Here is a 288358-nt window from a genome sequence, read left to right as displayed (position 1 = left end):
TGACCTCACAGCTTGTGAGTTCGAGTCCCGCATCAGGCTCTGTGCTGACAGCTCAAAACCTGGAGCCTGCTTCGGGTTCTGTCTCCCTCTCTCTCTGCTCCTAGCCCACTCGCATTCTGTCTCTGTCTCTCTCAAAAATAAATAGACATTAAAAAAATGTTTTTTAAATAATAAAAAAAAAACCTGAGACCCACACCTAAGAAATCTTTCAGAATTTGGGAATGGAAAATCATTTTCATGACTGATCAATAAAAACAGTAAACAGAAAGTTATACATTTTGAGCTCTGTGAATTTAGGAGGCTATCTTTATAAATGTTGTGAAGCCATTACATTAAAATAAAAGTTTTTACTATGGAAACATTTAATGCACTGATAGAAAGATAGTAAACTCTTATGTACTTACGACTTTGCTTCAACAAGTATTAACTCATGGTCACTTTCATTTCTGTTTTCCCCATTGACAGAGAAAAGTATTCCCTCTCTATTTATTTTGGAGCAAGTCCCAGATATCTTACTAATTCATCTGTAAGCATTTCAGAATGTATTTATAAAACACGAATTTTCTTTTGTCTCTTAAACACACCGCCATATAATGATCCGATCTAAAAAAAGTTAATGATCATTCTTCTGCATTGTCAATATGCACAATATGCACTCTGGATCCTTCCTTCCTGCCTGCTCTTCCCATGGGAAAGCCCTTAGGGTCTTCTACCACACTGTCTGAGCCCTCTCTGATTTCAGCCTCAGAATTTGATGGCAGCTGAAGCTCCGTCTCGCTGGCGGTCTAAGTCCGAGTCCCATGTCCTTCTGCACCAAAGGAGTCACCACACCATTGGGTGCACACTGCGGCCCCACAGGGCAGGTCATAAAAACCCAGGGTGACATTACACTACCCGGGAGGACTCTGTGGAGGAGGATTCCACCTCCTGTCCTGCAAGAAGACAATTGTCGGCAGCCTGCCACGTGCTTTTCAGAGGCCCTGGCAAAATCAGCCCCTGTGCGTAGCCACCTCCCAATGTACGTTCCTATCGGCTTTTCCTCCTTCCCAGTAATACTTCCCTGTTCCCACGATTCTGTTTCCTGGAGTAGAATCTCAAGCCCTTGGGGAATGCAAACTATGCTACGCTCTCCTTTTCTTTTCTTTCTTTCTTTCTTTCTTTTTCTTTTTTTTTTTTCACGTGGTTTGAATCCAGATCCAAATAATAATGCAATTTGTTGCATCCCACAGGTCTTTTTTTAAATCGTGGTAAAAAACACGTAACATAAAGTTTGCTATCTTAACCATTTTTAAGAGTACGGTTCAGTGGTATTAAGTACATTCACCACGTGCACCCATCAGCACCATTCTTCACAACTCATTTCACCTTGCATAACTGAGACTCTGTACTCATTAAACATCAATTCCCCCTTCCGCCTTCCTCTCGGGTCCTGGCAACCCCATTCTACCTCCTCCTATGAATTTGGGTACCCTCAGTGCCTCATATAGGCAGAGCATAGAGTATTTGCTTTTCTTTTTCTTTTCTTTTTTTTTTTTTTTTTTTTTTGTAATTTGCCTATTTCACTTAGCGCAGTGTCCTCAAGTTTCATTCACATTGTGGCATGTGTCAGAACCTCCTTCTTCTTTAATGCTGAATACTATTCCATCGCATGTATATATCACATTTTGTTTATCCGTCCATCCATTGATGGACGCTTGAATTGCTGCTTCGATTGGCCGTTGTGGATCATGCTGCTATGAATATGGGTGTACGAATATCTCTTAGAGACCTTGCCTTCAGTTCAACAATGCAAAAGAGTTTCTTTACATCCTCACCAATATGTGATTTTTTTTAAGTTTATTTATTTATTCTGAGAGATGGAGATAGAAAGAGAGCACGAGTGGGGGAGAGGCAGAGAGACAGGGAGAAAGAGAATCCCAAGCAGGCTCCACACTGTCAGCACAGAGCCCGATGTGGGCTTGATCTCACAAACCTTGAGATGGTGACCTGAGGCAAAATCAAAAGTCTGATGCTTAACTGACTGAGCCACCCAGGCTCCCCTTTTTTGCTGTTTGTTTTTTTTTTAAGATGATCAATAGAATTTTATTTTTAAAATCTGAAATGAAAAATTACATAAGATCAAGTTATCTAAAATACTGGGCTCCAAGGGGTAGGGGGAGAAGAGGGGTCAGGTCTGTTTGTGAATATCAATCTCTATGGATGGTATGTATGTGCATATGTGTGTGTGTGTGTGTGTGTGTGTGTGTGTGTGTGTGTGTGTGTTGTAATAGCCATCCTAATAGGTGTGTTTTCATTGTCTTTTATTCAATAAATCTCTTGTCCATTTCTCTGTCTCTATCTCTGTATTCCTCTTGTTCTTTTTTTTTTAAGGGTATAAGATGGCTCTGTTTTTCCATAATCTTCTTTTTTCTGATTCCATGCCTATACTGCTGATTTACAATGCAAGGGTTGTTTTAAAAAGACTCAGGAACCAACTTGAGTGGGTTGTCACTGACTAAAGATGAACTAATTTGTGCATGAATAAAGATAACAGCTGTAATGAATTAAACTAATTTAAACGTATCAAATATATTTAAAGAAATGATTTCATAATGACACTAAAATAAAAAAGAAAGAAAAATTCATCAGTCACCTTCGGAGGATTGTATGGCTCCAATTTTATTATTTTGAAAGCTGGTAAGTAAATTAATAGAATCAAGCTTTTATCCTGCTTTTCCTATACTAATCGTAATGGAGATAACCAGATTATTAATGAGATGGCTTCCCTTTACAAAGCATTCCAGTTAATAAATAAAGACAAAAATAATATTACAGTCACATTTTGTAACTCCCACTGACCTGATGGAGCTGGACATTGGGAATCATTGTCTGCTACCGTGGTAAAATGGACAGTGACCAGACATTACGTGCCCCTCAATGGAAGTTCACAGCACCACCTTTGAAATATTCTTGCCCAAAAAATAAAACCTGAATCTCACTAAGTCTGTAGATTTACTGACCAATTAACGAGAAGTACAGGTCAAAGGGAATGAGTGTATATTTTTTTAACTTAATTTATACAATTAATTTTGGAAAGATGACAGACATTGAACCTGTGAATGAATGTATATTCATTGTGCAAAGTAAGCCCAGATTTTTTTTTTCCAGAAATTCCACACAAAAGCACAAAAATGTTTGCCTAGTTCAAATTCTTGTCTTAGGAAGGGGTTAATCTTTGTGGCAAAGGAGGCTTTTTAAAAAGAGGTTGGCACTTAACATGATGCCTATTATTTCTCTCGACATCCTATCTTCTTATCTTGCTCTTGGTTTTGTGGAATAAGATGAAAGAAAATTGCTAGCACTCTGTAACACTGTGTGCTTGGTTTTAGTAATCTCAGCTTTGATTCAGATATTTTAAATGTTTGCCTCTCTGAAAAAGTGGAAAAAAAAAGAGTGAGACTCAAATAAGGGGCCAGTGGGGTGAGGGGCAGTTAAATTGGATTCTGTACTGTTTAGTTCCCTGACTATAGGAATAATTCTATTAATAATCTTGTCTTCTGACCTTATGTAGTCTGGATCCTTTGTTCTCTAGCTGTTGAATACACATATCTTTCAGCGAACAGTGAAAATCTAAGGATTTTGAAATACCAACTTAAAAGTTATTTGCTTTACTTGGAAACCAAGAATGAATTCTAAGAGTTATCCCCTATGTCAAGTCTAGGAATGTTTGGGTATTATTGGCTTTAATGATTGATACGGAATTCTTTTTTATATGGGAGCAAGATGCAAATGGCAAGATGACTTCCAATCCTCATTGGAAGGCGAGTTATTTACTACTTGTTTCAAATCTGTTCGTGATTAATACTTATTGCTAAAGATTTATTGTGTGGTGCCATTTCAGTCCTTCAAACATTTAGCAGGTTTTCATTAGATACGTGTTGAGTGCCAGCTAGGTACCAGGTATTATACTGGGTCATGGGACTTTAGCAGTGAAGGAGATGTACACATTCTCTTCTCTCCAGAAGATTATAGTTTGGTGGGTTTTCAGGAAAGCATATGCCAAGACGGAATTAGAAAGGAAAGAGATGGGAGAAAAGACCTGTAACGAACAGATCGTGGAGAAGGGAGTAGGGGTAGATGAGAACAGCCTCAGAACATGAGTGAATCTGACAATATCACAAGAAGAGAGGATGAGGTGGGAAGAACCTAAGTCCGCAGGGTAGATTTGCGAAAGTCTCAGCTCACCTGATGGGGAGCCCGGAGCAAAACTTACTCATTGTAGGAGTCATATTGGTCACATTGGCCAGGAATGGCCCAGCTGTAATACCTCTATTGTGTTTGGTCATTGGCTCAGAGCAACCTTGGCAAAGTATGGCCTTGGTGTGAATGCCATGGTGGATCCAATAGGTATGGAGGCTGGGGTCTGTCAGCTAAATGGACAAGTTCTTTTCAGAAGGGTGATCTAAAAGGTTCATGGTCATGGCCATTGCCGTGGAGGCAAACACTGAACAAATGGTTATAAGGATAAGGGGTCCCCTTATCCTTATATAAGGATAAGGTGATCCCTTATCCCTTATTAGGGATTTTATGTGGGTATTTGGTGGTATAGAGGGTAAGTTTAATGGCAGTCGCTATTCTTGCCATGCTCTGCCCTGTGTCACAGGGAGCAACGTTGCCCAGCTTTCCTTATCCTATGCCTTTCAGACAGGTTCAGCCAGTGGGAGACACTGGGCAGGAGACTGGAAAGCAGAGAGGAGGAGAATCCAGCGTGTTTCTCCCCTTCTGTATCCGCCTCTTCTGGTCTCTCCAGCAATAGCTACATCCTCTCTGGGTGTCCAGATCCCATCAGAAAGTCCCTCACCTAGTGGCCCTCGCTTCCTCTGAATAGCCATGGTCTCTGAGACACTGCTTGTTGACATTGCCCTTTATTCCGTGGAGACCCTGGTAACTTCCCGCTGCTATTCTGTTACTCGTCTCTTGCCTCACTCTTCCCTATTTAGCTTCACAGTTTTTTCACCACCTTTGTAACCAGTTCTTTGTATTAAATCCCTTTTGTTTGAAATACCTAGAGAGCTCTTATTTCCTAGTTATGCCCTGACTGGTAGCCCTGGTCTGAAGAGGTCATAGAGATTTCCCTGACAGACTTACATTTCAAGTAAAACCTAAGATCTGAGTGGGGGCCATCCAAAACGGACTGATTGTAGGACTATGACTGGTATGGTACTTGTACATTATCTTTTCTTCTCAGTGATTTTAGCATAAGGGCTAAATGTACTGATTTTGGAGCTGGAAGTCCTGAGTGCAAATCATAGCATCTGTTACTTTCCAGATAAGTGACCTCAAGCCCTTTACCAGGTTCCCTGTGCTTCAGCGTCCTCTATTGTAAAACAATAATAACATCACCCTCATGGAGGCTATGAGAAGTCGGATAATATGTGTAAACAACTTAATGTTTGATCATTTTTCCCACATGCATAGCAGGACTCAGTGGAGCTTTCTCATACACTCAAACTTCAGGAGAAGAATATTGTATATAGGGTATAGACGCTGCTTCATTTCCAACTAGAATCTAATGTCTCAGGGGAGAAGTCTGAGGTCAGCCTGACGTTTTGTTACTCATTCTAGGTCACCTTCTTTTCCTGCCTGGATTCTTGTGAGTTTCCTTCTCATCCTAGAAATTCAATAATTTGGGGAGGGATATGTCAAAGTGTTGGTCATTTTCATTGTTTTGATTGACATACAGGTGTGTCCTATAATTCTGCAGGTTTATTTATTTTATTCTTTTCAGGGATTTTTTTTCCTATTTTATGTGTATACACACACACACACATATGTGTATATACACACACGGATATATACACATGTATATTTTTAATGTTTGTTTATTTTTGAAAGAGACAGAGGGACAAAGCATGAGTGGGGGAGAGGCAGAGAGAGAGACACACACAGAATCTGAAGCAGGCTCCAAGCTCTGAGTTGTCAGCACAGAGCCCGACACGGGTTCAAACTCACGAACTGTGAAATCATGACCTGAGCTGACGTCAGACATTTATCTGACTGTGCCACCGAGACGCAGCCTCCCCTATTATATTATTGATACAATTTTCTATTCTATTCTATTGGTCTGGGAGAAATCAACATTTTCCTTTCAATTTATAAATTGACTCAGTCAGTTCATGTGACATTTTACATAAAAAGCAGCAGGCTCTTAGAACCAAGTTAGTGATTATGGGATATACCATCAGTAAGGCCAAATCTGGAGACAATTTTATTGTCCTCTGGTTATTTTTATTGTCCTCTGGATATTGTCCTCTGGATTTATGACCTCTTTGATGCAGATAGTGCTGTCCAAGCTGCTGGAAGTGCCAGATCCTTTGCAACCTGTGTGGTTAATTGGAAAGCTACTTTTACTCTCAGAGTCTATGTCTACCCTCTGTCTCCTCCTACCCCGTGTCTCTTTTGTTATGTCATTTGGAGCAGTCCAGGATTTCACTTACACTCAGTACCACGCTTTATTCAATGATGAATATAGCTCTGGGCTGTGGCCAATTAGGAGCTATAAATGTACATATTATAAAAATAATCACAACTTAACAGGCAAAGACCTTAGGGGGCTGATTTGCTCACACTAGAGGCTCAGTCTGTCCTGATTCTTCATTGGCTGCACCTGGAAATACAGGCTCTAGAGCCAGCAGAAAGGGAACATCTTGGGAATGAACATCACAGTCTAGGATAACCTGGACTTTCGGAACCATTGTCACATGGCAATGACACGGTGGTTAAGAGGGTGGATTGCAAAGAAAGATAAACTAGGCTCAAATCTCTGCTCTTCCTTCTGACTGGGTGATCTTTGACCAATCAGTTAATTCTGCTAAGCTTTAGGTTGCTAATCAGTAAGACGGTGACGATTATAATACTTTCCAAATAGGACTGCAGTGATTATTAGATTAAATGATGTTTGCTTTGTCTCTGATAAATAGAAAATATTTAATATATCTAAGCTGTTATTATCATTTTGATTATTACCAGTCAATATCCAAATCAGTATATTTTAGCACTGTGTCTTTCTTATTTTTACCTAATAAATACAGTTATTCTTTTTTAGGATAAAAAATTGGGGTTGCTATCCTCATATTTGGCTCCTAAGGAAAACAACCCACAATCTAGGCAAGGAGGTCAATGCATGGCACATTCGAGCTAGCATTCTGTTTTTAGCAAGAATAACCTGGAGGAGAATGCTGGAAGTTTAAAGCCCTATTTCTTAAATGGCTGTGGACTGGGGTGTTCTATTTTCTCTTCCAGGAAGATCAATTATCTAGATGTCAGATTTCTGCTGCTTGCTCCTCTATTTTATCGTTTTTCTCTGACTTTTCATTTCTTTTTCCTTTACCTTTGTTTTCTGGAAAAACATGTCAAATCTTTCTCCATATCCCAGATATGTTTTCTTTTAGCTTTATTGAGATAGAGTTGACATTACAGCACTGTATAAGTTTAAGGTATACACCGTAATGTCTTGGCTTGTGTATATTACATATATTGTGAAATAATTGCCACCCCATAAGTTTAGTTAATACTCATATCTTCATATAGTTATCATGAGATGAGATGAGAACTTTTAGGATCTACTCTGTTAGAAACTGTCAAATATACCATAGAGTAGTGTTAACTGTCATCATCATGTTGTATATTACATCCCCCCTGCTTATGTATCTTGTAACTTACTTGAAGTTTCTACCTTTTGACCACCTTCCTCCAGTTCCCTCCCTCCCCCTGCTATAACCACAAATCTGATCTCTTTTTCTACGAGTGTTTTTTAGATTCACATATAAATGAGATCATATAGTATTTGTTTTCTTTCTCTGAAGTATTTGCTTTAACTGTCAATATTTGTTTTCTTTCTCTTCTCTTTCTTTTGCCTGACTGATTTCACTGAGCATAATGCCCTCAAGATCCATCTCTGTTGCTACACATGGATACACACATATATACATATATATCCATTATATACACATATACACACACATATATAATATATATATTATATATACATAATATATATATGTATATACATATGTATATATGTATATTACGTATATACATATATGTATATATGTATATATATGTAATATACATATGTATACATATACATATATGTATATATACATATACATATATATAATATATATATACATATATATGTGTGTGTATATATATATATATATATATATATATATATATTATATATGTAATCCATTCACCTGTTGATGGATATTTAGGTTGTTTCATGCCCTGGCTGTTGTGAACAATACCATAGTGAACTTGGGAGTCCAGATATCTCTTTGACAGTGACTTTGTTTTCTTTGGATACCTACCCAGAAGATTTAATGTTTTGCGTGGCAATTTAGTTCCTCATGGCTGTAAGTGATATTTTAAATACTGCCATGACATGATTAATTACCTTATATTCTTTACATTTTTTTTCCCCAAGTGCAGTCACCTTCCCTTCAAATTTATCTTCCTCTATCTTATCTTCTATTTTAAATATTATGAAAACAATGTTCTAAAATGTTTGTTCCTTGGAACAAATCTTTGTAAAAACACACTCTTCCAGCTTTATCATGTTATCTTTACTTTCTTGCCAAAATTTTTCAAGGGCTAAACACTTTATTTTTTTGTATACTTATCTTTGATAGAAGGCAGCTCTATTTTGACCTGTTACTTGAACAAAATTTAAGAGGCACATTCTCTTTGGGACTGCTCACTGTTTGGCCTGATATTTTTAGTCCTACTTTTATATCCTTATATCTTAAGATAAAAAAAGAGATAATATAGATTCATGTTAATAGTTTGGTTATTAGGCAGACAGGAAGACATGGAATGAAGAAAATCATAGCATGGGCAGTCCCAGAAGGAGAACAGCAATTTACATACTTGTTGAACCCAGCTTCCAGGTTTCCATATCTGATCTTCCTTTTAACCTAGTGATAGCTTTTAGGCACATGACATCATATCCTGTTATCTTCCTGCCAATCTGGGCAAATGTCCTTCTGTTTTAGGGAAATGCCTCAGAGTCAGGATGAATTTGTCAGTTGGGGAGAAGCTGCCTGTCTGTGCTCCCTTTGGTGTGGTTTCACGTATTTCTTCAGCTCAGTGCTTCTGCCTTGGAGTGTTTTCATGCAGCCTGAAACTGACTCTAGGGCGAGGAGTTCCTAATTTTTCTATAATCCCTTCCTTCCTTTTTCCTTCCCTCTCTTCCTTCCTCCTCTTTGCATCCATCTTTCTCTCCCTTTCCTTCTTTCCTTCCTTCCTTCCTCCCCCTCTCTCTCTCTTTTTGGGAAAAATTCTCCTTTAATTTATACAACTATTTCATCACTGGGAAAGGGGAATCCGTAACAGGAAATTGGGGCCAGCAAAAATCCTGATTTATCTCTACTTGAGGTGGCCTGCTCCCATGATGCTGGTGGAGTGGTGCAAGAAGTCCAAGTCAAGTCCCTTTCTGTTTCTTGCCTCAATTTCTTACAACTCTTACTGGTTGGGTGAGGGCACTTGGCTAAGTGGGGGCTTCAATCTATATTCTTGCTGGCTGAGCTGTGTAACCTTGAGCAGGACTGCTTCCACTAAGAGTAAGAGGCGTTATCTAAAAATTATCATAAATACCTTGTTACTTGCCCAGGCTGGGGGACCTGAGTCTTCCTGAAAGGTTGGCGGGGGGGGGGGGGGGGGAGGCTTATTTCTAGTTTGCACAAAAATTTAGCATGGGCTATTAATAGCTCTTACAACATTAGGTGAATTTGTGGGCTGTGTGCTTTCTTGGAAAGAAGATTACCAATTAGCTCTTGGTGATTTGCTTCAATCTCAGTCTATCTAGGCCACCTCTGGGAGAAATTCCTTGACATACTTTGCTTACTTTTCAATTGATATGGAAGGGGAATTTTGGCCTACTTTTCTGTTCTCAACCCCCTGACAATCACTGCTTTATGTAAAAAAAAAATTAATTGGTTGTAAAACTTGAATGGATGAATGAATGTATGAATGAATGAATAAGTGAATGAAGAAAGAAAGAAAGAAAGAAAGAAAGAAAGAAAGAAAAAATATATAACATGGAATACCTTTCTTCCATCCCTGTCCCCAATTTGTCGAGTTCTTACTCCACTGCCATTGTTCATAGTTTATTGTGCTCCCTTCTACAATTTGTTCATGTATACACAAGCAAATACAAATACAGATTCTTTATTATTTCCTCATTATTCTTTTAAAAAGAAACGGTATACTATAATGCCTCCATTAATATTTTTGTTTTCATCTAACACATATCTTCAAAAACTTTCCAGATTTGGACACTGAAGTTCTTCATTCTTTTATCTAGCTGCATATTCCATTGCACGGATAAGCATTCAACCAGTCTGTTCTAGATAAATGTTAGGGATGTTTCCAATCGTTTGTTCTTAAGAATGATTGCTCTTAAGAATCATTTGTCCTTATAATGTACTATAATGAAGAATCTTTTTTAAAATTCCAGTGTACTTAACATACAGCATTATATTCAAGTGTATAACATAGTGATTCAAGAGTTCCATATAATACACAGTGTTCATTACTACACATGTACTCTTAACCTTCTTCACCTATTTTCTCCATCCCCTGCCCCACCTCCCCTCTGGGAACCATTGGTTTAGTCTCTGTAGGTAACAGTCTGATTTTTAGTTTGTCTCTTTTTTTCCTTTTGTTTGTTTTGTTTCTTAAATTCCACATATGAGTGCAATCATATGTTATTTGTCTTTCTCTGACTGACTAGTTTCATTTAGCATAATCCTCTCTAGCTCCATCCGTGTTGTTGCAAATGGCAAGATATCATCCTTTCTTATGGCTGAGTAATATTCCATTGTGTGTGTGTGTGTGCGTATGTGCACATATATATATATATATATATATATTCTTTATATAATGAATAATCTTGTACATTATTCATTTTACACATGGGCAAATATGTCAGTAGGATAAATATCCAGAAGCAGAAGGTCCATAAGGTCCACTGAGTCCAGTGGTATTTGGATTTATGATGTTTATATATATTGTCAAATTACCATTCGTAAGATTTCAGCCATTTAGGGGCGCCTGGGTGGCTCAGTCAGTTGAGCCTCCGACTTCGGCTCAGGTCATGATCTTACAGTTCGTGAGTTTGAGCCCGCATGGGGTTCTGTGCTGATGGCTCAGAGCCTGGAGCCTGCTTCGGATTCTGTGTCTTCCTCTCTCTGACCCTCCCCGGTTCGTGCTCTGTCTCTCTCTGTCTCAAAAATAAACACTAAAAAATTTTTTTAAAAAATATTTCAGCCATTTATATTTCTATGAATAAAGTCTGAAAATATTTCCCTCTAGACTTGCTAGAATAGTGTATTATCAAGCTTTTAGATTGTATTCATGATACATGATAGGTGAGACAGGGTATTAGTGTCATTTAATTTGCATTTCTCTTATTGTGAAATTGGGTCTGAGTATCTTTTCATAAGACTATATAAGACATTTGTATTTCACTTCTGTGAGCTCTGTTTATATCATTTTTTTCCTCTTCGGTTATTGGTTTTTAATTATTTAAATTATTTTGAGGAGCATTTTATACATTAATGTAGTTGTTTCTCTGTTATATGAATTGTAAAGATTTTTTTTTGTTGTTGCCCATTTATTTTTTATCTTTTGCTTTTGTTTTTATTGTATTTTCCAGGTAGAAATTTTTTTTAATGTAAACAATTATCAGTATTTCCTTTTATGGCTCCTGGATTTTGAAGAATATTTTGAAAAAAAATCTTTGAAATGAGGTTTATGAAGAAATTCTCCCATATTTTATCCTATGATTTAATTGTGCACATGGATATTTTTGATGGATTTCGAGTTGTTCTTGAGTTTATGCATTGTATAATGTATTAAGTACAAGTTATGGATATATATATATATATATTTTTTTTTTTTTTCTAGTTGGCTACCTCCTCTAAGCAGGAACAAGGTATCAATTCTCATTCTCATCACTTTTATTCATCCTGTCACTGGAGGTATTAATCTATGTAATTATACTATTAAAGAAAGCTAATACAGTCACAGAAATTTTAAGGAAGTTAAAAAAATCACTATTATTTGGTGATATTATTATATACCTGGAAAACACAAGAACTAACTGAAAAGAAAATACTAAAAAATAAGAGATTAAATAACTAGCATGGTAAACATTTATCCATATAAACCAATAGTTTCATTTATAAATAACAATCAGTTTTAAGAGCTAAAATAATTTGTAAAAATTCTATACATAGTAGCAGCAAAAAAATAAAATACCTAGGAATACATTTAATAAAGTATATACATGATCTGTATAATGTTTAGAACACTGTTAAGAGGTACCAAAAATTTGCTGAACAAATTGAACACTATGTCTTACAGTAATAGTAACAAGATCATTCTTACCAAACTAACTTATAAATTGGCAGGTCAATAAAAGGATTACAAGCAAATTTTTAAAATATGCATGTTGGTGCAAATGGATTTGTAGAAAAATAAACAGAAAGAGCTCATGAAATTCTGAGAAACAACACTGAACAGAGACCAGATATTAAACCTATTACAGAGCCACAGAATGTAATGCAACACTCTTCCGGTGCATAGCTAGACAGACCAGAGGAATAAATAGGAAGTTCAGAAATAGACTCCAACAGATCATGGAGATTTTGTACATGATAAGGGTGCAGTCTTAACCTAGTGGGGAAAGGGGGATGTTGGAACAACTCATTTATTTTAAACCACAAGTTGTGAATCATCGTATAAACGCAGGAAAAATTCTAAAATGCATCACAACAGCCCCGCATCCTAGAAAAGCTGATGAGATTGAAGATGAACTTTGGGTTCTGACTAAACCCACAACTTCAACAGAGAAATAACTCGTTCCTATGCCAGAGCAAAGCACGTTGCCAAATTCCATCTATTGAGATCGGGACAGGGTTTATATATATTCCTTTCCCATCCCCCGGCGTATAGGTATATGGGAGGGGAGGGGAGTTAGACTTTTATAGAAGCGAAGCAGAATACTTACAATATAACCGTAGGAATCATTTGTAAAAATTGCTTTTAAACGTTCGCCGCTTACTGGGGAGACAAGGCGGTATTCTTGAACAATTTTTGAAATACCTGTGTCAGTCAGTGTAGAGGAAACTTTGTAGGACAACAGGATAGCTGCCTTTTGTTGTCTTACAAATAATTTTTGCTTTATTCTGAAGCTAGCATGGAGAAGACCTGCAGGTCACCGAGAGTCCACCAGCAGGCGGGATACGGGGAGACGCAAGCTGTGTGCGGTGTTAATTGCTCTCGTTAGTGCTCAGGAATTCTTAGGGAAGTAGAGCGGCTTAGAGCTGCAGCACTAGGGTTTTCGTCTCCAGGTGTTCTTATTTTAGGTTCCTGCTTTATCGCCTTGCTTGCCTAATTTCACTTTCACCCATTTTCTAGGTGAAATTTGAACGAAATTTCTTCAGATCTTTCTGAGATACTGGGCGAGATAGCAGGGTTGTATAGCTGAACCAAGTCAGGGTCTTCAAGTCGTTGGATTCAGGGTGCAGTATAAATGCAAAGCAGGATGCACCATAAAGCAAAATGCTAATTATTGCAGGCAATGCAGATGCTAGTTTTAAAGGTACCAGATGTGAAGCGTCTCTCAATAGCACGGGCTGGCTCCTGGAAAAGAACACGAGGCATGCGAATGGTATAAACCGAGTAAAACAAATCACTCGGAAGAAAAAAAACCACCGAGTAAGCAGAGCTACAACTATCCTCAGAAAAATTAGGATGGCACTTTCTGGAAGACAGCCAGGTGGAATGGGCACGAAAATATCTGGTAAAACACTGGGTTCCCCCCACCCCCCAATTTTTTTGAACATGGATGAATCATACTTCTGTTTGTTTTCTTCGTACGTTGCTGTGTGGTTTAATAAGAGGTTCGAATGCCACTTAGAGGATTTGGACACAATTCAATCTAAATTGTGAGAATTTTTCAAGGCTGAGTAGTGAGTTGATAACGGATTTATTATGTGCCATGAAGACCAGGTGAAACACATGAGTGTTCATGGAGAAGGTGAATTGTTCTCAACTATCCACAAGAATAAGTTGGTCTTTTAAGGAATTTATTTGTATCACATATCCCAAAAGGTTTGTGTCCAGTGCTACGCATCAGTTCAGGCTAACAAATGAGAAAAAATTCAAAGGCGGCATATGCTAACCACAAGGGTAAATATAGTTGCTCTGATGAGACGCAAGAATTTCCCTCTAGCCGTGTCAAAGAAAGAGACTTAGTAAGTTGCATAATCTTTGTTATCAGGAAGGAGAGAGGGAGCATATCAATTCTTCAAAAGAGATAGTTTTAGCATTTGATTCTGAATGACATTTAATACATAGGATCTGATAAAGGGATATCTAAGCAACATAATGCACTGTATTTTCGATGACAGTCATAAAAAATGAAGGAATGTGAAATAGAAATTTGACTCAATTCTGAAAATTGTACTATTCTGTTACAGCCTACAGGCGATAAAAAGACTTTGCAACCTCACAAATATTTAGTGAAGAATTATTTCATAAATGGGCCATTTATGAAATAATGCTCCATATAGATATTGCAGAGACCCCAATGTCCAATATGAGAGAAATAGACAAAGCCAAGAGACAAAAACGAAGATACTGGAAGGTTCTAAAATCCATTCTATGTAAAACATTTTCATCACTTCAACAGAAGAGGTTCTTTATGTTAGGATAATTTCTTTATTTTTTTTCCGTGACAGCCTCCATTATCTGCTTCTATAACTCCATCTGTCTAGCATAATTCCATCCATGATATTTAATTGAACTATCTCTTCTAAAATAATAAAGCAAGAGGGACACGAAGGGCTACTGTTCGTGAACTGGCAACTTCAGGCACGGAACTGAGCTATCCACCCAAATGGTCAAGGGAGAGGAATAATCTTCTCTAACCTCCTCTATGTCTTTTTCTCACTCTCGGCAGATAACCTTGCCCCTGGCTCGTACGAAGTAGAAGCTGTTACTCAGACATGGCCTCTGCTTCTCGCTCGGCCTCTACCAAGTGAGGGCTGTCCGTCCTTGTTCCTTGCCTCTGTTAAAAGACAAACCGGGGTATATTAAGCATTTCAAGAGTTTATCTGAGCAAAACTCGATTCATATCAGGCAGGGCCAAACCAGAAGGAATTAGGAAAACTCCACAGGTAGGGAAAGACTTCTCTAGAGAAAAGGTGGACACAAAGCAAGGAAATGATTTGACTGGCTACAGCTTAGAGCCTAGGTGGTTGTGATGGGTTGTGCTGAGGGTTCAAGTTCATGACTGCGATGCATTCACAGGCTTAGATTATGTGGGCCTTGGGATGCTTTGGCATAGAAGCCACCTCAGCTTTGCAGCCTCCTTTGCTCATTAATTTAACACCTCCATTCTTGTGGACCCGGGGATTCCTCTCTACCTGGGAGCTCGATCCTGCCTTCTCCAAGGATCTGTCTTTGCAACTCGTGACTCCCTGCTCCTTTCCATCAGTTGTTGTGCTCACATCTTTGTGAAAAGCAACAGTTGTGAAGGTGATGACAAGGACGGTGACCACTGTACTCTTCTGCCCCATTTCTTCTTCCCTCTCCCAGCCCAACCTCTAGACATTGACAGCTCATTTCCACCCTTTCACTTTCCCTTTGCAGCTGTCTGGCCTCTCCCTCCACTCTGCATGAAAACAGCTCTCGCCAAAGTCACTGATAACGTCCTTGTTGTTCCATCCTGTGGAGCCTCCAGAACCTTCTCTTCTGGCCTCTCTGCAGCATTAGACCTCTGCTCCCTCTTGATGCCTTTTTCCCTTTGCTCCAGGATGCATTGCTCTTCTAACTTTCTAGCACTCTAATGGCTGTTCCGTCTCTACGGTGGACTTCTTTTCTGCCAATCTCTTAAATTTGGGGAATCCTCTCCCTGTCCTTGTTTTAATTTCATACTTGCCGTGGAGCTCCCCTCTACTCCCATACTTTTAATTGCTCTGTCTTTCTCCTGAACTTGAGATTTTCACCCCCACCTGCCTACTGGATATCACCTGCTGGGTAAACATCAGGCCCCCTAGACATAGCACGTCCTGGCCGGTCCTGTGGTTTGCTCCTACCATCCACCCCGAAATGTGGGCATCTTCCCCAACTTCTCCTTCACCATCAACCCCATCTCCAGTCAATCCCTATGCTCTGTTATTTCCGCCTCCTCCATACCCTCAAAGGTGCACAGCTGTCTCTGTCTTTCCTACCCTCATCCCCCCTCAAGCAAGTATGGTTTCTCACCTGGGTTACCGATCCCTCCTCCTATCTCCCCGCCCAGAAGCCTTGTTCTCCCTCATTTGTTCTCTGCAGCCAGAGAGATCATGGTACAAAGCAAATCAGATTATGTCATTTCCATGCTTAAAAACCTTCAAAGACTTCCCAATCCCCTCATGAAGAAGTTAAAACTCTTTGATATGGCTTAGAAAACTCCATGATCTCATTTTCATTTTCCCTTTTAGCCTCATTTTTTTTAAGGCTAAAATTTATTAAGCCAAAGGGAAGTCCCTTTACTTCCAAAAGTAAATCCCAAAATACAGGCACAAAATCCATACTTAGGAGCAGACTTTGGTACCAGACTGTTGAGGTCCAAATTCCAACTTTGATACTGATGTTTGACCTCAGGCAAGTTCCTCAACTTCTCTGTGTCAGTTTTCCCAGCAGTAAAATGGGATGATAATTGAATTACTGGGAGGCTTAAGTAAATCAGCCGCGAGTAAAATACTCCGGGCTCTGCTGGGGCATAACTGGCATTCAATAAATGCAAGCCTCTATCGTTACCACCGGCCCTAAACACTGCAAAGACTGTGTTGACTTCACATCTGGGATTCAAAGTAAAAACAACTTCAGACTGTGAGGCGCATTTAGACAATAAGCGAACCTCACAAAGCTGGGCTTCCCGCCCCCGCCGCCACCACTCAATGGTTGCTACTTTGATTCCTTTTGAAAATAGATTGAAAAAAAAAAAAAAGAGAGAGGTGTGGTTGTTTCTGCTTTGTTGGCAATTACCCCAGACTTAGTCTGCGTTTTTGATTTTGATCCAGTGCCTGCTTTTTCCTCTTTCTAGAATACTCTTCCCCTTCTCACTGCCTCTTTCTGAGCCAAAGGGGGTTTCCTCATTTAGGTCTCAAGTTACACGGTAGTTCTTCTCAAAGGCTGGGCCCCCGCATACGCCCTCTCGAGGCACACTGTACCCAGCTCGGCACCTGCCATTCTGTGTCACAATCTCCCTTTTACTTTCTGTGTCTCCTGCTGTAATGCTATCGTCATAAAGGCCGAGACTACTAGCCATGCTGTGGTATTATCCTCTGTGCCTGGCAGAGTATGTGCTCAGTAAATCAGAGAACGACTCAGTGTCAGGAACCTCAATTTTTCCCCCTGAGGCATCAGCTCACTCGGGCAGGAATAATTCCGTGGAAGAACACATTCGCCTCTTTGAAAAACACCATTTGTTTCTTCTCTTTTTTCTTCTGATCTGGTAGTGGCTCGACCTCAAACCCCACTCATGACCCAAAGAATTACTAGCTTGGTCCGTCCACTTTCCAATTCAGGCAACAGGAATGAAGCAGTGCATCTTCTAAGAGTGTGTGTCTGGAGACCTTTTCAGAACGTGATGAGGCTTCCTCTGGGCGGGGTGTGAGAACCAGGCGTGGAGGCATTGCTCTTGAATCTGTTATCCCCTTTTTTAATTTTTTCATTGAGGCATACTTGGCATATAGCATTATGGAATCTGTTGTCGTAAGTCCCTCCTAAGATCCTGCGTGGTGGGAATCTCACTCTTGCGCTGACTGGTAAAGACGACGTTTCCCGAGCAGGAGCCCCTGAAGTCAGGGTCTTGGGGTAGTTACTTGTTCCCTTCCGTACAGAGCAGTTCCTGTGTTTCAGATATGAAGGCCCTGGGGAGCCCCTGATTCCCTGTTTGGCAGTTAGGTGTTGAGATTTCATCTCGCTGTTATAAATTATTCAACAAACGTTCACAAGTTCTTCCTGGGAGGTTTGTAGTAGAGCCCGTAGAGGCGTGATGTGATACACAGACACAAAGCCATGGTCCTGCCCTGCAGAAGAACAATCCAGATGTCACCTGCTGCTCCTAAGAACCTCCGCCAGACACCCTACAGGAAATACCAATATCTCTCCCAGGGGGTTTGCCAATCCGGGGAATTCGGCTTCATCTAGTCCTTTTAGGCTCTGGTTTCTTACTGATGCTGCGTTTTCGTTGTTTGTTTGGTGGTTCTCCCTTTATCTCTGCCCTGGCTGCAACCCGGAGGTAGAACACCTTTCTTCTCCATGATTCTTTCCCTCATGCTCCTGAAATATCATTCTGAGAAGCAGCTGGACGTGGCCGCATTTTACTGAAGAGATGGGGAGTGGCGAGAGACGTTCTATGGCATTCCACAGTCAGATTTTCTAAGAACTGAACGGTGAGCTCTTCAAAAACCCCTGGGCCGGGGGCGCCTGGGTGGCGCAGTCGGTTAAGCGTCCGACTTCAGCCAGGTCACGATCTCGCGGTCCGTGAGTTCGAGCCCCGCGTCAGGCTCTGGGCTGATGGCTCGGAGCCTGGAGCCTGTTTCCGATTCTGTGTCTCCCTCTCTCTCTGCCCCTCCCCCGTTCATGCTCTGTCTCTCTCTGTCCCAAAAATAAATAAAAAATGTAAAAAAAAAAAAAAAAAAAAACAAACCCTGGGCCGGTTCTCCGAACCGAAGTTCCAAATGCCCGCCATGCTTTTCGGCCCCCTCTCTCCTCTCTGCACCTTTCAGCCACTCCCGAAGGAAAACTAATACTGTCTCATACTTGTCTAGGCTGGGCAATTCAGCTGTCTCCATTTCCTACCCGTAACCGGCTTGGGCTTCCTCTGCGTGGATGTAATTCACCACCGGGCTTTGCTAAACGATGCGCCTCCTGCTCCGGGTCCTGCCCATTCCCCTTTCTCCCTGATGACGTGACTTGCACCACTGCCACCATGGCCCCTGCTCCTCTGGAGGCCCACGCGGAGAGAGTCACATCTGGTTTAAGTGACATGTTCTCCTATTTCCCTCACAGAGGGTCGAGACCTGGGAAGAACTTGGAAGAAGAAGAAGAACGTATTTATTGAATGCATTCCTTCAACACTTAAAGGACAAGGGCCACATCTTGTTCAGTATTGTATTCCTATCTCCTGCACGCAGAGTAGGCATTCAACACATATTTATTACCTGCGTGAGTTTACAATTTCTGGGAGAGCTGCATGGGAGATAAATGTGTTCAATTTTTTTTTTTTTTTTTTAATAGCTCAGCACCACCAAGTCATTCTAGTTACCTGAGGTATACTGTATTCTAGCATATTCAGGGCACTATTAATCTGAAGACAGGCAGAGTCATCTGGCTGGCAGTCTTTTCACGGCATTCTCCCTGACATCTCTGGGAAAACAGCAAGGATCTGGCGAAACGTTTTGACTTTGCAGACTGTGGGGTTGTTCTCTTCGGGGGCCCTGGCTGCCAACATCCCCGAGATAGAGTGAACTTTTGACTCTGGGCACAGCACAAAGCCCCCCCGCTGCTCCCTGTAGGAGTGAAGAGCTTGGACGGGGTTAAGGACTTTGGTGGCTTTTGCAAATGCTTTAAGGCAGCTTCACCTGCATTTGCATCAGCAAGCCGGTCTGAGAACTGCGCAGACCAGCCAAGAGCAGAGCCTGTTTTGAATATGCCATCCAGGATTCCTGGGAATCCAGCTATAGGGACCGATGTCTGACAATTGTGTTTTTCCTTAAATAAACCCCAGCAGCTCTGCCACCAGCAGCTGTCTCCCGTGTGTTCTTGAAGCATCGCGTCCTTGAAAGGAGTTTCATCTCCTGCATATCCTGTTTATTTTCTCAGGTGAAATGATCTCACGAAACCATTTTCACTTAATGAAATTACCTGCCTGGGCCCAAAAGCTTTATGTTTGAAGAGGACATTTCTTTTACATCCAGAATGGCTTTTCGATGAAGAAACTGACGGTGATGGAGCTGTTGACCTTAAAGATGAAATATTTGCCTTTGCGTGTGGTGCGCTTTCTCCAGAGAAAGTTATGTTATTTTCCCGGTCCTTCGGTGAAATATTGTGGTCCCTCACCCAGGGAAGACGCTTTGGATCTTAGATCAACAATGTCACAGGCTTCCCTACTTTTATCACCCGCTGCCTGCATTTTGTTTGGAAGCCAGAACAGCAGACCTGGCCGTTGCCGTTTGAGCGGATTTCTTTGTTGGGTTCTCTCCTCGTTTTGAATTGCTACTCTGTAAAAAAAAATAACAGTTGAGTTTCATTTTAGCATTGGTATTGTGGCTCCAGCAGCGAACACCGCAACACGCTCTGGAGGAAGCTTTTAGGAGACTCCGTAATTTCTTCCTGACCCCAGCTGGTGATCAGTTTATGTCCTGAAACTTGCCGAAGAATAGCCCTTCTAATTCCCGTCCTAGTGTGGGTGCAGTCTGGCCTGCCCCTATCTGAAAAGACAGTCTGAACGGTGACAGCGTTTTGAAATGTTATTCCTCTGTAAGCAGGTAAAGAAACACCTTAGATTAATAGTCTTTTATGTGCTACAGAGAGAAAGGATTTTGTGGGTCGCATTAGAATGCCATTCAACCACTCCAACCTATTAGGGTGTTCATGGTCCGTTTATGGCTTTGTTGTCTCTTCTTTCTTTCTTTTTTTTCTTTTTTAATTTTTTTGAGACAGAAAAAGAGATAGAGCGTGAGTGGTGGAGGGACAGAGAGAGAGAGAGAGAGAGAGACAGAATCCAAAGCAGGCTCCAGGCTCTGAGCTGTCAGCACAGAGCCCGACGCAGGTCTCTAACCCACAAACCATGAGATCACGACCTGAGCCGAAGTCGGACACTCAACCAACTGAGCCATCCAGGTGCCCCTCCCCTTTCTTTTAACATATTATTCAATAACCTAATCATTCTGTGATTCTTGTATTCTTTATTCATGTGTTCTTTTATTCAACACACATCTATTATGCATCTCTTAACGTACAAGATGCAATGTAGGATCATTGATCCTGCCCTCCTCAAAAAAACCCCATAAAACAACAACAACAACAAAAAATAGGTTGCTGACATCCAGGGGTTTACTGGATGGGGTAAACATCAGGGGTTACCTTATCTGATGAGGCAGATAATAGTTGAATGTACAAACCACAGTGGTTAAAAATACCTTTATGCTGCATGCTTTTTAACTTTTTTTTTTTTTAACAATTTGTCAATCACTTCTTCCCAGATTATCTGATGTACCCGCCATTGTGTGTGCATGTACAGCTAGGATTAGAATTCAGATCTTCTGATTCTCTTTTCCTTTTGTAATTTTGACTTCACCATTCTTGTGCCCACTGTATTTTACTTAGCATTAAAGCTATACTTAAAGGATTCATTTGCTTTTCTGAAGATTTTGTCAAGGAATGCATGAGGACATTTTCTTGCATCATCATAATTTCCCCTGTGTCATCGAAGTTGTTCATTATGGCGTTTCTTTACATGCCTGCTTCTTTCCCTCATCCCGAGACCATTTGGAAAAGGGGGCATATTGTAATTAGAATGTTCATCGAGAAGTTGGATGCCAGACTGCATTTCTGGCGGGGACAGCAGTAAGAGACAAAGAAAACATTCTAAAAGGTACCAGTTAACTGCCACTTAAAATATGCGCGAAGAGGAAAGAATTTCCTTGTTTAGAAGAGACAGTTAATTTACTTTGGAGAAGGGACACAGCAATCTGGAGCAGATTGTACTGGTCATGTAACTCACGAAGGGGAAAAATCAAATCATAATTCCCAAATAAACTTCAGTCTCGGTTATGATCTCTGTGGTCTCTTCCAGCTAGAAAATTCTTCTATGATTCTAATTATGTTCTGTGTGATTGTGTATCTCCACTTCTCTCACAAAAATAGACCACCAAGCTTAGGGTGATGTGGAGATATGAAAACAACCAGTTAACATGACAGATACAGAAACTGGAGCCAGACTGATCGTCTCCTCCCCGACCCAGCTTACATGGCTCAGTCCAACGTTGTGTTGGGTAAGTAAAATCTGGCAGAAGAGCCACTTCAATGAATCCACACTGGCAGAGACAACCTGATGGGTCATCAATAACAAATTATTCCATACTGGGAAGATAGACATATTTAGGTTACCTAAAATGTCACATTTAGAGCTTGTTTTTTCTAGGAAAGCATTCTCGTATTTGTTATCATTAACAACCCTGTGATATGGGGAGTGCGATAATCAGCATGACCTAAACCAGAGGTTCTAAAAAAAATTTTTGTCTTCCTCCAAATGCCTGAATGGTGTGATATACTAAAGGCAGGAACAGTGCTCGTGATGGTAGCATTTCTCACCAAGGGTGATTTTCCACCCTCTCCAGGATACAGATGAGAAATCTTAAGGAGGGGCTCACTTCATAGTGAATTTGATTTACACCTCACTATCAATGAAAACAAAAACAAAAACGAAAACGAAAACAAAACGTTCCTGCCAGCCTCTTCCGGTTGTAAATTATTATTTCTTACTGAATGATCGCCTTTGATCACCTGGGAGTCCTGTAAATGTCAGCTGAGGAAAATCAAGGAAATCACCAGGATTTCTGCACAATCAGGGTAGAGGAGTCAGGAGGGAGGCACATGGGGAAAGCATCAGTTTTCCAACTAATCTCTAACTCAAGATAGTTTGGATGGACATAAAGACCACGTGGTGGAACCCATGCAGGAGACCCCTTTGGAGAACGCTGGGGTTCATCAGCTGTGCAAGTTATGTCTCTCTAACAGACTAAGCTAATACTGAGCTTAGTATCTAAGCTAATCGTAAGATACTTACTTTTCATTTATATCATAGGGAAGAATCATAACTTCATGCCTATCTGCATGGGTTATGTTTCACAAAATGATCTCAGACACAAACCCTGCAATCTTACTTTCAAAGGAAGGATACTGGCAAAAATTATGAATGTTAAGCTAACTAACATTCATTTACAGGGTAGCTGAGTTAGTAGTCAGTTTCCACGGTGGGGAAAGATATTGATAACAGCTCCTGAAGGATCTAGGATTTCAACAGTTTAGAGGTTGTGTAGGATGTGACAGAAAAACGCATAACTGGGATGTTAGTGCATTCTACCCCAAAGTAGTTGTTTTGAAAAGCATATACCTTTTGTTCGGCAAGAGAAAACCATATTGAGTGGTAGGGATATTAGAACAAGTATGGAAGTCGACAAGATCACAGTAATAGGCCCCAGCTATAGCACAAGGAGGCTTCAGTGCCAGGTTAACCATTGTTGAGACAGAAACACGACAAAAGTTTTTGAGTAGTGGTACGTCACGATTGGATTACTGTTTTCAAAAGCTAACTTCGGAACAGCGTACGTAATGAAGACTGAATGGGAGGCTCTTACAAAGCCCTGGGTGACAAGTCCAAGGGCGGAAATTAGGATGCTAGCAGGACTCTACCCTCAGGTATCAAATATAGGAAAAATGGAGGCAGTGTCACCAGATTTGGAACTGACTGGATAGAAATTTGGAGTCAGGGCTGAGTTGCAGTTGGTCGGTTGGTAAGTCCATAGAATGCACTTTCTGGATGAAATAATATTCCAGTGGTCATGTTCCCATTTGATGCACAAAGTACAGTATAATTTATAATTTCCTAAATTAGAAAAGCATGGTGGGGTCACCTTCAGAGATCAGTGCAAGAGATGTGAGAGAGTTAATGACGTTCGCGTCAAATTGGGTGGGGGAGACAGGATTCCCAGGTGTTAGACTGGAGAATAAAGAGATAATGATGTTTTTCGTGGAAACAGGAGCATAAGAGAAAGAGTTTTGCACAAGTGGAATTTGAACTGGTGGTAGAAAGCCAAAGTATACTGCTTTCCAGCTTTGTGTACATTAGTATCGTCCAAAAGGCCAGTGAAAATGTGGGCCTGGGGTTTATAGATGAGTTTTAGAGAGAGGTTGACAGTCGTTGCTATATACAGGTGATAGTTAAAATTGCAGGCATGAATGGGATGCTGTTCCTAAATAATAAGTATAAAAACAATAGAGAAAGGGCCCGGGGAGCTCTTTGGACAAAACATATAAGAGGAATGCCTGATAAACATACAGGGTAGGTTTTGTTATACGCAGGAATCGCAAATCAAAGGTGCAGCAATGAACTATGCAGCTTCTCTGGAGTCACAACCTGTGTGTGTGTGTGTGTGTGTGTGTGTGTGTGTGTAGTCAAATATCCTGGGTTCTACTCTTTAAACCAAGCAGGACAAAGGTGACACGATCTGTCCATGTTTCCAGTTGTCAGTCCTGGTGTGGTATTTATCCGCAGCTGGGGTTGTTTGCTCTTGTAAAGATAAAAACATGCTAAAACTCCCGCTCGGTGCCCACGGAGACATTCTCCTGGTTTGTAACATGCATGCGTCCCAGTTTGTTTAGCCAGCGACCTCCAATTTGATTCAGAAGTAGTAGTCACTGCGGAATGAGAAACGATTCATTTCTGGTTCAACTTTAGCCTTGGGCCTGCTCCTACATAAAGAATTGCCTGGTGAGCCTGATTATATGCAGAGGCTTAGAGGCTTGAACTTCCAGAAAGTGCTCTCTTAATCATTTCACTCAGGTCCTCAACCTGACAGAGCCAAGAGCCCCAAAGGGGAAATGCCAAAGCCTTATCTGTTTTCGACCAACATCTTAAGGGATTTTCCTGCTCTTGGGGCTTCTGTGGCCGGAAGTGTCCTTTGCCTTGTCCCTTCCCATTCTCCCCTGAGTGTGCTGAACGTGAGGACTAATTGAGGGAAGCACGGAAGTTATCACTGCTGCCGACAGAGACTCTGAAGCCCCCCCACTTAATTCTGGCTCCCTTGCAGGGCTCTGACAATCTCTCTATCTTGCCTCTCTCTTTCTCCAGCTTTGTTCCCTTTCCCGGGCCCTTTCCAGTCTCCCCTCCCTCTTGACAGCCTATTGAGTACCCCGCTCTCTCGAGCAGAGAGAGAGTCGCTCGGCAGAGTGTCATGCCATAATGGAGACTGGGTCCCACGGGTGCCCATTGCCTGTCCCTGAAAGCCTTTTCGTCGTGTCCCTTGTTACCCCAGAGAATAATTACTTCAAAGACCAGTCCTGGTGCCTGGTATTTCAGTTTATCTCATTAGGTCCGTTTTTTTGTTTTTTTTTTTTTTTTTCCCCAGGCCTGCTAGCAGTGCCAGAAATCAAATCAGGTTTGCTGGCCGTACTGCCTGCCTAGCATGTTCGGCCTCTCCGCTACCCGACACTCTAATGTTCCCTGATTGCAGACCCTGTTATCATCTTCTTTGAATTAGCTGCGCCTCCTGAAATGGCATAATGGGCGTGCGGTGCTGGAGTGCTGATGTGCAGTCCTGCTTTAACTGTCTGTCAAAGCCCAGGCTAATGAATTCTATTAGCATCTGAGCTTGCCAGCTTTGGGAGCCCAGAAGGAGCTGGGCAGCCAAACGCGGTTGGCAGGGCTCAGCCACCGTGCTTCAGAGAGCTCTTTGGCAATCGTGGCACCGGAGCCCCCGACCATGTAAACGTGCAGACGTGGGAGCGTAGGCAGAATGAGAAAGGTGATCTGTTCCCGTGTCCTCAAGCAGGGGAAAACGGCACGAGAGACGGCGTTGTTTGACCGTGGGCCTCCCCCAGGTGTTGGAAAGAGTAGGATAGCCTTGAGAGTGCCCCAAGGCGCTCGTCCTCTGATCCTAGATTCTTTGCGGAAATTAGAATGTGTGGAAGCAAGGTGTGCTTTTCACAGGACTTAAGAGAAAATGGCTTGAGGGGTTCATCTGATGTTGATTTCACGTTGACCATGATAACCCAAAGTTGACTGGCGTCACTGCTTTAATAACGGGGGCATCAGTCTTAGGACAGTTTGTTGAGAGTGGATGAGAGCGTAGTGATAAGGACTCCCCTTCTCAACCCTTACGTTGAAATCCAACTCCCCAGGATAGCAAACTACAGAATCATCAACCACAGAGAGAGTGCATTTTTCTAACAGGTTTGAAGTGGATATATATTCATCGCTGATTTTCCATTAATGTTTGGGATAAACTTACTGTAAGAGCTGGGCCCAGGGTTGCTAGGCAACCAGCGGTGATTGTTATGCCCAATATTCACCTCTTAAAGGTACGCTTAATGGGTGTAATCTTCAATTTAGTTTGAGATTAATTTAAAAATGTATAGCTTGAAATGCTTTATGTTAATAAACTTTTAAATATTGCAACATGGTATTAACGCTGAATGTGTGACAGGCACTGAATTCCAGAAAGGTTCCTTAAAACTGTATTGACTTGTGGTTAGAGCTAAATTATTCTACCCACCGAAATAACTTTTGAATACATTAACAAATTAATTAGCCTTGTCCTCAAAGACTTGGTGAAAACCTGCACATTTCTGGGTAAAGATGGCCGACATAGCATTGTAAGAGCTGTATCTGGAAGTTTGGTCTCTGCCTGTTCTCATTTTAGTTTATTGTCTCTTGTATTAAGTAAGATCACTTTCAATCTTTACTGTCAATAGTAGAAATACATGGAGGAACTTTGACTTACTATATTAGATGCAGCACTGAAATTTTAATATTTATTTTGGAGAGGCAGTCCAAAATAATCGAACATATTTTTCCACTCAGAAGGATTATGGTGCTTAAAATTTTTTATGAACTTCTCATTTTACTTTACTTTCCTTTGCTTATTTTTCATTGTTGTTGAAGCATTATTTATTTGTTTCTTCTGTATCAAAAGTAAATATAGCTGTGCCTCTTTTTGTGGAAAATATGATTGACCTGTTGTTTATTTGAACATCTGGAAGGTGAATGAATGCAATAAAATGAAGCTGGATTGATCATCGGCTATTGTAGACACTATTGGTTGTTTATCTAACAACAAATCCTTCTTGTGTTTCCCAAGCCTAAGTTCTTGCTTCAGAACCCTGCTTTCTCTCATTGCCTGGAGGAGACTGGGACGCTCTCCCCAGCCTCTCAGCAAAGTGGATCTTGATTAGTCTTGTGGCTGAGCCAATCACAATAAATTCCAGTCCTGCTGACTGCCGTTGGCTTAGGGCATGTTGATGCGATTCTGGGCAAAAAGATAGGAGAAAAAAACAAGAAAAAGATATGCTCTAATTTCGCAATCTGGCCATTGGATAGCATGTGATCATGTGATGTTTGAAGCTGACGTACCAAATTAAAACCATGAAGGAGGCAAACCGGAAGACAGCCGATAAAAAAGATGTTATGTTGAACTACTGGTTGAACTTGGGGATTCTTCTGATGTGAGATAGTACATTTTCCTTATTTTCAGGCATTAAACTTTCCATTTCTCGTAGCCAAGACACCATGAGTGATATTACCTGGCATTATTTTATTTTTACGTAGGATTTAAGCAAAGACAAATGTGTATGATTTCTCATATGTCTTATTTTCTTAGATCATTAAAATCGCAGACGATGTACAATATTTTCCTTTGCTTCACTTGGCTGGCTCTACATGGCACACACTTCCACACTTGCCGTCAATGCAGCAATCAGACGAACTGATTGATTGATTGTTCTGTTCATCAATCATTTGAAGGCAAGGTCCTCTGCCAGCTACCTAGGAACGGTTATAAATACAACACAATCCCTATAATCAAAGGGTATTCAAAAAGACAAAACTGAATTTTTTGGTGCATGCTAAGAATGCGTCTTTGACTGGAGAGTGGAGGAGGATGATGGATAGGGATAAGGGGAGGAGGAAAGAACTTAATTTATATTTTCAGCAGTAAAGCTCTGTTAGTAATTATATTTCCATAAAAAGTCATTGGCTCCCTCGGTGTCAGTTTTCTTTTTAAGTGTTTGCAAGCAAGGTGAGCAGAGGTTATCACACAGCCCAACTAGAAGTTCAGTCGTGCAACGTGGCTGTTGATGACCAGGAACAACAAGACCACATGAATGTGGAATGATAATCGAAACTTCCATTTGGACTAAAACTGTACAATTGTACAACCCAAGCTGACTCATCTCAGTAAACAGACCCCAGGTAGAGGACAGATCGATTGATGGATGATATATACACGTGAAGGACAGAGACTCTTATTATTGTCACTTTCCGTTACAACCACCCCAAATGATTCACAGTTCCCCAAATACCGGGCTACTTCACACTCTCTACCTGTGCACACACTCTGACCTTTACACGGATTGCCCTCCATCCCTGGCTTGTTGTAATAGAAATCCCTAAATAAATGAATTTAATTTAATGCCCTCCATCCCTGGCTTGTTGGCCACATTTCATTTATTCCACATCTCAGCCACTAAAGCTCAGATTGTCACCTCCTGTGGGCACTCTCTGGGCCCCTATCCCTGAAAATAGTTAATAACTCTGTTCTGCTGCTTGTATCTGATACAGTATCATGCTTTTTATACTTACATGGCGATGATTGCTTTCTATATCTTTCTTCCCCATCATCCTGGGGCTTCTTTGGGAAAGGACCCATCATTTGTCCCTGTTTGTGTTTTTAATGCCTAACAAGGTGCCAGGCATGCAGGAAGCAGCCTCCACCGTCCTGGGGGTGAGGCGGGAAACTGTTGCAACAGTATCATTAAGAAAGAAAGAAAGGAATGAAGCTTAGCTTTTTTGTTATATCTGTGTATGTGCGCTCTGCTTTCCCCCAGAACTAGACTGCATTCGCCAGTCTAGGCGTTGTACCAACAGACACACTGAACCAACACACTGCAGGGCATGTTATCAAATTTATAATTATCCGTGCCTTTTGTTTCTCTCCTTTACTAGGTGATACCTGGGACTTTTAGGCATTGATAATGCTTTGTAATGGAACAAAGGAAAATAGGTGACTCAAAAAGTCACTGTTATTCTTAGTAGCATGCTGGGAAGAGGGGAGTGAGGGTAAACTTAAGCTAATGTGAGAGCGTTTTGTCATGGGGTTTCCTTTCTTCTCCCTCGGGCCCCACCAACTGAGAGAGTAGGCGAGAGGCAAGTGAGATCCGGGCCTACGATGGCAGGTGCAACTGGATGGGACCCAAGAGCCTTCACTTATTTTGTAATTAGGAGCTCACAGAATAGGTAACAACTTGACTGCTGCCTTCATTCCTGTTATTCCTGGGAGAACCCCAGTGGAAGTGTCTTCAGCAATCTCTTTGGGTCTTTGAGAAACAGGGCAGTTAGGCCTGAAAGAACTGTGAAATGAATAAGAGAATATTGATGCCCCCCTATTTAATTGCCTTCTAAATCCATGGTAAATTTTTCAGTGATTTTAAACTCTGGAAGAATAGCAGACTCATTGATTTCTATAATTCATTTATTTAGGGATTTCTATTATCAACTGAATTTGATTGATGGCTTTATGACAAATAGCTGTGTGCTCAGCATATACCAGCACTCTGTAAGCTCACTCAGCCATAAACAATGTGTGATATAATTCTTGGGTCATTTTGCTGAGTCTGTACTTTGCTATTTGGGGAACAACTGATTGAGATTCCTTAAGTGAATGAGGTAAAGTGAAATTCCCACTTAGTTCCTTTGGCTAAGGGGCGGGGGGGGGGGGGGGAGATGTTTTTGTATGTTAGACAGTGAACATTCTCAAAGTCTTATGTTGAGAGTCTTTGGCATTTTACTCCAAAATTTCAAGCCCCCTCTCATGATCCAGAATACCGCAGAGTCCCTTGGATTAAGGAATAGTGGCATCTTCTGTATGCTGTCACAGGTGGGTCCATCTTTCAGGGTGTTTCTCTCAGACACAGGGATGATGGATAAGATGATACGTCTTCATCAAAAATTAAAATGGAGCCCCATAAATCATTTCAGTTTGTTTTTCTTATAAAGGACTTTGATTCACAACTTCTACATGGATGGAGATCAAGTGCCTTTTCTATTTTACAGGAAATGGGGAGTCATTAGGTAAGACTCCAGTTCCAAAAACTTGTTTGCCAGTGAGACATCATTGACACTAAATATTCCTGACAGATTACATAAATGGCAAATTGTGACATTTATTTTAAAATACTCCTAATTCTTTTCCTGATTATAAATCAATTAATTTGTATTAAAAGCAAGTAGAAAATTAAAAAAAAACATAAACAAGGAAATTAAAATTGCCAATAAAACCACTAACCAAAGACCACCATTGTTAATAACGTAGCTAATCAGCTGTTGTAACTGAATAATTTTCTTCTCAGCACCCCAAGCAGGCAAAGGTTATCAGGCAAGGGTTAATATTGGTCATAATGATGAGGGTTTCACATTTTTTTGCTATTTACCTAACATCTACCAAATAATACAGAGTTGAGTCCGGAAGTTGGATCACGGACACCGTGATAAGTTGGACAAATGTGTTGTGGAATGTGATGATTAGCTGATTTTTTAGTATAGATTAGGACAAGATGGAATGTATTGCAATAGCTTTAGAGAAGGATCAAATTAGCAAACATCTTGATGGACAGCATTCCTATTGTCATTTTTGTCTCTATTTTACACTAGCTTCCCTGTCTGTAAAAAACCATTCTTGGGTATTTAATAAAATGAGTTCACCATTTCACAACCAGCTTCTTGGGATTTAAAAGATGCAATATGAGTAACATAGTGACACAATAATGTCTTATTAGGGTGGGCCTTTTAGGGTGGGCAAAACATTTAACCGACTAGTGTTTATAAAATTAATATAGCTTTTAAGGAAAAACTAAAGAAAATAATTTACTAATTTTCTAATTGGTGGTGAATTTAACTGTATAAAAATAATATAACAAATCGTAATATAAATATTGGGGACTTTTAGTGGGCCCTTTTTGTTGTGTGGGTTGTAGCAGACTGTGTCTTCATAATTAGTAAAGGTATGCTTTATAATAACTGAATTATATAACTGAAATGTTTGTATCATTAGAGTTGATTTTTAATTATAATGAAAGCAGAAGTAACACAAATAAATCAAGGATGAAGTTAGTGCAATAAGACTTGTATTATTGTCCATGTAGTTTACCACTATTCCAACATCGAGAGGGGCTCCGAAAGATATTGTAGTAATTATTTTGCCCTTTTTAGTTCCTTCTTTTTTTGATAAAATGTAGATTATTTTCCCTAAATATCTGTGACTGCTGCTCAGTACACTGGACATGAATTTACAGTTTCCTTCAATCCCTTTGTATTTTTTGTTTCCACCCATTCTTGGGCGTCGCATATGTTTTCAGTTTGCTCTCAGTGTATACTATGTTCCAAGTTTTATTTGTTTAAGAACTAAAGCTTTCCCATTTCAAGGAGTAGCTCTTAATTCTATCCATCAGTGAATGAAGCCCTAATCAGTCTATTTATATGCTTTTTATTCAATGAACATTGATTATACAATACCACTCAAGCCTTGTGATTCTAAGCCAAAAAAGTTCTAAAGTTTAAACCTATTACGATACAGTCTACTCAACTCCCCTTACTGATTTTCGAGGTTGTTCGCTAAACTTCATTCAGTTTAGTTAATTGTCATTAACAGGAAAAGGTAGACACTTGGCTGCCTTAGACCTGTCTAGGCTTGAAAATGTTTTATTTCTGAAACAATCCCAGGAGTCTCCAGCATTGTGTTTCTCTAGTCACAGAAATAAAATATCCTGATTTTAGGAGGAATAGTTCCTAGTTCTACCTAAACAATTTTCTAGAATTTTAGTAACTGGTGGGATCTCATATCTTATACATTCATATATATATATATATATATATATATATATATATATATATATATTCTATATATATTCTATATTACTACCTTATTTTTTAAGTATTTTTTAAAGTTTATTTATTATTTGGAGAAAGACAGAGACACTGTGAGTGGGGGAGGAGCAGACAGAGGGAGAGAGAGAATCCCAAGCAGGCTCTGCGTTGGGATTTGGAAACGCAGCTCAGGCTCAGGGTTTGAATTCATGAAACCGTGAGATCATGACCTGAGCCGAAACCAAGAGTCGGACGCTTAACCAACTGACCCATCCAGGCACCCCGATATTTATACTATTTTCTAAATTTTATCTTTTAATATTGGTACACATTAAAGATCGTCTACCATTTTTCTTTCTATTTAGGCAGCCTTGGATGGTGTTTGTTTGTTTGTTTATTTATCCATATAAGTTTAGATATCTCACTGCTGAGATCAGTTTCATATTACCTACAAACTTGATTTTTTCATTTGGTCCTTTTTTTTTTTTTTTTTTTTAGGATTCTATATAAAACTGGTTTATCAAGGATACCACTATTATCACTTTATCATCCAGAGAAATTCCCACTAAATTTTCCCTTTTGCCCTTGTCTCTAGGGTGATTCTCTCTCTGTGTAAAACTTCAATTACAACTGAAAAAAACCTACTTTGCGTGTGTGTGTATGATGTGAGTGTGTGCTCACGTGCACACGTGTGCATATAAAATGTTGGTATGGAAATTTGTCAAAACGTATTCAAAAGTGCAAATGAATAGTACTCGTTGGTTTCCCTTTAGACTTGTGTTTATATATTTTTATGTTCTCCCCTTAACTAAGTTTTAGTTTTATTTTGGAGATTTTCAAACGCACAAATGTAGAAAGAAAAGGGTAATAAACCACTGTGTGCCCATCTATCAGTAGTCTGCTTTCTTTCTTGTGACATCTGTTCTTTTTCCTAATTTTTTTCTTTTGGGCTTTTTTAAAGCAAATCCCAGATATTATGTAATTTTAGTCATAAATACTTACCTTGATTTCTAACAGGTAAGCAGTCTTTAAGGAAAAACTCAACAAAACCGAGAATTTCTTAGTATCTGGTTCATGTCCTTCATAGTTGGCTAGGCAATTCCTCATAAAAACTGCGACTCCTCTAGTTCTTGGATTTTTAAGGTTTATGTAGAAGCTATCACCTTATCAAATATAGAAATCAGCCTGAAAGGCTTTTGTTTCCTGAATCTCCCTTGGAGTCCCATCTAAGAGTTCGAATCATGCTGGCGAGCTGCCATTCTTCTCCTGCAGTGGTAGGTAATAACAACAGGTTACACATTTTGGCCAACAGTTGCTTATTTCACCCTTGAGTTCCTTTGAAAGTCTTGGGTGGATGCCGTCTGGTCCCGGTGATTTATTTACATTTAGATTTTAAGTTAAGTCTAGGAAAATCCCATTTCCCAAGGTTTGTTCTGATACCTCGCACTTGTCTGCTTCAAAGTGTTAAAAACAAAATTCAGTTGAGTAAATCAGAAGATCTAATTGGGTTATTAAGTGATTCATGAAATGAGCATGTGGCGTCCCATGTGGCTGGTGGAGAGAGACTCTGAGAAGCTGTACAAAATGGAAGGTTTTTATAGGAAAGCAGGTGGGGCAAGAAGTGATTGGCCAAAGGAAAGAAAGAATGGCTTGAGGGGAGGACACTATCTTTTTTGGGGGGAGGGTCCTGCAGGGGTTTTATCATGCAGATTATTTCACTAGTGCTGATGAGAAAATTTCAGACTATTAGAAGGTCACATTCCTGGGACAGGTTGAAATTGTAATTGAGTCTTGTTTTGCTGTTAGGGGGGCAAACCTCCATTTGAGGTTTGTTCTTTTCTTTTTTACCAAATACAAGAGGGAAGTGAGACTCTGTCTCATGTTTCCTTCATTAAAGCCTGAGGCAAATAATTCATTGGTTCTCGTTGCCATCACTTATTCACCCCTGCGTGACCTTCACCTCTTATAGCTGCTGTACTTAAAGGGGTTCCTTTGGAACTTCTTGTTTCGTGCTTTGGAATTTCTTGTGAGCTGCTCTACTGATTTCTCTGTGGACCAGTTGTTTTTAGTTTGCCTCTGACCTGCTCTACATTCCTTTCCTTCAAGAGTGGCAAGTTTTACACTTAAACATATTTGTCTGGCTTTCTTAGGTTACCAGCTCGGCTTGAGTGGCTTTTGTCTAAGTGCTATCTATTTTGATCGGTGCTCACATTTTTCCTGGCCTTCTAACAAGGTGTTTTAACACCATCTTGTTTAGTTTGAAAACTTTTCCTATCCAAACATGTGCCTTCTCTCTTTTCCTGTCCTGCAAGAATTGCAAAAACACAAGATGGAATTTGAAGCTTTCTTTGTTCCACTTGAATGTCTGGATCATAAGTGTGATTGTTGTTAAAGACTGGTTCTCCCACAAGATACTTCCGGCTTCATTTTACAATCCACTCCTGAGATCAGGTGATCTGCATCTGCTTCTGGAAAGTGCTTTCCAACTTTCTTCTGCAGTCACTGACGTGCCTGCTAGCATTTCCCTCACACTGCTATAAAGACTAGCTTCTCCATTCATTCATTTAACTGGACAGTGGGGAAAGGTAATTGGAAATTTGTTCGGCATTTAGGTGGAGACAACTTGACATCTATCTTTTATCATTTACATTCATTATTTAACAAAATGGATAATATTCTGCAGATAATTAAGATTTAAACTTACATATTGTTTAGATGATATAGAGCAACAGTGTCCAGTAGAAGTGTAACACGAGTAACATATAAAGCTTGGAATTCTCTTGTCTTGACTTGTCTTTTTTCTTTGAGAGCAAGAGAGAGTGCGAGTGGGGAAGGGGCAGAGAGAGGGAGACACAGAATCTAAAGCAGCTCCAGGCTCTGAGCTGTCAGCACAGAGCCCAACGTGGGGCTCAAACCTACGAAACGTGGCAATGTGACCTGAGCCAAAGTCAGACGCCTAACTGACTGAGCCACCCAGGTAACTCCTAAAACTTCGAATCTTCTGGTAACCATATTTAAAAAGGTAAAAAGCAACAAATGAGATTAATTTTAACAGTACGGTTTATTTAGCCCAAATAGCCAAAATATAATTATTTCAGCAAGGAATCAGTATATACATTATTGATATATTTTATATATTGTGTGCTACAGTTTTTGAAATCCAACGTGTACTTCATACGTACGGCACATTTCAATCTGAGCTAGCCATTTTTCACGTACTCAATAGCCACTTGTGACAGTGGCCACCATATTGGACAGCACAGACTTATATAGGGTCCATCTGAAAAAACACTCACATATTGTTCTACAGATCATTCAGAATTATATATATATATATATATTATATATATATTATATATATAATATATATACGTATGTGTATATATATACATATATATGTGTATATATATTACATATATGTGTATGTATATATACATATATATACATACACACATATATATATGGTTTTGTTTTGTTTTTGTTTTTGTCTTTTTTACTTACACGTGTGGCAGCACACCAGTATAACAAACTCTGAAGGAGCCATTTTACCTGACAAGAAGAAAGTTGATGAATGCATTTAACTGTATTACTCTAATATACTTGGTATATCTCTTCTAATTAAAATAAGATTATCTTACAACTTATGAAATGACGATCTGGCATAATAGACTCAGAATGTGATGAAAATGTTTTCATTAAGTGCTAAGATACCCTGCAAGGCATGGCATTTTATCTCAAGTCTCCAATAACGTTAATATACCCTTTTAATCTCTGAAGCATTTAAGACTTAATAGGAACTCCTTAAAGAATGGCAGAATTGGAAGACTTGCAAGGTTACTTTAACTTGAAGGGACTCACGGTCCTCCGTGAATCTGAGGAGTTATAAAATTCTTCATTGGCAGCATGTACAAGTACAGTTTTGTTTACTGTGAGACAAGACTCAAAAGCCACAAATGGGGTGGGGGTGCAAAAGGGAGGAAAGCAGGAGTTACTAGTGTGTTCCAGTAATTGTCCTTGGCTTCAGCGATAACGTGACTTGGCTGCCATTCCTACCAGGAGGTGATGGCTGTGCGTGGACAAGTTGGGAACTCAGCACAAGTGGTTTGGGAATTTTATTATCATTTTACGAAGCAGTGTGTGGGAAAACTACAGTTATTCATTCTTTCTCTTTTTCAGGTCATTGACTGCACGTGTGTATATTTATTCGTTGCTTTTCTCTAGTAGACGAGCTACGTATAGCCAGTAAGTATTATTTTGTTATCTGTATTGCTACTGTTCTCATTTTCCTTTCATATGACAGAAAGCGATACTGGGGGAGGGGGACTCCACTGTTCTATCTAATTTTCCACCTTGATATTAAATAGATATAGCAATAATTTGCTAAGGGTTAGGAGAACTGGATTCTATTCCTCCCTTTACTAATGGTTAATACCCACTTTGGAGGACTCTATTTACTTTCTCTTGCCTTATTTTTACATACATCCTAATGGAACAGTTTAGAGCTCATTAGGGAAAAGTTGCTACATTAATCCAAGAGACTAATGTGGTAAGGCCCTGATACTCTGTTAAGAAAACAACATCCTCTGGAAATGTGCATAAATGTTTTCTTTCTAGGCATTATGACATCACTGGCTTGTAATATTTTGTCTTGTAACTTTTGGTCTATGAGGATATTCAATAAACAATCTATATTCCCTTGAGAACCTCAACTCAGCTAGATTTAATTTTCAAAGGAAAGAGACGAGAGTCCTGTGATAAAGACACGGACATCTAATGGTATTAAATGAGATAGAAGGGGATGGGAGGGGAGAATGAAGCCCATTGCAGGAGCCACGTACATAGTGGGTCTCCAGCTATAGTAGGTATTCACAGAGCCAGCTGTGGGAGTTTAACCCCACTCTTGGAGAGTCTCATTTAGTACCCCCTTGTAGAAGCAAATGATTCTGCGGTTGTAGTCAATGCTCTGGATGAAGTCAGTAACACAGAGACCTCACTTTGGGAAACAATGCCAACTTTAGCAGAAAGACCACCAAGACTCTCAAGTCTTGACTCCTTGGCTTTCGCAGTGACTAGTGTGGAAGGTTTTATTTTTTGTCTCACTACCTTTTCAACTACTCTGGTAATTGACCTTGACTCTCTTGACTATGATTACTTGTTCATTTTTTGTGTAAGTGGGACAAGAGTTCACACTTCTTCCAATGTGGAGCCCTTGGCCTCTGACCTTGCTCCGGACCATATCTCTGTCTTATCTTTCCATCTCCCCCTGCCCCCCGCCCTCACCCTTCCCTTAATCCTTGAGTTTCCTTGTCTGCTTGGCCAAGAACCCACCATCTGTCATTCAGTGCAGTCAACTCCCTTTTAGCATTTTTTGCCACTCGGTCATTCTCAAAACCTACACAGCCATCGCAAGCCATCACCCTCAGGGTGGGCTTGGGTAAAACAGATAGGTTAGTTGTACTAACCACTGACTTTTTTAAAAAAGCACCTGGTATTTGCTGCTGTGGAAGAACAAAAAGAGGAAGCAATGCATGGAGATCACAGTGTCTCATATATACACCTCTGCTGAGAACATAATGAAGGTTAAATTGTGCCTGACACACAGCAAAGGCGACAGGGCTGCGGGTTTTAAGGGAAGTTGTTTGATAACACCATTCTAAAAGCAACCAAATCTCCAGAGTTGATACCAATAAAAGGATGCTATTACGAGTGGCTTTTCTAAACGTTCTAAACAGAAAGTGTGTCTTAAAACTGTTTTCTCATTTCACGAGAATTTAGAACACTTTTCCTCAGCTCCCACTGAGCTTCACTGGCCTTATTATCAAGATGCTCAGAAACCTGGGCTAAAAGGAGCTCCTGCTCATTCTGACCTTTTCTCCTTCCTGGAGTTTTCTTTGCTAGTTTGACCCTATGGCTGACTCACCTTTTCACTCAATGCAAGCCTGCAGGTCAGGTCAGAAGAAATTCCTTTGGGCTCTGGGATGGCCTGGTGACGTGACTGGGTTCATGAGAATTCGGAGGGTGTTTTGGTGTTCGTTCGGTGAAGAAGTGACTGGTTTAAATTCTGGGTTTACTTCAGTGTTTATTTCCAGGCATGGACAGGCAGATGTCCTGTGCCAGAATTACCTGGGGGTGTTTATTAAATATTTAAATTCCCAGGTCCATTCTGGGTCAGCTGAATCTGAATTGATAGTCGTGGAGCTCAACAGCATTTCTTCAGGGCATTCTCATGCGCACAAAATATCGAGATCCAGTTCTAGTTTCCAGATATCATTTTTAGAAAATGTAAACACAATGCCACTTAGCGAACATCCTTTTAGCACAACCCCACGAATGTGTCCTACATAGTCAAGCAAATGTATAGGGTTCCCCTTTGTGTCCCTAATGACTTGTGTTAACAAAGGCCATTCAGTGCCTGCAGATGTATGTTTAAGTCTTTGTCATCGCTGTTGTGCTTGCCCTTATTTGGCAAAGGATATTATTAGGGTATTACAGCTTCTTCCTTATCATGCAGTCATTCGCTGAGGCAACGAACATTACCGATAGTGAAAGGTAAGAATCTAATTTCAAAAAACCTCGTTAAATGTACGTAGAAATGTAAATGTAATGTCAGAAAGCATCCCCAGGTGGCCTTTCTACTTATGGTGCTGTGACCAAAGTGTGGTGAAGGTGAGTATTACTGAATAAAAGTGAGACGGCCATGCGGCGCATTTAAAAGCTGAACTCAAATTTGAAGCCCACAAGTAATGATAACAAAAGACAAGGTGAGAACTGTCATGAATTTTGCACAAATATAGCTTTATAGGGTTTTAGAGTGGCTTGTGCTCGTTAGGTGTAGATTACGGACCATACTGGTGAGTCAGCTGAACTTCAAACGGTAGTTTTAGACCATGTTGAGAGGAGCCCTGAGTACTTGGTGGGAACGTGTGACCCCAGGGGGTAGGATAAATCAGAGGAAGCAGGGAGACCTTTTGGGAAGATGTGGTGGACTATTGGGCTATTGGTCTTGCTCTCCTCTCTTGGAAAGTGTGTCTGTCTATATTTTTCACCATATTATACTACCAACTTCCAGCATATTGGTCATGGGGAAGACAGCTGATCCCAGCTGGATCAACTAGAATGCCTCTCAAGAATATGGAATTTTTGAGCTGGAAGACCTGAGAAGAGCTGGTGGGCCACAGCTGGCTTCAGGGCAGAGCTGGAGAAGAAAGTTCAATAAACTCCAGGTGTTGAATACTCTAGCTCCTGACTTTCCTAGGCTTTTCGTTAAACCCTTTCTTAAATTTATGATGTTCAAGGCTTTTGACCCTCACAACCGAAGTGTCTGAGTAAGCAGTCTCTATAAGGCTATGGACTAAGCACACGCACTGGCCCAAGATTCAGGGAAGAACCAGGGGCAGGCACAGCAGCTGCAGGCTGGCTGGTGAGATAGCGGATCAGCAGTGACACGTGAGTGCTACAAAATGGCGGCTGCTTCCTTTCTGCCTCCAGCTTCCCTGCGTGATTCGCAGTACCCAGAACCAATTCGGAGAACTCATCCTTAAGATTCTGTTCCACTGGAACCACTCCCAGAATCAAAATCGAAGTCATCTATCGTTACATAATACATTATCCCAAAACTTGATAGCTGAGAATAAACAAATGTTGGTTGAGCTTGGTGGCTAAAAACAACAGACATTTATTAATTCATAATTTCTGTGGCTCCAAAACCTCAGAGCTGCTTAACTGGGAGATTCTGGTTCAGAATCTCTCACAAGGCTGCAAATATTGACTGGGGCTATAGTCATCTGAAGGGTCAACTAGGGAGGGATCCATTTCTGAGCTTCCTCTTATAGCTATTGGGAGGCTTTAGTTCCTTGCTACATGGGCCTTTCCACAGGGTATCTGGCTTTTCCCAGACAGAGTGATCCAAGTATCCAAGGTAGAAGCCATTTTTTTTTTTAAGACCCAATATTGGAAGTGACACCCTATCACATCTGCCACAGTCTATTTATTAGAAGTGAATAAATTTGGTCAACACTCAAGGGGAAAGGATTTGACAAAAGCATAAATACCAGGAGGTAAGGATCATGGGGGCTATTTGAAGCTTCCTACCATAACCTTAGATTAACTTTCTTTTTTTTTTTTTTCTGTATGTTAATTTGAATTGTTTTCTGTTATATAAATAAATAAATTTTGTTATATAAATAAGTATTCTGTTATATAAATAAGCAAGTAGATTTTCCCTAATATTATAGGATTGCAATAATCTAAGCAAGAGTTTGGGGTTTTGCAATGATAAGGGCAAGAGACAGACTAATTCAAATAAGTACCATTTTTTCCACTAACAAAATATTATGAATTTAGAATTCATCATCTTGGCAACACTGGGCACTGGTTCAGAGTTAGAAAAATGGGTGTGCATTTTGGTCATTGTGTTTACTAGATACATAGACTGGGCAGGTTCTAAACGAATTGAAGTCATATTTTCCTCACCTATAGAAGGGTACTTACCTCATGGGGCTGTTGAGGGGATTCTATGCATATGTATCATTCAGGGTCCCAGTAGGGAAAAGATGGTCCACCCAAGTCAAGTGGTTGAGAAGAGTTTAATAAAGGGAATGGTTTTTTGTTTGTTTTTTAGTTTTTTTTAATGTTTACTTATTTTTGAGAGAGAGAGAGAGAGACAGAGAGAAAGAGAGAGAAAGAGAATGCGAGCAAGGGAGGGACAGAGAGAGAGAGAATCACAGAATTCGAAGCAGGCTCCAGGCTCTGAGCTGTCAGTACAGAGCCCGATGCAGGGCTCGAACTCACAAACTGTGAGATCGTGACCTGAGCCAAAGTCAGACGCTTAACCGACTGAGCCATCCAGGCGCCCCAATAAAGGGAATGTGTACAAAGATGTGGGCAGGGTTAGGGAAAGAACAGAGGATGGTGAAACAGAATAGTTACCACTTCTAGGCTTTAAGGGGCAACGGGAGGAATCTGTAGGCATCGGGGATGGCTGCTGGTTGGGGATCTTCAGAGAAGGACACAGTTGACCTGCTGTGACAGTGCAGAAAAGAAATAATACCCTGACCTCATTTTTCTCCCTTCCACCCAGCTGCTGCCAGTTACTTGTACATGTAAGCAGAACGCATCCAGAAGCCAAAGGCAAGGGAGCCTAAACATGTGGTCCAGAAGGATCAGCCTTCCAGGGCACAGAAAGGGGCACGGAGCAGGGTGGGGACAGGTACAGAGTAGCTCTGAAGGGCACATGGAAATGATGCAGCATAGCATGGAAAGCTTAATTAACACCAGTTACTTCTGAGAGGAAGTGCCCAATTAATGCGAACTATTATTATTATAATTGTTGCCTGCTAATGGGAGATATAAATGGAGATACGCTGGATAGAATGTGTGTGCAGGAGAGGGCAGAGTGATTTCAAAGAAACCTAAGTTTTCTCCCCACGAAGAGGAGGTCTAGCTATGCCAGCATTAAGAAATGCAAGCACAGTGGAGTTTACTGAATTGCCCAGCATCATTTAGCTAGGTCAAGTTAGGAGACAGATCTCATTTGGTATGATAGTCTACCCACCGGCCCATGAAGAGGAGTTCTCCTCTTCATTTTGGAATCATCTTGGAATATCAAGGAAGCTTCCCACACGACATCTAACAGCAACTCCCAAGCTAAGCCTTCAGCTCCACCTCTGAGAGTCGGTCTTGCTCAGCAGGACATGTTGCTTCAGCAAAGCTCTTCCATCCAACTTTCCTCCCACCCAGCTGCCTGCTTCTCTCTCGGTTCAAATAGCTGTGAAAGGTGCCACTCCCACGTAATTCGGCGCAGAGTATTCTGGGGTTTCCTGAGCAGCAGGTTGGCAACCAGCAACAGATGGAGAAGCTGTGTAATACTGAGTAGAGGCTGCAAGGAGAGGTAGGCAGTGAGGCACGGAGCCAAGTGGGCAGTCTGGGAGACGGAGGGCCAAAAAGCAGAGAGAGCTCTTGTTGCCAAAATGGAAAGATTCCTGTGAACTTGCAGATTTCACACTCGCACGTTCCCCTTCTGCCCCTTCTTCTCCACAGCCCGTCTCCAAATCCAGCAAACCTCATTTACCCATTTTTCTTGGCTAGTGATGTGCCGTCTCTGCCCCTGAATCTGATTTTCCCTCTAAGGCTCCACTACGGCAACTCCATTGTGCCTTTAAGGACGAAATCAACACAGTGCAGATGGTATTTCCAACATATTTGTTTCTGTGTCATCTGCTCTGAACATAAATATCAATTCAGTAACTTCACTGTTGTAAGTGATAAGTTGAAACATCATCAGTTGTTTTTTAGTTAAATGACAGTCACAAAATGAAAATCACCATTAAAAAGGCTATATTTGCATATTTTTTTTATGCTGTCAAAGAACCTGGCACTAATGTGGCATAAGGAGAATTCTTAAACAGAAACATTACAGTTTTCAAAATCTAAGGACGATCAAAAAATAAATTCTGAAATTTCGTTTATAAAAAGAAACCGGGAACAGTTACTCTACTGGCAGAATAATAAAAGCACTTTCTAGTGACATTTTTAATAGCGTATTAAGTCAAAATTGTGATTTTGAGACGGACTGATTCCATCTCCATAAACACTAAATGCATTCTAAATGCTTGGTATTATCATAATGACTAGAAATTAAATTAATAATGCCAGGAGAGTTAAAATCTGAGGTAACCTTCTTGAGTCTTTTGTACCTACATGAATTATTTCTCATTCCTATTGAACTCTCATCCTGAACTTCACTTGTTGTTTTAATTTTTCAAAGATCTGAACCGTTCTTCAATCTTAAGAGTGTGTCACTTTCAGAAGTTACCTTCGAAAGGCCCTTACAGTCATTTTGAGCCCACCAGTCATTTTTGACAGCTGGGGGGCCTGATTGGTCACCTACACGTGCACACACACACGCACACACACACACACACACACACACACCCTCATAATGTGGCCAGTGACCGTCCTCCTACACTGCTGCCTTTTACCATAGCTTGTAACAAAGATGGTCCAACCAAATTGGTACTGTTTTAATCCTAAATGAGTGGAGGATGCCTTTTAATCTAAGTTATATCATCCGAGCAACAGTGCACAAAATTAAGAACCCCATATCAAGGGAAACATTTTCTAATCCCCTCCTGAAGACTTTAAAAACACTGCAAAGATCTGGGGAAAGAGATTCCTGAGGGAGAGTTTCTTGGTTTCTTTTCTTCTCTTTCAAGTGTTCATCAGGATGGTCAGCAAGTCTAATCCCGCTGTTCGTTGTGCCTTTAATGAGACACAGGGCAGCAGGCAGCCTCGGTTTCAACAGGTTTGTACTATTTAGGGCTTCATAGACTCAGTCACGCTCCGAATTTGTCTGATGTATGAGCATCTCGGTTAATTCACAGAGTGGACATTTCTCCTAGGAAATGTAAACACTATCCAGAACATTAGGCATCATGCTTTGGCCTCTTCTCACCACTTGGCAAGCTTCTATTATTATTTACTATGTCCTCAGTTCTCTTTGTTTCCTAAACCACAGCACCCCTGAAAAAGTGATTATGACATGCAACTGATTATGAAAAACCACATAAAGCCAGGCAGATTGTGCTTCACTAAGGATTTTCCTTCACTGCCAAGGCACCCTGCTGCCAAAATGCCAGTGTGGCATAGTCCTTGGCTGCAATGGCTGCGGCCATCACAGAGCCCAGGCAAGGCTTTTCAAAGGACGTGCAAAACATCCACCTTTCCAAAGCCCGTATTTATGCTCTCAGACTTGGCCCTCCTGACCCTTTCCCCCCCAGAACGCCCCACTTCTCAAAAATGATACCAAGAACGGAAAACACAAGAAAATGCTAAACTGTAAACGTATACAATCAGTTAGAGATTATTCGCTCTGAGAGTTTCATTGTTTTTCAACTGGAAAATTGTCGTGATGTTTGTTTTTGATTTTGTTTTTCTTTTTAAAAGGACCCAATGTGCATTATTCATAGGCCGTTTGGACTCACAGATCTCCTTGCGATTGGTTTTTAGAGAAAGTCTCTACACAGAGAGTGAAAGTGCATTGCTAACATTTTGCCTTGGTTCCCACATATTCCATATGGAGGTCCTTGCAGTAAATCCCTTTATAGTTATCTAAGGCTGTCCTTGCACTGAATTTGTTGCTCCTAATATAGTTCTGTCCCTATAGCCTCTTCTTGGAATAGTTCATTGGCCCCAGGACAGATTCGAGTAGACCCAATTCAGATAACAAATATAATACCATTAAATCTCACTGGATGTCCAGTTTACTTTTCTTATCCCAAGGAGGGAAGGAGTAATCAAATTTTAATAATAAATGTGCAAACACATATTAGCAATGTATGCAATTTAAAAAGTTTAATCTCCTATAGTATCTTATAGATTTTTCTCTCCAGTACATTTTGGGTCTGACAGATTCAGTGTCTTCTACCTGCTAATCATTTCTATTAACCATTAACCAAGCAGGTTCTTTTTACTTCAATTTCTAAAACAGGCAGGGAGAGCAGGGTAGATCCTTAGGATTAGGTCACAAACAATAGCTTTCCCCCTCCTCACTCTCAGATCTTCCAGATGACAAGGTTTGGTGGGTAAGTTCCAAAGGTGCCCGCTCACCTCACGGGAGAGTCTCTGTTTGCCTTTGCTGGTGGTAATTTATTCTGAATACATCTCTTTCATTTACAGCTGACCTCATGGAAAGCAGGGTTCATTTTACAGTTTCTACCTCAGTAGCTTTGGAAGTACTGTTCTCTGGTGGCTCACATTTTTCTTTTTTACTTGGCATCCCTTCACTTGAACGGCTAATGAAAGAATCGAGACCCATGTCTTGAACAAATGAAATCAGACTCGGTGCCCCTTGCTCCTTTATTCCTGCCTAGATTTGTGTTTGAGTTTTATCCTACATATCAGTTCGCTTTTTGGCCATGCTGAACTCTGCCACACGGAGCCATTAAAAACGTTCCCCTTCTTTGAAATCAGGTCAGAAATAAGTGATGTTAATCAGAAATTTAAAAAAAAGCACGTTTCCATTTTGACTAGTTAAAGGGTGCGTGTATGCCATCTGCAGATTCCAATAATGACTTAGTGTTCACTCGTTTTCTTAGTGATCTTTTTAAATGCATCTCTATTTAGCGGTCACGGTGGCCACAGGGCATTATGCTGCTTTGTACCAGGTGCTGAAAGGACAGGATGAGAGACGAGGCAGAAAACAACCTTACAAGTGGATCTGAGAGTTCCAATGCCCTTCAGAAGAATAGCTCATTTTTACTTTTTGGGTTTTTTTAAGTGTTTATTTATTTATTTTGAGAGAGAAAGAGCGTGCATGGGCGTGCACATGCATGAGTGGGAGACGGCAGAGAGAGAGAGGGAGAGAATCCCAAACAGGCTCCGTGCTATCATCGTACAGCCCAATACGGAGCTCGATCTCACAAACCGTGAGATCATGACCTGAACTGAAATCAAGAATCAGATGCTTAACTGAGCCACAGCTCATTTTTAAACTGACACCTTCTAATTAAATTGATTGTGAGATAAAATGCACCCAATACGTGTCAGAGTCACATGAGTTAAAACAACCCCAGTGGGTTGCAAAAGGCATTTAATACTCCTAAACCTTCTTGAAAGTGTATGCCCTTGAAAGCTCTCCTAGCAACGCGTTAAGGGTCTCAGCTGGGGGGCTGCTGACATGTTTTAATGACTGTAATTTATAGCATACCAGCTCCATACTACCCTCTGCCCCACCAGGGGGCTGCCTGAAAGCTACTAGGCTTTTGGAGGGTTGGAAGGAAGAGAGGGGAAAACACCCCAAGACCCTTTTAGCAGCCCCTGTGTGGTTAGCTGAGACTTGGAGGCCTCTTTCAGGGACGAGTAACTTTTAAATCAAATGTATCTTATTTGACTTCTGCCAGTTTATGCCATAATAACACAGTTATGCTCGTAATTTACATAGTCAGTCATTCCAGGTAGCTTGGCAGAAGCTCAGAGATGACTTTAATTCCATTTGTTCCTTCCTTCGTTCATTCATTCATTCAACAAGTATTAATTGAGTAGCTACGTTGTTCCAAGAAGTGTTCTAAGCACTGAGATCATATAAACAAGACAGGCTTCCTGATCTCATTTAGCTTAACATGCTTTGGGGTAGAGAGGCCAGAGATGGAAAAAAGACAGGAAAACAAGTAAACATGTACATGAACCAGATGATGTCTGATATGATATCACTTATAGAAATCTTAAATAACCTTGTTCAACTGTTTCCCCTGGCACTCGTGCTTTAGGTAGAAAGAGCTATGTGGACAGCAGAGTTCATCAAAATGGAGATAACGAGGAGGAGGGGGTGAAAGGAGAGAGCAGCAGGAACCCAAAGACAGCATCCTTTTAATATGTTGAAACAGGTGTTCTGGTGTGGCTCATACATCGTGTCTGAGGATAATTTCCATAGCAAAATTTCAGAATAATCAGAGCAATGGCGCCTGGAACAAGCATCTGGCCGGCCAATAGGTAACCCTGAAAGCTATACAATCTCTGACCTGCTCGCGTAAAATAAAAAGTAATAGAAACCACATGATATAGCGGAACAGACTGAATCCTGCTTTGATCTGGATTCAAATATTGATGGTGGTTCATCCTGGCTCTGTGACCTTGGCCAAATTATCTACAACTCTATGAGTTACTTTACAGCTACTTCATCGTGAAACGGCTATAATCGTGAATTGTCTCAGAGGCCCATTATAAAAAATAAGTGAAATACTACTCATAAAGTGCCCCAAACAATACCTCTCCTATAAACGATGAGTAGGAATTTAATACATGAGGCTCCTGCTTTTATCCTTAGTCAGAAAAGATAATTTTATAGACATCATACATTATCACAATCAATAAGCCATAGTATCAATTCTTAAAATCCTCCCACATAGAAAGAAAAAGTCAGTTCTTTAAGGAGTTTCCTTCCTTCCGATCAGGTCAAACACGGGGTTATGTCTGAAATGGAAAAAGTTTGGTTCTGTGTCTTCAGGATCAATTCCGGCATAGTGTTCCTTTGAGTATGGCCACTATTCAAGTTAGCTTTTGAGGTTTTTTGATATTGCGAAACAACAACTCAATGAAGGATCAAAGGATGGAAAATTCAAGGTTGATTCATGAATTTTAAAGTAAGGATGTCTTACTTTAAGAAGAACACGGGGCGTAATGTGAAGCAGTGAGTGCCAGGGCAATGGAAACTCAAGAGAACAGAAAGACCTTAATTTCAAAGAAAGAAAGAAAAGAAAAGAATCAACAACTTAATCTCTCTAATGCCTCGGATCCTGACAGAAAAATTTGCAATGATGAAAAGAAGGGAGCAAAATACAGATGACTAGACCAATTTTCCCCACACAGACCGGAGACTGCTCACTATTTCCAGCCTTTCCAGAGACGTCTTTGAAAATCTCCCACACAGGAGCCCTCCTGATACGAGGACCTGGGGAAGGCCTCTTCACTTACGTGTTGCTGCCAGATAAATAGGCAGGGATTATGAAGCAAAATAATTTTGTATAGTATACCAGGTGCTTCTATGTATTAAATGCAAGGTTAATGGCCTTTTTATCGAAGTCCTTGGTACGATGCAGGTAGCTGGTTGATTAGGCAAAGCGTTCACAAGGATTGCTCAAGAAATGAACTCAGGAGTGTGTTTCTCTATTTTTCAATTTTCCGAAAATGAAATCCAATCTGCCTAATTTCAATGTACAGTCTTTTTCTTGCAAATGCAATCTGTTCTGAGCATAAGATCTTGCTCTCCCATGAATTTTTCTAGGAGCTCACGGGTTATCTGGTGTCTCTTTTGCCCCTTCAAAACCTTTTCTTAGGATATCCGGCTTTTCTGTGTACCGGGCGAAAAGAGGGTTGACGATGTGGCAAGATGAAATCGCCGTCTTTTGTGGTGAGCCGGTGCGGTGAGCGTTCGGTCCCCTTGAGGGGTTTTTGTGCGGCTTTTCAGAGAAGCATTTCCACGTCCCCACTGAACTGATAACGGTGACACTCCGTCCCTGTTACCTTCAATCATCTTCTGATTGTGCCAGCTCGGTGATTTGCCTTCAACCCCACTGTTCTGGCACCAGGTCTGGCACCGGCTAGGAAAAAAAAATTCTTTCGGTGTGAGTGGCAGCGAACTTCACTTCCAATTCCCCGTTAATGTGCAATCTGAAGTCTTATTCAGAGAAAAATCGTGTTCGTGTTTGTGGCCAAAAGGAAGGCAGAAAAGCGACAGATGTATGATGAGAGCAGAGGCAGCCTTTAATCATGTTGTTGTCAAAGCAGCTTTGGATGGCCCTTTGAAGACAGCATTTTCCTTGCTGCTTCTGGAAAACTAGAGACCCATTCTCCTGCCCTTTGCGGATTCCTCGCCCAGAATGTTAAACTCCTCACTGCATGCAACACTTCGGAACTCGAGATCCTTGCTACAAAGTACTCCGGTTCATACATTCACATTTCGGAAAAATTAGATTCCTTTGCTCTGGCTAGATAAGGACTCCGGTGACTCCACTGATACATCATCCTGAGAGAAGAGCACGGAGGGTGAAACCCAGTGACTGCAGAACTCATTTTCATTTGCGCCTGGGCCAGAAATATGTCGTACAGAGGCTAAGTGTTGAAGCGTATAATGTTTACAAAGTAAAAGCCCTTTCTCCTTAATCCCCGCGTGGCTGCAATTAAGCAGGAAGAGTTAATTGTATGTAAATCATGCATTACTGTAATTGGGCGCAAGTGGACATTCATGTACATCTTGTTGAAAAGGGAAATGTAATGTCACTACGTGGATGCTGGTGCGGAGTCTCAACCCTCTGGGGGGACGTTGGCGACGTCACCGGCTGTTAACAAGGCTCCGGTGTGTGAGCTGAATCGCGGATCCCTCCAACTAACTCCTCTGCCCTTCGAAGAACAGAGCTCCGTGCCTTTGGAAGGGCTGAGAGGTAGAACGCTGGGGCCCGCCTCGTCCCCAGTCCTTTCTTGGCCTCCGCTTACAGAGACGTCGTTTTTCTCGGGCTCCTCGTCTTTTCAAACCTGAACGATACTTCCCCATGGTTTGCTTTGCGCGGCAGTTCTGACCCGTGTTTCCCCAGGCGGACCACAGATGGGTTTGTCTTCGCTCAGCCGGGGCGAGTGGGCTTCCTTTTGTTTTAGCAGGTCTTTTCTGAACGCTGCTCGGGGCTGCTTTCAGGCCCCAGGATTTTGTTTTCCAAGCTAGCCAGATCCGATTGCTACCCGGCGGGTCGCGGTTGTGACCGCCGCTCGGCCTCCCCAGCCCACCTCCAGAGGGAGGGCTAGCCTCTGGGTGGAGGATGAGCTGTTCCTTTATTCTCCATCTAGAAAGATCCAGGGCTTTGGGACCAGGTGGTTCTGCAGAATATAAAGGATCCAATCTGCATATCTTGAGGTCAAGAGTGGTGAGGAAGAAAATGGGCACGTGACAAAACTTTGTATTTTAAACACATTCGCTTCCTCACCCAGAGGCCTGAAAAGTCATTTTTAGAGCTGGGCCCTGGCCTCGTTCTGCCCAGCTTGCAGGCTAGCTCCTCGCCCACCAACCCGTGCATGCAGCACGTTGGCCTTCCAAGACTTCAAGGCCAGAGGCCGGCTGGGGTGTCTCCTGCCTGCTTCCTGTTTTCTCGTGGCCCTTCTGTACTCTTGCAATCCCGCTTACATGCTTTGGCCACACTTCTTCTCGAAGGGCCATTTGAAGGAACCATCTTTAAATTCCTCTTCCCATACCCATCCCCTTCTCCCCCAAGCCAATTATCTGTTGTCTCAGTTCCTCTCACCCTCCGGGGCCCTGGATTCAGCTCTCTCTCACTCGCTTTCTTCTCCCCCATCCCTCATTTTGTCAGTTGGCCTTCTGAGGGTACTTTCTGGAAATGCCATTGGTCCAGAGGTTATGGATATGAACAGGTGAAATCACTTCTAGTTATCATTGTTTCTTTCAAGTAAGTAGTAAAGAGGTAAGCGTGTCCCTTGGAGACCACAGTGTTTTCATCTTTGTTTTGTAAAGAGACTCCTTGAAGCAACGCGTAACAAAGCCCATTAGAAGAATAGACTGTCTTTACTGGATGAGTTCAACGAGGAAAATTCTCTGTCCTTTTATAGCAGCTAACTTCAGCTCAGGTGATGGGTGGCAGCTGTTTGTGCATTACTCTAAGTAAGATACATTCTTTTATTTTTTTAATGTTTATTTATTTATTTTTGAGAGAGAGAGAGAGAGAGAGAGAGAGAGAGCAGGAGAGGGGTAGAGAGAGAGGGAGACAGGGAATCCCAAGCTGGCCCCTTGCTGTCAGCACAGAGCCAGACACGAGGCTTGATCTCACAAACTGTGAGTGAGATCATGACGTGAGCCAAAATCAAGAGTTGGACACTCCACTGACTGAGCCACCCGGGCGCCCCTAAGTAATATAACATTCTTATGGTACTTTTAATTATTCAACTTTATATTGTGTTCAAGTTTGAAATTGGCTCAAGTATTTTTGAAAAGAATCACATAAGGGCACCTGGGTGGCTCAGTCAGTTGAGCGTCCGGCTTCGGCTCAGGTCATGATCTCGCGGTCTGTGGGTTCGAGCCCCGCGTCAGGCTCTGTGCTGACAGCTCAGAGCCTGGAGCCTGTTTCGGATTCTGTGTCTCCCTCTCTCTCTGCCCCTCCCCCGCTCACACTCTGTCTCTCTCTGTCTCTCAAAAATAAATAAACATTAAAAAAAAAAGAAGGAATCACATAATACATTTTTGGGTAAATAAAAGTAAAAATATGCACATTTCTTAATGTCATCGTTATTGTTATTTAACGTTACACTACTTATACAAACTCCTGGTTCTGAATCAAATCAAATGCCTCAATTAATGCCAACAAATGGCCTTTTACTCATAGCAATCAAGGCAGGGAAGGGAAACACCTCAAGGCAGAGGTAGGCCCCATGATGGGCTGAGTTTGACTTAAGCACAAACCCTTGGCGGAATGACGGCATTGGTACAGGCACATCGTGGGCGCGATATGGTTACGTGGCCCGGGGCTCAGAGAGAGGCCTCTCCAGAGTGAAAAGAGACACAGAACGGCCTCATGGTGAGTGGAGGGTAGAGCTGGCTAAGCAGCCCTGGATCTAGGCAGATGCAAGTTAGGCACACGGACAATTAAGGAGAACTTGTAGATCTGGCCCCCATCCTTTGTGGGCAAAGTCTGGGCAGCTGTAGACCACGAGACTGAGAACTCCTGGCCAGTGCTGTAAGTGCGCTGACAGCAGAAGGCCCCTTGCAAGGAGTATGGGAGACGGTGGAAATTAGTGCTAAGGGGAGACAAAGAGAAAGATAAAAGGGGGCACTTGGAGACCCTAGGCTGAACTGTGAGGGCCTCACTGAGTCATGACGGAGAGGGGTTAAACAAGGACCGCACCGTGTACACGGATAGGTTAATACTGACTATGATTCTCTGTAGCTTACCCTTTGGTGAGGATTCGGTTTATTAAAAATTGTTTTATTGTCTTCTAACATCCTCAACATGCATTCATAGACATTATCTGAAAGGATATACACAAACACTAAGGTGTTTATCTCTTGGTGGATTGTTTTATGTTTCTGGCTTATCGGCGTTTTCTAATTTTGGTTACATGTGATTTAGGTAACACGTTTACTTGTCATTAGGCGCACAGTGGCGACAACTTGGGACATTATTCTGTGCTTCGTTTTCAGAGCTGGACTCCTAAAGAGGCCTGCGTCTTCAACACTTAACTCCCCGGAGGAGAATTAGGCTGGATTGCTGCAAAGATGGGCTGTCGCGGAGGATGAAGTCTTCATGAGGAGAAGGAAAAAGGTGGTGAGGACATTAAGAAGGGGAGAAAGCCCCACAAGAGGAGACCCTCACAGAGAGGGAGGGCAAACAGCCCTCTCAAAATGCCCGGCGGAATGGGTTGACTGCGTGGGTCTGGAGAATGGCTGCCTCAGGAGATCACTCTGACTAAACGCCTTGTGGATCCAAGCTTACCAGTGGCAATGGAATCACTACGAACAGAGGACTGGTTCTTGTTCCTGTCCTCTCTCCCCCGTAACACCTGCTTTGGGGCTTCTCATTAACTCTGCGTTGAGGTTCTTGGGCTGAATTGGTTTGGGAAATAATGGAAAGCATTATTTCCTTCTTTTCTGATCTGATGCAAGGTAAATAATGAAAAATAATTGGAAAGTTAAGAGCAAATGCAAAACCTAAGTTAAAATAGCTCATTTAGTGTTACCGGAGGTAGGTATCGATGAAGGTCACCTTCCTAGAGTGGGTGGACCAATAAAGCAGATTTTCGTCCAGAACGAGGGTGGATGGAGGTGTGAATGTGATCAGGTGGGCTGCACATCAGCCATACCTTCCTGACGCTGATTTCAAAGGGTCATATTCATTTGTATATTTACGCATCAGTTATAAAGCTGATGCCATTACTCTGTGTAATCCTTCATCCTTCATATAATGGGAATGCTCGTATAAAGATAGCAGTTAATTAAGGGAAAAGGTTTTTGTTATTGATATCCAGATGATTAATTATATAACCGAGGTGGCTACTGTAATTGAGGAACGGTAACAGCTGGCACAGGTGTGCATGACTTTGGAGAAGGGAGGCAGCATCTGAGGATAAACATTAGCTGAGAGACTAATGTGACTCTGAGATAATCTCCGTCATATTTTGATAGTCTGCACTGACTTCTCCTCAAGGATTCATGAAAGTAAAGAATTCAGCCCTGCAAAGTCCCTGCAATATTGACTCACTCATCCTGTGCCTGGGAACGCACACAAGAGGTTTAACAGTATGGGCTTTATCAGGATAGACCTCTTTTAACATGAAAGAATGATCCCTCCTTTTGTTCAGACATGATGCCAGTGAACCCATTTGGAAAAAAAAAAATAGAGGAGCTGTATTGTTTCTTAACTCTATATTGCCTCATTTTTCCAGAACCAGCTCTCTTGTCTCCACAGAGACAATCCTTTGAGTAAGTGTGATAGCTTGATGCTTCCCAGCTTTAACCATCTGATTCCTTTTACGTTTCACTTAACTGATGAACTATGTTTTTTTCGTCTTGATGACTCTTACAGCAAATATGTATTATATCCCTGAAAAAAAGTTCCATGTGTCCGAAGTTTACTCTGTACATGTCATTGTTCCAAGCACAGCATGGATTGTCTTCGTTACTTGTCATAGTAGTATTATTGAGGATGGGAAGACATTTTTCTCTCCGTTTTAAATACAAGGCATATGGAACTGAGGCAACTTGCTCAAGGTTGAGTAGTTAGTAAAGTGGAACTTCGCCTAGGACCCATTTCTGTCTTGAGTCAGAGGCCAAGTTTTAAAGACCATACTCTCCTTGGAGGGACCCAATCCCCACTCACCATCCAGTCACCCCGAGTCACCTCATTCTAACTTTCCTTCTTTGAATAGAACTTAAACTTTATGGTTGTGTTGTTGTTTTTGTTTACTGTTTAATTAATCCTCGCCTCTATCTCCTTTGCTAGAAGGTCAGCCTGGGTGCAGAGACCTGTTATCTACTTCATCACTACGTAATAGCACCTAGAATAGTCTCTGGCACGGTATAGGCGCCCAATAAATGCTCGTTGAAGAAATGGGAACAATTGGCAAGGTGCTAATTTTCTGCTTTCTGATTGCTCCCAGGCTAAGGGAAAGACAGATTTGCAGGGACGAGTAAGGAATAACGTGGAAAATGCTACAGCAGAATTAGGAACACTGCCAAAGGAAACATAGAAGCTTCACTGATGAGCTGCTCTTTGCTCTGGGTACTGTGGGTAGAAGAAGGGTATAAAGAGAGCAGTGAGAAGTGGATAAAATCTCAGAAGCAAGAAGTGAGAATTTGTATGGAGCATGAGGAAGTCATCCTGTGTATCTCACTGCAAAGAGGCACATCTACCTGGCCTTGAGAGTCTTCCTGCAGGGGCCCCAAGCTCTCTGAACTGACCATTATCATAGCCTTTGTCGCATGCTTTATAAATTTTTATTTAGCTCTCAGTCTCCCAGCAGGGCTGTGAGATCTTTGATGCAAGGAACCAGGACAATCGGACAGTGAGCTCCTTTCAGGCAGAGATTCCGCCTTATATCTTTGTAGTCTCAGTGCTTCGTGTGGTGCTGGTAATTGGTGGCCCTCAGTACCTGTATAATGTAAAATAAATGTATAATGAATGAATGGGAGAATGACATGGCTTAATAGCAGTTTATTTAAAGAGTTTTAGATTTAAGTTGAGCACAAACAGCAAAAATAGTGTGGTCTTGGGTAGCAATAACAAAAGTATAGTATCGGATTTCTGGAGATCTAGAAGCTTAGAGCTACAGAGATCGAAATAATGAGGAAAATAAGGCCGGTGATTTGAAATGACTTGCTTAAGATTCTACAACAAACTTGTGATCGAAGTAGGAACTTGAATTTAGAGATCGTGGCTCTCAGTTAAATTTGCTTTTTACAAGTTCAGCTATATTCTCTTCTGGCCAGACCACAACCGTGTAATTCTGAACTCTACGCTTAAAGAAACGAATAGACAAAGTAGAATTTGTCCCAGGAAGGATGATGCAGATGTCAGGGGGTAGGGGAAACTATATCACATGAAGATCAGATGAGAACATGAAGGATATTTCACCAGGAGAAGAAAGCACTTGCAAAGGGGCCATGCAGTGAGTGGAGAAAACATGGTATCTGTTTTTAAAGTCTTAAATTCATAAGTCTTTATTCTTTTGCTCCAGTAAGGAAAAATAAGAGCCATGGGCAGAAACCACAGAGAAGTAAAATTCAGCTCAATATGAGAAAAACAGGTCTCAAAATTAGAATTGTCTAAGAATGAAATTCCAAGTTATAAGAAATGTGCAAGCAGAGGCTGGATGATTTTCTGTCAGGACTAGATTGTGAGTTGCTTTAGAGTCAAGATCGTGTTTTACTTATATTTTCCTAAGATTTTGCATAGCGCTTGGCACATAGTATATGGTCACTTATGATTCACTACGTTTCTTTTAAAAGGATTTCCTTCATCGGATAGGTGATCATGGAGGTGAAGAGGAATGCATTGTGTTATTAACTCCAAGGACTTTTCCAACACTCAGGTTTATGATTCTTTGATAAACATTCCTGCAAAGTAGCATACCGATACTTAGCAAAGCAAGTCATTTCATACTCTTAGCAGGGAAAGGTCAGTGGAACTGTTTCGCTTAAACTCTAAGTTCTGTAGTATTGTATCGTTGCTCTTCCCTTGGGAGGAAGGGTTTGTCTGCCATCACCTACTGTCTTACAAAGGAGATCACCGCTAGTACATCTCTGTGCTTTTTGATCAAACTAAAGCTCCGTGTACAAGTTTAAATGGAGTTTGTTTTGTACAAGCAGCACAAGGCCGATTTCTGGAAACACTTGTGTGATGGTCATGCCCATAGTTTCACATTTTTCAGAGGGCCGATTAACCTAGAAAACCAGGTTTTTCACAGAGACCTAAATCCTATTTAGATTGTCCCCCCTTTAAATGTTTTAACAAATATCTTAAGTATCACTTCAAGAAACTTATTTTTCACCGAATATTTTATATCCAGAATGTATTAATTTGATATTTATCTTTTTTTTTTGGACACAGAAGTGGCGTTCCTCTTACTCCATGCAGAGGTCATTTAAAGGAGACAGAGAAAGCTCTATTTAGATGTACTACATTAGCCACAGAAAGCTGGGGAGAATGGAGTCATAATAAGGCAATTATTTGATTCATTATTTACTTCTTACTCTCAGAGAATACTCACATCTTATTTCTTTTCAGTCATACCTATTTACATACTGAAAAATCCCTATCAACTTCCCACTAAATTCTTTCAGATGCTATGGGATTGATTTTTTTTTTAAGTTTATTTACTTATTTTGAGAGAGTCAGAGACAGCACGAGTGGGGGAGGGGCAGAGAGAGAGGGAGACAGAGGATCCTAAGCAGGCTCCACACTGTCAGCATGGAGCCCTGTGTAGGGCTCGAACTCACTAAGCATGAGACCATGACCTGACCCAAAAATCAAGAGTTGGACACTCAACTGACTGAGCCACCCAGGCGCCCCAGGATTAATTTGCTTTCTTATATCAGCATATAAATATACTTAAAACATGTTTCTGTGTTTTCATAAAATAATCATCAATCTGGTTTCACTTCAAATAATGGCGCTGCATTAGCCATAAGGCCATTCGTAAGAAATTTGGTGGGGATTCTAACTTCTCTTTAAAGAACTCTATAATATAAATGCAACAAGGTGCTTCTGAGAATCCATGACTCTGGTGTTTCCCTTTTAACGGTGTTATTAAATTTTTCTCCAAGTTGTTAATTCCACTCGCCTAAATGGAATAGATTTTGTGCTGTGTGTATTCCTGATATGTATCTCGTTCCAGATCCTTCAGGTATATGCACTTAACGGGGGGAGTCTAAGATGTCTTCCGAATAAAAACCAATATCTTCTTTCCCCCTTTTTTATGAGTTATAAAACACTTTCCCTCCCTTTTTTCTTTGATTTAGTTTATATGCCAGAGATTTTTCAGCTCTGGGGATGAAAATGGAAGACCGGGGAAGTTGATGAAATAGAGATGATTTGGAGATCTGAAATATTTTATCCTCACTCGATACAAAGAAAATTATTTTTTCTCTTTTCCAATAACCATCATTTCCCTCGATCTTGGAATCACTCAAAACCTGGCCACTGAGTCCTGTATAAACTAATGCTCTGTCTCAAGATGTGGGGAAAGATGAACTACTGTACCTGTACAGATTGTACTAGCTTGATTATATTTACAGTCATGAGATACCGCACATTTAAGAATGCCAATTTTTTCTCATCACTGAGTATTTATTATATATAACAAATACATGGGAAAGAAAAAACTATATTGTGTGATATAAATAGTTTATTTACATTACAGAAAAAACATCAAGACAATGTATACTATTTCAAATATATCCATACATAATCAAATATAGCTGTAGTACATGTTTTCATTGGTGTAGATTACCACAAATGCAAGGCAACATGTGTAGATCTCTTGTCTTATTCTTTTGTCTATAATACTGTATTGTGTAGTCCCAGCTCTCGGTAGTCCGGCCACTGTGCAACATGCTCCCTTTAGATTAACCTCGTGGATGCTCTTGTTGTGTTGTCTGAACTGTAGTGCCCTGTATTTTGCTTCTGTCTGTGAATTCTGTTGCTTCTGGGGCATTTCCTAGAAGGTTGGAAAGTTCACAGATCTTAGTCCAGTGCTATACCTAAAATTTGGTCCTACAATTACAGAGTGAAGTCATGGATTAAGCAAACTGTCGAAATATTTCAGACCAAAGAATTAATTAGTAGCAGAAGCTGGGATTATGTTGGAAGACTTTTCCTGTTTGCTTCTCCTTGCCACTGCGTTTAAGCATTTGTTGAGGAGAACTGAGGAACAGAGGCAGAAGTCGGGGAGGAACGCGGTTACCTAGCCTTGCGCTGCTCACTCAGTAAGGCAGAAGAATGACTCAGCACAATGCGATCAAGCAAGTTGTGAGCTCATCTCCTCTCACTTTAAAGGTCTTCAACAATTTTGTATTTTAAATGTCCTAAGGATGAATGTTATATTGACATTTCAGTGCTACAAGTTTAAATTCTATCCCACCAGAGAATGAGCCAACTGTTAATATCTGATATGTACTGAAAAGAGATATTGTTCCGGTCCAGCCTAATATCACTTTTACATATTAATACTCTAAACTAGAGACATAAATTGGGACCCGTTATTTAGCTTCTATAAAAAGCTAAATTTAGTCAAATTATCTGAAAAGCTCTGATCTGTCTGGTGTCTTTTCTCTTGTAACAAAAGAATGCTTTGACGATGCAAATAAGAACAACGATGTAAAGTTCATATCAAATCCTATTATAGTAAGATGGGCATCGGGGATTAGATATTCGTATGTATGTTCATACGTGAATAAATATTTCAGAATATATATTTATATTTTTTCCAGGGGTGTGGCAGATCTGTCAAAATGAACGTGGAGCCGAAAGTCACATTCCCAGCAAGTCGGAGCTAGAGATAAAAAGATTAAAAATCCATCTTCCTAACAGGGCAACTCTTTTCATTCCAGAACATGTCTCTGGATGTCTATAATTTTAGGACACATGTTGTATTTAGAAGGAGGACAGATGTTTGACTAACATAATAAAAACAAGGGGAAGCAATTAGAAAAAAAGAAAGCGGGAGGAGGAGAAGAGAGAAAAAACAGGAGAGACCAGGTGATGGAGAAATTAAAAGACAATTGAAGAGAATGAGCAGACCTCTGCTTGGTGCAATTTTATAAATATTTTAGCAACTGGGTATGTTGGAATGGGTCTTGACAGACAAGCATGGTCAAGGTGGCCAGAAAAAGGGAGGGTTTGGGTGATGGGCAGATGGCCTTGCTGGAAAATCTGGTTTTGGAGCAGAATGTTCCCATGAGAATGAAATGAATCCACACTGGGAAAAGTGCGGCTTGTTGACTAGTATGACTCCTGGAAAGACTCTGGAAGACTAGGACATCCCAGGACAGGTTTATAAAATGTGTTACAATAACGGTAACTTAGCTCACGTACTCCTCCTCAGAAGTAAACAGAGAATAGGTTTTGTTTTGTTTTAACGTGGAAAATGAAAACGGCCATTTGCCTGGAAAAAATGGCTTCCTCTAATTTGGAGCTCAGTTTAGGCTGTCGTGAGCATCAGAACGCACAACGTCATGACCAGCCGAGGGGCAGGATGAGCAGTGGTTAAGGGCGCAGGCTCTTGCACCAGGCAGCCTGGACTCCAGAGCTGTCTTTATTGCTCATGTGCAAACTTAGCAATTTGCTAGCTTCTCACACCTCAGAGCCTCTGTTTTGAAAACGGGGATACCTGTTCCTTTCTCATGTTATTAAATATGTGTGTGCGCGCGCGTGCGCGTGTGTGTGTGTGTGTATGATACATAAACACACACGCATACGTGCACACCCTGGGCATTCCAGCTGTTCTTATTATGTATGGGAACAGGACTGTGGCTAATAACAAACTCGAGGACATATGCTAAAATATTGAAAGCTTTGCATTTTTGTCAGTACAGGAAGTAGCAAATCCAACAGTTATGAGATCAGACCTATTAATATGAATTTGGTTGCTGGTGTACATTGTGTAGATATCAGAAGGCTCAAGCCCCTTAGAGTAACATGGCACCATTTCTTGTGTTTTAGATTCTTTTCTATCTTTCCTTTGTACTCAGTATTTTTGGTTTCCTGAGTTATCTTTATGTTCCCTAGAATCTATTTTAACATAATCCATTGACTCACTTGGCATCTAAACGTGAGAGTCTAGTTGATGAGCTCAACTTGGCTTCAAGCAGCACAAAGCTCCAGTCGATGATCTTCCCTTAAGCTTTTAGGCCCAGAAAGGATTTATGAACCATATTTTGTCTTTTTCAAGAGCAAATGCCACACTTGTCCTCAAAGAAGATAGTGCAATACAGCTACAGAGATGTATTATGGCCTTTATTTTCTAAAGATATGATGCTTTATTTTATTTTCCTGTCTGTAGAAAAATAATTTTGGAGGAAACATTCTGATTTACTATAGAGCTGTATAAATGAATGAAAGTTTAAATGTCTTGTGAATTTGGCAAAAACCTTGAAAAACTTTCTTGGAACTTTTATCTCAAGGAGGATGAAATCGGGTCAGAAAGAAGTATCTTCAATCATATGGCTGGTTAGACAGGGCGTAAATAATATGAGTTTGGTTGCCATGAATTGACACACTGATAAAATTAAGCAAGTAAATACCTGGCCTTACCTCCTTTACCTCAAGCACAATGTCAAACATCACTAATTAACCAGATTTTTCTCTCCTGTTGAAACTGGATCCAGAGGGATCTCTCTCAGTCTAACTCTCCAGGAAACAATTACCATTTGATTGTCCTGGAGTTTGATATAAATGCTTATCGTCATATTTGCTGCCTGTTCCCTATACCAAAGGTTTTCATGTACTGCAACATAATCTTTTTAAATTGTAGCCGCTTTCTTTGAATTTTGTGATTAAAAGCTATTTCATTAACTTAAGACAAAAATGTACTTGTTTACATCAAATATGTTAAAAATGATTATATCTGTGAGTTACACTTGGAAATATAAGTACCACAAATGAGAGCTATACATTACCACGTTTCTAGGCCTTGTAACCAATCTATTCTGACCTCTTTTGGCATACTGATCTGAGTAAAGAAGGAAACACTGGTCATTTAATTAGTCTGTTTGTAGTTTGAATGAGGACTGACCTTTTATAGCTAAAAGAGAAGAGCAGGTTTAAACAAAGATTGGCATTATGCTTTAAAGAAAAAAGTATCTTTGCTTCAGAAATAAATAATCTTCATCAACATGAAAAAATAAGGAAAATAATTTGTACTACTCCAGCATGAAAAGCGATGCTATTCATATGCTGTTATGATGAGGAAATTGGACTCCAGAGAATGGATGACCACAGAGGCCACGAAGGGACTCACAACTAGAGTGAACTGTTTCAGGCAAGGAGAAACAACAAATTCCTTTATCTGGGTGGCCATTGAGCACAGGTACTGACCTGGTGATGCAGAGGACCACCACGCAGATGACAGCAATCTGAATGGTTCCAATCACAGCTGCGATTAAGACATACTGAAATCGTACAGGGCCGGGGACAACATACAGTACACTGTAGTCCTTTTTTTCACAGTGTTGACCAGTATAACCAGCATCGCACCTGGAAGAAATGAAGTGTCCGGTTACCTACAGCTGGGAGACTCATTTTTATAGTTGGCCCATACCCATTTATCTTCTTGTTTCTCGAAAAAAAAATGCTACTTTGTAGATATGGTTTTCTACTACTTATTTTCAACAAGATCTCTGTGTGTTTTCGGTTTCAAAAACATGAGGTTTTTCTTTTATACTCATAATAAGAGTTTGAAGATAGGAGGGTTGGTAGGTAGTTTGTGATGATCATGCGAGAAATAATAGATGTCCAGAGGTAATTGTTCTTTCTATATATTTTTGTTCAAGTGAGCCTCACATTTTCTGTAGCTTGCTCTTTAGTCAACCTAAGTCAACATGATTATCTTGAGAAAAGGTTTGTTTCGGAGGATAGGGGTAACAAACAAGGGCTATTTATTTATTTATTTTTGGATAAAGCATTCTCTATGCTACTGTGAGAATGATTGTTGAAAAATGTTTAGACCAGAAGTACAACAAACAATGTCTTTAATCTGTTGATCATTAAGTTGTCTACGTATGTTAGTTAAATTTCAGTAGGAAGAAAAGTATGGTGTAGGCAATATAGTTCTGTAAAATAAACCCATGCGCTATTCATCTGAGAATGAACGCTGCTTCTCACTTACTCAGCCCTCATCAGAAAGCTCCAGTAGAACATCTTTGGGTTGCAACTAGCAGTTGACAATGGAATGAAGAAACAGTTCACATAACAATACCAACGAGGATCAACTTGTCATTGGCTTTGTGCAATTATTTTAGTACGTCACATGTAATTTCTACATCCTGAGGTCTTTCCTTCTGCCTCAGAAGGGTTCAGTAATGGGGACCCTGGTAAGGATAAGAGAGCAGCAGGAACAAATCTCAGTTTTGTTCACTCTACCTGGCTTCACTGGAAGGTAGGTGTTAGTGTGTTCAGTTAAGGAAAACGTAAAAGGAAGACAGTTCTTGGGGGGGGGCGGGGAAGAAAGAGACACAGAAAAAGAGGAGGAGGAGAAGAAGGAGGAGAGGGAAGAGGAAGAGAGAAGAGAGAGAAAGTCCTCTCACTGTATAGCAATACACAACCTATTTCATCATATGCCACTTGTATCTTCCTTTATAAAATACATTTGTTTTTTAAGTTTGGCTTTACCATCTCTGAAATAATTATGTTCTATTCATGAATATTCAGCAGATACTTATATTTATTAAGTAAATCCAGACAAGGAATTTCTTTGGGTATCAGCCTACTTAGAATCTGGGGAGGTACAGCTAATAATCTCACTATACAAGGCTTCTGGACAGCAGATCCGCAGAAAAGAGTATGTGTCTAGCAAAACCAAGATTGATAATATTTATTAGAACACCTGAAGGACTCTGGAAAAGACCTCCCAGAAGCGATCATGTTCTCTTAATGTATAGTCAGTCTTCATCCATTCATTTCAGAAATACTTACTGAGCACCTATTATGTGTCAAGAGCTATTCTATGTCCATGGGAAAGAGTGGTGAATAAACCAGAGGAGGAGGTTGAGTTTTTAAGAAGCTTGTAATGCCAAAAGTACAATTTAAAATTCTACTAGAAGAGTGTACATAATAATATGTTACATAGTACTCCCGTGTGTAAGGCACACCCATTTCAGGGTTTTCTAGTGGGTCTGTGTGGGGGGTGAGGGGGAGAGGCAGCAAAAAGTTTTGCTGAGGATCACTCAGTCAGACAGAATGCCATCCAATTCTCTGCAAACATCCAGAATTTAGTTTTATATTTTTACTTTCCACATTTTAATCGTTAAAGAGTGAAAACATTACCTGCAAGATGGCTCCTGCATATTGATAGAATGTTCACACTTTCCATGCATGCAGAAACCATTGTAATGTTCTGGGCAAGGTATGTGGTGCTCTCTTGCACTTTCTTCTAACTTGTTAGCATTCTCTGTGAATACAGATAAAAGCAGGCACCCCTTGTAAATACTTTCTTAGCCCAGTAAGACCAACCAGGACATTAAGAAGCAAAGCTATAGTAGGCAAAAATATTTAAAAGGGCAAGAACTAAAAGGCTAAGCTTCAGAAGAACGAGGGAGAAAGAACTGAAAGACAGACATCTTTACAATTGTGTTTAGAGATGAAACTGCAAAATTACCCAATGCTTTTCATGCTTTTATGCAATTTCTTCCATCTTTAATAGCCAGTGATGTTTCTATGAGTTGTCAGACAGCTTTAATTTTCCTTGTGTAGAGACTGTACATTGATCATAAACTAATTCAAGAAGAACTATCCTATTTTTTGAATTTCAAAGCCCAGCATAATGTCCCTAAGAGTAAATTGCTGCCGTACCTGGATACTTTCTCAGTGTGGGAGCTTAAAAGTCAAAATATGGCTGTGTTCAGTTGTTAAACAGACCTTTCCCCAAACCAATGCAAATTGCAACAAATGTATTCTTTCAGGCTTTTTTCATTTACCGTGAATGTGCATTTTACTAGCATCCATACATTTTCTTATTGCCAAAATAAAGCTATCGAAAGAACAAACGTTATTTCAGAATCATTTATGTAGATACTAACATAGTACATATTGAATGCTGTGAGTGTATTCCAATGCATGGTAGCTGGCCTGTGTTAACAACGTTATGTGAAAGTTAAACTTACAATAAAGAAAAAGTTTGTGTTCTAAAATGAACCCTTTCCTCTATCATTAACGAGTTTTGTTTTCTTAACGTTTCTACGAAGACATTAAAATACTTTTTCTGACCATTAGCCCCAATACATTTGCTTGCTATTTGTAATACCATCTCTAAATAATCTTTGGAATATGTTCACTTTTTAATACAAAGTTTTGTCTTTTTTGAGTCTTTTCTGTAATCTGTGGCCTGACCTGACAGACCTTAAAATTGTTACCTAAGCACATGAAAACCAGAACTTTTTGACTCAGTCTAAGACGCTCTTCCATCCCACTGGCATAGAAGTAATGGGAGCAGCGGTAATGGAAGATTAAGAATGAATTACTATTTTCATGAAATAGATTATTTCCTATTATTTCACGTAGAGGTATAGCTTTTATTACAGTGCATCCTTATAGTTTTGTATTGACGATCACAGATGACGCGTATATTCATCAGGAGAAAAAATACCTTCGATATTGGTGAATCAGACAAATGCATTATTTATGTTTAAGCAGAGCTGTAAAATATCTATACCTTTTAAGTTCTAGGTGTCATCTGCATAACTTTAAAGTTTGAAGTATATCGTCAAATATGTTAAGTGTTTTCTTGCGTGGGAATATTTGTGTACATTTGAATGATGGGTAGTATTTCAAATCACATACTCAAATTAATAAAGGATTTGTCATAAGCTGCTAGAGAGACTGAAGATGACATTTAAATCATTCATTTGTTCTATATTTGTGTCTCTTTATCTACTTAGGTGATATTTTGTTTGACTATATCTCTAATATTTCTACTTCGGTGAATATAGTTAAAATTAATGAACCGCTTCCATGGAAAAGACGAAGAATACACAAAACTTTCTCTTTTGTCTTCTCCCATTTTTCCAAGCTACTTTGGAATTGTGTCATGGTGTTTTGGGCACACAAATTAGAGCCTCAGTGAGCAAACACACAAAAAAGTGAAATAAGTAATGTTGGGTGCAATTTCCAACATGGGAATATGTGATTAAACTAGAAGCAGGCCAATCATGGTATTTCGATGTACCTTGGGAATGGCTTGTGGTCATTCATAAATCCATAGAGAAGATTAGGCTCATTTGCTGATGCTGCCAGGAGGCTACAAGCTGCAGTGGTCAAACCATGCACCTGCTGTTTAAAGGCGACTTTCACAGCGGGCTTTGCCAGCCAGCCCCACTGCTTATGTAACGAACCAGCACTGATTCTCATTCTTAGTTCTGGATCTTCTCCCCATGACAGACTATTCAACACTTCTATTCAGTGTTTGTTAGTAACTCTTCAGTGCTTCTGCACACCTGCACGGAGGGGAATTTTCTGTAACGTCCCTAAATTTCAGTTATACGTTGTGATTTCCAGCCTATTTTTTGAACACATCTTATTAGGACTATTTTTCTTTTTGTCAGTTGCTGAAGAAGATCAAGAATTTTCTTAACTCCAAATCCATTTTTAGGCTATTTTATTTTCAACTCCGTCCCTCACCCCATTCTGCTTTTGTTTCTGGATTGATACCATATCCACAGTTATGAACCAAAGTCCAAGGGCAAAGTAAGAGCTTGTTTGAGTTAGACTGTTGCCTTCGTGTAGTAAGAACCAGATACTTTCACAAAGTTTATTACCCAGATAGGATGATCACGTGTGAAGGGAATAGTTTCTACCATAAAATCTGCTAATTAGTTTACACCATTCCTTATGAGCTTGGAGTGCTCTGTTATGCTACTCATAGGATACTGTCAAATGAGAAAGTTAGAGAGATTGAAAATAAATGAGTAGAAGAAATGATCCCTGAGCAAGAAAATGAGGAATCATCAATATATGTCAACAAATTTATAGTCAATCCAACCAAGTAAACCAGTTGATTGAAAACCTGAATGTATAACCACTTCTAGTAATGCAATAGACATATTTTAGAAATGAGATTTAAGTATATGAAGAAGAATAGAGACACAGAAATCTAATATTCTGAACAAATATGTGTATGGATGATAATATTGGTGATCCTGATGTTTATGCCCACAGAAGCATTTCAAGATTCAAAAAATATAAAAATTACGCTTTGGCAGTCCATAGGCTTCCTACAGTGGCTGACAATTTAGACGTCAATTTCTCTGTCCTCCACTGAAAAAGAGGTTTGATGTAAGGGTTGTGTTCTTTCTGCTAAAAGAGATAGTGACAACGGTGGAAACTCTTCGCGTTTTTGTTTAAAATCCTTAACTGATTTCCCACCCAATTGTTTACAAATGATTTATGCTGAAAGAGATCCGGACCCTTTTAAGAAACAATTTCTGGTGTAATCTGAGTTACCTGTAGCAGTTAACAGGGCTTCATACCTATTGCTAGTCAACGCTCTAGCCAAGAGCTATAGAGGTGGGTTGCTCTAAAGCACAGCTACATATATCATTTGTGTCCTTGTGCTTTCAGAGAAAGAGATGGGTGGGGGGGAGGGGGGAAAGAGACAGGGAAAGTTTCTACCTTACCACAAGGCAAGTAAGGGAAGTAGTTAGAAAAGGCGCAGAGCCAGGCCAAGCAGTTCTGAGACTTAAATCTATATAACCTGGAGTGTGTGTATGTGTGTGTGTGTTCAGCGTTATTCCTGCCTTCCTCTTCCCCCACAGCTGGGAATAATTTGTTTAGAGAATTCATCTGGCAAAGAAACACATTATGGACTGAGGCATAAATATGAGAGGGTAAAACTGGACTAAAACTATCCACATCTCCGAAGAAACCATATTTCCTTGGACAAAGGTTAGAGCATGGCAAAAGGAGCTTCATGGTCTCTATTCAAGTACTCTCCAGGGTGGCGTGCCCTGAGAAGCCAACCTGAACTTGCAAACCTAGAGTCCCAGTTGCAGAAATGGATGCACAAAACTATTAGTGTCTGATGCTATTAAGTATTCACTCAGTCAACCCATTTCTCTTGTTCTGATGCTCTGTTCTCTGAACAGTCTCAAAACAATTTGACTTCCGTGCAGCCTACAAATTGGGAATGGCTTTAACTGTACCACCTTGGGTTTCTTATCCATTTGACAATTATATTTCATATGAATTGAACTGACTGGTTCTGACTTTTCTGTGTATTTTTTGGGGGGCCGTGCGGGGGGGAGGGTGAGTCAGCTTTCTCCAGCCCACTCACTTTGGGTATTTTGTAAGATCAAAGTTCTGTAGCTACAAGCCCTACCCATAGTGCACTGCAATCTGGGAAGCCTTTTGGGGGCTGATCAGATGATATTTCTCTGGAGATAGCCCTGTTTTGCTTTAATCAGGCCTTTTTTTTTTGAATCTATACAAATCCCTTATGTCACTGATTCTCTAGGAGTGGTCTGATTCTGTGTAAGGATTTCCGAGTAAGTTGGGAAGATCCTAAACCAGAGGTAACATCGAGGATTCAGTGGATGTTTTCGGGAACCAGATTTCCACTGCACATTTTTAAGCAACTAGAACTTGTTCAGTAAGTGAATGAGGAGTAGTGGGTTTCTGGTGGTGTTAAAAAAAAAAGCCTTCTTACCATTGTGCAGATTTTGCAGTGTTATTGTTTTGTAGTAACAAAAGTGTAGTGTTACTTGTTTCAGACTTCTATGTTCTTTGAATTCTAAGAGTAATATTTGTTTCTATTGCTAATAGTTACTTAAAATAAATTACCAATAAATATTTACTAATATTTAATGTGAAATATTATTACTTTTGATACGCTGGGAAAAAGAATTAGACAAATAGGGACATTATTTAGGTATAGTAAATAGAGGAAATCACTTTGCCTGAATTATGGGAACATTTTACTTTATCAAAGGGTATAAACTATCTTAAATATTTACAATGCCCATAATTCAGACGTTCTAGCCTAAAGTGAACTCCCCTATGCATTATCTTCCTTTTGGAGAAAAGTACGCTTGTGGATTTAAATTTAATTAATTTTTTTAAATGTTTATTTATTTTTGACAGAGAGGGCAAGAGCACAAGCAGGGGAGGGGCAGAGAGAGAGAGAGACAGCCAGTCGGAAGCAGGCTCTGCACTGACAGCTGAGAGCTTGATGTGGGGCTCAAACTCATGAACCGTGAGATCATAACCTGAGCTGAAGTTGGACGCTTAACCGACTGAGCCACCCAGGCGCTCCTTAAATTCAATATTTAACAGCATGCTTTCACATCACAAATTGTCTTTGACAAGTGCAGACATACGTGTAACACCATTTCATTTACTACCTTTTTAACAAGCTTTCCCTATGGGCACACACAATGTGCCACACCTTTCCAACAAACGAAGTCTTCCATTGTGAAGATATTTATATAATACTTTCGTTTTTCACATTTAATAATGGCACAAGGAAAGCCCAGCACCGAAGTAGTCATATACTTGCACACCTGTTGTGATTACTAGATTTTACCTGTCCCCTACTTCCTGCCAGAGCTCTAAAGCAGTTTGAAAATAGTTTTATTTAATGAACATGAAAAAGAAAAATTGTCTTTATTTCTATTATATTTATATCGTGTCTGGGACAGAACCAAATTATGAATTTAGAAGTAAAGTCATGACTGTCCCTGTTGTTGATTAGAGTTGGTTTCAGAGAAAATATGTAATTCTTAGGATTTCGTGTCCTTATCTTTATCACGTATAAACATATGAGGTGGCAGTGAAGCCTCATATCTTGAATACGAGCTTGAATTATAGTCGAGGGTTTTTAAAGACCAGAAAAGTGTTCCTATTGAACAGGTTCTGAATGTAATGCAATAGGAGGTCTTGCAACTTGTATTTGTTCTTCTTAACAAATTCTATAATAGCTTCACCTGCTGTCATGGTTTCTTCAAGGCGTAGATGAGTAGATGAGAAGAGTCTCTCCTTTTTTAAAGCCTCTAAGATAGAGACTCAAATGAGAATCCTAGCTAAAAGCGACAGCTAGGGCAAGGGACATGAAGGCATTTAAAGACACAATCGATTCTCAAGTTTTGTAAAGAGCAGTCCCAATCTTCCTAGTTATTTAATGTCTGTTAAAGATTTGGAAAAATAACTTCAAAACAGAAACCAAGTCCTTTGCTACCAATTCAACATTTCTTCTACCAGTGGAACCTATTTTTTTCAGAAGAATAATGGAAACTATTTGGTTCCACAATTTTGCCAGTTAGGCAGTGGTCTGGGTTGGGAATAGGATGGGTAGAGACAGAGAGAAATTCTTTTCTTTTCTTCTTCTTTTTTTTTATTTTAGAGAAGGAGAGGGATAGAGAGGGCCAGAGTGGGGGGGAGAGAGAGAGAGAGAGAGGTAGAGAGAGAGAGAGAGAGAGAGAGAGAGAGAATATCTTAGGCAGGCTCCACGCTTAGTGCGGAGCCCCACCTGGGGCTCAATCCCAAGATCCTGGGATCATGACCTGAGCTGAAATCAAGAGTTAGATGCTCAACTGACTGAGCCACCCAGGCACCCCAGAGAAATTCTTTCTTACCCTACATTGATCAGGCACTAATATAAAATGTGAAATGTGGTTATCCATATTACCACTTGCATATATAAATATTCTTATTGGACATTAAAAAACTAAAATAAAGTGGAAGAAAACAAATTTTCATGTTACTACATTCTCAGGCACGGCCTTAATGACGTTATTCAAGAATTGCTTGAATTTAAATTGGAAAAAGTACCAGCATCTGAAATAGACATAGTAATTTGGGGACTGGAGTGACTGAAATGCAACAATGTTGCATGATTATCTGCATGGGGTTTATTATCTCAGTGTCTACTGGTAATATATTTCCATAGGTAAAAGTGGGAAGTCTGTGAAATCTCGGGAAAGAAACTTGTACGTAAACATTTTGACTTATGACATCCAAATACAGTTATTACATTTAGCATCCCAAGGCTAAATCACAGATTTAGCTATAAATTCCGGACCTCCAAAACACAGACACACACACACACACACACACACACACACACACACACGTTTATTATTAAAAGAAAAGTAAGCAGATTTTGAGCCATTTGCTCTGTCTTCTGCCTCAGAAATGCCTTGCCTGGCTTTGGTGGCACAGCCCTCCAAAGCATGAAGGGAGCAGGTTACTGGGAGAAAGCGTACCCTGCCTCTAATGGTCCTTTTTCAAACTTCACCATTCAGTCAAGAGCCTATTAACTCTCATCAAGTGGGTAACTCCTATAGGTTTAGAGGATTTAGCTTGAAGACCTTTTCAAAATACAGTATTTCATGGAACTTTAGATGTCTTTGACAACACTTCATAAATATCAGGCCTTGAGAAGAGGTAGGGATCATTAACCTCTCAGGAGTCCAGAGTTGCCTTAAGCTTATCTGGGGCAATTTGCTATATAGCTCTCCCCACTGAGCTTTTGCTGCAGCAACCCTTCTTGCTTCCAAGCTGCTCTTGGAAGACAAAGTTTACTACAAACTTCAGAGAAAGAAGAAAAAAAGTACGGGAAGCCATTTTATGCCAAGAATACCCCCCTCCCCTTCTTTCTTTTGTCTTAAACTAAACCTATGCACATCTGGCCGAATTTATTTGCTAAGTGGCCAACTGGGCATCCTTTCTTAGCGAGCCTGTTTGGCGACAATGCCAAAAATGACGGTGTAAGTGACAGAGGGCTCAGGTCCTGTCTACTTCTGCCTTCTGGGCTATGCGAGTCAAGCTGTTTTTCCCTGCAGATACAGGGGTTTCCCTGCAGATTAAGGGGTTCTGATAGACCTTCCCAGGTGACACGTTTGTTTTCCTCTGTGACACTGAAGTTGCTAACCAATAGAGAGCGAGGAGGATTTAGGGTGGAGCATGCACTGAAATGCAGCAGAAAAAAGGGTTTTAATAATGTAAACAGGACGAAAAAATGGCTTGTGTTAATCTGTTACATGAATATTTCTTGAGCACTTGCTATGTGTCTGTGCTATGTGCTATAGGTAACATACTGTATCCATTGGTCATCTCCCCATGATTTTGTTTGTCGTCTTCTAAACACAGCCAAGAAAACCGATCCGCAGACAAGGTGATGATAGTACATCTACATTTACTGGACAATCTACCACATGCCCAACATTGTGTTAATACTTAATATGATAAAAATGTATTCTCTATCACCGCTCTTTAAGGTAGATTTATAAAAATCCCATTTTGTATAAATGAGGAAATGCAAGCTCAAATAGGTTTAATTGCTTATCTTAGAAATTTGCACAATTGATGGGCAGACCTGGGGTCAAAGCCAGGGCTCTCGCCAGTGTAACATGCAGAGCAGGTAGTCAAGAACTCATTAAGACAGAAGACAGTATCTCGCCTCCATATCTTACTTATTGTTTGCCCTTTATGATTCCTGACTATTTATCCCACGTGGATCCTGCTGCTGCTCTGAAAACTGGTTCTTTTCTTTTCTTCTTCCTTCTATCCTGGAAAAGATATCTTGTCCAAGGCCAGACCATCATGAGTCCCAACCTCTCCATCCTCGTCAAGGGCTCTCTCCATCACTGATCTTTCTCTCCTGTATCTTCAACCCTCCTCCGTTCTTTGCTCCTTGCCACTAGCATTTAAACATTTTTGAATGTCTTCCTTCTTACAAATTTACAAAATGCTGGGTGCCTGGGTGGCTCAGTTGGTTAAGGATCTGACTCTTGATTTTGGTGCAGGTCATGATCTCATGGTTGTGAGATCGAGACCTGAGTGGGGCTCTGCACTGCTCTCTCCCTCAAAATAAATAAACATTTAAAAAAATGTCACAGACTTCTCTTAATGCATGTCCCCTCCTAGGTCTCTTGTCTCCTTTCTCCTCTTCTTAAGAAGATAAACTTCATGAAAGTGTTGTCTCCACTCCTATTCTTTACTTCCTGCACTAAACCCCATTCACTACCCACTGCTCTCTGGTCACCCCTGCAGAGAAACTGCTGGCACCACAGTCGACCCACAATATCCTTTTTTCATTTTAAGACAAAAATTTAAGTCTATTTATTTTGAGAGAGAGCAAGTACAAGTGGGGGAGAGCAAAGAGAGAGAGGGAGGGAGAATCAGAAGCAGGCTCTGTGCACTGTCAGTGTGGAGCCCAATGTGGGGCTTGACCTCACAACTGCAAGATCATGACCTGAGCTGAAATCAAGAGTCTGCCACTTAACCAACTGAGCCACGCAAGCACCCGGAACCACAACACCTTTCTTGATAAAACTAACTCTCTTCTCAGATGTCAGCTGTCCTGATCTGTCAGTAATTTGATACAGCTGACCACTTCCTCCACTTCCTCCTGTGTTAAGTTTTCTCTTCCCAAGGCTAATACACTATGTACCTCTTGGGTTTTTTGTTTTTGTTTTGTTTTGGTTATTCTTTCTATATTTAGGTATTCTTTTTTTTTTTTTTGTACCTATTTTGTAGGTGTCTCTTTTCCAACTGATTCCTTAAGTATTGATGCTTTCCTAAAGTTCTTCTCTTTTTATACTTTAACCAATCTCCCCCGGGAGCCCATCCTAACTCAGGGATTCTTTTGCAACCTAAATGCCTCTGACCTCCAAATTGTGATTACTCAGCCCAGATCACCTTTTATGAGTCCTTACAAGGCTAACCTGTATTGTGAGGTGACAAGAAAGGACACGCATTATTCATCTTAAATTTATTTGCGTCGGGACCCTCTCTCTTCTTTATAGTAACATTTTGTGGGACTCTTTCACCATCCTCCGTTCTGGGAAACATTGCATTGGACCGTGGCATCTGTAGATTTTTCACATAGCCGCAAACATAGAAAATGGGAAACGTTTTAGGTGTTAGGTAAAAGAAGGAGACCACTCGCCGGGGGCTTTAGCCACCCGAGGCTCCTGAAGGCTAAGGTGGATTGATGAGTCAATACACCTGTTACTCATTCGGGGCACATAAGAAAACTTTGCACTGGACTATACTTTCTCTTAGGTCAAAGGCTGTGTACTGTTTACTGTAACATCTCCAGGGTGTAGTATAAGGACTGGCACAAAATGGGTGTGCAGTAAGTAGTATGAATGAATGAATAAATAGTATAGGAATAGGCAATGTTAAGTGGAAGCCACAGGTACCTTGGTGTGGCAACTTTCAAAAGACTGTGCCTCTTAGCTGTTTGCATCAAAGAGTCAGCCACACTTGGATAATGTGTCCTCAAAGGCACAGATAATCCCTACTTTAAGCGGCAAGATAAGGTGCAATGTGGTGGAGAACTGTAATACACTCAATAGAATGTATATATTCAGTGTGACAGGAGTAGACGCACAGGTAAAAGCATATCTGCTATGCCCCTCCGTCTTTGTCAGTGAAAGGCCAAAGGCTGGAGAGCAAAAATGTGTTGCTAACCATAAAGGACAAAAAAGACACCTAATAAATGACTTGAAAGTGCAAGTATGGGCAATTGATGGGTTGATGAGTTTGCACTTTTCTCCCGTATGATGTCATGGCCCAAAAAGGGCAATTAGAGAAATTACAGTGTAGATTTGGATTCATTTGCAAAGTTGGAGTACTGCCATTTGTTAGTACCTGACCAAATTAATGTAAGTGATTCTCATTGAAAGGGTTAGAAGGCACACCATCTTTGCCAATATTTGGTGATGAGACATAATTTTAAGAAACAAATGGAGCTGATTGTGCTGTGGGTGTTTCTGAAAGTTGGCTTAACATTTCAAATTAGCATTCTAAATAAAACTGATAATAAAAAAGTCATGGAGTCACTTCTAAGCAGAATTTTATAGTTTTTCTACGAAGTAATTTCGGAACATAGCATAGCCCCTGAACAGTTTAATGGCATTGAAAAGTTATTCTGTTTTGATGGTATTTCTCAATGATATCTTAGTCTATGTCTACAAATCGAGTATTTTTGTGTTTAAGCAGAATAAGACAGCTAGTAAAGGTGGTATTGTTTCCTAAAATAAAACTGTTAGTGATGTGATAATTCATCACAGATTTATTTCCATGTAGTTTCTCCATTTATCCTGTTCCGGAGACATGATAATACAAATGCACAGCTTTTTATCATGGCTCATATACACTGTTTTGTTTTTTTTTGTTTTTTTTTGTTTTGTTTTGTTTTTTTTTTTTTTTTTTTTTACCCTCACTAAAACTTTATGTCTAATGATTATTTGGTAATATAATAGCCAAATAGGTTATCATTAGGTACTGTACTGGGCTGAATAATGTGTTCCCCCCAAACTCATGCCCACCTGGAGCTTCAGAATGTGACATTATTTGGTAATAAGTTAGCAGTTCAGATGAGTTCATACTGAGTTAGGCTGAACTCTAAATCCAAAGACCACTCTTAGAAGAAGGTTATATGAAGACACACACGTAGAGGGCCACGTGGAGATGGACGCAGATTGGAGCTATTTTGCTCCAAGCCAAGAAATGCGGGAGCCACCAGAAGCTGGAAGAGGCAAGGAAGGATTCCCTCTTTGAGACTTCGGAGGGAGTGTAGCACTGCCAACACCTTGATTTCACACTTTTGGTCTCCAGAGCTAGGAGACTATAAACTTCTGTTGTTTTAAGTCACCCAGTTTGTGGTAATTTATTATGAAAGCCCTAGCAATCTAATACAGTTACAGTTTAGCAACCAAACGGTTACACTAATAATTTCTTTTTATTTTGCATCTTTTATTTCTTAAAAAATTTTTTTTTAATGTTTGTTTATTTTTGAGAGAGACAGAGACAGAGTGTGAGTGGGGGGAGGGGCAGAGAGAGAAAAGGTGACACAGAATCCGAAGGAGGCTCTGGGCTCTGAGCGGTCAGCACAGAGCCCGACGCGGGGCTCGAACTCACCAACCACAAGAACATGACCTGAGCTGATGTCGAATTCAGCTGAAGTCAGCTTAACCAACTGAGCCACCCAGGTATGCTTTTTATTTATTTTATTAAATATATTTTTTAATAATCCACATGGAATCAGTGAAAATAAAGATTGGTTTAAGCTAGTATGTGACCTGGATGGCCTTGGTTTATGTTTATTTTGCCAGCATGCTTTTACTCTTAAAAGTCTCCTAGTTTGGGTGGTAAATTATATGATTACCTTAGTTTAAATTTAGGTTGAAATATCTGTGGTTCATTACATTCCCAACACACACACACACACACACAAACTATGTTTTAAGGTGCTGATATGTCAAAAAATGCTAATAATCCCAGTTAAGAAGAATTTTTGAGATGATAGAAAACTTCATGGAAGGGGCTACATTTGTTTTTGATTTATTAATTCATTTTGTAAGAAAGACAGTTATCTTACATGATCATTTTGTCATACAACAAATGATGCTGCATTTTGCCTTTATTTTTTTTTTGCTTTCACTTCTTTTATTTTTTTTATTTTTTATTTATTTTTTTCAATATATGGAGTTTATTGTCAAATTGGTTTCCATACAACACCCAGTGCTCATCCCAAAAGGTGCCCTCCTCAATACCCATCACCCACCCTCCCCTGCATTTCACCTTTAGTAGAAAGAAGCAAATGACCAAGAATCAAACTGACATCAATGACCTTTCAACAATAAGATTCACAGGTCATATGTGGCATGTGATCTCCCACATTATCTCTACCTGCATTTTCAGAATGCCTGAATAGCTAATGCTTTATGGGATTCTGACTCATTAAGAAAATGATAGTTTATTTAGCATTTTTTGTTTAAGAAGGATAAGAGTTTATAGTACTCTATTAAGAAAATTTGAACATTAAATTTTCTTTCAAGTGGTATCCTTCAGTTAAATGCAAATATTTTTAATCTAGGACAATTCATTCCCCAAATATTCTAAATAGCTATGGGTTCTCTCTCTCTCTCTGTCTCTTTTCCCAATTTTGAACAACTGATTTGCTTCTCATACTACCTTAATTTCTACTTAGCGATAACTCTGGGTACAAAAAAACTGCTCTAGAAATAGTTAAGGCTGAGGTGTGGATCTTAGTTTCTTTCTAGCTGGACAGCATTTAGGGCTTGATATTGGTTATTAACTAAATGGTACTTATGGTCTCAAGTATTAGTTTACCTTTTAACAGGCCTAACACACTCCCAGTGTATAATTTACAGTCTCCAAGTACATGGTTAACCACTCAAGAAATCAATAGGGATTATAAAACATGTACAAATTTGAATTTGAAGAAAGTCAAACACCTATTTTATCCATTAGAAATAAAGCAGCTGACATTTAGAATTAGAGCTTCTAAGGAAATAGAATGTATTTTGAAATAGAACGAGCACAAAATGTCTATTCCAGAGACAGTAGTGGACATAGCCAATTCGAACAAAGCACCTCAGTGTTTCTGTAATGAATGCTATCCATATCAACCCACAACTTTGGGGCGTTCTTGGTATGGGGCTGTGTAGACCTTTGGATCCACAGAAGATAAGAAGCCGGTTTTATCTTATGAGGTTTTGAAATTTACTAGATCTTGGTCCTACTTTGGCCTAATTAATTCATCAACCTATTTATTCACTTAAAAATATTGACTGATTCCCTCCTATGTGCCAAGTACTACAAGTACAGGCTATACAGTGGTGAATCAAACAGGCCAACTTTCTCTCCTGAAGGGCACACATATTAGAGTGAGACGAGCAGTCTACAAAATAAAAAACAAACAAAAATCTAACATCTCAATTAGAAATGTTCCAGGGGAAAAATAGAGTATTCAGATATAGCAGAATAGGGTGGGAGGCCTCTTTAGAGAGTAAGGGAAGGCATATAGAGGAAGGAAGGATGAGAAAGAGCTGGTCAAGAGAAGAGTCTTGGGAAGACCCCTAGCTTTAGTAAATGGCACAAATGGAACAAGCCTGAAATATAGGAAAGAGACGTTACAGGAACCAGCAAAGTGGCTATAGCAGAGGATGCCAAGTAGAGTAGAGAGTGGCCCAGGATGAGTTAGAGAATCAGTGAGTTCCTTTTTATGTAGAACTTCGTAAGCCGTGTTAAGGAGTACCAGTTTAAAGGGCAATGGGAAACCTACCATTTGGATAGTGTCAAGTAGATCTGACTACTATGAAAAATGAATCATTGAGGCAAAAGAGAAAAGAGAGAGAACAAATAGGAGACCATCGTAGTAGTGTGACTGAAAGACAATGTCCAAGTCTTGGACCTGGGTAGCGGCAATGGAGGAAGAAAACAAAACAAAGCAAAAAAAGTAGACTGAGTATGACTTGTTTATGTGTTGTAACATGGGAGGAACAAATCAGATGACTTGGTTTTTGGCTTGAACATCTGGGTAGTGTCTTTTTGTATAATGGAGAAGACTTGAGGAGAATCTATTAAGCTCTGAGGTATACACATGACAGATGTCTGGTTATGATTTTTGAGACTGCATCGAAACTTCTATGTTTATGTTTGGGTATGCAACAACATAATTGATGTTAAAGGTAGTAAATCCATAGTTTAGTAAGAAAATTATTAAGGGGTGAGATGTCTGTTAATCACATTAAGCAAATTTATGATTATTAAGTGGAAATCTTCAGTAGGAGGAAGGACATTTAAAGTAGGAGGAAGGACATTTATAATGGTCTACAAGGGATTTGAAGATGCAAATTTAAAAGCAAGATAAAAAATATCATGAATAAAGGGAAAAATTAGACTGCGCAAAAACATCACTGAGGAATGTTTTCAAGCAAAGCACTTTTCTCTCTTTTTGAAAAAATATTACAAGAAAATATAAATTATTTAAAGATAAGTTTGTAGATTCGCTGTCTTCAGTTACCATTTTATAAAATAGGTTCTATTTTGGCCAAAAGATTATTAAATTATGTTATTTCACTTTGTTTAGTTATTTACATAAAATTTTTTTGTAGCTATTATTTTATATGAGACTGCAATACCCCTAAATATTGGGTAAATATAAGGACATGGATGTGTGTGTGTGTGTGTGTGTGTGTGCATTTTTATCCTTGATATACTAGGAGGTAGAGGCCAGAAATATTCAATTATTCTCTAATGTGATACAGCAGCTCAAAGGCGGAAAGCTAGCTCCAGAGGTCATGTGTTCTCATTTATTTTAATGAACTTTTTTTTTAAAGAATAGTTCACATTTATAGAAAAGTTTGAAAGATGGTACAAAGAATTCTCATATACCCACAACCCAATTTTTCTGTATCTTTTCCTTTTTAATATGGTGTTTTCCTCACACTTTTTCAATGGTAAAGGATTGTCTTAGAGTTATACATGTAGAGATAGGGGAAAAAATGAAAGAGGCAGTCACCTGGATAATTCCAAGCCAGAAAACAATTTTGTCTGAAAGATATAGATAATTGAGACAGAAATGTTTTTTTTTTTGCCTGGAGAGATCCCTATGATTGCCTTCCTTCTCCACTTGAATTTGCAGGTATAGCTATGACTATAGGTGTTTCACTTACTAATAGGAAACTGTGTATCATTCAATGTGAAGAATGTGGGGTTTTGAGAAGGCTAAATTGCTTAGTTTCTATATTTCTTTTCTTAAAAATAAAGTATATTGGGTATTTTTCATTCTAAAGGCAATTCACATTGATTTAAGGATAGTAGGAAATATAGAAAGTAAAAGGATAGAAAGTCTTCATTGTTTACAACCTACAGAACACCATTATCCACATTTAATTTATTTACTTCTAGTCTTTTTACTACATGTATTGTTTGTGTCTGTTTACTTAGATTAGATAATACACGGGATATTCTGTTTTTTTTTAAGCTTTGTATCAGGTTGTGTCTAAAAGCTGATAGCAAATAGCAGGACAGTTCAATTGTTGAGCATGGTATCTGATAAGTAGGGCAGTTAGTCTATCTGGACAAGAACCGTTCTAATTGGAAATCCACAGCTTATGTTAGCTGGGCAGTAGTAGATAGTGCAGAGACTAGAATTTAAGAGATCATTGGTGGAAAAGAAAATGGTACCAACTTTTAAAAACTAATATAGTATTATATACCAAGAGACTCAAAAGCCAAGACTCATGTTGTAAATAAGTCAATTACAGCATCTTTTATAAAAAAGGAAACTGAGAAACTACCCACATTTTCAGCAAGAGTATAATATAGTTAAGTAAGTTGTAGTGTAATTACATGGTAAAATATAATTCAACAAGAAACATTATGCCATAGAAAAAATTATGAAGAATTTTGATGGCATAGAAAAATGAGTAGGATACTAAAATATGTAATGCGTGGAAAAAATAAAAATTTGGAAAGAAATTACCAACATTTTGAGTTATTTTATCAGTGATTATCTCTGGGTAGTAGAGATAATTTCCTATAACAAATGTACTTTATTTTGATAAAAATACACCAATTAAAAAATAAAAGTATCAAGTGATTCTTCCCTTTTTTTGTGTGGGGAGACTAAAAAGGAATGATTTGGTCTTTGAACTTAAGAATTTTCTCTTACTTGATTAGTTTAGATTTAAATGAACAATATTAACAATCTCTCGCAGTAGAAATGTGAAACCATAGTTCCCTTAGCTTATGAAAGCTTTAATATTCCTTGTCTTCATGTCCTCATACTGTTTGCAGAAAACAGATTCTCTAGTTCCCAAACCTGACTGAGTGTATTCCCACACCCTTGGAGCTCCACAATCTTTTCTTTCATAGTTAGGACTGCCAGGGATGAAATAATTGTTTTTGAGTGTCCGAACTTCCTTCATGTCTCTCTCTCCATGTTTTTTTTTTATTGGTCTCAGGTCACTGGAAGAACTGCTACCGTGTCCTGACTGTGGTTAGACATGACAAGACTGTCCTTTCAGAGCCCTGCCAGACTTAAACACATACAGTGTGGGAATCCTGGTCTGAGAGTCAGAACAATGAATCTTTCACACCAATTAAGGAAGATCAGTTTATACAGAGAAGAGGAAGTATGCCCAGCGGAGGAACAGCTTTGCAGAGTCTCAAGATCCCATCTGTCTTTGTGCTAAACAAAGTTGGACCCACACAGACCCTTTATCATCTTTTCAAGCTAGGTCATTCCAAAGAAATTAGGCGCAAGATATGAGCAGGAAGGGCTTTAGGTACACTCATTTCATTCTTATTCTCTAAGTATTTCTCAGTATTCTCTGAGGGGTATTGAACATAAGGCACATTTGCTGTTAGTCTCCTAATATACAATTGATATGTTATAGGAGTCAAATAGTTTTGGTAACTGACAGTGGATTTTTGTTAACACTGAAAATAATCTCATTTCTCCTACAAATGAGAAGTTGTGTCAAGTTAAGTTCAAGATCTAATTTCTGCACCTACAAGTTGTGGATTCAAAGCAAGTCACATACCCCTCTACGGATCAGTTTTCTCATCTGTAAAAATAGGAATGATAACAGTGTTTGCATCACGGGGTTATTGTGAGGAATAAATGAGAACATCCACATGAAACGCTCCGAACGAAAGCCAACAAGTAGTGAGCACTTAATAATGCTTTAGTTATTATTGCCATCACATGTCCTCACAGTCATGTTCTAAAACATATCTAAAGGAACCAGACAGAAACGAAGCAATAGACCTAGAAATATTCTCTGTATCCCTTTAAGTTACTCTGCTTTTGTTTTTATGGAAATGCACATCTGTGGAGAGATTCCCTGGCTCACATTTGCAGGAGATTGTTTGTCGTATCGAACCACAAAAGACTCCGAATAGCCAAAGCAATCTTGAAAAAGAAAAGCACAGCTGGAAGCATCATAATTCTGAACCTCAAGATACGTTACAAAGTTGTAGTCATCAAGACAGTATGGTACTGGCGTAAAAATAGACACACAGATCAATGGAACAGAATAGAAAACTCAGAAATGGATCCACAACTCTATGGTCAATTAATCTTCAACAAAGCAGGAAATAATATCCAATAGAAAAAATACAGTCTCTTCAACAAACAGTGTTGAGAAAACTGGATAGCAACATGAAGAAGAATGAAACTGGACCACTTCCTCACACCATACACAAAAACAAATTTTAAATGGATGAAAGACCTAAATGTGAGACAGGAAAGCATCAAAATCCTAGAGAACACAGGCAGCAACCTCTTTGACCTCAGTCAGAGCAACTTCTTACTAGACGCATCTCTGGAGGCAAGGAAAACAAGCAAACATGAACTATTGAGATTTTATCAAGATAAAAAGCTTCTGCACAGTGAAGGAAACAACACAACTAAAAGGCAGCCTATAGAATGGGAGAAGATATTTGCAAATGCCATATCTGATAAAGGGTTAGTATCCAAAATCTATAAAGAACTCATCAAACTCAATAACAAAAAAACAAAGAACCCAGTTAAGAAATGGGCAGAAGACATGAATAGATATTTTTCCAAAGACGACATCCAGATGGCCAACAGACACATGAAAAGACGCTCAACATCACCTATCGTCAAAGACATAAAAATCAAAATCATGATGAGATACCACCTCACACCTGTCAGAATGACTAAAATTAACACAGCAAACAACAAATGTTGATGAAGATGCAGAAAAGAGGAACCCTCTTACCTTATTGGTGGGAATGCAAACGGGTGCAGCCACTCTGGAAAACAGTATGAAGCTTCCTCGAAAAGGTAAAAATAGAACCACCTTGTGATCTAGCAATTGCTCTACTAGGTATTTACCCAAAGGATACAAAAATACAGATTCAAAGGGGTACATACACTAAGATGTTTACAGCAGCACTATCAACACTAGCCAAATTATGGAAAGAGTCTAAATGTCCATCAACTGATGAATGGATAAAGAATGGATATATAAAGAAATGGATATATATAGATATATACGTGTAATATATATATATTATGTGTGTGTGTGTGTGTATGTATATATATATATACATGTATATATATATGTGTGTGTGTATATATATATACGCGTGTATATATATATATATATACGTATATATATGTATACACGCGTATATATATATATATATATATATATATACACACACACACACACACACACAATGATCAAAAAGAATGAACTCTTGCCATTTGCAAGGACTTGTATGGAGCTAGAGTGTATTAGGCTAAGCGAAATAAGTCAGTCAGAGAAAGACAACATATGATTTCACTAATAGTGAAATTTAAGAAACAAAACAGATGAACATAGGGAAAGGTGGAAAAAAAAAAGAGAGGGAGGCAAACCATAAGAGACTCTTAAATACAGAGAACAAAGTGAAGGTTGCTGGAGGGGAGGTAGGTGGGGGATGAGTTAAAGGGGCGATGAGTATTAAGAAGGGCATTTGTTGGGATGAGCGCTGGGTGTTATGTGTAAGTGATGATTCACTAAATTCTACTCAAACCAATACTACACTATATGTTAACTAACTAGAATTTAAATAAAAACTTAAAAACAAAACCAAACAAACAAAAACCCCTAAGAGATTGTTCAGCAGAGGAAAAAATGCAGACTTTGGATCAGAGAGAGCAAAATCTCAGCATGGACATTTGATTTGGTTAATGGTCTTTTGGCAAGTTGCTTCACTTTCCTCATTGAGAAAGAAGGGAACAGGAAAGCAAATTGGCAAATACAACGTGACATGATGCCTGGGTGAGGATAGAGGAAAGAGCATGTGGAGGAACCTTTGTCCAGACTTGAGGGTAAAGGTGGGGAGCAATCGGCCTCTGCTGCTTCATTTTTAAAATGGTTGAAATAATGGTCCCACCTGTTAACACTTGTGAGGCAAGAAGATCGCAGGCTTGGGAGCCTAACTGTCGAGGTCCAGTTTGGGCCCGCCCCACACCACCCTCCCCAACTGTGACCGCAACCAGGTTATTTAACCTTTATGCATGTGTTTAAAACATTTATAACAATATCTGGCACACGGTAAGTGCTCACTAAATTATAGTTATTTTTACCTAATATGTGCATGCATAAATGAGCTTTTAAAAGTAAAGAAGTGTTTATTAAACAGAGTGCCTGGCCCATAGTAAGTGCTCAATAAATGAAAGCGGCTGCTATAATCATCATCATTCTCAGAGGAAGGTTATCTAAGCTGAAACATGAGGAATAAATAAGAGTTAAACAAATGAAAGAGACATGTAAGTATTCCAAGTTGGAACAATATATACAAAAACCCAGATGGGAGACACAGCATGGTTTGTAGGGACACTGGCAGTTTCTAGAGCATAAAGGTAAGGAGATGAGAGTAGAGGGAATGGATTAAGGAGTGCAATACGTGCCATAAAAGCGATTCTATATACCACCCTACAGTAGGCACCCATGAACTGGCACAAGCATGTATGCGCAGGACTCTGCTCCTGGGGAGACAGTCTCTCCATCAGGAGGAACTGCAGCTCCCACTGCGATGCTGGTCTTAGCCAGCCCTTGAGGATACGGTGCTGCTGGTGTTATGCGGAAGAGATTCAGTTACATTCAGTAGTTGAGTCTTGAGAGAGCCCCGAGGAGATGAAGGAGCCCTTGATAAAAGCCAGGGGGTAGGATTCTAGAGTCAGTAAAGGCAGACTACATTTTGACAATCTACAAAGGAGAAAAAACCATGGTGTCTCTCTATCTCTAATAAAGTAATCTCTCTTTCCATGAGGTCTTATAAAAGACGTGGAATTATCTTGTGGCAAAACCAGACCAAAAAATATAACGCTTTTAGGTCATTTTTCAAACTAAAGGCAATATTAATAGTGTAATTTGAATCACTTAAAATGACAAATCTTAAGGCTTGAAACGTATTCTTATCTCTCAGATACAAGAGTTGCTGACTCAATATGATCTATTCTGATGGGAACAAGTTTGTTACAAAAGATAACATCCATATTCCTCATTTTAAAAATAACTTCATGTTTTTATATTTGATGGAGTGAGATTCTGTAATACATTGGAAAAAAACATGCATAATGTTCATTCATTGTGGCAGTATATCATAATTACTCAGCTTCCTTTTATCATTAATAATGGAAGATTGTGAATAAAAACATACTAATATCCACCAGATGTTCAGAAAAACATAAATATCTCCAAATGTCAGCACATTTTAGCAAAAAGTCAACAAAATTTTGTCTACTTCTTTTTCCTTTTTTAGTTTTCTGAACATGTTCTTTGATAACGATATTTTTAATCCTCATAAAGGATTTGCTTCTGGTTTCCTTAATATCTGCCACAAGAGACTGAATGCCTAGTTCAAATGCAGCGAACATGCATCTTGCTACCCTTTTCCCTATTACTCTATATACCAACAGGCCGGCTGATGTAATGGAGAGAGATCAGCCAGCTTTGTGGTCAAAGAGGTATCAGTTTATACATTTTCTCGGCTTCTCAGCTAGGTGACCTTGGGAAAATTGCTTAAACTTTCTGGGCCTAAATTTCTTTATCTTTACAAGGGTGATAGTAATTCTTTCATTGCAGAATCATTTCAAAGAGAAGCACTAATAAAATGCCAAGCATCCAGCCATATTCAATAAAAGGTAGCAATTATATTATTCATCTGAAGACCATTCTGATTTCTTAGGTTCCTTTGACTATCACATTTTCCCTTTTCTTCCCCATTGATACCTTAAGCCTATTAATTGACTTTTTCTAGAATTCAAGTGTTTCCCTTCAGTAATCATTTTAGAAGCTTATTCTGTTAGCCCCAGCGCCCTCATAAATATGCTGTGCAAGGATGAGGGCAGGCTTTGTTATGCTTTTCAACACCCAAGATGAAATTGTGGCGCAGACACTACCTGACAGATTGCAGGTAGCTCTTCCTGGTAGGGAAACAATTCCCCCAATGGACTCCATAAAATGGCTAGTCAAAGTTGCATAAAATAATTTATTAATTTTTTTTTCCCCTGTGATGAATTCTATCATCTTAACTTGGAAAGGAAAAATGACCTATCGTAAAAATAATACCTGGGTACCGGGTCCCCACGAATGGGGTACATCATTGGATGATGTACTTTTCCAGAAGCAAAGAGCATCCTAAGAGTGCAGAAAAAAAATGTGCTTTATAGAGTGGTACCCTGGTGTCCTGGAAGGATAATTCATTTAACATACAGGAGTTATTTATCCCCATCTGGTAGTTTACATACTGTGGTTTACCAGAGGGATTTTTCCAAAGTGACCATTTTGTACCGAGTCCCGGGAACAAATAACGAAATAGGAAAGAGGTAATAATTGAAGTCTTGGTTTTTTTTTTTAGCACAGCCTTTAAAATTTCACACGGAAAACAATCCCTGGCATAGAGGTTAAGTGTAGAAGACATCATGAGGCCCTTGACTTCTGTGTCAACGTTTAGAAGAAAGCAAATAATTGATGGGAAGTTGTCTTCTTTTTTCTTTTTATGTCCTTTTTTTTTTTTTTTTTTTTTTTTTTTTTTGTAATCTGTGAGTCCCTTTTCTTCTAGCTGGTTCATTTCTGTTACTAGTCAAGTACTGTTGGTTTTAATTTCCTTTTGGTCTCAATTTGGCCAGGTGGTCTGTGACCTGAAGTACCACAAATGTATTCAGAGGTAGTAAAGATGTGTTCTTCCATATCTTGACTCATTGCTACTCTATCAGTTTATTTTATTTTGATATAGAAACTGGCGGATACTATACAAAGTCTCCCTTCCTGGAATTCAGAGAGCAGCTTATTTATATGTAGATGTAGCTATATGACATTTTCAAATGCCATACATTTGCATATGAAGGTCTCTTTCTTCCCCTTTTAGTAAACAGTCTTTGCTATTACTTCCAAAGCAATGTTTAGAATTATATTTTCTATACAGGTCCTTCCTTAAAATGTTTTTTAAATGCCCAGTAGAGATAAAAAAATTAAACCCTCAAACTGGAATATGCTTTTTGGGGGTGACAATTTATATACATCTTTTGGCACCTTCTGTTTCTGTCGTTTTGCACTGAAAGTCTTCGAAAATGAAACAATACGAATATGGTCAAAATGTCTTAAGAAGAAAGCAAACGTGACATTAGTTTGATATGGAGCTTCCTTTAAAAATTCACGTGGTTTTGTTTCTAGAAAGATGACTGTCAGTCTGATTTATTTATTCAACAATTATTTAATGTCTACTATACGCCAGGCATTTTTGCCAGACAAGGCATTTACAGCGGGGGAAACCAGAGAAACTCCCTGCCCTCAGGAAGTTTATATTGTACCAAAAGAAGACAGAAAGCTTAAAGGTAAAAGCGCAGATACAGGTCTGTTCTCACTTAACACCGTGAAGAAAATCAAACACAATACTGCCACAAAGAATGCACAGGGTGCAGATGGGCCTCAAATAGGGCGGGCAAGGAGGCTTTCTTCTGAATGGTGCCAAGGGTCCTGCTGGGGGAAGAGGAGGGGCAAGGGCATCCCTGAGAGCACAGAAAAGCCTGGGGTAGACATGACAGTCCAGAATCACAAGTTCTGCAACAAGAAGGACATTTTTAAATGCATCTCTCAAAGTGAAATGGTTATGTGGACTTTAAAGTTTGAAGAAACATGAAGGAGGAAGGAAGAAAGAAAAAAAAAAAAAAGGAGAGAAGCTATTGAGCGTTTCCACATTTCCATTTGCTTCCAGAGCTCCCTGTTACGGGAGCAGGTCCCACTGCTCGCCAGGGTTTCATTCTTGGTCAGCTTTGCTTTTCCTTCTACCTGAGATCCCGGCACCCCCCAGACGCAGCTTCTACTTGAGGATTACGACACGATTCTTTTGATTTCTACTTCCCTCCAGATTTTTCAGCCTCATCTGCTCATTTCGATGTCGATGCCCTCAAGCAAAGCGGAGGAAAAAACAGACTAAAGATTCTCCTCTTCCCCATACTGAGCCAACTTCACATTGACTCTCCCCTTCCCTTGGCATTCATATCTGGTCATTTAGCAAAGCGGCTGATTTTATCTTCTGAATCCACACAGAGTCTGTTTCTTCTTCTCTGCTGCCATCACTATCTACAACATTCAAACTTCATTGTCATCTGTTTGGTTAGTATCGTATCCTGCTACCTCATCTTGCCTAGGGTCCTTCCTCTCTAACCTATTCACTTTGTTGCCAGTGTTTGTTTGTTTGTCCTGTTTTGTTTTATTATTTTTAAATTAAAAAAATTTTTTTTTTTTATTTTTGAGACAGAGAGAGAGAGAGCAAGTGGGATAGGGGCAGAGAGAGAAGGAGACACAGAATCTGAAGCAGGTTCCAGGCTCTGAGCTGTGAAGCACAGAGCCCGACGGGGGGCTCCTACTCACGGACCGTGAGATCATGGCCTGAGCCCATGTTGGACACTGAACCAACTGAGCCACTCAGGCACCCCTGTTTTGTTTTATTTTTTAAATAAAATATGACATCATTTAAGATACCTCAGTGTACCCCTATTGAGCAGAGGGTAAATTTCTACTTTCCTTGAAAACGAGAAAAGAGCCTCGTTTGATGCTCCAAACGATACTTCTATTTTAGTCCGTATGTTCCCCTTCCTCAGTCCATGCTTCAGCCACTCCAAACCATTCACATCCTCTAAAAATGTCTGCTCATCAAAGCCTCTTTGCCTTTACCAATGCTGTTCCCTATGTTTATAAAGATCCTTTCTCTTCTCTGTCAGGTAAACCCAATGGAAGTCCCAGCTTCTCTGTGACACCCTGACCTCTTGTATTTCTAGTCATAGTTACTTCATCAGCTTGAATCTCTGCTCTATTACACAGGCATCTCTGAGCTATATTTAGTTCTAGAAAGGACTCATTATTCCTCCTCCCCAGGCAGGTTGTGAGGAGACAACTAGTGTGTTCTATATACAATAGATGACACAAAGTAAATAAAAATAAATATGGTTTTCTATTATTTTGTTTCTACTTCAACACTCCGAATACCTTATCTCCTATTTGCTGTGAAAAAGCTATTTGAGGGGCACCTGCATGGCTCAGTTGGTTGAGCGGCTGACTTCAGCTCAGGTCATGGTCTTGCGGTCTGTGAGTTCGAGCCCAATGTCGGGCTCTGTGCTGACAGCTCAGAGCCTGGAGCCTGTTTCGGATTCTGTGTCTCCCTCTCTCTCTGCTCCTCCCCGTTCATGCTCTGTCTCTTTCTGTCTCAAAAATAAATAAACGTCAGGGTGCCTGGGTGGCTCAGTCGGTTAAGCATCTGACTTCGGCTCAGGTCATGATCTCACGGTCCGTGAGTTCGAGCCCCGCGTCGGGCTCTGTGCTGACAGCTCAGAGCCTGGAGCCTGCTTCACATTCTGTATCTCCGTCTCTCTCTGCCCCTTCCCTGCTCATGCTGTGTCTCTCTCTGTCTCAAAAATAAACATTAAAAAAATATTTTAAAAAATAAATAAACGTTAAAAAATTAAAAAAAAAGCTATTTGAATAATTATCATTTAGGATAAGAGTGCTTGTTAGAGTAACATGCCTCTCTGAACTTAAAGTTAGGGAGAGGCTTGGGTGTAGTTTGCCTCTGAATTCCTTATTTCCTAAACAAACAAGTAAATAAAAAGAAAAAAAAAACATTATCAGCATTAGTGAGGCACTGATCATAAGATGTTCACTAATTAAAATTCTGCATCCAATTCACTAATCACAGTCTCTCTAAGGCATTGCATCTTCCACATGAGCAAACTTTGTGGGTCTCAGGTTGTTTTGTTATGTGTGCCACTTTGAAGTCTTGGGAACCACCAACCTGAGGACCAGGACACTTTACTTCAAGGGTGTCACAGTTGAACTTATGCCACTTGATAGTGTCTGAAAATGGCACTCTTCTAGGCTTAGGATTTATTTTGATGAACTTGGGGCAGCGGTGTTGACTATAGCAAGAATAATCGTGAAGAGACAATGGACGAATTTGCTAATCATTTTCGGGATTTCAACAGATTTATGCAAATTCAGGGGAAAGTCACTGTTTAGCAAGGGCTGACCACTTCAGTCACTTCAGTCTTCAGTGGCTTTGTATGTCATCATTTTTATTTTATTTATTTATTTTTTAACGTTTTTATTTATTTTTGAGACAGAGAGAGACAGAGCATGAATGGGGGAGGGGCAGAGAGAGAGGGAGACACAGAATCGGAAGCAGGCTCCAGGCTCTGAGCCATCAGCCCAGAGCCCGATGCGGGGCTCAAACTCACGGACCGTGAGATCGTGACCTGAGCCGAAGTCGGACGCTCAACCGACTGAGCCACCCAGGCGCCCCGTCATCATTTTTAGGTTAATAGATGACACTACTACCTGAGGACATCGAGATCACGTATTCAAGGACTGTGATTTACATATAAGGACACCAAGGCTCAGAAGGTTATGACCACATGCAGGAGCTAACACAGGTCTCCCTGGGGACCACTGTGCAGCAATGATGAGATCCAAGGGGCATTACATCTCAATCCTGAGATTTCCCCACCTGGGGGGAAGTGCCTCTGTTATTCAAAGATACTGTAACCCATTTCACAGGAGATAATGGAAACAGGTAAAAGGGGGGAAAAGGGTAAAGAGGGTGGGGACAGAGATAATACCAGTTTTAAAAGTATGTTACGTATAAAATAAGAAGGCTAAAATGATGTAAGATCAGTGAAAAACTGGACTCACGCATTTTAGGGATTATGACTTTTATATTAAGAATAACAGATGCGGTATACCATTATATTGTTTAAGTTTCTGATGCTGAATCATATTTTCCTACTAAAATTTTAATGTAATTTTGAATTTTTCATAGAACATGGTATTTCGAGGCATGTGAATGTGGACGGTTTTCTCAGAAGAACTTTTCTTCAGCCATTTAATTTTAAAAGGTTTGTTTCATTTGTAAGGGGTGTTTTTAACCCACTGGAATCATTTTCCAAGACGGAAATATAAACGAGAGCCATTAGAAACCAGAATTCATTTACCAGAAACTAGATGCCAGTAGAACTTGAAGTAGTCACAGCGATCCCAAATATCTGCATTTACCACTAAGCGTGGGGAGGGGGACACTGAGCACAGTAATTTCTTGTTAAGAACTCTGACCTGCAGCAAGATATCACTGCCTCTTATATGTTTGACCGTTTCAAAAACATCCTATCCCTTAATGCTCTAAAAACACAATGCACATGGCCAGTAATAGACATCGGCAGATCAGGATAATATGACAAATTGGATGAACTGACAGGTAGGTGATGAATAATTTTAACATGACCCTAAAAATAGTGAAGGGATGTTTGCACATTGACACTTCTTTAAAGGCAGATGGATATGCATGACCCGTGTTTTTAGACAGGTGTCAGGAATATTGATGGTTGGTATGGGAATGATCATTTTCTTGGCACTGTTGTAGTAGACAGTTTGCATGATTAATGACGCGTCTTAGTCTTTTTTTTTTTTTTTTCCTCCTAGGGGCAGAAAGGGATACACACTTTTGTCACCCTAAGGAATGTAAGAATTCTGCCTGAAGGGGAAGGCAGGAGAGTTTTGTTCACCTAAAACTACCAATTTCTTTTTTGGGGGGTGAAGGAACGGTAGTAAAATACACAAGCGGGTCTTGGCGTCTGAGATGATAGTCCCTGGTAGGATAATTATAACGAGCTTCTTATTAACAGGGTTCCATCCCAGGGCAGAGAATCCATCCCAGGGTTCCATCCCAGGGCAGGGTTCCATCCCACGCAGATGTGAAGCATGGAGCCCAGTAAGCCTAGGCTTAGACAAAAACGAAAGCGAACTGTGGCTCTGGGATGGATCTGATCACATACGTGTTTGAACGAATATTAAGAACCACTCAAAAGAAACGGCGCAGGGCCAAGGCAGGAAGTAAGAGGTGAGATCATCTTCCTAACGTTTGCATTCACTTCAGGTTTCCAGAGACAATTTTCTGATTCAAATCAATTCAATATTGTTTCTAAATCCTGAACCTAGTGAGAAAGAGCTTTTCTTTCCCAAGAATAATACTGTTTGCTCAGGTTTTTAAAATGTCACATAGAGCAGTGACTGAACCATGCTATTTCAAGGCTCAAAATTAAATACAAAGTCTAATAATAGTTTGTAGGTATATACGGCTAAACCTTGGGTAGCCCATCTACTAAAAATATCATGGTAAGGTAATGGCAAATATAAATTAAGGAGGTAAACTACAGATTTTTTTTCTTTTTCTTTTCAAGGAATAAAGGGCAACCATGGAACTCGAGTCCCAATGAGGAGGAAAACTTGTTTATTCAAAGAAATAATTTTCTTTTTTATACTGAGACTTATTAGCTAATACATTTAGGTGATTATGAAAGCAGACAATTTATATCTTCAAAGAAATTTAAATACAGAATACAGACTTATTTATATGAGGGGAAGGGGTGAAAATTTAATCTTCATGAACACAAGGGACTAGATTGTTTCTTTATTTTCTGTTTACCCAGGAAGAGAGAGGACAAGAGTTACAACTTAAAATCCCTCCTTTGCCTTACTGGAAGTATTTATGGATTTACTGATGAAATTCTCAGTAGGTAAACTCATAACCAAAATGTGGGAATGATGGAGTGTGTCTTATCTGGAATAGGCTCTTCACATTTCTAACTCATAATTTTAATTGGTATACTGCCACAGTCAAGTTCTGTAATAGAGTTCTCTTAACAGGGCTAAATAACATTACCTTAGAATAATACAATTTTTACTCGAGTTCTGAAGCATTCTACGCATGTTGCGGAAATGAACTCTTCCATTCCTTGGGAACACATTGAGGGGAAAAAACATTGTAACAATATGAATGGCTGCTCCAAATGGCTTTGGAGCTTTTGGAAAAGGGAGTCTGAACAAGGCATAAGCCAACCAGCAGGGAACAGAACTACCTGGGGCATACATTCAAAGCTTTAGATATAGGCAAAAGAAGACTGAGTCAAACAGCCTTGTCGTTTATTTTTTTATATCACCCAATTAATATATTCATATGCAGGAATAGAAAAAATGGAAACTTAGAACCTAAAACTCTTCAGTTTGAATTTTTTAAAAATTAGATCAAATTATGCTATCCACATTAAATAATTATTTCAACCTGAAAAATAATTACAACTTTAATGACAATATGGAAAACATGTTAGAATAGGTTTGTGCCAACAATTTGTGCCAACAATAATTCCCAGTAACTGCATAGTGAGTCACATCTCACAAAGGGCTTTCATTTCTAAAACATGTGAAAAATGTAGAAGACATATCATTTTCATTTTAAAGATTCTCAGAGAAGACAGGAGACTTCCCCAGATTATGTAACATTTGTAAATTGAGCAGCTGGGTTTAGAATTTAGGTCTTTTGATAACCTGTCCAGTGTGTTTTCCACAAAATCAAAACATCTCAGTAGGGAATTAACAAGCTATATAGAGAATAACTTTCAATAAATGGATTTCAATAAATGGCTACTTGTATGTTATTTCATTTATCTATGCCAGAAAGATTTACTTCATTTTTTTCTTTCAATGATTCACTTTTGGCATGAAGCTAGTGTAGATGGAAAAAAAAAAAATTGTCCCACCTTTCAGAGATAGTCTGTTTCCAAAAAGAATATCATAAATTTTTCAAAACATTAACACAGATCTCTCAGACAATTTATTTACCAACACCTCTTTCTTAGGTACTTTTTTGTTCCAGTATAAAGGTCAACGGTACACATACTATACGAATTGGTAGTAGTATAATCTGAGACAGAAAATAGCATTGCTGTGAAAGTTATTCATTTGTTTCAATACTAAAGTAATTACTGTAGCAAAGACTTGCTCATTTATCATTCCCCTTTGTCTCTGCTATTTTTTAAGTTGTCTTTTTAAACAAATATCCTCATTGTCCTTGTTACAAAACCAATAACTTTATTTTACGACAGCCAACCGAGGCAGCAAGGTTTATTCCCTGTTCCAAGGAGGGTCTACGCCTGGGAGCTTCTAAACAGTATTGTCCGTTAGCGTCCTTCCCTGAGGAGTGTGGCACAGTCTAGTTGACCGCTAAGTTGCATTTGAGAGACCTCTTCAGCTTCCCCTTCTGTTTCACTTATGGAGGTTTTTCATGAATCCCTGAGATCTAATGTTATACATATCAAGCATTTAGTTCCGTGAACAACACAATTTTAGTCTTAAGCATTGCTGTTGGACGCTTCAATAGAATTTAGCCAGTTGATTTTAAATAGATTCTTACGAAGCAAGGTTTACAAAGATTTATACTGTAAAAGTGCCTGATAATATAAAGAAATGGTTGCTTTTGACTTCTCAAAGAATATCATTAATGATCTTTCAAACAGGTCTGCAATTTGGTCAAAATTTGTAAGGAGCAGCTAATGTGAACTAAAAGATGACACAGCTTTGAACAGAAGCAGGGCAGGGACCCAGGTTATTAAAATACTACTTCAGGATAGTGAGTAAGATAAGGAGCCCAATTATGACTGGGACTTTCTTCAATTACTTACAATAGCTAAGAATATATCTTCTTTTTTAGACAGATGAATTTTTATTATTCTGATAAGCCTTTTCAGAAACAGATCTTCTCTCTTATTTGTGAAACCTTAAAACACATTTCCGTTAATGGGACAACCATCATTTTAGAAAAAGAACACGTGTGTGTGAAGCAGTGAGATAAAAAGTTTGGACCCAGCCAATGATCCTCGTTTCTGGGATTGTATCTCCTTTTGTGGCACAGGAGAATTGAAAATGCTCAGGAAACCCAGCTCTGGATTTCATAGGTCACTTAATTTGTAGAACCAATGTCATACGTGCTTTACCATAATTTCTAACACCATAAAGCAGGATTTACAAAACTTGGCATTATCGGCATTTTGGTTAGATAATTCTTTGTTGTGGAGCCCTGTCCTGTACATCACAGGATGTTTAACAGCATCCCTGACCTCCAACCATTAGATGCAAGTAGTATCCACTCTCTTCCAGACAATCAAAAATGTCCCTAGACATTGTCATATGTCACCCTATTTGAAAACCTCGGTCATAAGGTCATGGTCAGCAACTTTCCCTCAAATTCATGATTTCTGCACTAAAGCTATGTACTTGGTTACAACATCATAAATCTCGGAAAAAAATATAATCTAATATTATTACCAAATTTTACTCATGGGAAAACTTAGGTTCTGAGAGGTTAAATACCTATTTAGGTTTCAAGTTAGCTTAGACTAGAGAAAAAAAGAAGCAAAAGTTTCTGCAGGCCTATTCCCGCCTCTTTCTTCTACAAAATGCTATTTTTTTTTTTTTTAATCTTTTTTTTTTTTTTAACGTTTATTTATTTTTGAGACAGAGAGAGACAGAGCATGAACAGGGGAGGGTCAGAGAGAGGGAGACACAGAATCTGAAACAGGCTCCAGGCTCCGAGCAGTCAGCACAGAGCCCGATGCAGGGCTCGAACTCACGAACCGCGAGATCATGACCTGAGCCGAAGTCGGCCGCTTAACCGACTGAGCCACCCAGGCGCCCCTACAAAACGCTATTTGTAAGTCATGGGCTCTGAAATTCAAATGGAATTAAGAAATAAATATGACTGCACGTATCATTGGAGAATAGTTTTGCAGAAAATTCAAAACAATAGATAACATACTTTCTAACTGATTTTGGAATAAACTAAGTTATCTTATTACAGTGGTATTATTTTCCTGATGATGATGATAATGATAATGAGGACAATGAAGATGGCAACAGTTTTCTTAGGGTAACATTATAATTAGCTCTATTTCCTAAGCATATACCGATTCATGGTCAAAGTAAACAGCTAAGAAACATGCTAAATTGCAGAATGCAGCCAGCTTGAAAGCTAGAATACAGGCCTGATAATCTACTGAGAAGACTGAGAGTTAATGGTTGCTTATCGTTGCTGATGGGATATTATGCTTCCTATTGATTGTTCGAATTGTAGAAGACAATGTGAATACTCTACTAAAACTACCACAGAGATAAGCTTGCCTGGCCTACCCGTTAAGTTCTTCCTCACGCTCCCACAGCTACATTTCATTAAAAACCAGAATCTGAGAACAGAGGTATATGTGCCAACTGTGAGGAGGGGTGAGTAGCCAGGGATGTGGGGACAGGAGTGGGATTCGCTCAGAGATTATTTCAAGCAACTGGAAACCCCCAACTTCTTGGGGTTCTTTAAATAACAGAAAAATCAAGAGGAAAAAAACCAGTGGTGCAAGATTTGTAAAATAATTGTGACTGTACGTGAACAGTCAATCTGCAGAAGTGAATTTGGATGTGTGCTGCCTGACAAAACACTAATTGCTTGTTGGTTTAAACTCTGTAGACTAATAACATGCCCTTTCTGGAATACTTAATTTCTGGAGGACAAATGGCGCTTGTTTTTCAGCTTCATTTTCTGAGTGATTTTTAAAAATTTATTAACGTTTTTTTTGTTCAACCTTTATTTCCAGTATTAAATGAAATTTTTAACGAAATAGTCTCGAGAGGGAGTTTTCTGGATAGCACACACAGCTTTGAATCTCAGAAAATGTAAGAGAAAGTGGAAAAACGGTGGGTTTTTTAATGGCCTGGTATATATTTTTTAGGCATTATTATGTAACACTATCAAACATTGGTAATGCGTTCACAACTCTTTGGAGAACTCTCCATCTCATTCTGTGTGGGATAATTAATAAATTCATTGTTCTATGAAACAAAACATTAACGTTATCACCATAAAGGGTATTTGTTAGCATAAATGCTAAGAATAAAAGTCTTAGTAAATACCAAAAAAATTAAACTTGCTTTCTAAGATTTATTCATTCTTCTTTGTTATTGGTCGGATGTCTTTGGATTACGTGTTAAAGAATGGCCATGGAAATTAATGTTGTGTAAAAACTCTTACAGGATTCACAGTGAAGGAGGACCTACCAATCCAATATGGCTAATGCTGACATTCTGTACTAATATTGTCATTTCTAGGGTTATTGAGTGAGATCCCAGAGGGATTCAAAAGTAAGGATAACAAGATTGCTCTGTACTTTACCAGAGCACCAGAATGCCTTAAAGTCATGAAATGCTTCAGGGAGAACAGGCCTCAACGTCACCCTGACTAAATGTATTATATCTAGGAAAAGAGGTAGACTGGACAAGAATTAGGAAGAAATGGCAACTCAGACAAAGGAGAATAACACAGGTCAACAGTGTCAGGTAAGCTCTGACCATGGGAGAGCATGTCCTGGCCAAAGGCACTTCCCTATCTCGATCTGAGGGTAGTGGTAGGTATCTTTAGAGTGTAGACATTTGTATCTTGCTTGTTACCTTAAATATCTGAAGAATATATCCTCTATTCAAGCTCACTAAGTGACCTCATCCTGCTGGGCTTCTCAGAGAATTCAAGTCTAAGAAGAGAACGCATTGGTCAGGGGACCCGAGTCCTGCAGGTAATGCTTTCTCATTGCAAATCAACACACAGACATTGAATCTGATTAATTTGAGTTCACTGCTGAACAACAGCTTACTCCTGGTGTGCTGAAAATTTAGATTTCTAAGTCTACAGGTCCAAGAGCTTTTATACCGAATTTAGTCAATATCCGATTCCTGCCCTGTCCTGTCCCAGTTGCCCACCCCCACTGAATCACCATGTCCACAATGTGCTGCTGGTTTTGGTTCTCCATCTTTGACTAAGCCTATCTTTTTGTCCCCAGTTTCCATCCACTTCCCAAAGCTCACCAGAAACTGTGCTCCATAATCAGCAAATTCCTCACCCCACATCTTCAGAAGTTTCACTGAAATTCTCATCTCCCTTCTTGCATCCTGAAGTACTAGGTTTCTCCTAGAATACCACACGCTTTTAGTCTTCTCACAAGATGGCCATTTTCTCTACCCTCTTTTCCTGTGTTTCAGGACTCAGAGGTGGGTGTGGGTGCTAACCTCCCTGGTCCTCATTAGTATTTTCATGTTATTGGACCACCCCACTTCCCTCAAGCCTTATCACTGATTTTCATACATTGTTATGCCTGGAGTTTGGCTCACCAGTTAGATTTCTCTTAATTACATTTGAGTTCAAACCAAAAGTCTGAGCAATTTCCAAATGAACAGCTTAAAGGGAACAAGCTATGACCCATGAAACAAGGAACAGTGTTTAGAAACACAATATTTCCGAGGGATTTTAGTTTCAAAGATATTTAAAAACATTTTTAGTTGATTATATGTGTACACAATCTCAAATCATCAAGATGTGAGAACTGAATTTTCAATGTGCTTGATAATGTGGGTTCATATATGTGAAGCATATCAGACTCATTAACAAAAGCAGCAATCAAAGTGGTCTGGATATTTTGGGGTTTTTTTTTTTAAACTGCTTGAATTCTATTTATTAGTTTTATGGAAAACAGCATGTCTTGAAATTATACAGAGCATTTGGACATATCCTCGTCTTCTTTCGGTTTCTCACGTTCTACCCATATTTATGCCACTTTTCCCAGGAATGGAAATAACAGGCTTGAGGTAAAAGGGTAAATTAAGGTGGAGAACTGTGTCACTTTCACTCGTGGTATCTAGATGTTCACATTCAACCAGCCTTTCCTCTTTGCCTCCTGTGTTAAACAAAGCAACAAAGGCTAATCAGCAAGGAAATGCAACTCTTTTCCTTGATGCTTAGCTTTTGTTGCACGCATTTATTCTGACCTTGATGCTCTGACTCTTTAAGGTGTGTGTGTATCTGTGTGTCTGCTGGTTGATGATGTACAAACACTAACTTTTCTCAGTAGAAAGAATGTTTCGCATAATGGGCATAACTTCTTATATATGACATTCCTGTTATTTCTGCTTGATACTTTCCCATCACTATGGTCACCCATTACACAGGCTTCTTTTAAAGAATGAATGTGCAGTTCTTTCATACAAACACCCTGGGATACAAACGACTAACTTTAAAGGTCAGGAAGAAAAGAAATGTAAGCGATATCACGATCTTGCAATTCTGTCAAGCCTTACGTCCTTTTACTAAATTTTTATTTGAATCTCATGGTTTTTTTTTTTGTTTTTTTTTTAATTTTTTTTTCAACGTTTTTTATTTATTTTTGGGACAGAGAGAGACAGAGCATGAACGGGGGAGGGGCAGAGAGAGAGGGAGACACAGAATCGGAAACAGGCTCCAGGCTCCGAGCCATCAGCCCAGAGCCTGACGCGGGGCTCGAACTCACGGACCGCGAGATCGTGACCTGGCTGAAGTCGGACGCTTAACCGACTGCGCCACCCAGGTGCCCCTTGAACCTCATGTTTTAATAATCGGGTGATCATATTATTTTAAAGCGATCAAACTATATTGTACATAGAATTGTGCCTGGAGGCAAACTGAAAAGTTAGCCATGTGAAAATTTAGACATATCAACGTGCTGGAGACTTACAAATAGTAGGTGCTCAATAAATACTTCTTTACAGATGAATTAAAAAGTCTGCCAAAATCTCTTGCGACAAATTATTGTACGACTTGAGTAGGAAAAAAAGAAACCCCTTGTAATTGTAGGAGTCCAGAAATGAAAGTATTTGTACAAAAACTCTGAATATATATCATATGGCTGGACCACAGCCCATACAGTGTGTTATACTGTCCATTAATAAATTTTCAATTGTCAGACAAGAAGGAAAATAATAACAAATAGCTGGCTTGGCTAGTTTCTTGCTAATATGTTAGATAATGTCTTTTTAATTTCAAACTTTAATTTTCGTTTAGTTTATTTTTTGAGAGAGAGAGCAAGTAGGGGAGAGGCAAAGAGAGGGAGAGAGAGAATCCCAAGCAGGCCCCACACTGTTTGCACAAAGCCCGCTGTGGGGCTTGAACTCACACACTGAGCCGACATCAAGAGTCCCAGTGGGATGCTTAACTGACTGAGCCACTCAGGTGCCCCTTATATTCAAACTTTACCCCTAAGGAAGGAGGCTTATTATCTCCATCGAACAGATGAGGAAACTGAGGCTCAGAAAGGTCAATTAATTGGCTCCAGGTTAAATAATCAAAAGCATGGCCAGTGTTTAAACTCGGCCCTGATTTTTAGTGGCCTTAACCACTAATCTGCCTGCCACACCTTTATGGAAGAGAAAGGTACATGAGTAACACCTCAAAGTGAACAATTTGTTTCAGAAAGGAGCATTTCAAATCGGAAAAAGAGCACATAAATGATGCAGGATGCATTTATGAACTGGGGCATAAACACAAAGTTTTCCAGAGTCTACCAGGGCCCAAGGCAACTCTTCAGTAGGAAACGTTCATCTGTATTGCAAATACCATTTCTGTGTTTATCTATAACCATGAACATAACATAATATTACAGATGACTGGCTACATGATTTTATGGAGAAAACAATGAAAGCACAGAAGTTCAAGAGAGCAGGAAAAATTGTGAGCTAGAGTTCATAGAAAGCTTTATGAATTTTGCAGCAGTCTAATGTAAATCCCAGAGGGGAAAATACTTGAATTGAGATACTTTCCCTCAGAAATCTTGAGAAAATCTTGACATCTTAATTCATTTCCTGAGCTTAAATATTCTAGGCTAGTCTGGTGGCACTGTAATAGCCTGGGCAAACGTTTTTATTTATTTCACTGTTGATACCAATATTTGTGCTACACGCTGCTGCCTGCATTTGCTGCTATTTATTTATTTCCTACAGATCAAATTATTGGCCTAGACATAACATGCTTTCCGGTGAAGTGCTCTTTGTGTTCATGAGCAAACGGAAAAAGCTTCCATTTTAAATGCAGATTTTTTTCCACATGACTGAATTAATTCATGTTATAAATATGATATGTAACCACTTGATATTCATGTCGATATACATATAGTGGAAGAGGAATCGAGGCAAATAGTAGATTAATCAAGCAAGTGCTGTATTCGCATGGGTGGCTGGTCAATGTGTCAAAATACTGTGTCCAGTTCTGGGTCAACCACTTAGGTTTTCTGAGCCACAATTTTATTTCCCCTAGTATTTGTAACTGTGTTTTATTGAATTGACATGAGAGCGAATAAGGTAATGGGAATGGATCTCTGTAAACCTAGAAAGTATCACACACACTTTTTCTATTAATGTAGGATTACTTGGTAGCAAAAACTGTTCTCTTTGGTTTCTCTTGTCTATGTGAGGAAATAGAAAACAGAAGAGTAAAATTTAAAAATCAAAGAAGACAGAGCTTGTAGGATGTTTATGAGACAGAGACAGATTCGAAGAGAGGAGGAACTCTTTGTAGCATTTCACAACAATGTAGGTATCATGGTGAAACATTTTTGAGTCTGGAACTCTCAAGGAGTTAACCTCTAAGGTGCAGAGGAGGGTCCCAAAGTCTAAGAATGTTAAGTAGTGACACGTCTCCTCTGGTCCCATACCATTCACACTTTGCTGGATTCTGGAATTAGCGATGATGGTTTGAACCTTAGCTCTATCGCATACCCTTTTTAGTTAATCTCCCTGAACCTCCATTCCTCACCTGTCAAATGCATATAATATCTCCCTCACATTTCTGTCATCGAGACTGAAGGAGACAATATACGTGAAAAGCCTTTGTAAATTGCCAAGGCTTCTACAGAGAACAAGTTATGACAATTCACTTAGACTAGATACCCTTTCAAGATGTCAGTTTCCTCTCAGGGTGAACAAATGAGTCAATGGAATAATAGTAGGATGTATGGAATTTGGTTAAATGTATACTTCTGGCTTCTTCCTTTCATCTTTTAGACCTGAGCTTAGTATCTAAATTAGACCCAAACTTCATATCTAAAGCATTGCTTAAAGATAAGGGAGAGGTTTCTAAAGAGAAACTTGCCTAAAAAGAATTAATCTTCTCTAAATGTTACAAGAAACGGTGAAAGGCCACAGTGTAATGCACGATAAGAAGACAAATAGACTCCATGCATACCTGTACCTAAACTCAGAGCTGGGAAGACCCTGGCTTCCTCCCAAGACTGGAGATGACTCAGGGTTAACTTTTTTCATTAACTGCTAATACAAGCAGGGGAAATTTCTTTTCCCCATATACACATTATAATTTACCATATTCTTTATCTTTACTTGGGCCTTCTGACTCTTCTGTTAATCCAGTTCCCGTCAAATCTGTAGACACACAAGGAAGATAAGCCGAACACATTCTCTCAACAGCCATTTCCCTTAGTATTCTGGGATTTATTTTTTTTCCAATTTGGAAATATACATAAACATAACTGATTTTTTAATCTGCCCCAGAGAGACTATCATTGAGTTACACGTATTCTAATTCTGTGGTCTAGAATTTATAGGAAATTATTACCAAAAAAAAAAATCTCCCCAGCCATATGAAAAGCCTACAGGCAAATTTCATAAAAATCATTGTTAAAGATATCATCCATTCTATGTTTTCCAGTGATGGCTCGTAAGATCTATGCCAAATATTCTTTTAGAACTTAGCATTAGAGAAATTAGTTGTTTGGTTCCTGACCTGATTATTTATTTATTTTTTATCAGACACTGAAAGCCTAGGCTGCATTTTAGCAGAGACTTAGAATGATGTGTTCACCCTTGTAAAGCCCCGTGGAATGCAGAGAGCAGGGCCTCTAAATATTTGCTGAATGAACGAATTCATCACATTTCCTCTTTATACACTGGCTGCAAGGAAGCTTAGGGCTAAATGCAGTAACTGTAATAGTCCATGTTGCTGATATATTTATTTTCCTCTACAGTTATGCTTTGTGTTTTCACTTTCTCTTTTAACGATCTCATTGAATATGCTTTAATTGTAAGCCACCACAGATTATTTTGGAAACTGGTACAAAATGTCATGAAACAAAATTCATTTTATTTTCTAGATGGTAAAAGACAAAACAGTTTAAATTCATGGTTTGCTTTGCTTTTTGCGCATCTTTATGTATATGTGTATATTTTACAAACATAAAACCAAGTAAATTTTCCCTGGAAGATCATGTAGCTAGTTCTTCTGAGGCATGATCAGACTTTCAGATAGAAAAGCAATATAATCAGAAAATATATATGCCAGATGAAGAAAAACACAATAGTTGGGCTTCCTTTTTTTTGTCAAGACACGAGGGAAATTTTTTTAAAAAGAAAATGTTGCAGATTTCAAGAGGTGTAAAACATTTGCTATTTATAAAATATGCTATTTACAAAAACTTCCAGAAAGAAAGTTTAATATTAACATTTTCAAACAATGGAAACCCTCAAAAGCTCCAGCTCTGTGGAGCTTTTTGTTCTCGGAGACTTTCTGCAAGTAAATAGAAAGACCTAAATCGAAGCCCGAGTCTTAGACTGATGAAGAAGAATAACACTAAGTGGCCCATTTAGTTTATCAGACAGGAGTCTTGTCACTCTGCCTTGAAACACAGAGCCAAAGCTCTTGATTCAGGACTCACTAACGTCTTGAGTCTCATTAAAAGAGAGAGGGCAGAAGAGAGACCCAAGTTAGGTACAACCAGAAAGCAGTGGTGGCTGGGATGATCTGGCAAATTCTTTGTTTTCCTCATCTCTATTTCAGGTATACGCCTGTGAGGTCTCAGAATTCACAGCTCTGCACAAGTCCAGTCACACTGTAGTCTACCTCTGCTTAGTGTTGTTGGAGGCATGGCTCTCTTAGTTTGCATTTATTTGTTTGCAAATCGGCTCTTGCTGGTCCTTACTGCAGTCTCTTTCTTTTAAATGATATTAAATATGAGACACAAGATATTTATTTTTAGGTTTAGGCTCTCTTTAAATTATATTTTCATTTTTTTAATCAGAAATGTGTGTTCTTGTATTTAAGGTAGGCTCAAAGGGGAAACTACGGTGTGTTGCTAAAGGTTTTTCACATATAGTATTGAGGACATGTAAGAAGAAAATGAGAGTGTGTTAAGACTGGTATTTCCCTTCAGTGGGAGCATCCATGGATGTTTGTCTAACAGGGGAAGTGACTGTGACATTGAATGAGCTTGTGAACACACAGCAAACTTCTAGGAATGTGAGTCACACAGTGCCCATCTTCCCTCCTTGGGGAGTTTTGAAAATATGAAACAGAAATTAAGAGGACAATGACATACTGAGTCTCTGTTTGGTTCCTTTTATTTTCCCAATGTTTTATCCCCAAATTTATAAAAATGCAAATACTGTTGGGAACCTGGAAATGTTGAGGGACATGGCTATTATTTAAATAATGTCTAACGAGGGGTATACATCGTATTTTAATAAGATTGCCAATGAAAATAAAGACATCTAAATTAAATTCCATGGGAGTTTTAAAGTATGCAATCAATGGTTAATTAGAAACTGCAAGCTTCAACTGACATTATCTTTGTTCCTGTCTTAAATGTGGATTTCAACAAACATGTATTTTTAAACATTACTTTTATCTTAAAAATTTTTCGTCGGAAATTATTAAATAAATCTCGTGTCAAACTAGAAGACCTTGGACAACGTGGAGGGTCTGAATAGTTTCCATTTGCCTGGATTTAAAAACACATTCTCTTTCCTTCTCATGTTCAATAAAGTGATAAGATAGGAAATAATGCCAACTGAAAGCATTGACATTGAAGGTCAGAAATTATTTGTTTGAAGCCAAATTCAAATATGAATTTTTTTGGAACAATATTTCAACTCCCAAACTCTTTGAAAATGGGCAAACTGTAAATATGTAATATGAATGACAATGAGAGAGCGGTAAACTCCATTATGATATTTAATGTACAATTTCGGAAACTCACATATATATGCATATTGATGCTAATCAACTTGAAAAGTTCTTTGTTTCAGGGAGAGGCTTGATTTTCCTATGAGTTCAATGATGGATGGTTCAATAGAGAACATTTTCATAATATTAACTTTTTGAAGATTTTTTTTCCCAAGCGAATTAGTTTGCAAAACAGGTATAAAGGTATTTTAAGCACAGTTAGTTACTCTTTATGTGAAAGTGAAATCTTTATGAAATCTTCAAATACTTTAGGCTACAGTAAAATTAAATATGCCAGGTAGCAGCTTATAATACCTTCAAGATATAGCTATTGTTTAGAATAAAATATAGAATTTAAATTTGATTTCATTTAATATTTAAAATGTATATTATTAGCTTCAGACCTCGATTTTTCATAATCTTCTATTACTTTTAATATTTTCCGGTGGATCAGCATATTTCAAAGTGCATTCTTGGGAACATGAGTGCTGTAAAAGCGCCCCCAAAACATGTGTTATTTATCAAATAAGTTTGATAAAAGCTATATATTATAAGGGATTATTCATAATCATTTTAGGTGTGATAATAATGAGATTTTATTTAAAAAGTGTTGATCTTTTAGGGTTGCAGGCTAAAGTATTTATGAATAAAATGATGTAATTTCTGGGATTTCTTTCCACATATTTTGAAAATGCTGAAACGAGATGGAGTTTGGGATGGGACCAGATTACTACATTTGAGTGATGAATACATATCGGTTCATTATACTATCCAGCCTACATTTGTGTGCATTGTGTATGTATTGGAACAAAAATTAAATAAATTAACTAATTAATAAAAGATTCATATCTCTTAAAAATTTTACAGTGCACATAAAGAGCTCTGAGGTGCTCTGGGTAAGAAAGTCATTTGTTTACCTAGGCTCTTCCCAAACTTATTGACCACAGACAACTTTTTTTTAAGGCATACCTGCTAATATCTTAGCTGGACATTTGGGAACACCTATACAATAGCAGAACTAATGTTTTTCCATGTATTATTGTTCATGATGATTCTGGGCTTCTAGCACATAAAAGGTTTTACATGTTGAAAATCATTAAAATAAAAATGAAAAATTAAAAAAAAATTATTTTGTTACTTCCAAATCCAAATCCAGTATGAGGTATCCATAGTACAATATCTGATTACCTTTCTTCAGTTTCATTGAGATTAATTTTGTATATGAATATAACTTCATAAATACTGTTAAAGAAAATGCAATAACTGAAAAAAATGAATGATAATACAGATAGAAGCACTTTCGATTGACTAAATTGAGTCACTACTGTTTGATAGTTAAATGAAAAACTCTTTAAAAAATAAAAAAAAAAAACCTCTACATATCGTTATCATCATCAATAATTTATTTTTATATTTCAATCCAAAATTTTATAAAATTTTATGATCTGCTATTTGCGTGCCCGTCAACTATCTCTCACTCTAGAAACATTACATTAGATAGAAATAGTTCTCAAAATAGCATTCTATAATTGCTAATAAAATGTATGTTTTTATATAAATGCTTGATAATTCTGCAGACGTCAGAAGCTACATTGTAGTTTTAAAGAACTTTATTATTTTGAAAATAGTTTACACCTACCTTTTTAACTTTGCATGAAAGAGAGATCAGCTGTATTATTATCTATAGCTGTCCTTTCTAGTGTTTTTAGAGACTAGCAAAGCTTTTTCTTGTTGACTTTAATGAAAATTCAAGCAAGAACGTTTGCATTCATCACGATATGCTGCCAAAAACTGCATTAATTTCCATTGACACCCATTAATTTGATAAATGTTTTGTCATTTGTACCGTTTGCACTGTCAAAACAAGTTAGTTATATCTTGCTGACATTTTGACAATTGCTTTAACTCTGGCAAAAAAAAAGTATTTTATTTGCTTCAACAAAAATTCACTATTGCCTATTGAAGGTTTGAACTAAGCGAGAGAAGATCAGCACATGTCAGAAGTCTTGGAAGATTCAACTAAGGTTCAACGGTAAAAATTATTCTTTCAGAACTCTCTTAAAGAAACGCTCATATTCTGTAGTAGAAAACATTATAAGTACCTGCATAATCTGTTCTTGCATAATGCCCATCTTCAGATTTAGTAGTTGTAGTTGTGTTATCTGCGTTAAAAAAAAAAATTAACAATTAAAAGATTGATCAAATGCGTCCTAAACATCTAATGTCAAATTTACATTACTCCTCTGATAGTACCTTCATGACAATTAAGGAAATTTTACCACTATAGTTCTAAGCAACCTGTACACAAAGACAGATTTATGTCAATTTGCTTGAGAGCGAATAGTAGAATGATATCAGCTTTCTGAAGTTTGGGGCAGAGTAGGTTCACAATTACAACTGAGATAAGGTGGATGAAAGAATAACAAGTCAAAAAGCCAGGAAACGTTTGTTTCTGAATAAGAAACAAAACAGAACTTTCTAGTACATTGTGCTTTAAAAAAATGTACTTGAAACACTTCTATTGAAATCAACACATAAAAATGGTGCCATTTGTTTTTAAGTTCAAGGCTTGCTAATAAATCCTCAGCTTCTTTGCTAAAAATGACTTTGGCCCTTTTTTCCCTCTGCAACGAGACTGTCTGCTAAATACAGGCTTCTGTGTTTACGGCATTATGAAGACACAGTCCCATTATATAGAAAAAAGATACGGACTGTTGCTGACAGACCCTGAGACTCCTATAATCACCAAAATGCTACAGTAGACTCTGCTATCCATTATAAATCAGAACTGTTTTTCGGAAATGAAATAGCTTGCCTAATAAGGAGTTATCTTCACTCTGCACTTCTACACGAAGACTAAAAACATGCTTTGAAATGAATTTTGGTACGAACATTACCTTGACATCGACCCAACGACATGACTTCAATTTTCTCCTGTTTCTGACATGATGCTTCTTTGATTTGACATGCATTATCATAAGATTTCCCATCAGAAGCACAGAGGGGATTGAAGTTGGTTTGAGAGCAGTCGATGTTGCACACACACCTGTAGGAGAAGAGAAATAAAAATGGGTGAAGGGGCTTAATTGTATGCTGATGGATAGTAACTAGGCTTAGGATGGTGATCGTTTTGAAGTGCATACAAATATCGAATTATAATGTTGCACACCGGAACCTTATACAATGTTATACACCAATTTACCTCAATCAAAAACCTGTAACATCAATAGTGTTAAGTGCTGGGTTGGCAACATACAAGTTGGCAAAAGTGAATTGTATCCTTCCAGGGAAGTTCCTTCACTTTTCGATCTGAGATGAAAAGCACAGGACTAATTGAAAATAATTCAAAAGATTGAGAAATGGATAAAAAATAATAATAAAAAGGGAATATAATCATCAGTAAATCTTGGCCGCTGGAACTTTTAAAACAGGTACGTAAACTTCCATCCTGATGCCTGTAGGATTTGAATAGGTTGAGGTAGCCATGAAAGTCTGCTTTACAATTTCCTCAAATGAGATCTTACCATGTGACTTCTATTCTCAGGATATTTGAATGGTGAGAGCGTGAAGAAAATGATTCAAAGGACATGTACACGAAAGTAAGCAAGGAGATTATTTGGAATGCAGTCAGGAGTTATATTTTTTCAGCATACATAAGGATGCACATGATGAGAACTAAAACAGGACTCTTTGATGGTCCTTAACGTTTCGGGAGGGAGCAGAAAACCCTTTGAGAATCAAATGAAAGGTACTGCTCTCTCCTCAGAAATATTCATACTCACATAAAACAATGTTTTGCATGAAATTTCAGAGTTTTTGTGGGCTCCTTGATGCCTACTCCATGGACTCCTTTCCCAGATATATACTTTTTCTAATTCTTGTAAGTAATAAGTAGAAGTTTGATTAGCACTCATGATTTTAATATTTTTCTACAATATGCCTTAAAATGGTGAATTAGTGAGAATTAGATTGCCTGAATTAGCAGAATTACACATTTTGTTATTTTTTTTAAAGTTTATTTATTTACTTTTGAGAGACAGAGAGAAAGCACGTGTGTGTGAGCACGGGAAGGACAGAGAGGGAGGGAGAGAGACAGTCCCAAGCAGGGTCCATGCTATCAATGCAGTGTCCCAATAGCAGCTTGATCCCAAGAATCATGAGATCATGACCTGAGCCGAAATCAAGAGTTGGACGCTCAACCAGCTGAGCCACCCAGGCACCCCAGTATTGGACGTTTTATTTATTTATTTATTTATTTATTTATTTGAGCAAACTTCATATGACTTTTCCTATGTTCTTATATTATAATTCTCCGTATTTTACAATCTACTTTGTTACTCAGACTATGTTTTACATGTGTGTAAATATGTCATTGCTTTAGAATATAAACTCGTATTTTATTTTTTTTAAATTTTTTTTTTAACGTTTTATTTATTTTTGAGACAGAGAGAGACAGAACATGAACGGGGGAGGGGCAGAGAGAGAGGGAGACACAGAATTGGAAGCAGGCTCCAGGCTCTGAGCCATCAGCCCAGAGCCTGACGTGGGGCTCAAACTCACGGACCGTGAGATCGTGACCTGAGCTGAAGTTGGCCGCTTAACCGACTGAGCCACCCAGGCGCCCCTAAACTCGTATTTTAAATTCCTATTAATATTTACATCATTTTTCTAAATAGGTTATATGCTTCTTGAAGTGGTGAAGCACACATTTTACTTCTATATATCTTACTTAGAGCTGGGCATATAATGATAACAATAATAATCAGCTTACTACATGCTGGGTTCTTAACATGCATTGCTTTATTTAATCTTTGCAACAGCTATGTTATAGATCAATGATGGAGCAATTATAAGGTCAGAGAGCTAGTAAATTGTGGAACAAGGACCACCCACGGATGTGTTGAAGTAAAATATAGCCCCTTTCCTCTCACCATTGGCTGTATGTTAGACTTTCCCAGAAAACTTGTATATATACGAATTATCAGCAGGTTTCTGGGCCCCAGTAACTCTGGGGGTAGAGAGTACGATTCTGCCTTCTTAGGCAGTCCGCCTGGCACTGGATCTACTTCCTGGGAATCACTGCTTGATCCATGTGTTGATTAAGTGAGAGAGGGTTTGTCTACACACCAGGGCTGCTCAGAGTGTAGTACTTAGACCATCTGTATCAGAACTACCTAGATCTCTGTTAAAAGTGCCGGCAGAAATTGTGCTAATGCACTTAACTTTTTTTTTCTTTTTCTTCTTTCTTTCTTTCTTTCTTTCTTTCTTTCTTTCTTTCTTTCTTTTTTTGTAAGAGAATTGCTTTAGGAACACTTGGTTATTTTTACTTTCACCTGTTTAGGAACAAATAGCTAGGACAGATGGTAACCATCTCCAAATGCTTAAGTCACTGAGGAGTGGAGTTCCTACCTCGGCTGTGATGTTGCTGCTGAGATCACAACATGGGGACCTGGGCTGATTCTTGGCATCTGAAAAATCTGAGATTGGGAGCTGCCTACATGTTCAAAGAACTTTTGGTCCTTTTCACAGTGGATTTGGGAAAGTAATTTTGTAGATCACCCTTGGTCTCCTTAACCGTTTGTGGTAAATAAAGAGGGGAGGATACTGACGTTTATTTTTTAAAAGTTGGTTCCATTTACCTTCAAACCAGTTTACTGTTGTTGTGTTAGATTCTGGGGATTATCTCCTTGAAAGACACCAAAATAATTATCTGTTACTGGCAGCATAACAGAGAGAAATCATGTTTTGTCATCTATCTAAAGAGCAAATTATATAACAAGGGCTTTGCAGGTATCTTCAAGTTATTTTTTGTGTCTGAGTTTATTAAACTTAGTTAGAAAACAATGCAGGATTCCAGGACGATAGTCTGAAACTCTATTGGTAGTAGTTAAATTACCCTTGTGTTCCCTACCCCACCCAATACACTCATCATTCAATAACTGCAAGTTAATAGATAAATAAATGAAATGAATACAGTGACATGACTCTATATTCTTATAGAATTAATACAAATTGTCATTACTATATTGCCATAAACACAGACATAGGGTAGCAAAATAATTTCTTGACAGATATTAAATGTTCTGAGATCAAATAATGACAAAAATAATACTATCTTACTTAATGATAGTCCCTGTCCCATGGGGCATCTGAGTGGCTCAGACTGTTAAGGGTCCGACTTCCGCTCAGGTCATGATCTTGTGGTCAGTGAGTTTGAGCCCTGCATCGGGCTCTGTGCTGACAGCTCAGAGCCTGGAGCCTGCTTCAGATTCTGTGTCTCCCTCTCTCTCTGCCCCTCCCCTGCTCATGCTCTGTCTGTCTCTCTCTATCTCAAAAAATAAATAAACATTAAAAAAAATGATAGGGCCTGTCCCAGTGCTATATGCTTTATTTTTATTTTATTTATTTATTTTTATTTGTGAGAGAGAGCAAGCATGAGTGGGGAGAGAAGCAGAGGGAGGGAGGGGGAGAGAGAGAGAGAGAGAGAGAGAGAGAGAGATTCTTAAGCAGGTTATCCATGCTCAGCATGAGCCCATGACCCTGGGATCATGCCCTGAGCCAAAATCAAGAGTTAGATGCTCAAACGACTGAGCCCCCCCAGGCGCCCCAGTGCTATGTGCTTTATATGCAGCTACCTCTTTCATCTGTCTGTCTCTATGAGGTAGTTACTATTATCTCCATCTTACAGATGAGACAATTGAAGCTTGGAGACGTCACATGGCTTGTACAGGGAAGAACCTAGTTTCCAGTATCGACAGTTTGATATCAGAACCTGTACTGTTCTACGTATTGTTCAGTACAATGAAAAACAAAGCAGATCCAAATTCCTACTATTTACTCTTTAACAGAATACCTTGGATGTACAGGATGTGAACAAAATAAGATTAGGTCTGCTCTTAGAATATTTATCATGATTTTATGAATTTAAATAACAGTGACTTTTAGTATCTGACTTCCCAAACAAGTGATCCAGACTTTTTAGTATCGTAAGGATGTATCAGTAAACATTCATTTGAAGATACTCTGAACTATTATCTGGTTATAACAACAAGTAACAAGTTGATATGCACTGAATCAGTCTGGCTACAGAAGGCATCAATTGTTTAGACTATTGTACCCTTGGCAAAATTCTATCTAAAGGTGTTTCTACTTTTTATAAAAATACACACGTAGACAGACACACACACACATCTACACAAACATCCACTCTAAATGACACTACTGAAATTGTACATTTTAGAACCACATCTTCTCCAAGGCACTGCTTCAAAACTTTTAAGAGCTTGGAGTTTTTGGAAGTTCAGATTCACAGGGTAGAAAGATTTTGTGTGTTGTTATGAATAAATGAATTTGTGTATGTGTATGGAGAGTGAACTCTGGTGGCATTTACTGCATTGTTGATGTCCCAATTTATTAGTTTATACCTTCACTTTCTACAACTTTCTTAAGGGCAATGTGTATTTTTTACCTTCAGATTTCTGGAACCTGGTGGAGGGCATCATAGCAAGGTCATCGGTAACGACTGTTGAATGACTTACTGAGAGAATGGCAGGATGGACTTGGATGAAGTTAAAGAGAACAGTCATGGGGCGCCTGGGTGGCTCAGTCGGTTAAGCGTCCGACTTCAGCTCAGGTCGTGATCTCACGGTCTGTGGGTTTGAGCCCCGCGTCGGGCTCTGTGCTGACTGCTCGGAGCCTGGAGCCTGTTTCAGATTCTGTGTCTCCCTCTCTCTGACCCTCCCCCGTTCGTGCTCTGTCTCTCTCTGTCTCAAAAATAAATAAAGGTTAAAAAAAATTAAAAAAAAAAAGAGAACAGTCATTATGGAGACATTAACATGTAGGAGAAAGAACCAGTGATAGGTTCATATAAACTCTCACCCAACTCTGGGCTATCTGGCCTTTGAAAAAGATTACCTACCTCCTTCCTTTAATTCGTGCCCCACAAAGGAGACAGAGCACTAGCCCTTAGGGGCCTTAAAGGCACCAAAGTGCAGTTGAGAAAAGGACGCGTTTCACCAGGCAGGTTACTACTTATATTTTACGGCATTTGGGTGCAAATTTTTCAGAACCAGGATAATTTAACCATGGTGGTGACTTGTCAGTTTATTGCTGTTTCAAACCATTGAAAAATATAAGGCTCTAATAAACGGGTGACAGAGTTATCATACAGAGTAATGGTGAGATTGCAGGCCACTCTGTGCAGTGGCAGCTTATGTAAATTAATCCAGGGTTTTTCTTTCTACGGAAATGTAAGGCAGATATTTTTAAAAACAGAAACTCTCCTTTCTTCACTGCTTTTGGCAAATAATTGCATTATTATTCATTCTGAGAGGAGTAACTAGTTAATTACAGCGTGTCACAAGTATTTTATGTGAGCCAAGGATTTATAAGGCTGAGGACTGTATGGATGCCTTTAAGTTTTTTTTTTTTTTTTTTGTATTTTCTTTCCTTTTTTTCTTTTTTCCAACCTATCTCAGTCTTGTGACATTTTGACACTGCGATTACATAGATCTCTTTTCTTCTAGGTTGCAAAGAAAAAGCATCAGCCCTACTTGAAAATAATAATTTTAAGGGTCTCTATGTGGAAATACCACCCTCTGAAATCCTTCAAAGAAAATTAACCTTGACTGAAAACCCTAGCTCTCCAAATGGTAAGAAAGAAGAGAAACATCCAATAATTTTAAAAGGCGTCTGGAAGGAGTGAAGAACCGAAACTATAGGAAGTAAAAAGTGGTGTCTATGGTGACTCACATGCATTTATAATTATCTCATGAATATCTGGGGGGGGCTCAAGCCCCCAACATTAATTTAGTTCCTTGTCTCTCTCGAAATGGCTCTTCCAGGGTGTTCTGCAATGAGTTAAATAAACCCTTCCCTTATGTTTCGAAATGCCTCACTGTTGGCCAGAGCGTGAGGCTCCAAAACCTGCCAGGTAGCAAATCCCTTATTCATGGGTCTGCTTGGGGACTGCCCTCTAGTATCACTAGATCTGGGTTCATCTATTAAACATGCCCGTCACTTGTTCCTCTCCCCGGGTCCTTGACTCGTCCATTCCAAATTTTGTCCATACAACATCCCTAATCAGTTTTAAAGTACCCAATTGTACTGCAGTGAGGATGGCTTTCTGGGTTGTTCTGAACCTTGACTGGTTTCTTTCCCTTGTGCCTGTCTGGCTCTGGGGCTATTATGCAGACCCTTCCTGGCCTGGCCAGAAAATGAGGTCAGAGCCACTGTCCATGCTCTCCGGTCAGAACTGTAATGGATGAGTTGCATTATATTAATGATAGTGAAAACAGTGTGTACTTTTCATTCAAGACTCTTGTGATACTTTAAGCCCATTTACTCATTAACTGTCATGTCACTCCTCGATTATAATTATTTTATCTGTAAAGAAACTACAATTCAGGAAGGACTGGGTTGTGAGGGAAAAAATGAAATAAGAGATATGAAAATGCGCTGGAAACAAAAACCCTCTATACAGGGCGTGGAAAAGCACTGACTGCAAGGTAGTGTTGTAAGTCTACTATATTGTCACTCAGGCGATACACGTGAGCTTGGGCCGATAATTTTTGTTTCGTTGCTGTCGTCTGTTTCGTTTGTTTTTATTTTCAAATTTGAGAAGGGCAGTCTTTCTAGTTTGGAAATCCAGGAGGAAGGAATAAGGCCCTTCTCCAGACAAATTACCAAGGACCACAGTCAGGTTTTTCAAGGGGGACCAGGGTTATCTTATTTATGGAAAAGCTTAGTTACCATTGATATATACCTCTTTATAAGGAGGTAAACTATAGGAGTTGGTCTATTAGATGGAAGGTCTTGGGAATACTGAGAAAAAGCCTGGGGCAACAAATAGTCAACGGGTATCTGAATGAAGAAAACCTGAGCTGAGAGACCCTTCCTTGGGGTGGTGTCAGAACTTTCAAAAACAGAATCACATATTGAGCAGATGGCACAATTTCTGGATAAAAGACTGATGGCCATGTATTTAAATAATATCAAATACAATAAAGGTAGATGGGGAACGTGACTAGAACCTGGAGTTTCGTATCAGATAGACTTGTGTTTCACTGAGGCTTGATCATGTGCTAGCTGTATGGCATTGAACTAGTTACTTCACCTCCCCGAGCTTGTGACAATGGAGAGACTGATTCAGGATCGTGGGGATTAAATGGAATATGCATGTGCATTGCTTAATAAAGTTTCTGAGAAGTTGTAGTTACCCAGTAAATATTGGTCCTCATTAACTTTTGGCTTAGTGGTTTCTTTCTACTCTTGGATGCAAAGAAAAATCTTCTGTGGAATATTTCAACCTTGGGCTCCCACCCAGAGATTTACACTTAGGAGACCTGATGTGAGGCTGCAGTAACCGAGGGGTTGTCAAAAACTCTGCAGGCGATTCCGATGTGCAGATGTGGTGAGCTGCACTTACAGAAAATACTCTTTCTCACCCTCTAAGACTAAGAGATTTTCTAATTTGGCATCTGTATGATTCACGTGAGAAATTCTGATGCACTGGGTCTGGGGAAGGACTCCGAAAATCCCTTCGCGCTTTCTAGAGCAGATAGCTGGCGTCGCCTATTGAGCAACCTCAACTATTTTGGCTTCGGTCCCACCCTTGTCTCTCTTCCCTTTATTCCATTAGAAGGAATTTAATATTCTTGTTTCATGTAAATGATTCAAGGACAGGCACTAAAAGGCTTTTCTCCACGCCATACAAGGGAAACGTTTGTGGTGTCAGGTGACAGGGACAGGTGATTAAATGCACTGACACAAAAACATCATTGGTGGCGCAGTCAGCAGAAGTGATGTGCCGAGCAAAACCATGAGAGAGCAATGGGAGAGGATGTGAAACCATGGAGGGCCTCCGTGTGCCAGGCACTTAGCTCCAACTTCCACCATGCTCCCAGCTTTAATGTTCCCAAGACTGGGAGGAAAACGTGGAAACCGAACTATCTCCAAAGGCGAGTCAGATTTAACAGAACTGTGATAGAGCAAATGTGATAGGGAAACGTGCAGGGGCAGACCCTACCAGAGAGCTGGGCAGCTGTAAACAGATCAGTCTGATTGGAATGAACTCTTCTCATCCCAAGTAGCAGGATACAAGACTCTAGACAGATTGTGAAGGGGCCCAATTCCATCTAAGGGGTGGCCTTTATCTTCTACTGAAAGCTTTCTGAGCACAGGGTGATGAGAAGGTCACCATGATGGAAGGGGTCTTTTAGGAAGATTACACTTGCAGGGGAGTGCAGGCAGGGGGACTAATCACCAGGCTATTGCTGTAAACTGGGGGGCTAGCAAGGAAAACCTAGGGCAGGGGTGTTGGCTGCAATGAAGAAAAGGAAGAACCAATGCGGCTTAGTGGCTCCATACTTGAGGCATATTACAGTGAGGTTCTAAGGCACAAATGTCACCAATATGCCCTTCCTGCTCTACCCTTTCCTGCCTTTTTCCTGACCTGCGTTGTGTTCCAAAGAGGAAACTGACCAGAGGAGCAGCCTGGCAGCCGTGTGTGGGACTCAGGAAGGCATGCTTTCCTGGTAGGGAGAGTTTTCTTTCTTTGCTGTCGGGGCAGGGCAAACAGTTCCATCACGATAGCGACATCAGGTAAGCATCCTTACCAGCAGTTGAAGGAGAATGATTCTTTGTAGTCATGTGTACCCTGCCTGGTTCCAGGACTGACTGAAGATGACTGCAACAAAACAGGCAGCAGGTATCTATTAATGCTTGCTGCCTTAGAGAGCAAACAAGGCGCCCTCCAAGCAGCGGGTGGCCGCACGCCCCTCTTCCATATAGACGATATAGGCGAAACGGGGTTTAACTTGAGATCCGTGTTCACGTATCATGTTTGCATTTTTCCCATGATTATTTTTTCCCTTTTGAAGCAGCTGCATTTACATCTTAAAATAATCAAAGTAAACAATTCTTCTTACTCATATACATTTTTAAAACTATCTTGAAGCAAAAATCCTTCATTAGCATTATGTGTACGCTCTTGCTCATTAAGCTGGAAAACATATTCCATAACCGAGAGTGACTCTGTGATTGCTAAGAAGTGTGGCTGCTTTGACTAGACGGGCCTTACTACAGAGCAGAATCAAAAGGCGTGAAAACCCCAGAATGAGAAGTTGGAAGTTAAAACAATACAATGAAATCGGCATTTGAATCCCGAGATGTACTAAAAATTCCCTCTTGCTCCTTCCTGTCAGGATCATGTTGCACGTTTTGACACTTCCCTTCCTCGATTCCTACACTCACTTCAGCCAGCTCCACGTTTATATTTTGCAAGCTGGCCCTCTGGTATGCCTTCATCTGACCAAGGACTTTCAGGAGTAAATATGTATGAACATCATTACAGTCTAGATTTTCCACGAAACTGCAATTGAAGATCATATCTTTGGATTTCATCCATAAGATATAAAAAAGCAGTAGATGAATAATAGCTCTGCATTGTGATAAAGCTGCTAGTTTGAAAATATTGTCCATTACATTGTTCAGGTGGTTTTCATGATGGTGGTTTCAGGTCCTGGCGGGAATTAATTCCATTCATGATTAAAATTTGTATCAAATGATCTCTCTTATTGCTATATGTCATCCTGTATTTTTTCCTTTATTACTCGTAGGGTCAATGTAATTTAAATTTGCTTTTAGGATGACATTAAATATTTATGATAACATGATCAAAAACTTCATTATTTGAAGTTATAATGAAAAAAATATAATAAAAATATTCATAGGGAATAGGACCCTAAGAAGGGAAAGTGGGAAATAGGAACGAGGATGTTCTAACTTTATCTATAGTGTTATGGTTCTTAAGAAATGATCAAAGGCAAATATGGTTAAATGTTTGTTTTGTTAAAAGTAGGCGGTAGATGTCCATATGTTACATTATTTTTTATAGTTCCAAAATATAACTAAAAATAAGAATATTAGATCAGACATTTTGCTGAAAATGATGAAATTACCAAACTTGGTACGTATTTTTTGCATTGATTCGATCCAGTTAATTTATTTCTAAATTGTTTAAACAAAATTAAATATATATTCATATGTGTGTGTGTGTGTGTGTATGGAGACATCCCAGTGGAATAAAATAACATTTCTTTGTGAATAACTAAGATTGATCTTATGTGTGTATAAAAATGAGTCTCAAGCAGAGTTTATTATACGAAGGGACTCATCTCTGTGTTTCTTCCTCCCTCCTCATCTTACTTGTTCGCCCACTGAAATGTTAAACTTGTGAACACATGGTGGCATTTTAGTTAACAGGCCCAAGCCAGCATTCTTCATTGACTTCCTGCCGGTGAGTTTTGATTGCTCTGAAACAGGGCTGTATGGCAGTGCTGTCGGCCAGGAATAGTCATGAGCTATTCTGAAACCCTTGGGATGAAGGACTTTAAGTAGAAATGTTTTAGCATTTTGCCTTGAAATAAGACTACTTTAGGGCGCCTGGGTGGCTCAGTTAGTTAAGCATCTGACTCTTTATTTCAGCTCAGGTTCCGATCTCGTGGTTTGTGAGATCGAGCTTTGCATCGGGCTCGGTGTTGACATCGTGGAGCTTGCTTGGGATTCTCGGTCTCCCTCTCTCTCTGCCCCTCCCCTGCTCAAAAATAGATAAATAAACATTTTTAAAAAGGAATACATTAATTTATCAAAAATATTAAGCTTAAAAGGTAAGAAAGGAAAGGTTGTGTGACTGCCACCCTGCTGCAAACTCTCGAGGAAGGTCCTGTTGTTGAAGGTGTCGGGAAGGTTGCCACTATTACTGCCGTCCTTTTTTCTATTTTATCCTCTCTTAGGCACATTCATTTTCATTTATCACAGATCTCATTTAGTTCATTCTAATCCCATCAGTGTAGTTGAGCACGTACTTGGTGCTAGGTACTGGGCTAAACACAGAGACATCAAGATGGCTCGTGGGATGCCGACTGGAGGCAGAGATCACAACTAAATGAGAAAAACAAGTATCCGTAAAATGGTGTCCTCAAGTTGGACTTTGTTGGAGTGAACAACATGTTTGAGAGCGCTGAGGAGGAAAAATGACTTTTACTTAGAGAGTCTAGGAAGGTTTCGTAGAGAATGTGACTCTTAACTAGAAGCTTAAGTGGGAGTAGAATTTCCACAGGTGGTTTCCATGGTGACTTGTAGCAAGAGGACTCAGAAATCCGATTCCGCCCTAACAGTTCATTTCTCGTTTTCTTTCCTCTGTTGATGCTTCTCCTGTGTGTTCGTTTATACAGTAAGTGATACATCAAAAACATTTTTCTCCTTCCCTAAAACTCTTATCTCACATTCTATATTACAAACGAGAGCACATGTGTCCTGTGTGGGGCCCAGGGCCATAGAGACTTCTGGAAGTCAGACCAGGCCATTGAAAGAAGTCAAGCCTCTGCTGTCTGGTATGGGCATTCTCATTCTCAAGATGCTGGATCTCTGGCTGCAGGATACAGAAGGATAAGCTGGCCCGGGACGATGATGTCTGGGGCGACCAGTTCTAAAATTCTGACACTTTGTTCCCTGATACTCATATTACCGATTATTTCTATTTATCCAGCACATCCTTGCCTGTCAATCTTCCTCACAGTCTTTGCTGCTTCATCTCTGCTAAAGCCTCTACTAAATGAGTCTGACACTCATCAGAATGTTTCCTTCCTAGAGTTGATGTTCCTGCTACTGAGTCTTTCTGAGTCTACTGCCCTTTCATCATCGACAGCCTTACTCGCTCTCCAACCTGTCCTGCGTTACGTGTCTCTGCAGTTGAGTGGGAAGAACATGGACTCGTGAATCTTGTAATAAGGGCCTGAGCCCATTGTTTATAGCTAAGAAATGCTTGATGAGTAAAATGATAGACTTGAATTAATATCTTAATTCTGCAAATGGCTTGACACATCTGTAAAGGGTAGAAAATAACTCCTGGCTCGTAATAACACCTGCTTCCAAAGGTTTTTCTGAGGGTATACATGGAGAACAAATGGAAACGTCTTCACGGGATATTTGGTGCATCACAGGTTGTGCTGTTTTGCTGCTTCCCTTGCTCATGGATAGTTCATTCTTCATCTTGTACTAAACTGGTCTAGTCTATTCCAGACGGGCACCAAATACAATATTTTTCCACATACACTTAATTGATTAACTGCAGATAAGCTTTGACCCAATGTGCACGAAAGAACTACTTGTGCACATTTCTCTAAAATCTATAAATTGAGGGTTTTTTTCCTCTCATATTTGGAAGTACAAAAAGATTACTGTCTTTTTTTTGCTTCAAAAAGAATTCTTATAACATTTTAGACTATCACTATATTGAGTAATGCTAAAAATAAGTTTGTTTCACTCCTATTTTTTTCTAGCCCTTGTTATCTCTGTCCTCTTCTTCCTTACCTTTCTGTCTTTATTACTTGTGCTCTCTCCAAAGTACACAGTCGAAGTACTTCGAAAAAAATTTCCTGCCATTGATGGAGCTTACCATCAATGGAGCAGAGAAGCTTACTGTTAACAACGTGGAAAGGTTTAAAGTTCTTGCTAATAATATAGGAAAACATTTTCTTAATATGTTGTCTATAAAGATGATATAAATGTATTTATTTGCAGAGACAATATAAATGAAATGAGAGACGAATCTACTTGTTTTCAAACGTGGTAGAAACAAACTCAATTTGTAGATTTTAGATAACATACAGAGCAACATGAAAAAAGTCACATTGAATTCTTTTGCTTTCATTCATTTTTTCATGCTAGAGTTATTTGCTAATAGTGCTATTCTTTTTATTCTAATTAAAATGTCTGCATTCCTATTCTTAAGTGTGGCTGTGCAAAATGGTCCTGTTCTTGGTTTCATCTCAGAAGGCTTTTTAAGCTGAATAATCAAATGTGGACCTTCTTTTAGTAATAGCAAATGGCCACTGCAGGAACACAACATGCTTTTTTAAGACAGTGTTTTGAATTACTTATAAGAGGAGAAATCCTTTTAATGAAACCAATAATCTATTGACTATACAAATGTTAGAGTTATTACCTGAAACCAGGAAATTGATTCATTATTTTAACTTTGTTGTACTATAAGGGATTTGATTTATTTTTACCCATGCTATATATTCATTTCACGAATTGTCAACCTTCTATCTCAAGCAAACTATATTATAAACTTTTTCAATTCAAAACAATACTTCTTTTTTACCACATATTATCTTTTATATTTTTCAAACTAAGTACCTCTAAGTGCCACACCGTGAATGGACATAGGATAAAACATAGATAAATTCTACTTAAGTAAATCAGCCTATAGTTGATTCTAATTTAAAATCATTGAGCAATAACTTTTGTTTGTACTGTTGAATAGCATGTATTCTATACTTTTTTCACTTACAAATAATCTACCGAGATTTGACAGTTGTCAGGCAGTCAGACTTGGGGCTTGCTGAGGTCATTATCAGATACATATCAAGGCACGAATAGGACCAATGCCAACAATGCATACAGGATGCTCTCGTTACTCATCCGGATGTTGTATCGGTCAGTGGCTCCTTTGACATGAGCTGGAGTTTAAGTTTAATGTTAGCCCTAAATAAATGATCTGTTCTGTTCTCTAGTTTTTTCTAAAGTGATGTTGTATCGGTCAGTGGCTCCTTTGACATGAGCTGGAGTTTAAGCTTAATGTTAGCCCTAAATAAATGATCTGTTCTGTTCTCTAGTTTTTTCTAAAGTGAAAAAAGTACTTTTTAAATGTGAAGTTCTAATCAAGGTAATATAATTAAAAATACATAAAACATCTAGGGGCATGTGGGTGGCTCAGTTGGTTAAGCATCCGACTCTTGATTTCGGCTCAGGTCATGATCTCACGCTTGTGAGATCGAGCCCCGTATCTGGCTCCATGCTGAGAGTGGAGTGTGCTTAAGTCTCTCTCTCTCTCTCTCTCTCCCTCTGCGTCTTCCCCACTAGCACACTCTTAAAAAAATGCATAAAACATCTAGAAAGAAATGGGGATGATGTTAGCTTTATATTCATACTCGCATAGATCAGAGAGTAACTTGGATCACAAGAGATTCAAAATATTGTGCTGGGAAAATTGCCAGTATATAAATTGGAATACCAAAGTACAGAGAAATTAGTAAAAGTGTATACAAATTAAAAATTCTCCTTTCTGAACATAGATAAAAAATCAGAGGCTAATCCAGAATTGGGACAGTAAGATGTTCAGAATCAAAAAACAGCTAAAGGTATGTATACACATACTGTGAGCTATAAGTCATCGGGAAATGAAAGGGCCTCTGAATTGCTGTCTCTCCTCTGCCTCTGTTGAGTCAGTTCACGGCACAGCCCAGGTGACGCTTTTAAAATGTAAATGAGATCAAATCATTTCCTTGCTTAAAACCCAGCAAAGCCGGCCCATCAACCTTAGAATAAAATCTGTGGTTCTTACCATGGTTGATGAGGCCCTGCATAATCTGGCCCTTGACTAGCTCTCCAATTTCATTTCTCCACCCTTTTCATGCTCCAACCACACTTGAGTGTTACTGCTTTCTGGACACACCATATATGTTTCTGTCACCAGGATATTTCATTTTCTGTCCCCTCTGCCTGGCACGTTCCTACATCAGATATTCGTATGTCTCAAATCTGACTTTTTCAGAGAAGCCTTCCCTGACTACCCTATCAAAGTCAGAACACTTTCATCTCTGACTCCTAACATTATTGCATATATGATTTTTAAAATTGTCTGTTTTCTTTAAAAAAAAAAAAAAGTAAAAAAAAAAAAGGGGCGGGCGGGGGGCACTGTGTGGCTCAGTGTCCGACTTCAGCTCAGGTCAGGATCTCACAGTTTGTGAGTTCAAGCCCCGCGTCGGGCTCTGTGCTCACAGCTAGGAGCCTGGAGTCTGCTTCCGATTCTGTGTCTCCCTCTCTCTGCCCCTCCCCCGCTCATGCTGTCTCTCTCTCTCTCTCTCTCTGTCAAAAATAAATAAACATTAAAAAAAAAAAAAAAAGGAAAACTGTCTGTTTTCTTCATTTCAGTGTATGCTTTGTGTAAAAAGTGACTTTGTCTGCCTTGTTTTCTGCTGCAGACTTCAGCAGCAGAAAACTGCTGTTTTCTTCAGGCTTAGAACAATATCTGGCATGTAATAGGCACTCAATAAATATTTGTTGAATAAATGAATAAATAAATATACTATACTTCTGACCTTAAAATAAAATATATTTATATTTTAGTGATCTGGGCAAAGTTTTGATTTGAAGTCTATGGTTAATTAGGTCGATGCATATTATTTTGCTTGAATCATCAAGAACAGTATTCATCATTCTTATATACAATAAACATTAATATTTGTTAAAGATTTAGCTCATAGTGGATGTGCAATAAATATTTGCTAAATAAATGGAGTGCCACCATGTATAAGTTATTAGACATTGGTATTTAATTATATATATAAAAAAAAGGACAAATGTCCCTCTTAGGTGGATTAAGTTATTTTAAACATGTTGATGGATTTCATGTCCCAAGGGTAAGTCTTCAGTAATCAGTGGGGGTAAAGTCCACACAGTTTGACAGCCTTAGGCTTCATGCAGTGCATACAATTAGCCTTTTCATTATCTATGTACATTTTTGGCAATCCTTATTATATAACTTCAACCTTTTCTATTCAGTATTTAAAACGGTTTGGACTCCCCATCTGTCAGAATCTTCTTATTCTGACTAAAAACTCAAATCGACCTTTTTCCTTTTAATGATAATTTAGTTTGTGCCAACCTTTGTTATTACTATCCTTAACATCACCTATCCTTTAAAGTATGAGTCAGTGTTTACTGCAGCAGGAGAGGATGATTAAAGGCTACTGTCTGCTATAAGCCTTTGCCAATCAAGCAGTTTCTTCATCTTTAGGCGATTCAATTTATTTGTCTAATGTAAGTAATTTGATCATTCTGATCTGAATTCCAATTATACTCCTATCAACAGATCTATTTCATTTCAAAGACTTCAGCAGCAACTACTGAAAACTAAGTAAACTTAGGTTTGTACTGGTTGCAAGTGCTTTCCGTAGGTTCAAAAATTTAGATGGAACAAGGAGAAAATGCATATCAATGTATTGCCGGTATTATATGCAGCTATTACTAAATCACAAATTGGAATCGGGAAGCGTGTTCCATACTGCATAAATATTTTGGAGTGAAAGACTTTGCCTTTTCACAGACATTGTGACGTTATTTTGACTATGGCTTCTGGAGACTACTAGTCAGAGGGTACACTCTGCAGCAAATGTGGGTAATAAGCAAGCAAACGCAAAGCAAACAATACTCCCTTTGCTTTGCAAGATTTCTTAGGCAACAGCGATGTTCTACTTTCCTGATACATATGCTGTGCCTCAGCAGACAGTATGTTGTCAGGGCGGTCTTTAGTGAGTATTAGGGACTGGACTATGTGTTGCTATATAAAGTTTTATCTACAGAAATGATTTACAAAAGTTAAATCTAAAAATTATAACTCTGACTTGTCATTGGAATTTTTTTGTTGACGGACATTAAAATGTTTGAATGGCATTCTAGAGGCTATCATCAATTTTTTTTTTTTTTTTTTTTTTTTTTGCCATGCTGGTAAGGACTAAAATGGGTTACAGAGTTTTAGATGTTAATTCTGAATGTGGTCCATTTGGCTACGTATTCTGCAACATACATGCTCTTTGGAAACACTATGATTAAAGGCTGAAACCGAGGCAAAACTGTACAATTTATAGTCTATTTCTTTAAAGACTAAAGAATGATCATCTTTTTGGTAATGTTTTGAAATAGTAGGAAACACGGGTCCTATTAAAACACTTTATAGGAATCTTCTTTAAACAATCTATACTAAGTAAAATATTTATTAGGTTTTTAAAAGAATAATCTATATGCAGGAAACAATGGTGATCGTTTAATAAGCAGAACAAAACATATGAATAATAAGTGTGACATTTAAGAGACAGCTCCTTTCAATGAACGGTACACAGCATTTTTCTTGGTATCTTTTTCAGGAAAGTTGTACGAGAGCTGTCAGGTAGCTTGAGAGACTAGGGTCCGTCCTCTTTTACTTGAAGCATAATGCCGGTGTCACAAAATGTTGGTGTTGTCTCACTAGATCACAGCACGGTGTCATAGTTCAGGCAATCACTGTGTCAGCCTAACCTAACTGCATTGTACGCTTGCAGTCATAGATAATGAAAAGTTTCACAGGATGAGACATTTACAATGAATGTTGGCTAAATATAAGGTCTATACAGAGATGAGTCAATATACCATGTCTTGAGTCACAAAGGAGAATACTTACTAAATTCTACTAAATACTTACTAAATTCTAAAAGACTGCTTGCAATGGACAATGATGATGGTACCAATTTTTGGAGTGGTGGCCACATCATAAAAAAGAATTTGCATATGGACCAAAGATGATAGAATCCCATGAATTGAGAGGTATGATTACCTTAGCTCTGTTAAAAAATTATTGGAAATATGCAAAGAGGTATTAGGTTACAGGGAACTAAATAGGATGATTCTCATTTCCATTCAACATAAACTAATTAGCCAATATACATCTACCTTTGTTTATTAACAATTCATAATTAGATTAGATTAGTCAAGGGCCATTTACTCTTTCAATCTTTTTGAACACCACTGTTCGACCACAGTAACCCAAAACTCGTTGACAACTATCTGCATAAAGCACTCAATCAAATAACTAATATAATTTTAATCCCATGCCTCATCAGCTAAAACGTGAACTGTGAAACACTAATACACCCAGTCTGAGACCCTGCTCTCAATTGACAAGATGTACCTAGGACCCTATGAGTTCACCTCATGGCCTTTCACACTTTCACACATGCTCTTTTAGGAGCTGGTCATTACAGGTTCAGTGAAATTGGACATTTCTCTATTTCAGCCAGTGAATGAGATGCAGAACCCAAAAGGTGTTTTCCTTAACTGGAGGAAGGAAAAGAAAACTAGGTTACATTTTCTTTAACATTACCAAACATTACATCTTCACTGGGTAATAATAAGGCAGTACAGCAGAAAGCTGTAGAAGGAAAATTACAAAAGGCAGAATCTTGCTGTACTCATTCGTGCAGTTATTTACTCAACAGATTTGTGCTGAACATCTAACTGGTAGCAGCACTGGTTTTTGTTTTGTTTTGTTTTCATTTTGAAATTTCAGGGTTTTTTTTGGGGGGGGGAAGATACAAAGGCAAACAAGTAAGCACCTACAGTTAAAAGCAAGGGACAAAAAATTAGAGAGTGCTTCTCTAGAGGTACAGGCAAGGCTGAGAGGTTAACTGAGTCTAGATGTGGAAGAGGATCAAGGCTTCTTTGAGGAGGAACAGTTGAGTAGCATTTGGTTGGGCACAGAAGTGGAGATGAACGTGCAAGCTGGAGGGAAGAGACTGCCCCCAAGTACAGAGGCATGAAGCTTCTGCTCAAGGAGCTGTAAGGTGGTTTGGTAGACCTGACGGTCTTGTGTGCCAAGGAAGGAGTAGACTGAGGCTGAAGAGGTAGGCAGGACCAGATCATGGGTAGATCTACGATGGGTGAGGGACTCCAAACTTTACTGGGAAGTTCCCAGATCTTTGAAGAATGGAAGCAGAAGAGTGACGAGGGTAATGGGAATGGGTTGGAGAGGCAGAGACTGGAAGCAGGAGACCAGTTCAAAAGCCACACACCCACGTAGAGGAGGAATGATGAGGCCCGAATGATTGGATTACCCCTGTTAGCAACTGACCCTTCTTTTCCTCTTCTCACTTTCTATGTTAGTACTCTTTCCTGGTTTTCTTGTACTTCTCTGGCTCCCTCTTCTCAGCCTGTTTAACTTCTTTTTTTCTCCCTCACACTCTACAGGTTGATGTTCTCCAAAGCTCAGTCCTAGTTTCCCCTTTCTTCTCTTTTTATAATCTTTCTCTAGGAAATCTCTTCTATTCACAGTCTACAGGTTCAAATTTATTTTTCCAGCCCAGAATCCGCTAGAATCCACCCCTGGCATCCAGCTGCCTACTTGACATTCCTACTTGGGTGTCTCACAGGCATCATAAACTAATACTAAAAGGTAAACTCTTGTTCTTTTTCCAGAAATTTACTTCTTCTGTTTTCCCACCAACATCAGCCGCACACGGGCGAGCCAGAGCCTAGAGGCAGAGTTGGTGCTTCCTCCCTCTCTTACCTCTCCCCAGATCTACTCCTCACTGTCCCCACTACCACCTAGGATGGCATGAGTTGACGAAGCCTCTGCTTGCTGGCAGAGTGAGAGCAAGGGACTCAGGGCTGTGGGGTTGGGGGAATTCACTATTTGATTCTATGAGGATGAGAAGTACCTTCGAAGTCTGAAGAAATGCAAACCCTATTAGGGGCAATTTTAGTTCCTCTGAGCCTCAGATCACTACTCTGTCAATAAATAGATATTCTTTCTGATTGGTAAAGTCATTAAAGATAGGCAGAAAGGGGCGCCTGGGTGGCTCAGTCGGTTAAGCGTCCGACTTCGGCTCAGGTCACGATCTCGCGGTATGTGAGTTCGAGCCCCGAGTCGGGCTCTGTGCCGACTGCTCAGAGCCTGGAGCCTGCTTCCGATTCTGTGTCTCCCTCTCTCTCTGACCCTCCCCATTCATGCTCTGTCTCTCTCTGTCTCAAAAATAAAATAAAACGTTTAAAAAAAAAATTAAAAAAAAAAAAAAGATAGCCAGAAAAAAATTCTACATAAATATTTTAGAGTTTTTACTCAGGAAAAAAAAAAAAAAATGAAAGTGGGTCAATATTTTCCTTTTGCTTATAAGCCTTTAGCTTATCCTTATTACAGTTTTTTTTCTTTTTTAGCCCTTACACATTCAGATACCAAAAATAACCACTTCCGGATCCTCATTACTTCTCAGTGTTGCAAACATTTTTCGCTTATTCACACTCTGGGCATTTAATCTAGTGTATTTGTCTTTCTCTCATTTTATTTTATTCAACCATTATTTAAAAGGGGATTTGATTGGGGCACCTGGGTGGCTCAGTCAGTTAAGTGCCTGACTTCAGCTCAGGTCATGATCTCACGGTATGTGAGTTCGAGCCCGGCGTCGGGCTCTGTGCTGACAGCTCAGAGCCTGGAGACTGTTTCAGATTCTGTGTCTTCCTCTCTCTCTGCACCTCCTCTGCTCACACTCTCTCTCTCTCTCTCTCTCTCTCTCTCTCAAAAATAAATAAACATTAAAAGGGGACTTGATTGGCTTTGTCCAAGTGAACTGGCGTCCTGTAGTTGACAGTATCAGATGGGGACGGGCTGGGAATGACATTAGATCTTCTTGTTCCTTTTTCCCTCTCTTGCCCTTACCCACTCAAGTCCTGTCATGATTTCTCTGTGAAACTGACCCACTTAGTAGTATAGTCCTTCCATGAAATTTGACCAATTATGTTTTTGGTTTATTTGCAGTATTTTTTCAAGGTAGCAAAATTAACTTTGCTGCATTTATGAAGTAGCCAGGATATGCTAAAATCCTAATCTTAATTCACTACACTTATGGAATCAAATTCCTTCTAACCACAACAACATTATTACATAATATTGTTACTCTATTACACACCATAACACAATATCTGTTGTAATTCTTAGTATTTATTTTAAGGCAAAATATTCTTGGAAATAACTCTCCTGGAAGGAAAAATTCTGCTGAAATTGTTATGCTATTATTTACTTTGTTTATTTATAACAAAGTTTACTGGTATAAATTCAAAAAGTAAATAGATATCTAGAAGTTTGACATTTTACTACTTGTCACTATTTGGATGGTTACTAATACTATCCCAAAATATTATGTTGAACGAGGTTTTTTATATAAGTGATTACCTGCCAATTATTTGATTTTTTTTTTTTAATTTTTTAATGTTTATTTTTGAGACGGAGACAGAGTGCGAGTGGGGGAGGGGCAGAGAGAGAGGGAGACACAGAATCCGAAACAGGTTCCAGGCTCTGAGCTGTCAGCACAGAGCCCGACGCGGGGCTCAAACTCACAAACTGCGAGATCACGACCTGAGCCAAAGTCGGTCGCCTAACCAACTGAGCCCCGTGGGGGCCCCATTTAAAAAAATTTTTAAATGTTTATTGACTTCTTTTTTTATTTTTTTTTATGTTTATTTATTATTGAGACACAGAGAGACAGAAGCATGAACAGGGGAGGGGTAGAGAGAGGGGGGAGACACAGAATCAAAAGCAGGCTCCAGGCTCTGAGCTGTCAGCACAGAGCCTGATGCGGGGCTCGAACCCACCAACTGTGAGATCGTGACCTGAGCCGAAGTTGGACGCTTAACTGACTGAGCCACCCAGGTGCCCCTGATTTCAATAAAAGAGAGTCATCAAAGTAAATGACACCATATATAGTTTTTTACTCTTATTATTGCAACTCTTTTTATTTTATTTTATTTTTTTACATTTATTTATTTTTGATAGAGAGAGACAGAGCACAAGCGGGGGAGGGGCAGAGAGACACACACAGAATTTGAAATAGGCTCCAGACTTCAAGCTGTCAGCACAGAGCCTGATGTGGGGCTTGAACTCACAAACTGGGAGATCATGCCCTGAGCAGAAGTCGCATGCTTGACGGACTGAGCCACCCAGGCTCCCCTATTATTGGAACTCTTAAACATAAAAGGTGTTAATAGATTATTGAACACAGAATCATTGAGAAGTATTAGGAATATCTTCATTTTGATATGCTATGTAGAATTTGTCTTTTCAGCTCACAGTGCCCTCAAATGTTTAAATAATGGGCACTCTGATCTAACTTTGGCTAAACAACTTAAATAACAAAAAATAAATGCACACTGCATATCAGGAAATTAACTGACAATTCTGAGCTGAAGGAAGGAAAAGATAACTCTACCATAATGGGTGCACATTTAGAAAAAAAATAATGTTAGTATAAAAATAGCTTTGAAAATTTGTTTTCAGAATTGCTTCCTTCCTCTGAAATGATGATTATAACATGCACAAGATATTGCATTTATAAATATTGTCTGTTTTTTATCTTTAGGGTCCTTGTATTTTATATTGATTTTTCCTGATGGTTTATCTATATTAAAGTTTGCACATTTCTCTTTACTGAGAATAAAAGGCATTTAGAAGTTGCTAGATGGCAATTCAAGAGGACAGAAAAGGTTAGTCAAATAATTAGAATAATACATATATAAACTATATCAAAATGATCAGAGCATTACATGGAGAATTGGTTTTGCACGATGAGAATTATTTTAAAGGCTTTCAGGTTTCATAATATGAAGAAACTACCATAATACTATTTTTGTTTGCTCATATAGAGAAAGTTTTCCGTTTTGGAAATGTGTCTAAGCAGATACACACTAAAATAGTAGGTTTCATACTATGCTTCTAGGAAACGATTCTGTTGGGAGCTCAACCAAGATTCAAGATGTTCTGCCGCTAAAATAAAATAATAACAGTTTTTTTTCCAATTCTCTCAGAGAAACAGCATTTTTTTTTTCTGATTTGTAAGCTTTTCTCACCCACTTTTTTTTTCAGCTTCATTGGTTCTTTAATCTGTAATTGGCATGTGCAGCTATATGATGAGGAAACGAATGAACCAAGGGTACAGAAGAAAAGAAACACATCTTTTATATATTAATTCTCAAATATATGTCATGAATCATTATTCTTTATGTGTAGAGGTTTGCATTCATATGAAAACAGTCATGTTTCTGCAGGTGACTTTCCTCCTAGTTCTCTCAATCAATTAAAATACCATTATTTCATGGAAATCTGTAGAGAATGTGATAATGTTCAGGTGTTCAAGTGCTTAAGCACAACTGAGAACCTAGAACCACTGAATTAAAAAGCTAAATTTATTTATGAGTTGTTTTGTTTTGTTTGTTTTTTTTTTTTACTTTTTGAGTATAAATTATAATCCAGAGGTGTCCAGCTATATATAAGAATCAGGCTAAGTGAAATAAGTCATACACAGAAAGACAGATACCATATGTTTTCACTCTTATGTGGATCCTGAGTAACTTACCAGAAGACCATGGGGGAAGGGAAGGGAAAAAAAAAAGTTAGAGAGGGAGGGAACCAAACCATAAGAGACTCTTCAAAACTGAGAATAAACTGAGGGTTGATGGGGGTGGGGGGTGGGGGAGGGGGGTGGGAGGGAGGGTGAGTGGGTGATGGGTACTGAGGAGGGCACCTGTTGGGATGAGCACTGGGGGTTGTATGAAACCAATTTGACAATACATTTCATAATAAGAAAAAAGAATCATGCTTAAGTATGATGATAGTACTTCATATTGTTTGAGCTGAACATCTTCTCTGAAGTAGCAAAGAAAATACAAACAAGTTAGAAAACACATTAACTCATGTCTGTGTTGGGGAAGTTATTTTCAAAAAGATTTATGTTAAGTGACCCTATTACTGGCTGCATATCTAATCTAACTCAAGACCTTGAAGATGGTCTCTGGTTTGCATTCCATTAAAATTTTTAATAAGATTTCAACAAAAATAATAATAAAAAGCATTCCATTTCACCTTTGCTTCCCCTTAACAATTCAGAGTATCAATTATAACATAACCTTCATTTGACTTGCAACCATCCCTGTGCTCTCAACAGCATATTAAATTGTGTATGAACACTTTAAGGGCAAAGTGAATGTCTTGTTTTACTTTTTAACTTTTGTTCCATTTTAAAGTAACCTCTCCGATGTGTAACACCCAACTGTATCTATTAAATAGTACTTAGAAGCATTTGTCTTCTTACTTTACAAGCATTTTGAATAGTTGGAAAGGCATTAAGGTGAAAAATTTAAGAATACATATTCCTTATTCACATCTTAGACACTGCATCTCTCCAAATACAGGTGTTGTCTTTCATTATAATTATCGCACTAATTCCATTCTGGAATTGGGACAGTTGCTTAGTGAACTTCCTTTTATTTTACCACTCACTTGCCTAGGACGGCTGGCTGATCACAGGATGCTTAGAAGAAATAGGCTGAAGCAGGATGTCAAAGAAAGAAAAAGGAATTTTGATTATTAAAAGTTCTAGAGTTCTCCACCCCTTTAAAGGAGTGTAGAAATTAACAAAGGAAACAGAATAAAATTTGAAAAGAAAGGAAAATGAAAATTTATAGGAAAGGTTGAAAGATAAAAGAGATGAAACACTTTTGGCACCCAGAGAACTATCATTTTTAAAAGCAAACTCAGCAGTTCCTACCGTGTGTTGATCAGTGAGCAAATATGCTATTAATCTGCTCTCCCAGTAGTGTTTTTCAAAGTCTGGTCTGCAAAGAGGATGACACGAGGGCCTCTGAGAGCCTGCCGCAAGTGGGCAGGGGTCAGCCCCAGTGGAAGCAACGGTATAAGGCATGGGAATTCCAGACTTAATAGCTAGAATAGTTTGCCAGGAGGATACCACCATTTCAGGAATATTTCTGTTAGGTGAACGTACGCTGTAGAAAATGAGACTGAATTTCTCATTTATCATCAGTGGACAGTGAACCATCTGAATCTTGGAGAAAAAGAGCTTCAACATAGCTCGCAAGTGACACCCAAGGAAAGAGCTAAGCCTTCATATTATACAAACAAAAGTTCACGTTACAAACAAGGACAGTACCAAACTGATGTAAGCTCTATAGTCCTTTTGTTGTTGTTTAGAAAGGGAAGATTTCTAAATTTTTTTTTATGTTTATTTATTTTTGACAGAGATAATTTAGGTAATTTAGATAATAATCTTAGGAGATAGGCATCTCCCAATGACCATGTTAAGTATTATGTTGGATTTCCCAATATTATGAGTATGAAAAATAGAGATGATGTTGGGAATTTTTTTTGGTTGGTATTTGGCTTGCTTATTCATTTATGAATAGGTCCTGATTTACCTATAGTTTGTCAATATATAAGGTATGTGGATCATGATTTGTCCAATTTTTCCCTTCTTTATATGAGTGGTAACTTAATGATCTTTTTCCCTTCTTTATCTGAGTGGTAAATTAATGACCACATTTCCTAGTCCAATGGCCAATGCTTTGGCTTTTTTCTAAAATGGCCAGCCTTCCACTTTTCCTCTAAGACACATTGAATAGATTGAATACACAAAAATCAACAATCATGGATATGCCCAGCATCTCTCTATACCCCCTACCCCCACCTATAGCATTTGTGTGTTTGAAGGGGTGGGGGACTACACCAACACCAGGGATGTCCTCCTTCTTGTCTAACTACATTCTAAGAACTTTCTGCCTGCCATTCTAGGCAGTTTCTGCCTGCACTTTGAGAGAGAGAGGTGTGATAATGGGAAAGAGGAGGGGGACAGAAGCATTTTTTACTTTCTCCAAAAGTAGCATTATCTATATAGAAAAGTCTGCCCAATTTTCTGACTCGTTTTATTTTATGTTTTTCAAAATAGGCTGGTGATACAGATGGGCAGTCTTTGTTTCTGCAGGAAAATAATTAGTGGGTATTTACTACATTTTTAAATACAGGTTTTGTTTGTTTGTTTGTTTTGTTTTTGTTTTTTGCCTTTTGCTTTGTGAAATACCTGCAGGTTTGGGTAGTTTTTTTCTTTGTTTAATTATCTATCTATCTATTTATCTATCTATCAATCATTTCTATCTCTTACATTTTTAGTTGTTTTATTACTAGGAAAAAGTTTCATTAGGTTTGTTAGCCAGACCCAAGATTAAACTGGGAGATTTTTCTCCTCACCACACCTATAATACCCCTTTCTAGGGATGTTTCCATTCCATTATCCTTACTTGATTCCTTACTTCAATATTACTTGAATTTGGGACAGACTATACTTGTTGAAGGAAGGCTTAGCAATTCACATTGATTAAAGATAATCATATGTTTCAAAGTGATTAAAAGTCATGTTAAAGCAAGATTAACACTAAATAGAGTCTTCCCTCTGAAATTCTTTGAAAAAACACTGTAGAGGGAAGGGCTTTGGGAGCAAAGCAGGACCAGCTCAAGGGTGTATTTGCAACAAATCTCCCTTATGAACATATTTATTATTGCTAAAGCACAATAGTCCCATATTTATTCATTCATGAAATATTTTTGAATATATTCCCCATACATGAGGTGTTTCATAGTTGATTTATCATAAATACTGAAATGGAATTATATTTAATGGCTACTTGCTGTTCTTCATTTAGTTACATGTTGCATTAAGTCAACACAAGCTGCAATAAGCCAACACATTATTTCAATTTAAATATAGCATAAGATTGTAGTCTGTAAAAAATTCATGAGTGCCCTGCAGTATACTGTTATTTTTGTTTTGTTTTTTAAATTCGGTGGGTTCTTGTCTTTTCATGAGTAAAATAAAAAAGAAGCTGTGAAATTTATCAAATTAAGTGGAATGCTTCCTTATGTTAGTGTCAAACACCACAGAGCTGTGTCAGACATTGATAGTTCGTTAATGGAATTCTAGAAGTTATTCTGCAATACAATTTTAAAATTTGTTAGAATTTACCTGTTGTAAATTGTGTACAGCAGACATATTTTCTAATATGGAAGACACACGTTTTAAAATAGACACTCTGAGTATAGGATCAGTGTTTCCTGTGAGGAGATTTTGTTTTTTTGCTTTTACCTTAAGGATAAGGGAGATGGATGCCAGAGTTTTATTTTTCCAAGCCCTTAATTTACAGTCTATCCTCAGCTTTATTTACCAGTTGCCCAGTGGTTTCTCCAAACGCATTTTAAATTCAGTATCTATTTCTATGTCAGTGACCACTGAAAGGCTGTAGCATGAAAAATAAACATATATTGGACTCTGAGAAGAATAATGTTGCCAGCTTTTTATGCACAGTTTTCTAAATTAAGCTCATTGCATGGATAATTTCCTGTAACCACAGGGGGCCAGAGCTGGCTGGCCGACTGGGAGAAAAGAAATGAGGAACAGAGAGGCCTGCACAAAGCGGGAAGGAATGAGGTATACTGTTGCCTAATGTAAAGGAGAAAGACTAATATCCTCACGCAGGGAGGTGCTAGGAAGTTTACTCAGTCAGCACTAAATAGCTGACCTGGAGAAAATGCATTGGCAGTCAGTGAGAAATCCAGACTTCATGTTATGTGTGTTGTGTTGGTGACTGCGAGTGTCTATGGTTGTTTTGTTTGAATGATGCCCACTTTTCTAGGACTGTTAATGGTGGCTCAATTTCAATTTAAAGCTTTTCTATTGAGCTTTTGAATTATTGAGCAGGGGATAATGATGGGCCTGAGATCAAGTTGTAAAGTTACTGGTTAAGTTGGTGCTGGGAAAGGCATTATCTGAGGAAGAAATTCAACACACAAAAAAGCCTTTCACTGTGATATAGGATTTTTGTTGGGGGGGAAAAAGCATGCTGGATGAGGAAGACATAGAAAACAGCACAGTTCAAATCCAAGAAGTTGGTGAAACTCTCAGCCATCAAGTTATAAAGGGTAGAAATGTTTTTCTGTGTAATGAAAAGCAAAATTTCTGCTTCAGCATGTTATCATGGTATAAAATTCGGTGCCTGCACTTTCTATAGGAAGAGATCTGAAAATGTACCACAGTAATAGAAAATCTGTCTGGAAGCAATACTTTGATTTCTGGCATATGTCTTTTTAAATTGGGAGATTTAGAAATGCATAAACAGATTTCCCAGTGCTTCCTTCCTCTCTAGGTGTGGTACTAGTTTAAAATGAAGCAGGATACGGGATGGGTGCTGGCTTGAGGGGGCGTGATAAACAGTGTGCGTGTGTGTGTGTGTGTGTGTGTGTGTGCGCAGTGGCTGAGTGCAGCGCACCAAGGCAGCTCAAATGCTTCTGTAGCTTTGTACAAAGAGAAAAATACATACTCGACTGAACTATTTAACCAACACATTTATTTCTAAACTGCAGACTTGAATTGTTGCTCGGTTATTCATATATTCTTATATGAAACATGATAAAAATACAATGCATTTATCGCTAAGATGCTGGTAAGAAACTAGTAAAGAAATAAACACACATTGTTTGTAACCTTCTGCCTTCCATCCCATCTCTTCCCTGCAATCCACCTCCTCCCCCCCCCCCCCCCCCACGCAAGCCCCTGCCTGGCTCTCACTTTGGCTCATTTCACATTATCATAAATCTGAAACAATATATATCATTCCTTTCTTGGTCACATATTTGCCACTAGGTACTCTATTGCAAGGAAACAGACCACTGTGAGGATACCAGTCACTTTGCTGCCAGAATTTGCCTGGAATTGTTGGTTAGGGTACCGTGTGCTTTGTTTTGTTTGGGCACGGGAGGAGGAGGGAAAGCCGAAGTGTGAAGACAAAGGTGAAGAAAGGCATAACCCTATTGCGGGTCAGTGTGGGTACTTTGCTGCTGTAATAGATGACAGTGTGTCGATGGGCATTAATATTTGATGCGCATCATCATATTATACTTTATGTGCACCTTCACAATATTGTGAGGGAGTAAGGTTGCTCTAGACAAGGATTTATATGGCCAAGTGCAGTGGCTTCTACTTGGTGAAATTAGCACACATCCTGTCCTTACAACGTCAAAAGGGATGCTTCTGTTTATACTGAATAAACAGACAGAGGCTGGGTCCAGCCTTTTTTAAAAACACTGTACTATCTTGAGTGCATAAACAAGACGGACAAAATAGTTTTTCCTAAATGGCACACTGATGCATTTTGTATTCTGCTCTGTGGAAACAAAGACTTAGCTTCTGTCATACAAAAGACCCTTGAAACGGATCTGGAAGTGAAAGCTTATGCTTTATGGGATAGACCAATGAAGAAAACTGAAGAAAATGCTTAGATCTACAAAGGCTTCTGCTCATTTTTATTTTCTTTTTCTGAAAATTGAATACAAGTTCTTGGAAGCATTATTTGCTCACACAATGCCTGACCACATGTGCAAACCATTAAAAGGGCGTAGTTTCCCTGCCATTTTGATGTCCAAAATAAAAATGTAAATGCTAATGGAATGGTTTCTCCAGTTATGCTCCAGCTGTCCTTTATATCATTAACTCTTTTCTCAAGTACAATGATTCATTCATGACAATAACCTAAATAAGACTTTTTAGAGGTCAGAAAGAACCCATGCGTGAAGGGAAGACAGTCCAATGATAAGGGGGTCAAAAAAGAAACCAGTATATGCAGTTTGTGGAAAGATAAGAATCTGAAATCACAAAGGCAGTCAGTCATGAGATCTTGCAACATTTGAGGAATACATTAAGGTCAATTTATCTTATTGATTGTTTTTCACAAAGACCACTCACCAGAATATAAATGAAGCTTCCACATCATTTATTCATTCACCCATTCACCACTCATTCCATTGAGCATGGTATCAGCACTTCCTCAGGGTTGCATTTTACATATGACAAAGGGGTGCTGGAATATATATCAGAGAGGAACCCTGTCCTTGAGGAGGTTACCATCGAGTACAGTACTGAAGACAATAGGCATATAACCAACTAGAGAGTAAAAGGGAAAAAGGAGCAAATCAAAAGAGAAGAATGATAGGAATGTGGCAGGCAGCATCTCACATGGCCCTTAATGACCCAGCCTCCTGGTATTCTGGTCCTTATGTAATTCCCACCCCTGCCTTGAAGGTGGGGCTGGTCCCGGTAGCTCTTCTCAGTAAAAGTGATGGGCAGGGCTGATGTTATGGATATATGACCTATCCACACAGGGCCCTGTACTCAGTTTAGTGTTCTGTTGTCATCGACTGGAAATTTTATCTTTGAATTTCATAAGTGAAATTCAGTGACACAATGGAGCTTGCACATGAGCAGAAGAGTGAGATTCAGTATGTGTGTCTGCCTCCTTTCTTGGCTACCCTATTCCCATATAAGTGTTCGCAATGCCCCATGAGCACAGAATTCCAGTGGAGCCTTGATTTATGGGCGTTTGGTGAGACTCAAAGCAAGGGCAAAGTAAGCTGTCTACTTCTACAATTGAGTAAATGGGGCACTGGCAGCCTCATAAGACGTCCCTTCTGTCCAAATAACTTGCTCAGAGACAGGAAGAAGGAAATAGCATCTTAAGAAACACAAATGACCAAGGAACTCCATCACATATATATTTTTATTCATGCTACTTCCCTTGATTAACTGACTACTTGCACTAAAAATTATGACTTAGAAGGAAAGAGAAAGGACAAGCCATAGTTCGTTGTTTTTTTTTTTTTTGTTTGTTTGTTTGTTTGTTTGTTTGTTTTTTGGTCCTTCCTTCCTTATCAGTAAACCCAAGGTGGAGAGTGTTGCTAGAATGTGTGGGCATCAAGAAATAAAATAAAATAAAAACAGGTGAGTTAGTTTTGTGCAGCAGTTTCCACTGTTCTAGTAAGAATGAAATATATATGCATGTATACGCTACAAAGTATGATTGTGCAATTTTAATGACTGCATATAAATTAAATGGTCTTATATTTGCACTTAAACTTGGCTTTGTACAATACAAAAATTAACAGTAAAAACATACTAATAATTTTAAATTTTAATCTTTTTCTAGTCAGAATGACATAGCAAATAAAAATCACCATGACAACTCAAGAAAGAGAGACTAACAAAAGAAAGGAAGAAAACCTTCAATAGAACTTTTCTCTGCTTTTTGAACCAGGAGCATCATTTTTCCTTTTGTGTTGGGCCCCACAAAGGGCAGGCCATGATGATGGGATGTCACTTCCAAAATTAGGTTATAGAAATATTCTGGCTTCAGTGAAGGAGGAAATGGCATTGCAGGTAGAGGAGACTATGTAATCTAGGCTCGGGCAACACTTCTTAAATCTTTTGATCACAAGGCCCCTTTATAGTCTTAAAAAATGTTCAGGGCCTTAAAGAACTTTTATTATGTAAATTATACCTATTGATATTTACCATAATAGAAACTAAAGCTGAGGTATTTAAAAATTTTTATTTATTAATTCATTTAAAAACAATAATGTACTTATTACATGTTGACATAAATAACATTTTAATAAAATGCTATATTTTCTAAGAATAGCTTCAGCAAGAAGAATGGCGATGTGTACATTGTGCCATTAATGTTTCACTCAATAGAAGAAAGCTGGATTCTAATTGAACCTGTTGACTAACACATTATTAAGTAGCCTAGAGAAAGCTCACTGTGCATTTGTGTGAGGATGAGAATGAAAAAGGCTGATAATACCTTAGTCCCTGGACCAGACACTGGGAACTACTGATCTAAGGTGTGAAGATGGGAGAGTTCAGAGAACATATGGATGCTACAGAAGGGGAAAAAAAAAGTCTCAGGAAGATAGATCTCAGAAGGCTTGAGTATCATGCCCAATATTTTATTCAGTAGAGGGTTTGGCAGAAATTCTTTGTTGTTAATCCAAAAGCCACTCTTGCTCTCCTTCCTTGTTAAAGAATTCTTGGTTCTATTCAGGTATTGAAAGCTCACGTTTTTTTTTGGGGGGGGGGTGTATTGATTGGCCTTCTGCCTTTTCCATGATTGTTATAAGCCCAAATATGCGACACAAAGTGGCATTGAAAAGAAGTCTGCCATTGCCGGTGGTGATGGCAACGTGTAAGTTTTCTTCAAGACAGAGGCTTGCTCCTTTCTGCCCTTGGATGCTGTGCTGTAAGAATATGATGCGTGAGCTTGCTGTAGCCATCCTACATAATGATGAGAAGGCCAAGGGAACTTTAGAGAGCTGACCCAGAGCCTGGATATTGTTAAGCCATTGGATTGTTGGAGATTTTGAAACTATGAACTGACAGCCCATTGATGTCTATGAAGACTGAACTGATTCCATAGATTGAGAGGTACCAAGTAGGTAGCTATTAACACAGTCCAGGTGAGGGTCATATGGGTCTGAAATATACTGGCATCAACAGGAACAAACAAGAATATAATAGAGGTGGAAGAATTGTGGCAGTAAAATCTGTAGGACTTGGCAGCTGTGCAGATGGGCATTGTATGTATGGACGGGGGGATGGAAAGGAAGGATCCACAATGACACAGTTAGTTGCTTACCTAAGTGATTGGAACAGTGGTTCCAGAAACACTGCAGATGTAACAGGTTTGGGGGGAAGATGATGGATTAAATTTGGACATATGGAGTGAAGGAGAGAACCTAAAACACACAGGACATGGTTGGTGCTCAAAGAATGTTCGCTGTGCTATGGGAGAGAATAGATCTGATTATCTATAAAGTTTGTTTCCTCATATCCTCCATACTTTTACTAAAATGTTGCCTTCTTAGGAGAGCCTTCCTGAACACTCTGTCTAAAATTTTAATATTCACTCCCCACTTCTTTAACACGTGTCCAACATGTCCTATCAAGTGCCATGTTACTTTCATGCTCTTTTTTAAACCTGTGCACTTATCTCTAGTAAAATACACATATTTTTACTTATTTATCATGCTTTCCTAATAGAAAGTAAGCTTAGTAACGAAACTTTTTATTTGTTTTGTTCACTTCTGTAACTCCAGCACCCAGACCAATGCCTGACACAGAGCAGATAACCAATAGGTGTTAAACAGATAAATGAATGCTCAGACCATGAGAGTCAGAGCTGCAGAATATCTGTCTATCATACGCCTAAAGGTGGCAATTGAAGCCTCAGGACTAGATAAATGTAACGTAATTGGATACTGAACCCACAAAGGTAATAACAGATACTTGCTGAGGTCTAAGAATTGTCCTAAACATTTTATCTACATCTCAGCACTTAACCCTTACAAAAATCCTGTGGGTGGACAGGAATCTCTCCCACTTTACAGATAGAGAAGCTGAGGTTAGACAGGTTTAGGTAACTCAACTAACATCACAAAACTAGTGAGGTTGCTGGGCCTTTATGTAAGAGACCAGAATAAGCTCTTGTGTAGATCTTTAATAGAAATTTCACCTCTAATGGATGCAGTTTTAAATTGTGTTCAGCCATGGTATACAGTTAAAAAAAAATGATCTGGAGTTGCTCCTGCTCCCTGGTTTTATAAAAAGTAGAAGTGACCCCTTTGTAAACTTTCAGGAAAAAAAATTCCTAACTGAAATCGGAAGATCATTCAGATAACTAGACACATTCGTACACCTCTCTTCTGAAATCTGAATAAGGCAACGGTAAAGATTGATCAAATAAAAACATTAACATTTAGAGTTAAAATTAATTGGTCTAAAGAGGCAGAGCACTTGTGACCCCATTGGTTTTCTACCCAGAACTGTAGTGAAGTGACCTGGAGGACCTTAGAAAATGTGTGACAACTAGCATTATAGGGAAGATTACACTTCTCTTAAAGTCACATGTCAGTTGCAAGTTAAAGTTATGTGACTTAGAAGGTCAGTCATGACATCCTTTCCCTTAATGCCTCAGAGATGGGCTTCACAAAGAAAATGACTACATGCTTATTTCATCCCAAACAGACTCAGCTTAAGGATGGTTCTCCGCCTTCCATGAAAAAAAGCAGGCTATTAGTGGAGATAAAGCCTCTTGGCTTTGCAACATGTTTTTACATTTTGTTCATGGACATGAGATGGCAAAACAAGATGAAAATGATTCTTTTATTGAGTATTCAATTAAAAAACGTCACGGCTTTGCCATTAGTTTGTATAAATCCTAGAGATGAGTTTTAAACGAGAGTGTGTTATTATGTTGAGGAAAGCTGGAAGTGTATAACCTTGGGCAGATCATTTAACATCTCTCTGCTTTACATTTACAGGCAGTAATACAAAGAGACAGGATTATATGATCTCCAAGGTCCCATCCAGCCGATTGAACGCACTCTGATTATTTGAAAGGCCATTTGGTGTCGTAGTGAGGATCCTGGGCTCTAGAACCAGACAGCCTACATTTAAATCCTGCTTCACTCCACTTAGTAGCCACAATATATGACATAGGGTTTATTGTAACCCTACAAGCCTCAGTTTCCTCACTGGTGAAATGAACATAAAACACTCATAGGGGGGCGCCTGGGTGGCGCAGTCGGTTAAGCGTCCGACTTCAGCCAGGTCATGATCTCCCGGTCCGTGAGTTCGAGCCCCGCGTCAGGCTCTGGGCTGATGGCTCGGAGCCTGGAGCCTGTTTCCGATTCTGTGTCTCCCTCTCTCTCTGCCCCTCCCCCGTTCATGCTCTGTCTCTCTCTGTCCCAAAAAAAATAAATAAAAAACGTTGAAAAAAAAAAATTAAAAAAAAAAAACACTCATAGGATCCTTTTGCGTATTAAACATACTCAGCTTTGCAAACTATTAGCATTGGATTTAATACAAAATCAATAAACAGTAGTGTGAACAATTGCCATTTATTTTATATTGTAAATTAATTTTTTTTTTCCTTTAACAACAAAAAATAACTTTCCTAAGAATTTGGGATGGTATGACTTTTCATGGTTTAAACTCTTTAATCTACTTAACACCTATGCTATGTTTTGAAGCATAAAAAATAATTCAAAGCATTAATTTCATTTATTTAATCCCAAATAATTGGTTTGATTGTTTTCACTCTCTTTCATCCCCCACCTTAGTAGGATAAGTGCTAGATTCAAGACCTACCTAAAAAGCTGCTTTGGAGACTTAGAAATTTCTGATATGCTAGGGTGCCATCACACGGGTCACCAATAATGAGAGAATGAATAATATTTCTCCAAATCACAGTCTGAACAATAAGTTATTATAATATAGGCAAACAGAAATATTTTTGAGATCTATGTTTTTGAATAAAAAGTTTGAAGAAAACTCGTTAATGAATTATGCTCTGATGCATCTTTCTAATACCCTTATAAGTGTTCAAATTCTCTTTACATGTATGAAGGCACCGAGACTCAGGAAGGTTAAGAAGTTTGCCTAAGGCCACACAGAAGTAAGTGACAACACCAAAATTTAAGCTCAGTCTGACTTTAGCATCTGAGCTCTTAATAAAGACTGATTTTAGCACAAAGGTCCTCTGTTCGTTCAGCCTTCTGCCTTCTGTTTTACACAAAGTCTATGGTCTCTCCAGATACTGAGCTGCCTCATTATATCTATTTATCTATCTATCTATCTATCTATCTATCTATCTATCTAGTATGTATCTACCCATACAATCACCTGTCTATCTATCCACCCACCCATCCATCCACCAAAGCATGTTTTTGTCTATTAAAATAAGACTGGTAGGATTTGAACTCTTGATTCATGGCCAATGAGTAAAGTTTCTCAGATATAGTTTTAAGTATAATACACCAAATTTAAAATTAGGTCACTACAAGTAGTCAAAGATTAAGCTAAAAAAGATATTCATTTCCTTCCCCTTCCACCTTCCTCCTCATCCCTCCATGGGAAAAAAAAAAAAAATCACTAATATGTTGCACATTGTAGGAAGAAAAATGACTTTACCTATTTTTTTTGTTCTCCTTTCTTTTTACTAGTCCCTATATTTGTAGGCCTCACATGGAAAATTAATTTCTGCTTTATTCTTGTAAGCTTAGTTTTATCTTCCTAAATATATCCTTCTTATCAGAAGCCAATCAAACATTTTGTTCTCCCCTGTTTATAAGTTGTCCTACTTTATGTTTCTGATTCTGTTTATCTCTGATGCTTTTTTCTTCTTTTTCATAGGCATTGTGGTGCTGGAGATTTGGAGGCACCCCTAGGCAGCCTCTTAACTTTCTGAACCTCAGGCCAGTCAACCTAATTCATGTGAGCCCTGAAGAGGAGACAGGGAAGGTGGCACAGCCAGCCAGCCAGAGGACTTCACTAGTCCATTTCTCACTGGGTAGAGCATGGATGGGCAGGTAGACACATCTGCAGTTAAGTTTTCAGGGCCACCCACTTCAAGGCCTTTGGGGATAAGCACATTGGAAGCTTGGCCAATGTTTTGATCCATTTGTGCTGCTGTGCCAAAAACACCATAAACTGGGTGGCTTATAAAACAGTTAATTTATTTCTCACCGTTCTGGAGAACTCCAAGATCATGGCACGGGTGTCTGGAGGTGCCCACTTCCTCACAGATAGCGGTCTCTGACATCACAAGGAGAAGGGGTGAGCTGGCATTCTGGGTTCTTTTTTACATGGACACTGATCATGCAGTCTCCACTCTCATGACCTAGCCACCTCCCAAAGGCCCTACGTCCTACTACCATCACCTTGGAGGTTAGGTTTCAACATATGATTTAGGGAGGAAACAAACATTCAGACCATGGCGGTATCATTTGCCAACTTTGAGTCTCTGTCTTCTCTAATGACCCCTAATTTCTCCATTGTTTTCTATTTCAAGAGTCAATCTCACTCCACATCTATGTTTTCTCACCAGTGTCAAGTTTATCAGTTTGGACAAGATATTATGCTGTAGTAATAAACAACTTCAACATTTCAGTGGTTTAAAATGACAAAGATCTATTTATTATTCATGTTTCATTTCACCCAAAGACCCAGGAAGCAGTCACCTACTTGAATGTTGCCAGTTACTATTCCAGAAAAAGGAAAGAACTTGGCAGAATTTTGTATCAGCAATCAAATACTCAGCCACTGGTCAAGGCACTGAACTAGACAAGAGTTTCCCCAACCTCAAGCACAGTCCAATAACACAGCAGGATTTGTGTTCCCTACCTACTTTGGAGGCAGGAAGTCAGAAATACTTAGTGAGCACCTGGGCAGTAATTTTATCTTTTAATTAAACAAATGGAGGACAGCAGCGCCTCCATATTTTTCTTATTTGGTCTACTTCTAACTTCTGTCATTAATATATACTGATGTCTTTCTATTTTCATTACTTAGTTTATCCTTTCCTTCCAATATCATATTATTTTCTGTAAATATTTTGGGTCCTTTTTACCCAACAGTCTAACTTTTTGCTATTCCCAGTGTCTATTTTCATTGCTCAGCCCCAAATTCACTTTCTTTATTAGATTTCTCTGAACTCCTGCAGCTCTTCCTGTCTGCACCACACAACTTAACCTTTAATTATTTGCCTACTGGGCATTCCGTGCGTTTCTGCCTTTTGTCAGCTGAATCAGAAAGTAACTTTTTCTCATCACCTCCCTCTCATGCTCCAAATTGACTCTACCTCCTGATCCCTATTACCACTATTCTTCCCTGGTGCTCATCCTCAAAATTTTACCTTCTCTTTGACTCTTGCTCTAAACTCTTGTTTCTTATAATTGTGCCATTTACGCATTCTTCCGCGTGTACCCATTGTGCTCATGTGGGTCATATGACAGTGAAGGTGAAAAAGCACATTACAGACTCCGAATACAAAAGGATACTGCTCTTTATCCCTTTAACTATTGTTCTTTCCTTCATTTATTTCTTTATCATTCATGCATTCATGTACTTACTCAGGCCCTAACTGCTTTCTTGGAGCTGTGCTTGTTACTGGCAAAGGCACAAATTATATACCAGTCTCTGCTTTCCAGGAGGTTACGTTTCAGTTGGGGAAATCACATACATACACTTCCAGGTCACTAGGTACTGACAAAATTGAAATGGGAGAAAGTGCCATGGGATAAGGGAGAAGGGGGCAATGGCTATGTTCTGGAGTGGTCTAGTAAAGCTCAGGAGGACGGACAGTGCAGATGACTAAATCAAATCACTTTCAGATGAACACCTGAAGGCTTCTCAGTATACCCAGAATAAAATCAACACTTGTCACTGAGGCCTTCTAGAAACTTCATGATTAGGCCCCTTTTCAACTTCATCTAAGACCTTAGCCACACTAAGCTTCAATCAGTTCCTTCAGCACACCAAGCTCCCCTGCACTCTTGTGCCTTTAGGCTACAGGTTCTCTCTGCTCAGATTTCTAGGTCTACAGATTTTTATGAGGCTGGCTCTTGCCTTGCCTCCTATTTGGATCCACAGCAATCTTCAGAGAGGCATTCCCTACATACCCAATCTTGAGTGGTGTCTCCTTCCCCCAGGACCCTGTTTTCAGAATTTGTATTATCTGAAAGTATCTTGCTTGCTTACTATTCTCTTTCTTTATCACTTAACCCCCTCCTCCTCCATCTCTCCTCTTCTTAGCATCTATGTCACCTCCTCAGATGAGAACTTCCCCAAAATGTAAGCTCATTACAGGCTCGAACTTGTTCTATGTCAAATAGTGTATCGCCGGGGCTCAGAGAGAAGATGACCCATCAGACATACTAAGTAAACATCTACTGTTCGTGTACAGCTTTCCCGATTCTAGTATCTCTCTTTCAGAGCCATTATCAAACTTTCACTCCTGGGTTCTTTCTCCTTAATGCTACTTTTACTATGTAGCACATGTTCTGGAGGGAGGGATATACGTGGAAGTCAGAAATGCCACTTCCGAGACTGGCTGATAAAAATTCCCATGTATGATCTTTTCTTCTTTTTGTTCTTTTTATTAAATGAGTGAATAGAATCTCAATGATTTGGGGAAACACAGGCCCATGGTATGGAAAGAGATACGCTTCTAAAAGACCTTGTGAAGACTGATTAGGAACACTTGACTTGAAATGTGGTAAGAGCAAGAAATAAGTGTGTGTATGTGTGTGTGTGTGTGTGTGTGTGTGTGTGTGTGTGTGTGTGATATCTCTGAGAATTTGACACTTATCTGTTATTACATTTAGTGTTGTTAGGTAGAAGCTAGACATGAGCAGTGGAAGGAACGCCCCAAGGCAGAACCCTTACTCCTTGAAGGGGAATGGTGGAGGCATGAGATGGAGGCAAGAACGGTGATAAATAAACTACACATTAAAGCCCAGGGACACAACATCCTGACCTTGTGGCTTCCAAGACCTTGGGGCTGACAGATCGAGAGCCATAGGTGCCAAGCACGTGCTCTCCTCTTTCACCTCTGTCCCAAGGTAACCTCAGCCTCATCATCATGCATTTGCATTGTGGGAACAGCCCCCTCCCCCTCCCCCTCCCCCCCCCCCCCCCCAAAGAGAAAGGCTGCCAGGACCACTCCAGTACAAACCTTGTATGGTCAAAAACTCCCCCTCGCAACCTGTGGGAGGAGTTCCCCAAATGATTGGAAGCAGCCTCCATTAGAGACCACCCCACTGTAGTCACTGTTCCTCCCAGCTCAGAGAGATGCAACAAATACCAAATGTCAAAACTACCTAAGGGCTGATTCCGCTTCATGGAACGCGCTGGCTGTCACACCTTGAGAGTGTACTTCTGCTTTAATAAACTGCTTTGTGCTCGCTACTTTCCTTCTGGCTGTCTTTATTTGAGCATGGATCCCCACGTAAATCTTCTTGTGGGCATTCCAAGGACGGAGACCTCCATTTACACGATGCAGGCTCTCCCACCAGTAATGGTGTTGTGGGAAGTAATATATTTGACAACTGAGTCTTCCATCATTTGGCTATGGGTACTTTTCCAGCCCTTCAGTACTACACACAATCTCATAAGCTATTCTTCCTTCTGAAAAGACAGTTTCTATAACTACCTTAATTCTACCCTGACATCTGTTCTTTAGCATTATGCACTAAAATGGGAGGGCATGCACCTTGGACTTAGAAAAATCTGAGGTTGAACTCAAGAACTGCTCCTATATAGCAACATATATTTGGCATGTTACTGATCTCTCAACACTTGGTTTCCTTCTTTCTCTAAGTGGAGGAAAATAAGACCTAACTTACTGCAACTTTGTAAAGGATTAGAAGAGATGGCTCACTTGACTTCTATGGAGGGTACACTTGACTTCCATGCTAATTAAACATACATTCCTCTCTCCGTTTTCCCAGGGAAATGTCACCCCCTTCTCTACACCTGTAAAACTCCTCTGAGTCTTGCAAGTTCTCCATTGTGTCCCCAATTTTCTGGAGCACAATGTTTACAAAATAGGTCACAGGGTGGACTCTGACTTTGAATCTTGACTTTGAACCTTAATAGCTAAGTAAATTTAGACATGTTATTTAACACCTTTGTGCTTCAGTTTCATCATATTTAAAACTGCAATAGTAATAACACCCTTTAGTCAATGAGGATTACATGAATTAATAAATACAAAGCCCGTAGAGGAATGCAGGGCACAAAGTAAGTGCTTCCTCATGTCTGGTTGGTTTTTTTTTTTTCCTTCAGCAAAAATAAATTCAATTAAAATTAAACTGCATGCTTCAATCAAATATATTCTTTCATTTCTTTGTCATAATTAATAATTTGGTGTTATATTTGAATGTTTTAAAGTGCTGCATTTATGTCGATATCTATGTTTATTACAGAAATACATCACTAATGTTTGCTAATGTGAAGACAGTATTTTATTTCACTTATTATTTTTGCGTTTGTGCCACTTGTTGTGTATATCTTTTAATATCTGCTCATTATAGTCACTATGGCTACTTGTAGTCTGCATTACTTTTATTACCCTGGATAGTACAATTTTGATTGTAGAAAGCTCATTTTAGAATGAGCTCAGAGAATAGAGGAAACTACTATGTCAAAGACTTTAAAAAGACTGTAATGAATAAAAAAGAGCTGTGGTAAACAATCTTTAGATCATCCGTCCCAAGTGCATCATCCTGATTTCTTATGTTTCATTCATAGCTTAGTGGTGAGGGGAAGAATGGATCCACTCCTGAATGATTCTACTTGGCACTGGGTGGGGGATTAGAAAAATCAGACCTCCCTTTCCTTCATTTATTTTTTTCTTTACTACAATAAGAATTTAGAGCTTCAGGAATATTGATTGTCCGACGGGGTGTTGCATGTAATTTTACAATTTGTTCAATCACTTAGTAGAAAATACACATCCTGCTTGTAGGGGGATGTGCCTGGAACGGACTGATGCTGGCTGTGGAGGATGGCTTGCTGATTTGTTGTTTAGATGAACTAACACACACGATATATTACTGTTTGGAAGTAAACCACTAAAGACTAGCAATAGTTTCTACCCAATTTAAAACACCTTTGGGAGGACAGTTTCTCTCTAAATAATGCTTATACCTCAGAAAGCTATTTATTATGAATGTTCTGGAAACAGACAACGAAATGTTTACAGTTCACGAACCATCCAGTCTCTTGGAATTAACCAAGAAAAATGTCTAAGGTGGACTCAGAAGGGAATTAGGTTTTGGTAAGTTTTTTAGATCTCAAAAGTTGAGACAGTGCTCTCAAATCCATTTGTCTTGAGAAGTTCACAAATTTTGAAAGGAAAATGATATAACATAATTATAATAGAACACAGAAATTATGTTCAAATCTGAATATGGTCTTCATAAGTTTATTTAACATTCCTAACAATCTCCAAACTCATCCTTAACCTTAAGTAAAACTTTTGGGGAGGGGGGGGTCTATGGATGTGTAAACAATGACTTGATTTTCATTAAAAATATATACAGGCATGTGCATGCACACATACATAAACACTGATGTGGGGGGAGTATATTCCTCCAAATTTTGCAGTGGTTTTCTTGGAATGGAGGGATGATGGAGATGCCATTTTAATAGAGTTTTTATGCTTCTAGTTTTTTCAAATTCTCTGCGATAAACAGGTGCCACTTTTATAATCAGAAAAAAATCTATTTTAATGTAACCTTCAAGAAGATCTACGAGATTGGGAAATAAAAGGCTTGACAAGATATGTTGAAGGGCCAAACGGCAAGACAGCAGCGCACTGCCACTACCACAGGGATTAAAACCCACTGGCATAGGGGTCATATTCAGCTGCCATTGAATGTAGCGATTTTCCCCTTTTTCTCTGACATGCCATAACTTCTATTCTTATGGTCAGAATACGCATTTGTAATCAATTCTCTTTTGCTACTTGGAAAGGGGCACACAGCCCATCAGCTACTCCCAGAGATAGTAAGGACAACGTTACTTAGCAAATGGCTTACTGAACAGTGCCCTTGTTCGTCCGGGTTCCTCAGTGTTCTCTGCTTCTTGCACACCCTGTGACACGTGGCTGATAGTGGCACACCAGCATTAAAGGAAGGAGGAGTGTTGAATGGCTCATCTCTCACATGCCTCCTTTCTGGATAAAAAGATCTAAAACCTACCTAGTTAATATATAAATTATGTCCCCCCCACCCCGGTCCATTAAGAAGGTTGCTACTGTCACTTCAAAAGCAGTAAGCTGAAGTTGAAACAGCTCAAAATAATCAGGTTTTGGTGAAGATAGTCTGTTCTTTGCAACGTTATACCTAATAACCTCCTCTAATTGGGCACATATAGTCATGACATCCTCCACAGATAATTCAATGCTTCCATGAAGAGCAAACAAAACAAAACAAAGGAAAGCCATCCAGTCTCTAAGGAAATGTATGTACCTAGTGAGAAAGAAAATACTTCAAGGTCATCATAGACAATGTGGAACTGCTCATGGTGGATTTCCTCACTTAAGTCTTTGTTTTCATATTCTATTTCAAGACAAAAGATACGAAATTCAGTATATGTGTGTGTATATACATAATGTATACTACACATGCACCCACACAATTTATGCCATTAAATATATGAGAAGACAGTGAGTGGTGGCCTCTTGAGTCAGTCTGTTGGGGTTCAAATCCTAGCTCTTCCGCTTACTGTCTGGCTTTGGGCAGTTTGTGTAGCCACTCTGTGCCTCAGTTTCCTTTCTTCAAAATGGAAAATATTAACGCATCTAACTTCATGAGATTATGAGAAGGATTAAATAGCTCCATAATATTTTGGAAATATTAATACTGGATTAATAACTTTGGAAATATTAATAATAATGGAAAAATATTAATGCATCTAACTTCATGAGATTATGAAGATTAAATAGCTCCATAAGCGTAAACGTTATGATGGCAGCTGCCATATGGGAAACAAACTTTTGGAAGTTCTGTCATATTTTGATAACTATGCGAATCATACTTTCATGTCTGAGACTGGGGTGTTACAGTGGGACACGAGAAGATGGAATAGGTGTTCTCTAATTCTAGCGAGGAGCAATCTTTGACTCAGTGTATACTAGAAACTGAGACTCAGACAAGTCTAGAGGAAATTGAGAATGAGAGCTTGATGAACGAACACCAAAAGTAAGGCAAACCCCACTAGCAGGGTAGAGTCCAAAAACAAGATTCAAACAGCAAGTAAAAAGAGACACAAGTAACAAAAACAGTTAAATTAGTGGTAGAAATACACGTACTTAGGAATTTTGTTCCTTTGTTCTGCTTTCGTGCAGTATTTCATTATTTTTATATAAAACGTAAGTTACATGATTTATATTGCACAAGCTAAATAAAAATGATTAAAAGCATATAAAACATATGTGAAAGTTTAGAATACTTTATTCCTATTTTTCCTGGTAGTCCACACCAGATTTATGTTTGTACCTGTTACACCATAATTAAGTTTCATCAATCATTATGTGATAGCATAGTTGTGGCATAGTTACTGAGAAAAATTCAAAAGAACTTAGGTGAAAAATTTCAAAAGAACTTAGGTGAAAATCTAATTCCTTTTGAAGGAGCCCAGTATCACAGAAGACCTGAGGTAAGCCATTGTTTTAAAGACCATGGCTTATTTGCAAATTTCAATTTTATTTATTTTTAAAATTTTTTTTAACGTTTATTCATTTTTGAGACAGAGAGAGAGCATGAACGAGGGAAGGTCAGACAGAGAGGGAGACACAGAATCTGAAACAAGCTCCAGGCTCTGAGCTGTCAGCACAGAGCCCGACACGGGGCTCGAACTCACAGACCGTGAGATCATGACCTGAGCCGAAGTCGGACGCCCAACCGACTGAGCCACCCAGGCGCCCCTCAGTTTTATTTTTTAAGTTTCACTTTTCACAAAGTATAATGTTCCATTTTTGGTGGGTGGGTTAGTTGTTCATTTGTTGTTTGTTTTCTGAGATTGCCTGTTGTTCATTTGAAGTGGCATTGTTATTCATTTATCTCTCAAAGTGACAAAATGTTAGATTCAGTTTGCAGATTTATTACTGGCAGCTACTACAGAAGGAAGTTTGGGTCACAGATCAGGTGTTTGTTGGCACAGATCGTTGTATAGACCATGTAACAAATACTAGTCCTTTTTAACTCCAATTGCATTCTACATTTTATTTCTTTGTGTGGAATTAAAAAAACACAAGTTATTTTTTTCTTGATTAAGATAACTGGAGGAATGCATAATAAGAAAGAAATAAAATCAAATGAACTTTTACATTTGTCTATGGATTTGCTAAAAATGTCTGCATTTCCCCTTGGAATTGTGGGAATGGAAATAGGTGTGCTACCCCAAATCAAGAGCTGCATATTTCAGTCTCTGGAAAAATTTTCTGGGCAAATGGAGGCATTGAAGGAAAGAGATTTGTCTTTACTCTTCAGTCCCCACCCATCTACACAAACAGAAAATACGATGGCAGTTTTCAGAGGTGACCGCACTGCCTTCATGGTGGAGGAGAAGAGACAATTTGAGGGAGGCAATATCCCAAGTCCACGAATCTTGAGATTGGAAAGGTTTTCTCATAAAGTCATATTTATATCCAACAAAAACCTTGGATTTTTGAAGAGCAGACCTATTTTTATTTTTTTTATGTGTGTTTTCATTCTCTCCATGAGTAAATTCATTAGAAGTCAGTCCTAATTATGGTAAGCACATTTACAGTTCTGAGGCAAGAGAGCAAAGGAAATCAATAAAAGGGAAACCCTGAGAGGAGCCTGAATGAACTCTTGAATCACTAAGATTTTGTGACTAATCAGCATCCTCTTCTTGAAATATCCTGTATACAATCTTAACTGATCTTTTTACTTCGTAGAAAACACCTGGAAACGTTCCAAATGTAACACAATCTTTTTGTTCATTTGTTGACCGGTAGTAGTTTTAAAAGAAATCATTTTCTGTATTCTCCTCAGAGGTGTCTTAATTTTCCCTTTCAAACTCGTAATCCAAAAGCACTAAAGTCAGCAGGACCTAATGCCTAATTTGCTACTATGTATGGTGAAATCTAGTGCCAACGATCATCCACGGCCATTGTCCTGCTTCAAATATTCATGATTCTCCACAGTCCAAAATGCATTAAAGGTGGGAATGATGCCAACAACACACAGTCATCCTAGTGACAAGGAGCCTTCTCAGATCAAAGAAGCAAGATGTTAAGGACTTCAAACTAAACTGTCTTTGTAAGAGACACTCACAAAAGCAACGTCAAAGCCCACACCCTGTCTCAGTTATGGAACGCCAATGAAATAAGAAAAACAGAGATGCTCATTCAGTTTCTCTGAGCTCATTTTACTGCAACTACTTTGCCTTTTCCCTTTCTTCCCATTGCAGTCAAACTCAAGGATGTTATACAGTAAAACTGGAACACATTATCAATGCTTTCAAAGACAAAATGAATGACTACTGAGGAATTAATAGAATTTTAGTCAATAAGATTTTGCCAGTGGAGCCTGAGTAGCATGTAGAGTGGGATACAAAAGCAAAGTTAAAATGGAAATAGGAGCTAGAAAGCATACACACGAAGCAAATACACATAATTTAAGTTGCCCCTTTATATCATTTGTCACGAGCCACATCTGCTTTTACACCTGTGCTCCCTTCCTTGATATATGCTGACACCCTGAAAATGTTAGACAGGCAGCCAATTTCTTACCCAGTCATTCCTATGATCAGACTCAGCTATCAGCTTGCTTTTTTCTTATATTAAATCAAGTATCAACCCCGGGGCTCTGAACTACTTCTGACTGACAGGACCAACAGAAAGTTCTAGGCTAATTACTTCTTAGGAATAGTTCCCAGTGCAAAGAGAGTTACCATTGACCTACTTTGGACTTACAGAAATAATTTATCAGGTAAGATAATTAAGGGAATATAAACCTGTTTCTAAAACGAACCAAGTATCAGAAGTATTTGTTGAAATTATAAGTTGGTATTCCCAGTGCTATCAGATTGGCTTTATTACTCTGCAATGAGTCAATTTTCTTATGTTTGACTTATTTATAAGCTATTCTTTTTCTTTATAAATTATATTTGGCAGGAGGCATTTGAGAGTCTCTTTGATGTATAAACATATTAGTTTTGACTTTTTTCAGTCTGGATATTAAGAGAAACAATCTTTTAAGCCCTTCTTTCCTTCCCCTCTTAACCCCTTCCCTATAAGCAAACTTACACATCCCTTTGCTCAGGTGTTCCATTTGTTTGAAGTCCATCCTAAATAAAGGGATGCCCCGATATGAGAGTGGATAGATCTGTGGTGTGGACCACTTCCCATGTGGACTTTTAATTCTCTCTTTTGGAAGCTTAATTGTTTCCTACACTATAGGAAAATTACTGTAACTGAAGAATCTTCTGTAGCATTGGTGGTTCTCTGCTATTGAGAAAATCTTCGGGTTTCTAGATTCTTGATGTTGTCCATAAGAAGAAGGAAAAAGCAAGAGAAAAACCTTGAAATGAAATCATAAAATGTATGTGAGGGGTTTATATGAGCTTATAAACCATCTGTTTTTCTCAAAGGCATTAAAATGTAATGTCTTTAGTATCATGGTTTATCAGTGCCATTCTCTAATTATTATTAGTTCTCTTCCTCTATTTTCCTTACCCCTCTACCATTCATTCATTCGTTTGGTTATTTATCTTCTCCATGTCCAGCATGACTTGTTTTTGTTTTTTTAATTTTTTAATGTTTATTTATTTTTGGAAGACAGAGAGACAGAGTGTAAGCAGGGGAGGGGCAGAGAGAGAGAGAGAAAGAGACACAGAATCTGAAGCAGGCTCCAGGCTCTGAGCTGTTAGCACAGAGCCCGATGCGGGGCTTGAACCCACAAAGTGGGGGATCATGAGCTGGGCTGAAGTTGGACACTTAACAGACTGAGCCACCCAGGCGCCCCCAGCGTGACTTGTTTAACTCCAAAACTCATTTGTGAAAAGATCAAGTGATTGTGATTGATTGTAACTGACCAACCGGCTTTTTAATTCTAACAAAGATATGTCCTCATTTGGAAAGTACCTAAGCATTTTTGGATAACTAGACTTAGTTTTTGTGATGAAATATAAAATATTAATTTCTTAGGCCAGGGTTAAAGAAAGACCAGGAATTAATTTCTCATCTTTGTTCCCATATCACAAATACAGTAATAATTATTCATATCTTGTTATTATTCATAACGCAGGATTGAGGAAATTTGCATGTATAAAACGGTGGGTTTAGTTAGTATCAAAGGCAAAAATAAAATTGAACACTGAGTTGTACTCCTTGTTGCCACACAGCATATGCAATACGTTATGTTTGCGAGAGGACCTGGTCGTGGTTTCATCTAAAATCAACAGCACATTGGGGCACCTGGGTGGCTCAGTCGGTTAAGCGTCCGACTTCGGCTCAGGTCACGATCTCACAGTCCGTGAGTTCGAGCCCCGCGTCGGGCTCTGGGCTGATGGCTCAGAGCCTGGAGCCTGCTTCCGATTCTGTGTCTCCCTCTCTCTCTGCCCCTCCCCCGTTCATGCTCTGTCTCTCTCTGTCTCAAAAATAATAAAATAAACATTAAAAAAAATTTAAAAAAAAATAAAATCAACAGCACATCAAAACTCCCCTGCTTCAGTTGACCAGTACGAGAGTCAGATCACTCCCCAACTGCCTTCTGGTGTACTTTATAGCCTCTTTCCTTCCATGCCTATTTAACTTCATTTATCGCTTTATTCTTGCGTCCTTCAGCTGTTCCCAATCTGCCCTTCATGGTCATAACTAAATACAAAATGTTAACATACAAAGGTATTTATGTAAATGAAAATCAATACGCTTATCACTTTCAGCACCATTCCTTCTTGCTTACATTGGACATTTTAAGTACATTTTATTTAAATGCTAACAACTTTTCATTCTTGCCTGGGAAGTATAATGATCTTCTTGGCTCCCTGCCCCCTGCATCCCTCTAATCTTCACAGCTATAGCCACTTAGCCCCATCTGGAGGTTCAGCTTTATTCCGCATTTTGGAACTAATCTTGTCTCTAGGCTGGGGGCGTACAAGATGTCCTAGCCAAAAGCTAACTGATTCAGCATCCAGTCAGCCTTGCTGCTGATTTCATTCTGACCTTGTAATTTATTTCTGAGATCTAGACGCTCGTCTCAGCCCCTTGTAACCAAGGCTTGGCTTTCCACACCAGTTCCGGCAAGTGGGTATCTATCCAGTCTTGCCCGGATCTGTCTCTCTTTTCCTGATTGATAACCAATTCCTTGATCGCTGAAGTTCTGCTTTGTCCTTCTTGTTCCCTTTGTATAACTGGGTTTCTTTTTCTTAGCTCCAGTTGCATGGCTGGGACCTACGACCTCCTGTTGAATTTTTCGGATGCCACCAGCCCTGTGTGTATCTGCTCATTCCACCTGCCCTCATACCATAGATTGGAACTTTTGCTAGAATACCAGGAGTGACACTGCTTGCCTGGACATTTTCCCACTGCCTGCTGCAGGCATCTCCCTTGTCACCAGCTTGAATCCTGCAGGTCTTGAGTCACTACATCTAAGCTGCCGGCAATCTGGCTCTTTTATTCTTGCAGACGTGGCAGGAAAGAAATATTATTTTAATTGCATCTTTGGCTGAATTGTTAGGCTAACACCCTCTAGTTACTTTCCCCTCACCTCTTCATTGTGGACGGCCACTGAAACACTTCAAAACTCAGTTTCCTCTTTGTAAAGTGAAAGGATGGTGGAATTTACCCCTAGGGTTAAAGATAAGCGACAAGAAAAAGTACACAGATGGATCAAACCCATAGTATTCATATGGTTTCTTAAATCTTTGCACCTGCAAAGCAAACTGTGTTACCTAAAGATGACCACTGAAGAGATGAGAAACCAGGGGAATGGAAATTCTAAGAAAAAATTAGGAACCCATGTGAATTTTTTTTAAGTAAAATAATTGACAGCAAGATAATTAACAGCTTTAAAAATGATGTGGAACTACAGATGCAGTCACCAGGAAACATTAAAAATGTAATGTTTAAAGGATGTCTTTCCTATCAGTGTGTCTTAATATATATATTGGCTATGACTATATAGAGTCCAAAAGCATTGAGAGAGCAAAATGATTCTTTGAGTCAGTCATTTATTTTAAAGCAGTGTTTCATAGTCATTTGGGGGAGTTTTAGATAAGTAAAAATTTAAGCCCTACTTCTCTGAAATTCTGATTTATTAGTTTTGGGGTGGAACAAAAGAATCAGTGTGTCTAAAAAGTTTCCAGAGTAATTGTGATGATCAGCCAGGTTTGGGAACGATAAATCCATTAGCCATTAAGATGCCCAAAATGCTCTTAAGAAGTTACACATTTATTTACCTCAAGGCGGTCAAACCAGTACACAAGCTCTCACCTGGCTGCTAGCTGCCCATTGGTGAGAAATGTTTGGCAGGTATGGAAAACTCTCCTGCTGTCTGCATTTATTAGTGGGTGGCTAATTCACCTGGCTACAGTGTCTACCTGTAAGTACCTGATTAGTTTACCCTAAGAACTCCAGTTTGCTCTGTTGCAATCCACCACTTAATCCTCATTCAAAAAAACTGTAAATATTTTAAGTGCAGGCTGTTTCACTCTTGCCAAAATTATCTTGCCTTCGGTTTTTTTCTTCTTGTTCTTTGGATGAGTGGCTCCCTCCACCCACAAAAGTTTGATCCAAATTACTGTTGTTTGCCTCCAGCTCTACTGAGATATAATTGCCATATAACGTCGTATAAATTTAAGATGCGCACGTGTTTGATATGCTTATATATTGCAATATGATTACCACCATACTGTTAGCTAACACCTCCATCACGTCACACAATCACCATTTCTTTTTTTGCGATAAGAACATTTAAGATTTACTCTCTTTGCCACCTTGATCGAAATGATTGTTAACTCCTCTAGACAAACATAGTCTGCACCATGAAGACAACAAAGGGCACTTGGCTGTTTTCCTGAAAGCTATGTGTATAAGTGAGGGGGAACCCTGCCTCTTTCCACTATCAACACCACAAAGACCTCATGCTGAACTTTGGGTTGCTCCCTTTGGGGATGATTTAGGCAGGACTAATACACGTGGATGCCCCAGCGGACTAACATTTTGGGACTCATTCAAAATAATGAATATTATTCATTATTTGTTCAACATGTTTCCCGAAGGAGTCGAGTATTGTTTGGATGAAGGGAGAAGTTGATCCTAGAGAGAAGCCCAGAAATCATTCTTCGCTTTACTGCCTTCTTAATTTGGCTATGGGTGCGCATATGCAGAACCCTTCAATTCTCTGCAATTACTCAGATGCACCATCTTAGAAAGCAGATTAGCAACCATCCATTGTTTATTGACCATGGTTCCTAAGAAACGTCCTGATAAGTATGATTTTTCTATCCATCTTTTAACACTGACAGTATCTGGGGGTCTAAAAGGTATCTTAGCGTATCGTATCAAGTAACGAACGTTCTTAACAGCTGCCTGGCTAGTCCAGCTCTTAATTCAGCCTCAGAAATTCCTTGCTGTTATTAGAGCCCTTAATTTTCCCCTTAGGAACTGGATTGGAAAACGTGCTGAAAATGTCTTTTAGGAAATGGTCGAGGGAATAAAAAGAAATTATTGTCATGATTTGTTTAAAGAATAAAAAGAATGCGTTACCAGACATCCTCAGCGTCTTCATCGCATTCTGCACCAAACTGGCAGATATCACAGGTGGAAGTCTCCTTTTGACTGGTTTCTCCTGAGCCTTCATGAACTGGAGAGCAGAAAAAGGGAAACAGAAAGAATTCCGATAAGTATGCTTACTACCCACACTCAAAGACCATTTTATCAAGGCTACTTTTCCAAAAGGCCAGTTTGCTTTTTGGGCCTTCAAAGAATGTCTTATTCACCTCTTTTCTTCCCTAAATTTAGGGGAAACTCTAGCAATAATATGCAGCCATTGCTATGTAATAAACACTTGAGGTTCTTACAAACAAAATGAAACAACAAACAAGAGGTTTAGTGGATTTGTCAAAAAGACTTGGTTAATAAGTAGACCATATGAGTTATTAATTAAAAGGGATTTAGATTGTTACTTGCCTAGAGGAAATATCTCGTGTTTACTTTACAAACAATACTTTGCATTTTCTCTTTCCTAAATTATAAATCTTTTTCATTCAAAGACTTTTATACATAATTAAAAACATTTAAAAGGGCAGTCTTGACTTATTAGATATGTCTTCTCTTTTTTTTTTTTTTTGCAAAATGTTTAGTACTTATAAGGAAAATATGTTGATTATAAGTTTGTAGAAAAAAACTTTGAGCTGGTTTATACAGTAATTTCTTGAATCTTATATAAATATTGCACAGAGCCCATCACAGTGATTTCCTCCAGGAGGATTATAAACATATATTTCATTTAAAAAATACATATTCTCATTGATGAAAATTATTCATATTGGTCTTTTTTTCTCCCATAAATTACAAGTATAAATTATGCAATATATAACTTAATTACAAAATTAACTTTTCAAAATCAGGACACAGTCGTGTAAGTTGGACTCAAATATTTTGACTCCAAGGAATGAAAATCTGAGCAACACTTTTGAGATGATGGATTACTATTTATCCAATTAAAAAAATATACAGTTGAAAGTAAAAATAGTTTTGGTTATAGATGACAAATTGCAACAACCTAACTACTCTACAGATAATTTTATTCTGTGGACAGATCATATACTTAAAAAGAAAACAGATGTAACTCAAGAGGATCTTTTTGTTTTAAACATTTTTGTTTTTATTTTATTTTTGAGAGAGATGGGAGACAATGCAAGTTGGGCAGAGGCAGAGAGAGGAGAGAGAGAATCCCAAGCAGGCCCTGCACTGGCAGCACAGAGCCAGACGTGGGACTCCAACCCACAAAGATGTGAGATCATGACCTGAGCTGAAACCAAGAGTTGGGTGCTTAACTGACCGAACCACCCAGGCGCCCCATAAATCAAGAGAATCTTTAAAAGTGCACTTCTGCAAAAGGTTAACTATTTTCAATAGAAAAAGAAAATAAGCAATTAAGTATGGAAATTTCTCCAATCTTTATGGACCCTAATAAGATCACATCGTCTTTAACAAAGACAGAATGTATTAAGAAGCACACGGAAACTAACAAGTCCAATCCTACTTATTTTGTTTTAATATGATATTTTCCTCATTTATTCTCTATTAGCAAGAGAGTTTTTAACATTTACAAAAGCAGAGGACTTTATTCCTTGCTTTTCTTTAATTTACTGCTGTGCATGTAAGTGATTTGATTTACCAAAAAAAAAGACAGGAAGATATCTGAAAGAGTTCACTGTTTTATAGTTTTTTTTCAGGAAAGGTAGAAATATTTAGTTTTTCCAAAGCAACTTTTCTTCCCCCTCTGTTCTTGATGGTTTGCACTCACATTTCAAAAGAATTATGAATTAAAGAGACAAGTTCAATTACAAAAGTATGGAGGGTATAGTTTTAAATTTGGAAGACTTGAGAAAAGGTATTCCTCCCCAGAAAGAAGAAGGAATTTTAGACTTTGATAGAATAGACAGCAGTTATTATCCACTCTATTACTTTAATACAGTGGACCATGGGGATAAGAAGGAAGCTGTGGTCTCTCCTCAGGAGAGAACGAACAGCTGCGGCCTCTTTATTACTTTCTTATTATTAATGCAACACAGAAGCTGCTAATGGGAGAGAGCCTTTTAGTGTTAGCAAGATTAGCAGCTTCCAGACTAAAACTTCCCACCACTCAGGAAACATACGAACGCAACGGGAAGGTCCTTAATGAGCAGTTACGGCCACTTAGGGGCTGCTCTGTTTTCTTTTGCAGTAGAGATCCGAGGTTACGGATCTACTGGAAGTAATCTAGGGGATGAGTTGTGCTAACTCAGCAAAACTACTACTAATATTTCTACTCGAAGTCATGTTTCATTTCTATAAACGGACGGTCATTGGTAGAATGAAGATGTCTGCAAATTCTCCCATACGGATGAAGCGGCCGATTCAGAAGTAGCAGTGGCAATGCCTCCATCAATAAATATTTGGGGAATGAAGTGATTGTATTTGAAGTCATCCACAATGAAAACTAAAGTAACATTGCTCCATATTACCTGAACCTTTGTAATAAATTGGTATGTGGTTTTCATTGAAGCAAGCAGACCAGTGGTTCTTAAATAGGGTGGGGCTCAGAAGCTCTGGTAGATTTTGTTCATTTATTTTTAGCTTTTGGCATAACTGCCTAGGATATCCTTGTAGACACTGGAGTTGTAGCCTTGATGCCTGGATACGTATATTCTAAAAAACGGACCATCCCTGCCTAAGAATCTCTGCCCTAAGCAAGAAGACTTTGTCTGTCCCGAGCATTCTCTCCTTGCGTTGTTGAGCACAGGACTTGTGACGCATTAAAGTCCACAGGGAGCATCCGGAGGTTTGATTAAAATTCAGGTTCTGATTCAGTAGGTGCGAGGTTATGCTTTTCTTACAAGCCCCCACAGGCCGATGCTCTGGGTCCACAGACCACATTCTGGGTAGCAAGGGTAGCACTGTGTTTTTCAACCCACAATCCATAATTTATTAGCGGGTAGTGAAAAGGTAGTGGGTCACTTACCAAGTTTTTGTAAACATGAGAGAGAATATACCAGAATAGAAAACACTGAGTGCATCTCGTTTAGCAAGTATAGGTTTTATTTTACAACACTGTTTTAGTTATCCGTATGTACATCTACACAGAGCTGCAATATAAATTTCATTTCTTACTAAAGGTCACAGTCATAAAAGCCTGAAAACCACTGATTTAGCACACGGTAGATGCTCAGTAAATGTGTATCGAATTGGACTATTTCTTCTTCCTGTTCTTTCTACGTTGTCAGAAATGAGAAGGGTCAGTGCTTCATCATTTGCATTCGTCCACTGATTACATGGGAATAAAAGTCATTTATCCTAAAGTATTAGTTCAACTATTCATTTGCATTTTAATCCTTTTATTTTGTGAGGTAAAATCATTATTTCCCTTTATTCTGTAGAAACTTAGATTTCAGCAACTGACTGAGGGAAATGTGAGGGGTGAAGGAGGCAGTGCTCCTACAAGCATATTTTACCAATTGTGGAGCCCTGTAGTTAGCCCTGTTTTCATCCCCGGAGATTCTGAATTGGGGGATTATAAGAGATAATCAAATCGCTTTTCTCTCAACTCTCCTTGCCCCTGGTGGTTTCATCTGGAGGTTACCAAAGTTCGTTTATCACCACCTTGTTCTGGCCCAACACAGGTCTTCACATTGGATGCGCCTCCTGGGCCATATTCTCTTCCTGGTTCACTGTAGTGTTTCCTGGGTCTCTTGCTAGCCTAACCTGTGTTATGCCATGTCTGAAAACATCACAAAATAATAATGTTCAAACAGTTATTCAATGTCACTTATTTTGTCAAAAATTGCACTAACATTTATATTCATTGAAATGCTCGGATCTTAAGTGTATCTTTCCATCAGTTTTGGGGAATGCCCATCAAGACAAGGAACAACTCTATCATCCCAGAAGGTTCCTTTGGGCCCCCTTCCCAGCCATCATCCTACCTCCACGCTGTCTCTATATAAGGCAGATCAGTGATCTGATTTCTGTCACCGCAGAAATCTGTTTTAACTATTCTAGAAAATCACATTAAGGGAATCACACAGTATTTAATTATTGTGCTCACCTTTGTCACTCAGCATCATAGTTTTTGAGGTTAATTCAGGTAGCAATGTGTATCAGCAGTTTATTTCTCTTTATTGCTTGGTATTCAGTTAAATGAATATATCAAAATGTACCATTTTCTTGTTGCAAAACATGGTTGTTTTCGGTCACTAGCTGGAAACAATAACTGAGTATTTATTAATCAAGCTGGTAAAAGACTTTTTGTACATGTTAGTTTTTACATCTCTTGGACAACTGGGTGTCAAGTACAAATTATTCTTGTTTCTCTTTTTTATTCTCAAGTTGCAGGAATCTTGAATATATTTAGGTTTCAATTTTTGTCAGATGTGAACGCTGTCAGAAGTCGTGAGGTAGAGGCTGAGGTTCTTTGTTTTTCCCCTATGGACAGGGTTTTTTCCTCTTGACCTGTGGATGTAGTGAAATATGCTGATTGATCTTCATGTTAAGCCAACCTCCCATTGTTGGGATAAGTCCAGCTTAATCCTTTTATATAATGCTGGATTTCATTTAACGATATTTTGTTCAATTTTTAAAAATCTGTGTTCATAGGATATACTGGCAGTGATTTTCTTCCCTTATATTGTTCTTGTTTGGTCTTAGTATCAGGAATAAAACTGTCTCATGATATGAATTGAAAGTGTTCCCACTTTCTCTATTTTAAGAAAGTTTGTGTATGACGATACTATCATTTGACTTCGCTATACAAGGCTATTTACATTTTCTATTTATTGATTTCTGCCCTTATGCTTATTATTTCCTTTCTGCCATATAGTCAGGGTTTACTTTATTATTTTTCTTTTCTTTTTTAAAATATTTATTTATTTTGAGAGAGAGAGAGAGAGAGAGAGAGAGAATCCCAAGCAAGCTCTACACTGTCAGTGCAGAGCCCAATGCAGGGCTCAATCCCATGAATCCTGAGATCATGACCTGGGTAGAAACCAAGAGCCAAACATTCAACCGACTGAGCCACTCAGACACCCCTATTGTATTTCTAGTTTCTCAAAATGGAAGCTTGATTTTCTACCTTTCGTATTTCCTAAGATAGTCATTTAAATCTGTAAATTTCCTTCTAAAGACTGTTTTAGCTGCATCCCATGAATATGGATATATTGTGTTTTCATGTATTTATGTTCAAAATATATATTGTAATATCCTTTGGGTTTTTTCCCCTCTGGTCCATGGATTATTTTAGTAAGTATGTTTTTAACCTCAAACTATTTGAGGCTTTTCCAGGCTATCTTATTTTTATTCATCTTTAATAATTCTATCATGGATGAAGAACATATTCTGTTTAATTTAAATTCTTTGAAATTACTGAAACTTGTTTTATGGCTCAGAACATGATCTATCTTTTTGAATATTCCATATGCATCTTAGAAGGTGTAACTTTTTTTGAGGAGTAGTTTTCTATAAATGTTAATGAGCTTAAGTTGATGGTTCATATTATTCGAAGCATCCATAACTATACTAAGCTTTTGTTTAATTGTTCTATCTTTTCCCGAGAAAGGTATTTAAAATCTCTATCAGTGACAGTAAAATTATTTTTAGAGCTCTTTTGCCGTGTTGTTTTCTTTTGTCCTGTATTTGGAAGCTTTGATATTGGGTGTGTAAACACTTAACAGTCTTATGTCTTTTTAAATAAGTGACCCTTCTATTGTTATGAAGTGCCCCTTTTTAATCTCTGGTAACACTATTCATCTTGAAATCAACTTTGTTCTGAAATGTATATAGCCATAGCAGCTTTTGTTTGCTTACTGTTTCTATTTACTTACACCCAACATGTCTGTTACGTGTTTAAAGGGTGTTTCTTGAAAACATACAGTTGGATCTTTCTTTTTTACCCAGGCCGAATATGTCTGCCTTTAATCAGGGCATTTCATGAATTTACTTTAATGCAATAATCACGATGTTTGGTTTTAAGTCCATCAACTTGGTACTTGATTCATACTTGGCCTATCTTTTTGGGGTCCTCTGTTGTCTTTTCTATCGTACTGTTTTCTTTCATTTAGGTGAATCAAATATTCCATCTTGTTCATTTTATCTTATCTCTTCTAATTTTTTTGGTTATACTTTTTATGTTATTATTTTGGTGGTTGCTTTAAGAATTATAAAATGCGTTAAATAAAAAAAAACAAGCAAACTCGATTTCTGTATCATCAAGTATACTAGAATTTGGGAAGAGTACTTAAAGATCTACAGGAATAGTATATTTCTAATAAAATTGGATCTGCTTTCCCCAAAAAAACAACAAAAGAATTACAACATGCCTCTTTATTACTTCACGAACAATTTAAGAACCTTATGACAATATATTTTTAATTACCGTAGTTTACATTTCGCATATTTATTGTCATGTATCACACTTCTGCCTTTTTAAAATTAGTTTTACTTTACACAGCTGCCCTACTTGTTTTTGTTAATTTCAAAGGCAAAGGCCAGAGATTTCTGTACTAACGAAGACTCCCGCCTGTCATTGTTAAATGACCGACTTGTGACACATTTGCTCTAACTTTTCAAACTTATCTATAGTCTCACATTCACCATGGAAAACATTATTGACATATGACATTTATAGTAGATTGTTTTATTTTTCCCATTATGTTTCTACACTTTCCAATAAAAGGACTGTATAATTCCTTTCCACATCCATATTTCCATTGAGTTCCATGGTGCCACTATTGGTCTTGTGACTTGCTTTTGCCACTGAAATGTGGGTGGAAATGAGAAGCTATATAAAAGCCATTATGTGGCTTTCTACTTTCTTGCTCTTTCCCTTTGCTTAAAAAAGGAATATTCAAGAATAGGAGTGGTTACTTTATTTATTTAAAATTTTTTTTAATGTTTATTTATTTTTGTAAGAGAGAGGGAAACACAGAGTGTGAGCAGAGGAGGAGCAGAGAGGGAGGGAGACCCAGAATCCAAAGCAGGCTCTAGGCTCTGAGCTGTCAGCACAGATCCCGACACGGGGCTCGAACTCACGAACCGTGAGATCATGACCTGAGCCGGTGTCAGATGCCCAACCGACTGAGCCACCCAGGGGCCCAGGAGTGGTTCCTTTAACCAATCCCAGAATGAGATGATATTCAGAGCACAGCCACAGTTAGCTGCAGCCATGAGAGCAAGAATTATACCACTGATGTTATAAGCCTGTGAGATTTTTTTTTTTAATTTACTTTGAGAGAAAGAGAGAGGGAGCACATGCATGTGAGTGGGGAGGGACAGAGAGAGAGAGAGAGAGAGAGAGAGAGAGAGAGGGAGGGAGGGAGAGAATCCCAAGTAGGCTCCACACTGTCAGCACAGAGCCCCACACAGGACCCAAACTCACAAACCACGATGTCATGACCTGAGCCGAAATCAAGAGTCAGACGCTTAACCAACTGAGCCACCCAGGTGCCCCAAGCCTCTGAGATTTTGAAGTCATTTGCAACTCGACATTTACCCAGTGACAGATGACTAATAAGATATCAATGAATGTTACCAGTTAATGCTAAGGAAATGTATTTTCACACTTGTTTTCCACACCTCAGATTTCGGTTGCATTACTTACCTACACAACCCTAGATCTACTTTTAATTTTCTGCAACTCTGCCTTCAAACTTTTTGCTATCTATTTTCTACGGCAACACATATTCTGCAATAGTTAAGGTGTGTTTCTTTTTAACATTTTTATTTTTTCACAGCATAGCAGAACCTATCCCAGTCTGTGGATGGTTCCCATCGCCTTCATCATGTAGCTCACTAGATCTCCTTGACATATATACGGTGTCCCATTTAAATCAAGCATAGCATAAACGTTAAACGTAGTACAAGCATGTATGAATAGAAGCCTCCACATGCGCCAAGCCTGAAATGAAACAGGCAATCCCTAGCACATCACTGTGTCCACAAAAAGAATGAGACTTCTGAGCTTAAATGTGACCCACATGTATTGGTTCTAAACTCGTTTCCATTACTCTACAGTTGAAAAAAAATTCCATACATTTTATGTAGGCCTTAATCTGAATGTTTGCTAAATCTAGAATGCCTTCTTCTTTTTCCGTTTTATGGTTGCTATCAGTCAGGTATTCAATGTTGCTGCTGTTGTTGTGTCTTTCCTAGGTAGGTCGACTGACAAAGTAATTCTTGGCAGACTTAACTTTTTCCGCTTTGTTTACATAGAAAAAAGATTTAAATCAGTGATAACATTCAATATAACTGTTGTTACTAAAATTACTTTGATTACTAAATTATGAACAACAATGTTTCATTTTGAATTACTTCCAGAAGTTATTATTTCATTATCACTGAAAAGCTGAACTTTGAGTTTACCTTCCAATGAAGGAAAATTCCACTTAAACAATGGGAAGTTTTTATTTTATTTTTTATTTAAAAAAATTTTTTTTAATGTTTATTTATTTTTGAGACAGAGAGAGACAGAGCATGAACAGGGGAGGGTCAGAGAGAGAGGCAGACACAGAATCTGAAGCAGGCTCCAGGCTCTGAGCTGTCAGCACAGAGCCCGATGCGGGGCTCGAACTCACGGACCATGAGATCATGACCTGAGCCGAAGTCAGACGCTTAACCGACTGAGCCACCCAGGTGCCCCCCGACAATGGGAAGTTTTTAAATCAGAACTCTTCTTTAATTGGAACGACTTGTCTATTTTGCCTTTTGTATGCCAGTTTTACCTCTCACATGCCTTTCCAGTGTAAGTGGAATTTAAAAGATGGCAGCTGCTGACAGTTCTTAGAGGCTCAGATAATTCTAAGCCTTGGTCATGTTCTGTTGTATTTCCCAACATTTCCCTAGAAACCCCAATATGACTTTAAAGAAAAATAAGAATAAGAAATATTTTCCTTTTATTCATATTATAATGCAAGGATATTTGTTATGTGAAAAATAATTATGCCATTACATCATATTACTGAAATTCTGAAGCAAGAGAAGTAGCATTTTGCCGTGCTCTTTACAAAACTAACCCAGATTCATCCTGTGTATGTACTGGCTCCACGAGGCAATAAGATGTTTCAGATTTTAGGGAGGAAATCCATTATCTTTGCTTCAGTTTAATTAAAAGAGGTACAGTTCCACCGACAATTTTTAATTTTTAAGTGATTTAAGTGCCAAAAACTAGAGGAAGGCTACAATTACACTTACACATAATGATCTAAAATTCTAAAAACCACTTGAAAGTCTAAGACCTAAGTTCACAACTGAGCAAATGTAATTTTATATTAAACACTCAAAAGAAGAGATCATTACAGAAAATTTAATTTTTCATAATTAAACTAGTTTGCTAGAGCTTGACAAAGTTCCTTTAGAAATCACACGTAATTTATCTTCTGCACAACTGAAAATAATTTAAGAGATGAATACGATGCTACTATATTGATGCACAATTCGACTGCCATCACTGAAATCTGACTGATTTCATTCAGTCCTATCGAGCTAGAACCAAAGGTACTCAGCCGATTAAAAAAAAAGAAGCGACAGAGAAATGAAATGAGGAAAGAAGAAATGAGGGAAGGAAGGAAGGATGGAAAAAATAAAATAAGAAAAGAAAAATGCTTACTTTGTTTGACATCATGCATACCAGAATTCATGAAAGCAAGTTACTATGTCAGACTTCAGGCAACTCTATCATATCAATCATGTGATAATTACAAACAAAAATACTCTTCTTATCCTCAGTATCATGGATTTGAATCATTTTACACAAATTCATATCAATAATTTAAATGTTTTTCTTACTAAATGCCTGAACGATGAGACATTTATTTTTTTATTGGTGAATTCTGAACATTGGCTTGGGTTAAATGAGTTGCTGTAGAGCACGGTGAATACCAAATCCTCACGAGAGGAGACAGAAAAGATTAGGAGGCGGAAACAGTAAATGTGAGGGACAGCGGAGTACAGAGTTGCTGATGAGGACAACACGGAATGAGGCATTCGTGGGATAAGGATGTATAGTCAGGAAAAGGGTTTTTATGGAAGGATGGCGTTGAGGCATCACCGTATTCTGACAAGCATGAGGGAGTGGAGAGGAACAAGTGTATGCAGAGAGAAAGAGGACGATCAGGGAAGCAGTGTCCTTGAGGAGGGATGGGTTTAGACGCAGGTGTAGTGGTTGGTCTCAGAGGTAGGGACGCGTCTTCCACCCCAGGAAGGATGGCAGATTATGTGGGTGCAGACGTATGGAGGTGGTGACACTGGAAAGGGAAAGATGAAACAGGTCTCCGCTGGGTGTCTTTATTACCTCTATCGTATCTCTACTTAAGAGAAAGGCCATCGGTTGGCAGGACGTGGTAAGAAAGGAAAAGAGGTGGAATACTGTAGGAGAGTGAATGTGAATGAAGACAGAAGGCTTTCTAAGTCTTTCTGCTACTAATTTGTTGCTTCCCAACTTGGTGCTTAATTCTCCTAATTAGCAAATCTCTGATGAATAAAGATGTATCTTTATTAGCTTGCACTTCTGTATGTATTTAGTACATGACATTTGGTGTTGAGAACTTAAAGGCATTTTGTGATGTTGAAAGTTTCCTTTGAATCATCAGATAACGACTAAATTGGCAACGGAGTTAACTCGAACCTACTTAATGTTTGTTTTGCTAAAGGGGCTTCACAATCTGGTAACAATATACATGCCATGTTTATCTCCTAAATATTTTCCCATTCCGTCTTGTCACCACTGAACTAGTTCCGATCTGCATCATGCTTTGCCTAAACTAGCTACCTGACCTCTGTACTTGCAAACTTGCCTCTCTTAAATATATCTCCCATGTATCTCATTGAAATGCAAATCTGATCATGCCATTTAAAATAGAAAATGACATGAAGTAATCTAAAGGCAACTGGATGACATACAGAATTCAGGCCTTGGGCCGGGAGGGTTGGATTTGGGTTGCCTAGATTCTCTCTTGATCCCCCCGATTTCTCATGTGAAAAATGAGAAGGCTGCCTCGCTTAGTTTCCAGGCGGTGGGGAAGATTAAATGGAAGGATGTGTGAAAGTGTTTTGCACCCTCTAACGTGCTCTGCCACCCTAAGGTGTGAGCATTAAGAAAGTATTAAAGGTGAAATAAAGTCATTATCTTATTCCAGGCGACAAGGTTCTTTGAAGGATGTCTAAGGCTGAGTGTCACAAACGTGAATTTTTGGCCCTTGTAAGTGGCCTTGGACTGATACTGAAGTAGGAGTCTTTGTGGGAGCAGGGAAATAAGAATCCCAAACAACATAACACAATGGAGAAAGAAAAATACTGAGCAACTTACAGAGGACGTCTTGCACCACAATATCCCATTTAGTGTCTTACGTGAAGGAGGGAAACGGACTGAGGAAGGTGCAGGTGAGAAGTGGATGGAAAGTCCCTGATAGATACTCTCAGAAATTGTCCAAAGCTCCAAGCCTTTTTGTTCTAGTGTACGGGATCTCAGAACAAAGAAAGCACCAAAGTGACATTTTCTTTCTCTTTTTTATTGATGGAGGTAATAATTCATTCAATAAGGCTTTATCTCCACCCCCTACCCCCACTTGCCTGCTATGGGCTTTGGCTTTCACGAAAAGCCCAAAAACCATATTCTGTCTGGTTTTGACTCCCAGCTCCAAGTGAGACTTAAAAATGAAATTTATAAAGATCAAGACTTGTTTGAATATATAACATATTGATATAAATAGGCCAATGAAATAAAAGAGCAGCAGTAATAATGAAGCCAATTTTAAGAGGTCACAGCATTTCATATAACTGGTAGTTAAAGCAATAATTTTTCGGAAGTGCCTGTGATATTTTCCAGCCTAGTTTTGCTATCTCAAGTCCAGTCTTTAATTCTGGGAATCACAAACACTAAAATAATAGGAAAATGTCAGGGCTGGAATTCAGTGTTTGTGGTAAGTCTGTGATCAGATCGGTCTGGTGCTCGATCTAGGAACGTATCTTCCTCCACCCCCACTTGTTCCATACTGAGAGTACCTGTTTCATTTCTATAATTTCCCTACTGCCTACTGGCTCTAGTTGGTGGAGTTTGGTTACTATTGTGTTTTCCTTTTCTAGTTTACAGCTGTCTCTCAAGCTCGGGGTTCAAATCAGTAACATATTGCCTACTCCCTAGTACTCTTGAAGACCTCTCTTGTGAAATACATTTTGGAATCAGCCCTACTTGCAACCAAGTAAGGCAGGCCCTGCTGTCTTCTGTTTTACTCCCCCCCAGAAGAAGTGCTTGCACATATACTATTTCAAGTCAACATAAACAAAAGAAGACAAGAAAAAAATGTACTCTCAAAAGTGTAAGGATAGAAAGGGCAGGATTACCCAATTTGAGGTGTGAAAGAAGACAGGAACGTCTTCCACAAAATGGAAACAAAGAAAATACAAAACAAAACAAAACCCACAAAATTGCCTAAGAAAGCTAGAATGCTGGACTAGCTTGGAAATTGACTTCTGGCTAATCAATATGTCTACTTACAGAACCATTAGCTCAGTCTGAATCTGCCAAGTGGAAAGAATAAATAATTGTGGGAAAGACGTCTAGATTTTTTAAAAATTGCATGGATTTTAGAGAAAATTTTATTGCCATTAGATTGCCAAAGATATCCAGCGATGAATGGAAAGTGATAAAAAAATTTTAATATTAGCAATGATCTATTGGGAATTCATAATGACACCAATTTTCTAAACTTTAGATTTTTAAACTCAGACCACTTTCATTTATAGTTTCATCAAAATTAATGGTCCTTTTATTTTGAACACCTTATACCTGCATTGTAAGATAATTGGAAATAAATTAATTTCTCTGTTTTTATAGATTTAGGGAAAAAAATCTTCAGGTTTTAGGGAAAGTTGCCCTTTGTCTAAGCCATGAAGATTTAGGTTTAATAGGGACTGTAGCTTATTGCTTCTGCTTAATGTTTGTCTTAATAATTACAGTATTGAAATACATCTATGCTAAAATTATCAGGCATAAAAATATGATTTAACTTTGTGAATAAATAAAAACACATTGATAAATACAATAGATGCAAGAAGAAAACATTTTAAAAGGTCAACACATTTGTACTATTACATTGAGTGTTATACTGATGGAATTAGTAGCAAACTTTTTTTTTTTTTTTTTTTTTTTTTTTTACTCTTCTATTTTTGTAGAGCTTTACTGTTGTTCATCTAATTTAAGATTGTAGTTCAGGGGCGCCTGGGTGGCTCGTCGGTTAAGCGTCCGACTTCGGCTCAGGTCATGATCTCACGGTCCGTGAGTTCGAGCCCCGCATCAGGCTCTGTGCTGACAGCTCAGAGCCTGGAGCCTGTTTCGGATTCTGTGTCTCCCTCTCTCTCTGCTCCTCCCCTGTTCATGCTCTGTCTCTCTCTCTGTCTCAAAAATAAATAAATGTTAAAAAAAAAAAAAAAAGATTGTAGTTCAGTTTAGGGGTGCCTGGGTGGCTCAGTCGGTTAAATGTCCGACTCTTGATTTCGGCTCAAGTCATGATCTCATGTGGTTCATGGGATCAAGCCCTACCTTACTGGTTCTGCACTGCCAGTGAGGAGTCTGCTTGGGATTCCCTCTTTCCCTCTCTCTGTGCTCTTCCCCCACTCATAATCTCTCTCTCTCTCTCTCTCAAAATAAATAAACTTCAAAAAAGATTGTAATTTCAGTTTAGAAGTTAATGAGTTTTTTTTTTAAAGTCAGTTTAGAAATCAAGGAAGTATTTCTAATGAGTATGAAATATATTGGTCAATAAGCAAACTTGAATGATACATATTATATTTAAAAATATAAATATTAAGTATAAATACAACTCTGTTTAAAGTTTCCCTATTTATTACCTTTAGGATAAAAACCCACAGTCCTTACCATTGTATACCAAGGGATACAGGAGTGCTGATGCATACGGGCACATGTACCCCAATGTCTACAGCAGCACTTTCAACAATAACCAAATTATGGAAAGAGCCTAAATGTCCATCAACTGATGAATGGATAAAGAAGATGTGGTTTATATATACAATGGAATACTCCTTGGCAATGAGAAAGAATGAAATCTGGTCGTTTGCAGCACCGTGGATGGAACTGGCGGGTATTATGTTAAGTGAAAGAAGTCAGGCAGAGAAAGATAAATACCATATGTTTTCACTCATAGGTGGATCTTGGGAAACTTAACAGAAGACCATGGGGAGAAGAAGGGGGAAAAAGAATTACAGAGAGGGAGGGAGGCAAACTATAAGAGACTCTTAAATACTGAGAACTGCGGGCTGATGGGGGGTGAGGGAGAGGGGAAGTGGGTGATGGGCACTGGAGGAGGGCTCCTGTTGGGATGAGCACTGGGTGTTGCATGGAAACCAATTTGACAATAAATTATAGTTAATAAGAAAATAAAATAAAGTCATTTATGAATTACCACCAACCTATCACTCTGTCTTCATCTCTAGGCACCCAGCATGCTCCTAATGGTATAGCTCCTCATGGTTGCCTGGGTGGGATTCACACGTGCAGTTTCTACTGTTTAATGGCCAATTCTGACTCTAACTTGAAGACTCTGGTGTAGCCCCACACTGTTCAGCAAAGGTGCCCTCACTTTCCGCCCTTGTCCTTTATTCCCAGGATGTGTAGAGCTCTTGGTGTGTGTCCCCAACACACTCTTTGTATGTAGCACATTGAAGAAGTAGGGTTGATTCACCGATTCTCCCAATGTCCTGTGAGTTCTTCAAGGTCAAGTCATATGCTTTATTTGCTCTTATATCTATTCTCAGCTCAGGGCTTGGGAGGTGATGGGAAGTAGTGGTCAGAGAGGGGAATTCCAGAATTTGAGGTCTTTTGTGTTGTAGCAGTTCCAGGTAATGAGAAGATAGGACCACATTTCCAGGCAGCAAAAATGAGGTCGAGGAGTCTGAGGAACTATGGGGGCCAGTATTGAGAAGAAATAGAAGAGAGACTCTGTGGTAGTTACATGTTGTGCATAAAATGTCTGGGCACAGGGAGAGATTACCTTTCCCTGGATATTAAATAGGCCCTGGAACTAGTTCTGGCCAGTGAATTGTTGAATGGAAGTGATAGCTGGTTGAAGATCTTCCCTTTTATTGAAGAATGCCCGAGAGGGGCGGGAATGGAGGCCAAATTAGAAGGCTATGGCACGGTGATAGTAAATAATAGAAGGTGTGCACATAATTTGGAGAGAGGATGGACCAGATCTGCTGATTGATTAGGAGAAGGTATAAAGTCAACATTCAAGAGACCTATTCCATCTGCCGAGGTCCCTGAGTGATTGCAATGCTGCCCTCACCTAGCACGTTACCCAGTCACTCTGTAGTAAATGTGTGGTGAGAATAAAAAAAATAATAAACAAACAAACAAACAAACAAACCTGGGTTCTTTTAAGAGATGTTTGTTTCTACTGAATACCCTTGCATAACCTAGCGTAACTTGATTATGTCGGAACATGTGGCTGAGAAGCGTGAATGCAATCTGTTCCATTGCGCTGATTTCACCAACTCCCAGGTACCTAACTGATGGTTACCCTGGAACAGAGCATACAAAAGTGAGCAAGCACTGATTCATTGAGGAAAAAGGCAGTGATGTGGGGTTCAGCAGCTTATACCTAAAGTATGGGAAAGAGTAGTATCAGCAAATAGCATGGGTTTTGAATAAGAAGCAGTTTAATGAGTGACGATATCAGCTTTCCTCGATGACGGTTTGAAGATGATGATATGAAGCCAGAAATATATGGCTTCTTCCTAGCCTTACATGGAAAGGTAGAGAAGGAAATAAGATTTGGAGGAAGATTATGCTATCACTGGGGAGAATATACAAGGAAATTATCAAAACATTTAGGATAATTTAACCTTACTTTTTTCACTAGAGCTAATATTGATAATAGCTACCAAGAAACCAAAAAACAAAAAACCACACACCCAGAACATACTAAGTTCTTGTATCCTTAAATAGGCCCAATTTTACTTTCACAGAGCATGAAGGAAATATTTCCTAACAGTTATTGGTATTTTAAAAGCTATGTTCACATGCATGCTTTTAATGCCTTAACGCCCTTTGACACGAAGGTCAGATTGTGGCTGATTTGGGGTATCCCCAAATGGAAAACATTTTTTTCCTATCTCAAAACACTTTCTGCTTCCTGCTCAAATTCGTACCCATAAAACATTCTGTACTGTTGCTTTCATTTTCCCCCAATGCTGCTTAGATTTCTTCATGCATATTCGTATTTTTAGATCAGATAAAATGAATAGAAGTTTCTTTCCCTGAAAAAATATGTAGTGTGATTCAAAGAAAATGTTAATTAAATGAAATGCTTACAGTCTTGTGAAATATTGATATGTAGCAACTAATTTTGTCTCTGTACTCAATTGCTTTTTCTTTGTATATCTGAAGCACCGTTCTTCTGGAGTTTTGTAGCTGTACAAGCACAGTTATTGACAGCATTTTTAAATGGAAGAGAAGGGGGATGGAAAAGGGATTTCAATGCACTAAACACCATCTCTTTCAAGATATGCCTAAATATGAGGTAGTACTCAGGGACTAATCAGGTCTTTACTGCGTTATATTCATTTTCTAAGAAAAGCCACCTCCATATATAAATACTTTCCACCAACACAAATCAAATGCAAATATCAAAATGAAGGGGACAATTCCTGTGTTGTAAAATCCATGTCAGAAACATGGGCTGTCTTTCCTGACAACAGTTTCATACCTCCTCTGCTCCCACGCTGCCTGACAAGCAGGTCACAGAGAAAGGTGACAAAACACACAAAGGATTGCCTAAAAAGGGATTTCAGAAAAACATGTACTTGAGCTTTACGCCTAAGAGGGTCAGATGGCTGAGGCAGTGATTTGTTTATGTACAGATGAGCTAGTGCATAGGGATGGAAAAATATTCAGGTGAAGAATTTCTAAATGGGGAAGGTATCTTTTAAAGACAGCTTCTATTACATAGCAGTGACACCTGGCAGAGTCACAGGGCAAGGTGACTGCACTATAAACAATGAAGTCTTCTTAGTGAAAACTGCTGCATATTGAGAGAGATCTGTGTGTGGGATACAACGGCCAAGAGTGTCACTTTTACAGTATACATTTTTATTTTTTTATTTTTATTTATTTATTTATTTATTTATTTATTTATTTATTTATTGGAGACAGAGAGAGACAGAGCATGAACAGGGGAGGGACAGAGAGAGAGGGAGACACAGAATCGGAAGCAGGCTCCAGGCTCTGAGCCGTCAGCCCAGAGCCCAACGCGGGGCTCGAACTCACGGACCGCGAGATCGTGACCTGAGCTGAAGCCGGACGCTCAACCGACTGAGCCACCCAGGCGCCCCAACAGTATACGTTTTTAAAAGCAGGTTTCACATCAGCTTCAATGCAACTGGCAAGGATTTCAACTTTTTTTTTTTTTTAAGACAAATTACTTAGATTTGACTACTATTAAAAAGCCCAAGACTCTATACGACAAACAGCCATGTTAGATTAGAAACACAATTTCAGTAAAATTAAGAAGCCAGTTGTTGCATTCTTGGTGCATAGAAATGTACATTAAAAAAAATGACTAGTTCGTTTAGTGCATCTGTTAAATGATACAATATCCATATCTATGATTACTCCAGAGATCAAATTAAGAACATTCCTCATTTCTTGGTTTGTCTCTAAGGAAAACACAGGAAAACAAATGCTGATCAAAAGATTAATGGACTTCTCAATGTATAATACATTAACCACTCCTTCAACCTTTGGGAAACAAAAAAATAAAATAAAATAAAAATGAAGCGTTGTCTAGCAGATTCTTGGTAATTATTGTACTGTTTTAAGGTCCTTGTCAGGATGGATTTGATTAAGTCTGTGAATCTTTTCTGAATATTCCTATAGCAATCTAGACAGAAACACCATACATAAAAATGTTCTTTATTCCAGAACAGATGAAACTCCCAGGGTAAAAGATTTAGGTATCTCTGAAGGTTTCTTATCACCCGGCAGCATAACTGTCTGATGGTTCAGTGCCTGAAAGGGTTGTCTGAGATCACTCATCAAATAAATCAAATAGTTGGCTGGCTAAAAGAGTGGGCGCCCATGGTACTCTCATGTCTTTGCTTTCAGACATCAAATCTTTCTTCTACGGAGCCAGCAGAGAAGTTAACATGTAACTTGGCACATCCAACCCTAAATATCAACCTGCTTTAAGTTGCAGCTAGTAGTTCTAAGAAGGTGTGACTGACCTAGGCAATGACTAGATTTTACTGTTAACATTTTAAACCACGAATTCCAAAACCTTGATATGTTGCAGAAAAGGTGGTGGTGAGAAGGCTGGAAATGTACTGAGTTTTGTCTCCAACTATCTGGAAGGAATCTTACTGAAACATAGAAAATCCACTTCAGTGGGGTGATCTTAAAATATTCTGTAAACATTTATTGAATGATGATAAAATTATATTTGATTTAACCTTTTGGATAACAGTTGACTAAAAGCAGCATCTTGAATTACTACTGTAAAAATGAGTCTTTTAAAAACTAGAAATCAGGGGCGCCTGGGTGGCGCAGTCGGTTAAGCGTCCGACTTCAGCCAGGTCACGATCTCGCGGTCCGTGAGTTCGAGCCCCGCGTCAGGCTCTGGGCTGATGGCTCGGAGCCTGGAGCCTGTTTCCGATTCTGTGTCTCCCTCTCTCTCTGCCCCTCCCCCGTTCATGCTCTGTCTCTCTCTGTCCCAAAAATAAATAAAAAACGTTGAAAAAAAAATTTTTTTAAAAAAACTAGAAATCAGATCTATAGGATCATATTGTTCAATATGGTAGCCAGTGGCCCCTTGTAGCTGTTTAAATGGATGTTAATTGAAACTAAATAAACATCCAGTTTTCTCAGTTGCACTAGCTACATTTCAAGAAATTAATAGCAATATGTAACTAGTGATTACCTCCATTGGCCAAGACAGATGCAGAACATTTCCCTCCACACAAAACGTTCTATTGGACAACACTGCTCTAGAAAGATGTAACTCTGAAACATCATAAAACTGTATTCATGAATCAGTTTTCCCAATTCAGTAATTTTGTTTTAGAGCCTTTCAACCTATATAAGATAGGAGACGGTGTGACTGACATTTTTATCTTCCTATGAGGTGGAGATAATATCTTACCATGATGCGTACATGTATGGTATGACTGTGTATGCCACATTAGATATATATCTGTTTGATTAATAAACACAATAGAAATTCTTAATTCATAAATCCTTGTTTTCTGGGGATCCTGGGCGGCTCGGTCAGTTAAGCATCTGACTCCTAATTTTTGCTCGAGTCCTGATGTCACAGTTTGTGAGATTGAGCCCTGCATCGGGCTCTGTGCTGCCAGAGCGGAGCTCTGCTTGGGATTCTCTCCCTTTCTCTCTCTGCCCTTCCCCTGCTCACATGCTCTCTCTCTCTCAAAATAAATAAGCTTAGAAAAACAAACTTTGTTTTCTTACTCTTCCTCAAGTGCTTAAAACATAGCTATCGTCTAATTCAGTCTCTAAACATCGTGGTGATGAGTATGACCGTGACTGTGACATCAAGCTCAGAAGATTAGAACTGGCATGACAGAGTGAATGTGGTTTTAATAGATATGTTTTGTTCTTCCGTCCAAGGCTTTGGCTACCACACTTGCAATTATATTTATAGTTTGGGTTAGCATGCCTACCTCTTACACCAAGATTAATTATTGGGCCTGGACTACAGCGTCTATATATACACATTGCTTAGCACAGATCCTTGAAAAAATGTTTCCTTCTCATGGGGGCCGAATTCTTCCATATATAAACTTAGCTGTGTGAGTTTAAGCCAAGACAACATGGGAGCCTTGAGCAGTATATTACTTGTAATAGGGCAGGCTTGATTTTTGGTGGCTAAAAACTTCCTACAGAAGAATTATCTTCCCAACTGGCATCAACAGGCTTTTCATTACTAGCAGTTTGAGGAGGGAGATTAAAGCAGAATGAAGGCATATAGAGATTTAATTCTGTGTGCACATCTAGAAGCAGTGATAAGCTGGGGATCTGGCATTACCTTGATATCTTAGAGATAAATGGGTAGCTGAATAAATAGAAGTCTTTGGTTTCTGCAGCTGTCACTAACATATTTCACCCTAATTGCAAAATACTTATTTTAAACACTAGAAAACACACCGAGGAAGCTAACCTCAGCCGGTGAAAAGGAGATTTTCAATTGTTAACTTTTCTAAATTAATTCAGTGTGAGAGATGCTAAGGATGTCATTTTATTCTTTATACTTTTAACTTTGTACTCTGTACGTGGGGGAGGAAAGAACTACCTCTCTGGTTTCTTTGTGGGTAAGAAACACTTTATTTTGCTCTGTGCTCTACTATTCACACATTACTTGGCCCATGACAAGGCACTTAGGAAATATTTGCTGAATAAAAGAAAGAATAGGTTTTGGCTGAGACAAGAAAAAGAGTCATTTTTAAACTTAATATTTACAGGTATATATTTATAGTTATAATGTTTCCTTACTCAAATATGTGTGTGTGTATATATGTGTGTGTGTGTGTGTGTGTGTGTGTGTGTGTGTGTGTGTGTATATATATATATATACATACATATATTGCTTTCTTACACTTGAAAAACTAGTGTGTACCACTTTTCCTCCCACCCTCCCTTCTTTCTACTTTTCCTCAATCCTTTTCCTCCTTCTTCAATTATCAATGAGAGTTTCAGATAATCAATCACGTCCTGGATCTTGGAAGTCTGCACCACAAAAATACCTTCTTCAAATGTTTATTTATTTACAAATATGATGACACTAAGACATGAAGATAAAACTGGATATTGAATTCTTAATTCACTGATATCACCCATATTAATTCATTCTGCCAACTCTCACTGAACACCTTCTATCTGGTAGCACTGGGGACAAAGTAGCGAGCTAACTAAAGTTCCTGTCATCACGGAAATTAGAGGGTTGCGAGGAAATATTTTTAAACAGCTCTGAATAATTCAGGACTGTACACAGTTTGTTTTCAAAAGTCACTGAGCACACGTACTTCTTGAGTCCAGTTCGCTCCCCCTACCTCACCACTACCATCTCATTAGGAAGCAATGGGAGAGTGAAACTGAAGGAGCCAGTTTTGAAGAGCTATACATTGATATTGTGGAATCTGGGCTCTGGAGGGGCCCGCCACGGACGGTGAAGTGTCATGTGGGTGAGCAGGGAGCAGCCGGTGGGCCAAAAAAACCTGCACAGAAAGGGCCTCAGCGTGTAGTCACGGTAGGAGTAAGGATCAAACTCAAGGCTCAGGCTTCCGACCACATACCACCCCTTACAGTCCTCCAAAAAGGGCAATACAAGCTTCGGTTTGCCCATTTCCCTACCCTTTCGTTCTCAGAGAAATCTGGTTTCAGAAAACGGTATCTAAATGATAATGTGTCATTGTACTGACGAGTAGGGTTACAGTGCTTGAGACTATCTGTCATAAGCAAGCAAGGCTATCTGACATAAGCAAGAAAGGCAGCTAGATGGCAGATCAAAGACATTTCTTGACCAGAAAGTGGAAAATAGCAGTTGGGAGTTGTAGCAAATGTACTTAAGAATCTAGAGGAGCTTCTCAGGCATTTATTAGAAGCTAATTCAAACCCTTAGGGTTATGGAAGACTTTGTGAAAAGCACCTCTTCACTGACCAACTGTCAATTAGCAAAGGAGAGAATGCCTCAAGTGCTCCATTATGATGATGATCAAATAGACGGGCTTTGATTACTATAATAATGGTAGAATAATTTATAAAAAATCTTTGGTTTTCTATATGAAAATAATTCATAACTGGTGATCATCTGTAAAACCTACTGTGGAAAACTACAAGTATAATTGCCCAGTGATGCCGATTTGTTTTTTTCTTTTTCAAACTTTTCAGGTGATCTAATATAATGAGAAATAATAATCATTAAGGTTTGATCATGCTAATCTAATTTTCTGGATGGCTTATTAACCTTCCAAGGATGTCTTTATTCTACTTCTTGATCATTAGATCAGGCAATAATTAGGGCAAGAATGAGGAATGCCAATTATATAATGATATGTGAGAAGACAGAGAATGGTATCCTGGATATTTAGGCTTATGTTTCAAGTCTGGCTACATTCACGCACACACACGCACACACACACACACACACATGCACACAAGCACAACTTGCTGATTTCTTATAAGAAAGAGATTTAACAAAACATATATTTTAAAATATAATTCAAATATTTTTTCCTAAACTGAATCAGAAAAATTCGCAATTTATCCTTGCTGGTTCTCTATACGTATATTACAAATTATGTGTGGTGACTTCAGGCATATGGCCCTCATTAGCTCTTTCTCAGTGTTTCAGCTGAATCTCACTTCATGCAAACTGACAATTATATTTTATGTAGTGTCAGCTTATAAATAAAAAATAAATCGCAAACTTGACAACAAAGTTGCACCCTATAATTTCTTATATAAATTCTGGTCTAAAAGAGGAACAATATAAACACTGCTCAGAGTAGGTATGGTGCTACACTGCTCTCTCCTTGGTAGGTTTAACAGGGTTCATCCAGTGATTGAATCCATACTTCTTCGTATTCTATTTCTACTAAGTGTGTGTGTGTGTGTGTGTGTGTTTGCGTGTGTACTGTGTCAACTAGTGGTGTTCCTTAAATACATTCTTCTTTTATTTTATAATATAGCAGCTATGGAGGTCCTCATCTCAGATCTCATTTTAAGAAAGAATTTGCCGTTTAGCTGGAAGATACGTCGTCAGCTGGGAATCTCAGGTTGCTAGCAATTTTATGATTCAGCTTTAAAATTTTTTTTCTTAACGTTTATTTATTTTTGAGAGACAGAAAAAGACAGAGAATGAACAGGAGAGGAACAGTGGAGAGGGAGACACAGAATCTGAAGCAGGCTCCAGGCTCTGAGCTGTTAGTACAGAGCCTGACAGTGGGCTCGAACATACGAACCGTGAGATCATGACCTAAGCCCAAGTCAGTTGCTTAACCAACTGAGCCACCCAGATGCCCCAATGACTCAGCTTTTAAAAAGCCCAGGCCACTTTATTCTTGTGCAGCCACAGCCAATGACCAAGAACAATGGGGGAATTAGGCTATGGCAATTCCGGCCCAACATAAGACTCCCTCTAATGGGCAATATTTTCTCTGAATACTAACATAGGGTTGACCTAATTTTTGCTAGATTTGCATCTTGGTCTGAGGTTTACTCAGCCCAATCCTACTTCCCTTCTTCTTCCCTTTTACAGGTATTAGATCAAAATCAGTCTAAGGAATTTCCCAACCCAATTTTGCTTCCTCTACATTTTCTCGTTCACTCCTCTAGTAAACTTTTTACACTCCTAAATTTGTCTTGGTGTCTACTTCCCAGAGGACCAAATGGACACATATGGTACTAGAGTTTTAGAAGGGTATGTGGAAATCTACATAGAGACTTCATTTGCCAGCCCGTCTTATGCCTAGATATGGCCATATGGCTAAGTTCTTGGCAATGGAACATGGCTGAAAGTGATGTGTGTAAGTACTGCTTCAATTCCTTAAGAGGAAATTACTCGCCTTCCACTTCTGTTGTTTTCCTCTTCCTGAAAGTTGGCACATTGATGTGGCACTGATCAAGCTTCTAATATGTAGGGAATTTCTTTAAAGAAGGGGTCAACAAATCGCTGCCCACAGGCAAAAGCTAACCTGTGGACTGTTTCGTACAATCTGTCAGCTAAAAATGGTTTTCACATTTTTTAAACATTGTTAAAAGAATAAAAAGAAGCAAAACGTGTAACAGAAACCATATATGGTCCACCGACCCTAAAACACTATTTGACCTTTTATGGAAAAGACTGCTGACCCCTGGCTTAGTACAGATCAGTAAGTTAGATGAAGCCTGGGTCTCTGAATGATCATGGGGAGCAAAACTGTTCACCTGTCCTACAGGCCTGGTCTGTAATGTGAGAGAGACACTTCTTTCTCTTCTGAGCCACGGTATTATTGTGCCTAGCTGTTACGGCTATTAACACATGTGCAAATAAAGAAAAGATTAAAGATTAAAACAAGTTTACCTTCCTCCCCAAATTTTATATAACACAGTCATTTCTTCATCTAACCTGTGAACAGCTTTCTTTTTTTTTTTGGGTAAATTCTTATTTTGTTTATTAGTTTTTAAAAACCTAAAGCATTTCTCATGCTTGTTACTTGTATATCATGTCTAGGAAGATAGAAAAATATGTAAACTTGAGATATCATCAGAAGTATAAAGTCTATTAACTTCCCTTAATCCAAAATACCTTACCATTATTTCTAGAACTGGCCTCTACCTTACCCAAAAACATGATGACAGTAGTGATGTAATTAAGGTTGGGGGAGCAAAGATAATTTTACAAATGGCTAAACAATGACTGCATATGCTAGAGGGTAATTTATTATAAACATAGGGTCTACTAACTCATATCAATTACACTATATTATGACAAAATAATTTACTATCATATGGGCTTTGTACAGTCAGCCATTTAGGAACTTATACAGCATACGGTTTTTTGTACACTTTTGTGAGCCTTGTATTGAGGTAGAGAAAGCAAGTCATTTTGGTATTTCCAGATACACAGCAACTGAACATATTTTACATGTATCAATTCAAATGGCCAGTTTTACTGCTCCCAGATTTTCTTTTTTTGACAGCAATTAAGAATTGAATTATATAAATAATCCCTTTGCCAAATCCTAAACATGTGCTCATTCAGGCTACTGTTTTATATACCCCAAATCTCACTTGCTTGCCAAATTCTTATCTGCTTCTCATTCCACAAAATTCTCTGAAGAATATTTGATCAAGTAAGTGTTATATTTAAAAGCAAATCTTTAAAACAAACAAACAAACAAGAAAACCCTGTCTTTTTTCCAAATGTTTATTTATCTATTTTGAGAAGGAGAGATAGCACATGCATACATGTCTGCGCATGTGAGCAGGGAAGGAGCAGAGAGGGAAAGAGAGAACCCCAAGCAAGTTCCACACCGACAGCTCAGAGCCGGACACGGGGCTCAATCTCACCATCTCATGAACGGTGAGATCATGACCTGAGCTGAAATCAAGAGTCGGACACTGACTGAGCCACCCAGGTGCCCCCAAGTCCCCCTATCTTTTATAATTTTATTTGTGCCACCAAAATAAAATAGATTTAAAAAACCCAGCATTCGTTGCAATGATATTTAGAAATATGGTATAGGAATGTGTAAGAGTAAGCAAATTTTGTTATGACAGACGGTGAAGAATGCAAAAAAGAGCTTCTTGTAATAGGTATTTTCAGACGCAATACTAGGACCTATTTCAAAACATTTAAATTACTGGAAAAGTAAAGTGGAACTCTGTTCTTCTAACAGCTTCTTGGTGCATAGCTTATTGGTTTACCACAAATCTGCAGAAAATGCAGTATACTTCCTAATTTAGCCTTGCAGCTTTCTCTGAAAAATGTCTTTGCAAAGAACCTGGTCTACTCTAATACTAAGCCTATAAATGCAGGGCATAAAAATATGTTTTTCTCCTAAGTAGTCTGAGGTTTTGTTTAATTTAGCAAATTTCACCATAAAGAGGTACAAGATGGAAGTCATTTCTTTCTAGTGTTATTAATTTTAACTTAATAAAGATAGAGCAATCAGCTTGATGATGTGCCAATTTATTAAATTCATATACCTGAAATTTAATTTCTACAGAATTAACTGTGATAAAATATCAAGCTTTCTTTTCTAAAGAATCAGGGAATCATAACTATTACCAAAAAATACCAAGGGGGAGGGCAATGATATAAAACTGTTATCAGAGGCAAAAAAAGTCTCAGTGCTTTTGAATTAACTCAGTGATTATTTTGTTTGCTTACCATGGGCATGTTATATAGAGAAAATATCATGGAGAAAGTATTAGAGTGTTCTTCGTGGTCTGGAAAACTATACTTTTTAATGCATGAAACTCAATAATGAGAATCACAGTTTATTAACCTATTTACTTGTTTTTGAACTTGACCCCCGGACCTGTTTTTGGTCCTTATAGTTAGTTCTGTGATGAACACCTTCATAAATACATCAGTTTTGTCTTGTGTTAAAACATATGTGTAGGAGTGGAGTTTTTTTAATCAAAGAATTTGAAAATCTTCTGTCTTTATTTCCTGTTATGTCCTTACCCACAGCAGACACTTCTATTCAAGTCTAGTGCTCTTTCTAAGACCCTGTGTGGCTCAGAATTCTTAGAGCATTGTGATCCAAACAGCCGGTATAATTATATAGAAAGTCAGAGTTAGCATGCCAAATATGATCTATCTATCTTCTTTCTCCTATGATTTTCTAAAACAGTCATCCAAATTTCAATGCTTCTAAAAATAAATGAATTTAGCAACATCACTGAAACTTTGCTAACATTTTATCACTTTTTAATCATTAAATTTTTTTAATGTTTTATTTATTTTTGAAAGACCGAGAGAGACAGAGTGTGAACAGGGGAGGAGCAGAGAGGGAGGGAGACACAGAATCCGAAGCAGGCTCCAGGCCCTGAGCTGTCAGCACAGAGCCCCACGTGGGGCTTAAACTCAAAGACTGTGAGATCATGACCTGAGCTGAAGTCGATGCTTAACGGACTAAGCCACCCAGGTGCCCCACTTTTTATCATTTTTAAACTTTCTCTCACTTTTATCATAGCTATTGAATTTGTATTCCTTGTCTCACATGTGATGATGAACTTTCTCACATATGTATGTTTGCTAGTTACCTTTACTCTGAAATTTTTTTTTTTGAGAGAGAAAGAGAGGGGGGGCAAGCTGGGGAGAGGGGGCAATGGGAGGGAAAGAGATAATATCTTAAGCTTAAGCAGGCTCCACACTAAGTTCAGAGCCCAAGGCAGGGCTCGATCCCACAACCCTGGGATCATGACCTAAGCCAAAATCAAGAGTTGATGTTCAACCAACTGAGCCACCCAAGTGTCCCCTGAAATGAATTTTCATTAAAATTGTTTCACCTATTTCCTGGAATTCTATAGATAAATGACCTTCCTTGATAGTTAAGATTTGTGTAACCTTTTCTCCATCTGGTATTTATTTTGGTGCCTTTCCCCAAACTATTATCCCTAAAAACTAATTTTTATCACTTTGAATAACATGGTTTATTTTTAGCCATAAAATATATTTTCAAGTAAATAAAAATGGAAGGCAGTAAAAGACATCAAAATGCTAAACAGAACATTGTGTTGTATCAGTTATGTTTCTTGCATTTTGGAACATGTCTACACTAGCAAGATTTATAGAGTTATAGGAGAAGAGTTGTTTTGAAGTCAAAAAGTAGGAGGAAAAAACTCTTTACACAGCAGTTACTACCTGTAGTATTTAGACAACTCATCGTCTCTCAAAATGGATATTATAGTACTTCTCTACATAATCAATACTTACCGCCTCCTTCCCCTGCAATAAAAAAAAAATCCAATATTGTTTCTTGAATGCCCTAATTATATTTTCACCTTGCAGACTATGTTCACTCTTTCTTCACATCTGAGATGTCTATCTCCATTTCTAAACTTCTAAGATTTATTTTGCCTTTAGGTTCAACTCAAGCAATTAGAGAGCTAAGTTGTATTGTAGGTAAAGGGAGGGCTTAGGGAAGGTAAGTGAATTTTATTTGGGGCCTTTTCTATGCCAGATTCCGGTCCCAAGCATTTTAAAAACACCCTTCATATCACCCTCACTAGAATCATTGTATCACTGAATTGCACCTACCTAGAGATAAATGCTGGAGTAGGTAATTATGAATTCCTAATTTAGTACTCAAAATAACTCTATGGGGTGGGCATAATCAAGCCTACTTATATATGCATGTAGAATCAGAGACGTTAAAAGTCCTGCGTAAAGGCACACAGCTAGCAGTGGTAGAGAAGGGATTAGCAGATAGCTCCATTGGAATCCTGAAGTCAGGCTCTTACTGCCATTCATTTTCTTTGACGCCTCTGATCTGAAAGGTTCAAGTTTTGCTCTGACATTATTTACTTCTTGTCTAAACACCTGTATTATTTACTGTGGGCGCCACTGATTTGGCATTCCTTTCCTTGCATCATAGCTGTATGCTTGCACCATTAAATGAATGCTCTGTTCCACAACCAGATCATAACTGCCTTGAGCGGGGAGGTGATATCTATTATCCGAATAGTGCCAATTCTGATGCCTTGCACATAGTGGGTGCTTATTAAGTGAATCTTACTTAAAATCCTCTTACTGAGGATAACCGTTAATCTAAGTATCGGTGTGAAAGACAATGAAATTTCTTTATACTTACAAAATACAATGAAAGAAGAATGGATCCAGGGGAGAAGAATTCTTTTATTGAAAGAGCAAAAAAGACAAAAGTCCCATTTTATAATTTCTCCACTTTTATTTTCACCTTTCTACCCCTTCACTGTAATCTTAAACACACTAGATAATGAGTTTTTATTTCTTATGATATTATTTTATACCAGAGTTCTATACACGTGGTTACTCTATCATCATTTTGATTATTTAGCCAGAAAATGAGATTCCACCAAAAAAGGGAATTGATGCTGTGTACTTTTTGATAGCAGCAAGCATTTAAAAATGTGTGAGTGGGTGTCTAGCACAGGTTGATTTTTTTTTTTTTTTTAGTTTTACATTAATGTTTAATCTGGAGGCGATTCATTAGATCTTTGTCACTGAATTACAGGCACTTTTTAGTTTCCTTGCCTCACCTACTGCTAAAAAATGCAGTTGTAGCTATTCTAAGCCTAATAGTGCTTGGTTTTCCTTTAAATATTTTAAACTGAAAACTGGAATAAAAGTCCTTCTAAGATGAACCAGCCTCCAATACAAGTAAAGGTTTAACTTCTTTTCTTGTCTCCTGCTCAGAAATGAAATCTGTATTCAGGATGTAACGCTTCTTCTGAAGTGCTTGGAGAATCAGAGAAAATGGCCCATTTTCATTTTAATGAATCATGCTGGAGAATAAATTTACATGATGTTAATACTGAGACCTGGAAGATGGTATGGTATAATGCTCATAATAAAGGATTTAGGAACCATGACAGTTCTGGGGTATGAATTCTGGTAAGCCACTCATGTGTGACTTTGGATAAGTTACTGGAGCTCACAGTTGCTCAGTAAATTGAGATGGAGTGCTAGAGAGAGGCAGCACATCGCTGAGAACCAATTCTGCAAGGCCAAAATGAGATAAACAAGGCATCAGGGCTATACCTTCCTTATGCACCCCAGGATTTTGTGCACGTAACACAGCACCATGCAGTCGGGCATCACTCATTGTGGGTTCTTTCGGTGAAACTGACAGCAGCTGAAAGGCTTTTCTCATAGAGGTTGAGGGACTAATCCCATCTCAGGCAGTCTATGGAGAGGGAGATTGGGAGGATGCAGACCTCGACACACTATGTTTGGCTCCAGCTCTCTCTCTCGCTCTGCTATGGAATCCTCAGCAGTTTATATCTAATCATTATTTTTAAAAGCATTATGAAGGGGAAATCCATATCTACGGAGATAGGGAAGTGAATTCATAGAAGCAGGAAAAATAAAAAAACAAAGACCCACCAAGGAGGCACTTTCAGGATTCAGTAAACTGGATCGGGAAAGTCAAATGTGCAAACGTGCAAATCTGGCACAAAGCTATTAAGAGAGACTTTGACCATTATCTCCCAGCACTGCCTCATCATGCAATTAGCACTCCAGACAGCCCTGCATTTCAAAGGACTTGCTCACATGGATAGTATCCATTTCCCAAGTGTGAAGAGAGCCACTTTAAAATGGCTACTGTGCTTTGGTAGATTGTTTTTCGCTCTTTTGTGTGTCAGTTCCCTCACCAGGAAAAGGGACCCTACCAAATTCCACAAAAAAGATTGGGAAGGTTAAAGGCCTTCACACAGGACAAATGAAATGTTTGCATCTTTGGCCAGTATAAATCCTCAGCACTACCAAAAAAGGAAATACTTAATAAGTAATCGGTTGTTGAATTCATTGACACCTCTCCACAAGTAAGAAAGAGCCTTTAAGTTTTGTGCATTCAGTTATTTGTTCGTTTGTCTTGCCTTCATAATCATTATGCAATATCAGTGAGCTGCCATGAAAACTGCATTAAAGTACATTTAGAGTGCTTTTTTTTTTTTTTTTTGGTCCTTCAAAGATCATACATGACTAAAGGCAATTTCAATTATCTTGTAATTTATCTTTTTTTTTTTCCTCTTTTGGTAAAAACCATCTTCTGACAAGCGTCTGCTTGAGTAAAAGTTTATGCAGACTATTTCAAATCACTGATTATGGAAACTGCTTGCAATCTGGTTGCCCATGAAATATTCCTACTACAATTCTTTTTTTAGTAGTGCATGCTCTGTAGTATGTACCGCCCTGGTAACACTCCAGAAAAGGAAAAGGGCTGTTCGTTGAGGAGATAAAATGTTCATAGTAACGATCAAAATTTATGATCCATCTCTATCATGGTAGGTGCCAAACTAATAGAGAATTAGACACATTTCCTACCAAGGGGCAAGCAACCTGAAGATCACATATCTCATTCCTTGTGGAATATACTTCCCATTGTGTTTGGCCCATATGCAATCTCTGAAGACACATGCCTTGAAATATTTGTATTTTGTTAACACACAGTGCTGCAATTTATTACCTAGCTGCTATACACGGCAGAAAAAATATATTAGAAGCCAGTTTTCTCTTTTAATATGACATGTGTAATAAAAATTAGGCCTCATTTGCTAGATTGGACTTGAGAAGGAAAGAATTGGTATATATATATATCTTTTTGACATTAAAAAAAATCACACTATACATAAAACTCAATCTGGAAGCTCATAGGTAGATATTTTTACCCCACTCTGGGCAAGAAATCTAGGGGGAAAATCCAGCTATTTAATCAATGAGGAGGACTTTGCCTGTTCATTGGGAAAAACCAAAAAGTAATTCATTCATTTATTTCCTAACCGCAACGTATTTAATCCCCAGGGCGCCTGGGTGGCTCGGTCAGTTGAGCATCTGACTCTTGATTTTGGTTCAGGTCATGATCCCAGGGTCTAGGATCTGGAATTGAGCCCTGTGTCAGGCTCCATGCTGGGTGTGAAGCCTGCTTTGGATTTTGTTTCTCTCTCTCTCTCCCTCTGCCCTTGCCCCTACTCTGTTTCTGTCTCTGTCTCTCTCTCCCTTTGTCTCTCTAAAGAAAAAAAAAATTAAAAATTTAATCCTCAACCATGACGACTCTAAGGACATATATGAAATACCTTGAGAGAAAACAACCTATAATTCTATTCAGTAAAGTGTCAGGGTTGTGGGAGTTGTTAGGTAGATAGAAGACAATATCTAGGTAAGAAAAAGGAGAAAAATCTAAAATATAAACATTGATCCCAAAGTGTGTGGGTTCCACTTTCACAGTGTCCAGAGTCCCACCCAGCACCAGCAGAGTGAAAAGTCACTTGAGGGGTAATATTACAGCTGCAGGAATGACCTGAGGGGCTAGGGTTGAGAGACAGCCCATCAAATCTTTGTTTGTTTAATAAACCTAAGGCATAGTGCCAAATTGGTTAAATGTACCATGTCTGCGTTCACTCAAGCATGTTACCACAGTGAAATTAAAAAAGAAATGAAAAGGGAACTGATCCATTATAACTAGATGCAATGGAAGAGACTAAAGACGATATTACAAACTTTTCTGTTTAATGTACAGGAGTGAGTTGCTGACAAATAATATTTCCGCAGAAGTTCTTTATATCATCTCTGACAGACTCAAATCTCTGTATGGTATCTGTTGAATCCCTCGGTGAACATCTTTCTTAATAAAACTATATTTTCAAACACTCATGATCTTTCGACATTACATATTTTAGTTGTATGTTTGAACACAAAAGAAGAAACAGCTTCCATATACACCAAAAATAAATTTATTTATAAAGAAGCAAATGCTGGGGTGCCTGGGTGGCTCAGTCGGTTGAGCGTCAGACTTCGGCTCAGGTCGTGATCTCACAGCTCATGAGTTCAAGCCCCACATCGGGCTCTGTGCTGACAGCTCGGAGCCTGGAGCCTCCTTCGGATTCTGTGCCTCCCTCTCTCTCTGCCCTCCCCTGCTAATGCTCTCGCTCTCTCTCTCAAAACTAAATAAACATTAAAATTTTTTTTTAAAAAATGAAGAAGCAAATGCTGGGAGGCAACATTTAGTACAATCCATTCCCGTTCTTCACCTTGAGCCAAACATTGATTTAGAAAGGACAAACTCCTTCCAGCATGGTTCCAATCCCTATAGCTATCTGATTCACTAGGGAACTGTAGTGCTTCAGTGTTGGATTTTTCTGTCTGTAGCTCAACAATGAGAAAACGGGTTCTTTAGAGAGGTTCTGCAAAGCAATATAGGTGTCGGGACTTCAATCCCTTCCACCGTATCCAGAAACTTTCTATTAGTTCAAAGCAAATAAGATTTTTTTTCCCCTACCACATCCAAAGGGGCTAAATTGTGCCCATACTGAAGAAGGGACTGAGTCCATGAAGAACTATGGAAGATTGAAGAGGTAGTGGAAAAGGAGAGGCTCATAACTATTTACAGGGTCTATTTGCCCACCAGTCAGAGGAATATAAAGCTAATGTATTTTTAGCTAATGGAGTCCTTGCGTTTTTCCCAGACCACCACTGGCTGCAGAATTTATAAAAAGAGTGGGATCTCGTCCCACCTGATGGCAGAAGCAGTGAGCGACATTTGGGTCAGGGCAAGTTGACCCTGATAACGTTACTTGTGGTATCAGCATCAGCTGCTTTGAAAGAAACAACAGATATGCAGAATGTAGCACAGAATTGAATCAATTACCCTGATAGTTTCTGAAATATTCATGCACCCTTTGCTGTCCAGGAGAACTCAAGTACTCAGTTTGTATCTTATTCATATTTCATGCTTCCTATCTTGCAATCTTTTGACTTATGCTATTCCTTTTGCCAAAAACTGTTTCTCTCTTCTCCCATCTCTGAATGCCCCAAATCTATTACATGCATCTCAAATACCACCATCAAAATAGCTTTTGTGCTTAACCTTCCACCCACCCTTGCCCCCTTTTTCCTGAAGTAGGTCTTTCTCTTCAGAAATCTGGAGACTTAGGCCCTAACGTGGGCTGTCAATCATGCTCACCTGGGCTGTAGGGTTAATTCTGGGTATGTGGTCTCATAATTCTCGGTGAGGGTAGGATCTGTGTCTAAATTATATTTGTATCCCTTTAATCCACTTACCACACTAGACGCTCAGTAGATCTTTGTTTAACAAACACATTGAGACAAAAATGGCATTTGGGGATTGAATCAACCAATCGCTGCAATTTGCCACTGAGTTTAGGGTATCTGGACAAAACCTCAGCTCCCTGGACTCCAGCACGGTCTTTCCTAACCTCCTTTCCTTTTCTTTTTAAAATCTTTAGGCCCAGGTAAGGCCTTTCTCCCCACCCCCACTCATCCCTTCTTTTTCCTGCTTGACCTAGTTACTCTGATAGGAGAACTAGGTCAGCAGTCTAGGGACAAATCACCTCAGCCTTTTCTTCTCCCAGAGGTGAAGGCGGCTGAATATTGGTCTCCAAGTGGCAAAGAATCCTGCCTTGAAGTTCTTCGATAACTTGGAAGAGCATAGGCTCTAAGAGACTCTCGCCTCTCTTTCTGAGTGAGTCTAAAGGTCCACATTCAACTTGTAGGTTCCAATCCGTAGAGTCCTCTTTGACCATCCCTTTGCCTTTTCCCATACCCAGATAGCACTGAACGCTTGCCAGAGAAAGCCTCTGTGATCTGGTTCCACTTCTGTGTTCTCATAGCTAGCTACCACCCTAGACTGAGCCTGCAGGCACACACTATGTGCCCTGTGCTTCCCTCAGGCTGTCTGCATAGACTGGGTTTGAGTTCAACTTATTCTGCTTCCCAGATGTGTGACTTTATAGAACACTCCTAATTTTTTGTTTCCTTATCTAAACAATGGGGATGATAATGTCTACTTTACTGAGAGCATTAAACAAGAAAAGGCCTGTAAATCGGGTGACACAATGCCTAGAACAAGGTAAACTTTAAGCTTAAGAAAGGGTTTTACCTGTTCTCTGCAAAACTACATTCTTTTCTTCTTCCATGCAGAGATCTCCTTAAGTTGCCTTCCTTTCTCCTTTTGCGTAACAAAATTCAACCATCCACCACTTAACTGTCAGACTGTCCTATATAAGTCTATCCTTACCGATCTGTTTCTCTTTTTCCCTAAGCATCGCTCATTTTCTGCAGCATGTAAATTAGAAATAGTGTGTATTATCTTGTATCCTTTTATGTTGCCTTCTATAAACTTGACTACCAGATTTTTAAAGGACAGGGCCATGTTTATGGTCAAGTGTTCTACATGGGCTAAGCCCAGTGCTAGCACGTAGAGAGTAATAAACATATATTTATCAACAATTGAAAGAAAATGCCAAAAGACAAAAATTGTGAATTCTTCAGTGGAATGACTCTGAAGTTTCCCAGAACTGTTTATTACTGTTCTGGCTTGCTAATTTTAAGCGTGACAAAAATGCACTAGCCCATTCATAAAATTCTCTGGCATCATGACATGTCTTTAATCTTCTGTAGTTAAATATCATCACAGCCAAATGCAGTGATATAATAAAAAGCAATCTATTATCATAATAAGTTGCCAGGAGTACAATCAGTCACAATGGCAGTTCTCTGACACCTTGCCATCCCCAGGCTCTCCCTCCACAGTGTGTGACATAAAACAATTTACATGTTTTCTATATAAAGGAGGATCAAGGAAATCCGATAATTGATGTAGAAACAGCAAGGATAGCTGAAAAATGGTAACATCAAATTCGCCCATTACATCCAGGAGGCAACGTAAGTATGGGTGTTTGTCTACTCACTTATTATAGTGTTACTCAACTAGGAAAATGTCTACCTCTGCAGGCCAGGTGCCACAGGTAGTTGAACAGCCAAACTAGTGTAAGAAATTGAATCGAACAGGTATGATGGCCCGGGAGTCTCATTAGTTATACATGGATTTTTTATAGGATAAGAAAGACTTCATTGCTCTGACAAGAAGTTATTCATCTACATTTTTAAAACTGGCAAGACATTACCAATTTCATGGTTCTATTCCTGTCACTAAGCATGCCACGAACTCTAATGCTCCGTTAATGTGTTGGAATATCACACGTGGGAGATGGTGAGCGCAGCAAGGAAGCAGCATCTGTCTCCTACACTCAAGCTGCATGCTCTCTCGTCTCCAGTCTTTTGGACGTGTTGTCAACACCCAGCTCCCCAGACTCCTACTCTACGTAGTATCACACCTGCTGCAAGGCTTAGGGAGTCTCTGCAGCCAGTTCACGGCAGTGCTTGTGGTAGGTTCCCGTGTGGGTAGCTGTTTGAGGCTTTGAAAGTTGTTTAATGGCTCCTTTCAAACACCTATTCCTGAATGGCGGAATTACAAATCCCAGCCAAAGCAAAAGTCACACAGTAGCGGCAACTTCCGGAAAACCACAGAGACTGTTAGGACAGTGGAGTAGTTACTGAGCAGTTACACTCAACACCCTTGTCCTCTGCCTTACCCGCACCTCCACACCCCTACAGCACCCACTAAGCTTATAAATCCATAAAAGAAAGAAAAGATAGAGTATTAGCTCCCTAAAAGAGAGAGGAAAACAACTTCCTTTGCTTATTTGCACTTGAGTAAGTTTATGCATGCATTTTAGATTAAACTCTTAATAGCTCAACACAAAGAGCGGACATTTGGAAAGTGGACTATCTCTGTAACATTTGCTGGGAGAATCTTCCATTGCTAAACCTGGCATTCTGGTTTTATTATGTGACTTTATGGGCAATAAGATTAGATTTTTTTTTCAAATGCAATTTTTCTGAAGGAAAATATTAATTTGGAGGTTATTATCACAGTACTGAATTTCAATGTAAAACTCCAACTCATTAAAAACCATGAAATGAAATGTGTATTTCACGTTCAAATATTCAAAAACTGGGATAAAAAGAAGAAGATGGGGATAAATTTCTAAAGTCCAGTGATATCTATGTCCTACAACTCTGCTCTCTTTGCAATAGGCGTGTGTTACTCCTTCAGAATGATTTCTTGTTTAAGATATTGTGACTACTTACTCTTAAAAGTTTGTTTTAAAAACAGGTGGATTGCTTTCTTTATCAGAAACTTAAACATCTGAAGTCCAGATACTTACCCAGGCTTTGAGCCTACAATTCCATTTCTTCTGGTCTTATTAAAGCTCAGTTATAAGAAATAATATTCCCAGATTGTGGTCTAGTTATTTACTGGTAATGACAATTCCTGTTGTATTCTGCGTGATGCTATCTTTTATTTCTCGAGTCAGTATAAACAAATGGAATCATGATAAAGTTTGACTTTACTAAGTACTAGTGAAGAAATTCTCTTCAATGTTCTTCATTTTATTTTCAAATATGTGGGGTTCTGTGTATTTATTTTCAAATATATAATATTCTTTTATATTACCATATGGTAATTGACATTTATCAAATGTGTGGTATTTAAAGATAATTTATATTCATCTGGTTAAAAAGAATTGGGGATTTGAGCACCTGGGTCGCTCAGCTGGTTAAACATCAGACTCTTGATTTCAGCTCAGGTCATGATCTCATGGTTTGTGGGTTTGATTCCTGCATCGGGCTTTGCGTGGACAGTGTAGAGACTGCTTGGAATTCTCTTTCCCTCCCTCTCTCTACCTCTCCTCCCTCTCAAAATGAATAAAAACTTACAAAAAAGAATTGGGAGACTTTATGAATGGCCAAGAAGAGAATGTTCCATGTTTTAGAAAAGTCTTCAGTGTTCCCAAGGACATTTTTGTCAGCGATTGAGGATTCACTGGGAAAGAAGTTTGTATAGAATCCTGTGACGGAATAGATAAAATAAACAAAATAAAATAAAATAAAATAAAATAAAATAAAATAAAATAAAATAAAATAAAAGCCCCCCTCCCCCAAGATGTTCATATCCTATTCTCCTGAACTGGTGAAGTGTTATCTTACACAGTAAAAGGGTCTTTGCAGATGTGATTAAGGAGATGGCAAGATCCTCGATCATCCAGGTGGGGCCAATGTAATCACAAAGATGCTTATAAGAGAGAGGCAGCAGACCAAATGAGCAGAAGGCAATGTGACAATGGGAACTGTGAAAGGCCAATGTGATGCAGGGCCATGAATCAGAAAAGGTGGATGGCCTCTGAAGCTGGAAAAGGCAAGAAAACAGATTCTCTTCTAGAGCATCAATAAGGCACATAACCCTTCTCAGACAATGCACCCCAATGTTTATAGCAGCGCTATCAAGAATAGCCAAATTATGGAAAAAACCCAAATGTCCAACAACTGATGAATGGATAAAGAAGATTATATATATATATATATATATATATATATATATATACACGTATATATATATATATATATATATATATATATATATATATAATGGAATATTACTCAGAGATGAAAAAGAATGAAATCTTGCCATCTGCAACAATGTGGATGGAACTGGAAAGTATTATGCTAAGCAAAATAAGTCAGTCAGAGAAAGACAAATATCGTATGATTTCATTCATACATGGAATTTGAGAAACTCAACAGATGAACATAGGGGAAGGGAAGGAAAAATAAGATAAAAACTGAGAGGGAGGGAAGCCATGAGAAACTCTTATGTACAGAGAACACACTGAGGGTTGCTGGAGGGTGGGTTAAATGGGTGATGCACACTAAGGAGGGCACTTTTTGGAGTGAGCACTCGGTATCATATGTAAGAGATGAATCACTGGGTTCTACTCCTAAAGCCAAGATACACCGTATGTTAACTACCTTGAAAATAAATTAATGAAAATGAGTAAATAAATAAATTAGTAAATAAATATAAATAAAATAAATATAATAAAAATATAAATATAAATAGATATAAATAAAAACAAAACAAAACAAACAAACAAAAAAGACACACAGCCCTTCTCATACCTTAGCCCCATAAGATTCATTTTGGATTTCTGACCTCTAGATCTGTAAGATAAAAAAAAAAAAAAGTGTTGTTTTTAAGCCACTAAGTTTGTGGCACTTTGTTACTTCAGAAAGAGAGAGCCAATATAAACCCAAAACACAAAAGGTTTACTTAGGAGAGAATCTTTTGTTACTTTCTCCAGCTGCCCCTTTCTTGGGCAGATGCATGTTGCTGCTGTTTGTTGAGCCGTTATTCCTTCCCTGCTTTGTTCATAGACTAGGGATCATTTGGTAGCAGGTGCCTTTCCTGTGTGTCCCTGTTCTAATGGAGCTCACATTTTACTGGGAAGAAATAGATGCTACATAAATGGATGAATAGGTACAGTATACAGTAGGTGGTAAAAAAAAAAATGAAAACAAAGACACGGAGGGCAAAGTTTAAATCCTAGCTATTTATTTTGGAGGGAGTATTATTTGATCTGGTTTAGCAACTTTTTTTCTAGAATACATGTCAAATTCTGTTCCTTTGTTATTACCAATTATCTGTCCATAGAGAAGTATTCATTTGATCCTTCCCAACAGACGTTTGCTTTTTTTAAAATAACATCTCCCCACTCTTCAGGTAGTGGAAGGCTAAGTGTACCTCACATGTAAGAGCTAGTCATAACTGGGCATGTAGAAAACAGTACAAGAAATCATTTGGATGCAAGTCCCACATCTGAATTCCAAGGTCTCAATCGCAACAGCATGTAAACATTTGATTCTCTTCCTTAGCAGTGGCTCGATGGGAACCAGACAAGAGCCTGTGCCAGAAATTTCCAGGTAAAATCTGACATTTCATGACATGTAGACCTAGGCCCAATCAGATCTTATTGGTCATTTACTGATCCACTGCAGTGATTTTAGAGTTAAAACCCAAGGTGAAAGCCTTTCAGATTGTATTTAAGCCCCAATAACTCTAAAGTTAGAAGGAATAGACAAAACAAACGAACAATCAAAAAAGTAAAGAAGAAAAGAAAAAGATAAGGAAGGGAAGGGAAGTCCTGGGTTTTCATATACGTAGGGGCTGGTCTTATAGACACAAGGATTATGCCCACAACCAGGTTTTTGTTTTGTTTTGTTTTCTTGGGCTCTGGATTGTCATTTAACTCATGGTATTAGCAGTAGGTCATGGTAATTCTCTACACAGAACATTCTCTACATAGAACATTCATATGTCTTGAACTTTGATATTCCAGGCAGTTGCTTTTGAGTGTACTTACTAGTAATTTGGCTTGAATCAAGATTGTCTGCAGTATTTATTTATTTTTTATTTGTATTTTAAAGAGAGAGAGAGAGAGCATGTGAGCAGGGGAGAGGGACAGAGGGAAAGAGAGACAGAATCTCAAGCAAGCTCCACACTCAGCATGGAGCCCAACATGAAGCTCCATCCCACAACTCTGGGATCATGACCTGAGCCGAAATCAAGAGTTGGATGCTCAGTAAATTGAGCTAACCAGGCCCTCTTTATCTTCATTATTTAAATTACCGTTGAAAAGGAGGAATGTTGATAGACTATACTCTAGTTGATGTTTATGAGGTCTGCTGAGACTGAGAGGGTCAAGTAAATTTGGGTCTCAGGACACAGATAAAAGTTGCATATCATATGAATACTATTCTATTGCTTTCCATGTCACTTTGTTTTCATTCTCATTTTAATGTGCCATGAAGCCTCTCAGTCCACCTGTATTCCATTTAATGTAACAAAAGGCTAAGTTCCATAGACACTCACCAAACATATTTCAAATGGTATTTGAACATAACCATTTGAAATAAAATTCTACCGCATACCCATCCAGGGGGAAAACATTCTTAGTAATTGTGGGGGGAGGGATTGATATGTCCGCCTCAATTTTTTATGTTGCCTTTAAGGTCTTTGTGGCTGAAAAGGATGTTACTCTGATACAAAGAAAAAACAATGTTCAGACTTAAAAAGAAAAGTCTATTCTCAATATATATTAGTATATATTTGATTAGACATCATGTTCTAACATTTAGTCTGATAGTACTTATAGTCAGCTGAAGCCCTTTAAATGTATCCTATAATTTTAATATGTAATTAAGAATATATTTTGAAACATCCTTCCTCCCCTCTACTAACTGTTAAATTTATCCTTAAGAATTATTACACTTTCTATTTCTGTCTTGAGTTGCAAAGGGCATGGTAATCAATAATAACTGTAAAATAATGTGGAACAATTAGTTTTTCTTGCACGCTCATAATCTGTGTTGACATCAGTTGGCATTAGTTAATGCATCTATTGGAGAGGGGGAAATTAAGTTGCCAATAATCAAGTTTCATATTCACTATTATTAATAACATTTTTTGTTTTAAATAATTTTTGAAAACGTGTGTTCTAGCATCCCACTAGCAGCAAGAATGGATATACAGTCTTTTCGGTTAGAACCCAATGACTTTCCAAGCACGACTCTTAAAAAATGAGTTACACATTCCTTTGAGTTTTACCAACACATTCGTTTGAGTTTTAATTGGGTATACCTGTTTCAAAACTGAATCTATACTGCCTTTCATATCTTGAAAGCTCACGATAAATTTACTCGAGTAAGGAAGTTTGCACATTTATAATAAGCATAACATTTGATCACAAAAGTTGAATTTAAACATTGGAGTTGAATTTGCCTCCAATACACATTGTTCCCTATAATGCCTAATGGGTCTACCAACTTAAATTAACATCCTCATCATTTCTTTCTTGCCTTTGTCATGTCCTGGGTAGGTTTGCTATTGTTTTCTTAGTCTTCCTTCACTGCGTGTATGTATTTACACACACACACACACACACACACACACACACACACACACACATATTTTTTTTTCTTTTCTTTTCTTTTTTTTTTTTTTTTTTGCCATATGATTCTGATTCTTCTATAGCCAGCTTTCATTTCTCTGTAGATGGGAAAGTCCTCAAGCCTCCCTCTTCAGATTTTACAAAGATGGGAGCTTGGAAGGTAACTTGAATGAGGGGACACAGCTGAAGCCGTAAAGAGGTCCATGTTTTTAGCCTGACAATATTTTACAAATAAAACCCTAAGAGCAGAATTGATTATGCACAGTTTACTATTTATACTCAGAACTTTCTGCTTATATTGCTGATGAGCCAAAACCCTAAATGATCAACAGTAACTTTTAAATAACAAACAGCTTAGAGGAATGTAATTCAAATCCTTTCAGCTCCATATTTATTGGAGATAGTGAAAAATTGTATAAATATAAATAGATGAAGTAAAAATTGATCCCAATGAAGGACAGAAATGAATAGAAATATACCTTTCCAACTAGATAGATGTTTTTTCCAGGGTGCTCCCATGTATTATCATATATATATATATATATATATATATATATATATATATATATGGCATGGTGGTGAATCCTTAAGGAAGTCTTTGAGGAAGTTTTGAAATAACAACATCATAGAATTCAATAAGGAAAAAAATTCAGTTATTCTTCTTGCCTTGAAAATAAATTCTAACACTCAATAAACCTAACACTTTTTTTTGCAGAAAAAGAAATATAGAAAACAATTTTTTAAGATAAAAATAAGGACAAGAACCAATAATAACAACACAAATCCTTACAATATAGAAAATAGCATCGATATAGAGACTCTTGTCACTAATTCACTTTAGAGGCAAAGAACAAAAGACTTTCCATAATGATCCTGGGAGAAGCTAATGGCAAAGCCAGATACTATCAGAGTATTCAATTTAGGACTTCTAATTCAAGCCTAGTGCTTCCTGCACGCTGGTAATAAAAGTCTTCTGTAACTTACTTTAAACACAAAATAAATAAATAAATTGTCAAAACATTTAGAAGCCACAACCAACACATGAAATGTATATAAGATAAATACATTTCATCGTCTTTGACATAATCCATACTTTGAGGTTAACTTACATCCACAGGTCATATGACTAACTTAAATGCTGCTTTGAACACTTGGTCATGGCTTAGTCTTCAGTTCTCACCCTGTAAACTATGAAGAGATTTTCATAACGAGGAGAAGAGTTATTACAGTATGTGGAGACATTGTTCCACAGAACACAGAAAACAGAATTTGAATGGATGTTCTACTGCTTTGAAAGAGGAAGCAGTTGACATTCCTTAACTTTCTCTTCTGTTTGGGCTGTGACCTGGCTGTTCATCTATTAACAATGAAATCAATGGAATATTAATTGGGCCTAATTCATTCCAATGGACAGCTGACATTTCTTACATGATGATATTTTTAACTAGAGTTGAAAATTTTATATACATTAATAAGCATTAATTATACATTATATATTATATACATTATATTATATATATTATATTATATACATTATATTATATATATTATATTATATATTATATGTATATATTATATACATTAATAAGCATTAATATAAAACAACAGAAATGTGACTGTATTTATTAGACAGGTGAATTTTTTAATGGTTTAAGGAGTATTATTCCAAGAGCTTATTCTTTGCCATTTAAAAATTCTGCATATAAGAAAATGTTTCTTGCATGACTGATTTCTTTCAAATTAGTCTTCTATGTTTAATTTCAGGCTACAAATGTACTCATTATTTTCAAAATTGTCAAAAGAAAAATATGTTTTAAGACTTGGATGTATCTTTGAGTATTCTAAAAACACAAATATATTTTTTGCATCATTTTTACTCTTATTTTTTATTATTTGCATATACAAATATAATTTTAATAAGGAATTGAATAATAAGATTTGTGTGTACACTAAATTTTGCAGACAGAATAGTTATAAGCACACACAGTTTTAAACAACTTAAGAAAATCATGTCGACTTCACCTTAGGTATTTATTGAGATGATTTTTTTAAAAATTGCTTGTACATTTCTTCATGTAAGAAGCTGCCTTAATTGTTTATTACAAGCACACCTAACACAGTGTGCACAGCATGCTTTGCAAAGAATTGCAAGTTAAGGACATTTCACAATAGAATTATGTGGATTTAGCTATAATTCCAGCTTATTCGTTTCCTAATTCATGTATCATATCATCTTCTCTCCAGCCAAAGCTTATAAAGAATATATGTATTTTTAACATACTCCCTTTTCATTTTCATTGCAATTCTAAGTACTGCCTTTTGTTCTTGTGGTGTAACAGAAGAAGACGATTATAGGTCATCATGTCTCAATGGTACCTCACTGTGCTCTTTGACCTCCATTATTAGTATTTCTTATGATCTATATTTAATTGGCTTATGGAAATGTATCATTGACAAAACATATTCCCATTCAGAGCTCCTGTTAGCCCAAAAATATTTTAAATGAAATGAAGAAGGTGCCAGGCTACGATTCCATGTATGTTACACATGTTACCACATTTAGACTTTGCCAAAGTGGTAATAACACTCTCTGTTTAAACAACAGCTTAGAGGAAGAGAAAAATGAAGAAAAGGAAGGTCACAAGCATCTGGTCAATTACAATTACATTTTCCTCAATTAACCAAAATACGCCCTTGTATTTTGTATATTATACACCCTTGCACACCCTTGTATATAATTCTGCGCTTGCCATTTAATAGCCCATACTAGGGGCGCCTGGGTGGCGCAGTCGGTTAAGCGTCCGACTTCAGCCAGGTCACGATCTCGCGGTCTGTGGGTTCGAGCCCCGCGTCGGGCTCTGGGCTGATGGCTCGGAGCCTGGAGCCTGTTTCCGATTCTGTGTCTCCCTCTCTCTCTGCCCCTCCCCCGTTCATGCTCTGTCTCTCTCTGTCCCAAAAATAAATAAAAAATGTTGAAAAAAAAATTTTAATAGCCCATACTATCATTTAACAATGCTTTAGGGTAGGAAGTAACCCCTCCCAAATAATAATACCTAACTTGAATTTAACCATAATAGTGGAATAAAATAAAACACTAACATATATTCTTTAAAAACAAAGTGTCATTTTACCCAATGAATAGTATGAAATGTAATGTCATATTCTGCTGAGCAAAACACTCTGAATCCAAATCTTATTTGAATGGAACCTGACCCTTGGTGAAACAACTTATTTTTTAAAATTTATTTATTTGTAATTTTAAAACTTTTTGGTCTATAGAATATCAATGTTTTCAAATTAATTCTTGCCATTCAGAATTAAAATAATTTGCTCCAGAAGTGCTGAAGTCACAGTAGGCAAAGTGCTAAGAAATGAAGTCTTAAAGAAACACTAAGTTTCCTTTTAGATGCTTCCTGATGAGACTGGAGATTTTTAGAAACAAGGGTGAACCAAAGTTCCACCATGTTTTCCAATTTCATGTACAGCAGGGCAGCCGAGCTAGAGGCAGAAGTAGTCTGCTGCTTTTCTCTCAACTGGATGAGAAAAGTACAGTTTGAAATATAAGGACAAATTAGCTATATTGACAGCTCAGTAAAACTGTAATTCCTGAAGATTTTTTCTTTGGGTAAATGGCAATCCTATGAAGGGCAGCAGAATACGATCTCTAAAAGCATATTTTCTGCCAGCTGATCATCATAATTCATTATGTGTATCTGAGTAAGTATTGCAAAAACAATTTTTTTAGAATAAGCACTGAACAAGACTGGTAAAATAGTAGTCCATTTAGTTATTCAATAAGAATTGATTTGAATTTTTCAGAGTATTTCAGTGATAGAAACCCTGCATGAAACTGTGTTTAGAGTTGGTATTTAAAACCAAGGGTATTATATTTTTGAAATTCTCAACAATGTCAACATTCCAAAACTACATTAGCACTTGGTTAACATTCTCAAAATCAGCCAGGTAGTAGCCACAGGGCACATACATTGTGAATTGAGGAAAAATCAATATAGACTTCCTTCCTTCTTTTCCCTTGCCTTATTCCATCTTTTCCAGTTGTTTGTATTTCAATCTTTAGAGCAAACAAATGGTATTTTTTTTCCTCACACTAGAAATAGGAACCAAAAGAACTTGAGTAATATTCATAGTTAAATTATATACTTTAGTAGTCAACGTGCCTGTTGATTTTGATTATTGGTTTGTTTGGTATTTGAGTAATATCTGATTAGATTTTACTCCTTGAACAGAGGTCCATGAACTAATTCTTTGGGAAGCTTGGAACATTAGGGGTTCTGAGGGCTTTCAGATCCATGTTTTTATTCAAACCAAGGATTTTTGCATATACATCTCTTGTTACTATTGTGTTTCACTTGGATGGCTAATGCCCTGTGTTCTGAAACCTTTCAACTAAGACCAGAATGAGTGTCCTTATTCACAGTTTTGTAAGCATGACTCCAATTGTCCCCATTATCTGATAGTTCCAGATGGCTCATGTACAGATCCCTACAACTTAGAGAGATTGGCTTCAGTTTTTTAACAACTATGTCAAATTAATTACTGGCAGCTTCAAAGGCTGTTTAAAGGAAAAAAGGTTTTCTACTCAATTTTCTCATTTTGGCACGCAGAATTGCATCATATGCCTCAGACTACGCTGCTACCCAACAGATTCAGGCACTAAAAGCACATAGACATGTATGTTCATTTCAAGATTTATTTTTCCAAATTCTTAGGTAGACCTAATCCCATTGGCTCCTTTTACTTCTAAGGAATCTGTGTCCTAAAACATTAGTGAATTGTTCAAAATCGTATCAGCAAGTACAAATCAAGCTTGGATAAGAAGTCAGAGTCTTGTTACCATGCCTAGGTCTTCCCATACCACATGGTAACAACTGAATCACTTTTTTTTTTTTTTTTACAGCTTAGGAGGAACAGTATATTTAGTTCCACAATGCTTCTGAATAAAAATAGGTTAATTAATGGAAAAACTGTAGACAACTTTTAGTTTTTCAAATTGTTTTAATAAGCATTACTCCTATTCAAGTGTATTATAAATTTATATACCACTCTATCTCATAGACAGAAGTTTCTGAAAAACGTTCAAAGAACAAATGTTAATGGGTTATGGTTCTGCTCACATTTTTATTTTCAAAGTTAGTAAATTCTTTAAAATGGAAAAAAAAGTTTTAAATTCAATAAGCCTTTTCATATTATACCAAGAAACCTGCTTTACCCAATTTAATTCAAGTTTAATTCAATGAAACCAACATATAGAGAATGCCTATGGCAGACTGGTTTTACTTAAAATGTATGCCATGCAGACTTTAGGGTAATTTCTTGATTGGCTTCGAGACTGAGAAACTGACTTTGTTCTTGATGTTTTGTTGGACTAGTGGCCTACTGGAAACCTTTGTCCAGAAAGACCCGCCTCATCCCTGGGCTTCTAGGAGAGTCTGACTCCAGCTATTTTCCAACAATTTTTAGTTGTCATTTTGACTATTAAGGCATAAAACAAAACTACTGCTATTTTTTTCTAGTTTATTATATTTGTGGTATTTTAAATTTGCATTCTGTTATGTTTTCTTTTTTCCATCTAAATAAATATTCACTTTTATACCTAATTTTTCTTTCTCTTAAAATGTGAACTCAACATCTTACAGGCTTGAAAGGGATTCCATTGAATCTGTAAATTACTTTGAATTGTATGGAAATTTTAGCAATATTAATTCTTCCAACCGATAAGCACAGTATATCTTTCCATTTCAATTTCTTTTATCAATGTCTTATAGTTTTCAGAATACAGGTCTTTCACCTTCTTAGTTAAATTTATTTCTAGGTATTTTATTCTTTTTGATGTTATTGCAAATGAGACTGTTTTCTTAATCTCTCTTTTTGATAGTTCCTTATTAGTTTATAGAAATACATCAGAAATCTGTATATGAATTTCATATCCTGCAACTTTATTGAATTTATTTATTAGTTTTAATATTTTTTGTAGAGATTTTAGAGTTTCTATATATAGTATAATGTCATCTGCAAATAGTGACCATTTTACTTCTTCCTTTACGATGTGGATACCTTTTATTTTATTCTTCTAACTAATTGCTCTGGCTAGAACTTCCAATACTACGTTGAATAAAAGTGGCAAGAGTGGGTGTCCTTGTCTTGTTCTTGATCTTAGAGAAAAGATTTCAGCTTTTCACTGTTGAACAGGAGGTTAGCTGTGGGCTTGTCATATACAGCCCTTATTATGTTGAGGTATGTTCCCTCTATATCCATTTTTTTCAGTTTAATCATAAATGCATATTGAATTTTATTAAATGCTTTTTCTGCATCTATCAAGATGGTCATATGATCTTCATCCTTCATTTTGTTACCGTGGTTTATCACATTAATTGATTTGCAAATATTAAACTATCCTTGCATCCCTGGAATGAACCCCACTTGGTCATGGTGCACGATCCTTTTATTTGTCTATGAATTAATTAATTAACTTATATTTAATTTTTTTAATTTTAAAATTTATTTTATTTTTTATTTTATTATTTTTAATTTTTTATTTTGGGGTATGAGCCTTTTAATGTTTTAAGTTGAATTTGAGTTTGGTTTGCTAATATTTTGCCGAGGACAATTTCATAATGTATAAAAATATTGAATCGCTATCACATACACCTGTAACTAATACAATATTGCATGTAAATTATAATTCAATAAAAGAATTATAGGCTTGGGTTGTTCTTTAGGTACTATTAATTTACAGAAGAAGAAAAAGACACACTGGGGAAGTCATGAAGAGCTGGTAAATGAACAATCTGGAGTAGGAACTCCCGTGTTCTGATTCAAATACACATATGCCATATCACTAGACTATACTGTTTGCCAGGCAATACCTCAGGCTGTAACAAGCAACAAGCAGACTCTGTCTTCTTGCTTAGCGATCTAATACAACATGGCAAATATACTTTCTCCTAACTAAATATTGGTGAATCTAAATAACACATCTGAAGAGGAACTCAGATCCCCAAAAGCAAGTTATGCCAACCTTAGGCAAAACACATACTGTGAAATTCCAAAGTTCTCCACATTACAGTTTCCTTATCAACATAATGAAGAAATGATTATTCTAAAGTTGTTGGAGGAATAAATGAGATTCTGCATGTCAATCATATAGCACAGTATCTGGTACACACAAAGACTCAATGGATGTAATTTAATTTAGCATTAGAGCAACTGATATAAAAAAAATAGAAGGAATTGAAATGTTAAGCAATAAGAGCATGTCAGGGAGATGTGTATAAAACAGAACACACAAATTACTGAAGCTTATATAGTAAGACACTATTATCACATAAAAGATAAGAACAAACAAAATTAAAGTCATTTGCTTCTCTTTTAGCTTTTAGTTAGTCATTTTGCAATGGCTAGCCCAGGAATGAAGGTCATGCTTATGAGCCTATCACCACTACATAGACCATGTATTCTCTGTTAAAAGTCACTTAATGGAATTCTATTTCCCTCACAATAAATGGCAAAGCCTACACTATGGTGGTATGTAAGGCCCCCAGGATATGCCCCAACCGCAGCCTCATTTTCCATGTTTCTCTCCTTCTTCACTCTGCTCCAGCTACACTAGCCTTATAATTCTTCAAACAGGACCTAGAACGCTCTGTCCCCCAGATATCTCCATGGCTCATTCTCCTTCACCTCTTTAAGTTTTTATTTTATTTTTTAGGTTTATTTACTTATTTTGACAGAGAGGGAGAGAGAGTGTGTGTGTATGTGTGAGCAGGGAAAGGACAGAGACAGAGGGAGAGAGAGAATCCCAAGCAGGCTCTGTGTTATCAGCACAGAACCCAGTACGAGGGACTCAGTCTCAAGAATCGTGACATCATAACCTGAGCCAAAATCAAGAGTCAGCTGCATAAGCGACTGAGCCACCCAGGTGCCCCAACTTTTATTTTAATGTCACTTTTTCAATAAGTCTTTTCTTAACTATACTATGGGAAACTGCAACCTTTAGTGTGTTCCTAAAATGAAACTCATTTATTTTCTCTATGAGCATTCTGTGGTGTGAAAATTAAAGCTGAGTCTCCTTTGAGTTTTCTCCTAAACCCTAGGATCACTTCTGAACCTATGTAATGGGAATAGTGTTATCCAATTCATTTAGAATTAGTTGCCCAGAAACTCAGAAATTGAATTTTATTATTCTATTAACTATGTTTATTGCCCTATAACTCAATTTCTTATTGAATATGGTCTTTCTGGATATGTTTTTCCTAAAACTCTGTTTTCTGATGGTTATTCCTGATTCCAAGGGATATCCCTTTCCTGAACATCAGTATGCCAAAATGAATACAGTTGCTGTCTGTATTTCCTTTCCTTATACCCATTTGCCAGCATCAACTGACCAATAAGTACCTTCACCAACCTATGCTTGGAGCTTGGATGATATATGGACCCATTGGTTTTGGGTTCACCTTCACACATGTGTCCTCATGTGTTTGTCTTTAGAACAACTGGTCTCTATCTTGCTTCCATTTCAGAACTGTAGCAATCTTGTAGTTCCATGAGGGGTCAGCTCTAACCTTTCTTTCTTGTCTAATTCCTTTGCCAATCATATATTCACAAAACCCTAATTGTGACTCAGTATGTAATTCTTAATAGAAGCTTTTAAGAACGTAGCCTTGCTTTCAATTCTGCGAGTAAAACACCTGGTAGAGTGCTATAGAAATCATAAATTATTATGTATATTGAATCAGGCAGTCAGTCTGTGAGCATTTAGAGTTGGATTCCAGGATTCTCTTGGTGAAAATCAAATCAATGGTGAGGTCATCAGTAGAAGGGGAATAAAAATAGATTGTATGCCTTTGTTGTATATGCAGAGCTGCTGTAACTTTGAGATCAGAGCATACTTGATATGCTTAAATAAGAGCTGAGGAAAAAAGGAAAGAGAGTGGTAGGAGATAAAATCAGAGATGTAGCAGGGGTTAGATCATTATATTGTTGGGAAGTTCATTATATGACTTGGATTTCACCCTGAATGAGATGGAAAGCCATTGGAAGTTTTGAGTTGAGGAGTGACACATTCTGACTTCTATTTCTACAAGTCTGGCTGCTCTATTGGAAAGAGGCTGTAAGAAAGCAACGTCAAAGAAGGGAGAAACATCAAGAGGCTACTTTAAGAGACAAAGACAGAATCAGAGAAGAGAGTGAGAGACGCACAGAGGCCGAGGGAGGGAGAGAATTATGGTGGCTTAGGAAAGGGGGGTAGCTGTAGGTGTTTGGGAGAATACTATGTATATTTTGTATGTAGCTTCTGGCAGGATTTACTAATAGGTAAGATACAGAGTTTGAGAGAAAGAAAGAAGTGAAAGGTTTCGGGCAAGACTCCAAAATTTTTGGCATGGACAACTGGAGAATGCCCTTAGACGTAGAAATTTGGAGAATAAGGTGGGTCAAATTTGGAGGTTGATTATCAGAATAATTTCCAGCTAGGTTAGTTTTCTTTGAGAGAACATAAACCTACTTATATGAGATTTTATTTTAATGTCTGAAGATATAGGTCAAATATTTATAACCCTGCAAACTCATTATATTGTGTGCTTTACCTTAGTCTTCTAATTCATATTGCAATATATAAAACCATTAAAATAGTAATAAAAAAACAGACAGTGGTTATTGGCAAACATTTTAATGCAAAATTCTGACAATTTTAAACCTCTTCTATTCATATTGTATTCATCTTGGATAATTTAACTGGATGAATTAAAGATAACATAAATTATTCAACTGTAACTGATTTAAAAGCAAACAGCACATTCATTTTATCATTTTTCTCTTAGAGCCTTTCATTAAAATTCAGCCATTCTGCAATTGATTGTCACAATTTTCTGGCCAATACATTCATTTCCTATCATGTTCAAAGAAAATTATTTGAATTTTAAAAATCTTATTCTACATGTAGTTTATTGAACATTCAAATCTTGACAGTTTAATTCTATATTTGTGGTATGAAAGGCAGTTCTTTTCTTTATACCTGTCTTATTTCTTTAAGTTAGTTATACGTGAAATTGTAACCCTGACTGTTACCTCATGTTAACTCAAGACAAGAAAATATGTGTGAATATCGTGAAGAGATTTGACCTGGAAAGTTTCATTTATTGAAAAGGCTGTTGTTGGATTTTACCACATGAATTATTACCAGAATATTTTAAATATTCATAAGAAGTCTAATTGATGTTGTAACGTCGAGCAACACACTTTTTTCATTTGACCTATTCCAAAATGACACATTTTTTTAACCAAAATACTTCAGTGTTCGCAAGATAGAAGTTGACCATTTATGTATTCCATGAATTGTTACAGAAGTGAACCTAAAGTGTAATATTGTTTTTTGCATGGCCCTCTCTCCCTTAAGTAGCATAATCCATTTTACAATAAATATAACCATTTACTGAAAGTATCTATCAAGTAATGAACCTGTGTTTTAGGCAGCTATTTTCCAAATAGTGTAGGTAAAAATAATAGCAGCTACTATTTTGCAGAGATCTTCTAGATAGCAGGCACTGGGCAATACACTTTCTATCACTATCCCACCCAGCTTTCACAATACCCTTCAAAGAAAGTGCCCTTGTTGTTTCTATTTTGTGAATACATAAATGAGAGAAAAGAGCTATTAGCAGACAATGGTATGCTTCTTTAATTCAGTTGTCATTTCTGAAATTGCAATACTGAGTCACCATATACTATCTGCCATTACCGTGTCATGATGCAACTGCAAAACATGTATTTTCAGATATGTAGAAATTATAAGATTAAAGAGAATCTGAGTTATTACATCCTTAACCCCATTGCTTTTTCTTCAGGAAGGACTTCATCTAATGTCTTCCAAGCAGATAAGAATTATACCCCAATATTGAGGAAAACTTTAGAAAATGCAGCTTGAGTTAGAAAAGGGATGCTTAAGAAAGTCATACTGGGCACTCTAAAATACTCTTGCTACCGATAGAAATTGGCAAATGAATAAAAAAAAGCTTGAAGGGCAAGTTATTAATGCGTATGAACAGATTATATATATATATATATCTGTATGTATATATATACATGTACAGATATATACATATCTCATGTATATATACATGTACAGATATATACATATACAGATATATATATGTGTGTATATATATATATATATATATATATACACACACACACACACACACACACACACACACACACACACACACATATATACAGATATATATATATATCTCCTGAGTGGGACAATTCTGTTTCTAGGAATTTATCCCAAGTACCTAAAATGAGCATAAAGATTAAATCCCCTAGATGAAGGTTAAAGTTATTTAGACATAGTGAAAAACCAGGATCTGAAATCTCTAAGAACAGGGGTTACATAAACAATAAAGGAATGCTAGGCATTTATTAAACTTGATGTTTGAGAAGCCTATTCATTGATATAGAAATAAGGTCATGACAAACCATTATTAGGAAAACACAAACTATGGAAAAATATATAAATTGTGCTCCTCTTTGGAGGTTTAAAAATGTATCTTGGTATATTTGAGGGTTGTCTTTCGTAATGCAGGTAAAAGTAATTTTGTTTTGGGGGATTTTTTTTCTCATTATTTTATACAATAAACAGGTAATGACAATATAACCAAAAGAGTATTATAAGAAAGCTACCATTTCATGTGTTTTCCTTTCCTGAAACACTGCCTCTGCTTAGATTACATCATTTTCAAAAGAGGTCCATCATTTACTAATTTCTTTAATTATCTTAATGAAGAATGGATTATACTCTTTTTATGAAGACTTTTTAAAAACAATCAACACTTAAGAATGTGAAATCTATTCATTCAAAATAATAAACCTTATTTTAGGCACGCCCTGTCTGCACGACAAATTTTTTAGTGTTTGGGAGAGTCTAAGATGAAGTGTATATGGTCTGAGTTCCTATGAAACTTACAAGTAGAAGAACTAAAACACATAAAACCTAACTATAATTCCAGACAAAATGTAAGAAGTATGTCAATAGTGATAAAAAGTCTTACAGTAGCAGGGAGATGAAAAATATTTCCAAATCATTGAATCAAGAGAAGTTTAATGGAGATGATGGCATTTGATCTCAATGTTTGACTTGAATGGGTTGGACTTTTACAGAAGAAGTCAAGGAGTTTAGCATTTCCAGTAAGTAAGAGTTATGTGAGAAATACTTTGGAGGGAATCACACAGAGTAAATAGTATGGTTTGTATTATAGAGCTAGTATTTGATAAGTAATAGTGAAATATAAGAGTGTAAAGGGAGTTAAAACAAGGTCTAAGCATTCTGGAAAAAAAAGGCTAAGGTGTTTAGATTTTATTATGTATTGATTGGAGAGCTATTAAAAGCTTTTGAATAAAGAAACATTACCTATGTTAAGTACAAGTAATATTAAGGCTACATATACTTAGGATCAAGGGACTATTAAGTTATATACAGATCAACTGAGTCATAGATTCTGAGTGCTTCAGCATTACATGAAATAAAAATCTTGATATCTTGATGGATCAGTACAAAAGTAAAAGGAAAATCTTCAGAATTTCTTTCTTTATTTCAATTGAATTACGGAGGAAAGTATTCTCTTACTAGAGTTGTTTTTTTTTTTTTTTTAAGATTCTTAAACTGACTTAACACAATATTCTAAATCTTACCATGAATATCAATGCAAATACTTACACTAGCTACAGTAATTTGTGAAAACTTAAGAACCATAATTGGGAAAAAATAGCTTTTTAAAAGCAGAACTGCCCAAAGGATACAGTATTATGTGCTGACAAAATAGTCTATCAAAACAAGGGTCAAAGTTTTTTGTAAACCTGGAAAATGTGCATGTATCCACAAGACAATTATTCTATGTTTATAAGACACTGAGATCTCCGTTAATTTCCCAAATATAGTAATTCAAATGACTTCTGCACATGTGTCAGCCTGAGTGCATATGCTGCAGTAAAACACCATTTCTGTTTCTCAAGGGGAACTGCCTCAATATATGAGTAGTGTTGGATAGTCAAAGAATCACAAGGCAGCAAGAATCACAAATTAACAAACATCTTGTTTATCTTCTGTTTGCCTTATAAAACCCTGTGTCTGATTCTCTACCAAAAAAACCATGCGACATCTTTTTTTTTTAGAAAATAATTAAAAGACATAATTTCTGTTTAATAATGTCATAATGACCATGTGTTATAAAGTAAGCTCACTTTTGTTGTTGTTGTTGTTGTTCTGGAATTAAATGGGAAAAAAAAGGCAAATAGTTAGCCAGTCCTCTATTGAAAGTGATCAATTATCTGTTAGTTCAAGCAGGTCAACATTTTAAATTGATGGTCTTGGCAGGTGATTAACTGCTCATTTCAACAAACAGGTTACTAACCTAGCCAACAAGCTCAAAATGGGCACTTTTGGTTAAAAAGGTCTTGGATACAACAAATAAAATAAGTGGCTAAAAACAAAAATTGATAACCTTAGCAACAATTTGAGTTGCATATAGTACTCATAAAGGTTGTTAATATAATCTATTTCTAGGAAGAACAGGACTTTATTTAAATATAAACCTTTTTGTAATAAAAATGAATGCTAGATAATTCCACAGCCTTTTCTAGACTAAAAGATTTCTCCAGGTCATTGTGCTATGCCTCATAACTTTCATTTTTAAATTCTTTAATAATCTTTGTTAATCCATGGCAACAAATTCTCTATGGTAATCCTAAATGGTTAAGCATTAAACTAACACTATTCTTGAAAAAGCATCAGTGAGAAGGACACTGTACATTACAGATGCAAATGTAAAATGGTGCAGCTGCTGTAGAAAATAGTTTGTAGAAATTCCTCAAAAAGTTAAACCTAATTATCATACACCCCAGTACTTTGACTCTTTGGTATACAACTGGAATAATGGAAAGTAAAAACTAAAAAAAAAACACTGGTATACCATGTTCATTGCAACATTATTCTCAAAGGTCAAAAGGTGTAAACAATCCAATTGCTCATCAACTGATGAATAAATAAACACAATGTGACATATAGGTACAGACAGAATGTTATTTAGCTATACAAAAGCAGTGAAGCTCTGATAAATGTTACAACATGGATGGACCTTTGAAAACATGCCAAGTGAAATGAGCCAGGCACAAAAGGCAAAATATTACCATTCCACTTACATGAAATATCCAGAATATCTAGGTAAATTCATAGAACACAAAGCAGATTAGAATTCACCAGTGGGGGGGTTATTGTTAATGGATAGATGTCCTGTTTAGGATGATGGGAATGTTTTGGAAATAGAAAGTGGTAATGGCTGCATGATTTTGTAAATGTAATTAATGCCACTGATTGTATACTTAAAAATGATTAAAACGGCAAATTTTATGTTATACATGGTTTACATTTATATACAAATGCATCAATGAAAGCCATGTGTAGTAAATAATTAGTATGAGTCCATGTACTATATTTTTATTTATGGATCCTAGAGCGTGCTTTTAAAAAATCAATAGAGCCATATAGTTGGTTCATATGCAATCTACTGCGGGCTAAGTCTCTGCAAATCCCTTTCTGTTATATTGACGCATTGCTGGTTGCCACTTCTTACCAATTTTCCACCTCCTCAAGGTATTTTTTTTTTCTGTAGTGCATTGATCCTCATTGCATTTACTTCTAACCACTTCTACTTGAACAGGACATATTAAATTGTTAACCAATAATAAATGCTTCATTATTGAAGATGCCTGTAGACTTAATGAACACTCTTCTTATATTATTATCTCTATTACACACAACGAAGAAGGGAAGAAGTAGACAGCTTCAAGATAGACTTTGAGTGCCAGGTCCATATTATGCAATGTTACAATATACATGGTAGGGAAGTATGAGGGAAGGACAGATATCATAATGACTTCTAGGTTTCTGGCTTACAGAATTCGATAGAAATAGGAAATTCTGGAAAACCAGATTCTGATATATGCAATACGTTTGCACGTACGTGTGGGGGAAGAGGATTAATTTGGATTTGGAAATCTTAAGTTGTAGGTGTTTTTAAAGAAATTTTGAGATATACTTAATGGGCTTACTGTGTAGGCACTTATATTTCCAAGTTTGAAACTCAAAGAAGTCTGTGCTAGAGACATAAATTAAGAAGCCATTAATGACAATTATAGATCATAATAAAAGTCATAGGTATAGGTGATATGGCTTGGGGAAATTCTAGAATAAGTCATGGAGATGAAACAAAAAAGAGAGTAAAGAATAGTAGACAATCTTCAACCTTCCACTGAGGAACTTTAATATTTAATGCCTGGATGATGAGGATGAGCCAGCAAAAGAGGCAGAGAAGTTACTATTGGAGCTGTACGAGGAAACTTGGCCAGGCAAGTCATGGAAGCTGAAGAAACAAGGTTTCTGAAGACTAAGAAGTCAATGGAGTCACCTCCTTCTAAGCACTCAAGTTTGAGGACTAGAAAATGTCCTTTGCATTTCATAACCCGTAAGTCACTGGTAACTTTATAGAAAGCTGTTTATGTGGCAAGTTCAGGTAGAAAACCAAACTGAAGTGGGCGGAATGGTGAGTAGGAAGTGAAGTAATTGAGTTTGAGAGTATAGACAATTCTAAACAAGGAGAGAAACGGGAGTTGTTACCTAGAGGTGGAAGGCGATTTTGGTGGTTGCTTTTAGCTGTTATCTTCCATCTTTAGAATAAAAATCTAACTGTACTTTTTCTTCTTTTCTGTCTAAACAGCATCTCTCCTCCCGTCCAAAACTAAACCCTTGCCCAACCTGTCTACTTTCTTCAGGATATACAGCATTTATTAAGCATTTACTATATACTAATTTATTATAAACATACAATTTTACGATTTGTTGGGATTCTTGCACGTCCCTTTGTATTAATTTCTCAATTATTGAAAACCCATTTGTTTTCTTTCTAGCATAGCTGAATCAGTTTTTTTAAAGATGCTTTGGCTATTATTCTGCATACATATGGCTTTTCTTGGATAATAACTGTAAATACATATTCCACAATTTCACGTGCTTTAACTTGCTTTCACTAATGCCGAAAGTTGTATAAAAGCACTTAAAATTAATATTGGCATTTATTAAAGGTATTTGTTGATTTCAAAATGCTTAGGCTTATGTACTATTGAAAAAATATCAGCACTGTAGCAAATGTTAGAAAGATTATTTCAGTTGTATTCTTATTTCTACCAGTGATTGTTAATAATGAAAAGATTAACAATTGGGTAGTGTGAATAGACAAGAAATACTCATCTTGATATTTTTCAGGTAAATTACAGTGTTCTATAGGAAAGACAAATCTTTTTCACATAGTTTTGAATGTCTTAGTTATCATAGATCATATGTTACCATGAAACAAGAAAACCAATTTACATGAATTAATACTAGTCTTACAATTATGCAAAGTAAATGGATGTACAGGTTATACAACATATTTTTGTTTTAGATATTTCTTCATTAAGAAATTTCTTTCCTCTTAATAGAAATGATATAAATGATATGAAATAAATATGTCATTTAACCACATTAAATTAATTCTAATAAGTTGTTTAGATTGTTTTGAATACATATGATAGCAAATATAATTAGCATCTCTAAGAATAGTAGACTAAAATGAGAGATTTTTCAATAAATAATGAACTTATACAGCGAACATAATACAAGTTCTGAAAGAGTGATTTTAATATGAACAGTTACTCAAAAGTAAGTGACATTAATAGTAGCTAACAGTTGCTAAGTACTTAGTATTCACTAGGCACTTTATTTCATTGTTTATCTACAACTTCCTAATGAGGTAAGTCGTATTATTATCCCTATACACTGACAGCAACTGAAGCTCGGAGAGGGTACATCACTGATAAGCAGTAGAGCAGGCATTTGGATTTAGATCTGACTTCAAAGCTTGGCTCTTAACTTCCATGGTTTAGTAACATTCACAACCAAAACTGATACGAGGCCTCTTAGCATTACCTTTTTCCTTAAGAATAATATTGAATCAAGGTTTGAAAGTGTGTGTGTGTGTGTGTGTGTGTGTATTATAGTCCTTAACCAATCCTTAGTTTGGGGGTATTTTTCATTAAAAAAACAAAAACCACAAAAATAAATATCAAATTAACAATTCAGATTATGGAAAACATGAATATAGTCCTAAGTCCAAAAGAGTTATATTAAGTTCCATGAAAATAAAATTTACATGTAATGATCTATTTTTGTAGGAGACAATTTTACATTATCAGTGTAATGTTTAGTCTTGAATTCTGAAAGTATACTTGGGAGTAAATAAAATGAAAATTAAAAATATAAGAATACATATAAGTTCAATTTAATAAATATGTTTAATAAGGCAAATCATAAGACTTGCCTGATAGAAGTCTGAGTGTTATTCAGTAAGCAAAATGAAGGTAAACAAATGAATCAATTCAATGAATATACAGATAAGTTACTGTACGTTACCAAAAGAATATTATATGTTGATGTTATTAGCCATTGGATATTACCATAAAGGACATAATTTTGTAATTTCTGCTGATGTTGATAACAATCTGAACAGACTGGCAAAAGAGCATGATTCTATTCCAAATGTAACAACTTCTATCTAAGAAAGTATTACCTGAGAACTGATCTGAATCTGTGGGAGACTTATCTTTTAGAAATATTTTGATATAAGTTAAAATTACTGCCAGTACTCTGACGTAAGAAATAAAGGAATCAATTCTCACCTGAAGATGAGAATTCTTAAAAATGTTAAATCTCAGTGCTTCATGTTATTTATGATTACTTACACAAATTGGTAAACCTTTTAAGCAAGAGATCAAATATTTCTAGCTCAATAATAATTCAAAACAAAGATTTTATATCTGTAGTTATGTTTATTGAAAGAATAAGTATTTTTCTCACTTCATTCACTAACAGTTCCATTTTAAGAAGTGCTACTATGTACATACCCAATAGATGGTTTGTGGTTTAAAAAAATCATTATTTTTCTTAGCTTTTATATTTGTGATCTTAAAAAAAAATTTTTTTTAATGTTTACTTATTTCTGAGAGAGACAGAGACAGAATGAGAGTGGGTTAGGGGCAGAGACAGGGAGACACAGAATCCAAAGCAGGCTCCAGGTTCTGAGCTGTCAGCACAGAGCCTGATGCGGGGCTCCAACCCACGAGCTGTGAGATCATGGCCTGAGCCAAAGTCAGACGCTCAACTGACTGAGCCACCCAGGCGCCCATATTTGTGATTTTTTTTAATTAACTATTTTTTATAACGAGACCTTAAGATATAATTACCAATGGATGGGGGCTATCAGAAAATAGCTGCAATTCAAGGTGATAAAAATATTTGTTTGAGAAAACTCCTATAAATACAGTGCTTTCTCAAGGTTATGAAGACTACATTTAAGAGATTTTTCATAAACTCTAGATGATATAGAATTTATTTCTGAGAACTATAATCAACTCAATGTAAGCAGACTTAAAATTACCTAACATCAAATTGTTACATACTCAAATAAACTTGTCATAAGAAAAATGAAAACATTGATAATAGGTTAACTACTAAGTAGAAGTGACAGATTCTTAAAGTGGGGAGGAATGACAGTTTTTTGAAAAGGAAGCCAAGGATCCAACGAAAATATTAGGAAAGGAAGACTGAGTTAACGGTATTTAAGTGGAAAGCTCTTGGTTTCTACTGATAAAATTAACAGAATTGGAATAAATCTAATCTACTAGAAAATAGTTTGCTTTTATTCCTTTATGATTTCCATCCAAAAGAGTCTGAACATTTTCAGACTCCACTCTCCAAACTCAACGATGCTCTAATCAAAATGGAAGGTTTGTACCACGAATTTTAGATTAGAGTTCATTTCATAACGGAAGTCTGTGCCATCAGATGCCTTGGTGGCTCTTCAGTTGACTACCTAGAATGACGGTTAGTTTCTGAACAACTTCTCTGGGAATCCTATTTCTAGCAGGCATCCACTCTGTGGTAAAGATTTTGGGAATGACATAACTCCTCCACTATGATAGCTCTAAGAGAATCAAAGTTTCAGCACAGAAAATTGCTTTGTGTTTAAGGGATATATGCAAGTTACAGTGGAACAAAATGCCTTTCCTCTCTCTCCAGCTCGAAGAGCCCTCAGCGTGTGTTCCGTAATGCCTCTGTATGATGAGATGCACAGTAAACAGTGCAGAGATACTTGCTGAGTTTAATTATATAAGTTGTACAGGAACTGAGAGCTTCTTCAGGACACCTAAATATGAAGGCTGTTTTCTAGTTTTAAAAATTACAACAATTTATGCCTGAAAAAGATAAATTCTCTGAAGACCAGGTTTCTTTATGTAATAGATTTAAAGTGTTTATAAAGTAAGTCTGATCTAGACCTGAGTTGTTCAGATACGGAAATTCTTTATGTTTATTTCCATGTTTGCTTTCCATACAGTTTTTACAACCCTTTATCATGATGACTCTTCTCAGAAAAGAATTCAAATACATTCTGAAAAACATATCATTTTTATTATTATAGATTTTACCAGGATTACTTAGGGAATGTGTGATAATATAACTTCTAACTTGGCAAGAATGTCTGCATACTAGTCCCAGACTTATTAACTATGTTACCCACTTTTAAATGTTTAATCTCTCTGTCTTTGGTTCTAGAGCAGAGGTCAGAAATTTTTTTCTGTAAGATGCCAGACAGTAAATATATTAGAAACATGGACCATGGGGCAAAATCAAGGACATTATGTAGGTACTTATATGACAAGACAGAAACTAAGCTTCCATATTTTTTTTATTGATGAAATATAATAAGAATTGAGTACAGTTTTGTGTAATACAGATCTACTAGTGAGAAAATGTAATTACTCTTTGGGAGGAAGATAACATTTTGCTTAATTGTGGTCTACAGTTAGCGTTCCCCATCATCATAAATAACCGTAAATGTTTTTTTTTTTTTGTACTGTGATTTCATATATTAATTCTTTGAATATATTTTTTACCAACGCAGGTAGTGCCACATGCTGACAGAAACACAGGCACACATGGTTTTAATGAAGTATATTTATCTCTTGGAAGGAATTTACAGAATTCTATTGGATCATCTTGATATTTGCCTTTTAGCTGGTTCTTAAAATTGTAGATTAATGACTTCCAATTGAACATGACATGGAAGCTCCTCAATTGCACAGCAAAATGTATTTTGAAAAATGCAAATTTCCCTTCCACTTGCATCTAGGCTTGCAAAGTGCCTGGGTGGTTCAGTCGGTTGAGATTCTGACCTGGGATCAGGTCATGATCTCATGGTTCGCAGGTTCGAGACCTATATCAGGCTCTGGGCTGACAGTTCAGAGCCTGGAGCCTGCTTTGGATCCTCTGTCTCCCTCTCTGTCTCTGCCCCTCCCCCGATTGTGCTCATTTGCTCTCTCCCTCTCAAAGATAAATAAACTTAAAAAAGAGAGAGAGAGAGAGAGAGAAAAGTGCTTTGGGACTCTAGTTGGGGCCCAGAAAATATATCTGCTATGATTTGTGTGAGAATGGAGATCTCATTTCTTGATTTAATTTTGACTGTAGCCAAGAGTGTCTAAAACAGCTTGACATTACTTGTGATTCATACATCAGTTTTCTCAAAATTACTTTACAGCAGTGTAAGTGTCATATATAGATGCTGTTTGCTTTGGAATTTTAACTTGAATTTATTAAGAAACATTATCAAATTTGCAGCAAACATTAATTTCTAAACTTGCCATAAATCACAGTGGCTGAGGGCTGGACTTGGCCTTGGGTTGTAGGCTTCAGACCCCTGTTCTAAAGGATACCAAAGGCAATGGTTTACATTATTCCACAGTATCTATTGTTTATTTATGTGCCTTGGGCAAGATGTAAAAAACCTTATAGTGGCTATTCTCTCATGAACTTCTTAAATAATCATTTGTTAAGATCTACAATGTTATTTTGAAGTCTACTAGATGTCAGAGAACTAGAAGTTGGAAAGAGACATGTCAGCAGACATTCCAACGTAATATAGTAAGTGTTAAAGAGAAATACGTAAATGTACTATAGGAGCAAAGAAGAGAAAGCCAATTATTTATGATTTATCAGATTTATCAGGCTGTACTTCGAATCAGATGCCAGATGAGAAGGTATTTGATCTTAGTCATAAAGCATTTGTAGTAATTTCTTAAGTAGAGAAGTCAGGAAAGGGAACTCTTGAACAAAGAAACTACTTTGTATCCAGAAGGCTGGGGGCAAGAAAAGATTATTCTGTGTCCCCAGAGAAATGACAGCCAGTGGGAGCAAAGTGGAAGGAGAGGAAGGGGTTGGGGGAAAGATGTGGCTGGAGAGGCAAGGCAGGTCACTGAGGTGGCCTGTGGAACCAGGGATTCACAAGCTTTGACAGTCCAAACAAATCATCTGGACAATGCGGATAAAATGTAACTGCCGATTCAGTTGGTGGGGCCTCCACTCTGTATAGATTCTAACAAGATCCCAGGGGTGGTGATGCTGCTGGCTGGAGGACCACCCCAAACGTGAATAGCAAGACTACACGACACTAAGGTTTGAGCTCTCTTCCCTCTTCTGCTAGTGAATCCAGTGCTGTGGAGATTTTAAGCAGGGAAGTAACACAGTCAAACTCTGGAATTTCAGAAAGACACTGTAAGCTATAAGGAGTATGGAACACATATAGAAGAGAATGAGGATATGGGGAGAGTGGCTGAGAGAAACTTGTGTTCAGGAGAGGAACGCTGAAAGCCCGTGGTAAAATGTGATAATGATGATACAAATTGTAAAAACATTCAACAGGTAAATATGTAAATTAGGTGGAATGACTTGATAAAAATAGCGAAGTAGCAATAGCCGAGTTTCCCTGAAAAATATTCATCAGGCAGCCATAATAAAATCTGGCCTCACTCCATCCCAACCCCTCTATTCTCCAGTGAAAAAGCAAAAACAGGATTTGATTTCCTTAGCGCTAAAAAAAAGTACTTAGTAACAGGACTCATTCCAACAGGATATATACAAGAAAAATATTTTGGCATATAATAGCTAACCTCCACTCTGCTAAAACTGATGTCAGAGGAACTTAGACTCTGCCAAAATAGGAGCTTTATTTTAAGGCTTCAGAAAAAAATCAGATGGTAAATTATGCGGATTTTCTTAAGAATGGGACAAGCATGTCTCCTTTTGAAGTGGCTTAGTTCTGCCAAAGAACCGTGTGATTTTTACTGTCCTTTAAAGCCCAGCGCATGGTACTTCCTTGTATGGCTTCTGCAGTGATCAACAGGCAATGCAATCAAGCAAGTGTATGAAATTAACTGTATACATCTACTTGGTCCAAGACTAATTTAGTGCAGAATAATAAGTTCAGAGTACCCTTACAGAATGAACATACATACAAACATTACCTATAAATAAAATATCCTTTATTTTTATACGTTTTAAGAGAATACTATCAGGTATTAGTAGATTGATGGAATTATATGCTTGCCTTATTCAATGTGGTTTCATCTTTACAAATACAGAAAAACATAACAGAATGGCAAAAAAATGTCAAGTGAAGGTGTAAGAATCAGCCTGGAACCCAGAAACGAAATTAAGGCACACATATTAAGATGTATACGTACAACAAGGCACACAAATTGGGCTCTGAGCCTTATAGCATCCGTGCAATAGGTAAAGCTATTTATCTCTTTTTCCATGTGAACTTTAAAACAACTTCTCCTTTATACCAAATGGTAGAGAAATGAATAAGCTACCATATAGCTGCACTGTAAAATTATATTAAAGGAGAAAATTACTTTTCAACCTTTGGCAAGTTACTTGTAGCTCATTCTTGATGGGCTAATGGCTGCTGTTTTGTAGTTCTTCTGAACTAAAGATTTGTTCTTTAGTGTATTTACTGAGGCAATATTCGTGATGTTTTGCATTATCTTTATTTCACATTTAGTTTCTCTGTGACGAACTTCTGTTATGATGTGCTAATTTGATTTTCCCCTGCTTGGTTTGATAAATGAACTTACATATTTGTTTTTTCTAGAGTCAAAAACTGAGATAATTTCTCCGGGTTACAAACACCTTCAAAATCGAGTGAATCGTGGGAAGTCAACAACACTTATTAAATCTTTGAAGTTTAAAAATATGACCTACAACATGCATACAGAATTGGCTTTCCTACTGCCGTCTGTAGTGACAGGCAAATATTTAGTAAATTCACATGATCATTATTAGGATGACAATGAGGGGACATATTCTATTGCTGCTAGAAAGTAATAGTTTAAAATTGACCTTTCTCCTGTGGCACTGATTTTCTACTACACCACTACAAGGGAATCATTATTGTAAGGCTTCAAAATCTGTATCAATTGCTATTCCCAAGTAAATCTTATTCTCTTAAAATCAATATGCTTGTTGATAAACTAGTTCTCAGAGTTATTACAAATCATGATGATGTTTTGAACAAGCTAATGGTCACAAGAACGTTAATCGATTTTCCTACTTGGGGAAAAAAAACTGTGCAGATAGCTGCCTTTTATTCAATATTGAGCTGGTTCATTTGTAGACTGATTTAATTTTGATTCAGTAGGATTATGAGAAATAAGAAAATGTTTGAATTTTCAAGTCACTCCTTTCTGTTGTGACATTTTGTTCTTTCATTCCGTCATCTCCATTAGTTTGCCAACTGGCACTGACAGGAGTGTAAAACTACTGCGAATTGTTACTTCAGCAGTACCCTGCCTGCCAAGATCTGATCAGCTGCTCCTCTAAATGTACCTTTCACTCTTTCCTAACTGAAGCCGACTGAGCCTGCCGTGCTGCTGGGTAATAAATCTCATCCAGCAGCTTTTAATGGGATCACCTGACTTCCACCACTTTAAGATAAACATGCATGAATGCAATCATTATGAAAATGAATGTCTAGTCTGCAACTTGGAGGGGTTGTGGGGTACAGTACCACAGGGGCAAGCGCTCACGCTCTTTTCTATTTATGGCTTCATTTGAGCTGATTTATCCATCTCTTTCTCATCTCCCCTGTCTCAGCAGTTATAAACTGCATCACCTTTCCTTAACCTGAGAATGCAGTCAAGCTTTTCCCTACTGAAGACATTCTAACGGGGCTCTGTGGGTCACCTGACAAACACCGGCAGAAGTGATGGATGCTGCATTCTTCCTTCTGTGGATCCGGATGCTTTGTGCCTTCTCTGGGTCAAATTAGGACTCCCGAGAATAATATCAGGATCCCCTACATAGTTGCGAAATGTCACGATCTTCTGAATGGATAAGATCAGCAAGTATTTCAAATTTATGCAGTCAACCTCAGAGAACCAGACTGAACACATAAAACTTTTCCGATGACAGAAAACATGAATAAGCAAGTAGAAAATGGGCTTCTTGGCTGACATCTTGCAAATGAAGTTTAAACATGCAAGGACAGAAGAGTAATTCATATTGATTGTAAAACTAAGAGCAAACAAATATATTCTTCCAGTATTTCAAACTTTGTCACACGTCACGGATGCCCCCTTATTTCCCATAATCCATCCGCATTGCCCAACAAGCACATCCCTTCTGAGGACTAGATCTTAGCCACTCTAAAACTGTTTTGCTTCTTGCATAGTAGTGCCTTTTAAATTGTTTATCCATAATATTCACAGAATTAAGTCCTTCCCATTAGCTAGTAGGGTCTTATATTCTCTCAAAAGCTATTATGATGAAACTTCTCACAGAAGAGGCATAAATTAATTGGGAGAGCGTAGTATGAAAGAACCGTTCCCATTACTGTCCCAAACAACAGCACTTGTATGAGAGTATATACTATAGAAACATTTTCTTAAAGTTTTCTCATTGGGAAGCGAATACATTTGGAAACCACTGTGTCTTTAAGGTTTGAGAAATTACCTTCTTTGTCTTAGCTCTAACTGAATTTTTTTTTTTTTTTTTTTTTTTTTAAGACAGAGAGAGACAGAGCATGAGTGGGGATGGGGCAGAGAGAGAGGGAAACACAGAATCTGAAGCAGACTCCAGGCTCTGAGCTGTCAGCACAGATCCCGACGCGGGGCTCAAACTCACAGACCGTGATCATGACCTGAGCCGAAGTCGGACGCTTAACCGACCGAGCCACCCAGGAGTCCCTGTATTTTCTAATCTTAAATGATTACAATAGACTTAGTAAAGTTTTTTTTTTTTTTTCAAATTCTTGCCTTGTAGTTTTTATTTCTTCATTTATTTTTTTTAATGTTTTTGAGACAGAGAGAGAGACAGAGCATGAATGGGGGAGAGGGGCAGAGAGAGAGGGAGACACAGAATCTGAAACAGGCTCCAGGCTCTGAGCTGTCAGCACAGAGCCTGACGCGGGGCTCGACCTCACGGACCGAGAGAACATGACCTGAGCCGAAGTCGGACGCCCAACCGACTGAGCCACCAGGGCGCCCTAGCTCCAGCTGAATATTATCTTAAACTAGAAGTCAGGGGGCGCCTGGGTGGCTCAGTCGGTTAAGCGGCCGACTTCGGCTCAGGTCATGATCTCACGGTCCGTGAGTTCGAGCCCCGCGTAGGGCTCTGTGCTGACAGCTCAGAGCCTGGAGCCTATTTCAGATTCTGTGTCTCCCTCTCTCTGACCCTCCCCCGTTCATGCTCTGTCTCTCTCTGTCTCAAAAATAAACGTCAAAAAAAAAAAAAAATTAAAAAAAAAAAAAGTTTAAAAAAAAAAAACCTAGAAGTCAGGTCTTAAAAGATATGCAGCAGGGCGAGATAAGCAAATAAGTAAAACATGAAATTATTCTTCAGCTATTACATAAGGAAAGCCCATTTATGCAGTAAAAAGAAAAGTCATTCACCACACCTTCAATTTAAAAAGTATACTTTGTAATTTTTTTAAAATAAATACTACAGAAATATAAACGTTCTTGTATTCAAATCAATGTTGCATTGTATTGAGTGCTGCATTTAGTCATCCCTTCAAAGGATTAATTTTTAAATTCACCAAGAATATCCTTAAAGTATGCTAACTATTAATCTCACTTAATTTTAGACAAAAGTAAAATATTTTAGAGAATGTTTAATGAAGTTTTGTTTAAAAAAAATACCAATAAACATTGACACATCTACCAAAAATCCAGGTGGAAATGGAAAAATTCAGTCTATCATTCAGATATTTGAGAAAGAAACAACCAAAAAAGGTGAGGTATTTGTAAAGCACTTTCTGAAACATTTTTTATCTTCATTCATTACATCCAGTTGGATACTGCTTTATGCATAAAATAAGTTCTTAATAAGCTGTGCTAATTAATTAGGTGATGGGGGAAAAGTACAATCTGAATAATTTACCATTTCTTTTCTATGGAAATGTTGTCAATTGTGAATGCATTTGCCAAGTCTATATGACAGGTTGGGTAACAGAAAGTCCTATAAATTATTCAAGTATCTCAAATACATTCAATTATTTGTATAATGATACTCTACGATATATTTCAGAAAAAAAAAAAAAATCACCGGGATTTGTATGAGAACAGAAGGTGAAAACTAAAACTGCCAGTCCCGAACTGAAGATACTGACTGCATTTTTCAGGTCTCATGTCACAGCTTGGTGCACCCTGGATACAGTTCTCAGATACAGAGATGGGGGCCACTTGGTAGTATTTCTTGGTGCATTTTAGTGTATTTTGCTGTGCCAAATACATTTGAGAGAGACAAGACACCCTTGCAACTAGAAGGAAGGGAAAACGACTCACACTTCTTACATTACTTGGTGTTTTATACTTAGCACCGTGGTGTCTTCTCCTCACAGTCCTATTAGGGAAACCGAGGCTCAGACAGGCTGGGTACACCCCACCCTGGTTACGCCTAATACCTGTCCTCTTACACTGTGTGGGGCTATCTCCCAACCACAAAGAAACACTTCGTGTGTGTAACGCAGCTTTGGCTGCTTTAAAAGAATGCCTCCTATTTTTAAACTCAGGCAACTCATTCATTCATTTTTCCTGTTGTAGTTATCGATTTCTTTGTACGAGGACAGAAGTAATTCTTGGTTTGGGTTTCTAAATTTTGTTGTTTTGCCAAACAAGTTCGGACTACTGCATTTAGTTAGACGTTATGTCAGCGAGGCATTCTTGCTCTGACAGCTATAAGGCTAAGTACAGGAATGAGATTATTATCGCCAAGCAACTCTAGCCTCCACCAAGCTTTCTGACAGATGAGAGTGTGAGCTTCTTCCTCAGTCTGGGGAGAATCTCCTGTACTAATGGCATCTCGATTGCCTCGGACCATTTCCAAATGACCCTCCATCAGCAAGGAGAAAGAAAAATTTGCCAGACCCTTATTGTTCATCAAGGTATAATCTTGTAAATGCTTACAGAAAGCCACGTATTGACTAACAATAGAGCAAATTATACAGGGTTCATTAAATACCACAAGCCACCTAATTCGCAGCTGTTATCTCTGTGAATTCTTAATGGTGTTAGGAGAGTTTCCCTTCTGCCTTTAAGCGCTGCCCCTCCTGCCTTCTCTCCTCCCTCCTTCCTTCCTCAAATCCAAAATGTAAGAAGTATTCATACGGGGAGCATCTGAGAGATCAATAAGGCCGTTTCGTTCGTTTAAGCTGCATTAGAAGTCCTCCTGTTTATTTTGGAGAAGTCTGTGACTTGCTGGCACGGGACCGTTATCTAGGGGAAACGTTGAAGCATGTGCTAAGTCATGACAAGAACAGAGCTGACTAGGTTTAAAGGAAAACAAAAAATGGGCGGCTGTCCAAATTTATAATTTCAACTTTGTGTTACATTAATTGAAAAGCCCAATCCTTTTAAGTCCCAAATATGCTGGTTTGAGGAGTCTGGGGCATTTTAAGTAATACTTCCTTTACATTTTTATGTTATTCTTTCCCCTCAAGGTAAGTCTGAACTTCGTAAAAACCCTTAAAACTAGAAGAAAAGTTACCCAGCACAACTTAAACTTCTACCTCCGTTGAAACTTAATTTTAATGATGATGTATGTACATACTCTTTGACAACCCGTTAAAGATGTGGGCCACTTGGTAGTATTTCTTAGTGCAAAGCTGCAAACAAAATTCTACCGTGCAGAATAGCGATCTGACTCATATTTCCAACACTGATTTGCGACCTCAACCTTAGATTTTGATCCCTGCAACTTTCAGTCTTTTACATAAGGTTAGCCTTTCGCTGATTAAACTTAAGTCCAAATAAATTGCATCTGTCACATTATTTTTTCAGTTTCCATTTCAGATAAAAACCAATTTTGAAAAAGCTAAAAAAAATGTTATTTTACACAATGCCTATATATATATTTTTCATTTTTCTTCAAATCTCTCTTTTTTAATTTTTTTAATGTTTACTTATTTTTCACACAGAGAGAGAGAGAGAGAGAGAGAGAGAGAGAGAGAGAGCATGAGTGGGGGAGGGGCAGAGAGAGAGGGAGACACAGAATCCGAAGCAGGCTCCAGACGTGGGGCTCAAACTCACAGACTGCTAGATCATGACCTGACCCGAAGGCGGACGCTCAACCGACTGAGCCACCCAGGAGCCCCGCAAATCTCTCAATTTTAAAAATATTTCAGAACTGACATATCAAGAAGCAATCCAGCATTAGCATAGCATAATAGTATTCTTAGTTTTTACCGAGACTACTGACAGATATTCTAATAAATCACCTTAACCTTCAAATTTACTTTTAATATCATCTACTATAAATATGCCACATTAGTTTTCCTTCTTAAATTCTTGCACAATCAGATATTATATTTTGACAAAAGAAAGGATATGCTAAAAATGCATACTTGAATTTACAAGTAGAAAATTAACTTCAGAACAAGTTAACTGTTGCTGCCTTATCTCAAGAAAAATATAGACAAACAGCATATATTTTCATTCTTGTACAACTCACTTTTAATAAGAATGAAAGTGCTGGGGTAGTCAGCATTAGTAAGGCTGCAATATTTTGAATATGCCAGGAGCTTATCAGGTACAATATGTTAATTTTTTTCTAATAGTGTAATGAAGTCTGAAGCTTTCAGGGAGATGTAGCTCTGATAATGGGCCTGTTTAAAACAACATTAAGAAAACCCTGATTATGTATTTCTCAGCAGCTTCCAAATGCTAAAGGAGAAAGCAATTTCTTCATAGGAGGTTGTTGCTCTCAGAAAATGTGTTTCCATTCTAAGTGCTGCAGCGGAACATTCTGGCATCCCTCAAGAGGTAGTGGGACTCTCGAGTGTGTGCATTCTGGGTAATTTGTGTATCTGCTATATATTGCCACTGTATATCTTTCAATAGCCACATATTTCCTCTGGGACATTCCTGGGTGCCCCTTGTGCGTGAGTGTTGTGCACAGAGCAATCTTAACCTGTTCTGGCCTGGGGCTCTTAAATTAGGTATTTTAGCTCTGGTGCCAGTTTATATTTCTGTGTACCTAGGTGGGCAAGGCTGAATAAACTACTAGGACTCCTGCAATAATCCTGCAGGCCTGAGAATCTGCTTCTTGAGCTCCCCAACTGTATATTCTGGATGTTTTTTGTTTGTTTGTTTGTTTAGTCTACCAATTCTCCCATTTGTGCATCTCTAGTCATCTTGAAAATATAACCCAGTGGTAGATTTATAAGGGGGAAATGTGAAATATCCTGACACTTTTTACCAGCCAGCTATTTTATGTAAATAGTGTCATCTTCAGAGCAATGCTTTCCGGCCATGAAGTAGGGAGTCCTTGTGCTATCGAAGGAAAAAAAACACTTTCAGAGGGAAACATTTTAATAGTTTAGCTCATGTCACCCTGAAAAATCCCCCATGTGGTGGGATAAAAGTTTAAAGACCTCATATATGTTCTTACATTTCAATTTTAAGATGTATCCTGATTTTTAAAATGTTAAAATATATAAATACTGCAGCACAGAATTAAGGAAATATGATCTTGTGATTTGGGATTTGTCTGTTTTGCTCCAGAACTACCTAGTCTAAGGATCGCACCCTAATGTGTACATCTATGAGAGAGTAGTCCTTTTCAATATGCATGTAGAAGTAGCTGGAAAGACTGAAGCACACTACACTGTATAATCTACATTATGTACATAATAGAATAGTTATTTAATTTTATTTGTGTAATTATTTGCCATACCAAGAGTCACCAATTTTCTTAAAAAATCTCTTTTATTCATGTTTCCATAGCTCTTTTAAAAAATGCCCATCTGATACTAATATAGGTCACTTGTCCTAATTTAACTGAAACTGCATGGTTTTTGGTAAGTATGCAACAAACAGATACAGAATGTCTACACTTGATTTAAATTGTGTTGCACTGTGATTTGTAATCTTAAAAGTAAAATTGTCATTCAATAGTGATATTATTATTACTATTTTCAATTATTTTTTTATTATATATTAATAATCTTAATTTGTCCAGAGAAACAAGAAATTAAAAATATTTACTATTTTTTCTTTCATGATTGAGGGTATAGAATAATAATTAAATTCACTAAATATAAAATTAGGAACTTAGATTTTTTTCCCAAATTTCATGCTATGCCCTTATTTCATGGGCTTCTTCCTTTTTTTTTTTTTTTTTAATAATACAAGCTCCACAATTTTAAGTTTATAGTAAAATTTTAAAGTTTTCACATATTTCAAAGAGTAGTTTTTCATTCTTCCAAAATACACAGGAATCTACTAATTAAACTCAGTATTTCATGACCTATTAATTCAGCAGTTATTATAATCCATCTTTAATTGGATTAGCTATAATTACAATTAAATGGTTCTCTGAATCATAAAAGGTTAAATACAAGTCATTTTCCATTTAAAGACTTAAATGTGAGTTGATCATGGTAAGAAAGGAAAGATACTTCATTCTAAGGTTAATTGCTAAGCCTTTTCCTCTATTTTCATGAAGTCAACTTCCTTATCTTGTGCTATTTTTTTTTATGGTTCATAAAACCTTTCAACTCCACAACATACTGTCCAAATACATGGTATCTTCAATAAATAGTTTTTTATAATCTATAATTCTTACAATATAGCCACCACTTACCTGTATGCAAATGTGGATAAAATAATTCTTTTCCTACATCCAATAGGTTATGTTTCTACTTAAGTTCAGTTTGTGACAGTGATTATCACTGACAGGAGGAGAAAGAAAGACTGAAGACCTTTGTGATCAATTCAGTTTTGGTGAATTGTTTCTTTTTTCTTCTCTCTCTCCTTCTCTCTCTCCCTGTTTTCTTCCTTTACTTATTCCCCGCCCCCCCCCCACGCATATACATTTATTGTGTTTTTTTAACACCAAGTTTTTAAAATTAATATTTTAAACCTATTTCCATTCAAAACAAGTCATTCAATGGTGAACAATTAATTTTACACTTATCAAAAGAACATTATGCTCATTATACTTTCTTCAGAAAGATAATACATTAGTATTTTGAATCACTAAGTTTATATAATTTGGAAGCAAAGCCCTGGATTTCCTATTAGGCACTTTGAAATTAACTATATCATTTGAGAAAATTTTAGGAGAAGAATAAAAAGGGAAGAAAAAGGGGCGCCTGGGTGGCGCAGTCGGTTAAGTGTCCGACTTCAGCCAGGTCACGATCTCGCGGTCCGTGAGTTCGAGCCCCGCGTCAGGCTCTGGGCTGATGGTTCGGAGCCTGGAGCCTGTTTCCGATTCTGTGTCTCCTTCTCTCTCTGCCCCTCCCCCGTTCATGCTCTGTCTCTCTCTGTCCCAAAAATAAAAATTAAAAAAAAAAAAAAAAAAAAAGGGAAGAAAAAGATGCATAGAAGAAATGATAGCATGTTTGCTACAGGATGATATTTACTTCAATTCCATAAATACTGTTAAGGATAAAGCACATGTCAGGAGTCCCTTGTTCTTTTTTAAGCATATTTCTTTATTTTAAGAGAAAAAGAGAGTGAGAGAGCATAAGGGAGGGGCAGAGAGAGGAGAGAGAGAAAATCCCAAGCAGTCTCCACAGCCCGATGCAGGGCTCGAACCCACAAACTGTGAGATCATGACCTGAACTGAAACAAAGACTGTGATGCTTAACTGACTGAGCCACCCAGTGCCCAGAAGTCCCTTCTTTTTTTTTTTTTTTTTTAATTTTTTTTAATGTTTATTTATTTTTGAGACAGAGAGAGACAGAGCATAAATGGGGGAGGGTCAGAGAGAGAGGAAGACACAGAATCTGAAGCAGGCTCCAGGCTCTGAGCTGTCAGCGCAGAGCCTGACGTGGGGCTCGAACTCACAGACCGTAAGATCATGACCTGAGCTGAAGTCGGACGCTTAACTGACTGAGCCACCCAGGCGCCCCCAGAAGTCCCTTCTTAATAGAAGTATGTGATAAGTATCCAATCATGCATTGTACAAGGTAGTATTTCTTTCTTTATTTTATTTTTTTAATTTTAGAGAGAGCTGGGGAGAGGGGCAGAGGGGTAGGAGAGACAGAAAATTAAGCAGGCTCCACGCTCAGCATACAGCCCATCGAGGGGCTCAATCCCATACTCCTGGGATCATGACCTCAGCGGAAATCAAGAGGCAGATGTGCAATCAGCTGAGCCACCCAGGTGCCTGGTAGTATTTCATCAGGTTTTATGGTGTTCATCAGAGGAGAAGAGGAGAGATGCCATCTGATCAAGTTACATAGCAAAGGATTCATGACGGTGCTGTACCCCAGGGAATATGAAATAAGAGAATGAAGGTAAATGGCATGCCAAGAGTTAGGACAGGCATGAACAAAGGCCTCTGAGCAGGAAAGTCCCAGAAACAATACTTAGTCCCATTGAATTGGAGTGTTGGTTATAAAGAAGGGGGTCATGAAATAAAATTCTGGAGAAAATGGATGAAGTGATATTACAGAGAGCCTCAAATGCCAGTTTGAGGAGTCCAAAACCAATAAAGAATTTCCAACAAGGAAATGACAGGATTTGGGCTGTGCTTTAGATCAATTCATAGAAGAACAGATCAGAGTATCAGAATGAAGGGAGTCTGGGAGTAGAGAGAGTAGAAATAGATTGGCTGTTATAGTCTGAGCAAGAACAATAAGGGAGAGGGTGCCAAGAAGTTCTCAGGAGGAAATAATCCTGAATGAGTCAGACTAAATGAAAGGCCTCAGTTACATACTTATACAGAGTCTGATGAGTAACATATTTTGAAAACACTGGAAATTTAACATTAGAACTTGAATTATCTTACATGCATCACACTATTTTGGGTGATGCAATTATATCTGTGATATAGAGGACTCCTTGTTCAAAAGAAATAAGTCAATAGGAAAAGGCAGGGACATTCTACTATGTGGTAATAAGAAGTATCTGTCCTTAAAACCTGTGAGATTAATAGTCAATATCTGAGCCAGAATAAGTAGCTAAGGGATACTTTGCATTGATTCTCAGCCAGAAGATATAGATGATGTTTAACAACAGTAGTTCTCAAACTTCAGTGGGCAGAAGAATTACCCTAAGGGCTTGTGGGAATGCAGATTGTTGAGATACCCCTCCCCAGAGTTTCTGATACAGGCTGAGGATCAGAATCCACATTTCTTTTTTCTTTTTTTTTTTTTTTTTTAACGTTTATTTATTTTTGAGACAGAGAGAGACAGAGCATGAACGGGGGAGGGGCAGAGAGAGAGGGAGACACAGAACCGGAAGCAGGCTCCAGGCTCCGAGCCATCAGCCCAGAGCCCGACGCGGGGCTCGAACTCACGGACCGCGAGATCGTGACCTGAGCCGAAGTCGGACGCCCAACCGACTGAGCCACCCAGGCGCCCCCAGAATCCACATTTCTAGTAAGTGCATATATGACGCTGATATTTCATTACACAGGTTACAGAATGTTAAAAGTGACAGCTTACGGGAAATTAAAACACCTAGATATTTACTAGAATGCCCTTTGTCCTAATCAAGAATATCAAAAAACTGTGTTGTCTTGCTGAAACAGCATTCCTCAGGTTGAAAACAAAGCAATGAAGATAGTTTCTATTCCTGATTTAATTTTTACCAGCAAAGAAGAGCTTAGTCCTGAATCTGATATAATGGAAACTTTTAGAGGAAGCATACATGTTATTTTAATAGTTGAGAAAAGGCTACTAAAGCACATCCTAATTTTTGGAAATCATATTAAAAAACAACTTAAGAAGAAATAGCTATCATATTCCCCTTGGGGTTCCATGGCCAGAAAATTTAAAGGAAATAGAGAATAAAATTTGAAAATCTGATAATACAATCACAAATGATACTGATGAGGAAAATAAAGAATCAGTATCCAAGGAAACCAGTGTCGTTGCTTAGGGCTCTCTTTCTGATGAGCTCTAATTTAAATGAGACGTGTGTAAAATATGAAGGGAAGAACATATAACCAAAGATGAATACAAAAAAGAAGAAACAATCTTTAAGAATAGGACCAAGAGGCTAAAATATTTTTTACTTATGCCAAGTGCACTAAAGAGTTTTCTCTTTAATATGCATAAAATATGTGTGTATATGTTATAAATTCACTATCAGACTAAAAATATTTTTTAAATGATGGATACAGTCACTGCTTAGGAAAATGATATACTGTTAAATGTGATAAAATGGTGGTTTACTTCTATTTCTCTCCACTGGGAGAATTATCTTCACATTAGGAATGATAGCATCATAAAGAGGTAATTGAAGCACAAAATAAAAGCAAAGATTATGAGAGCATTTAGCCTCTTTAAATGAATGTTCAAGTCCAGACACAGATGAATTACATTTGAAACGTTGTGAAACAAATCATTCTGCATAATCACTAGGAAATGATGGTGAATAGAGGAAACCCCGGAAGATTAGAGATGGGAAAATAACTCAATTTTCAAAAATGGATAGAAGTAAAGTATGGGATTTATAGAGTTGTCAGATAATTGTTAAAACTAAAAAACTTTGGGGGTTGTCTGGGTGGCTCAGTGGGTTAAATGTCTGACTCTTGATTTCAATTCAGGTCATGATCTAACAGTGGTGAGATCGAGACCTGCGTCAGCAGATTCTCTCTCCTTCTCCTTCTGTCCCTCCCTTGTGTGCTTGTGCACACACACATGCTCTCTCTCTTAAAAATAAACAAATAAATAAACAAACAAATAAATAAATAAATAAAGCCTAAAAATGTTTGTAAAATGCTGTCATAGTATTAGTTTGGAACCTCTAGTGAGTGGTGAACATGAAAATTGAATAAACAAATGAATGAATAAATAAGTATAAACAATACCAAGAATACACTCTGACCAAGGCACACCAAAAGCTGATTTCATATTTCATGAGATTTCTATCAGATTCTAATTAAAACACAGGAATTTCAAGATGCCTTTGTAGCTAAGACAGAGAATGTGCAACAAATGTTAGACATTGAATTAGTTCTGTAGAAGAGCTCTCCTTAGGGGCTCTAATTACGAATCAGAAGAATGGACTCTTAGGAGGTAGCTTCCCTCCTTGGCTCTGCTCCATTCAGCTCAACTTTTTTTTCTATAAATATCTTAACTGAAAACTAAATGATGTTCCTATCAAATATGTAGTTGACTCAAAGCTAGAGAAACTATTATCTTTGACACCAGAAACAGGATATAAATTGATCTCGACGGACTAAAGAGATGAGGCAAATCCAATATAATGAAACTGAACTAGGATAAATGAACAATCCTAGATTTGTGTGCAGGTAGCAATCGTACATGTTGAAAGCAGAAGATCTTTCTATTAACAATTGGTGTGACAATGACTTCAGAGCTTTAATCAACTACAAATTTACTGAGACAACATATGTGGAAGGGCCTTATGATGCCTGGCAAATAGCTGGGTTTTGTTGAATTTCACTACAAAGCAACCACATAATTTGGTTGCTAAAGTTGTAGGCTGACTTGCAGGAATAAGGCGCACACACGAAGGGAGATAATACTTCCATTTCATCCTGGCCTGGTTAAATCATTCACAGAGCGTTTCGCCCAGTTAGGAGTTCTTCAAAAAGAAGTACACTGGTAAAGTAAGTAACATTTTAGAAGGGGTGACTGAAATAATGTCATGTTAGGAAAACAGATGGTGGGGCTAAGGGGTGGGTGAGGTTTGGCAGGAGAAGAGAATGACTACAGTAAGCACAATATTAATATTTAAAAGGTTGCCATGTGGAAAAGGAAAATTTCTAATATTTAAATTGCACCGGAAGAGCTGAGGAAAGATGAAGAGAAAAATATTTCCGCCTGAAACGAGAAGGAACTTTCTAATAAGTTCAGTTTTCCAACAAGGAAAGATACCATGTAATGAAGTGAGATTCCACATGTTTCTTCCAGAGGCAGGACTGTGGGGAAGGTGTAGAGGGGATTTCTAAGTTGGTTTAAGAAGCTGGTCTTAATGACTCCTATAGTTCCTACCAAATCAATTCAGTAAATATTTATTGAACATTTACCATGTGGAAGGCAACCTTCCCCTTTTGGGAGTATATAAAAGCAAATGGGATAAAGACTCTCCTAAACATACCTATGGTCTTGTCAGTGTTGCTGAGGTGTGTACTTCATTAATTTTAAGACTGTAATACTTAGAGATAAGTGATTTAAAAACCACACAGTGCTCTGGAAGAAGAGGAGAGAAAGTAGTGTAGAAATATCCCACTGAACAGGGCCCCAAGGATGTGTAAGATTTTTATAGGCTATAATTGGTGAGGAAAAGAGGTAGTAAAATAATTTCAAGTAAACAGGAAATTATAGTAAAGATAACACCCTGAGAGAAAGGCTAAAAAGAAAGTTGTTTAGTTGGGGTAAAGTTTGATGGTAACAGGGAAGGAAGGAAAGATAACGCTCAGAGAGGGCTTTGAAAGCTATGCCCCATCTTCTAGAGGCAAGAAGAATCCAAAAGAGTGTGGAATCACCATAATTGGAATTTTACTTTAGGAATTGGCATATGTGTATAAGTTGAATGCCATAGCGGCATTTGTTAAACAGGTAGCCAAAATAGAGGCAACTAAAGATATTTTATTGAATTATTTATTATTATTATTTTTATTATATTTTATTGAATACCATCTATAATTCAGAGCACTAAGTGAGATCCTTTACATAAAAACATCTCTCTTAATCCTCAAAAGTTTATATGAATAAATATAACTACAAAAATGGTACAGACTCAAGTGAGTGTTATCACACTATGATAATATAAACTAGAAACATAGCCATAATTTTCAGGCAATGGTGGCGTCTTCTCAGGAAACATAAGAAAGCAATTCATTAGAATACTTTTGAAAGACCCTCTTTGGGGAGTCAGAAAGGAAAAGTAAGAGTTTCATGTGGGTTTTCATTATATTTAGAATCAAATTATTGTATCTAGGATCTTATATGAGAATGTAGTTTGCAAATTTAAAATTTAAGCATAATATAAATGTTGGGTACCACGAATTTGTTACATGTAGATTGAAAACTTGAGCTCTCCTATTAGCAGTGAACTTAATCTGTCATACAGAGATAATTCTGACGAATGAGTTACTTCTCAGGGGGCCAAATGTGGTATCTTTTCACTTAAACCATATATACTTTACAACACTGAACACCTTTATTTTTTTATTCTAATGCCATGAATGAATGAGGAGAGTACATTAATTTGTATCACAAAGATAGTGGTTCCCTGTCGCAACTGAGGCAAAAATTCTGTCTGAAGATCGACAAATGACGAGAGTAGCAATTGGTAAACTTTTGGATTGGAACCTATTTAAACTTCTGTTGTGGATCACAACTGATTGGTAACTAATAAAAAAAAAATATGATCGGAAAGCAAGAATTAATAGACAGGATTTATTTGGTGTGCACCTGAGATCCACTGGCCTCATGAAATGCATACTTATACCTACATACTGAGAGAATTATCATTTATTAAAAGCCCCCACCGATAAAACACAGTGGGCTATTTTATATTCATAAAGCTGTGGCTGAGAAAATGCAACAAGATTCCAACCAGATTCCAATCAGCAAATTCCCTAATTGATTGATTTAGCCTACTTATTTAGGACAACTCTACTTGAAGACCTCTGGGAAGGGCACACACTAGTTACTGAACAGCTATTCTTTTGTGATCCATTAAATGATGTCAAGGTTTTGTATTACTTGCCCATATTTAAAAGTTAATTTTTGCATTAAAATCTAGATCTCCTGCTTCCCATGAAAAATCAGATCTAGCATGTATGAGTACATATTCATACAGAACAACCATTAGAGAAATTAACTTGCTCATTTAGACAAGGTGTGAACTCTTTAGTTTACTGTGGGCTCTACCAATCCTTTCTTTGCTTTTTTGTTTTTTTAAGCACCCATATTATTCACTTATGTGTCTGATCTATTTCTCTTATGTAGTCCGGATCTGTTGTTTTTCTTACAGTTAGCAGCAAAATTGGGCATTTGAAAGCTACTTGAATTCCATCTGAAGGTGTGGTCCACTGATCAGCATTACAGCAATTTTTATACATCAGATGACTTCTGGTGTGTATAGCTATTACATTTACTTTTTGATTTATTTTGTTCCTATTAAAAAGTGCAAAAAGTAACAAAAATTCAGGCCTTTATTTTTATAAGTGTATTTATGTATTTATGCAAATTCATATGAGAAAATTAAAGTCATCGGTGAGTAACTATACTTTATTGTATTTGCTATGGACTTCAATGACAAAATTTGCCTAATTTACATATATTGCAAATTTGGTATTTATTCTTTTTTTTTAATATCACAGGTGGCTAGACATTCACATAATAAATATGCTTTTACCTTGAATCAGTTGAACTTCAAGAAAAATTAATTACATTAATCATTTGATTTATTTCCTTTTATAATTTAAGAATCCCCATGACAATGACAACTTTTTGCTAATTTCTGAGTAGTAGGTGCATCTTCCTGTATTATTCTCTACATTTATCAAGTGAGTTTCTTTGAAGGACGTAAGACCTATTTACAGTCTCTTCTTAGTGATATTTCTGTAATAGTCACCCTTAATTTAGAAAGATCATACGTGCATTACAACTGTTGATTTCTCTTGAGTTTTAACTTCATAATTTCCTGTTCTTAGGCCAGTCTGAATTCTGCATAAACATTTATTAGTTATGTGTTTATACAAGCAGTCACATTAAAAAATGACATTGCATGTGTTACTAAGTTATTTTGAAAACTCAGTTGATATTGAAACACTTACAAAATAATAAATCTTGAGTTATCTAGTATGAAAAACATATAATTCCTGTTTGTTTGTCTGTTTTAAATTTCTGTTCAAGTGTATTGAGGAGAACAAAGAAAACACATTCATAAGGGTTTGCATTCCTTCCTAAATTGTCACCATCAACATCACTCTCCTCATTTTCTGATTTCATTTGTTAAGTATCACTTGGGAAAAATTTGCCTCCTTTTTCTATATTTGAAGAAAGATTAGTATGAAAAATTAATTTTTCCTAATTATCGAGGGCATGAGATTGGGGAACAGATAAGTAGGTTTATTTTAAAAAATTGACTCTACACATTTCCATCTTTCTGTTCCCACTCCATTTTCTGTTTTCTCTGAGTATCCCACTCTCTTTGTCCAATAGCAGTGGAACAGAGACAGAAGCTGTTGTCAGTTCTTCAGTTTACCCATCTTTCCTTCAGCAATGTTTTTACTGAATTGTCTTCCACACTTCTTTTAATTTGATTCTGTCCTCTGTTTTGTAAACAGCCTTACGATTGGCTAAATAAATTGTGTGTGTGTGTGTGTGTGTGTGTGCACGCGCGCGCGTGCGTGCATGTGTGCACATGTGTATCAAGGTTGATTCGATGCTTTGAATCTCATTCCAGAGTGAAAGTGAATGACCAGAGGTTAAACGGCTTATTTAAATAAAATAAGGTCAAACGCAGAATTGTTTTGCTTTCATTCATTTTTATGTTATCTTATCCAAAGAGAAAATAGTGCTCTTATACAGTTTGATAATAGGTGGTTTAACATTTGTAGTTTCTCTATTAAATATCATATTCACTTGTGGGATTATTTCCAAGTTGACTTTGTGAATGATAACTCTTCTGGTATTAAGATTAAAGTAATTAAGGGCCAAATAATGGCTAGTTTAAGATTTGAGAGTTTTCTGGAATTTTTAAAAAATACAAACTTTAATTAATTAAAACAATAATACACATGAGTAATCATTATGAGCTGACATACTTGAAACAAATGGGTATTATGTTTTGGAATATTTTCTCTTTCCCTAAGGACAACTGGAGACACATTTTTAACAGAACAAAACTCATTTTCTAAGGATGTAAAAGTAGATGTTCTACAGCGCTAGCCACAGTATATAGAACATTAAATTATTTAACAATATTTAATATTATTATTTAACATTAACATTATTTATTTATTTTAAAATTCATTTATTTTGAGAGAGAGAAAGTGTGTGAGCATCTGTGCTCATGCACAAGCTGGGAAAGGGCACCAAAAGAGAATCCCAAGCAGGCTCAGCACTGTCAGCGTGGAGCCTGATGTGGGTCTTGAATTCATGAACCCTGAGATCATGACCTGCACCGAAACCCCCGAGCTGGATGCTTAACCAACTGAGCCACCTAACAGTAACATTATTTAATACAGGAATTTGATTTTGACCTTTTTTGCAAGGTACCAATGCATTTTAATTTAACGAACAATTTCATTAGAAAAATGTATATTTATGCATCTATAATTCTGTTTGTGCATTCTATAAAATACCTAGTGAATGGCATCTTATCACTGCACACATGAACCTTTAAATATGCATACATACATTTTGTACTGTAAAATTTTTAGCTGAAAAGGGAAGCAATAAGGAAAAATGTGACAACCCGTAGCAGCAACTTTTAAGATACAATTTTTATTTAAAATAAGATCCTTATTTATGGAGCGCCTGGGTGGCTCAGTCAGTTAAGCATCCGACTCTTGATTTCAGCTCAGGTCATGATTTCACAGTTTTTGAGTTCGAGCCCCACATCAGGCTCTGTGCCAATGGTGCTTGGGATTCTCCCTCTCTCTGTCTCTGCCTGCTTTCTCTCTTTCTCAAAAACAAAATAAAATAAATAAAACAAAAAAATTAAAAGATCCTTATTTTTAGATAAAGTAGATAGTGACATTTTTAAAGTCTATATTATGCTAGGAATCAGAATGATTTCAATTAATAATAATTTAATATTTTTTAAATATTTTGTAATGTTTTTATTTATTTTTGAGAGAGAGAGAGAGAGAGAGAGAGAGAGAGAGAGAGAGAGAGAGAACAAGCAGGGGAGGGGCAGAAAGAGAGGGAGACACAGAACCCAAAGCAGGCTCCAAGCTCTGAGTTGTCAGCACAGAGCCCGATTGGGGCTCGAACCTATGAACCGTGAGATCATGACCTGAGCTGAAGTCAGACACTTAACTGACTGAGCCACCCAGGTGCCCCAATAATAATTTAATATTTTTAACGTAATATATCCATTCATCTTATGTAACCTTTTTGGGGGATGTACCTCATATATAATAAAAAAGAAAAAACGTAAGTAAATTTCTCTATGAAGGAGAACAGAATAGTGACTAAGGTCAGATTCTAGACACAATTTGCTCAAGTTCCTACCCTGACTCGGCCATTTACCAGCTATGTAATCTCAGAAAACTTCTCTGTTCCTCAGTTTTCATCTAAATGTTTTAAGGTTGCTGCAACGATTAAATGTTTTAGTTTAACTATAGAACTTAAAATAGAAGGATATAGCAAATCCTATATAAATTTATTCTATTATGTCGATGCGGCACTTCTAAAAATTGGAACTCTTTTGAAGAAAAAAACTGAAAAGTACTTCAGTTACTTAAGTGAACTGATTAAATGAAAAGCCCTCACATCTAGTGGTAGCAGGTGAGTGAAACAAAGTTTGTTTACTTATGTGTTTACTGTCCCAAGACAGCCAAAAGAATGAGCTCATTAGGGCAAGATATATAAATAGCCATAAAGGATCTTTGAAAAAATGTAAATGTCACACAAGACAAAATAACTGAAACCCTTTCAAGGTGCCATCCTTATAGCAACTATGGAAAATTTTTAAAATCTTTATTGTCAGGAAAAACTAGATTATTCTTAGAATACAGGCTACTGGCCAAAAGAAAAAAAATAATGTGGAGAAAAAAATAACAGAGACTCCATGTTTGGTTTTTAAAGAGTCGGACATTTAATGTATTTTTTGATATTGGGTTAGATTATGACACTACAGGGTTGGGTATGGAAAGCGGAATGAGTATGAGAACTGGAAAAATTAATGGCCTAAAAGTATTTTAATTAATTTTCCACATTGACTTTCCTTAAGTGATAATTATGTCAGATTTTTAGAGTCTGATGACAGCATTCTCCCTGCAGCCTGATTTGCAAGCTCTTCTCTGAGTGTCTGCTTAGTCATGTGGACTGTTACATTTCTGATTCATTGAGAGAATGTGAATATCCTATTTTCTGAATTTGTAAGCTTTATAGAGCCCCATAGCGACAGCCTGTAATTTTTGTGTACGTCTGTATGTGTAAATTATTTTCCAATTGCACATTTTCTAGCAACTCTTTCAAATAAAAAAAGATCTTCCAACAAAGTGTTGGAAAATATTGGCTAGAGAATCTTGCATAAGAGCATCCAATGATGTATTAACGGTACGGTGATTACCCTTGAACAACTTTCCCCACTTACAGGCTAGTGAAAGCTAAGCAGGGTTGATGCTCTATGAGGCTGCATGGGAATTTTTTATGTGGAAAGTTCAAAGGGAGAACTTTAATCGCAATAAAGGAAATATAAGCATTTCAGTTTTAATCTTCATGACCTAACGTGTAGGCTTTATTTTTAACCACGGTAACATATTAAGGGACATCATTAAGCTATGATGGGTATATAAAGAGCACAGTCTGATTCTATTTTAGGCTGCTGCTTTTAGGGGGCACCCTTCACCTTTAAAATAGCTCGTTTCAGCATTCTAAGATTTCTCTTTCTAGTATTACTGGTATCACAGAAACGAGCAGGAACTTTTGTGTCTATGTTGAAAACATGCTCTGATATCTAACAGCAGAGTAAAGGCTAACTCACAGTGGGTACACATATACTCAGGTATGCACTGTGGGCTGGACTAATGTTAAAGATAATTAACATCCAACTGTGTTCACATCTCGACTGATTTCCAAACTAACCCTTCCATCTCCTTATAACCAATTCCAAACACTTGACTGAGGTCCAATGGAAGCATTTCCTGGGACTTCCAGCCCCACAGCCATTAGTTATCGGATGGCTGTGTTTTTTCACGTAGTAAGCAGTTTGCTTTTTTTTTTTTTTTTTCCTTGCATCCCCATGATGCAAATAAATACAGTACTGGATTAATGCCTATTTTACAAAACTGCTTCAGTTGTGATATACATTTTTAATAGAATAAACTGACTGCATTACGGAAAAAAAATTCCAGAACAAATAAACTCATAAAAATTCATTGGTAATGTCTGTTCCTCAATTAAGGAAAGTCTGTCTATCGAGCTTAGGAGAATTGCTTGTAATGAGTGGAAAGTTCCATCATGTTCCCCACAAATCACTACAGCTAATGCTTACATGGAGGTTGCATGGAGTTATTAATTTGGGCTGTATTTCAAGGACAAGTTCCACTGACCTTTTTGTTCCTTTCATCAGCAGTGATACTTCGGTTCAGTCAAAAAGAAAAGAAGCCTGGTTTTTAAGATCCTGTTACTATTCCATTTGGAAAAGCAGCTATGTTATTTGTCCAAATATAACATGTATTCTGAGGAGAAGGTGCTAGATCTGAAAGGTTTCAGTTTCCACTATAAAATGAATGTCATAGTAGGGGAAGACGAGGTTATCAGAAATTATAATCATAGTCTTGATCGACAGTCCATGGAGAAACTTGAGATTTCTGTTCCCCTAGGTTTCTGTTTCCTTGCCTTGTCCTTCTTCCCACACTTGACATGTTACAGAATTTTGACAATTGAAGAACATCTCCGGAGTACTGATTACTCTGCCTGTGATCTCCTCGCCTATGTGGAGCTGTGTAGTAAGTCACTGACTATCAGAGGAGCCTTTAAAAAGACAGTTTACTCTTCGTTATTATCGAAGAATGCCGCAGTGAGTGATCTGAGGAAGTCCAAATGGCCAAAGGACACATTTTAAATTTGTTTTGTTTCAAGGCATTACAGAGTAAAGCATGGTGCAAAATTAATCTCTTCGGCAAGAGAGTGTGGGGTATACAAAGCATCTGCTGGCTGCCTCTGGAATAAAAACACTGCATTTGTCTAGACTTTATTTATGATCCGTTTTTGGCATAACTAGTCGTTACTGCTGAAAGCCAAATTATAGCAGCCTTGTGTAACAGATTACCTCAAAAAAAGACAAATTCAAGAGCTGACTTTTTTTAAAATTTTAAACAAATGTATTTTTAGTCTATCTTCTATGTCCAGGAGTCCCTAAGTCCCACAGCATTTCCAGCTTTTTGAGAATGACAAGAAAACCACAAAGAGAGAAAAAACAGGAGAATGGCTTATTTTTTTTCCCTCCCATTTCCCCACAAACTGCAATCTACCAATCACTTTGTGATTACAATTTTCAGGCCTTAATTTTGCCTTCAAATCCTGTTTATTGTCTTACAGGCTCTGGGGGAATTGGGAAGTCACGTGGTTCATGCGGAGGGCCTCTAGAGGAAGGGAACTGCGTTCTTCAGGATGGCATTCAGCGAAAGCTTTTCCAGAAGCACTTGTAAGTCTGATGAGTGAATTTCAGCTTCACATCAACTTTTTTTTCTTTTTGCAATTTGCACAAAAAGCAAGCAGTGCTCTTCTGCCTCCAAAAATATGTACGAGTGGGTGTGTATACAAGAGTGAGAGAGACGAGCGAGTGAAGGGAGAGAAAGAAGGAATTGAAGAGAAAGCTCAAATTATGCTTGTTCCATCTTTCAAGCTTCATTTGGGCTTTTTCTTTATTAGAAAGTAGTGCTTATTAAAGACTCTTCTGGGAGTTTTTAATATTTGAAGAAAGGGAGCTTTGAACTGAGAAGATGGGAAAGAAATATTTAGAGGTACGTTGAATCTACAAACTGCCCAGATACGAAGCTCAGAGTAAGAGCTTAGTTGGTAGAGTTCTTTCTACACTTGCACCATATAACTGGACTCAAAATTAGCACTTACAGTAACGATAGTAATGATTATACTACTGTACCCTGAAGAACAGTAAGTAACCTGCAGTGAAATGTATTATGATCATACATTCCAATCAGAGAAGAAGTGTATCTTCTCCTTCTCATCATATGCTTTTATACAATTTATGGGTGAAGAAAGTGACTAAACACAAAATCCAATGAAAACAAGATATCACATAACCCCATGGGGAGCATTCAATGGCAATATATTAGTATTCTGGTGCTTTATTAAGTACAACCTCTGCCTGGTATTGACTTGCTCCAGAAAACCCATTATAGAACAACCCCATTTAAAGCTCTGAAAACCAAATGGTTGAATCACTGTATCATACATCTGAAACTAATATAAAACTGTATGTTAACTAACTGGAACTAAAATAAAAACTTAAAAAGCCAAAAAAATAAATAAAGCTCCGAAAACCAGTGTTTTGTTGGCACACAGTATTTATAGTTGATATTAATAAGTTCCATGTAGGGGCACCTGGGTGGCCCAGTCAGTTAAGCATCCGACTTTGGCTCAGGTCATGATCTCAAGGCTTGTGAGTTCGAGCCCCGTGTCAGGCTCTGTGCTGACAGCTCAGAGCCCAGAGTCTGCTTCAGATTCTGTGTCTTCCTCTCTCTCTCTGCCCCTCCCCTGTTCATGCTCTATCTCCCCAAAATAAACAAACACAAAAAATATAAGTACCATGTGTGATTTTTGAGACATATCTTGTTCATTTTACATGGCTACAAAATTAATTTAAAAATTAATTAGTGAGCATATGAATGAGCTAAACTATCTTTTTTATTTTTATAAATTTGTGGGGTTTTTTTTCCTCAATGGAAACTCAGCTACCAAACTGTACCTTTAAAACGTATACAAACAAGAACAGTGAGGGGTAGGAATTGTTGTTATTGACAATACAATGTAGACCTACACTAACCAAAGGATAAAAGGAGCAGCCAGGTGTCAGTCATGCCACCGAGAATAAGGACAACTGTAGGAAATTTCATTTGTCTTAATTAAGCTTTGATTCAGCATCTTGGAAAAACCCTCACTTGCTCAGCCCTACACTGTTCAGGTGAAAGCGCTTTGCGAAGTTTAAGAACCGAATCTAAATAACAGAAACTGAACTCATCATTTTCAGGGTGATTTTCGTGTATCCTACAATACATAATTATTCCCCAGAGATCTGCCCAACAAGTATGTCCTGCCGTGACATTGCATCCTAAATTCTTTGCGCCATTCTCATTATCTTCTGATTTGGGTGACTTTCCCTAAAGTGTATCACATTCAAGGCGTTGCAAAGTAATCCCTGAGCACATGCTCTATGGTCTACACAGTAGGTACCTCACAATTTCCTTTTACCTTCGGTGATATTATAACTTCCTAGGGAACAAGTGGAGCTGGGGGAAAGAACTGCCTACTCAGCATACTTCCCCTCATCAGCCTCTCTTTTGTCTTCAGGTTCAAGTCCTTGTTACTATTCCATAGCCTTGGAGAAAAATGCTGAATTTAGCACATGGGGTTTACATTTTTTTCTTCCAAGTTTTTATTTAAATTCCAGTTAGTTAACATACAGTATAATATTAGTTTCACGGGTAGGATTTGGTGATTCATCACTTACATACAACACCCAGTGCTCACCACTTGAATTTATATTTTAATTCTCTTTAGAAAGTTCTACATGGGGTAGGTCATTCATTATATCCTTTGAGAGGTTTTTCTCCCCTAGAAATGTCTTATTACGTAGGTTAAGAATGCAGGCACCAGGTTTTTTAAAAAAGCTCTCCAGGCAATTCTAACATCCAGCAAAACTTAAGAAACACTGACCCAAGTATCATTTTAAGGTGATCACCATGGCTGTAGTATGGAGAACAGTTTAGAGAAACCAAGCATTCTATTTTTACACGCTAATTGTGAGATATCTGAAACCCAAGTCTAGAAGCAAATACACTGATTAAGGAACTACAGGGAAAAACTGGGAAATGGAAGATTTTGTTTTTGTGACAATCAAGGAAGAGGTGATTGGAGTTTGCAGGTTCATTTCATTTCTTTTCTTTCTTTTTATTTTGAGAGAGAAAGAGAGAAGGGGAGAGGCAGAAGGAGAGGGAGAGAGACAGGGAGAGAGAGAGACAACAAGGAGCCAGACATGGGGCTCAAAACCACAAACCATGAGCCCAAATCAAGAGCCAGATGCTGAACTGACTGAGCCACCCAGGTGCCCTTGCAGGCTAATTTCAAAGATTAGTCCTCTAGGCCAGAAGTATAAGCAGAAACTAAAGACTGTTATTTTCACACAAACTTTGACACTTGGAAGTGCTACTTGTTAGGAACCACAATGTCGTGGCCTCCTTCTTCTCCCCACTCCTGCGGAGGGGCTTTAGTGATGTGTGTCTACGAAATCTGACCTTGGGGTAGCATGAACAAGTGACACCGCCAGTGGACTGAAGCTGTACTCCTGGCAGGCCTGCACCCGGTGTCCTGAGCAATAGGACCAATCAGAATCGGGCCCAGGAGGATGAAAATTGGTACATGTTCCACACTGGCTGAGGGTAACTGCTCGGGAATCTTGTGAGTCATGTCCTTAGGGGACACTAGAGTGGTTGGGAAAGATCTGTTTAGGGAGGAAGAGGGCTGGAGGTCCCATAATAGCAATTAGGGGGTGGTAATCCAAAGAAACATGTGTTACCCGCAAAAGAATAATGAATGCATTCATGCATAATCAAGAACTGAGTGCACGAAGACGTCTGCCAATTTTTATCTCATACATAACTCAGTAATCCATACTGTCCAGCTCAGGACAACACTGAGGTGCCTGTGAGGGACTGAAGAGCTGTCATTTGTACTATTAAACACTAAATGTGAAGCTTGCAACAATAAGATAAGGTAATTGGCCATAGGATCTCTTCCCTTCCACATCTATACCATTTTCAAAGGACTAAAGTTGGCCCTAGAATCAGAGATCTCCTTCTATTTTGTTGTACAGGCACCAAAGTATTTGCCACCATTGATGTTGTAATTATTTCCAACCTCATGGAAGGCAATTAAGCAAGAGAGAGACCAAGACATCACATAATAGTACAGGAGTCATGCAAACAAGATTTGCTGCTGCTGTAAAAGTAATGAATGGCCTCACGAACAGCGTCATACTCATCAATTGCAAAATTTCTTATTTGAGGGTTGTTGTAAAAATTGCAAAATATAACAGCTATGAGAGTAGCCAGTACAGTGCTTGCACATAGTTGATAGCTACTAAATATTTATTTTATTAGAAGTGAGCATAAACTAGTAAAAAAAAATTCTCTAAAAGAATCATTTGATTCACTAATGATTTCCAATTTGTTTAACAATTGCATTTGTCTGATACGTACAAAAGAACTATATCAGAATAACCTATGAGCCATTAATATAAAAAGCTGAGAGGGGTGCCTGGGTGGCTCAGTTAGTTGAGCGTCTGACTTAGGCTGAGGTCACGATCTCACAGTCTGTGAGTTCAAGTGTGCGTTGGGCTCTGTGCTGACAGTTCAGAGCCTGGAGCCTGCTTCAGATTCTGTGTCTCCCTCTCTCTCTGCCTCTCCCCTGCTCATGCTCTGTCTCTATCTCTCTCTCAAAAAAAAAAAAAAAAAAAAAAAGGTTGAGAAATAAAGAAAACTGCTGTCTAATTATTATTATAAGCAGAGACAACTATCCTAAGAATATAGTTAATCAAAATCTTATTTCAGTGAATTAATTTGCATGCATAGTAAGAATGAACCAGTCATATGTCAGTCTCCATTAGAACCCTACAATTTAGAATCTTAGGCATAAAAATATTAATTTAGTATTTCATTTAAACTTATAATAGTGTTAATTTTAAGAAAATTCTTCAACACTCTGTGGAGAGTCTACCTTCAAATTTTTAAATTATTGCTCTTGATAATATTATAAGTCCAAGAATTAGTTTATTTGCTTGAGATGCTTTCGACCTTTGTAAAAGAAATAGATTTTAGATATAACGAAAAGGTAGAGACTAAACCAAATTATGTGTTCATATAACTTTTAATGTTAACACTTACAAATAATTTGCAAGAATTTTATACAGCATGATCTACTTGGATAATGGTAAGTTTGGGAAAAATTCTGAATTTTCACAGATGGTTCTGCATCCAGTTTTTCACTGCACTTCTTCCCGGCATATACTCACTTCGTATCTGCCAACGTATGGATGCATTGTCAGTTTTGCAATGCATGATGTGCTGATGCCCGGCCACTTGTGTGCAGACTCACCGATGTGGGCCAATGACCAGGTGCTGGCATCAGCTCCACCCTGCCCGTGATGAACTAACGACTATGGGGCAGGCTGACCATCACATATTTTGCCAACCATTTGCCATTCTAATTAGACTATTTAAAATCGACACTCAGAAGGCAGATCATAACTCATGAGGGCTAATATCTGTTGATTTACCATTCTGGTGTTTCCTAGGGGAGAAACCAACACCTGTGGTATGAAAAATGCAGACTATCGACTGTCTGCAGTGTTTGTTTTCTGTTTTGAGAGATGCTGATCTGCCACAGATGCGTGTACCTTGTAATACTTGAAATACTGTACACTCGACTGGAGGTAAAAGTGCTGATGCTGCTCAAATATGCATGAGGTGGCTGGTGCGTACTTGGGAATGCACCAGAACTGCTGGCACGGGTTCAATCAGTAAATAAACATAAAACAGCTTTTTCATTTTTAGATACAATTTTATCCAAACCAGCTTATGTTCTTTCACGGTGGCGGAAGGAGGGGGTGAATACAAAACAGTGCCTGCATCTTAAATTTGAAGGCAGAGGAAATTAAATGCAATGCTAATTCCATTAGCTGGTTTTTGATTAGAGACATGGTTGCTTTTGAAAATAGGGAAGGTTCTCTGGGTGTTCCCAGTGGCTCTCCTGGGTTCCTTTAATTTAGAGAAGTCGAAGACCATAAGGGAAAGGAATCTGACGTGGAGTGGTACACTTCAGTGACTTGTCCCACAGAGAAGTGGAAGGTATGCATAGGCAGAGATGGGGGGATACCAAACAATATAGGACACTATCAACGATCTCTAATGGATAGGGCAGGGTTGGTTAGAGCTTTACGTAAAAGAGATGGTTCTGATTGAGGGTATGGCTTGAGGACATAATGGCAACGTGAAAACTCTACACATTAGCACGATGAGCATGCCAAGTCAAATTTCTGACATAGACCTGACTAATATTCACTCCTCAGATTCCACAGATCAAGAATGGTGGAGAGTTTCTATTTAGAAATTACTTTGATGCCTAGGTCTCCTCTGAGGACGACAGACAGAGCTTTGTATCAACTTTAATAAGTACTGTCATTTTACTTTCATCATGTATTTCATTGTTTGGGGGCAATGGGTATAGTAGCATCTCTTCTGAATAATCTAAGTAAATTATTTGTGCTTCCATACTGCTGAGAGTGGTCAGGTTCTCTTATTTTGGCTGCAGGGTATTCAGGCAGTCTCTGGAGGGGTGGTCCTACTTGAATTCCACCTCCACAGTCCGTAGGAATACCTTCGCGAGGTTAGGCACAGTGCAGCCACCATATATCTGCACGCAGCTGATTTGAAAGGCTCCCTTGCTCTTCCCACTATGCTCTTTGGAAAGCATCTTCCTCCACTCTAATAGATTTCTCTAATATTGCATCTTAGAAGAATGGCTTTACACGTTGGTTTTTTGTTCGTTTGTTTGGTTGGTTGGTTGGTTTTTTTGTCTTTTTCCTCCCAGAAAGCCCATGAGATCTTAATGCAAAATCTTCCATACCCTTCCCAGAAACATTAAATTGGGTACCTATTACTCTTCCTGTAACAAAAAGTACACTTTCTTCCATTGGCCGATGTACCTCACTGGAAGACAACCATGAGATTTTGGTAGGATACATAACTCTGTTTTCAAAGCTTCTGCTTCCAATAAAATCAGTTAGACAACTAAAATATTAAAATAGTAGAAAGCTGGGAGGCACCTTAAATATCAGCATGTTTTTGACTTTGAGCCTGTTGGGACGAGTAATTTAGTTTCATTAACTAAAGTGACTGTCCTTGTCACTCTGGCAGGTCAGCGCTGACTTGGGGACAATGTCTATGTAGGAAAGAATAAAGAGGAGAAAGCACGGGTTTTTAATAAAATAATATAAAGATTGTGAAGACCCTATAAACACTTGGATGCATATTTCAGTAATTCTGAAATACTGCTATTGGATCTGAGACTGTGCATAGGATTTTTATCAAACGTAGACTGTTCAAGACAGGCAAGGGTTTGTATCCAGATGGGCAGGATTCTTAAATTTGGAATCTATGGCTCTAGGTCACAGCTTCCAACTGAATAAGGAAGGGGAGGCCTGTCAGGATTTCTGGAGTTCCTGGGTGGGCTTTCTCTCTGAAATCACTTTAAAACCCTCGGAAACAGTTGGCAGTGCTGCGGGCAGCTGCCCAAGTAGCAACTGCAACAGTTGTATCAATACAGCTACTGTTATAAGGAAGAGGATGGCCAAGACCCACGAAACATCCCGATAAGAAGAGGTCTGAGTTTTTTGGGTTTTTTGTTTTTGTTTTTTTTGAAAAGATGAAGCCTAACAATTGTTTCTATGATACCTAAGATGTTCAGATATCTCTGCTTGCAATATCGTAAGAAACTGGAACAGGCATCGGGCTAGAGACCACAGCTGTTAGTGCTCATTATATGATTTATAGCATACGGGATAATGCATTTGAATATAAGATACATTAAGATACAAGGGAAAGCTTAGAATAAACAGGAAAGCAGAACCTTCAACACTACTTACTCTTTTTTTTCTTTTTCAACACCATTTACTCCTGATCGATTCTTTCATTCCACAGATATCTACAGAAACCTAACCTGAGCCAAGCACTTAGGTTGGTACTGAGGATACAGCTATGAAAGAAAAAAATAAAACCCCTGTCCTCTTGGAGCTTACCTTCACCATTTTTTGCTTCATCGACTAATTCTATAGTTTCTTTAAAAAAATTTTTTTTTAAATGTTTATTTATTTTCGAGAGACAGAGAGACAGAGCATGAGCGGGGGAGGGGCAGAGAGAGAGGGAGACACAGAATCCCAAGCAGGCTCCAGGCTCTGAGCTGTCAGCACAGAGCCCGACGCGGGGCTCGAACTCCCAAACCGTGAGATCACGACCTGAGCCGAAGCCGGACGCTTAACCGACTGAGCCACCCAGGCGCACCATAGTTTCTTTAACTCGAATAAACGATGCCTCGTCCAAGATGCGATCAACAGGTAACAAACATCTGATGAATGTTCATATGGGTCAGTCACTGTTGTAGTAAATGTGCCACCTACATTGTCACGCTTAATCCTCCCAGCAACCCTTCAAGGCAGAAGCTGTCTTACAGACGGGAAAAGGAAGACACAGCGTGGAATGCACTTGCTTAAAGTTCCATCGTTAGGAAGTAGCAGCACCAGGGCTGAACCCACAGTCGGGTCACAGAATGAGCCTGCATCCTTAACCCCTCCACCTTACTGCCTCTCATGATAACAAACACTCGCGATGTCATTAGTAGGTATTCCTGATTATTTTGTTTCTATTGACTTAAATGTGAAACGCATTGCTACTTTGTGTTTTTAAAGAACAATTTTCTGTTTATAAACCGGGTATATCACCAGTAACAAATCCTACATATGCCAGAAATATGCAGGCCATGAGAGTACTTAAAAATAAACACAAAAATCACAGTTCTGAAGTCTGATTCTGAATTTGGCATTTATAAATAATTACACTTGAAGTTGTTCTCTCACCTCGACGCCAGCTTTTACTGTATCTATAGAAGTAAATGCCATTTATTTTGGAGGGTGTGCAGAATCCTAAGACCAAGAAAAGGGACCTTTGGGATTGTTGGTCCAAACCCTTCATTTCAGAGATGAGAAACTGAGGTCAAGAGAGGTTTTTTTTTTCTTTTTTTTCAGGTCACACTTGAAAGTTTCAGCTCACTTAGAGACTTCTCACTTGTTCTTTAAACGAATTCGAGAATTAACGGATCGAGATGCACTTCCTATAGAAAGCTGAAGATAAGATAGCTATAAAATTCTCTCTCTGGCAACTTCCGGAATGTTTAATATGAACGTTGTGATTTAAAGAAATCAGCATCAACATTTCCTATCTGACTCTTGGGACAATTTAATGAAGGATTTAAGTGTTCTCCAGCACGGATAGCGTTCGCATTCAGACATGAAATAGATGAGGCCTGCGTAAGGGATAGCGGCAGCACGGTATAAACCATTACACACGGTGTCAAACAGAACTGAGCTCGAATTTTGATTCTGTCTCTTAGTAACTAGGAAATCTTGGGCGATTTTTTTTTTTCTGAGCCTTGGTTTTCCCTTCTGTAAAATGGAGAGATGAATGTCTATTACTTGGGTTGTTGTATAAATTAAATAGGACAATGCATTTTAAGCACTAAAATAATAAAAACGCACAAAACTTGAGTTTCGGTACATTCTGTGGTTCAAAAGGAGAAATAATTAGCTCACAAAAAGTAGACGTCGCTTTGAGGCCACACGTACTCCTAGGCTTGGCTACGCCATTTGTTCTTCCTGTCCTGAATCCCTCAAATTTTAGTAAAACTATCCTTGAGCAACCAGAACCGTCTTCTAGACTATGGTAAAAAAAAAAAAAAATACAGATGAAACCTTTGATAATACAAAGTCTTTTTAAGCTTAAAAAGATCTTTCGTTGTCTGGCTTACAATAACACTTTTAGCATCATGTGCACGCTTCCTCCTTCCTCTCCTTGAATTTTACATTCCAGTCATGCGAAGCCATCTGTTGTTCCCTGAAAATGCCATGCTGTTCCACACTTCCATGTATCTACATGCCATTTCCTTTGTCTCAAATGGCCCTTTTCTTCTTGTTCTTTTGCCAACCTCTTGCCTGGCCTCTTGTACTAACAAAGCTCCTCAGAGGCAGGATCCATGCCTCTCTGGCACAGAGCCTGGAACATATATGAGGGCCATGCAAATATGTGTCACATGAATGAATGAGGAAGATGATCAAGCTGGGCCATTTTTGTTTTAATTAGATCTCATAATAATGTAAGGAAATGTATTTGTGCAGTTATATAATGGCTGTCTAAGAAAGAATGAAACAGACTCAGAAAATCCATTGACTAATGGTATCACTATTGTTCAAATGTGATAATATGTTCACAAAGGATCAAATTTGAAGGAGAACCCTTATTTGGATATATGCTTTGAAAATTATACCTCTAATATATTGTGTGTCAGGAAGTTTGACATCTAAAGTTATTATTTTTAATGTGAAAACAAGATAGATATGATACTAGCCAAGCATTTTAACTATCAGTCAAGTACATTACATGGCACATATTGGCGCTATTAACATCGTTTCAAAATAATACTGCGTGATACTCAGTGGAAGACAATCTATTCAAAATCTGCCTAAAATATTTGTATCAGAATATCACAAGTCATAAACATTGCCTATGGTTACAATGAGGAGACTGGAAATTGCTAGTCTTTCCTATCTTTTTGTCTCCACTAAGTTTCTCTGACATTGGAATGTATTACTCAGCACGTTAGTATCTCTAGTATGAATTTCTCCTAGAGCTAGGTAAATAACTAAAAGTACTCACGAAATGAACAGCTGAAACCAGGAATAAAAATAAGTGTTCACTATCCATTGGTCAATAGGAAATGGTTAGTTTGTGAATTAAAAAAAAATCAAATTGGGAAATGATTAAAAAATGTCAAATTTTTCAAACCCCAAACTACTTTTCAAAGTTTAACTCATGTCTTATCTCCTTTCCGAGGTTCTCTCTACCGCTTGATCAATCATTCCTTTCTGAATGACTGCACATCATGGTTTTGGGTCTGATTCTTTCCAATCTGCATGCTTTCACTCTCCTCAAGGACTACAGGCTCCTCCTCAAGGAGAAGAGATTATTTTATAAAGATTCCTACTTAACCCCACTGTGCTGTAAACACAGTAAATACATAATAAATATTTGGTGGTTCCTGTTTGTTAACAAATGCCAAATGGGGAATTGCAACCACAACAATTTTGATTGTTTTGCCCTACTATTATTTGTCATTAAGGAAAACCCCCAAGGCAAGAGTGTGTTCAAGGAGGAACAGAGCAGATAGTCTTGAGAGGGGAGTCAAGAAAGAACAGCATCGGGGACTAATTCATCATTTGAAAAATAGATTGTCTCCTGTTCCCTAGGCAGTCTGCTGCTGAGCATAGATGGGCTACAGTAACCAGATTGGTTCATTAAAATATAGTCCCTTTAGTTCACCATGACTCATCTTTATGATGAAGCTGTGATTCTGGGAACTGAATGTGCTAATTTTGCTACTCTCATGACACACAAAAGAATAACATAAAACTTAATTTTTAATGACTTCATGTTCAGTTTACTGCCATTGTATAGCTCCACCTCTGTACGGACCCCACACATAATAAAATCTGTAATACAAAGAACTGTCATAGCAGTTCCTCTGAGCAATGGCCCACTCTTACTGCTTGGGATTGAAAGTTTGTGGATCTGCCTTAAGGAAATGCTCTAGATAATTAAAAAGGCTTTCTCCGTCCTTCAATATCTCCCACCTCATTGCCCTACTCCATTAAACCTCACTGCCATGTTAACATGATTATTGTTTGTTTTTCACATCTATACCCCCAGAACAAGTGCCTCAGACATAAAATGTTTAATGAATGAATAAAATCATTTGCCGTTATCAGTTCTAGACAGGAAAGTCTAAATCAAGGACATGAACTTAAGTTTTCTCTGAGACCACAGCAAACGGTGAAAAGTAACAAGGGCAGTAAGAATCACTGGGTCACCATTTGCTTTAGTGAGTTACACAAACTGTATGACTGCCAGAAGCTTAGTATTCTCAGGAAATTTTCCACTGTGATGTTACTGCCTAGGAAGGACAGTTGTTGGAACTGCCTTCTAAAATTTTGATAGCCTTAGATCTTTGGAGCAAGAGTGTGTGTGTGTGTGTGTGTGTGTGTGTGTGTGTGGTGGGGGGAAGTCGAGGTGCATGGAATTTAAATATCCAGTAGATTTCACGAGGGGCCTCATTTCAAAGTCACTGTTGATCCTGAAATTTGAGTCTCTGGGTGAATCATATAAATGGTGTATATCACCATTTGGCTCAAATGTTGTATACTTTGTTGAATCATAGGATATCTATATTACATGTTATATTATATGTTATATATTAACATATGTTATATGTTACATTATATTAAATGTTGTATACTTTGTTGAGTCATAGGATATCTATACTATAAGACCTAGTGTTAGAGATTTAAATACCATGTTTTATAAAAATAGTTGAAAGATCCATGAAATTTTGTTAGAAAACCTGACTTCTGACACAACTGTGGACTAAGCCGCTTGGGAGAAAAATAAACAAGTTAAAAACATTCATTAAGAAAAGAACCGGCGTAGCAACAACCTACCTACAGAACCACAAAACAACAACATAACAACACAACAATTGAAAAGTGAACCAAAGATCTAAATACTAAAACTCATAGAGACAGATCCACGTTTCTGTAGAGCCTGAATATATACCATTTAATGGAACTCCTTTAAGAAAAAACCCAATATTATAAATGCTCAATTACATATGGAGGCCGAGAAGGGGCCCGGAAGTTGCAGCTACAAGCATTTCCCAAGGAGCGGCCTCTACGCATCGCCATAGTCAGTCTGCTCAGGAAGGACGGACAATACTTATAGAACAGCTTTTTCAGGGAAACCCAAGTCAGGAAACAAAATAGATCGAAAAAGAAATGGGGGAAGACCAGGGAAAGGCACTGTAGCAGCAATGATGCCATGGTAATTAGGCACTGAAGTGGGAACACTGCACAGTAGTAACACTGACAGCAGAAAGAAGAAAGTCTATTTTGAAGGGAGATAGGAGAAAAGAGGTTTTGCTTTGTGGGAATCAAGGAAGTATTTAAATCTGAGAATCTAGTCTAGGGTCATCACTCTGTCATGCTAAAGGCTTATCGACCATAGGACAGCTATTTTATTGCTAGAAAACTGCTAGATAATTGTGGGGCTCACCCTGAGGAAACAAGAGCCAATGCCCGGGAACATTTTTCCACTTTCCAGTCTCCTCTTCCCATTTCACCTCACATTCCTCTCTGCTCGGTCTCCCATCCTGCCACTGGCACACCAGTGTTTCCACACAGATTCTACCAATGAAATAGCACATTCCTTTGGGTGAAAATTATACGACAGAAGTGATGACATAAGTGAGGTCCATCCAAACGTAGGCATTGTGCACTTTCACACGCAAAAACTTTCAAATTTATTATACATAATGTAAGCAACTAGACAAGTGGCTTGAGTGAGAAATGATTTGAAAGTCAAACATTCAGACTAGGTTGAAGATGACTGTGTCCTTTTCTTCTGATGGAGAAAACTTGGCTTTGGAACCACTCTTTTCCCAGCACGCTAGTGCTGGATTGCCCAGATCATCAGTTCGTTGTGGGGAGAAGTCAGTCTTGTTCATTTTTATTTTTTAACCTTGGGTCTCTCCTTCAGTGCCTGGTATTAAATGGGTGCTCAATAAAGTGTAAGAAATGAGCATCTCCTGTGAACACACTAAATACTGGGGGAGAAGAAAAAACTACATTCACAACAAAGTGCTCAACGTCCACCATATTAGAGAGTCTAAAATTGCAGAGAGTATTTTGAAAGGTGCTGACAACTCAAAGGCCATAACAACCTTGAGGAAGGAAAAAGAATGGGAGAAGGATGCTTCAAGCCCTGAGTCCTCAGTGATTTGGGTGAAAGTTAGCTAATAATGATCCCGGTGACTGTCAGACAATATTTGACGCCAACTTAGTAAACTTATTTAAGACACATTTATGAGGAAAAACAAGTCTAAAAGTAAAAGCAGTATCCATTCAACCCTATATCCACTGGCACTTTCCTCTGGGACCTGCCATGTTTACATTGACCCACAGTCATTAACAAACAAAAACCCTTCACATTAGGTGTTGAGTCTATTACTTACGGAGGAAAGTACACATATGACAGGGAAGAAATCTTTTCACATGTTTTAAAGCCCCACATTTTAGCTACCTGAAAAAAATTCAACCATGGCATGCAGATTCATCCACCAACGTCACCTAAACTTTTACCGTAGTTGAGATTTACAATTTTAGCAAATTACAACTTTTCAACTGGGGTAAATAACTTTTATTCCAATCCATGATCTTTGTTGGCTTTAGAGTTTAAATAGCTCCACCCTAACTGTACAAACCTACAGAAGAAACTTTGCTACAACCCACAATATAGGCATGGTATGAGCTCCCCCTACTGGTACAACACTATTCCCACTTCATGAATCCAGTAAGGGTGACCCCTGTGAGTTCCAGAGTATAACAGAATCACAATTTAAGGTTAAAGAGGAGGAGAAGCTAAACAAGTTTTAAAAAAATCAAATAACCACCCTAGACAAAACAAAACAGAAAAAAACAACCATACTCATTCAAAAATAGTCTCTGCCAAAGACATCTTTACAAACATTTAACAACAGCACCTTTGAAATCCCCACCCAAGACTGGACAGGAGAGAGAGAGTGAATTAAATGATGCCACTCTCAGGATGTTCTGGTGTCTGCATTTGCATTTCAACATACCGACAAGCAGAGTTTAAATGTAGTGGTGTTCATATATCTCTCTAGCAGCCCATGTATCATTTTGCCCTGTAACAGCAGACGTGAGAGGCTACAGGCTTTAGAGAAATAAAATAGGGTAGCAGCATGGAGGTCGAACAAAGTCTATCTGAGGGCCTTGGGATTTTTTTGTTTTTTGGGTTTTTTTTTTTTTTTTTGCGTTTGAAAGTGACTTCTAATATATACCTATGTGAACTGGGAAACTATAAGTGGAAGCTGTAAGTTTTATGTTTCAAGACACTCAAATTAGTTGTCTCCAGAGGAAAAAAAATTCAATGTGAGAATCATGGTAAATATAGGTAAAAGTGCTACTGTGGGGACATTCGCATTGACAGAGCGGAACTGCCACAAAGGTGTTGCTAGTGATAAGCTGTTACAGAAAAAAATATAACGAAAGAAATGGAACTCCCACTCTTTGAGTCAGCAGAAGGGAGCTGTTTCATGATATTTGCTATATTCGTAAGGCTGCAATTTGATTATATTGGATTCTGTTATCACAATCTGTTACATATCCTACATAGAATATAAATACATAAAGCCATTTAAAGGCCAAATTATAGAGCTGCGTAGTTTTATATTTTACCTTTTACTGCCACACCAGTGGTGACGCTTAAGTGGTATACATTAAAAATGGTAAATGAAAAACAAAAACACCATTATCATATGAAGGCTTTATTGAAAAGCCACTGGTTGAAAATCCCAAAAGTACATCAATCTGCTTTCCTCTTGAAGTCTGAGAAAATTGCCTTAGATAAGTATAATAGGCTCAATGCATGGGCTTAGTCTTTTTGTTGTTGTTGTTTTAGTGATACTTTTTATGAAACATTTTCATGTCCTAAAGTAAAGCTCTCTTTTCATTCATGTGGAATGTGAATGGAGAATTTGAGGACTACAAAATGAGGTGACAGGGTTATCTTTTTTCCTTTCCCTTTCCAGATCCTTCTTTACATTGGCATATAACACTTTCGCTCATACCAGCATCATTATGGAAAGGGATGGAAAGTGATTTGAGTAAATACGGGGCACCAGTACATCTGTCACCATCTCTTTACCTTTGTTGCCACTACCCTGGCCAGGTCAAGGTCATCTTTACCTGTCCTGCCACAATAATCCTTTGTACTGGTTTCTTTGCTTCCTCTCTTATTTCATCTACAATTCATTGTCCACACAGCAGAGAGTAGTCTTTCAAAAATATAAGCCAGATTATATTACTCCCTTTCTAAGGCTTCCCCTGACATTATGAATACAATGCAATTCCTTACCACTTCTCCACTCTCTGCTTCCCATCTTCCTGCTCATCGTTTTGCTCAAGCTATACTTAGTTTCTTCCTGTTTCTGGATTTCACTAAGATCTCCCTTAGAGCATTCACATTTGCTCTTTCTTTGCTTCAAATGCCCTGCTTCTGGATCTTGGAGCACCTTTCTTTTCTATAATTCAGGAGTTCAGTGCAAATCTCTCTCTTCCCACAAAACGCAGTCACTTTGTATTACATCACTTTGCTTTACTTTATTAAAAGAAATGTTCACTCGACGAAATGTTCTTATCTCTTTATTTACTTATTTTATGTCTGTTTCTTCCCTTGAGAATCAGGCTTCATGTTAACAGGGACTTCTTCTGTATCCCAAACATCTAAAGCACAGCTGGCACAAAGTATAATAGCATGCTGCTATATTATCCATACTAGGAGAATATACAGTATAATATATGGATAAGTACTAATGTACTAATATATGGTACTAAGTACTAATATATGGATAAGTACAAAAACCACATGGAATACATTCTTTGAATAAGAAATCTGTGTGTGTGTGCGTGTGTGTGTGCGTGTTTGTGCATGCACGTGTGCACACACCAAGAAGTTCAACCCCAGGTCACATCACACAAAATAAATAGCATAGATGTTTCCCTAATTAGTGCAAGTTTCCTACTTCACAGCTACTTCCCTTTCAAATTCATAGATGTTTAATATATTTTACATAAAAGATTATGGATTTTAAATTTAAATCCCTGACTTTAAAATATATGGCAGACTTCACATGAAACACCAGAGAAAGGGGACAAGTAGGACCTTCAGGGGCTTGAGTTTAAGCCCCTGGCTGTGCCACTAACTACACGGTCCTGGACAAGTAACTCAGACTTTGTGTCTTTTATTTTCTTCATTGGAAAACGGTGCTGATATGCTTTTCTTGAACAGTTATAGTAAGTATTTACTGCCTGGCTATAAAAACCTGACACATAGCAGGCATTCATTAAGTTTGTTAATAAAAGTATTAGTCTATTAGTCTTTAGAGTGTTACACTGGGCTTAATTATTAGAGAAGAGAAGCTATATGAATGTTAGTGGCTTATGTAACTATACATACACACATCTTTGTAAATTAGCACCGATGTGTCTTTATCGGTGCTAATTACTATTACTCAGTTGGAAAGCAGCATACCTAAAAATCACACCCTATTTGAAGCACTTTTCTGTCTATTCCTTATCATTCCAGGAAGCTCCGGGAGTAGTATGCAGCTATTGAATTTTTCGTCTGCTTGGCCTTGTCCCAGAGGTACAAAAATTAGGAACTTTGTCAAAAGAAATGCTCCCTCAGCATTATCAGTATATACCGTGTGCTAGAAATGTCAGAAATAGTACTTTTTAATTCTCGGATATTTAGAGCTAAAAACTACTTAGAAAAAGTGAGAAAAATATCTCTGAATTCAGAAAAAATTCTTTGTTGAACCCAATACTTCCTTGAGTATAACAGAAGTCCCTTTCATAAATTCATCCAGCCAATCATTTGGAGTTCAAGGTGTACCACAGATGACCAGTCCTTTGATTTTTAATATCTTTGTTTAAGAAAAATGTTTCATGGTCAGGAGTTCTTGAAAAACATGGTTTAAACAGAATTTAACCTGCTTCTCACTGGAAGATATTTCAGTCTTTTGCATGTGACTAAGGTGACCAATGGTCCCACTTTTAACAGGGCTGAGGAGTTTGCTGAATTTTCTGTGCTAAAGCTGGAAAAGTCTTGGGGCGCCTGGCTGGCTACGTTGCTGGAGTGTGCAACTCTTGATCTCGGGGTTGTGAGTTCGAGCCCACGCTGTGTGTGGAGATTATTTAAAAACAAAATCTTTAAAAAAAAAAAACTAGAAAAGTTTCGGGCAAACGGAAACAAGGTCGTCATCCAATATGTGACTCTTCAAAAGGAACGAAAATATACTGCATTTCCCAATCTCACTTACCTGGAGACTCTGGTATAATAGCATCTTGAAGCATTCAAGTTCCACAGAACACATTTTCAGAAGTTCCAGCGGAGGGGAAGGTTTCAGCTCTCCTACTCAGCAGTATTAAACATTGATTTCCACCTTTGTCTTGTCTGGCCAGAATGAAACTGATTTTTTCCTAATGAAATATGTGCCGGCAGCATTAAGTGCTATTTTAGATGGAAAGGAAAATGTATACGTGGTAGAGTTAGGAAGAAAATCTATGCCTGCGACACATTTTTCTCGGTTTCTTCTCAAAACAAATGTGTAGGGAGTATAGAAACAATCGAGGAGGGAAGTGCATTAAATGAGTAAATATCATTTGGGTTAATAATGCAAAGAGATGTTAAAAGTTGGAACCTATAAGAAACAATAGTCTACCCAGTCTATTTAAAATTCCACCTGTTTTGTTTCTTACTTGGACACTAAAACTCTATTTCTACAAAATATTAAACCTCGCTGCTTTCTCCTCTCTTCTGAAATTTTGCATTAGAACATCCTTTTCTCTCTCATTAGACTGCCCTCCTGCCTTGTTCCTCCAAACTCTCCTTTTTATCCCTCACAAATCTGTTCTTTTATATCTGAGCACAGCATTAGCACATTGTTCCTATTTCATGGATGGGGGGAAATAGATGGGGTGGAAAGGGTGGGGTGAGGGGTGTGGCTTGGAGTTGATAAAATAAATATAATCACTCTCTTCTCATTTCTTAAAGAATGATGTCTCTATTCACATGCACATCAGTCCGTATTCACATACACATCAATTAATTGCTATTGTAGGAGTGGATATCATTGCCCAGTCAGCTCATTTATCCACCCATTATTTTATCCAATATTTATTAAGTGCCTAAATACATGCCAGGCACAGTTCTGTGGAATTCTGCTGGTAGTATCTTCACTTTCAGTCTCGAACAGTGAGGTGACATACTCTAAAATCATTGCTCTAGAATCTTCGTGGCATCACGTGGAGGCTCCTTTTCCCTCTTCCCTATATTGCTGCATATCTCATAACAGCTGAAGCTCACAGAGTCCCGCTCTTATTTCATTAGGTTAAGAAGCTTTCTAGATGGAAGGAACAAATACCCAGTGTTTTATTTTGCAAGTAATATTCTTTGATGCTAAAGTACATTTTATGTGGGGTAATCATTGTAATTCCTTGAAAACTCAGAAAAGACAGGCTTTTTTTCACCAGTTCAATGTCAAATAAATGAAAGCATCAAGTGGATTTCCAAATGATTCTGTTCTCTGGCCAAAGTCATTTGGTATTTTAATAAGTAATTTGGATGTGAAATAAAGTACTCACATAGGGTAAAATTACCTCAATTACCTACAAACTAACTAACTAGAATCCTAAAATAACTTCAATTTTTTTTTTTTTTTCTCACACACGACTTTTAGGAGAATGAGGTAAATCACAAGTGAACACATCGATATACTTGTATCAGGTGATGCTCTTCAAAAACAAAGAAAAGGCAACGGAGAAAAGCCTTTCAGATTAAGCTTGCAGCCTATTTTCACCAGAATCCTCTTTGGTTACCTTTATTTTCTTTGAGTTTTGCATACATAAGGATATATAAGTGGGTGCTTAGGTTTATGAATATCATCTTCTCGCCTGTTCTTGGTGGGATGGGGCATGCTCTAATTTTGGGGTCTGTTGTTTTTCAGTCCTCTTCTATGAAATTAAGATAATTCTACAGGTTTTTTCAGTACATAAAGCCCTTCACATTCAACTTTTATTTTGGATTTCAAATAACTTAAGCTGTAGTTTGCAAATGCGAAGGAAACATTTTGAAATTCAAGCACACTTGTTTTCTGTTAGTGTCAGAGCCTTAGTTCAGCCGAGCAAATATTTAATGAGATCCTACTAAGCACCAGGCCTTGTGGCCTGTGTATATAAGAGTATTAACAACAATTACCTCCAGACAAATATACAAACAGATTATTTCAACGAATTAGTTTGATGATACAAAGGAGAATCGGTGAGAGGTATTTAGACCAATCAGGAGATCGAGGGAAATCTTCCTGTAGAGTCTGATCCCTGATTTAGTCTTGGAAGGTGACTAATATTTAGGCAAAAGCATGGGGAAGAGTGAAGAGCATGAGCAAAGCAAAAAGGCACGAAATCAATTGTGTTGTATCCCAATGAACTACTGTCAATGAAAAGGTATACTGGAGTGGCAAGTCTGAGGTGAAGAAGACTAGTGATGAGTATAGAGAGGCAGGTACTGGACTAATTCTGGAGGTCTCTGTTTCTCCTACTAGAAGACTGACTTTAATTCTAAGGAAGATGGACAGCCATTGTTGGGTTGTAAGCAGGGCAATGATATGCTCAGATAAGTGTTTAATATAAATCATTCTGACTGTGTGAGTAAGAAAAAAATTAGGATGACAAGACTGAAAGCAGGGAGACCTGTTAGGGGGCTTTTTTTCAATGTTATAGACAAGGAATGCCTAGGGATTGAAATAGGGGATTGGTGGATAGTCTGGAGATATAGATTTGAGAATTGTCCACAATGGAAAATCCACAGAGCATGCTGATTTATAGGACTGGACTGGCTTTATAACTCTGCCACATTCCATTTCAAAGCACAGCTCGGCATACAGGAGCTCTGTCTTAGTGAAAGGCCAAGGGAGTTTTCTAATCAGTGTCTGAACATTAGACAGCATGGACCTCAAAAGCAGTGAGAATGTGAGCTTCCAGAATATAACCATTTCATACCATCCCACCATTTAAGATGCAGTATAATAACTTTACTACTAATTCCCTTCTTTTTCTAAACTGCCAGCTGTGTTTCTCTTTAATTATATTTAAAAATAACACCTACTTTCAAAGACAACCACATCCAAGCTGCTATTATGGTTGTCTTTTGAGCAACTGAATAAGTCCTCAACATTGTAAACTCTCCAACCCTTAAAATCTCAAAAGGCATCGCAAAGCTCGGAGGGTTGAGAAAAGATGACGCTCTCTAGCTCAACATATTTTTTCACCAAGTTTCCACCAATCCCACTAATCTCGATGTGTCAGAAATTCTACTTGCCAAAGGTCATGTTTTTCTGTTAGTGCTATGGTCTCCGGAGAGGACAGTCAGTGTATCTGGAATGACTCTTGTCCTAATGTAGTGCTTCCAAAATCATGAGAAATTTCTCAATTTTGCCAGGAACAAATATGTGCAGAGCACATCAATTTTACACAGAAGCCATCATAAAAATGGGTTTCCTCTTTAACTGATTTCATAATAATGAGTTTTCTGTTTGTGGCCTTTACCCAAAGAAGGTAATGACAAAACAGCCACCGATTCAGCCAAACTATGGGATTAAGGAGTGAGAAAAGCAGCTGGAAAATGAGAAAATTGGGGGAAAGATAAAGGTTATAAGAAATATTTAATTAGGACTGGATTCAGCTTAAATGATCCATCTGTAGAACAGGTTTTTGGAAGCATCAGACCTTATTTAAAATCCGGTTAGTTCCCCTTTTATTCTTCTCAAAGAGATCAGCAAGGAATACAAAACTAAAAGATTTTTCAGAACCCGTTTACTAACTGACAAGCTCTGGAATAATTCTTTTGGTTTGACTCATTGAGCCAGGATGCTAACATTATTTAAACATTGTTTTCTATTTATTCCTGGATTTTTCTCTGTTCCAGAGTTATAACAACTGTGTAATTTACCAGAGAAAATGAAATTGCTCTTTGTTAAGTACACATGGAAAATCATATGCTACAATATGTATTGAACATTTAGTATGGTGAAAAAAAAGCTATATTTTCAAATCCAAGTTTGAAACCAATTCTGTGCAATTTGGCATGCACTGTAGCATACAGAGGGATTCCTATGTGTTGGTAACAAGTGAAATTTTCTGCTTGCTTAAAAATATCAAAACAGAAGAAGGACATCCTAAATAAAACCCCAAATAAGAAGTACCTTAAGAGAAAAAAATGGATTAGACTATAGCAAAACCTAGAGTATCTGTTCAATAAAGGACCACAGACAATGTCCCTCAGATAGGTAGCAAACTGACAGATCTAAGACAAACAAGAGATACTTTAGAAAATATACCACAGATTCCTGCAAATCAACAGCCACCAGACAAAAGAACGTTATCTCTTTTCTTCCCCACTTCCTCCCTTACTTCAACACAGTGCATTCTCAACACAGATCTTACAAAATCACCAGTCAGATCACAGCTTCCAGTTCACTCACAGAAAGAACCAAACCTTGTAGGAAGGTCTACAGGCTCAACCCCACCTCCTTCCCTCAACTCCAAGCACCTTCTCCCCTGCTTTAGTTCAACTAGCATCCTTGATCTTCTTGGATCACCCAAGTACACTTTGCACTTATCCTGGAATGCCCTCCCTTTGCTTATCTGCATGGTTTGCTCCTTCATTTCCTCCTTATCTTTGTCCAGCCCTTCGGGATCATCCCGTGCTAATTAGCAGCACCCCTCCCCCAACCTTTCCTTATCCCATTTTTCCCTCTACACAGAAGTCATTACCATGTGACAATCTATATTTTCCCTTGTTTATTTGTTTACTGTTTGGGTCTCTTCACAAGAAATAAGCTCTACGAGATCAGAAATTTTGCCTGTTTTTTCCCTTTGTTTTAAATTTTAAAGATCATAAAGGAGGCCAGGGTGCAATATTCACATTTTCCCCTTCTCAGCTATTGGGGAGTGTTGCATACAGACAGCTCATTGCCGAGTCTCTTTCCTGGTCTATTGTGCAGAAGAAGAGAGCCACCTGGCCCAAGGCAACACTCCTTCTTTGGGGTTGCCCACATCAGTGGGTATCAATGGAGGGATGTGAAGGTCAGCCCCATTTGTTCTGATTCAGTACAATTAATAGGGGCCCTCCATCTTAAGAGCTCTGTAGGAACATTGCTGTGGCTTTTTTTAAACTGCACCAGTTCAGCTTCTCCCTCTGCCCAGTCCTACTTTCCTCCCTTGCACAGATGTTGATCCTGAGACTACTACTCAGTAAACTTTGAATGCACAGATCTCAACCTCAAGGTCTACTTCTTCGGAAACCCTGCCAGGATCACAGATGAAGAAACTAAAAACAGAGTCTAAGTAACCTGCCCATGGTCACAATGCTAGAAAGTGGTGGAGATGGGATCAAACCTACAGACTCTAAATCCAGAACCTGTGTGTGTATGTATGTATGTATGTATTCTTTTTAATGTTTATTTATTTATTTTGAGAGAGAGAAAGAGAGAGAGAGCATAAGCGCTGGAGGGGCAGACAGAAAGAGAGAGAGAGAATCCCAAGCAGGCTCCGTGCTGTCAGTGTAGAGCCTGACACGGGGCCTGAACTCATGAACCATGAGATCATGACCTAAGCTGAAATCAAGGATTGAACGCTTAACCAACTGAGCCATGCAGGCAACCCCAGAACCTGTGTTTTTAATCATTACTTCCTGCTGCTACACAAATATCCATACTGCCCCCTACCACCAACAGTAATTTAAAGTATACTGAATACCTTACAGTGAATACTTAGGGGACAAAAAGGAATGGGATTAGGGATGGGGGATGAAGGAGAAAATGAATAGAGGAGAATAAGTGGCAATCATAATGTGCCATGGACTTGGAGTATGATTAACTTAGATAACAGACAACAAAAACCCATAGTCGTTTGGGTACTAGGTTGAATAGAACAGATGAATTCAGAAATAAAAATGGGAGTGAGAAGGGAGTAAGAAGATGGGATAATGAAATCATATATGAGTATTAATAGCATTTGTGATTTACATAAACCACAGAATATGGGGGCTGGTGTAGTTGTTATAAACAGCTACCGCAAGAGGTATAGTTGTGCCACTATAGTTTCCTTCATTCTTGGAGTTCAAGGACTGACTTGGTTATCATATGCACCGTTTTTGGGTTTGAGGATAAGCTGTTTATCCTTCATGGTCATCATTCACACATCCAAAGGCTATTATTGTGGATAAATAAATTAATGTTATTTTAGTGCTTTTTACAAACCATGGAATGTTTTACAAATAATTATAAGGGCACCTGGGTGGCTCAGTCAGTTAAGCCTCAGACTCCTGATTTTGACTCAGGTGATGATCTCCCAGTCCGTGAGATTGAGCCCTACATCGGGCTCTGTGCTGACACCATGGAGCCTGACTGGGATTCTCTCTCCCTCTCTCCCTCCCCTGCTCAGACATCCTCTCTCTCAAAATAAATAAAAAATAAATTCAAAAAACCCAAATAATTATGTATTAAGTATCAGCATCCTTAAAGATTTATCTAAGTATGCTCTGACATCAAGTGGAACTATAATCAAATCTTTCCACCTATTTTAAAAGAATTTCTAAGAAGCTCAAGTCTTGGAAAAACTTCTCAATGCTTGGAACTCTAATGTACATTCTTCCTTGTAAGTGTACTGAATTCTTTATATTGTGAATCAATCTCATTTCTTCTTTTTTGGTTTTCTGTGGAGGCAATATGCCTGCCATTTTAGTTTCAAGAGCAATTATTTACTGTTCTGAAATTTTAAACATTATTCCTCATTTCTTGTCTATCTTGCGTAAGTCCAGTTCCTCTGACATCAACCCTAATTTTACTTCCCCTGAAGGTATGGAGCAAGCTGCCTCTTCCAAATACTGAAAACTGTGATGGGATTCGTGGGGTTCTTCTCATTATCTCAGCATCAATACTTTAAACCGTGGATTTAAAAATAACTGATTAAAAGATTCAAACTTCTAATTAAACTCTTCAGAGAAATTATATTCTTAGAATAAATGGGAATAAAGAGCAAAGGTAATATATATTCTTTTAATTTCATTTTTAATTTTTTGGAGTTCAAAGTTTCTTGCATTAGTTTGTTATAATCATCTTTCCTATAAGTAGATATTATTCTCTTTTACTGATAAGATAAATGATTCTCCAAGGAGACGAGGGTAAAAATCAAATAGGCAGCCTTCGAGCCAATTAAAAATTTAGAATACATATCTTATGATTTGTAATCCAAAGCATTTCTATCACCCTACACACAATGACTGCATTTCTTTTCCTAGTTTTTTTTTTTTTTTTTTTTAACCCATACAGATGATTCAGACAAAAGTTGGTAGCATCCATTTCACATTCTCAAGCAATCTTCTCTAGAAATTCAGACAACTCTTACTATTCTACTGGGGTGAAAAGTTATTTTTATGTTTAAGATGGTAATCAGGTTGAAAACAAAGTATAGCCAAGTTGATAACAAAGGTTCCTTTCTCCTCCTTTTTCATTTTCCATCATTCTCACTTTGTTCCCTTCTTCTGTTTGCTTTCCGTATTTTTTCCAATTTTATTATCCATTACGTGTTCCTCATTCATTCTACCTCTATTTCATTACTCCATTGCAATATTGCTTTTCTTTGAGATGAAGGGAAAGCACAATGGATTGCAGCCCAGGAAAAGCTGGGATAAGATTTCAGTTGCAGTTCAGATGGCTATACGCCCATCTCCAGGCAAAAGAGCAGCTCGCAGGCATAGGACAGCGAAAGTGAGGCAAGTTTCCACTTTCTCCCCCTGTGTATTGCCCTGAAAGAATCTCAGCCCTTGCATACATGGTAGAATTTCTTTATTGAATCAGTATTTAAGCTGAAGCTGCTTACAAGTGATGCCCATCAGATTTTGGCTGTCATGGAGAAAATGCATGGTGAGGCATATTGTGTTTGCTGGAACTTGACCATGACAGTGAAGTAGAGAAGACACAAATCGAGGTCAGGAAAGGGAATGTGTACAGGAACACAGAAGAGAAAAATTTCTTCGCCTTACACAAGAACATTTTATGGAATGAATATTCAACTCCTTGTTATTTACAGTATATTTAACATTTTATTTCTGCAGAGAATTATTTTTCTTTTGATAATTAGAATCATAATTTTTCCCATTGTGTGCTAAGAAGAGAATTTACATGTAATCTCCTTTTGAGTAAAAAAAAACCAAAAAAACAAAAAAACCTGTGTCATATTCATTGTTACAGCTGCAGAAACCTTGCCACAATTCCTAGGTTCTGTCAGGCTTGTTCAATTCAACTAAATTCCTGAGTATCCTCAAATTCATATTAGAAACATAACGATTTTTAAAAAACAATTTTTAAGTTCTCAAACTTCTTACAATACTGTTTCCCCATTTTTGGCAATCCACATTAATCAGAAATAGCAGCCTAGGGTCTAAAATTTGTTGCACTGTAAACACCTCTTGTTCAACCCAAAATGTATATAAAGTAAACATCCTAATTTTAGACATCTGAGTAATACCACACAAAGTTAATTTTCACAGGGCAACTTTACATTAAATAAAAATATATCATAACTGGTTTCATACAGTAAAGTTATCTCAACAATTGCCTGGATATTAAAAATCAGTCTTGATACTGGTCATAGATGTAAACTTGATTTGTTACTATACATATCTGATATCCATCTATTAACTAATTTTTTTGAAGCTAGGTAATTATATAAGTTGTATAAATAAGCCCAGTGCTTCATTTTACCTCACAAAATGAAAATATACCCATTGTATCTAACCTTAGAAACATTTGATTTCTACAGATATTATCATACAACTTCCCATAAGATGTTATTAAAATTGACTTGTGGAGTTTTCAAGACCTATAGCAGGATAATACATTTATAATTCTTTTAATAGTTAAAATATTTTTAACCAGTTAAAAAACAATTTCACCAGAATTATTTTTTATTTCTAGAAATCTATCAAAAATCCAGTAAATCCAGAAATATTTTTAAGAGAATAAAGGAAAATATTTTTTTTTTTTTGGCTTTGTCTTTATAATATGACTAAAAGGCTTTGAGAGAAAAGCAGGGGTTAAAAATTATTCTTTAACCACCCACACACCCCTGGATTTTAAGAGGAGGTTTCTTTAATACTTTTTTTCTTACTGCAGTATTTGTTGCTTAAGGAAGTCTGTGGGAGGATAAGATGTTATTATCCCTCCTACACACACCCGTTTTCTTATTTACAACATTAAATCTCCATATATATAAGTACTTGAAACGCCAACCCTTTTCTTTCAGCTATGTTCTTAAATTCTTTGGACTTTGGTCCACACGTTACCACACACTACCTTCCTATAGGACACATTTATAGTTAATTGTAGTTTATCCTGATTTTTTTTTTTTTTCAAGTGTGAGACTATCCAAAAAGGGTATTTGAGGTAGATGCATTTCCAACTTTTTGTCTGAAAACAGAATTCCATAAGCAGCAAGTCTTATGTTTAAAACAAATAATACAAAATTATTCTTTGCATTAGTGAGTTTTCTTGAACACTAAAAGGACACAGTCACTGGCATGGGAAAACCCAACCTTTAAGATTTGTATGCAGTGTTTCCTATTACACTGTAAGTTACTTTTATAAATGAACGCATATTTGCAGATCATGTTGGAGATTAGTAAACATGTTTTACCTAAGTAAAGTTAGCCCTTTGAACTGTTTCATCTGAATAAATAGATCAATAGTTAAAATTTTTAAAATTCCCTATAAAATATATACTAATGTCATGAAACCTTTATATCGCTTTCATATTGTGGTAAAAATGTTCCCTCAAATGTAGTAAATGACAGATATGCCCTTGTGCAAATGGGTTAAACTTAAATTATTTTAAGGTAACTAGTTCTAACCTTCATTGCTAATATAAAATACATTAATTTAAAAAATACAGGAAACTCTTAAAAAATAAAAATTTATGTATTTTGAAGTGATTTTGGATTTGGAGGTTTCATGATGTCGTGAAATATAATAGCTACACATACAACGTGTTTTTGCAAATAAATCTGTTCACTTCTCTATTCAGATCAATGAATTCGTTGGGAATTATATTAGCTTTTGCTAAAAGAAATTAGAAAAATAACCATTAACCATACAAAGTGCTTGCAAATATGCCCCAATTATTAACTAAATACACATTATTGAGAATATATCCTATGGAGACCTGTTAGAACAGTCACTAGCTAGGATTGATGGATTAACCAAACAATCACAGGTCATTTAATCACTTCTGGTTAATTCAAAGGAAACGGATTCTGGCTCCTTTGATGCTTGGTAACAGGAACTCTGACAGAATACAGAGGCAAGACCATCTTCTTTAATAGCAGGGGTAGTGAATCAAATATATTTTATCTACAATCCAACGGATATGTGGATTGGAATTGTTCAGGTTACCCTAAACTAGGTCTTTAGGTTTAATTAACTCAGCTTTTTTGGTACCTTGTAGTAGAGTAAAAAAATTAAAGAAAATTAAAACTATTAGTATTTCAGAGCAAAGTAAGACAAAGACTAGAAAAAAAAAGTAATTTAGTTTAAAAAAATGTTCGGTCTTTGATTTAAAAAAAATAGTTTTCACAGAGTAAATACTCAATACCACAACTTTCAGAACAACAACTATTGAAAAAAAGAGTACAACTCACAATTAAATGGGTTATATGTCCTTTCCTTTTTATAAAACAATTATCTTTTAAGAAGTTGCTTTGTTTTTTTTTTTCCTCAAAGTTACTATAAAGCACAAATAATTGAAAGGAAGAGTAAAGAGCAAAAAGGAGGTGAAAATAAGAAAAGGAGAGTGGTTTCTAAAGAATGTACAAAATTCAAGCTATAAACATCATATTCACGGCATCGAAATTATTTCCTAAAACATACTACCTTATTTAGATCACTGGATAACGCACTGAACCAAAGATCTCAATATGGACTGAAACAGGGAAGAGTGATGTTGACCTCACTTCCACATGCATGAGCTAATTACAATGAATGAAAGCTGGAATCCACCATCAGAAACATAAACCATGTCTTCATAAGAAATAAATTAAAATGAAGAAATGATGTGTGATACGATAGGGGACTCAAATGGAAAAAAGTATATTGTGGCATTTTAAAAGAAAGACCAATGAAGATTTTCTGTGGTCCAGTTTTTGTTTTTAAATTTTTTCTTAACATTTATTCATTTTTGAGAGATAGAGTGTGATTGGGGGAGGGGCAGAGACGTGGGAGTCACAGAGTCTGAAGCAGGCTCCAGGCTCCGAGCTGTCAACACAGAGCCCAACGCGGGCTAGAACTCATGGACCCCACAAGATCATGACTTGAACTGCAGTCAGCCACTTAACCGACTGAGCCAACCAGGCGTCCCGAGTTTGTTGTTTTTAAAGATGTTAAAAAATTAACAAGACTTGTTGCGTGAACAGTGGAACAGTCGAAACTCAACGTAATTATCTGCAAAAGTAGGTAATCTATATATAAAGACTAAATATAGCTGGGAAATAAACAGAATTTTGCATACGAACTACTTCCTTCCAAAAGCAACACTTTTAAAACTGATTAATTCTTTAATATTCTAATGGTGAAATATCTACTCAAGCAACATTTTCCTTTCTTTTTTTTCTTTACCATTTAAGTTGTTCTAAGCTCTTCTTTCCAAATAATTAGAGAAGCTTTCTTAGGAACACTATATTAATCAGCCAGAGGGGCTGGCAGGAAAACAATTTCTTAGAAGTAGTGAGAGACTGTCCTAACATCAAATGACTGTTCAATGTCATGTGACGTTAAATACATCTTAACGCTCTCATGGTACTAAATCTTGACTTCTGTTCAGTTTTAGCCTTTATGGGAAAAAGTGCTCTCCAATATTTTGCTGTAATTGTGTTCTCTGGGTAGTACTTAAACTAATAAGACTCATTACATAAAGCAACTTGATAAATCTTTGAAGTATTACCCAAACTAGACACTGTGATAAGTTAGATCTTTCTTGAACCCAAGGCCTTCTTTTCTTTATCTTTCATCAAATTCTGCATTTAAACACTAAAATTGACTTGGAATCATACATTTGATCATTTTATACAGCTTAAGCAAGGCCTCAAAAATGTATGTTTTTATACATTCTCTTTTTATTATTCTTATTGAAATTATACCTTTTTTTTTTTCTTATTGTGCATAAAGGTGGAATTTTGTTTGGATTTCATTTGAAAAAACATTTTGGGATATTTACAATGAATATTCAATTCATAAATAAAGGCTTATTTGACATCAGATCAAATTTAAAAGTTTCCACCTCTCTTTTGCATACTTCCTTAAACACATAATTTAATAATGAAAACACGTCTTACATTAGTAAAAATAATAGAGATTAATTTAGCCAAAGAAGTAAACCTAATATCTTATTTTCATGGGCTTATATTTTGTTTATCTTTTTTACCTTTTTTATGAACTAAAGCTCCTTCAGTTTCAAGTTATTGATGTGATAAGTAAGATCTTGTTTACATGATAGTTATGTATGTGTTAATACCAATACCTGGTATTTTAGGGCAATATTATATATTTTAAAATCTCAATATTTAAGTAATTTCCTCATGAGTTCTTTCTGCCCTGCTAAATGTTCTTGGAGGCTTCCTTTAGGAATTTTTGAAATGCATATCTCTCTTAAAGATAACTCAGGCACAAACGAATGAACAAGAAAGATTAGATGAGACGTTCTTAAGTATGATTCATAAATATATCAAAATATTTGCATGTATACACATTTATGTAATAAGTAGAATGATACTTTGTTTTCCCTTTTCCTAAAATGAAAAAGGTGAATTTGTATCAGATATCTGTAATGGCAAACACATAAGTTAATACCCATAAATAATATCTACAGGTAAGTCTTCAAATATATAAAAAGGTAACTCTTACCGCCATCTCCAGATCCTGATCCTGCATCTGGGGGAAAAAGAAATACTTTATTTTTGTTTGAAAACATATTCAAAAACTACTTATGACTTTATTTAGTTCATGTTTACTTTCTTCATTAAAACAATCATATAATGGAGAAAATTACTAATATTTAACCTGAAAATATATATTCACATCAATTTAATTTAATTTGTATAATATAACTTATAAAATAAATTCTGTATTATTTTCATTCTTTTTTTTTTTTTAATGTTTATTCATTTTTGAGACAGGGAGAGACAGAGCATGAACAAGGGAGGGTCAGAGAGAGGGAGACACAGAATACGAAGCAGGCTCCAGGCTCTGAGCTGTCAGCACAGAGCCCGACGCGGGGCTAGAACTCACGGACCACAAGATCATGACCTGAGCCGAAGTCGGCCGCCCAACCGACTGAGCCACCCAGGCGCCCCTGTATTATTTTCATTCTTAAACTTTGTAAGAAAAACTATTATTTAGCTTTGATACAATTCCTAAAATGGACTATGTAAAATCTCTCATGTTTTTATTTTAACCAGGATGAATTTGGTGCCATTAACTGAAAAAAAAAAAAAAAAAAAAGGAAAACAAAATGCTTATAAGAGTGAGATTCAGAAATTAAACAGGCTAAGACATGTGGCAAATAAACTCATAATTAAGGCATATTATTATACATCACATATACACAAAAAGAAAAAAAACAGTTTATAGATGATTATTTTTTCATGTAATTGCTAATATGTTTTCCAAATACCACAATTGTGGATGAGTTTATCTGCCACCAACTTCATCCTTTGTTTTTAAAATCAATAGAGGAGTGACTTTTGTCTTTGTGCTTAAAATTGGATACACCCTAAGTGATGCTGGCAGGAAAAAAAAAAATGATACCCTGCCTTCGACATTTCTCTTTCTCCATCTCCCCTCCCTCCTACATAATTACAGTTGATCAAAGGTGTCAATTTCTGACAACTCAGTTCCAAGGGACAGTCAGTTTTCTAGGTGGGAGTCAAGACCATTGAGTTTCCATCTGGTTCTATCTCTTAAATGTGGACATCATCTTCCTTTTGCCTCTCCACTCTTTTCATTCTAAAAAAATTTTTTTTAATGTTTACTTATTTTTGAGAGAGAGAGAGACACAGAGTACAAGCAGGGGAAGGGCAGAGAGAAAGGGAGACACAGAACCCAAAGCAGGCTCCAGGCTCTGAGCTGAGCTGTCAGCACAGAGCCCAACGCGCACTTGAACTCAAATACGGGAAGATCGTGACCTGAGACAAAGTGGGACGCTTAACCGACTGAGCCACCAAGGCGCTCCACTTCTTTTCATTCTAAATACATTTGGTTATGTATTTTTAATGTTAATACTGGGGATTAAGACTAATACTGGTATTCTTTGTCTGAAATGCCCTCATCTCACACGGAAATCTCAATGATTCAAGAACGATATCAAATGGCACTTCTGAAGGAGTAGTAGTTTAAATAATCAGCCTTGGTGGAGACTCATATTCACTAAATTCATAGAGTCTAACACTGTATGAAGTCAGAAAGCCAAGTCATTTATTAACTTGTGTCTTTAGCCCAGCAGAGTCTTTCCTTAAGGCAAGCTAACTGGTAAAACAATTTATAAGAAAAACCCTTCTTACTAAATGTATGACCAAGTAAGGATTTTAATCATATGCCTTCTCTGTTTAATGGTAACAGATCAACAAAGGCTGATGCATTCATCTCCATAGTAGAATAGTGCTGTCAACTGAACTGACAATCAGAACTCATGGCCCCGTCACTTTTGGATAGGACAGTGCTTGAATGGTCAATGTTTACATACTTTCACAGCTAAAATCTGAAGTAAATTTATTTGAATTAATTTTAAAGCTTAATTCAGTATTACTTATAACTATCAGAGCCTAACAGGTTGTTATATTATAACACGAATATATTCTATATGTTTTAGTTAAATGTGTACAGCTTCTTGTTTCTTCTGAAGACTGTAAACTTTTTAAAATCAAGAACCATGTCTTATTCGGCTTTTTATCCTTATAGTCACATAAGAGGAAATATGTAAAAGCTTATAGATTCAAATCTCCAAACATTACTCATTTGATAGCATAAGGAATGTTACGTAACCTTCTTAAGCTTATTTGTCCTCTATTCAATGAGTGTAGTAATGTCTATGTCGTTGGGTTGTTTTGAGGCTTACTGCACAATAGCATGTTTTAAATGCTTATCACTGTGCCTGGAACATAAAAATTAAGGTTTTGAGTAAACATCTTGCCTATTCATTTACAGGTTTTCTAATAAATACACATGGTTTGGGAAAAGAAAAAAATGGCAGCAGTATATTGGCTTGTATTTCCCTCGTATCTTCCTAAAAAGTCAAGGGACATGATCTTTAAGACAATTTTTGTTTTATTAGACCCAAACCAAGTAAGTAGGGAAGAAAGGAGGAGTAGATGGAAAAAATAACCACAGGCCCATGGCATCATTATGAAATAGTGATGGAAAGTTTTGAGGCTTCTCTAATATAAAATAAGCCATCTTGGCAAACCAGAGACAAGTAGTCTACTAAATCCTTACTGATGAGACAAAAACACCTAAGAAGTCATGCTGTTGAACTTGAAAATTTGAACTCCTAGCCAATGCACTTCTTATAACACAAAAAATTGAGAGTGAGACTATTGAGCAGACTGCCTAATAGGAAACCATTTTTTGGACAAAAAAAAAAAAAAAAAAAAGATTTGTAGGTTCAATGAAATATAATAAAGTTATATCTTCTACTGCCTTTTATTCCTAGAGATCACAACTTGCCATCTCTATTCAGTGTCAAATAGCATTTTAAAAATAAATGGAAAATCTACAAAGAAGGAAAATTTCTTTCAGATCAAAAGTCAGAACTCTAATTTATTTACAGTCAGACCTGGTTAATCAAAATTACTTTGGTCCCTCCATCATTATTCAGATCAAAAACCTTTTAGGTTTTTAAGTCAATGGGAAACATTCAGCAAGATTGGCTTACTAATTAAATCCTACAGAAATCTAAGTATGCGAATCAGGTAGGTACGGATTACTCAATTGCGATTAAATTTTCTACTTGGCTCACTCTTTATTTTCATAGTATAAACAATACATTAGGAACTAGAATGTAAAGATTTGTGTGAATCAGGAGAATGTGCTTGCCTGAGCCTACAAGAAGTTGGAGGTTGGCAAGTAAGAAAAAAAGATTTTGGCACCAAATGTTCCTAGCCATACCATAACTTAATGATTCTTTATTATAACTGCCCACTGACTCTCATTTGGCTAGTCAGAGACAGACTGATAAGCTAAATGATCTTGAACAGATAAACCCTTTTCTCAGTACTCTCTGGTATTTGCCTCCAACATTCTTGGCTTCTAAGAGTCAGAGGTTCCATTTTTTCCCCCCTATTTGATTCGTCTTAACATATCACTTTAAATTTTCTCCATAGGTATGGCAGATTGATTTTTCATATTTAGTTTGCTCCCTGTCTTTCTTTCTGTTTCCCCCATCTCTACTATGATAGTACCATGCTGGCCCTCCTTCCTCCCTACTGGGGAAGCAAGTCCAATGCCTCTCACATGTTGCTGTCATTTTCATTCGTTACTTCTTAGATGAAGTGGCAATGATCTATTTGCTCTAGCAAATAAGAGGCAAGTGGGGCACCAGGAAGGACGTTCACATAATGAGGCAAAGAATCATATAACAGAAATGATTACTTAAAAACCAAAACCAAAACCAAAAAGCCTACATCATCATCTGTGAGTAATAATATCATTCTCTTCTGGTAGTTTTTAGGAACTTTACTAGTCACTGGTACAATGTGGAACACAATCAATTACTAGCCATCAACAGACTTAAGATAATCTTTTAAAGAATACAAGACTTTCTCCTTGCTCATTTACCATCCTGACCCAACCATCATACACATGACTTTGTACAAAGTTCCCCAGAATAGAAAAACACCTGTTATCTACAAAATACGTGTGATCTACCCAATAGTTGTTATCTTTCCATTAAAATAGACTTTTCCTGGCACGATTCTGTATTTTCACTTTTGAAGGAAGCTCATATTTTCTAGTGCTGCTGAGGTTACCCAAACTTTCACTTTTAAACCCAGATCTGCAAAACTGCCCTCTGGCAGATGACGCTATTGTTCAAAACAAACAACCCAACTTTATCCGTGCTTAGATAAGTTTCTCTATATTTGGCACACAGGCAGTAAATCTAGAGCTCTAATTATATTATTCAACTGCCTGCACTTCATTAAATAACATATGTATTAAAATCAACATCCTTATGGTAGATTTTCTCTTTCTTCCATAAGTGATTCGAAATGTAAACGAGGCAAAAATAAGAATAATGCATGCCTTGTGCAAAAGAATAAGAGGCTTATCCAGCCAGTATAGAGTCTGAATGATTTATCTGGAGATAACATAACAGGAAAAGCAAAGGTTCCCAAAGGTCTCGGGAGTCTTTAGGATCATATACATACCTGTGGCACATGATCCTTCAGACACCACAAGTATCTCACTCTGCTGTTTGCATGCAGCCTGTCGCAGGTAGCACTCATTCTGGTAACTCTCTCCATTGGAGCCACACACAGGCACATAGTCACTGTTGCACTGGGGAACACACAGATATAAGCATATGGTTACTACTGGAGTCTGCATACCTTTGAGACCTTGAACAGAAATAATCATTTGCAAAAGAAAGTACTTGTTTTCATTTTCAGTAATCCCCATCATTTCCATTAAGTCTTTGACCTTACAAGGGCATCATTCAAAGATACACAAAAGTAATGTCACGTCGGGCCAATCAGTCATTTGATTCAGATGGGGGGGCAAGGGGGAGAAAAAAAGCTTCTGAATTGATCAGGTAATTCCAACGAAGTGATTGGACAAGCAATTGTACAAAGATATTGCAAAAAATGTATCAACATTATTTAATACTGCTTTTCAGATATATGTCCATCTGGCTTGGTGGAAAGAATCAAAACACGCTACAACATTCACGTTATTAAAAATAAGTAATGCCTATCCGTGTTTGGAGCAGAAGTATATAGCTGCAATACGAATGAAGTCAGTTACGCCTTACTATGTTTTTTCTCTGTTGAATTTTAATCTTCACACATTTCTAAATATTTGGGTAAGACATTTGGATTACTAATTCATTTGTCATGTATCTTTAGATCATCAGATATGGGCAGATATAGTGCAAGAAAAAAAACAGCAAATGGAATACAAGGGAAAAATCGATAACCATTGAAGAAAAGTTTACTGATAAGTATGTAAAACATATATATGTAAACTTGATTGATTATTGAAAAGTATGACTATTAATATATATTTCATAAAAAGAAAAGTTCATTTTTAAAACAACCTCATTACAAAAAAGTACACATTTTACAATGTAAATGAGGCAACCTACAGGGTATACTCATTGTAATATAATCACACTCTAAGGCATTAGAGATATTTGGCTGTGTCCTATACCTGCTAATTACACTAGAGATGTGATTATCTCATGATTACTACTACTGATGCTTCACTGTTTAATTGTAACAAACATAATAACGACGATGATTACTTATAAATATCCACCATGCTAGAAACTAAGTAAAGCAAATCATACATACATATGCATGTGAAAACACTCTTCTGTTTCTAGTTCTTACTAAAAGATTTGGATTTCTCATGGCTGTAAGTACATACATAATTTTGTACATACAAAATTAACCAATGATCTGGTGAGGTGGCTAGGAAAGTTTTAATGTATATGATAATAAACCTGAAACGCTATCATAAGTTAAATTCGACTCAAAGATTTATGCCAAAAAAAAAGAACAGATTTTCAGTAAGGTTACGATCTTATAATAAAAAAACTGAAATTTATTTTTTTACTCTATTTTCTTAGAATATCTGTACTTTCTCCCTCTCAATCAACCATTTAACTCTTGCTCTTTTTGTTTATGTAACAATGGTTTAATCACCCTAGTAATTTATAAATAAAATGGGATAAATCAATGTTCTCTGAAATGAAAAGTCTTATTTTATGAGTCTTGCTCTGTATCTGTTACTGAAAAACTAAAATAGAACTTATTAATAGTGATACACTTTTCTCCCAATAGTAAGTCCAAATTGTATGACACTCATATTATGATCTCCATAATTGCTAACATGATGATTTAGGTATTAAATCACATCTATTTAGAAATTACTTACATGTGATTAAAATCATTTAAATATTTTAAATATGACATATTTTAGAAATCTGCACTTCTACAATTTCTAATCTACATATTCTGGAAGCTCTCTATGCAGTAATTCCTTTTCACAGTTATACTGTTGGCTCCCAGACTCAGTCTATCTATGTGATTATATTTTTTAATGATTTTTTTTTAATGTTTATTTATTTTTGAAAGAAAGAGAGAGAAAGGGACAGAGAGAGAGGGTGACATAGAATCCAAAGCAGGCTCTAGGCTGTCAGCACAGAGCCCGACTCGGGGCTCGAACTCACGGACCGCAAGATCATGACCTGAGCCAAAGTCGGATACTTAAGCGACTGAGCCACCCGGGCACCCCTATCCTATGTGATTATATTTAAACTTGATTAGAACCTTTTACTAATGAGGATATTTAAATAGGTATTCACTTCTGATCAGGTGATAACCTATATAAGGGCTGCCTTCCACAAGCTTTCTAAAATATATACGCATTTTTCAAAATGTTTTTATATTTTTGAGAGAGAGAGAGAGAGAGAGAGAGAGAGAGAGAGCAGGGGAGGGGCAGAGAGAGAGGGAGAGTCAGAATTCCAAGCAGGTTCCGCACTGTCAGTGCAGACCTTAACCAACCCACAAACAGTGAGATCATGACCTGAGCGGAAGTCAGATGCTTAACTGACTGAGTCATCCAGGTGCGCCAACATATGTGGATTTTTTAACTTACATCTCAGAATTGACCTACTATAGGTCAATCTTCCAGTGAGCAGAATTGACGTAGTACCACATAAATGGTGCTCATGTCAGAAACATGGCCTGGGAGGATTTATTAGGAACCACTGACATTAAAATGGTATCTGAGCACGTGGAGGAGAGATCAGAGAGAAGTGAACAACTGGTGACATAGTCTTGCTGACACTTTCAGTAGGCAGAAGGTAGTCAAAATTAGTGTGATGGCTGGACTAGTTGGCTTCTCATGCTCAAGTTCTGGCATTCTTGTCCTTCGCTACCTGTTAATCTCCATCTTCAAACCTGCTTCCATTACTCTGGGTCCACATTTTCTTCTTTCCAACCCCTGGAACCTCTCTATTTATCTTTCTCATCTACTTCTGCAGAATACTCAGATGTAGCCAGCGGACAGGGGGTGAGGGGTGGGAAGTATTTATTATCTCTGACAAGTGCTAGTACACAATGCTGATACGCATCTTAAAATATGGAATAAACTGATAAAGTGTTCCTATGCCACTTCTGAAGGACGCAGTAAGCCAAATGTGAACAGTGCTAAAAACAGAGCTGCCAAGTTCCATGCACAAGCCAAAAGGGAGATTTGTATGGAGCTGAAGAGAGCTCAACTGTAGATTACCAGCACGATGTTTTTGGCCTTTAGTACCACGACTTGCACTCATTAATATGAATAATGCAAGGAGGAAGCATACTCTAAATCATTAAGCCTCAGGAGTGCAAGTCTGGTCCTTTCTCCAATTTCTCTCACTGCCTTGGTGTAGCACCTTGTGGACATCACTCAACAGTTAAATATTTAACAAGCTTATAGCTCGGTTTCCCCATCTGAAGTGGTTAACTAAGGTATTTAGGAGGATTAACAGAGTCATGTTTCTAAAATACTTGGGAATATCCATGTAGGAAAAGAAACGTTAACGATTTGTCTCTCATGGTATGTATTGTTTTGAGTACAGCTGACACCCCGTCTAACGCTGATACTAAACACACGTGTCTAAAATTAAAGAAATAAAGGAAAACAGGATACCCTGGTACATAAAAATAGGCTAAGTACTATGTTAAAATATGCCAAATTATTGGAAATACTTTTTAGTGGTAATCATAATACTGCTCAGTTTCAGATGAAGGGACAGATTCAGATGTTAAGCGATTTGCTAAAGGCCACATAGTTGGCTGGTAAGAGGAAAAAAACAAGACTCAGGCCCAGATGGTTAGACCCATAAATGTATGTGTTGTACAAACTTCCTCTCAGGGGAACAGTGATCCTATTTTTCTTAAGATGTTGTAAAAATCTTAAGTTTGTTTTCCAAATATGTGTTTTCCAGTGGAATGGTTTTGCTCCAAAGTGTCCACATTGCTTAAGAAAGTAGCTACATATCACACTGGTGGGTTCAATGACTTGACACTCTAGAATATATGGAATTCATTTTACTACAAATGAACAAAAAATGTATGTGAGAAGTTTTTTCATATGATTTATTGCTTGTTTGGTTAATGAAGATTTCTTTTAGCTGAGATTTCAGCATCTAGAAGCTAGGTATAACTTACATTTTCTAGATTGTTGGCACTTTCCATGGAATCTGGCATGTAGAAGGCACTCCACAGATGTTAAGTGAATTCTTGTTATATTCCCAGTTGTCAAAGGCTTAAGAATAATGGCTTAGGATATGGTATGTTTCTCTTCCAAAAAAGAAAAAATATAAAAAACCTGCACATGTCCCAATCCTTTGATCATTCAATAAGCAACTTTCTCTTCTCTGTAACCACATTTCTTTAAATGAAAGAAAATACGACTTTAAGGGTGGGCAAGCCTGTGGCTATGGTGAAAGTGACTCTGTGTGACTTCTCAGGCTAGGTCATTAAAGGATACAGCTTCTGTCTGGCTCTCTCTCTCTTTCTGGACACTTGCCCTTAATACCCAGCCATTGTGGTATGAGGTAGGCCAAACTAACACACACAGAGAGATCCACATTGAGGACCCAGGTCTCCAGTTGATAGTCAGACTTATGAGTGAGAGCCCTGAGGAGAGTACAGGACCAAGCCTTTGAGTTCTCTCCCTTCCTCGGCTAATGCCAAGGGAAGCAGAGATGAGATATTTCCATCAAGCCCTGTCCAATTGTAGATGCATGAGAAAAAAAAAAAAAGTTCATTTTTTATTTTATTTTTTATTTATTTTATTTTATTTTTTATTTTAAAAAATTTACATCCAAATTAGTTAGCATATAGTGCAACAATGATTTCAGGAGTAGATTCCCTAGTGCCCCTTACCCATTTAGCCCATCCCCCTCCCCACAACCCCTCCAGCGACCCTCAGTTTGTTCTCCATATTTATGAGTCTCTTTTGTTTTATCCCCCTCCCTGTCTTTATATTATTTTTGTTTCCCTTCCCTTATGTCCATCTGTTTTGTTCATTATTTTTAAGTCACTAAGTTCTGGGCAATTTGTTATGCAGTCCTAGTAAGTGGAAGAACTGCAGATCTAAAACGTGGTTATCAAATGAAAACATTTAATATAGGAGTTAAATAATATCTGAAAAGCATAACTTCATCATATTTTTGAATTACAAACTGATAATTGGTCATTGTATGAACAGTGCTATCTATGAAAAACTGCATATGGTCCTTCCTCCCTCCTTCCCTCCTTTCCTTTTTCCTTCCTTCTCTTCTTACTTTATCCTTCCTTCCTTCCATCCACCTATCCATCCATCCAACTGTCTCTAAATTTTCCTCTCCACAACTGGTTTATCAGAAGATTTATCAGCATGTCATCTGGTATTTAGATAGAAATGAGGCTGCAGACCATTTCTGGAACTCATATCATCACCAAAAACTCAGGTGTACTACCTGTGATACTGAATTGTCTACAATAATTTGGTATTGTTGTTGCTGTTACTGATATTTTCATGTATTTTTGCATGTATAATGTCCTGGGAAATAATTGGATTTGGTGCCAAAGGACCTAGGTTCTTACTTTAAGATCACCACTTAATAATGGTAATGGGCCTGAATTACTTCATCGGTAAAAGGAGGATAAAACAATTAACTCACTCAGTTGTGACAAGTAAAGGGTAGAATGTGTTTATTTAATTTAATTTTAATTTAATTTAATTTAATTTTTCAAATGTTTATCTATTTATTTTGAGAGAGAGAGGGAGAGAAAAGAGAGAGCACGCACAGGAGCAGGGGAGAGGCGCACAGGGAGGGAGGCAGAGGGAGAATCCCAAGTAGGCTCCACGCTGTCAGCACAAAGCCCAATGTGGGGGGTCCATTTCACAAACAGTGAGATCATGACCTGAGCAGAGATCAAGAGTTGGATGCTTGACCAACAGAGCCACCCAGATGCCCCTATGTTTATTTTAGATCATCTAAGAGAAGTGAAGGCAAATATATGTTCTCTTTAGTGCTTCAATAATAATCCAAGTTGGCAAACTACAGATCACACCCACGCTTCCCTTTGAAATTTATCTCTCAGACAGAATGACCATTGTTCACATTCTAATTTGAATGAAAGAATTTGTGACTGTATCCATAAATACAGGAGACTAGGAGTAGATAACCTCAGCTAGTTTAGACTAGGATATAGGAAAACAGATTATCAAGACATCTCCCTTATATGGAGGGAAAACACACACACACACACACACACACACACACACACACACCCCCCAAAACCTCAAATTCATTTGAATGTACTAGAAAGGAATGAATCAAGATACTCTTAGCCTAAAATATCTTATTATTCTTTGCACAACTTGTGCATTTTCTTTGATCTTGAACCTAAATCAGCCACTCTACAGTCTTAGTATGTGTAGAGTCTAAATTTTCCATGAAGGGAATGTTTATTTTCTCTTGACAGACTGACATCTATCACAAAGCATAAGCTTATAGCAGTAAAATCTAGTAGTAAATTTAAATACTATAGGCATTAAAAAAACACATTTATTTTCTTATTCAAACTTGTTTTCATTGCCCTCTCCCCAATCAATTCCACTGAACAATTATTTAAATTAATGACAAATGTAACTGGCTGACCAAAACATGAAAAGCACAAATATTTTTGTTGATAAAAAGTTTTACCAAAACCCTTTGTGGAACCTGAAAACTGAATACAGTTTCTTTAATAAGAAAACTATACATTTCCTTGTAGTAGCATGCACCCATTTAGAATTTTGTGAACTCCATTATTTTTCTCTTGTCGAAATCTTGTTAGAATTATGGTTTTTCCTTTGATGAACGTTCTTTTTGGTTCATTTTATACTCTTCATGAATTCACTTCTTATGCCTACCCTGGGTCATGCAAGTAAGACCAATTTATGGGAATCACAAACTGTAAGGGGGAAAATCCACAAAATCCTTTGGGCCTTTAATTACTGATTTGTCCAAATGTACTTTTCCCTGAGTTAACATTTGGGGAAAGTATGAATTGGAGAGTTTTCATGCTCTACCTCTCCCATGTAGTTCATTGAAAAAACATAATTACATTGTTCAGTGCAGCTGGAGACCTTAGAGGTTCGTGTCACGTGCATATTAAATATGCACAAATATGTTTCTAACACTATAGTATGGTCTGAAAGACTGTAGTGTGGTCACAGCAATATTCACCCACCAGGAGGTGGTGCACTTTGCAAATATTAGTTGTTTTATTGCTTTTCTTAGAAAGAAGAAAATAATTTGCAAGAAGCTTTTAACTTATCTACAAACCATTCAAACTATATTTAAATCTGAATTCCCTTATCTCTTTCACTGGGAGGTCGAATTCAATTCAAAATATTTAATTTCATCAACAATTCTAAATATTGCATACTATAACAAGTTTTTAGACCTGAATTTCACTTTAATGTTTTCATTTGTTCTGTAACATTTTTTTTCTTATTTTTTTAGTTTTGCTTACCCAGTCTTGGAAAAGTTTTACCTGATCTCACTTATATAGTTTTGTTTTTGCACAAAAGGTTCTTGGTTGAACCTTATGTTAGATTTCATGTGTACTTACAAAAGTAATTCAGCAACACTCAAAGGTGAATATAAGACATTAATACAATAGCTGTGGTAGTTGAGGGTACATATGCTTATATAAACATTCTGAGAGAAAAGAGGGCTTATAATTTACGTGGTATAAAGCATTTGGTAGATGATGGCTGTAATAATGACATGAGTTCTATCTTCAATAGATACGCATAATGTAGTTTTGATGATACAAGTGCTACAGTCTCCCATTCTACTTACAAAAAAATTATTTTATTTATTCTTTTAACATGAGGCAAACTCCATCTTCCTAACATTCATAAAATAGCCTGCAGCTATTTGCACTCTTTGGGGTTCTTGGGAGATCCAGCTGTAATTCAACGTGATACCCATGAAAAGTTGATATATATTAGTAAGTTCCAAGATTTCCAAAACTAGCACAGTAGTTCTGAAGTCACGCTAATAAGGAGTTTATTTAAAAACTTAACTGGATTGCCAGGATCATAAGACCCAAGGCCATTAAAACAGAACAGTACGATAAAAAAAAAAAAAGAAATGACAGCCCCAATCAAAAAGAACAAAAGTACAAATCTATACTTCTTATCCATTGATTGTTGTAGCTACTATCCCCAGCAGTTGTTGAATTATAAAATTCTTGCTCGATGGGACACATAAACCTAATTTGCTTCTGACACATCAAAGGAACAACCTGAAGCTTCCTACCTCCAGTGGCATTTATAACTCTGGCATACACATTTCTCCAAAAAGCTATGTCTTTTTGACATCCGTTGGCTCTCTTGGCAGGACAACACTTTTGCTTGGTGCCAGCTTTCCTCTTAGCTTGCACAGCTATAAATTGCCAAGTGATGGTTTGTAAAGGGAGATCCCTTCTTTGTAGTCTCATCAATGAAGAAGAAGATGCAAATATCAGACTTCTTACCTTGAACTGACAGACGCAAGTCACAGTGTCTCCAATTCTTAAACATTCCCCATCAAATTTACAGGTGTTGGTGTCACAGAGGAAGAGATCGTTTTCTCTGTCATCATAACCTCAAATTTAAAGAAAATATTCCAGTCATTTAAAGATGTTACAGATTTTAAAAACAACCACAACAAAAGCACTATCTTGCAGCTTTAAAAGAATTGCTCTAAATTTTTATTCCATTAACCACAGCTGTACTGCAAGGTCATTCTCTACTGATAACCTCCAAAATCTAGTTAAGTGATCAATATTCATTTCTTTTTTTTTCACAATTCTTTTTTAGTGAATTATCTTTTAATATTCTCTTTTGATTGTGCTATTTTATTTTAGCCAGAGTTAATACTGGCAGCAGTGAATGAAGGTTTATAACTTGATCCCCAGCTTCCTTATTTTTTTTTCTCATTAAGTAGAGTACAGTTTATGACCCCCCCCCCCCACAAGCCTACATTTTAGAAAAAAGCTGTTGATGGTCTCTGAATGTCATTTTACCATTTTTCCATCCTTAATCATTCTTTTGCCTTAAGGTCTGAAGCAACCCCTTATTTGGAATTTCTCCAGACAAAGAGGAAACAAAGCCCCAATAATAAAGATAAACAGGCACAGTGTTTTCTGTGATGGTCTGTCTGGCTCAAATGAAGATTGATCACCTCTAAGTTAACAGGGTGGAGGGGGGTGCCAGGTTCTTGAAAATCTGCCTTGAAAACAAGTTTATTCTCTTTAGTCTCTGCAAATCTCCTTAAGATATCCGGCTCATAGTACATCTCTTGATTGCCAACCTCAATTTCCCATTTAAGTTAGTTATTTCCTAAAGCGATACTGTACTTGGGATGAAGCAAACCAGGCATGTTGGTCTACAAAGCTGTGACCATTCATTTCAAGCACAGGTTGTTTCATAGCCCTATGATAAAGCACCTAAAAAAGTGATCAGACACCTGAAAACTGGAACTTAGCTTTTCAAAAATAACATACATGCGCCCATGAACCAGGAATAAGTTAAAGAAGACATGCTAAATTTTACAAAAATACCAAAGTTAGAAATTGCCGAAAACAGAACAAAGGCAATCTATTGACCCAAATCTAACAGGGTGCAAATCTCAACCTGTCTTTAAAAAAAGCACAAACTATCATGATGCATGATAATGTTCCTCATGGCAGTAACAACCTAGGACTACATGTTCTTTCATCCTATGAGTTACAGTTGGCCATTCCCACCTCTCCAAAGTTACACACACTTCAGCTTACATACATCCCTGGAAGCCACTTTGTTCAGAGCCAGATTTAACTACAGCAGAATTATATTTACAGAAGATGAAAAATTACATGCACGCTTGCTAAAACTAGAACAGACCAGACCTAGGGGACAATACCCAGGCATGTGAATGCAATTTAAAATGCCAATGAAATCACACCACAATCCCGCTGGGCTGTCACACTGAAATGCAAAGCCAGCCCGGAGTACAGCAACTCCCATCCTCGGGCCCTATGTACTTAGGAGGCTTCGGCTGAGCAAAGCCTGCCAAGCTCTCGCGTTCAGACTCTGAAGGGACCCCGGCAAGCAAGAAGAGCGCCGGACCCACTCGGAGGAAGCTTGCCCAGAAATGGAGTCCGCGTCCGCCCGGGTCGGTTCCGCCCGCCCGCAGGAGCCTGCCTGCCTCAGCTATGCCCACCCAGGCCTGGGAGACCGACGACTGATTCTTTTCTCAACTTCCCTTCCCCATCAGGAGCTTGGGGAAGCAAGAGAGAAGCATCTCTGGGCTGCAAAAACACGTCTTTGAAGGAGGATGTGGGAGAGAGGAAGAGACGGAGAGAGGGAAAGGAAGAGAGAAAGGGGAAGACAGAGAGAGAGATTGATTCTCTTAAACCCCAAGCTCCTTTAGAATCCGTGTGACCTGATCTTGAAAGCAAGACCAGGGCACCCCATGGCACTTTTGCCAGAAATCAGTGTTTCCCCTGCAGTCACTATTGGATTTATCGCTTTCTCGCTTGTTCCTTCCCATAAAGTTATTTCTCGCTCGTTTTAGCCAGACTTTTTCCTTTCATGATGGAAAGGTTCTGTTTTAGTCCCCACCCCGCACCCCACCCCACCCCACCCCCCCAGCCCCCAAGGACTGGTGCTCATTTCGGTGGATCCACAAAACCATCCCGTCCAGTATTTCTTAAAATATCCGCCGCCCTAAGGGCAAGGATGCAAAAGGTTCCTACACGTGTACTTTTTGCCCACCCCAGACCCCGTCACCCACCCCCCACCCCCCCGCCCCAGCTTCCGCAGCGGCCTGGAAGGTTCCCAGTGCTCCTCGGGGTGGAGGTCGGTCGTCCGAGAGGTTTGGGGCAGTAAGAGGCACGGGGCTGAGGAGACGCACTAAGGTGGGCTTGGTATGCGCTGGAAACGCGTCCCCTCTGCGGGGCCGAAGGGGGTCGGGCGCTGGGGTTGTGGACTTACCAGAGCAGTTCCAACCGGTGGGCGTTTGGCAGTCACTTAAGGAGGTAGGGAAAGCCGCGAGCTTCACCGGGCGGGCTACGATGAGTAGCATCACCGGCAGCAGCAGCAGCCAGCAGAAGCCCTCGCAGAGTGTCCAGCTGCTGCACTGCCGCGGGGACTCCCACAGCACCATGACTAGTTCGCGCAACTCTGCAGTAGCAAACGGCTTCCGAAGAACACGCGATCGCGGGGGCCGGGCAGCGGGCTACTGGGCATCCCGCGGACGGCGGCAGCAGAGGCGGCGGCGGCGGCAGTGGCACCCGACGGGGAAGCAGCAGCCAAACCCGCGCATGGTCTCCGGAGTTTCAGCAACATCCAGTGACCCGGCCCAGCCCCGGGAGCGAGAGGGTCGTCCGCCGAGAAGCTGCGCCGGAGACTCGGGGGGCTGCTGCCATAAGGAGGGGGATCTGGGAAGCCAGGGGACCACGAGGAGACCGGAGTCCGGAGGGCGGAGGAGAGGAGTCCAAGGAGGCTGCGTGGAAGGAGAGTCAAAGCGCCCCACAGCCCCGCAGCCGCCTCTCGCGCTCTGCCGCCCTCATCCCTCTGGCGTTTGGGAAGCAGCAGGTCCTTAGCCCGCCCGAGATCACGTGGGAAGAGGCAGGCGGGCGCTGATTGGCGGAGCGGGATGCAGGTCCCGCGAGGGAGGGGTCGGCGAGGAGGTGCAAGGAGGAGGCGACGGCGGATGCCACAGATGGGCCAGCTCGCCAGGCGCTGGCCCGAGTGCGGCTAGGCGGGGATGGCTCGGGGGAGAAGCGCGGGCTCCAGAGTGGGCGACTCTCACAGCTTTATATACCACCTGACCTTTCACTTTCCGCCCCACGACCCCCCCCCCCCACCCCTGAGCCTTGGGTCCGGTCTAGGTCTCCCCGATCTAGCTCCCCTCGTCAGTGCGTGACCCCGGGCTGCGAGTGCCAGCCGCGGCTGGGTGGCGTCTCTCTGAGCTGCGGCCGGCGAGGGCTGAGGTGGCGGAGAAGTGGGAGCAGCAGGGCAGAGAGGGGAGAGCGGGCCCAGAGGAGAGGGTGTCCTGCTGGCGCCCCGCGCTCCTGCGTGCGGGAGCGCGCCGCCTGTATCCGGATTCAAGCTGGGGAAATCGACGCGCGAGCCCAGGAACCTTTCTCTGGGGAGGTGGCAGAGACCAGGAGAGGGTGAGAGGCGGTGGTGTGAGAACAGCTCTGGCCGGCCTGGAAGCAGCAGCAGTTTCCCCCGGAGCCTGCGACCCGGAGGCTGCTCGCCACGCTGACTCAGCCAGCCTTGCAGGCTCCCTCTCCTCTTCCTTCTCTCTCCCTCTCTCCCTCCCCTCCCTGGCCCCCTGCAGCTCCGACGCAGCCCGGGGAGCCCAGACTCTGGAGCCTTCTCGTTACTCGCTCCTCTCCAGCCGGGAGCGTGTTAGTGCGGCTGCCCGGGAGGCGCGGGGAAGTGTGTTCCGGAG

General features: G+C 38.1%; 1 protein-coding gene and 1 long non-coding RNA gene across 3 annotated transcripts; one reads left to right on the top strand and one right to left on the bottom strand.

Annotated features, from left to right (window-relative positions):
* Window positions 1–56615: 56615 nt before the first annotated feature.
* TMEFF2 (transmembrane protein with EGF like and two follistatin like domains 2) lies at window positions 56616–287256 on the bottom strand. Of its 2 annotated transcripts, XM_060622507.3 has the most exons (11): window positions 286891–287256; window positions 284409–284518; window positions 276045–276174; window positions 271528–271554; window positions 155851–155947; window positions 105351–105499; window positions 104556–104615; window positions 99819–99878; window positions 62272–62395; window positions 60325–60483; window positions 56616–56947 (listed from the first exon to the last, which is right to left on the bottom strand). In XM_060622507.3, the coding sequence occupies exons 1-11, from the start codon at window positions 287060–287062 to the stop codon at window positions 56851–56853; spliced, it is 1185 nt and encodes a 394-aa protein (XP_060478490.1). In that variant the 5' UTR covers window positions 287063–287256; the 3' UTR covers window positions 56616–56850. The 2 variants fall into 2 exon arrangements, with proteins under 2 accessions (XP_060478490.1, XP_060478491.1); XM_060622508.3 differs by lacking the exon at window positions 99819–99878.
* LOC132671578 (uncharacterized) lies at window positions 116146–117315 on the top strand. Its single transcript, XR_009607165.3, has 2 exons — window positions 116146–116686; window positions 117104–117315. It is a non-coding gene; the product is annotated as an uncharacterized LOC132671578 (long non-coding RNA).
* Window positions 287257–288358: the final 1102 nt, after the last annotated feature.

The sequence above is a fragment of the Panthera onca genome, chromosome C1 (genome assembly GCF_046562875.1).
Source record: "Panthera onca isolate mPanOnc1 chromosome C1, mPanOnc1 haplotype 2, whole genome shotgun sequence".
Classification (NCBI taxonomy): Eukaryota; Metazoa; Chordata; class Mammalia; order Carnivora; family Felidae; genus Panthera; species Panthera onca.
This window is presented reverse-complemented; position numbering and strand designations above follow the sequence as displayed.

What these genes read in the sequence shown, in the direction of transcription:
- TMEFF2 (XM_060622507.3), bottom strand. Translation starts at nt 287,062, where the DNA reads ATGGTGCTGTGGGAGTCCCCGCGGCAGTGCAGCAGCTGGACACTCTGC. An exon ending in CTTGCGTCTGTCAGTTCAAG is followed by an intron (nt 276,175 to 284,408) that starts GTAAGAAGTCTG and finishes TGTGTTCCCCAG; the next exon opens with TGCAACAGTGACTATGTGCC. An exon ending in GTCGTTGGGTCGATGTCAAG is followed by an intron (nt 104,616 to 105,350) that starts GTAATGTTCGTA and finishes TTTTTAACGCAG; the next exon opens with ATAACACAACTACAACTACT.